Source organism: Myotis myotis, unplaced genomic scaffold, assembly GCF_014108235.1.
Source record: "Myotis myotis isolate mMyoMyo1 unplaced genomic scaffold, mMyoMyo1.p scaffold_m19_p_1, whole genome shotgun sequence".
Classification (NCBI taxonomy): Eukaryota; Metazoa; Chordata; class Mammalia; order Chiroptera; family Vespertilionidae; genus Myotis; species Myotis myotis.
This window is the reverse complement of record NW_023416313.1, coordinates 125331294-125619651: the sequence shown is the minus strand read 5'-3', so window position 1 is coordinate 125619651 and position 288358 is coordinate 125331294. Positions and strand designations below refer to the sequence as shown.

General features: G+C 40.9%; 2 protein-coding genes, 1 non-coding gene and 2 pseudogenes across 18 annotated transcripts; 1 reads left to right on the top strand and 4 right to left on the bottom strand.

Moving 5' to 3' along the window:
- Positions 1-56245: 56245 nt before the first annotated feature.
- ARHGAP12 (Rho GTPase activating protein 12) lies at positions 56246-262323 on the bottom strand. Of its 16 annotated transcripts, none has more exons than XM_036351162.1 (20): positions 262172-262322; positions 240786-240823; positions 237689-238440; positions 162102-162362; positions 144911-145051; positions 143336-143416; positions 120276-120401; positions 111219-111293; positions 97932-97993; positions 92933-92992; positions 88431-88512; positions 78465-78566; positions 76006-76104; positions 72909-73011; positions 63108-63224; positions 61207-61305; positions 59882-59959; positions 59652-59786; positions 59327-59429; positions 56246-58493 (listed from the first exon to the last, which is right to left on the bottom strand). In XM_036351162.1, the coding sequence occupies exons 3-20, from the start codon at positions 238361-238363 to the stop codon at positions 58319-58321; spliced, it is 2574 nt and encodes an 857-aa protein (XP_036207055.1). In that variant the 5' UTR covers positions 238364-238440; positions 240786-240823; positions 262172-262322; the 3' UTR covers positions 56246-58318. The 16 variants fall into 16 exon arrangements, with proteins under 16 accessions (XP_036207055.1, XP_036207059.1, XP_036207140.1 ...); XM_036351166.1 differs by lacking the exon at positions 262172-262322 and adding an exon at positions 252154-252178; XM_036351247.1 differs by lacking the exons at positions 240786-240823; positions 262172-262322 and adding exons at positions 153725-153729; positions 160593-160633 and having other exon boundaries at positions 237689-237821.
- Positions 130762-131687, bottom strand: LOC118676816 (annotated as a pseudogene).
- Positions 132632-132742, bottom strand: LOC118661305. Its single transcript, XR_004969276.1, has one exon. It is a non-coding gene; the product is annotated as a U6 spliceosomal RNA (small nuclear RNA).
- Positions 147821-148558, top strand: LOC118676805 (TCF3 fusion partner-like). Its single transcript, XM_036351295.1, has one exon. The coding sequence runs from the start codon at positions 147821-147823 to the stop codon at positions 148556-148558; it is 738 nt and encodes a 245-aa protein (XP_036207188.1).
- LOC118676811 lies at positions 253264-255804 on the bottom strand (annotated as a pseudogene).
- Positions 262324-288358: the final 26035 nt, after the last annotated feature.

The following is a 288358-nucleotide window of genomic DNA, read 5'->3' as shown; positions in this document are numbered from 1 at the left end:
GAAACCATGCCAGGGAGTCAGTCCGATGCAAAAGCAGAAGGTCCTTTATTGAGTTAGCTAACCCGACCCGGGCCTCCAGTCGACGCAGAGACCGGAAACCGAGTGCCACCCTTGAGAATAGTGAGGGGAGGGGAGCCGGCTGTGGGCCCTGCCGATTGGCCAGGCGCAAGTCGGGTCTTGTTAAATCCTGGGCGTGGCCAGCAGGGGCCTGGGCTCGGGAAGAAGGCACTTTTCTGAGCACATGGCCTCTGCCCCATCAAGAACAAGGATTGTGATTTTTAGGAAATGTGCATTACCTTGACCTTTAGAGATGACTGCATTCTGATTGATTAGCCGTGCTGACTTTTCCCCAGGGTTCAGCAGCGTCATAAATACAGAAGAAACAAACACGCAAGTAATCACGCCCACCACGGGATTGGGAGCTGGAAAGAGGGAAGGTGGGCGCTTGGTGCTTGGTGCAAGTCCCTTCAGTAGGCTGGCCCACAGGGAGACACGTAATCTCCGCCAGAGGATGCTACGGAGGTGGAGGGGTGGGATGAGGTGTCGGGGGAAGGAAGACTAGAGCAGGAGAGTGGGTGCGGGCCCCCACATGTGGGACTAGAGCCAGGCGGCGTGGGCGGGGCCGTCCTATGCGGGCCAGCGCGACCAGTGGGGCAAGGGTAGGCGTGCTAGGAGGTGGGGTCTGGGTCTCCCGCGCAGGGATGGGGCTGTATATGAGGCTCCAGAACGAGGCCCCGCCCCGCCCCTGACTTCCTGGCTTGTCTTGGGGGTAGGCTTTGGCCGTGCCGCTGGGAAATGACTGGTCCTCACATCGCAACGGGTGTTTCTGCTGCATCCTGGACCACCGGAGAGTAAGCATCAAGTGCAGCGAACTTCGCAGGGCTGGTGTATCCAGGCCTCTGGCGTTAGCTTTTCTGTGACCTGCAATATCAGTCCTGTCAGAAAACCTTGCATGTAATACTAATGCGCTTGGATAAATCTGAGGAAAGGAACTGTACAATTAAAAACCAAAGCAGTGTCCCGGGGTAGCGTCGAGGTGCTATTCGGCCTCCAGCACACCGCCCGCACCTGGTAGTGGGCAAAGGGAGTGTTTGCTAGCCGCCCGCCCGCAGCCAGGGTGCAGTAAGCACGGCGACCGCACCGCCCTGCACCTCCCTTTCTCCATTACGCGGCTACGCTCCTGATGCCCCGCCTTCCCGCGTTCCCCATTGGCCGCCGGAGCTTCCGAAACCACCAATCACAGGACGCATCTGCTTACAAAGGATGAAGAGACGCCTCAAGCCCGAAGCCTTGCTCTGTGTGGGGGAGCCAGGCTGATGGCCTAATTGAGGTTAAAGTAAACTCCAATCAAAGAAGCAAAACGCAAGCAGAATTATCTAATCGTATATACATAAGGGAGCAATACGAGAGCCGAAGCAGCCCCTAATAATCGGCCCTGAAAAGGTTTCTGTAGCGAGGAGTTATCCGATTGCGTTCATCCTGAATATCTATCTAGACTGATTCTTCTGGTTTGGGCTCCATCACTTCCTATCAGGAGGTCCCTGTTTCCTCCACTTAAAGAAGGACTGTATAGTCTATCAAGACCCAACTCCACATTTCTATGAGCTTGAGTCTGAGTCACCCCCTGGGAGCTAAGGCTGTTTAGCATTCAATCCTGAAATGGAAAGCAACAAATGGGAGACTGATTTGTCTTTGCTTTTTTCTTTGACTCTGTCTGCAGATAAAGAAATAGCTGTCACAATTCAGTTGGTGTTTAATCTGCAATGGAGATGAATTTCCCATCTAACCCAAGTGTTATGCCCAGATTTCAAGATCCCCCAAGACAGACCACTAGGGAGCCGAGTCCGATGCAAAAGCATAGAGTCATTTATTCAACCCCGGGACTTGGTCCCCCCCTGCCTCCATTACTGGATGCAAGAGAGAGCCCCGAATCCCAAGGGAACAAAGAATTTATAGGGCTTGGGGTCGGGGGTTGGGGGAAGACTCTGACCACTGATTTGGCCGATTCCAGTTGGTTGAGTGAGGGCCGGGGACTAGTGACGCAAGGGCAGGGTGCAGCTAGGGTCTGGTTACACAAAGACAGGGGGGTGGCTAGCATACTCCTTGCCTTGGGCTAGTTTCCCCCGCTTTCCCATTGGCCAAGATAAGGGCAGGCTGAGTAACTGATACATTCTGCGGCTTTTTCTTGGAAGAGGGGTTAAGGACACAGCTATCAGGCCTGTTCTGTCCTTTCACCAAGGAGATGTGGGACTGCTCCCTGCTGAGGACAGATAAAATTGTCAGATGTCAGAACTGGCAGGGACCATACATAATCCCTTCCAACCTCCTAGCTGTAGCTTTACAGATGAGGAGTCTGAGGCCCAGAGATGCTAGAAGACTTGTGCAAGGCCACATAGCTGTCAGAGCCAGGGTAGAAATCCATGACCTTACTGCCACGCCATGCTGGGCAGCTCTAGCCACTTGCTTTCTTCAGGAAGCCCTGTTAGCTGAGCCTCCCACTCCCCCTTCTTCCTCTCCCTCTCACACTGTCCAATAATAATTGACAACATATCAATCCAGCCCTCAAACCTGGGAGGGCAGGACCAAGCTGAGTTTTCTGATTCTAGCCACAGTGGATTGATTTCTTTGAAAAAGAGGGAAGCAGCTAGCTTTAACTTGGCCCCAATTGGAGGCTCTGAAGCATTCAGTGATTCTGCCACACACAGGCTTTGACTTTGCAAACGTGCAGCTGATCTCACAAACCTTCAAAGCCTTAAAGAGCAGAATGATGAAGCATTAGGTCAGCAGTACAGGATGGAGCAAAGGTAGGTTTACAGTTGTTCATATGGAAAATAATACAATAAATAATAATACAAGAATAAACTCTATGTTTGGCATACTCACAACTGTAAGCTGCCCCACCCTGTATAGTGACTCATGGCCAGATTTCCCCAAAGTCCTAAATCCACAACACAGCATTAGCTGGATTTGGTACCTGTAAAGTCTTGCAGCCATCTAAACGTAGAGTTCCTTATTTCACTAAATCTACCACATTCCCTGTATGTGCATCTTAGTACCTCCTCTATCTGAGCATCTAGCATTTACTGAACTCCTATATAGTCTCATCAAACAATATAGGCCCTTGTGAAGCAGCAGGGAGGAGGGAGAATCTCAAAGGTTTCCACTGGCCTTATCTTACCCTGCTGGCTCTATTCATCCTCTGCCCCAGGCTGCATCCTCCCGGCTTCCCCAACCAACACACATACCAATTCAAACAACTTTCAGCTATCCATGGTTTCCTCCTAGTTTTTTGGTTAATCCCTGAAATCCAACTGTTCCTTTTCCTTCCATAGTTTCTCTAATGCTATTCTGAGAGAACCAAACAGCCAAACTGGTTCACTGTCTGCATGGATATTGGAAAAGGAGAAGGACGGGGAAAGGATCAGGAGGAAGAGAAGAAGGAGAACAAAAAAAGAAGATACATGGCTAAAATGTATCCCTTTTCCTCCCTACTGAGCAAAATCCAAAATTGTTTTCCACCATGTTCAAAGCAGATCCTACCCCATCATTAACTGGCACTGCTCATTCATTTTACAAACACTTTAAGCACCTCTCTGTGCTGGCACTGGGGATACTTAGGAATAACACAGAGAAGGTTGGTGAGCCACGAAGCCTGCAGGCACCAGCTGTAGTTGCTACAGGCAGAGGTTATAGCACAGGAACAATGTGAAATGTTCAGGTTGGATGGTAAAGGAATGGAAAGAAAGGTGGCATGCCTAGAGCAAAGTGCTCAGTGGTAGTGTGGTACGAAGTGAAGTTAGAGAGGGAGGCAGAGCCAGATCTCACAGAGCTTTGTACTCAAATATAAGAGTTAGAATTTTATTTCAAGTACTAGAGGCCCAGTGCACTAAATTCATGCACTGGGGGGGAGGCGTCCCTCAGCCCAGCCTTCACCCTCTCCAATCCAGGACTCCTCAGGGGATGTCTGACTGCCAATCATATATCGCTCTCGAAATCTAGGATTGCTGGCTCCTAACCACTCACCTGCCTGCCTTCCTGATCGCCCCTAACCTCTCTGCCTGCCTGCTGATCCCCATAACTGCTCCCCTGCCAGCCTGATCACCCCTAACTGCTCTCCCCTGCTGGCCTGATTGCCCCTAACCACCTCTGCCTTGGCCCCCGCCACCGTGGCTTTGTCCGGAAGGACGTCCAGAAGGATGTCCAGAAGATGTCTGGTCTAATTAGCATATTACCCTTAATAAGTATAGATAATGAAAAACCATTGCAGAGTTTTAAGCAGGGGAGAAGCATGATGTGACCCAGATTTGCAAACACTGCTCTGGCTCCTGTGTAGCTAGTGGACCATAGCATTACCTAGAGAGGAATCTTCTTGGGCATCAGGAAAAGAAATGCCCTTCTGGACTTTAATTTACCTCAGGAGGGAACACTCGTATTGGTTATCCACCCAGTCTAGCATGAAGTATAATTGATTTTTGGCCTTCAGGTTTATAAATCAATCTCTTCTGAATTCTTTAGAATGAATCAGTCCCTCAGAACCTCTGAGCAAGAGGATAAAATTGAGTTTCTAGACCTGCAAAGCTGTGAACCATATTATTCCAAAGTCCTGTCCACCTGTGAGGTCCTACGTCAGAGCCCTCTTAAACCCCTCTCAGCTGCAGCCATTTGCTATAAATCATTCTCATGTTTGTTGAGTAAATGAGTGGATGAATGTATGAATGAATATATCAAAAATAAATGGTTGAATGGTTGTCTAGTTGGATGGAAGGATAAAAGGAACTGGTGTGTGTGTGTGTGTGTGTGTAAGGTTCCAGGGGAGAGGGAGACAACGGATCAAGAGCTTGTGGAAAAGTGATCTGGCCTCGTAAGCCACCCCTACTTATTCTTGGACACCCCTCAATCAGTTTTCCAGGTGCTTTGGCAGCTTAGAGACCTATGTAAATGGCCTGAAGCAAGTGGTCAAAATCCCCTTAAGTCGTTTGCTCTTGGAAGGCAAATAAATCACCTTCCTTTCAGACCCCATAATTGCCTACAGACTTTCCACCTCCTCAGACTTCCCTTCCCAACCCTGGGTAGGGCTAGAACTCAGGATGAAAGAAGGGGTATATGAGTCTGCTGAGACACTGAGTTAGGGTCACTTGTGGGGCCAGAGACAAAGATGGAAGCAGAATCCACCACTACCACCACCATCACCACAGGCTGGTCTGATTCCAAAGGACCCTGCTCTAAGGTAGGCTGTCAGGTGCCAGCAGGGTGAGTAGTTGTTCCAAAAGGCTCATCTGAGCAAGATGTTGTTCTCCACTCACAACCTGCTCCTTGAGAAAGGCATCCAAGGCCAACATGCAAATGCAGTCTATGAAGTTAACCAGGAGCCATTTTCAATACTTAGTCTGGATTCCCATGTCAGATTAACCAGTCACTTCCCTGGCCTCTAATGGACTGGGCCTCCAGACAGAGAAAAAAGCTAGATGTCAAACAATGTGTTTTCCACCATTGGGAAACCTTGCTGTTCTGATTCTTGTGGGAATTCCACTCTGCTCTGTTAGCAAAAGGCAGGGGGAGCCAGTAACAGAACTTAGCCCTGAAAGCATTCAGCAAGGTTTTCATCTGTTTTCCTGAAAGGTTTACAGTGGAGAAAAATACTTTCCACGTGGTCTGAATGGAGGAAGCCTCTTTCCACTTGCTTTTGATCCTTAGACACTGCAACCATCATCGCATAGGCTGTTTCCAGAACCTCACTTGCTGATCCCCACCCCCAACTTCATGAACTCTGAGCAAGATGACCATGTCCCCATACCACCCTGAAAACCACCCCTGACAATCTGAGAGCCATGCCACTTAGTCTCCAGGAAGCTCATCCTCACAGAGAGGAAGGGCCTGAGGCAAAGGATGCCCTTGTTGGCCTTTGTCTGTGGTCACCCAGGCTCCTAGTCCCAAACTGTCTTCCCCAGAGCTATCCGCCCTCCAACTATCAGATGAAGTCAAATTAATACAAACTCAAGGCCAGGGAAAAGCACTCTCATGGATGCTGATGGGGACACAATTATTACAGATTTTCTATTTCTCTGTAAGCAATTTGAAATAAATATATATAAATAAATAATATTCCCTTAAAATGAACATACTTTTTTTTAATCAATGGACACCTAGGTTTCTTCCATATCTTGGCTATTGTAAATAATACTGCATTGAATATAGGATGCATATATATTATTTAATTAGTGTTTTTGTTTTCTTTGAATAAATACCCAGAAGTGGAATTGCTGGGTCTTATGGTATATTTATTTTTAGTTTTTTGAGGAAACTTCATTCTACTTTCCATGGGATCTACACCAGGAGCACCCAAATACATAAAAAAAACTTCTGGAGGATATCAAGGGAGAGATTGACAGCAATCCAGTATATACTTTAATACCCCACTATCACCATTGAACAAATCCTCTAAACAAAAAGCAGCAAAGAAACAGAAATCCTAAATGACTCACTAGATCAGATGGAATTAATTGACATCTTCAGAACATTTCACCCCAAAGCCACAGAATATACATTCTTCTCAAGTTCACATGGGTCATTTTCAAAGATAGACCATATATTGGGTCACAGGCAAAGCCTCTTCAAATTCAAGAAGATAGAAATCATATCAAGCATCTTCTCAGATCACAATGGCATAGAACTAGAAATCAACTACAATAAAAAACAATCAAAAAATCAAACACCTGGAGGCTAAATAGCATGCTATTAAACAATGACTGGGTTACCAGAGAGATCAAAGAAGAAATAAAAAGCATCATGGCAACAAACGACAATGAAAACACAACAATCCAAAATCTATGGGACACAATGAAAGCAGTCTTGAGAGGGAAGTTCATAGCTCTACAAGCCTACTGCAAAAAAAAGAACAAAAACAAGAAACAATGGTAATAAATTACCTAACACTACAACTCAAAGAGTTAGAAAGAGAGCAACAAGAAAAACCCAGTGTAAGCAGAAGGAAGGAAATAATAAAGATCAGAGTGGAGATAAACAAAATAGAGACCAAAAACACAATACCAACAAAACCAAGAGCTGGTACTTTAAAAGGATAAACAAGATTGATGAACCTCTAGCCAGGCTCACCAAGAAGCAAAGAGAGAACACCCAAATAAACAAAATCAGAAATGAAAGAGGTGAAATAACAACCGATCCCACAGAAATACAAATGATTATGAAAAAAATACTATGAACAACTCTATTCCAACAAAAAGGACAACCTAGATGAAAGGGACATATTCTTAGAAAAATACGAACTCCCAAAACTCAACCAAGAAGAATCAAGAAACCTGAACAGGCTGATAACTACTGAAGAAATTGAAACAGCAATCAAAATCTTCCAGCAAACAAAAGCCCTGGTCCGGACAGCTTTACAGGGAGTTCTACCAAGCATTCAAAGAAGAACTAAAACCTATCGAATGGATTAGAAAACTGTGGTACATCTACACGATGGAATACTATGCTGCTCTAAAAAGGAAGGAACTCTTACCATTTGCAACGTCATGGATGGAACTGGAGAGCATTATGCTAAGTGAAATAAGCCAGTCAATGAAGGAAAAATACCACATGATCTCACTCATTCATGGATAATAGAGACCATTATAAACTTTTGTACAATAATAGATACAGAGGCAGAGCTGCCTCAAACAGATTGTCAAACTGCAGCAGGAAGGCCGGGGAGGGTTGCGGGGCAGGAGGTAGGGGGGTAAGAGATCAACTAAAGGACTTGTATGCATGCATAGAAGCATAACCAGTGGACATAAGACATTGGGGGATAGGGGAGGCTAGGGGACTGTCTAGGGCGGGGGGATAAAATGGACACATATGTAATACCCTTTGTAATACTTTAAGCAATAAAAAAAAAATAAAAATAAAAAAAAAATAAAACCTATCCTCCTCAGACTATTCCAAAAAATTCAAGAGGAAGAACACTTCCAAGCTCTTTCTAAGAAGCCAGCATTACCCTAATCCCCAAACAGATAAAGACACCACAAAAAAAAAGAACTACAGGCCAATATCCTTGATAAACATAGATGCTAAAATCCTCAACAAGATTCTAGCAAATCAGATTCAGCAATACATTAGAAAGGTCATACACCATGACCAAGTGGGATTTATTCCAGGGATGCAATGATGGTACAATATCTGCAAATCAATAAATGGGATACATCATGTAAACCAGGGGTCCTCAAACTATGGCCTGTGGGCCACATGCGGCCCGCCGAAAACATTTATCCAGCCCGCCGGGTGTTTTTGCCACCGCTGCCTGTTGCTTAGCAGCCGACTCGTCCCAGGCCCGCAGTGTGCATGTGTGGAATGTGCGCCGCACTCTCCTACTCCCCTCCTCTCTGTCTCTCGACTCCTCCTCTCAGTCTCAGGTGTGATCTGACGAGTCAGGAGCTTGCCTATGCAGAGCCTGCTGCTGCCTGAGGACCGGGGTAAGAACAAGTTAGGATTTATTTTTTTTTTTTTTTGAAGTTAGGAGGTCTATTTTTTTTTTATTTTGCAGTTAGTAGGGCCTTTTTTTTTTGAAGTTAGGAGAGCCTTTTTTTGAAGTTAAGAGAGTAAATGGTCAGTGTTCAGAGGTAATGCAAATGGTCAGCGCTCAGAGGTAATGCAAATAGTCAGTGCTCAGTGGTAACGATAATTGTAAGTGCTCAGTGTTAATGCAAATGGTCAGCGCTCAGTATTAATGCAAATGGTCAGCAGTCAGTGTTAATGCAAATGGTCAGTGCTCAGTGTTATTGCATGGGGGCCCTAACTGGTAATCTGCCCAGGGCCCTATGGGAATTTAATCCAGCTCTGCAGACAGCCAAGGAGTAGGAACCCTAATTTAATTGACAGTAAGTGCATTTATATTTTGATTGCTATTCAGTTGTGTATGATGTTGTATGACTAGCCAAAAGCAGGCCCATAGTTCCCATTGAAATACTGGTAAGTTTGTTGATTTTAACTTTACTTGTTCTTTATTTTAAATATTGTATTTGTTCCCGTTTTGTTTTTTTACTTCAAAATAAGATATGTGCAGTGTGCATAGGAATCTGTTCATAGTTTTTTTTAAAACTATAGTCTGGCCCTCCAACGGTCTGAGGGACAGTGAACTGGCCCCCTGTTTTAAAAGTTTGAGGACCTCTTATGTAAACAAACTGAGAGACAAAAATCACATAATCATATCAATTGATGCAGAAAAAGCATTTGACAAAATCCAACACCCTTTCTTGATAAAAACTCTCAGCAAAATGGGAATAGAGGGATTATACGTCAACATAGTAAAAACCCTATAGGACAAACCTACAGCCAACATCATACTCAACGGGCAAAACCTAAACCCATTTCCCCAAAGAACAGGAACAAGACAAGGATGCCCACTTTCACCACCCCTGTTCGACATAGTACTAGAAGTACTAGCCATAGTGATCAGACAAGAAGAAGAAATAAAAGGCATCCAAATTGGAAAAGAAGAAGTAAAACTGTCCTTATTTGCAGATGACATGATACTATACATAGAAAACCCCAAAGACTCCTTCACAAAACTACTAGACCTAATAAATGAATTTGGCAATGTAGCTGGATACAAAATTAGCACCCAGAAATCTGTGGCCTTTCTATACACCAATAAAGAAAGAGAAATGAAAAAAAAAAAAACAATCCCATTTACCATTGCACCCCAAAAATTAAGATACCTAGGAATAAACTTAGCCAAGGATGTAGAAGACCTGTACTTGGAAAACTACAGGACATTGAAAAAAGAGATAGAGGAAGACATAAACAAATGGAAGAACATACCATGTTCATGGATTAGTAGAATCAACATCATTAAAATGTCCATACTACCTAAAGCAATCTATAGATTCAATGCAATACCTATTAAAATACCAATGGCATATTTCAAAGATCTAGAACAAACTCTCCAAAAAGTCATCTGGAATAAAAAAAAACACTGAATAGCTACAGCTGTCCTGAGAAAGAAGAACAAAGTTGGAGGAATCACAATACCAGACATCAAACTATATTACCAAGCTACGGTTCTCAAAACTGCCTGGTACTGGCACAAAAACAGACATATAGACCAATGGAACAGAATAGAGGACCCAGAAATTGACCCAAGCCATTATACTCAATTAATATTTGACAAAGGAGGAAAGAGTATACAATGGAGTCAAAACAGCCTCTTTAATAAATGGTGCTGGGAAATTTGGTCAGATACATGCAAAAAAATGAAACTAGATCACCAACTTATACCATACACAAAAACAAAATCAAAATGGCTAAAGGACTTGAATGTACGTCAGGAAACCATAACAATCCTACAAGACTCAATAGGCAGCACAATTGCAGACATATGTCAAAGCAATCTCTTTACAGACACAGATCCTAGGGCAAGCGAGACTAAGGAAAAAATAAACAAATGGGACTATATCAAAATAAAAAGCTTCTGCACAGCAAAAGAAACCATCAACAAAACAAGAAAGCCCACTGAATGGGAGAACATATTTGCCAATGTTATCTCTGATAAGGGTTTAATCTCCAACATTTACAGGGAACTCATACAACTTAACAAAAGGAAGATAAACAATCTAATCAAAAAATGGGCAGAGCACCTAATTAGACATTTTTCAAAAGAGGACATTGAGAAAGCCAAGAGACACATGAAAACATGCTCAACGTCACTAATCATTGGAGAGATGCAAACCAAAACAACAATGAGGTACCATCTCACACATGACAGAATAGCTATCATCAACAATCAACAAATGACAAGTGCTGGAGAGGATGCAGAGAAAAAGGAACCCTCGTGTACTGCTGGTGGGAATGCAGACTGGTGCAACCACTGTGGAAAACAGTATGGCATTTCCTCAAAAATTTAAAAATGGAACTGCCATTTGACTCAGTAATACCACTTCTCGGATTATATTCCAAGAAAACAGAAACAAAGAGAAACCAAAATAGCGGTATAGGTAAAAACACCTGAAATTGCTGCCTCACACAACCACTTCAAAAATACAACTAAAAGACACAACAGACATCACCCAGAACCACAGGAAGGCTGGCTGAGTGGAAATTCTACAACTAGAAGGAAAGAAAAAAGCACACTGAGACTCAGAGGAGGCGCGGAAGTAAAGTGCAGAGGTAAGGAGGCGAACTTGGAAAGGGCTGGCAACTGAGGATGTGGTTGTCTTTTTCAATCGGGAGGGAGTCTCAAGCTCCCGATTGCTCTGAACTCCAGTTCCAGGCGAGTCTCTGAGGACCCAGACTCATACGGGGAGAAACTGGACTGTCTCGCATCGGTCAGAACTCTCGGGCGGCTTTCTCTCAGAGGTGCTTGCAGCGATTACTGTGGGACACTGAGACCCTCGGCCTCTTAGGGCAGGGCTGAGGATCAGCCTTAGCTGTTTGCTCAGCCCTGTTGATTCCCTGAGACCCTGCCCCACCCAAGCTGTGTGCAGAGGCTTTTGCATATGAATGGCCTGGCCCTTTCCAATCTAATCCAATCCAATCTAAAATTACCTAACAAATTGCAGCTGGGTCAGAGAGACCCAGAACATCCTAAAGAAGGCCCAAGGCCCCACAGAAGCTTGCATTGCTTCACAGCTGGGCCTCATCTGGGCACCTCCAAACCCCAAACAAAGAAGAAGAATCTGCAGATCTCTCCATAGCTCCTGCTGGGTAGCCTCAGGAAGAGGCTAAATTAGCACCTCCTTGGAGATCCTAGAGCCAGTGTGCCCAGTGGTCAGAGTGGGACCATCCAGATTACAATTCCTCAGATCCATAAGGGACACACTCAGGAGGCAGACTCAGTGAGCACCAAAGCCCCACTGAAGCAAGCCTTGCCCCATAAGGGTGTCTCCAGCACAGCAGTTCTCCCATTGTAGACACAGCTGGTCCTCACAACCAATTGGCTTGGTGGTCAATTCCTCCCAGTGATACCTACAATAATCAAGGCTTAACTACAATAAGACTGCGCACAAAGCCCACAAATAGGTGCACCAAGAGTGTCCACCTCAGGTAATTGGGGAGGCTGAGCCACTGGGGCCTATAGGACACCTAGCACAGAAAGCCACTCTATCAACACAGGGAAGCAGCCAAAATGTAGAGACAAAGAAACTGGTCACAAATGACAGAAATGGAAGACAGCAAACTACTGGATATAGAATTCAAAACCATGGTTATAAGGTTTTTCAAGAATTTTCTAGCAACCGCTGATAAATTTAGTGAGACCCTCGAAGATATGAAGAAGGACCAACTAGAAATTAAGCATACACTGACTGAAATAAAGAATATTATACAGAGATCCAACAGCAGACTAGAGGATCCCAAGAATCAAGTCAAAGATTTGAAATACAAAGAAGCAAAAAACACCCAACCGGAACAACAAAAAGAAAAAAGAATCCAAAAATATGAAGATAGTGTAAGGAGCCTCTGGGACAACTTCAAGCATACCAACATCCAAATTACGGGGGTGCCAGAAGAAGAGAGAGAGAGCAAGATATTGAAAACCTATTTGAAGAAATCATGACAGAAAACTTCCCCTACCTGGTGAAAGAAATAGACTTACAAGTCCAGGAAGCGCAAAGAACCCCAAACAAGAGGAATCCAAAGAGGACCACGCCAAGACACATCATAATTAAAATGCCAAGGGCAAAAGACAAAGAGAGAATCTTAAAAGCAGCAAGAGAAAGAAAGTCAGTTACCTACAAGGGAATACCCATACGACTGTCAGCTGATTTATCAACAGAAACCATGCAGGCCAGAAGGGAGTGGCAAGAAATATTCAACGTGATGAATAGCAAGAACCTACAACCAAGATTACTTTACCCAGCAAAGCTATCATTCAGAATTGAAGGTCAGATAAAGAGCTTCACAGATAAGAAAAAGCTAAAGGAGTTCATCACCACCAAGCCAGTATTATATGAAATGCTGAAAGGCATCCTTTATGAAGAGGAAGAAGAAGAAAAAGGTAAAGATAGAAATTATGAACAACAAATACATATCTACCAACAAGTGAATCTAAAAATCAAGTGAATAAATAATCTGATGAACAGAATAAACTGGTGAATATGGGCGGGGAGAAAGCTACTCTTCACATGATACACAGAAGTGAAGCATCTATCATCTGAGAAAATTAAACCATTGGCCCTAGGCCATGGGTCCCAAGCTCCTTGTCCCCTCTGGTTCTGCTCAGCCTTCCAGATCTCTGGCCCTCCCTGGCCTCTCTCCTTTGGGGCAGGGGCTTCTTTGGCCTCTTGCCCATGCTGACACCAAACATCTGCTCAGTGCTTCTGGCTTCTCTCTTGACATCTATTTTAGCAGGTCTTCTAGGCCTGAGAGGTGCCCAGGGCAGATCCCTGAGATGACCCAGGATTGACTGCCCACCTTTGGCCATGGCCATTCAGAGCCCCATGTTCCTTTTCTCCTCCTGCACTCACCACAGTGGTGATCTGGCCTCCCAGTCAGATACCCCAGTGCCAAGTGGGAGAACAAGGAACCCCAGAAGAATTAGGGAATGAGCCAGAGCCTGAGATTCCTGTCATTCCCACACTCTGGGGCTTCCTTCTTATTAGGTCCAAGAAGTGGGCTTTCACTGGCCCTGCCCCTAAAACCAGCACTGGGTGCAACAGCATGTGTGCCAATAGGTGTCCCTCCTCCAAAGAGATAGCGAAATAACAATAGTTACTATAGCTGCCATGTACTGAGCCCCAATAAAACAAGTGCTGTACATGCATTCTTTCTTTTAATCCTATCAACAGCCCCTAGAGCAGCGGTTCTCAACCTGTGGGTCACGACCCCTTTGGGGGTCGAATGACCCTTTCACAGGGGTCTCCTAAATACATCCTGCGTATCAGATATTTACATTATGATTCATAACAGTAGAAAAATTACAGTTATGAAGTAGCAATGAAAATAATTTTATGGTTGGGGGTCGCCACAACATGAGGAACTGTATTAAAGGGTCGCGGCATTAGGAAGGTTGAGAACCACTGCCCTAGAGGGTACATTCTTAACTCTTCATTCTATAGATGAGGTAACTGAGGCTCAGAGACGTTAAATAATTTTCCCAAGGCCTCACAGCCAGGAAGTAGAAAAGCTAGGAACTGGTGAGTCTGCCTGGGAGTCCTGTGTCCCTTCCTCTGGGCAGCACTGCTTAAGTTTGACCACTCAGCAGTAATTCTAGGGCCCTGTTGTGAACTCCAGTCCCAAGGTCCACTCCAGTGGCCACCAAGGACAGGGGCAGATGGTTGGCACTTGACAGCCAGGGACTGACTCTCAAAGACACTCAGTGGGATTTCACTCCACAACACACTCCATAACACAGATGTCCCTGGACAAGGCCTTATCAAATGCTATCAGATCTTCCCTGAGATTTGGTAGGGAACTGGTAGACAGTGCTGAGATTTGAAAGTAGAGGAGGAGCCCTGATGGAGGGAGAGGGGAAGCCAAGGCCTGAATGGAAGCATTTGTGAACACCCAATCTGCAATGAGCCCCTTGAGCCGACACACCAGGTTCCTAGGCCCCGGAGCCCAGCCCACTGAGGCCCAGACTTTAAATGTGTTCGAGGGAGCATGTGGGTGAATGTGCAAGCAGATATGTTTTGAGGGGAACACATTCTCACCAGCCAAGTTGGGGTTTGTACTCTGAGACACCAAAGGCCAAACATTTGCTCTGTACTCTGGCCAGCTCTGGAGCCTCTGTTTATAGTAGCCTATTTTTGGATGAGAATATATGCCCCACACAATTTAAGAGGCCACTGGGAGAGCTGATTTTCATTTTTAAGAGCTAATACCACCACCCACAACTCACTGTTTATGAACAACCTTTGCTCAGCATCACTACTTTAAACTCTGTTCAAGACATTGTTTCCACGTGGGCCAGGGAAGCACTGGGTGGACAGGGCCAGGCAGCACTGATCAGGGTGTGGGAATGAAAGGGCCCTGCTGCCTCTGGAGGAGGTGAGAGGGAGGCCAAACAAAAGCGGAGAAGGCAGCTGCTCCCGCACACAGCTGTGTGGCCAGCCCGCAGGCTGGCCATCTATTGAGGGTGACAGATCCTGTTAAGTTATGCAGCCAGGCACACACGGAGGAGCATGCCCCATAAATCAGCCACAGGCTCACATCTTCCATAATGCTCCTGCACGCCTAGGGAGCCCAGACAGGCTGGCTGCCTGGGTAAACGGGAAGAAAACAAAGGATGAAGGGGGTCTGTGGCTCTTCTACAACACTGAAAGAAAAGCTCTGAGAGGCAGAGATGGGAGCACACAGACTCCTGCTCCAGGGCCCTGTGGAATCCAGGGCGCTAAAACCCTAGGGCTGCTGACTTGGGCCCAACCTGTCAGCAGACAGTCCTGTGGCCTTGAGTGGAGTTTATTTCTGCCTCAGCTAAAAGGCACTTCTGGCCAAGAGCACAATGATCTAACGTGCAAAGGGGGGGGCGGATTAGTTCCCTTCCACCCTTCCAACTTCTTCCAACTTCCATGATGCTTTGGAGGTGAGACTCCTCTGACTCATGGAAGGAACAGGGTCCTTCTATTTGAGCTGTGGAGAGATTTCAGCAGGTGTGGCACCCACCTCCCTCAGAGTCAGGGACAAGGTTAATGAGGAAGCTGACTCCCGGTAGTCAGGCCCAGTGCCCATTCACAGCTCAGGGCTATGCTTCATGGCTGCAAAATTTCTGAAATGCACTTGCTCTCTGAAACAATGACACTGAAATAAAAACCTAACAGGTTTATAGCCTAAAATAGTGATCATTTAGTGTTTTAAAAAACTAACGAGCTCCAGTCCCTTATTTTGCTTTGGCCTCCCCACCTCAGCTCCCATCACCTACTGCAGACAAAAGCAGGAATTAATTACTATCATTCATTCCCAGGGCAGCACCGGGTCCTGCAGGCATCGTTCCTCCTGAAGGAGAACAGCTTCAGGATATACGACTTCCAATGCTATGGAAACAAAAATGCTATGGAAACAAAGAGAGGAGAATGGAGGCGGAGGAAGGAGACAGTAACAAGGAAGTGGAGAGAAGAGCTCCAATTCTGCGGCTCATACTCTCTTCAACAGCCCGCAGTCTGCCTTGTCCATCTATTTTAATTGTAATGTTGTGAAAGTTTACAAAATCATATACATTGGGGAACAGTTAGCTTCCTTAAGGTAAAACTCTTTTTAGTATTTAGAAAAGCATACTCTCTTTTGACCATAAATAAAGATCTAAATTAATGGGAAAGTTGTACAGCAATGTGAATGAAATAATGCCACTGAAACCCACACACTTAAAGATGGTTAATATTGTACGTTTTATTATATATATATTTATTATATATATATATATATATATATATATATATATATATATATATATATATCCCTAATGGGAATAAAGAGAAAAGTGTTTAGTTGTTTCTTGAGCTAGCCTCTGGAAAGATTGTATAAGTGTAAGCCTTCTGCTGCTCCTCAGAGCACAGAGAAGCCTGAGCTCCCAGCCCTGGCCAGTGATTAGCACCCAGCATGGGCACACCCTCGTTTTGGGGACCCTGCTCCATCCTCCATCCTTACCCTTAGAATCCAGGACAAATAGATCGAAGGCTGAGCTCAGAGCATTCAGTCCAGACTGCAGCTACACTAAGTCAAGATGGAAGGGGGACTGATTCTCAGGGGCTGTGTCCCAAGGCCACAGAGTATAAACACACCTCTCAAAGGGTGTGCTAGACTAGACACACATCTTCCCTACTGCAATCCCAAAACATGCACATTCAGTACTATCTGTGGGGTCACAGGACCAAGGCATGGGCTACAGAAGCACACAGGAGGGACACTGTCTCAGAGAGGATCAGGTTTAAGGACCAGTGCTGGTAGGGGCCCAGGGGCACAAAGCTCATGTCATAGAAGGTAACTTCAAAAAATACATAATTAGTTCCTTCAAAAGTAAAACACAGATTTACTGTATGACCCAGCAATTCCACTCCTAGTTATGAGACCGAAATGTGGGGTTTTTGAGTCTGAGTTCATTGTCTCTGAAATCGAAGAATGAAGTCACAGACAAAAATAGTTAGCGGAACCAAAGTTTATTGGGAGAAGCCAGTCCTGGAAAAGGTGCAGCTGGGGTTCCAGAAGCAGGCCAGTGTCCAGAGCTTCTTTCCATGTTACAGTTGGGAGTAGTTCAGCATCCAAGTTAATTAAAGCCTATTATCCATGTGTGGAGGCCCACATGGCCATAGCCACATGGGCTCAGGGAGCGCATCTCCTGCCATCAACCCAAGAACCTAGTGCGCAGGGGAAAGAAGAGGAAGCACATGCTTTTTTGTATATGCTTGTTAGTTCCTGATTGGGCCTGTCAAAGAATTTTGCCTTAGCAACATTCTTGGGATTGGTTTATATGCCTTACTGCTTTGTGATTGATTATCTGCACATTGCTGTCTTAGTAACATCCATATATTTTAAAGCTTGTGCCTCCCAAACATGCCCTTCTTTCCCTGCCCAGTTGGGGTATCTTAGTAACTCCATCTAGTTGGGCTCCCAGTTTTACTTCCTTCTCCCATGGTCCCGTCCCTATCTACCTAGCTTCTTTCTGTCTCCTCAGTTATATACCCCAGAGAACTGAAAGCAGGGACTCAGATACCTGTACACCAATGTTCATAGCAGCATTATTCACAATAGCCTAAAAGTGGAAACAACCCAAATGTCCATCATTAGATGAATGTATAACAAAATGTGGTAGAGGTAGATATATAATGCAATGATTATTAGTCAGCCATAAAATGGATTGAAATTCTGACTAATGGATCTGTGACCTAGATTTACAACATAGATGAACCTTGAAGACACACTAAGTGAAATAAGTCAGACACATATTGTACGATTCCATTTTTTTACTAGGCATCTAGAGTAGTCAAATATAGAGAGACAGAAAGTAGATTAGAGGTTACTTTCTAAGGGTGGGGGGGAAAGGGGATGGGAAATTATTGTTTAAATGGGGAAAAATTTTCTATTTGGATGATGAAAAAGTTCTAGTGATGGTTGCACAACATTGTGAATGTACTTAATGACACTGAATTGTACACTTAAAATGGTTAAAATGATAAATTATATATTATGTATATTTTACTACAATAAAACATTTTTTCAGTTATTTAACTCCTCAGGGAGAAAAAAACAACCATATCACTCCTAGATTACATAAGGTTTCCACAAACTGAGAAAACATATGCAATAGAGTTAGATGGACTTCTGATTCCTGCAATTAATTACACACCAGATTTTCAGTCTAAGCTGCCCTCTAGAAAAAATAAAATACTGGACAAAATACATGCAAACTCCTTGAAAACATCAATCAGCTAGTAACTACAAGATGAGGATCTAAGGGGAAATGGGAACCCAGAGAGGTGACAGAACATCAAAGCACCTAAGTTGCTTTCACCCTGAGGGCTGTTGCTAAAATGGGCCAAGGAGGCCGGGGAAACAGAAACCAAGGCCTGGGTCCCCTGAAGATGGGGAACCTTACAGGACACCTTCCCACATGGAGGCCTATACTTGGGCTTAAACCCATTCTCTTCCCTACATGCACACACACCCCAGGGCTCACAGGGAAAACTACTGAGGCTGCTTGCAAGGCATGGAGGCAAGAAGAAAAAGGAAAGGAAACCACATATCCTTGGCAATGGGCCCCAGAATGGATTTGTGACCTAGATTCACAAAGAAACTCAAGCTAAGGTTTGGGTATAAAGTGGTTCCATATGGGCCCAGCCTACTTGGAGTGCACAGGATCAATAAATGTTAGCAACCACCACCACCACCACCATGACGCCCTCCCCATAACCACCTCTACCCCCCATCTTTGCCTCCTCTCTGCCTTTCCTGTCCTCCACCCACACTGGCCTCCTCCAAGTTCCTAGAAGCTCCTAGGATCTCCTGCCCCTGGCCTTTCTCTTGGGCTCTACAATCTCTTGGTGACCAGCTAACTCCTACTCATCCTTTAGACCAGATGCCAGTGGCATTTCCTCAGGGAAGTTTGCTCTGACTTGAGTCTAAACCAAATCCCTTTGTAAATATAACCTTTCAAGTCTTTGTTCTTTAATTTCAGAGCACTTAAACCAGTTTTGAATTACACATTTATTAGTGGGGCTAGAGGCCTGGTGCAAGAAAATTTGTGCATTTGGGGCGGGGCGGGGGGGTGGGTCCCTCAGCCAGCCTGCCCCCTCTCACAGTCTGGGAGCCCTCAGGGGATGTCCTACTGATGAGGAACGGGCCTAAGTCACAGTCTGGCCCATTCTGTGGGAAGCGACTGGTCTGATCAGGGGAAGGGGCCACCCCCATAACCCCGCTGCTGCTGCCAAGGTGTTTTTATCAACACAGACTCCAGTCCCTTCACCACGAAAAAATGACAACTTTCTTTAGGCATTTTCAAGATATCTCTTTCATAGACTATAACTTTCTTTCTTTCTTTCTTTCTTTCTTTCTTTCTTTCTTTCTTTCTTTCTTTCTTTCTTTTTCTTTCTTTCTTTCTTCTTTCTCACTTAGGATATTTGCCCATTGATTTCTAGAGAGCATGGAAGAGAGAGGGAGAGACAGAGAGAAACATCAATGTGAGAGGGACACTTTGATTGGTTGCCTCCTGCATGTGCCCTGACCTGGGCACCGGTCAGGGAGGAGCCTGCAACCTAGGTACATGCCCTTGAACAGAATCGAACCCGGACCCTGCGGTCCACAGGCGGAGGATCTATCCACTGAGCAAAACCAGCTAGGGCAGGATATGACATGTCTTAGCCCCTCCAGCAGCAGACCTTCATTTTTTCCTCCAGGAGTGAGGTTGACAAACCCTACATCACCTTCTTGGATTCTTATTACCCAAGTTACCAAGAACACTGCAAGTGGCAAACCAGGAGCTTAGCCAATGAGCAGTCAGAAAAGGTGTTTCCTCTGCAGCTCAAATGCAGAGGCGGGACTACCGGTGCACCGTGGCTGGCAGGCCCTCTTCTCTCCATGCCTGCCCTTGGCCATGGTGGCTGCAGGTGGGCCCGCCCTCTCCTCTCTCAGCCTGCCATCGGCCTTGATGGCTGCGGGCAGGCCTGCCCACTTCTCTCTAAGCAGCGGCCTGCGCCATCTGTGGTTTGTCTCACCACATAGCAGTCTCCTCCCACCCACCTGCACCCACAGCCTCCTCCTTAGTGGTCGTGACTGTTACAGCATCTTGGCTAATTTGCATGTTACCTCTTTTTATATATACTAGAGGCCCGGTGCACAAAAATTTGTGCACTCGGGGGAAAAAGGGGGTCCCTAAGCCTGGCCTGTGCCCTCTCGCAGTCTGGGACCCCTCAGGAGATAACGACCTGCTGGCTTAGGCCTGCTCCCAGGTGGCAGAGGGCAGGCCCAATCCCTAGGTGCAGCCCCTGGTCGGGCTCAGAGCAGGGCCGATTGGGGAGTTGGGGCGCCAGCCCCTGTCATACACAGAGCAGGGCGGATTGGGAGGTTGCGATGCCACCCTCAGTCACGCTCAGGGTAGGGCCGATTGGGGGATTGGGGCACTGCCCCCTGTCACACACAGAGCAGGGCCCATCAGAGGGGTTGGGGCTCCATACCCTGTCACACACAGAGCAGGATCGATCACGGGGTTGGGAAGCTCCCCCCTGTCATGCACAGAGCAGGGCCGATCAGGGGGTTGAGGAGCTCCCCCCTGTCACTCACAGAGTAGGGCCGATAGGGGATTTGGGACACCGCCCCCTGTCACACACAGAGCAGGGCGGATCAGGGGGTTGGGGCGCCGCACCCTGTCACACTCAGGGCAGGGGCGATAGGGAGGTTACGGCTCTACCCCGTCACACACAGAGCAGGGCCCGTGGGGAGGGGGTGGTTGGGGCGCCTCCCTCTATCACCCATAGAGCAGGGCCGATCAGGGGGTTGGGGCACCGCCACTGTCACACTCAGGGCAGGGCCAATGGGGAGCTTATGGCTCTACCCCGTCAAACACAGAACAGGGCCCATGGAGGGGGAGGGAGGGGCGGTTGGGGCGCCACACCCTGTCACACACAGAGCCGCAGGGCGATCAGGGGGTTGGGGAGCTCCCCCCTATCAGGCACAGAGCAGGGCTGATCAGGGGGTTGGGGCGCCTTCCCCTGTCCCGAACAGAGCAGGGCAGATAGGGAGGTTGTGGCCCCACCCCCTGTCACAAACAGAGCTGCAGGGCAATCAGGGGGTTTGGGCGCTGCCCCCTGTCACGCTGATCCCGGTGCCGGGAGGCATATTACCCTTTTACTATATAGGATAGAGGCCTGGTGCACAGGTGGGTGCCGGCTGGTTTGCCCTGAAGGGTGTCCTGGATCAGGGTGGGGGTCCCAACTGGGGTGCCTGGCTAGCCTGGGTGAGGGGATGATGGCTGTTTGCAGCTGGTCACACCCCCTTCAGGTTGGGAGTCCCCACTGGGGTGCCTGGCCAGTCTGGGTGAGGGGCTGAGGGCTGTTTTCAGGCTGTGGGTGACTGAAGCTCCCAACCGCTCCTTTTTTTCTTTTTTTTATTCTGGGCCAGCTTTAGCTCTGGCTCCAGCTCTGAGGCCTCTGCTGCTGAAAGCAGGTATCTGGTGTGTTTGGGTTCTATAATCGAAACACTGTATCAACTCCAGCTCTGAGATCCCGGCTGGCTGAAAGCAGGTTTCTGGGGTTTTGTTTAGCTTCAATATTTGTAACAATGTTTCAAACTGCAAGCTCAGAGGCCGGCAGTGGCAGGCGGGGAACGTTGGTTTCCTCCATCACTGAAGCAAGCAAGCCTCATGTTAACTTCAAGCTGCCTTGCTGCCGGCCGCCATCTTGGCTGGCAGTTAATTTGCATATCGCCCTGATTAGCCAATGGGAAGGGTAGTGGATGTACGGCTAATTACCATGTTTCTCTTTTATTAGATAGGATAGGTTATTTTATTAACATCCCTCACTATCAGGAAATATATCTGGTAATACTCATCATAAACTCCATTGTCTAACACTATTTACCTTGTATGCTTTTTCAAGCACTGATTTTTTTTAACACACACACACACACACACACACACACACACACACACACACATATATATATATATATATATATATATATATTGATTTCAGAGAGGAAGGAAGAGGGAGAGAGAGATAGAAACATCAATGAAAGAGAGACATTGATCGGCTGCCTCCTGTATGCCCCACACTGGGGATTGAGCCTGAAACCCAGGCATGTGCCCTGACCAGGAATCAAACTATTACCCTCTGGTTCATAGGTTAACACTCAACCACTGAGCCACACCGGCTAGGCAAGCACTGATATTTTTGAAATGTAGTTTTTCCTCTTGTATAATGAATTAATAAGACCTACCCTCCAAGGACCTTATAAGGGCTAAATTAAAGCCAATCAATGAAAAATATAAAGAAGTATACAAAAGGATTGTAGCTGGAGTAATATCAAATTTTGCTATATGACTAACATTGGATTCTTGTTATAAACCAAACACTATGCAAAGTGCTTCAAACATATTATCTCATTTAACTCTTATTTTAAAAACTGTGAAGAGGGCATTATTGTCTGAATTCTACAGATGAAGAAACTGAAGTACTAAAAAGTTCATGAATTTTGATTTGACTCCAATTGAGAAATGTGAGGTTTGAACTCAGGTCTCTCTGACCCTAGCACACTCTTAACCCCTTGCCTTGGTCTCATCCTAGAGCTCCACTTCCCCCAGCACTGTTCTGAGGCAGCAGTAGCCACTGAAAACTGACTGTGTGGTTGGCTAGGAATAAGGGAACATCAGAAGTCCTCTTACCCATGTTCTTCCCAATTCACTGAAACAAATTTAGAGTTACCCATGCACAGAATCCCATAATATAAAGGCAGTTTTGTAACCAGACAATCAAGGAGTCTGGCCTGCCTGTCACTACTTGAGCCAATTAAGTAGAGTCAGTGTTGAATCATATGAGCATTTATTCCAATACTGAGGCAGTATGGGAGAGCAACAGGTCATCCACAAAAATCTGCTCTGCACCCCAACATAAGCCAGCTGCTTATATTGGGTAGAAGGACAAAGATTATATGGGGAAGTAAGCAAAGGGTGTGCCAGATGAGCACTTTACAGGTCTTCAAAGGACTAGTGATATGCAAAGGGCTGGTGGTCTTCAAAGGTCTGGTGATTCTTGTTTCTGCAACAAGGTTGTTAATCTTTCCATAATAATAGGCAGCTCTGATGAGAAGGATGAGCTGCATTTCCAGGTGAACAGAATGTGCCTTTTTTAATCAGAACAAAACAATCACAATGAACAGAGCATAATTAATATTTCTTACAATTCTAGTTGACCCCCAATATTCCATTTCTGCCCCTATCAGTTTGACAAGAACCTAAATCTTCTGGGGAAACCCAGTTCCACAAAGCATCCTAACACCTGCCACCTCGCAGAGGTCCTGCCATGACTTTGGTGTTGGAACCACCTGCCCATATTGCCCAAGAGCTGCTTCAATTCATGATGACTTTTCTATTACCCTACACTCACAGGCAGTCCCTGAGTGTCTAAAAGGTCATTGAAGGGGAGGCTGATACTAGAGAAAATTCTTTTTCAGTGGAAAAAGGTTAAAAATAAATGATCTGTCAACCTTAAGACAAAAAACAGCTTTAAATTTTTGCCATTGTCTCCAGATCCAAAAGTACTGTTTCCTAAGTTCTTGAAGATAACTTCAGTTCAGTCTTACTTTGGAACTGGTGTACAGTTTCCATTTTGTTCTTTGGAAGGCCTTCCTGTATTTATGGCCAAATTGTTTTCAACCTCAGTCACCCAGGAGCGGTCTTCATGTTCAGAGCCCAGCCTAGAGATGTACACAGGTACACCCTTCAAATCTCTCTGGGTCAAAAGACGAAGGGTGACAACCACAAGAGTTTCTACTATTGCCCTCTCGGACACCAAGTTTAATCATTATATACAAGAAAAAGTCAAAACAGTAGGAGCCTGATGATTATATTTTGAACATCTAACTAGATCATGAGTGTATAGCTATTTTATTTTACATTTATACAAATTAAGTTTACTTTCTGCAAAAAGGCATTTCCAACTCCTACTTTAAGCTTAAGGAAATTAAAACACCATAGACACACACACACACACACACACACACACACACACACACACACACACACACACAAGCATCCCAGCCATCTTTTCGCCTAAGTTAATGAGCAGAGCAGACAAATCCACCTAGCAGGTAATTTACCATTAACAGTTTGACTTCCTCAATCTAGCCACAATAAATTGTGAACCAGGAAAATTAAACAAGTACCAATGCTTAATGTTTATTTCCTATTATCCGGAAGCACAACTATTTTCAATAAAATACAACCATTTTCTGAGAAAAACTTGAAGCAGCTCAGCTAATAAAATAGTACTATTAAAGTTTCAAGCAGATTCAGCTACTTGGAAACAGAGACCAAGTGCCTTTTATTGATGACTGGTGTGCCAACTCCAAAACCATGCAGATTTATCACTCTGTTCAGATGAAATGAAGGGAAACAGAGCATTCTCCGGACAAATAAGTTCTACATTCACTAAATGAAAGATGTTTATCTCCTTCCCTTTGAATGTCATACAAATTGTAGTCATTTGTAAAATTAGTTGAACATCTGTGTCCATTATCCCAACCCAAAGCAACATAGGACAAGCTGTTAAAACTCCTATGGCAATATGAAGTAGATCAATAATGTCTCACATACTCTACCCTGGTGCCCTAAGCCCAGTATAAGCTCATCCATCCAAAAATTACCGAGGAAGAGTTTTAATAGTCCCCACTGCCTATTAGAATTTTCAGAAGTTGAGCTTTCAAATACAGGTAAGTTGTTGGAGATTAGTCTCAGGCACAAATAGATCTGTCATATGGGGAATTTTTCTTCCTAATGATTTGTTTTGAAAAAAGTAGTGGAATACAACTTTGAAAAAAAATTAGATTTCTTACATTTCAAATGTAATTTAAAGGTTACTAAGGTTACTTACCATGTGTCTCATTTAACCAGCCATCAAACACAGCAGCTAAGAATCCAATAGCTTCAGTTTCAAGATAGTGTCTTTTTTTGAAAAGGAAAAATAATAATTATAGGAACACCAATGCCTAAAGGGGGTAAAAATGCAGTTTCTGAAGCTTATAAGGTCAATACTAGCTCCTTCTACCACAAAGAAGAAATAAATTGTGGACTCATATAAGAAGAGGAGAAGCAGGTGGAAGGTGGGAGGATAAATAATAATAATAATAATAATAATAATCTGTATACAGGGATACAGTCTACAGGAAACAGAACATTTACAATTGGAATGATCAATGAAAGAGGGTGAAACTTATATTGTTTCTCATTCAACATTCACTGACTAGCATTCACTAGATGATTCTTGCTGTATTGCTTATTACTTTCATTGTTGCTATTCTCTTCTGTATTGTTGTTCTTTTACTTCTAATTTCTTAGATTTATTTAAATATTAGGAAAATTAGCCCTTTTTCTATAACAGATTCTCTCCTTCCTTCCTTTTGTGTCATTCTTGGTAGGTTCCCCCCCCCCGCACCCCCCCCCCCCGGATTTTTTCTGTTTTATCTAAATTTTCCAATTTATTGGCATATTTCCATAAATCCTCTTATTACCTTTTAGATATCTCTAGAGTTTGTAATGATGTCCACCTCTTTTTTATTCTTTTTAAAAATGTTTTTTAGAGAAGTTCTCCTGAGAGAAACCAAGATGGCGGCATAGGTTAACACCGGAGATTGCTGCCTCGAACAACCACTTCAAAAAACAACTGAAAGATGGAACGGACATCATCCAGAACCACAGGAAGGCTGGCTGAGTGGAAATTCTACAACTAGGAGGAAAGAGAATATCATACCCAGACTCAGAGGAGGCGCAGTGCTGAAGTGAAATACTAAGGTGCGGAGTGCACGCGGAGCGGGCTGGAGGTGGAGGGCGCGGTTGTTGTTTTCAATCGGGAGGGAGTTTCAGACTCTGAGCTCCAGATCCGGGCGAGTCTCTAGGGACCCAGACTCAAACGGGAGAAGCGGGACTGTCTGGCTTCGGTCGGAACTCGAAGGCAGCTTTCTCTCCGAGGCTTGCAGTGGTTGCTGGGACTCTGTGAGGCAGAGCCCCTAGGGACGGAACTGAGAGCAGCCATAACTGCTCGCTCCGGCCCGCCCTGTAGATCCCCGGGGACCCGCCCCGCCCAAGCCCTGCGCAGAGCCATTTGCCGGATAGCCTCAGGCAAACGCTAGATTAGCACTGCCCTAGAGATCCAGCACAGAAGCTCTCCCACTGCAGACACAGCAGACTCTCATAGCCAGTTAGCCTGGAGGTCAAATCACCCCCGGTATTGCCGACAACAATCAAGGCTTAACTACAACAAGACTGCGCACAAAGACCACTAGGGGGTGCACCAAGAAAGCATAAAAAATGCGGAGACAAAGAAACAGGACAAAACTGTCAATGGAGGATATTGAGTTCAGAACCACGCTTTTAAGGTCTCTTAAGAACTGTCTAGAAGCCGCCGATAAATGTAGTGAGATCCTCAAGAAATCTAATGAGACCCTCGATGTTATGATAAAGAACCAACTAGAAATTAAGCATACACGGACTGAAATAATGAATACTATACAGACTCCCAACAGCAGACCAGAGGAGCGCAAGAATCAAGGCAAAGATTTGAAATGCGAAGAAGCAAAAAACACCCAACCAGAAAAGCAAAATGAAAAAAGAATCCGAAAATACGAAGATAGCGTAAGGAGCCTCTGGGACAGCTTCAAGCATACCAACATCAGAATTATAGGGGTGCCAGAAGATGAGAGAGAGCAAGATATTGAAAACCTACTTGAAGAAATAATGACAGAAAACTTCCCCCACCTGGTGAAAGAAATAGACTTACAGGTCCAGGAAGCACAGAGAACCCCAAACAAAAGGAATCCAAAGAGGACCACACCAAGACACATCATAATTAAAATGCCAAGAGCAAAAGACAAAGAGAGAATCTTAAAAGCAGCAAGAGAAAGAAAGTCAGTTACCTACAAGGGAATACCCATACGACTGTCAGCTGATTTCTCAACAGAAACTTTGCAGGCCAGAAGGGAGTGGCAAGAAATATTCAAAGTGATGAATACCAAGAACCTACAACCAAGATTACTTTATCCAGCAAAGCTATCATTCAGAACTCTAGGTCAGATAAAGAGCTTCACAGATAAGGAAAAGCTAAAGGAGTTCATCACCACCAAACCAGTATTATATTAAATGCTGAAAGGTATCCTTTAAGAAGAGGAAGAAGAAGAAAAAGGTAAAGATACAAATTATGAACAACAAACTTGCATCTATCAACAAGTGAATCTAAGAATCAAGTGAACAAATAATCTGGTGATCATAATAGAATCAGGGACATAGAAAGGGAATGGACTGACTATTCTTGGGGGGAAAAGGGTGTGGGAGATGCGGGAAGAGACTGGACAAAAATCGTGCACCTATGGATGAGGACAGTGGGTGGGGAGTGAGGGCGGAGGGTGGGGCGGGAACTGGGAGGAGGGGAGTTATGGGGGGGGAAGAGGAACAAATGTAATAATCTGAGCAATAAAGATTTAATTAAAAAATGTTTTTTATTGATTTCAGAGAGAGAGAGAGAGAAACATCAATGATGAGAGAGAGTCTTGGATCAGCTGCTTCCTGCACGCCCCACACTGGGGATCGAGCCTGCCACCAGGCACGTGCCCTGACTGGAAATCAAATCGTCAGGATTTCTTTTTGGACCTATTGAGACCCCACAGGGTAAAAATGTCACCACTCCTCCACTCCTTACTTAAAAATGCAGATATAGCTTCTCTTTTTTTGTTTACTTTTTAATATATTTTTATTGTTGATAGTATTACAGATATCTACCATTCCCCGCCCCCCTTATGCTCCTCCTCCCAGCCCCTACCCACCCACCCCATGTCTTCACTACCCTATTGCCCATGTCCGTGGACTATGCCTATAAGTATTGGTTTATCTCTTCTCATCTCCCCAACTTTACATAGAGGTCTGTCAGTCTTTTCCACACCTCCATGCTTCAGATCTTTTTTGTTGGTCAAGTCATTCTATTCTGTTCATTAAATTCCACAAATAAGTGAGATCATGTTATATTTGTCTTTCTCAGGTTGACTTATTTCACTTAGCATAATATTTTCCAGGTCCATCCATGCCATCCCAAAGGGTAACATTGGAATACTATAAAACTGTAAAAAAGGGGGGGGGGGTTGAAGGGGCGACTTATATACTCTTTTTCCCCCCTCGGATTTCTTTTTTTTTTTAATGTAAATTCTTTATTGTTTAAGCTATTACATAAGTCTTTTCCCCCCATTGACCACTCCCCGGCCCACCCACCCCCCAGCACATGCCCTCACCCCGCCCCTGTCTGTGTCCATTGGTTATACTCATATGCTGTGCAGCAGATAAAGCTTCTTTTATCTCCCTTCTGTCTACTTAAACTAGTTACCCGCATGCGCAGTTTGATCAAGGTCTGACCACTATTGGACCTTCCTTGGTGGCGGCAATAAGCAGTGTGCTCTCTTGGCCCCACAGCACAGGGGCAAACATAGTTACCAGGCAACACAGCTGCAAAAGGAAGTTACCCAAACCTGAAATGAAAAATTTCGCAAGCCTGCCTTTTTCAGAAAGGCCCCTCTTTTTGCACTGGCTCGCTTTGTCCCCAGCTTATAAAAGCAGCCAAGCAGAGCCTGCCCCTGAGCCAGTTCAGAGGCCCTTCCTTTCCTCTGTGCTGCCATCCTTGTGCTCTAGCATAAGCTTAATAAAATCTGTATGGAAATATCTTTGGGGTTTCCTCTCAATTTCTGTCTTGAGGAACCCAAGAAACCCAACCCAGTAACACTATGCATTATTTAAAAGTGTATTGCTTAATTTCCAAACATATGTGATTTTTCTAGTTTTTGATACTTTTTTTTTCTTGCTTAACTCCACTATTTATGATTTCATTCTGCTGAAAATTGATGAAATTTTATTGCTCAGCCTGTGGTCAACTTTGGTAAATGTTTCATGAGCACTTTAAATTAATATGCATTCTAATATTGTTGGGCGCTGTGTTTAAATGTTTATCTCTTGCCAATATTTTGTAAGGATGTTCTATTATTTATTGATAGGTGTGTTAAAATTTCCCACCATGATTGTGAATGTTTATTTCTTCTTTTAGTGCTGCCAGTTTTAGTTCTACATTTTTTGAGGCTATGAAAAAAGGTGCATACAATTTAGAATTTTTGTGTCTGGCCCTTTTACTAACATGAACTGTCCTTTTTTGTCTCTCATAATGCTCTTTTGCCTTAAAATCTAATTTGTAACTTTAATAGCTTTCTTTTGTGAATGTTTATATGATATATATTTCCATTCTCTTACTTTAAACTTTCTGTATGTTTATATTTAGGATAGTATATTTTTAAGTTTTGGTTTGGTTTTGTCCAGTGCAATAAAGTTTTAAGTAAAGCACTTAGTTTGTTTACATTATATGTATTATATTTATGTTTGGATTTTACTATTTGTTTTATTTTATATTTTTCCCACCCATCCTACATTATTGGTTTACCTCCCTCTTTTTTTAAATCTTTATTGTTAAAAGTATTACATATGTCTCCCTTCCTCCTCCACCCCCCATTGACCTCCTCTAGCCTGCCCCTGCTGCCTGCCCCGCCCGCCCCCTCCCCCTCCTGCCTTCATCACACTATTGTCTGTGTCCATGGTTATGCATACATGCTTACCATTACACCACCTAGGGCAAAGGAAATTAAGGAGGAAATAAACAAATGGGACTACATCAAAATAAAAAGCTTCTGCACAGCAAAAGAAATCAACAAAATAATGAGAGCCCATGGGAGAACATTTTTGTCAATAATACATCTGATAAGGGGTTAATTTCCAAAAATAGATAGGGAACTCATGCAACTTAACAAAAGGAAGACAAACAAAATCCAATTAAAAAATGGGCAAAGGTCCTAACCGGTTTGACTCAATGGATAGAGCATCGGTCTGCAGACTCAAAGGTCCCAGGTTCAATTCCGGTCAAGGGCATGTACCTTGGTTGCGGGCACATACCCAGTAGAAGTGTGAAGGAGGCAGCTGATTGAAGTTTCTAACTCTCTATCCCTCTCCCTTCCTCTCTGTAAAAAAATCAAATATATATATATATATATATATATATATATATATATATATATATATATATATGCAAAGGACCTAAATAGACACTTCTCCCTCCTTTTTTTTTTTTCCTTCTTTTTAATATAGTGGTTTTCAATATTTCACATCCCTTACTATTCTTTTATGATTACCATAGGTTACAACATGCCTCCTGATTTATTAAATATAATATAAATTAGTACTTTCACCAGTTCCGAAACGATGTCAATACCTCAACATTTTTACTCTATGTGCTTTTTTCTTATCATAATAGCTATATGAGCTTGCGCGCACGCACGCACACACACACACCCACAAATCATACCTACATATTTATCTTTTTAGTACTTTTCATTCCTTCTTTAATCTCCATTCTTTCATTTGGGATAATTTTTCTTCTGCCTAAGGAACCACGTTTATTACTTCATTTATCGAGAAAATACTAGGGACAAAATCTCTTCACTTTCATACTTCTGAAAATTGTCTCTATTTTGTCTTTTTTTTTAATATATTTTTTATTGATTAAGATATTACATATGTGTCCTTGTCCCCACGTTACCCTCTACCCCCCACCCCCCCCACCCCCGCTCATGCCCTCAACCCCCCGTTGTCCATGTCCATTGGTTAGGCCTATATGCTTGCATATAAGTCCTTTGGTTGATCTTTCCCCCTTACCCCCACCCTCCCCTACCTTCCCTCCAAGTCCCGACAGTCCAATCAATGCCTCTCCGTCTCTGGATCAGTCCTTGTTCATCAGCTTATGTTGTTCATTATATTCCACAAATGAGTGAGATCCTGTGGTATTTATCCGCTCTCAAGTTCCATCCATGCTGTGGCAAATGGTAAGAGTTCCTTTTTCTTCTTCCTCTTCTTAAAGAATACCTTTCAGCATTTCATATAATGCTGGTTTGGTGGTGATGAACTCCTTTAGCTTTTTCTTATCTGTGAAGCTCTTTATCTGACCTTCTATTCTGAATGATAGCTTTGCTGGATAAAGTAATCTTGGTTGCAGGTTCTTGCTATTCATCACTTTGAATATTTCTTGCCAGTCTCTTCTGGCCTGCATGGTTTCTGTTGAGAAATCAGCTGACAGTCGTATGGGTACTCCCTTGTAGGTAACTGACTGTCTTTCTCTTGCTGCTTTTAAGATTCTCTCTTTGTCTTTTGCTCTTGGCATTTTAATTATGATGTGTCTTGGTGTGGTCCTCCTTGGATTCCTTTTGTTTGGGGTTCTCTGCGCTTCCTGGACTTGTAAGTCCATTTCTTTCACCAGGTAGGGGAAGTTTTCTGTCATTATTTCTTCAAAAAGGTTTTCAATATCTTGCCCTCTCTCTCCTTCTGGTACCCCTATAATTCTGATGTTGGTACGCTTGAAGTTGTCCCAGAGGTTCCTTACACTATCTTCATATTTTTGGAATCTCTTTTCTTTTTTCTTTTTCGGTTGGGTATTTTTTGTTTCTTTGTATTTCAAATCTTTGACTTGATTCTTGGGATCCTCTTTTCTGCTGCTGGATCTCTGTAAATTATTCTTTATTTCAGTCAGTGTATGCTTAATTTCTAGTTGGTCCTTTTTCATGTCCTCCATGGTCTCCCTATACTTATTGAGGGATTCATTAAATTTATCGGCGGTTTCCATAAAATTCTTGAAAAACCTTATAACCGTGGCCTTAAACTCTATATCCAATCGTTTGCTTTCCTCCATTTCTGCCATTTGTGGCCTGTTTCTTTGTCTCCGCATTTTGGCAGCTTCCCTGTGTTGATAGAGTGGCCCTGTGCGCCAGGTGTCCTGTAGGGCCCAGTAGCTCAGCCTCCCCAGTTACCTGGGGTGGACACTCTTGGTGCACTCTTGGTGCCTTGGTTGTTGTAGACTCACTGGGAGGAATTGACCTCCAGGCCAATTGGCTGTGAGAATCAGCTGTGTCTAAAGTGGGAGAACTTCTGTGCTGAAGACACCCTTCTGGGGCAAGACTTGCTTCAGTGGGACTTTGGTGCTCACTGAGTCTGCTCCCTGAGTGCGTCCCTTATGGATCTGAGGAGTTGCAGTCTGGATGGACCCCCTCTGACCACTGGGTACAGTGGCTCCTGGATCTAAGGAGGTGCTAATTCAGCCTCTGCCTAAGGCCACACAGCAGGAGCCACGAAGAGGCTCAGCTGTGAAGCAATGCAAGCCGCTGCGGGGCCTTGGGCCTTCTCTTGGAAGTTCCAGGTCTGCTTGGTTCGGCTGCAGTTAGGTACATTCACATGCAAAAGCCTCTGCGGCAGCCTGGGTGGGGCGGGGTCTCAGGGAGTCAGAGGGCGGAGAAAGCGGCCATGGCCGATTCTCCGCCCGGAGTCGCGCGTCTCAGTGTTCCGGTAACGGCTGCAAGCACCTCTGAGGGAAAGCCGCCCTCAAGTTCGCTCGCTGCCGGACAGACCAGCTTCTCCCCGTGTGAGACCTGGGTCCCCAGAGACTTCCCGGAACCGGAGTTCAGAGCCGTCGGGAGTTTGTGATTCAAAAAGACAGCCGCCTCCTAGGCGCCACCCCCTTTCCTCACGCGCGCGCGCGCCGCCGTACCTCTGCACTTCACCTCCGCAGCGCCTCTGGCTCTCAGCGTGCTTTTCTTTCCTTCTAGTTGTGGAATTTACACTCAGCCAGCCTTCCTGTTGTTCTGGATGATGTTTGCTCAGTCCTTTGGGGTAATTTTCAATTGTTGTGTGAGGCAATAATTTCCCGGTGTTTACCTATGCCGCCATCTTAGTTGCTCTCTCCTCTATTTTTTCTTGGGATGAAGTTTTCTCACAACACCAACAGGGGTCCTATAAATTCAACTCAATTCTGATACTATCTACCCAGAGATAGTGATACATCCACAGGTTAAGGGTTCAGTTCCACAAGGATGCCAGTGACATGCCCAAGTTATCATCTGGCTTCTGACAGACCAGTTGCAGATCAGAGATTCCAATGACTACCCTGCTTAAGTTCAATTAATTTATTAGGACAGCTCACAGAACTCAGAGAAACATTTTACTTGTTAGACCACTGGTTTATTGTGAAAGAATAAACTCAAGAACAGCCAGATGGAAGATATGCATAGAGCAAGGTATATGGAAACTGGCACAGAGTTTCTACACCTTCTTGGGCATGCTACTCTCTCAGCATCTCCAAGTGTTCACCAACCCAGGAGCTCTCTTAACCCTGTCCTTTGGGCTTTTATGGAAACTGCATTACATGATGAAATCTTTGGTGTTGATGATTGTTTCAACCTCCAGCCCTTCTCTCCTCCCTAGATATCAGGAGGTGGGACAGAAATTTCCAACCCCCTATTCACAGTATTGGTTCCCCTGGGAACCAGGCCCCAACTTGTGTCCAAAGATCACCTCATTAACATAAACCCAGTTGTGGTGGAAAGGGGCTTTTTATAAATAACAGGGCACCTATTTCACCTTTATGGCTCTGAAGAGATTTCAGGAACTGAAGACCAGGACCAAGTATTATTATAAAAAATGTTCCCATGGCTATTATTGCCCAGGAAATTCCAAGAGCTTGGGGAGCAATGAGCCAGGAACTATAAACAAAGACCAAATTTATATTACGCATAAATCACAATATCACAGTGTAGAATTCCAGGTTGGCAGGTAACTTGCACTTTTGGTGAGAAATCAGCAGCCAACTGTATTGCTCCTTTAAAGGTAATATGTCCCCTGTTTGGGTCTTTATTTTGGGCAGTGTCCCTACCATATCCCTAAAGTGTGCTTTTCTTATATGTATATTAGAGGCCCGATGCACAGAATTCATGCACGAGGGGTCCCCTCAGCCCAGTCTGCACCCCCTCCAATCCAGGACCCCTCAGGGGATGTCCGACTGCTGGTTTAGGCCGGTCTCATTGTGATCCCTCTATTTTGTTCTTCTGTTTCAAGACTGCTGTGGCTATTTGGGGTCTTTTGGGTTCCATATAAATTTTTGGAATACTTGATGTAGATCTGTGGAATATGACATTGGTGTTTTAATAGGGAGTGCATGGAATCTATAGATTGCTTCGGGTAGTATGGACATTTTAATGATGTTGATTCTACCAGTCAATGAACACAGTATATTCTTCCATTTGTTTATGTCTTCCTCTATTTCCTTTTCAATGTCCTGTAGTTTTTCAAGTATAGGTCTTTTATTCCCTCAGTTAAATTTATTTCCAGGTATCTTATTTTATTCTTATAATGTTAACTGTGTTTTTTTTTTTTTTTTTTTTTTTTTTTGTTTGTGTGTGTGTGTGTGTGTGTGTGTGTGTGTGTTTTAGTTTCTCTCTCTGAGGGTTCATTATTTTTGAATTAAAATATCATAGATTTCCAGGTGTTAATTTTGTATCCTGCTACATTGCCAAAATTATTTATTAAACCTAGCAGATTTTTGGTGGTCTTTAGGGTTTTCTATGACAATATCATGTCATCTGCAAATAATGACAGTTTTACTTCACCTTTCCAGTTTGAATGCCTTTTGTATCTTCTTCTTATCTGTTCACTGTGACTAGAACTTCCAGTACTATCCTATCTAATAAAAGCATAATATGCAAATTAACCATCACTCCAAAACACAAGGTGGCTGCCTCCATGTGGTCAAAGATGGAGAGCAGTTGGGGGGGATCATCCCTGCAGGGGAGGGCAGTTGGGGGAAACCAGGCCTGCAGGGGAGGGCAGTTAGGGGTGACAGGCTAGCAAGGGAGGGCAGTTAGGTGTGACTGGGCCAGCAGGGGAGGGCAGTTGGGGCGACCAGACCTAAAGAGGAGGACAGTTAGGGATGACCAGACCGACAGGGGAGGGCAATTAGGGGCAATAGAGCTGGCAGGGGAGCAGTTAGGCATCGATCAGGCTGGCCGGGGAGTGGTTAGGGGCAATCAGGCAGGCAAGCAGGCAAGCGGTTGGGAGCCAGCAGTCCTGGATTGTGAGAGGGATGTCCTACTGCCCTTTTAGGCCAGATCCCGGTGGGGATCAGGCCTAAAAGGGCAGTCAGACATTCCTCGAGGAGTCCCATATTGGAAAGGGTACAGGCTGGGATGAGGGACACACACCCCCATGCATGAATTTCATGCACCGGACCTCTAGTATTGAATAAGAGTGGTAAAAGAGCACATCCCTATCTTGTTCCTTATATTAAGGGAAATGCTTTTAGTTTTTGCCCATTGGGCATGCAGGTTTGATATATTGAGGTATGATCCCTCTATTACCACTTTGACAAGAGTTTTATCATAAATGGGTGCTGGATCTTGTCAAATGCTTTTTATCCATCTATTGATATGATCATATGATTTTTATCTTTCATTTTGTTTATGTGGTGTATCATGTTATTGAATTTTAAATATTAAACCATCCTTGCATCCCTAGAATAAATCCTACTTGGTCATGTTGTATGTCTTTTAAATATAATGGTGGATCCACTTTGCTAATATTTTGTTGAGGATTTTAAAGTCTATGTTCATCAGGGATATTGGCCTATAATTTTCTTTTCTTTCTTTGTAGTGTCTTTATCTGGTTTTGGAATTAGGATAATGCTGGCCTCATATAAAGAGGTTGGCAGCCCTAACTGGTGTGGCTCAGTGGATAGAGCGTTGGCCTTTGGACTCAAGGGTCCCAGGTTCGATTCTGGTCAAGGGCATGTACCTTGGTTGCAGGCACATCCCCAGTGGGGGGTGTGCAGGAGGCAGCTGATCTATGTTTCTCTCTCATTGATGTTTCTAACTCTCTACCCCTCTCCCTTCCTCTCTGTAAAAAATCAATAAAATATATTTTTTAAAAAAGAGGTTGGCAATCTTCCCTCCTCTTGAATTTTTTTGAATAGTTTGAAGAGAATTGGTGTCCATTTTTCTTAGAATGTTTGGTAAAACTCACCTGTAAAGCCGTCTGATCCAGAGCTTTTGTTTGCTGGGTGTTTTTTGATTATTGTTTCAATTTCATCAGTTATTATCAGCCTATTCAAGTTTTCTGCCACTTCCTAATTGAGTTTTATCAGATGGTATGTGTCTAGGAATTTGTCCATATTGTCCAGTTTTTTTGGCATTTAGATGTTCAAAGTATTTTCTTACAATCTGTTATATTTCTGTGATGTTAGTTGTCATTTCTCCTCTTTCATTTCTGATTTTATTTATTTGGGTCCTCTCTCTTAGTTTCTTGGTAAGTCCTATTAAACATTCATCAATCTTGTTTATCTTTTCAAAGAACCAGCTCTTGGTTTTATTGACACTTTACATTTTTTAGTCTCTATGCCATTCATTTCTGCTCTGATCTTCATTATTTTGTTCCTTTTATTTACTCTGGGCTTTTCTTGTTGTTCTCTTTTTAATTCTTTTAGTTGTAGAATTAGTACATTTGTTAGAGGTTTTTTTGGTGTTTAGGGGTAGGCCTGTAATGCTATGAACTTCCCTCTCACTATTGCTTTCGCTGTGTCGCATAGATTTGGGTGTTTTTGTGTTAATTTTCATTTGTTTCCAGGAAGATTTTGATTTCTGCTTTGATCTTGATCCTCATTATTTTAAATTGTTTCTTTTTGCTGCTCTGACTGGGTAATTTTTTTCTATCTTGTCTTCCAAATAACTTATTTGACCCTTTGCTTCATCCAACCTAATATTAATTCCTTTCAGTGTATTCTTGATGTCAGATATGGTATTCTTTATTTTTGACTGGTTCTTATTCGTCATTTCTATTTCATGTTTCATGCTATTGTAGTTCCAAGTTCCTTTTAATTCTCACTCAGTTCTTTGAGAATCCTTTTAACTATTACTTTGAACTCTATATCTGATAAGTTGCCTTCCTCCATTTAATGTAGCTAGGTTTATGTAGATCCCTCTTGTTCTTTCATTTGGGGTTTGTTTCTTTATCTCCCTATTTTGACTGTCTCTTTGTGTTTGCTTCTATGCATTAGATAGAACTGCTATGACTCCCAGTCTTTGTGGGATGGCCTTATGTACTAGGTGTCCTGTGGGATCCAATGGTGTAGTCTTCTTGATCTTCTGAGCTGGATGCTCTAGGAATGTCCCTTTTTTGTGTTATGTGGACCCTCCTGCTGTAATTGGGAATGATTACTATTGGCCCATTTGTAGGTGTATCGACCCACAAGCTGGTTGACTATGATGCTCAACCCCAGCCACTTCATGCAAGCCTTTGTATAGGAGCTGACAGAATAAGACAAAACAGAACAACAAAAATACCAACAGCAAAAACAACAAAAAGGATATGAAAAGAAAAAAGAAAAAATAGCAAAAGAACATGAGAAGAAAAACAGTAAAGAAAATGAAAGAAAAGTAGAAAAAATAACAAAGCCCAGAAAACAGAGAAAAGGGACAAAAAGAATAAGAAATAGTAAAAATAGAGTAAGAAAAATAAAGAGCAAAATAAGAAATATGAAAGAAAAAGGGGAAAAGGAAATAGAAAACAAAAAAATAAAGAAAATAATGAAAAACAAAGTGGAATTCACCTCAGCAGATTTTAGTGTCTGCTGTGATCTCCCTTTGGCTATGCCGTTGTGATGTTTGTTGGATCCTGCTCTGATATTGTCTGAAGCTGACCACTTGATGTGCCAATTTGGGGCTTTTGAGAGGTCCTCTGGTGCAAGTCAATGTCAGACACTGTCCACACCTGGCCCTTAGAAACCTGTCTGAAGCTCCAAGTGACCCATAGTTTGTGGCTGCCTCTACTGGGCTTGGCTATACAAGAGAAGAACCAAGTTGCACTCCAAGGCCAGCTTTTACCAGAACAGGACCCAGGGGCTAGTCAGCAAATGTCCCAAGGCCCCTGGGATCATCCTCCATCTGCCTCCAGCTACTGACTGGCTGCCAGGTGTAGTCACTAAAAAAGCTCAGTTTCTGAAAAAGACTATGGCAGAATCAGAAGGGTGGGACCACTGGATCTCCCATGAGGAAAAGGTGCCATTCAGATTTCAGGGAATATGGTGGGTGTATTCCCCAGCCCCAGAGCCGCATGTCTGAGTCTGTACCAGATTTTTTTCCTGACCTCAGTAGGCTGGAACTCCTAGTATACAGGTGAATGGGGCCTCCAGAGCCCAGCCATAAGGTCTGCCAGAAGCCAGAAGATTGCTTCTATCAGCTCTCCCATGAGGGGGAAGCACCAGTTAGGTTCCTGGGAACGTGGGGGTAATGGCCCAGCCCCAAAGCCAGTCACTAATACCCCTAGAGACAGCCAAGACCTCTATACTCTGGACTATGCTGCTGTGTTACCCTGAATCTTAGCAGGGTGAGGTGAGTGGGATTCCAGCTTTTCCTCAGGCTGATGTCTCTGAGAGGTGATTGCGCCTCTCAATAAATGGCTGTTATAGTATTGAAGAATGACCAAGCATAGGGATCCTGGCGGCTGCTCCCCATGTGTCTCTCTAAAGCCACCCACTCCAGATTCTCATCAGGAGACTCCAGACTGCACTGCCCTCCCTTCACTGGTGCTCAGGGTGAGTGGCTACAAATGAAAATTTTGCACATTGGCCCTTGAAAAGGGTGGCTTTGTCTCCAACAGGTTTTGCCTCTCCTTGTCTGACATAAACCATCTTGTCTTTCAAGCTGGATGCCACGTGGGCACCTGTTCCAGACTCTGGAACTCCAGACTGGGGAACCGGTCTGGAGTCTAGGTTTCACACATGTCAGGGGAACCTCCTGCAGCTGAGGTAGCCCTCCATAATCTCAACTTGCCACCCATCTGAGCGAGGCCAGCCCCTTTCATGTCTCTGCCCTTCTTACAAATCTTAAGGCAGCTTCTTCAGCCAGTCCTTGGTTAAAAGTCTCCTCTTCATGTCTATTCATATAATTTTATTGATTGTCAGCCATATCCTATATAATAAAAGAGAAACATGGTAATTAACTGTACCTCCAACACGCTTCCCATTGGATAATCAGGACGATATGCAAAATAACTGCCAACCAAGATGGCGGCCGGCAGCCAGGCAGCTGAAGTGAACAGGAGGCTTGCTTTGCTCCAGTGACAGAGGAAGCCAAGGTTCCCCACCTGCCGCTGCCAGCCTCTGAGCTTGCACTCTAAGAAACAATGTTGCAAATATAGAAGCTAAACAATCCCCAGAAACCTGCTTTCAGCCAGCTGGCCTCAGAGCTGGAGCTGAAACAGTGTTTCAATTATAGAATCCAAACAAAACCAGATCAGCAGCCAAGGTCTCAGAGCTGGAGGCGAGCCTCAGAGCGAAAGCTGGCTCTCAGTTCCAGTGACAGCCATAGAAGGTAAATAAATCACAGAATTAAAAAAAAAAGAAAAAGAAAAAAAGGAGAGGTTGGGAGCTTCAGTCACCCACCAGCCCAAAACTGGCCCTCAGCCCCTCACCCAGACTGGCCAGGCACCCCAGTGGGGACTCCCAACCTGAAGGGGGTGTGACCAGCTGCAAACAGCCATCATCCCCTCATCCAGGCTGGCCAGACACCGAAGCGGGACCCCCACCCTGATCCGGGACACCCTTCAGGGCAAACCAGCCGGTCCCCACCCATGCACCAGGCCTCTATCCTATATAGTAAAAGGGTAATATGCCTCCCAGCACTGGGATCAGCAGAGCCGCGAGGCCTCCGGGCCCCTGGAGCAGTGTGACAGGGGGCAGCGCCCAAACCCCCTGATCGCCCTGCGACTCTGTGTGTGACAGGGGGCAGGGCCACAACCTCCCTATCCACCCTGCTCTGTTCATGACAGGGGAAGGCGCCCCAACCCCCAGATCGGCCCTGCTCTGTGCCTGATAGGGGAGAGCTCCCCAACCCCCTGATCCGCCCTGCTCTGTGTGTGACAGGGGGTGGTGCCCCAACTCCCCTATTGGCCCTACTCTGTGCGTGACAGGCTGAGTTCCCCAACCCCCTGATGGGCCCTGCTCTGTGCGTGAAAGGGGGCAGCTCCCCAACCTCCTGATCATCCCTGCTCTGTGCGTGACAGTGGGGAGCTCCCCAACCCCCTGATGGGCCCTGCTCTGTGCGTGAAAGGGGGCAGCTCCCCAACCTCCTGATCATCCCTGCTCTGTTCATGACAGGGGGGAGCTCCCCAACCCCCCTGATTGGCCCTGCTCTCTGTGTGACAGGGGGTGGCACCGCAACCTCCCCATCGACCCTGCCTTGAGTGTGACAGGGGACGGTGCCCAAACCCCCTAATTGGCCCTACCCTGAGCGTGACTGGGGGTGGTATCACAACCTCCCGATCCACCCTGCTCTGTGCATGACAGGGGGCGATGCCCCAACTCCCCAATCGGCCCTGCTCTGAGCCCAACCAGGGGCTGCACCTAGGGATTGGGCCTGCCCTCTGCCACCCGGGAGTGGGCCTAAGCCAGCAGGTCATTATCTCCCAAGGGGTCCCACACTGTGAGAGGGCACAAATGGGGCTGAGGGACAAACCCCCCCCCCCCGCCAGTGCACAAATTTTTGTGCACTGGGCCTCTAGTCCTAATATATAAAAGCCCAGGGTTGTAACGACCGATCACAATCAAAGGCTGACCAACTTGGAAGTCTTTAGCTGGTAAGTCAGGGTGATAGTTCCCCAATTTTGGTGTTAATTTCCAGTTTGGTTCTGGGAGGAGTTGCAAGATCCACCTACTCTGCTGCCATCTTGAACCCCCCTCTGTTCAATTCTTTATTTGCTACCCTTTTGTCTCACTGAGTTTCAGTCTGAATATTTTCTTTTGACATATCTTCTGTTCAGTTCTCTCTTTAGCTGTATTTAATCTGTAAACTCATCTACTAAATTCTTAATTTCAGTTAAGGTATTTTTCAGTCCCAGAATTTTCATTTGAATCTTACCATAATTTCTAGTTCTCTGCTGAAATTCTCAATCCTTTCATTTATTATCTTGAACATACTTACCACAACTTTTGTAAAACAGGACAATTCCAATATTAGGAGCTCATGTGTAACTGGTTTTTGTTTGTGTGAGGTTTTTTTTTTACTGATTTTGGTCAATTATTGCTTTATCCTCTGAGTGTTTTGTTTGTTAAATGGCAAACAATGAACATAAAAATTGTGAGTTAGATGTTCTGGATGATGCTACAGTCCAGCAGAGTGAGTTTCTTTTTAAAATTTGAAAAAGAGAAGGAACCAAGATGGCAGCATAGGTACACACTTATACTTGCTGCCTCCCACAACCACATCAAAAATACAACTAAAAGACAAAACGGATATCATCCAGAACAATGGGAAGGCTGGCTGAGTAGAACTTCAACAACTAGAAGGAAAGAGAAAAGCGCATTGAAGCAGGTAGGAGGTGCCGAGGTGCGGAAGTGCAGAGGTACAGAGGCGTGTGCAGAAACAAGCTGGCAACTGGGTGTGCTGTTGTCTTTTTCAATCAGGAGGGAGATACAAGCTCCTAATTGCATAGACTCCAGTTCAGGGCGAGACTCTGGGTACCCAGCCTCATACGGGGAGAAACTGGACTGTCTGGCCTTGGGCCAGAACATGAGGGTGGCTTTCTCATAGAGGTGCTTGCAGTGATCATTGTTCCTGCACGGGGTGTGGAACGAAGAGACATGGGGACCTTGGGACCTCTTCAATGCAGGACTGACTGGCAGCCATTGCAGTTTGCTCCACCCCAGTGATTCCCTGAGACTCTGCCCCACCCAATTTACAACCACACCCAAGTTGTGCACAGTGGCTTTTGCATATGAATGGCCTGTGCTCTCACTGCCTAAAACCTAACAAACTGCAGTTGGGTCAGAGAGCTCCAAAGCTTCCAAAAGAAGGCCTGAGGCTTGACAGCAGCCTGCATTGCTTCACAGCTGGGCCTTGTCTGGACACTTCCAAACCCGATACAAACAGGAGGAATCTGCAGATGTCTCTGTAGCTCCTGCTGAGTGGGCTCAGGCAGTCGCTGACTTTGCATCTCCTGGGAGATCCAAGAGCCAGTGTACCTAGTGAGCCCCACTGAAGCAAGTCCTGCCCCATAAGGGTGTCTCCAGCAGAGCAGTTCTTCCATTGTAGACACAGCTGGTCCTCACAGCCAATTGGCCTGGTGGTCAATTCCTCCAAATGATACCAACAACAATCAAGGCTTATCTACAACAAGACTGTGTACACAGCCCACAAAGAGGTGCACCAAGAGTGTCCAACTCAGGTGATTGGGGAGGCTGAGCCACTAGGCCCTATAGGACAACTAGCACACAAAGCCACTCTATCAACACAGGGAAGCAGCCAAAATGCGGAGACAAAGAAACATGTCACAAATGAAAGAAATGGAGGAAACCAAACTACTAGATATAGAGTTCAAAACCACAGTTATAAGGTTACTCAAGAATCTTCTAGAAACCTCCAAGAAATTTAGTGAGACCCTCAAGGATATGAAAAAGGACCAATTAGAAATTAAGTATACACTGACTGAAATAAAGAATAATATACAGAGATCCAACAGCAAACTAGAGGACCTCAAGAATCAAGTCAAAGATTTGAAATATGAAGAAGCAAAAAACACCCAACTGGAAAAGCAAAATGAAAAAAGAATCCAAAAATATGAAGATAGTGTAAGGAGCCTCTGGGACAACTTCAAGCGTACCAACATCCGAATTACGGGGGTGCCAGAAGAAGAGAGAGAGAGCAAGATATTGAAAACCTATTTGAAGAAATCATGACAGAAAACTTCCCCTACCTGGTGAAAGAAATAGACTTACAAGTCCAGGAAACGCAAAGAACCCCAAACAAGAGGAATCCAAAGAGGACCACGCCAAGACACATCATAATTAAAATGCCAAGGGAAAAAGACAAAGAGAGAATCTTAAAAGCAGCAAGAGAAAGAAACTCAGTTACCTACAAGGGAGTACCCATACGACTGTCAGTTGATTTATCAACAGAAACTATGCAGGCCAGAAGGGAGTGGCAAGAAATATTCAAAGTGATGAATAGCAAGAACCTACAACCAATATTACTCTACCCAGCAAAGCTATCATTTAGAATTGAAGGTCAGATAAAGAGCTTCACAGATAAGGAAAATCTAAAGGAGTTCATCACCACCAAACCAGTATTATATGAAATGCTGAAGGGTATTCTTTAAGAAGGGGAAGAAGAAGCAAAAGGTAAAGATAAAAAGTATGAACAACAAAGTGACAACAAATACATATCTATCAAGTGAATCTAAAAATCAAGTGAATAAAAAATGTGATGAACAGAAGAAACTGGTGAATATAATAGAATCAGGGTCATAGAAAGGGAGTTGACTGACAATTCTCATGGGGAAGGAGGTGTGGGGGGTGAGGGAAGAAACTGGCCAAAAATTGTAAACCTATGGACGAGGACAGTGGGGGTGGGGGGTAAGGGCATGGGGTGGGGTGGGAACCAGGTGGAAAGGAGCTATGGGGGAGGGGGGGGCGGAGGGAAAGAGGAACAACTGTAATAATCTGAACAATAAAGATTTATTAAAAATAAATAAATAAAATTTGAAACACATCCTCTTTTATTTTAATTGGGGCATAATTTATATACAGAGAAACATAGAGATCTTAATTGAATAGTTTGATAAACTTTGACAAATACATAACCCATACCCTTATCAAAATATGGCACATTTTATCACTCCTTATGCCTCCTTTCCAATAAATTTTCTCTCCCCACAAAATGAATTTCAAGAGATGAATGTGGAATAAACAAATTGCAATATGGAATGGTACTCAGCAGTAAAAAGACTATAATACACACCTGGGTGAATCACAAATCATTATGCTGAGTCAAAGAAGTTGGACAGAAAAGAACATATGCAGTATGGCTACATTTACATGAACCTCCAGAAAAGTCAAATCTAGTCTGTATAGAAAGCCCATCTGTAGTTGCCTGGCATCAGGTGTGGAGGACAGATATTGGCTGAAAGGGAGCACATGGAACTTCTGAGGATGATGGCATTTCATTCTTTGTCTTCATGTGGTAGTGGTTTACACAGGTGTATATATTTGTTAAAACTAATCACACTGCACACTCAAAATGAGTGCAATATACTTCAATAATAGTGGTTTTTAAAACATTAACCATTTCTCTAATTCTTAGCTGGAGGGTTCATCTGATACAAGTTAATCTGCTGCAGCCAGAAACATGTCTATTCATATAATTTTGTATATTGATTATGTCAGCCATATCCTAATATATAAAAGCCCAGGGCTGTAACAACTGATCATGACCTAAGGCTGACCAACCCGGAAGTCCTTCAGTCAGCGCTGGGTTGCCGTAGCTACACAGCACTGACTGCCCTGGTGCAGCCTGGCAACCCAGCATTGACTGCCCAGAGGGCTGAGACCCAGAGAGAGAGGCAGAGTCTGATCCACAGCCTCAGTGGCAGCTGTTGATCAGTACTTGCCTCTCTCTTTCTCTCCCTCTTTCTTTTTGGGCTTGCCAGCAGCTGGGCCTCCAGGGGCTGCTGTTCAGCCCCACCTCTCTGATCAGGCCTGGAGATAGGCCTGGAGATGCTGACTGGCATAGGAACCAACCAATCAGAACCAAATATGGGTGCTGTGAAGAACCAATGGCTGTCTAAGAGACGGAACTTTTGACACTGACTGGCATAGACACCGACCAATCAGAACCAAATGTGGGTGCTGTGGGGCGCCAATGGCTGCCTAGGAGGCGGAGCTTTTGACGCTGACTGGCATAGAAACCGACCAATCAGAACCATATTGGCCAGCAGAGGAGGGCAGTTTGGGGCGAGATCAGGCCAGCAGGGGAGGGCAGTTAGGAGCAATCAGGCAGGCAGGCAGGTGAGCAGTTAGGAGTCAGTGGTCCCAGATTGCGAGAGGGATGTGCAATTGGAGAGGGTGCAGGCTGGGCTGAGAGAACCACCCTCCATGCACAAATTTCATGCACCGGGCCTCTAGTTGCTTAATATTCTCCGTTCTACTAGTATATTATCTACAGATGTTTATGCTTTAAGTTATTAATAAAAAATTTAAACATGTTACTAAGGCAAAATTTAAGGTCACTCAAAGATATTGTTATCACCAAGCTTAACACTCACACTATTTAACAGCTGGTTGTTACTCTAAAAGTTAAGTTATTTTTCTCTCTTTATCCACAGGACATTGTGTGCAATTTTGTAAAAGGCTTTGCTGAATCCAGGATTGTATTTATAGCATTCCTTTCATTGACCAACCCATTTTTTTCTTAACTTGGGGGTGGGGGTGGGGAGATGGTATATTTTCAGATTTCAAACTTATCAACATATATTCTTGAATTCCATCTGCAGGTTTTTCAAGAAGCAGGAGCATGTGATTGGTCTGGTCCTGGAGATAGTCATTTAAGACTTTTCATTGCTTTTCTTGGTTCTGTTATCAAATCTCCACATTATTTATTTTATGCTTCCCTATTTGAAGCATAATTTTACTTGATGGGGTTGTAAGCCTTTTTTGTACTTCTTGATCTACATATAGTTTTAAGGCACTTTTTGTTAACTAGCTTTTTTAAAAAGTTCATGGGGAATTTAAACCTCTGATATTTTTATAAACTTGAACTGTTGTATGATCACTTTGATTATATGCTCCACATAGTCAAATTTAGTTCATCCTCTGGAATCTGTGTTCCTCAGTGGGCTTTCTATGCTTTCTATGCAAGCATACCAGCTTCTTTCTCTTCCCCCTCTGCCTCTCATTAACTGTACACTTGAAATCTCACATTTCTATACTCTCCCAGGAATTCATGGTACTATTCACTTTTAAACTCTCAAGTTATAAGATTGTTTGACTATGTGTTCTTTCAAGAAGCATGGATTATCTAGTTACTTCTCTTTTTATGATGCTAGTAGCCACTGATGCTTAATACTTATATTTGTTAACTCAATGGGGAAATAAAATGGGTAACATTATATTACTTCATTTCAATTATTAGTCGGAATACTTCTACATAGAGATATTTTCCTTCTTCTGCCTTTTGGTTACCCAAGTGCAAGCAGAAAAGACAGAATAAATGCTCCCTTCCCTTTATTTACTACCTTTACTGCAGATATTAATTGGTTCCCTAACTTCCTCTTAAGGTGATTATCTTTTAAAATATCATTATGAATTCAAGGGTTAAAAGATATTAATGGGTCTCAATTCACTGCAATCATTCTCATTATTGAAGCTCTACTATTCTATTTTGACCACTGGGAATCCTTTTCAAGTTCCCTCCCGATCTTTTTGACAAGATCCTAGTAGTATTTGATAGCTTCCTTGCTATCTGCTATGATAAAATCCTCTGGGTCTTGTACATTTCCTGTCCCACACATGGAATCAGCCATCTCTCTAAAACCTTTGTTTCTTTTAATGAGAAATTACATTTCAAGATCAAAATATAGGTGGTAGAGATATTCCCTGGGTGGTTCATTTTTCTAGGTCTTTTTCATGGACAGTTAATAGAGTATGCGTACATACATATAGATACATAAACTATCTTATGACTTCATACTGATACTACCAATTCAAATTAAGACTACAGTTTTTACTTATTACAGCTGTGACTCTTTTCTTCCATTATGAGAATCCTGATTCTCAAGGGCTCAGGGTATAGAATATTGCAGAAATACTCATTTGTTTTATTTCCCATTACATACACAATCAGAATATGATTGCTGAAAACATTAAAATTTTTTGCATATATTCTCATCCTTCTGTTGTAAAAATTGCACTAAATCTTTATTTGTAAGGGCCTATGTGGCTTTTAAAGACTACACAGTCTCCCTGTTGGCCCTCATTTACTGTACTCTAATTTCTGTAATCAATAAAATATTTAATGCTCAAACTGCCAGTCCTTATGCTGATGACGCTAAGACATTTTGACAGCCTGAAATTCATTCTGTAATGATTCTTAAAGATGGTGTCATGAAGTATTTTTGAATCCATAAATGCTGATAATTTGTCCCTTTTATGCTTGAAAGTCTATTTTGTTAGAAAATCCTTGACGGACTTCCCTTGAGAATCTTAAGTACATTGCTCCATTTTCATCTGGAATAGAGTGTTGCTGTTAAAAGTTCTGATAATCTAATTAATACTTTCCCTTACAAACATGCCCTTTTTAAACAGATGCTCAAAAGGTTTGCTTGCTTTCCTTTACAGTCCAGTAATTTCACTGGAATGTCTTGATATTGGTCATTTTAGGTCAATGTTATTTATTTGGTGTGCTTTCCGTACATAAATTTATTTTCTAATTTCAGGAAAGTCTTAATAATGTCTTTTGCTTGCCTTCTTTTTATGAACTTCTATCCTATATTTGATTTTTTGCCTATCTTCAATGCCACTTTTTAATTTAACAATCTTTAAACCTTTCATTTTTATTTAAAATTTTTACACTTTAGATTTATTTTAAGGCATTATCTATTTATTGGTTATGTTTCTGTTTACAATTCTGAAATGTTTATAATTCTTTACTGAGTTTTGCCATCTTGTTTCTTAGTTCTTATAATCAGATCTATATTGTCCTTTCAGGTCTTATAGCATTTCCTATAGACCTGAGTATGTATGTATGTATGTATATATATATGTGTGTGTGTCTGTGTATATGTATATATATATAGATAGGTATATATATAGACATATGCCTAATATGCAAATTATCCCCTTGGGAGTTCGATTGCTTGCTATGGTGTGTGCTGACCACCACGGGGTGGCACAGAGCAAAGGGAGGCCCCGGCCTGTAGCTAGAAGGCCCCGATTGGCCCTGATTGCTGGCCAGGCCTAGGGACTCTACCCGTGCACAAATTTCTTGCACTAGGCCTCTAGTTTTGGAATAATAGGACATAGTTTTCTTTCATGGGGATGCTTCTGGCATGCTTCCAGTGTCCATTGGAATGTTATTCTGTTCCTTGTTCTTTTTTTCTTAATATTTTATATGGAATTTGACCTTGATACTATTACTTTGTTTTTATGTAAAATTAATTTTCCTGAACTTTGAAGACAGAATTCAGGGAAGCTTTGTTAACTTCACAGATTCATTCTTGTTTTTGTATTGTGTTAAAAATATGACAGCTTGATTCCTGGGGTTTCCTGGCTCTAACTTACCTTTCCCACTTTGATCTAGATGATCTCTTTTGTCTATTGGCCCTATCCTGTCCAATTTTGATTCTACTCTCAGCAACTTTTCAACGTGAGTTGTCGTCCTGGAAGGGAGAGAGGTTTTGAGAATCCCTAGGGCAGTGATGGCGAACCTATGACACGTGTGTCAGAGGTGACACGTGAACTCATTTTTTTGGTTGATTTTTGTTAAATGGCATTTAAAAATATAAAATAAATATAAAAAATATAAGTCTTTGTTTTACTACGGTTGCAAATATCAAAAAATTTCTATATGCGACACAGCACCAGAGTTAAGTTAGGGTTTTTCAAAATGCTGACACGCCGAGCTCAAAAGGTTCACCATCACTACCCTAGGGGCTTAACTTTTCAAAGTATTACATGTCCCTTTTGTGTCTTCCCCATTGACCCTCTCCACCCTGCTCCCATTCCCTCCCCAGGCCTTCCCCATACTATTGTCTGTTCATGAGTTATGCATACATGCATATAAGTTCATTGGTTAATCTCTTCTGCCCCTACCCTCACCCCTTCCCTATGAAAAATCTCAGTCTGTTGCATGTTTCAATATCTCTGGATCTTTTTTGTTCATCAGTTTATTTTGCTCATTAGATTCCACATAAAAGTGAGATCATGTGATACTTGTCTTTGTCAGCCTCTTCATTCTTGATGGTTGTACTGCAGTTCTGTTCTCAGGTCTACCGGAAGTACCCTATTGCTTCTTTCTTGCTACTCTCTCACAGACAGCAACATCATTGCCAATCTTGAAGCTTCTGGTGCTTTCTCCCCACCTGGTCATATTTTGGGGGCTGTGAGGATACCTTGTTACCTAGTTTTGTGATCATTGTCATTATGTTGTTGTTTTAATGTGGTAATTTAAGAAACTATATTGTCACTGCACCATGTTCTCAGAATCCTTCGTATACTTAATTTTAATACAGGAAGTATGATGTGGGTTACTAGTGTCACCATTACTATGTTGTTAAATCTGTGCTTTTCCTAGCACTTTATTGAGAATGTACTACTTCACATGTTATTGTTTCATGCCAGGATGATACATCTGCTATTTAAAATCAGGTCTCCATTAATTGAAACCATGCTTTATCAAAGCCTCAACATTTCTTGTATTTATTTGACAAACCTGTCTGACTTCAACCCAACAAGTACTCAAGAATTATGTCATTCTCGCCAGCACCGGTTTGGCTCAGTGGATAGAGCATCAGCCTGCAGACTGAAAGGTCCTGGGTTAGATTCCGGTCAAGGGCATGTACCTTGGTTGCGGGCACATCCCCAGTGGGACATGTGCAGGAGGGAGCTGGTTGATGTTTCTCTCTCATCGATGTTTCTAACTCTCTGTTCCTCTCCCTTCCTCTCTGTAAAAAATCAATAAAATATATTTTTTAAAAAATTATGTCATTCTCAACACATGCTACTCAATTATGTACCAATGTATCTTAGCTCAATCTCAGTAGGCTGGCATGACCACAACATGAGTAGCTGATTTGAAAGGCACACTAAAACTAGAGACTGACCATTTTGAGTTCATTTACTCAGTATGGGAATATGTCAGAATTATATATGTACTATTTGACATCACAAGACTGAAAACATGAAAGCAGGAATTGTTTTGTTTACCATTGTATCCTTGGGAATTAACACTATGCTTAAACACCTAAAACAAATTCACTGAATTTGTTGAATGGGATATTAGCATACTGTTAATATTAAAGTATCTTCCCAACCTCTTATTCAGTGGGAGATGTTTCAATAATACCCATTATTTAAAATAATAATTTCATATTGTCTGATACTGGCTTTGTGGAACCATTAATGACAAATGAACAAGCACTTATGAGAGTGATAAGATGGGTAAGAAGGTTCAGTCATTGTTACCTACAATGTTCAGGCAATCAATTTGGTTAATATAACAGGTTGGGAAACAGGGACATAATCGGTAGGCAGCTATAAAATGTAGCCAGATGTCAGAAACATTACATCAGATCTGGTTCCCTAACATAAGAGGTTGAATTCAGGGAACCTCATAGTCAAAACTATGTGATCCAAAGATACTGAATACCCCCGGACCCCAAAAAGATTTATTTTCCTTCTAAGCAGAGCAGTGTTGGCTTTGATTCATTTTTAAGTCCACCCTCTCTAGGGAACATGGTCACAAGGGCCTCAATAAATCCCAATACAGTCTCTGTGAGTAATCATTCATCTGATGGTCTAATGCAGTGGTTCTCAACCTTCTGGCCCTTTAAATACAGTTCCTCATGTTGTGACCCAACCATAAAATTATTTTCGTTGCTACTTCATAACTGTAATGTTGCTACTGTTATGAATCGTAATGTAAATATCTGATATGCAGGATGGTCTTAGGCGACCCCTGTGAAAGGGTCGTTCGAGTACCACAGGTTGAAAACCGCTGGTCTAATGTAAACATCAACTGCTGAGCTAGGGAGGGAAAGGAAGATAAAAGGAAGGCAAACGAAGAAACGACACAGAAAAAAAGTATTTGTTTCAATGAGAAGATGGGACAAGAGTTTGTAAGTTAATTTTACTAGATGGCAAAGCTTCTTCATCTTATGAATTGCTAAAGTCTGAACTGTGTCAATAGGAACTACTACACCACCTATCTAGGAATTTTAATAGAGATTATTTTAGAAACAGAATTTTAATGGAAATTATTAATAGAAAGCCTTTACAATAGGGTTGAAAATACATCAGTAGCATCTTCAACCAGAGCATTGTGTGTGTCAACAATGTGTAAAAGTACCAGCTCTGAAAGAATTTGGCCTGGGAGCCTAATAATAGAGGCCCGGTGCACAAAAATTTGTGCACTCTGTAGGGTCCCTTAGCCCGGCCTGTGCCCTCTCGCAGTCTGGGACCCCTCGGGGAATGACCAACGGCTGGCTTAGGCCCACTCCCCGGGGGGATTGGGCCTAAGCTGCCAGTCAGACATCCCTCTGGCAGCCCGGGAGCCCTCGGGGGATGTCCACTTGCCAGCAGGGAGCAGGCCTAGCTGCAGTTGGACATCCTTAGCACTGCTGAGGCGGGAGAGGCTCCCGCCACCACCGCTGTACTGCCAGCCATCAGCCTTGCTTGTGGCAGAGCAGAGGTCCCCCTGTGGGAGCACACTGACCACCAGGGGGCAGCTCCTGCATTGAGTGTCTGCCCCTTGGTGGTCAGTGTGTGTCATAGTGATCAGTGATTCCCGGTTGCTCTGCTGTTAGGGTCAATTTGCATATTACCCTTTTATTATATAGGATAGAGGCGTGGTGCATGGGTGGGGGCCAGCTGGTTTGCCCTGAAGAGTGTCCCGGATCAGGGTGGGGGTCTCGCTGGGGTGTCTGACCAGCCTGGGTGAGGGGCTGAGGGCTGTTTGCAGGCTGCCACACCCCCTTCAGAGTGGGGGTCCCCGCTAGGGTGCCTGGCCAGCCTGGGTGAGGGGCTGATGGCTGTTTGCAGGCTGGCCAAGCCCCCTAGCAGGGACCCTCACCCCTTGAGGGTGTGGCCATCCTGGGTGAGGGGCTAATAGCTGTTTGCAGGCTGGCCACAGCCCCCAGACACCTAAGCTCCCAGTGGAGGCTGACTGGAAGCAGGTATCTGGGATTTATTTAGCTTCTATAATTGAAACTTTGTTGCCTTGAGCAGAGGCTATAGCGGGGATGGCAGGCAGGAAGCTTGGCTTCCTCCATCACTGGGGCAACCAAGCCTCCTGCTTGCCTGCCGGCTGGCATCTTGGTTGGGTTAATTTGCATATAGTCGCTCTGATTGGCTGGTGGGCATGGCTTGGGCATAGCGAAGGTATGGTCAATTAGCATCTTTATCTTTTATTAGTGTAGAAAATCATTTTGATAAAAACAAAAAACATTCATCTTCATCATCACTCTATGGGATCTATATACCATGTCTCAGTCTGTACTTTAGTAGGCAGCTGGTGAAATCATGTGACCTATTGATGCACTTTGAGATTACCAACAATTTCCTTATATCCATGGCTATATTTCAGCTCCCATTTAAAGATAAATGTTGCATGTAGTTCTTCAACATATCCACTACTTCATACAGGGTGTCATTTCAGAAAATCTTTCCTACCAAACTGAAAATTCTTGAAATCTAAATCTAAGAATACTGTGACATAAACTTCAGAAATGTTATCTCATAGTACAGAATTCCGAAATTTCCCAGAGAACAATGTCAACCAAGGTTTTTTAAAGCCACAGTTTTGAACTCATTTACACCAAATTGCAAGCATTTTGATGGGAGAGGTATTTGAAAGTCAAATCACATTTAACACCCTTCCAACCCCCAATATGAGAGCATACAGCAGGATAAATATTCAAAGTCGGCAGGCCTGCTATAAAAAATGTATCTCTCTTTGCTTTTAAGATCTTCTTGTGTCATATACTTAAGAGATAAGCATGAGAATTATGAAATATTATAACAGGTTTTTATAGGTCATGTATTTTTAAAAAATAATTTTGCATCTTGTAATTGCTTATTCCTCATAACCAACCTTCTAGTACAGTACTGTCCAGAACTTTCTGAGGATGGAAATGCACTATCCAATATGTCACTACTGAACATTTGAAATGTGGATACTGTGACTAACTGAATTTTTAACATTTAATTTTAATAAAATTTAAATTGCTACAATTTAAATGGTGGCTGCAGTGATGGACAGCAGAGTTCTAGAACACAAGTGAAAGCAGATATCCATATTAAGTAGAGATTAATGTACACAATGGCCCACCCAGGAATGTCAATGAGTAGAAATAGAATCACTTAAGTCTGATTATTTGCCAGGAGAGGGAGAAGAATGCTGGCTTACTATCTATACAATTAGAACTAAAGCAGAAAGCAATACCAAACCTCTGTCAACCTCATCATAGGTGTGCTAATATATTTTAAAAGATAATAGAAGTTTAATATGCCACATAAGTAAAAATTAGCTTAAAAACAGATGCCCATAATGTAGACAAGTTACTTGTTTCTTCTAAAACGATATTATTTGAACATGCCAGAATATGCTTTACTTAAGTTGATCACAAACTTAAAATAGCAATAACATAACTAATTAAGATATTTCATCCCTTTCAGCCTTAAGCTTATCATCTTGTGCCACCAAATGGCCTTAAGCATTCACAATAATTCTGGGCCTCCATAAAACAAAACTGTGAATGTGAGGGTCCCTACTAGTCCGGCTTTATCAATTGATGAGACTGTTTTTACTTCAGTGTGTAAGATTCCCATTTCTCTTTGAAGGGAAAAACAAGACATTTGGGGGGCTAGCTATCCGAATCTGTGCTAGTAACCTGCCTTCTGACGCACACTCTTGCTTGCCAATAAATTCCATTCTTATCGAACTCCCTTCTTATCTGTAATACTGTTCTGCCTTGCAGAACCTGTTTTCTGGAATACTCCCATTTTACAGAGGCCATAAACCATGAACCATATACAATCTCTGGAGGGGTTGGCGCAGTGCTGGGGATGGAGGGTGGGGGGTGGGGGAGTTTCACTTCCCCCATCCCAACTCACAGGGGGCTTCAAAGCCCATGAAGGGTCCAGAAGCCTGACCCATATTTGGGGAACAAAAGAACTAAAGCTTATAAAGGGAAAGCTTCGTCCATATCAGCCGTGGGCAAACTACGGCCCGCGGGCCGGATCCGGCCCGTTCGGCTGTTCTATCCGGCCCACGGAGCCGAAAGAGCGGAGGGTTCTCTTGCTCTCCCCTCGGCTCCTTCACCAGCAGCAGTGTTAACATGCATTAGTTCACACAAACACTCCATCCATGCTTTTGTTCCGGCCCTCCGGTCCAGTTTAAGAACCCATTGTGGCCCTCGAGTCAAAAAGTTTGCCCACCCCTGGTCCATATTCATCACTCAGGATTTAGAGCAGGGGTCCTCAAACTTTTTAAACAGGGGGCCAGTTCACTGTCCCTCAGACCGTTGGAGGGCCAGACTATAGTTTAAAAAAAAACTATGAACAAATTCCTATGCACACTGCACATATCTTATTTTGAAGTAAAAAAACAAAACGGGAACAAATACAATATTTGTATTTGCATGTGGCCCGCGGGCCGTAGTTTGAGGACCCCTGATTTAGAGACTGACTCCCCTGAGTCATGGCACTAGTGCAATCTGCAATAAAGGCTACTTTTCTGAAAACATCTTCTTGAGTGCCCGGCTGATTAATTCTCACGCGCCGCCTGGTAGCTTATCTGCAGCATCTTGACTAAATATAAATAATCTCTCAAAATGCCCAAAAGGAAGGAGGTCTCGAATGCTATGCTAAATCTCCAACAGGTACTCTACCATGATGTCACAGTGGTTTTGATTTCTCCCTCTGCAAAGGCCCCGCTAATAAGAATTTGTACATAGTATCATTGGTCGTTTTGATGGCAGTATAGATTTCATCAGCATTACTAGGTTCATGACAACATTACAAGTTTCAGTGCTATTTGCAGTGTGAGTACAAGCATTAGAACCATGTAAAAGATTTGGCTACCAGAATTAATAATTAAAAATCTTAACCAAAACTTCTTTTCTGAAAACATCAAAGAGAGGAAGTAAAATAAAGGGGGGCGGAGAGTTGATGAGAAAAAGTGAGGAACCAGACTTTTCTAAATCCATATGGTAGTGGTTTGTTAAACTGTTACCTTGTTCTACAAGTGCTCTGTTTATGAGTACCATGAAAGTGCTCTTTTCTTTCCTTTTTTTTCCCCTGTGGGAGAAGGGAAGCAATGAAGGAAATGAAAGAGTTCATTTAAGTGCTATATTCACATAAAGCTAATTTATAAAAGCTCAATCCAGCTGAATATATTTACAGCCACCACTGATCCACAAAACTTCAGTTGAGAAGACTAATTGAGATTCCCCAGGAGAACTGCCTTGTCTTTAGTAGTTACAGAATGTCTCATTAGGCATTCTGTACCTCCCCCATCTCTAGAATACAAAGTCTGACTGCCTGGCCTGGGTTTGCAGCTTGTGCGTTTCCAATAGATTCCAATTTGTCATTATTGTAAGAGTGTTGCTTTTGTTTTGCAGCACCCTTTACCATTTTTGTTTGTTTGTTTGTTTCAAACTAAAGCTGCATTTAACAGGACTGTGTTAGTTATATTGCAATACTGTTTAAAAAACAACTCTGCCCCTCCTCCAGGACTGTAACATATGGGCTGCTAAAGTCCTTATTTAACACCTTTTCTAGACTGCACCAGAGAAATGCTTTCTGTAAAAGAGGATCATTAAAGCTAATGGTTGGAGTTCAGAGACCAGTAAACTACATAAAATCTTATTTTCTACCCATTTTCAATTCTATGTTTAGATGCAATATTTGAGCATTTGACTTTTATGACACCATGAGAGCATGACACCCGTTTGACTATTTTTATTTTCTTCTTTACTGAAATGATGTGTGGTATATTTCTTTGTGTATTTTTTTTAATGCATAAAAGATGTTAGAGAAATTAGTGTCATGGGAAACTATATGTTTACTTTAAATATTAGAAGCCTCTCCCATAAGCTGGAAAACAAATCTTTTGGCATAATTATAGAATAACATTTTTCCCCTCTCACTGCTGCTATCTAATATCTAATTTTACAGGCTTACAAAAAATTGTGTGATGAAACAAAAAATAGTATAAAGGTCTCCAGGTCTCTACCCATACTATTATTGATGAAATTTCATTTGTATGAAAGCAATGGCACACACACACACATATTTATATACACACAGTGTACAGATGTGTATATAACATCTGCCTAAGCCTCAAGTTTGGCTGTATTATTCAATTTGTACTTTTCACATAAGAAAAAATTATCTATAGATTTGCCTCTGTCTAAAAGATAACATGATTTTTCATAGATATTTCATAATTAACTTTTTCGAGTAAACAGTGAAGTTTCTTGTTGCTTTAAATTTTAAATATTTTTTTAACTGGAATGTAATCCCATACCGAATATATTTGTCTTTCAATTTCCAACTACTTTTTTTATGACATGCTGAAGTAAATTTAGTAAATGAAATTCCAATGACAACTTATTTCAGCCTTTATTATATTTTCTACTAAAACTCAAGCTGTTGAAACAAAAAAATGACTGGTTTTGTTACCACAAAAAAACAAGTGAGAAATTTTAATTCACAAAGTATGAAAACACAGGACACTAATCTTACTGTACATACAATATTACAATAAATTGATTAGGTATAGACTTAACATTTAAGACTTTACACACATACACACGTACTTTGACAGAAGAAACACAGGACAGTATTAATCACTGATATGTCCATAACGAATGAGAGAAAGAACGTCACTGATTGGAGTCCGATTGTTTTCCTGGCACACAGTCACTATATAGGCCAGTCCTAAATCATGTGGTATTATTAAGGATATCTTTAGGCAAAAATAAACATTCTCACTTGGGGGTTTATTCTCCCTGCCCAAAACAATTTGCTTTCCCATAGCTATCAAGTAACTTGTCTTGTCATCAATTTAACAAGACCACAACAACAAACAATAGTTTTACCACAAAACTCAGGTGAGAGGTTTTTAGATAGATCATACAAAATATTTGTTCTGAAGAAAGGCAAGCTATACATTATAAATTAATTTCTAAGCAAAAGAGACTTGGTTACAAATCATTCACTTTCAAATTTTGATGAAGAAATAAAAAATGGGGACAAGAGAAGAGGTACTGGCATGGGGCTAGTAGAAAAGATGTAAAATGAGGAAAATATATTTGCCACAGAAAATATTAGATTCAGTTGATTTTTAAATGAGGTATACCAGTATCTGCAAAAACAAAAAATTAAAGAAACAAAATAAACATCTCTAATGGGAAAAAATTTCTACACCTCTTATAGTTTTCTTTATTCAGATTAGACATTTCATATACAGCAGTTAATCTAAAAAAATACATTTTAAAAAATCTTCAACAAACCATGCTCTCTGTAACAAAACCTTCCAAACCCTGTTTTATTATACAAATCAATCTACATTAGTAATGTAAAAAGAAATTCTCAAATTTAGCAATGTCATTTTCTGACATCCATCTAATTTACATATAGGTTTCCACTATTCATACTGCAGTTAGAATTCGGCAATAAATTGTTTTCTAATGTATTCTGTACATATTAAATAACCTAAAGGCTCCTCTTGTAGTGCATTTACCATTTAGCAAGTCTACTCAGTATTTTTCCAGTACCATTTGCATTACAGTGATTTGCCTGTAAATGTAATTAAAAACTAAAAGTGCGTAGTTAATTTTATCAAATAACAACCTATTTTGGGAGGAGACCTAGTATTCACAGAAAAGTTTACCAATATCATGATTAGAAATGTTGACTTTGAATATACTCTGAGGCTATACAACATAACTTTATACATAAACTGAAGGACATTAAGTCTTCAGCCTATATTTACATAAAATAATGTGTTTCCACAGGATCATACCAAGAACTCAGTATGGCACTATATATAATTAGGATTGTTAGCTAAATCAGTGTAGCACAGACAGCCCCAAAATACCCTGTACTGACATATGCTAAATTAAACTCCAGTATATCACAGTGTTTTATGTAGTATTAGTGTGCTGCCCAAACAAGCAACTAAGATATCCCATAAGGATGCTGTGCAATACAGCAAAAGACAAAGCCTCTGTCAAGGAATTATATCTGGGTTACAATAAATTTTAGCACTTAGACCACACTACATGCAAAAACCTTGAAAAAGAAATACACAGGTATCAAAACAGATATACTTCACTTTGTTTAAAATGCCCAGGAACGATGTTCAAATAACTGATAGTAAGTATTGTTCTATAAACCTAACAAATCATGAGAAGAAGTTCTACATTATCCAGTTTGAGGGGAAAAAAAAAAGTAGTTTTCTTACCAAATTATCCAGTGTATATGACTGGTTAGATTTGCAAGTTTTTATTTTTACTGAAATTCAGAGTATGGAATGCAAACATTCAGGACAAAATTAAACATAGTTTTATCACCTTGCAACAAAGCAGCAAATATGAGGGCCTATTACCCATTTTGACTCTTCCAGTCCCTTCTGATCCCTCAAAAAAGTGCAAAATCAAAGAGTCACTGCTTGGTCCAAAAACAAAATACAACATGTATAAGGATTTAAAATCTGATGGAATCCGGTTCCTATGCTACAGGTTGTCTTCAATATGAAATCAACGTCCGAAGATGGAATTTATTTCCAGAAGAATTAATTCTACAATCTGGTTTTGGTAGACAGTATGAACTGCGATATTACCAGTCTCTTTCTCTGGCTTTAACAAAGTAGGACCAAAAACAATTGCTATACTTTGATAGGTCATTCGGTTTTTTTCTCCATTTTCTATAACCCTAAGGGGGGGAAAATAAATTGTTAATAGAGAATATCTTAGAGAGGTAAATTCTTCAAATTGTGTTATAAACATAAACAGTTTGCATTTAAAAATGAGAAATAATTTTCATTTTCTGAAGGTACATATAAACTATTTAGCCAAGTAAAATTCAGTTCAAATATCATGTGAAGCTCTTCTGGATAAATATAGCTGGAAGGTATAATTAAACATATCCTAATAAGCTTAAATGTGATATTTTAGCTTAGCATTTAAAATAAGACAAACTTAAACATGACTTACAATTCAGGTGACAGAGATTACTGCACTAGGTTGATAGAGGGGGAAATTTCATTAGAGCACAGAGCTTAAACTTTCAATTTTACTCATTTTATGTGTTGTTTTTAAATCTCTCAATGAATCATTTATTTAGTATTCTAGTGGTTGTTCTTTCAGAAGGAAAAAATCAGTTATTAAGGTAGCTATGTAGTAACTTAGAGCAATGATGGCTTTATTTTAAGGTGATTTAACAGTCCTCATTTATTAACCAATCTCATCTTCATATTAATTAAATTTAACAACAATTTCTAACACCAACCACACCCTTGCTAGGCATTACTTCCCACATGACATCTATTTTAATGTATTCTTTATACCAAACCCTATTACCTATGAGGAACTGAGGCTCAAAGGAGCTCTTTATCAAGTTGCAAAGACAGTAAGTAGTATAGCTGGTATTTAAACCTGGGTCTGAGTGACCAGGCCTCCTGGGTATACTACACCATGTGTCATAACTATGCAGTTCTATTTTTTGTTTTCTTAATTACTATTTCTCTTTTGTGCTGAGACTTTTACCTTTTGAGATGTCTAAAAAGGATCTGCATTGTATCTTGATTTGGCTTTGGCAACTGTTTGATTAGGTCCTTAACAGCAGTGACTCGCTGTCTTGGTTCTTGTTCTGAAAAAAAGATAGTAAGTAGAACTGAAACTGAAAAGCAGTGACATAGTTTGGAACCTGTTATTTGGTGATACACAGTGACATCTGGTGGTCACATTTATAATTTCTGGAGCAAAACCGATTTAAAAAACCCACAAAAAAACCCACCAAAATGTAGTGACTTAATCTGTATAGAGGATTTTCAACATCTAGAAAAAAAAGGGAGTAGAATTACATACTTACTTATTGCATTCACAAAATCATTAAAGTGATTAAATGTAAAAAGTGGTTCTGGTAATTCTCGAAAAAACATTTTTAGTGCTCCAGTGATGACATGAATATCTTCCCATTTACTATCATTCAAGTTCAATTTCTCATCTGGAAAAACAGTAGAAATAGAAACAATTTTAAATTACTTTAAATTCTAACAGCTCTGATTATTTTGGATATAACAATAGGGATTATGATCTTACCATGATTGACTGCAAATCTCAGTTTCTGAATCACTGCAAGGTTGCCACTTACTCTGTATATCCCATCAACATCCAAACCTAAGAGACAAATAATATTTTTATGTTTAAAGTACTTGTTTGCCTCTTCTAAAGATGCTCATATGTTTCAGAATTCTTATTCATTAACATTAGCCTAAATGATATTGTTTAGATACTTGGCAGAGAAAGGGTGGAGATTCACTCTGAATTCTATTTAATAAACAGCAACAATTATATTTTATCATGTAGATTGTGAATCATCTCAAGAAAATCATTTCATTCAACTTGAAATACTAACAATTTAAGATAAACTTCTACAAACAGCTGGGTATAGTTCAACAAGTAAAGAAAGCCAATAGATAAAATCAGCTCACCCATCTTTTCTATGTCATCTTACAATGTAAACGCTATAAATACTCTCTTAAAAATGTTTGCCATATTAATATGTGCTTGTGACAAACTTAGTACAAGCTAGCAACTAAAATAATGGTTCAATAAAAACAATTTATAATTTAGTCACATTTTATATGTGGAATAGAATCATTTGAAATTCACCCAATTAAGCCTAAAAATTCAAATATTCATTAAATGATAATGCTGTACAAATTTTAAAAAGCTATTCATTTAACTTTAAATAAAGGCAAGTAGCACAGTAACTGTACTACCATGTTGACAAAGAGAAAGAGATGAGATCTGAACTGGCAGAAATTATGAATTATGTAAATATTTTAATTGTACATGATGTTTTTAAAGATATACAGATATAATGTGATTAGTCAAGATACTGTTAATTTATATAAAACTAGTATATTATAAACATGTTAAAATTAATCAAAATAGAAATTAGTTTGTCTTATTTTACAGTAAATGACATAAAAAAGATTAGAAAACTTTATAGTTGTTTTAAGTTTTAAAATATCTCATTTTTATTATAAACAAAGAACTTTCTCTTAGTAAGTAAACATAATCTCCTCATATCTTCTACATTGTCAAATCATTTAGAAAAATCAGTTTCAAAACCACTAACTTCTTTATTTAAAGCAAATGCCAACTCCAAATGGCTTCAAAGAACACCAGATACAAAGCAATCATAAGCACTGAACATTTTAATGGATGACCACAAAGGTCTTAATTTAAAACAGGTACAAACACGTAAGTTTTTTTGCATACAAGATGCTTTTCTTAACATCTTCCAATTATGGAGAACTTTTGGTTTCATCACTCAAAATCATAAAAACCCTAGGGATTTTGATGGCAAAACGATGGGCTGGTGTGCTTAACATTTTAGAAAAAAATGATTTTCTTACCATATTCTTCAACATATTCGATGCATAATTTCACAAATTTTGGCACTGTGTCATTCTCTCTCTGACACAGATTAGCAAGATTGGCTCCAAATACCTGATCTGAAAGAGATTGTTTTTCCAAAAAGAATCACTTTGCTAAAATTTAGTTCACAAAACAGCTAAACCATTTCACAGTGCAATAAAGCCAATGAGTGCATCCAGAATTGCTTACCATGATTATACTCTATGTGATCTATACTCTGCTTATCTTTTCCAATTTCATTTCAAACAATTTTCCTTCTTTACTAAATTCCATGAACACCCCAACTTATATTTGCTTGAGAACTTTATTACTTTCTATGGCATCTGTAGAGATCAATATTCACCTATATTGAGCTCCTTCTCATTTCATCAATCCTGGTCTCAGCTAAATGTCATCGCCATAGGAAAACCCTCTGAACATCCTGTCTACCATAATCCACTTCCAGTCACTATTTTATTACGATGTTAGATAATTTATTGTAGACGTTACTCTTTTAAATTATGTTGTCCATCTCTCATTTTTATATATAAATTTTGTGAGGGCAAGGACCTCCCAACTGAACACTTGGCACTTAGTACATACTCAAGTATTAAAAGGAGCCAACACTTGATTTCACAAAATATATTTCAAAGACTTCTATTAATCTTTCAGCGCAAAAGCTTTGAAATGCCAACACTTGTGCTAAGCATTCATGAAAACAAACAAAATATCTGAAGTAGTGAATAACAACATAAAATGGCAACAGTTTATATTTTTTAGTGAAAAGGCTTGGTGAACAAATTAGTGGCTGTTTCAATTCATTTATTTTTGAAGTTTTTTTTAAGGTTCTAAACTCAAAATATTAAATTAATATACATTATCTGGGAGTATTTGTCTGTAACTCTTAGGCTGCTAATAGGAATCACTTAATTAGCTGAACTCTTCCTAAAAGTTTTAAGTATCTTCTTAATGAAACCCATTTGTGTATTTTAATTCAGATGCTCTGCAAACAGATGTACCAGTGATGATTTTTGTCAGAAACTTCATAATCAGAGACAAACATATATTTTATATATATCCTTTACCTATACCTTTATTTAAAATAACTATCACTGTTTTGAATTATGTATTAAAAAACTTACCTTTGGAATTAAACATGCTTCTAAGAATATTGTATATTGTTTAAGTCATATATAATTTTAAAAGAATGCTTTCTTACAAAGACAAGATCCTGTGCATTATGGTTCTTTTAATGAAATAAGAAATATATTAATTTTTAAATTATCTTAAATGAGAACTGAAGATAAATAAGAATAAAATTGCTTATTCGTTATTTTTTCTTCTTTCTACTGTGTTAATGATTGTCTATTCAAAATTTCTTCTGATCTGTACATCTCAAAACTGAAAATCATGTCTTCTAAAACTGTGCCACGTGCCCAGTGGGTGTTACTCAGTGGTTGAGTATCGACCTATGAACCAGATCACAGTTTGTGCCCAGATTGCAGACTTGATACCCAGTGTGGGGCGTGCAGGAGGCGGCTGATCAATGATTCGCTCTTATCATTGATGTTTCTATCTCTCCCTCTCCCTTCCTCTCTGAAATAAAAAAATATACATTTTTAAATAATAAATAAAAATGTGCCACCCATATGATCACACTTGTGTAGTTCCTCTAGTACAGGGTTGCTAAAAACTTAATAGTTTGGTATTTCTGTCTGCTCAATGCTTTAGTTAAAATAAACTCTTCATGTGGATTTTAAAAATCAACTTTAATTACTCACATGTATTTAATCACTGAACCTAAAAACTTTATGAGTAAGGAATGAGAACATTTTTATTTTGAAAATTTTTTAGCTTTTAATTCCAAATGTCTTATTTCTAATTTCATACTTCTACCTACCTTTAATATAACCTTTTTCACGAACAGCTTGCAAAGTGGGGCGCCGTGTAAGAAACTTCTTTAAGTTTTTCTTGTTTTTTTTCTGTTCTGAAGAATCGATGCTAGACACTTTCATGGCTGAAAACAGAAATTAAGCATTTCATAAAATAAAAACCTTTTTGAAAAAAAGTTTTTCCAGCTAACATTAATCTGTTATATAAAAATCACAGTATAAATTCAGTTATTCTAACTTTTATATGGTTTAAGAGTAACATGTGAGGAATCAAACACATAATTTTTCAAAGTGAAAAACCAAACAAAACATTCCATTTTTATCACTAAGACTGACCACAAACTGTACCTTCTTTGATATATATGTCAAGACATTCCTAAGTTGCCTTAATTTACATTCATTATTTTATAAAGAATACTCGAGGCCCAGTAAACGAATTCATGAATGGGTGGGGTCCAGCCAGCCCACCCCAATGGGGGCCGATTGGGGCTGGCAAGGCCGATCGGGGGTGGGGCCACAGGAGGTTTTGGGGGGCCAATAGGGGCCTGGATTGGGCCAGTTGGCCACCGCAGTGTGCGTCCTTGTGATTGGTCATTCCAGTTGCTGGGTTTTTATATATATAGACACAACTTATCTTCTTTAACTCTCCATCAGTTTTAGAAGGTAAAAAAAAACACCCAGCAGCGCTAGCCGGTTTGGCTCAGTGGATAAAGCATTGGCCTGTGGACTAAAGGGTCCTGGATTCAATTCTGGTCAAGGGCACATACTTTGGTTGCAGGCTTCTCCTTGGCCCGGGCCCTGGTCAGGGCTTGTGCAGGAGGCTACTAATCAATGTGTTTCTTTTACATCAATGTTTCTCTCTGTCTTTCCCTCTCTCTTCCACTCTCCCTAAAAATCAACGGAAAAATACCCTCGGGAGAGGATTAACAAAGTAACAAAATAAAACGAAAGACCAGCAAAAAAATTATCCTATATAATAAAGAGCTAATATGCTAATTAGACTGGACAGCAGAACTACCTTCCGGAATGACCATCTAGAATGACCAGTGGGTGGAGGCGGGGCCAGCAAACCTGTGCCACCAGGCCAGCCATGGCAGTCCTGGCACCCCCCACTTCTGCAGAGGGGGCGGGAGAGGCAGAAGCTTGGGCCTGATCCCAGCACTGCCCCTTTCTCAGAGGTGGCAGGAAAGGCGGTGGCGCGGTCCTGGTGCCGCACCTTCCAAAGAGGAAGTGTGAGAGGGGGCGGTGCAGTTCCGGAGCCTCCGCACAGGCAGGAGAGGGCAGGACCGACCGACCGGGGCACCTCAACCTCCCATGGCCCCTCCCCTGGCTGGCCTGGCCTCCGATCACAACCCCCCACCAGTGGGTGGGCGGGGACCAAGCTAAGGAGCAGCGAACCGGCTTCCGTGGTTGAGCTGCGCTCCTATCCCCCCCCCCCCCCCCACCCATGCTCAGCCAGAAGCCAGGCTCATGGCTGGTGAGTGCAGAGATGGTGGCAGGAGCCTCTCCCACCTCTGTGGCAGGCGAGTAGTAAGGAGCGAGGGATCCTGAACTGCGAGAACCCTGGACGGCAAGAGGGATGTCTGAGTGCAGGCGGACATCCCCCGAGGGGTCCCAAACTGTGAGAGGGCACAGACTGGGCTGAGGGACACACACACCCCCAACCCCATGCATGAATTTTGTGCATTGGGCCTCTAGTAAACCATAAACCAAAAAATTCCTATTCTTCCCTATCCTTACTTTACTATGTAGAGAGAGAACTATCTTAATTATTCATAGTTTAGGCTAAGTCTCATCATAATTATCTATCCTCTGAACTAATTCTTTGGAAAATGCTGTATACTGCCTTTAATGCTGATTTCTTTTTTTATTATAATAACAATTCAAAAAGTAAATATCTTGAAAAATAACTAGGTGGGTGGGGAAGATGGCGGCGGTATAGGCAGGCGCGTCCCAGGTCGTGTCCCTGAGCAAATGGAGTGAGCAGCTGAAACTAGTAACATCCACCCCGAATTGGCGAAATTCCTCAGCTGGCGAGACGGTTTGCAGCCAGGAAGAGCAGAACTCCCCTGGAAAGGTAAAAAAACCAGGGATTTGGGCAGGAAAGTTTGCCAGACCTCTGAGCCCAGAGAGTCGGAGGGAGACCGCGTGGCAGACAGCCGCGTCCCTTGGGACAGGCACAGCCCCTGACGGGGGGAAAGGAGAACCGCGGGATTCCTGGCGCTGCCGGGGGAATTGAGAGCTGGGTCTGTGATCACAGAGGACTGAGCCTAAAGGGGGCAGCCTGAAGAGCTGACCAGACCATGCAGTCCCGGTAAGAGAAGAAGCTTACAGAAACCAAGCCTTCCCCGGTTCCGCGGCCGGCGTTTGTTTGTTTGTTTTCACTGAATCCTGTTCATGGGACATTTCGAATACAGACACTCACCTGTGCTGAAGAGAGGGAGAGTGTGCGGAGGAGTGGAATCTGGGGAGAGACTGAGGAGAGAAGGGGGGCCGGGAGAGGTGGCAGCGAATTGAGTGCTGAGACACCCCTGAGCCCAGGACTGGGGCAGCCATTCTCTCCAGAGAGTGAGACTCCTCCCCCCAGCCCCCAGGCAAGGAGCACAGCCACACCCAGATTCCACCCTGTAGGAGATCAAGGATTAAAATAACCTGATCAGTCCCTGGGAGTTAACAGCGTCTGGCCTACAGAGGGATTTTCAATCCCAGCAACAACACAGCACTGGTAACTCTTACGCAGCCAGCTCTGGGCAGTGAACTTCCACTGGACAGAGAGGCCCTATAGCCTCAGAGGCCAACCCCAGAACACTGCCACCCAGAGGCTGACCCACAAACTGACTCTTTGCTAAACACAAAATAAGGCAGTCTGGGAAACAAATGCGGCTTGCTTTAAAATAAGGACTGTGGTTTACAACACAGAGGAACAGTGTATCGCAGGGAAACTCAACACTCTCCTGAATACCTGGCAGGTCTAAGGCGAGCCACACTGAAGAATAGAAGAACCGAAGGCCCTTCACTACTGCAATATTTTTTTTCTTTTTTCACCTTTTAACTAAGAAACCAATTTTTTTTTCTTTTTTTTCTTTTTTTTCTTTTCTTCTTTTTTTTTTCTTCTTTTTTCCATCACCTAATTTTACCCTTTTAATTACTACCTTCTTATATTTAACCAGTATTATTACTGCTACCAATTTACCATTTTTTTTTAAAGTGCCATTTTATTTTCTCTTTATTTTATTTTGGGATTAGTGTTCTCCATTCTATTTTCATCGTTATATTATTGGTTGTTTCTAGTTTGCATTCATCTCCAGGGAGCTGTTGCTGGAATTTGTTGGGATTAATGGCTGTTCTATAGGAGTATTCTCCTCATATAAAAAAGTCTCTTCCCCTCTTCCACTTCATTCTCTCTTTTCGCTCTTTTTTTTTCTTTTCTTTTCTTTCCTCGCTTTTATTTTCCCCCCTCCTTTTTCCCAATTTCATTTTTGCACTCCTTTTTTTGGTCCCTAATTTTCTTTTCTTTTTTCTCTTTTCTCTTTTTCTCTTCCTTCTTCCTTATCCCCTAATTCTCTTAATTCAGGTGGTCACCTTTATTTGGGGTTATTAATATCGTGAATATATTTGTGTATAGTGCCTGGTACGTGGTGCCTTGTTGTGTTGTATTTTGTGCCTTTAAATCAACACAGCAGATCCAAGCAACAGCAACCTCCTGAGCACCACACCCTCTGCTGAGAAACAGCAGCTGTACGTGAAACCTCGCCCCACCAGCCAGAAGAGCCACGACAGCTGTGAACAGCACCCACCAGAGGAGCTGCTGCCAACTGAAGAGCAGCTGCTACCGCAACCGCCCGAAGAGCAACCGCAGACCAAGGAGTCACTGCCACCAAGGGAGCAGCCACTGAACGACTCAACGTCTAGATATGTCAGTGAGATCAAACATGGGTAGACAAAGAAACCCCCAAAGGAAAGAGAAGGAGGACTCTCCAGAAAAGCAGCTAAGTAATACAGAGGCATGCAACATGACAGAAAAAGAATTCAGAATGAGGGTCCTAGAGTGCATAAACCGGATGGAGGAAAAAATCGACAACCTCTGCAAGAAGCAAGAAGAAACAGATGAAAAAATCGATAACATATGGAAGAAGCTAGAAGAAACAGATGAAAAAATCAACAACTTAAGTAAGACCCAAGAAGAAATGAAGAGTGATATAGCTGCAATGAAAAACTCCATTGAAAGTATCAACAGTAGACTAGGAGAAGCGGAGGACCGAATTAGTGATTTAGAAGACAAGGAAGGAAAACACACCCAAAACGTACTGCAATTGGAGAAAAAAATGAAAAGACAGGAGGAGAGCCTAAGGGAGCTTTGAGACAACATGAAACGAAACAACATACGAATAATAGGGGTACCAGAACAACAGAAGGATGAACAAGGATTAGAAAACCTATTAGAAGAAATAATATCAGAAAACTTCCCTGAGGTGGGGAAGAAAAAAGTCACACAAGCCCAGAGAGTCCCAAACAAGGTGAACCCAAAAAGACCCACACCAAGACACATCATAATTACCATGGCAAATGTTCAGGACAAAGAGAGAATCTTACAGGCTGCAAGAGAGAGACGGAAAGTTACATACAAGGGATCTCCCATTAGATTGTCCAATGATTTCTCAACAGAAACACATCAGGCCAGAAAAGAATGGACGGAAATTTACAAAGTGATGCAAAGCAAAGGACTGAATCCAAGAATACTCTATCCAGCAAGGCTATCATTCAAACTTGAAGGGGAAATAAGAAGCTTCACAGACAAAAAAAGGCTAAGGGAGTTTATCACCACCAAGCCAGCAATGCAAGGAATGCTAAAGGGACTGGTATAAAAATAAGAAATAAAAAGCTCAGAAAGAAAACAGCCACACAAAAACAGAAATGCCTACAAACAAGTACCTTTCAATAATAACTTTAAACGTAAACGGACTAAATGCTCCAAACAAAAGACATCGAGTGGCTGAATGGATAAAAAAACATGACCCATACATCTGCTGTCTACAAGAAACCCACCTCATTAGAAGGGACTCACACAGACTGAAAGTGAAAGGATGGAAAAATATCTTTCAGGCAAATGGAAAGGAAAAGAAAGCTGGGGTAGCAATACTTATATCGGACAAAATAGACCTCAAAGTGAAGGCCATAACAAGAGATAAGGAAGGCCACTTCATAATACTAAAGGGATCAATAAAACAAGAAGATATAACCCTGGTAAACATATATGCACCCAATGCAGGAGCACCCAAATTCATAAAAAAACTCCTGGAAGATATCAAAGGAGAGATCGACAACAATACAATCATAGTAGGGGACTTTAATACACCACTGACAGCACTGGATAAGTCCTCTAGACAAATAATCAGCAAAGATACAGCAATCCTAAATGACTCACTAGATCAGATGGACTTAATAGACATCTTCAGAACACTTCACCCGAAAGCCAGGGAATATACATTCTACTCAAATGCTCATAAGACATATTCAAAAATAGACCATATATTGGGTCACAAGCAAAGTATCCCCAAATTCAAGAAAATTGAAATCATAAAAAGCGTCTTCGCAGACCACGATGGCATAATATTAGAAATAAACTACAATAAAAACAACCCAAAATACTCAAACACCTGGAAGCTGAATAGCATGCTATTAAATATTGATTGGGTTACCAATGAAATCAAAGAAGAAATTCGAAACATCCTGGAAACTAATGACAATGAAAACACAACAATCCAAAACCTATGGGACACAATGAAAGCAGTCCTGAGAGGGAAGTTTATAGCTCTACAGGCCTATCTCAAAAAACAAGAAAAAATGGTAGTAAATCATCTAACTCTACAACTCAAAGAATTAGAAAGAGAGCAACAAGAAAACCCCAGAGTGAGCAGAAGGAAGGAGATAATAAAGATTAGAGCAGAAATAAATGACATAGAGACCAAAAAAACAATACAGAAAATCAATGAAACCAAGAGCTGGTTCTTTGAAAGGATAAACAAGATTGACAAACCTCTAGCCAGACTCACCAAGAAGCAAAGAGAGAGGACCCAAATAAACAAAATCAGAAACGATAGAGGCGAAATAACAACAGACCCCACAGAAATACAAATGATTGTTAAAAAATACTATGGACAGCTCTACTCCAACAAACTAGATAACATGGAGGAAATGGACAAATTCCTAGAAAAATACAACATTCCAAAACTCAATCAGGAAGAATCTAAAAATCTCAACAGGCCAATAACTATGGAAGAAATTGAAGCAGTCATCAAAAAGCTTCCAGCAAACAAAAGCCCAGGACCAGACGGCTTAACAGGGGAGTTTTACCAAACATTCAAGGAAGAACTAAAACCTATCCTCCTCAGACTACTACAAAAAATTCAAGAGGAAGGAACACTTCCAAGCTCATTCTATGAAGCCAGCATCACCCTAATACCAAAACCAGGTAAAGACAACACAATGAAAGAGAATTACAGGCCAATATCCCTCATGAACATAGATGCCAAAATCCTCAACAAAATCTTAGCAAATCGGATCCAGCAGTACATCAGAAAGATCATACACCATGACCAAGTAGGATTTATCCCAGAGATGCAAGGATGGTACAATATCCGCAAATCAATAAACGTGATACATCACATAAACAAATTGAAAGAAAAAAACCACATGGTCATATCAATTGATGCAGAAAAAGCATTTGACAAAATTCAACACCCATTTTTGATAAAAGCTCCCAGCAAGGTGGGAGTAGAAGGATCATACCTCAACATAATAAAAGCCATATATGACAGGCCCACAGCCAACATCATACTCAATGGACAAAAACTAACACCATTTCCCCTAAGAACAGGAACAAGACAGGGTGCCCCCTCCCACCACTCCTGTTCAACATAGTACTGGAAGTGTTAGCCATTGCAATTCGGCAAGAAGAAGAAATAAAAGGCATCCAAATTGGAAAAGAGGAAGTAAAACTGTCCTTATTTGCAGACGACATGATATTATACATACAAAACGCTAGAGACTCCATCAAAAAGCTACTAGACTTAATACATGAATTTGGCAATGTAGCAGGATACAAAATTAACCCCAAGAAATCCGAGGCATTTCTATACACCAATAGTGAACTTTCAGAAAGAGAGATTATAAAAACAATCCTGTTTACCATCGCACCAAAAAAATTAAGCTACCTAGGAATAAACTTAACTAAAGAGGTAAAAGACCTCTACTCAGAAAACTACAGGACGTTGAAAAAAGATATAGAGGAAGACATAAACAGATGGAAGAACATACCGTGTTCATGGATTGGTAGAATCAACATCATTAAAATGTCCATCCTACCCAAAGCAATCTATAAATTCAACGCACTTCCCATTAAAATACCAATGGCATACTTCAGAGATCTAGAACGAACTCTCCAAAAATTCACCTGGAATAAAAAAAGACCCCGAATAGCTGCAGCAATCCTGAAAAAGACCAAAGTAGGTGGGATCTCAATACCAGATATCAAGATGTATTACAAAGCCACTGTTCTCAAAACTGCCTGGTACTGGCACAAGAATAGGCATATAGATCAATGGAATAGAATAGAGAGCCCAGAAATCGGCCCGAACCAATATGCTCAATTAATATTTGACAAAGGAGGCAAGAACATACAATGGAGCCAAGATAGTCTCTTCAATAAATGGTGTTGGGAATATTGGACAGATATATGCAAGAAAATGAAACTAGACCACCAACTTACACCATACACAAAAATAAACTCAAAATGGATAAAGGACTTAAATGTACGACAGGAAACCATAAAAATTCTAGAAGAATCCAAAGGCAACAAAATCTCAGACATATGCCGAAGCAATTTCTTCACTGATACAGCTCCTAGGGCACTTGAAACGAAAGAGAAAATGAACAAATGGGACTACATCAAAATAAAAAGCTTCTGCACAGCAAAAGCAACCATCAACAAAACAACGAGAAAACCCACTGTGTGGGAAAACATATTTGCCAATGTCATATCTGATAAGGGCCTAATCTCCAAAATTTATAGGGAACTCATACAACTTAACAAAAGGAAGATAAACAATCCAATCAAAAAATGGGCAAAGGACCTAAATAGACACCTTTCAAAAGAGGACATTCAGAAAGCCAAGAGACATATGAAAACATGCTCAAAGTCACTAATCATCCGAGAGATGCAAATCAAAACAACAATGAGGTACCATCTCACACCTGTCAGAATGGGTATCATCAACAAATCAACAAACGACAAGTGCTGGAGAGGATGTGGAGAAAAAGGAACACTTGTGCACTGCTGGTGGGAATGCAGACTGGTGCAGCCACTATGGAAGACAGTATGGAGTTTCCTGAAAAAACTGAAAATGGAACTCCCATTTGACCCTGTGATCCCACTTCTAGGAATATATCCCAAGAAACCAGAAACACCAATCAGAAAGGATATATGCACCCCTATGTTCATAGCAGCACAATTCACCATAGCTAAGATCTGGAAACAGCCTAAGTGCCCATCAGTAGATGAATGGATTAGAAAACTGTGGTACAACTACACGATGGAATACTATGCTGCTCTAAAAAGGAAGGAACTCTTACCATTTGCAAGTCATGGATGGAACTGGAGAGCATTATGCTAAGTGAAATAAGCCAGTCAATGAAGGAAAAATACCACATGATCTCACTCATTCATGGATAATAGAGACCATTATAAACTTTTGAACAATAATAGATACAGAGGCAGAGCTGCCTCAAACAGATTGTCAAACTGCAGCAGGAAGGCCGGGGAGGGTTGCGGGGCAGGAGGTAGGGGGGTAAGAGATCAACTAAAGGACTTGTATGCATGCATAGAAGCATAACCAGTGGACATAAGACATTGGGGGATAGGGGAGGCTAGGGGACTGTCTAGGGCGGGGGGATAAAATGGACACATATGTAATACCCTTTGTAATACTTTAAGCAATAAAAAAAAAAAGAAAAAAAAAAAAAGAAAAATAACTACATTTGAGGAAACAATATATTAGTAAAGAATTAAAATAAGAGAATTTGTATCTGTTTACACTGTTATATGGTAACGATGTCAATAATAGGCTTAAACTTCATTGGAATATGAGAGAACAAAAGTAGAACTGATTTTCTAATCACTCAGTTAATTTGAAGGCTAAAAATACATTCTTAGTTATATGTGGATTTATTAAAATAGATTTAACAAAGTTCAGTGTCATAGCTAATGGTCTATTTAAACAAGGTAATTCACAAGACAATGCTTTCTTAAAACTGCTGGCCTAGCTCTGGTTCTTTATGTACATAGGATCTGGAGATATGGGTGCATGCACCTGTACTTGCACAGACATATCTTAGTCCGGAGATGGCTGCCTGGTGTCCAGTATGGAACTATGGTATATATCCCCATGACTTTTGACTTTTTAAAGTTTAAGATTCTATCTAGAATCACAAACAATAATTACATATTTTTAAATCAATAAAGTTCAGCTTCCGAGAGACCTCAAAAAAAGTTCATCCTAATATATATTTTTTCTCTTTAAGTATCACAGTCCCTCAAAATTAATATGATGCTCTAGGGATGCATACAATGAGGTTGAAAAATAACAATGAGTTAACAAGGAGAGTACTACAACATTGAACTTGCAAGTACTTAATCTTATAACTTTTTTATAACATTGGAGATTTCACTCAGCTTTTATATATTTTTTAAAATCTTTGAAAGAGAATAAGCTCACTCAAACCACTAGCCAAATAGATAAAGAGTAACTTACAACGAAGTTTTCTAGGATCCTTATGGTCTTTTTCTTTATCTTGCTTTTCTATTCCTGGTGAATCTGGTGTTTCCTCTTCAATTGCTTCATCAGTTTCTACTGTCTATGGGTTGGAGATTTCGCAAACATGCATTACTTTTGATATTACTTTAGATGTAATAGCATAATTTTCAGAATAATCAGTGACTGCCTTTCCAAATTATTTTAGGGAACCAATTAGCATATAACAGGTATGATTTAGATATTTGACAAATCATTTAAATTAGTCTGTTTTTTCTCCTTAGATGTTATTAATTCTGAATTTCCAACAAGAAAATTTACTGATAATTGACAGAACAATGGATTTACACTGATGGTGAAGTGATCTTGCCTCATTTTGATTAACTGCATATGAGTGTCAATAATTGCAGTTAAAAAGTCAGGCTACAATCTATGGTGCTAGAACAAGATGAAGCTACATTCTGAGAAAATGACACAAGATAACTACACTTTGTGTCAATAGTTAAGCATTATTCAGACTCATGGATGTTAGGAATTGAAAGAAATCCTAGGGATCTTAATTTAAGGTCTAACCACTTTTATAGGTTAAAAAACTGGATTGAGTTCTCAAAGCCAACCTTGCTTTTTGCCTTTCACACTGAGGTCTTTATTCCACCACGAATTTATTTTTCTGTATCATGTAAGGAAAGGCTCAAATTTCTTCTTGGATATCCAGTTGGCCCAGCATCATTTACTAAAAAATTTATTCTTACTCACTAATCTACAGTGCTATATCTGGCATAAAGTGTCCAAAGATACGGGGTCTATTCCACAGGTCTTTGTATCTATCCTGTTATGGATACAACATTCTATTAAGTAATATAGCTTTACGAAGTCTTGGCATATGATAGAGCAAGTCCTTACACTTTCTTCTTCAAGAATGTCTTGGACACTTTTAGCCCTTTGCATTAGAATAAGCTTCTCAAGTTCTAACAGAAGACCTAATGGGATTTTGAGTGAGATTCAAAAATCTCAAATCTATAAATTTATAAATCATTTGGAAATATATTGTGTCTTTACATTATTGAGCCTTTTAATCTATGAATATAATATGCTTCTCATTTAATTAGGTTTTCTTCAATGTCTCTCCATAAAGTCTTGTAATTTTCCCTGCAAAAGTCTTGCAGATCTCTTGCTACATTCATTACTTGGTATCTTTTGCCACTTTGTAAATGGTACATGTTTTAAAATTTCATAGTAATAAGTTCCTCTCTTTTCATCTGGTTTATCCCCTGATCCTATACAAAGAAATGGAAGCATATACCATGATCATGGATTGGAAGAATTAACATCATTAAAATGTCTACACTACCAAAAACAAGCTACAGATTCAACACAATCCCTATTAAAATACCAATGGCATACTTTACAGAATTAGAACAAATACTCTGAAAATTTATATGGGATCACAGAAGACTCAGAATAGCTGCAGAAATCTTAAGAAAGAAAAACAAAGTAGAAGGGATCACAATACCAGATATCAAACTATACTACAAAGCCATTATAACCAAAATAGCCTGGTACTGGCACAAGAACAGGCATATAGACCAATGGATCAGAACAGAGACCCTAGAAATTGACCCATACCATTATGGTCAATTAATATTTGATAAAGGAGGTAAGAACATACAATGGAGTAAAGACAGTCTCTTCAATAAATGGTGTTGAAAAAACTGAACAGATACATGCAAAAAGATGAAACTAGACCACCAATTTACACCATACACAAGAATAAACTCAAGGTGGATAAAAGACTTAAATGTAAGGCATGAAACCATAAAGGTCTGTACATGGTTTCAGGAATAAATGGAAAGAAAGGGAAAAGATTCAGAAATATCAGACAGCATTAGAAAGTGGAAAAGAAGAATGGAGAGGGAGGTTTGGAGGGAGATTTGGAGGGAGGGAGGTTTGGAGAGAGAGAGGTTCGGAGAGAGAGAGGTTCGGAGGGAGTGAGGTTTGGAGGGAGGAAAGGAGGGAGGGAGGGAAATTTTGAAGGAGGGGAGGAGACAGGAAGGAAGGGAGGGAGGGATAGATATGAGTCATTGGATAGAGGAGGTAAAAGAGGAAAAGTTAAAGCATACTCAGATTCTATATCTGGGTGTTTTGAAATGAGGGAATCATAAAATTTTAGAGCTTGAAAGGATACTTAGAGACAATCAAATCCAGCCTCTCTATTTTATAAGTAAAATACTGATGCCCATAGAGGTAGAATACCTTAATAAGATCATAAAATTCATTAATTATGGGCATCACCTATAAATTCTCTGATAGACATCTTAATCTCTACCAAAGCCAGTGATTGCCATTTTTTTTTCTGTCTCTGATTAGTTTTAAACTGTAACACATTCTCCTTTGTATTCATTTTCAATTTTGTCACTGACATGTGATCCTTATTTAGGAGCCATGCCCCATATGGTGAATGGGTAAAACATATAGCTCTGAGTATAAATCTGCAGTTCTTTTTGGTTGCTATATATATATATATATATATATATATATATATATATATATATGAAGAAATTTATCAGGAACATGAGGGCACTGGTCGGGGTATGAAGGAGAGCTAGAACATCTGAGAATACCTTGGGGTATTGGGGATTAGAGAGGTGTCACTAGTAAAAAAAAAAAAAAAAAAAAAAAAAAAAAGCATGCTAATTAAGAGACTACAGATTCATTCATTTCACAATTTTGCCTCGGACCTGTTTCCACCAAATAGTACTATTTCCAACTCATTCACTCATTGAATAAATACTATGCACTAGGCATAGTGTAACTGTCCCTTCTTCTTTAACTATTTCTTTTTGGACCAATGCCTCATGTGAAAATTATTTACAATATTTTAAATAGTTAGACACTATATAAATGAGAATGCTAAATCATTCACCAGCTCCTGGGAGTTACTGAAGTGACCACCATCTGACCCACCTCTGTCAAAATATATATTAAGAATGTGTTTTTTTCACATATAAATTGGAACTTAGATATGCAATAACCAATTAGAAAACCAAAATGAAAAGCTGCTCTGAAGTAAAAAAATTTACCTAAGTCAAACACATACCTGATTATTGATAGTAGTACTAAGAACTTTAAACCAATCATTAATAACAGTGTCATTATCAGACTGAATTAGCAGTTCTGTTCCTTGACGGGTTTTCAGCTTTACAGAAAATGAAAAAGAAAGAAAATGTAAAGAGAGTATGGTTAGTGCTTTCAATCAAATAAATGAATACATTTAATTCAAAATCTAAAAAACCACAAGCAGAAGATTAGAAGCCATATAATATATTATGTGATGAAAGGTTTAAGTACTACACAGTAATGGAATATCTCTTATTTTAGAATAAAATAATATCAGCTGAATTCTTTTATAAAATGCAAAGTTTTTCTCACAATAAATTTTCAGTGAAAATCTTAATTTAGGGTCCCAAATTCCATTACACAAATGACAACACTTACTGAAATATATTTTATCATTAAAAAATGTTTAAGTATCAAAGCCATACATTTTACATTAGAACTGAAACATAATTCATAAAACTTAAGATATTTTTATATAAAACTGAGAAATTCTCCCCCTCTGGTTAAAAAAATAAATGTAGGGGAAAATGTACAAAGAGTTAGACTTCCATTATTTCCTATTTAATAGAAAATATAATGGCTTAGTACAAAGATAGCACAGATGATATATGTCATATCCTTTTGGGCAGAAATATTACTAAATTTACTGAACTGTCAAATCATGAACTAACTCAAGTAAGGATACTATTGTATTATGGTATCTGAAGGTAATAACAATTTATGTATAATTTCTTTGTTCAAAGTTTCCTACAATTGCTTGAGGTAAGGTAGTTGGAGAAAGCAATCCTATTTTCTGGTTGATAACTTTTTTTTTCCCTACAGGAACTTATGGCAATGTTTTTGAAACAACATTCTAAGACATATGCCTCAAGCACAGTTCCTGAAATAATGTTTTAAAAAGGTATATGACTACTGAATCCTTTTCATTCTGGAATCAGTTATAGGCACTGCAAGACTAATTTAGAAAATAGTAACTTTCTTCCTTGCATTTTTCTAGAAAGTGGGTCAAGTCAGTCAACTAATAATGAATATTCAGTGTACATAAGAAACACTGTTAGAAGTTCTTAAAGATAAGTAAATACATAGTTTTTCTGCTTAAAATACAAAAAACACTTTCATCATCTAGTGGGGAGAATAACTTACAGATGACGACAACCCAAGGTACATTAAAATAAATGCTACTTAAAGCATAAACAAAGCAGAAGTATCAATATTGTGATAACATTTCTTATGCAATATAAGTAATGTTTGGCATGGGTCAGTACCCAAGGTAAAATAATACAGAGTGAAGATCAAAGAGGCAGGAAAACAGCAACTAATCCAGTCTGCCTAGACAATAAGCTAGGAAAGGACTAAACCTTGAAGCTAGAAAGGAAGGTTGGGATCTGGAAGATTGTTTGCAAAGAGAGCCTCAAAAATTCCTTCCATCTCTCTATCCATACTCTACAATGTGACTTTTACTGCTCATCAACTGGTGGACTCTAGTTCCCCACAACCCAGAATACTTGGCTGGTCTTCTGACTTGTGTTCACCAACAGAATATATTTGACACATGACTTCTAAATTTAGGCTGCAAGAAGTCTTGCACTTTCACAAAGACCCTCTTGGAACCCTGATTCCACCATATAAAGAGCCTGGGGTAGCCCTGGCCAGTTTGGCTCAGTGGATAGAGCGTCAGACTGCGAACTCAAGGGTCTCAGGTTCGATTGCGGTCAAGGGCATGTACCTTGGTTGCGGGCACATCCCCAGTGGGGGGTGTGCGGGAGGTAGCTGATCGATGTTTCTCTCTCATTGATGTTTCTAACTCTCTATCCCTCTCCCTTCCTCTCTGTAAAAAATCAATAAAATATTTAAAAAAAAAAGAGCCTGGGGTAACCTCCTTGAGAATTAGAGATCTTGTGGAGAAAGAGGTCTAGCAAACAGCTGGCACCAACACCAGACATGTGAACCATCCAGCCCCAATAAAGCCACTAAGTGACGGAAGACTCATGAAAGGCCAGAAGAATCACTCACCTCAGTATCAGATAAATTAAGCAATGTGACTCTTCGTAAGCTGCTAAATTGTGGGGGTGGTCTGATATGCAGCAAAAAATGACGTAGAATCATACATTACTGTGCAGGGGTTTTTAATGACAAAATGGAAAGTCTTGATTTTTTAATATTAGTTTCATAGTAAATGAAATCATACCTTTTTTAGTGTTGCCGGGAAAGGCAAGATTTGTGGAACAAAGGTTCGTAATATATAAAGTGAGATCCTATAATTTATGCAAATAAAGCCCAGATCTTCATATCAGCTGTTTTTCTTAATACAAACTGACTTAATGACCAAATTTGACAAAACTAGTTACACTGAAAGGCCATTTTTGAAGTAACTCAAAAAAAGAAGATCTAATCCCTACAGTTAAGAATGTGAATTATATTCAGAAAAAAATTTATTACCTCGAATACATTCTTTTTGCTGGATTTATCCTTGGAAGCCATCTCAATCATCGCCCCCTTAAGGTCCACTGTGAACTCTGGTTTGGACTGATTACTCCCAAACTTCATGTTTAGAAAAAAAGAGAAAAAAAGCCTTTATGTAATATTCATGTACATGTGTACATTCAAAAAGAATTAAGACCAACTTTATATTATTAACAATATATCAACTAGGTGATTATCTCAAATTCTTCTCTTTCTCTATTATAAAATAACAATTGCCACTTTAAAACTGAAAAATGTCTGCAAGACATGAATATATGGGTCATAGAAAAGGAAATAAAATGACAACTTCTTTCATAAGAAAAATACAAAATAAAGCCACACTAAAATCTTTTTTCATTCAACAGTGTAGCAAAAAGAAAAAGGAAAAAAACGTAAGAAAATAAAATACAAATTTTTGATGAAAAACTGTGTTGGTGAGGCTATAGAGCAGGGGTGGGGAATGTCCAGCTTGCGGACCGTATAAAGCCTGTGAAATAATTTGGTATGGCCCTGCCAAGGCATTAGGGGTGAGTTAATTAAATGTTTGACCAAATACAGAAGGCTAATTTTTAAGTTAATAATTTTGTATGGCCTGCGAGTGATGTTATGAATATCCAAATGGCCCTTGGCAGAAAAAGGTTCCTCACCCCTGCTACAGAGTATTAACGACCTTCATATGTAAGTGGGGTATAAATTAGAACAACTCAGAGAGGAAAAATTGGTAATTCTATAGGGTGTCCAAAAAATGTACATACACTTTTTTCTGATAGCTCAATTGATGTTTCTTTCTTTTCAGATTTAACCCATTGGGATTAATAATTATTCAAAGCATGTATACATTTTTTGGGACACACCCTATATATTTACAAATACATACATTATTTGGCTTAGCAATTCCATTTTTTGGCATTTATCCTAAGCTTAATATGACTACATAAAATGATGTGTTCAAAAAGGCAAGGCAATATATATATATATAATATCTGGCAGACATTAAGTACTTTTGTACCTAATAAATATTCTCTAACTACAATTTTGTGATTTCAAGAGTGATTTCCTTACCAATTATTTGTTGTCAACAACTACCAATAACTTACAAAATCAGAAAACTCTAAACCCCATGTTCTTTAATTCAGCCTTTGTTAGAAATTATAATTAGAGCCAGATGCTTTAAAGCCTTAGCAATTTAATGAAGAACTGTAAAAATAATAGGAAGACAGTTGACATGGCTGGTCTCAGAAGAAAAAGCATTTACCTAGCTATTATATTTTGTTAATCAGAGAAGGAAAAGATTAGCAAACAGCAGAAAATCTATGTTAAATGTAGACTTACACTGTATCTTGCTATCATTAACTTAAATGTTTGTTTAGTCTGTTAACTAAGAATGTAAAACAGCATTCCTATGTCACTGAAGGTTTTAAAATCTTTAAGAGCTGATGAACTGTAATCTTAAAGTCATAAAAATGTTACAGGGAATTTCATTTGCTAAAATATTTTCAAGTCAAATTAGATTTGCCATTGGAAACAGATATTACCAACCTTGTCATAACTTATTCATTATTCATAATGTCAGTAGTTTCACATTTAATAAATGGTTCAACTTCATCTTTTTCCTTTTTGCAGTTAGCAATGTGGACTTAAATAAGTACTTGTTATAACAAAACAAAATTTAGGATATTATATGGGATTTTTATTAGTGAAATAAAAATAATAAGATTTTTAACTATTCTACAAATTCTTGGCCTTCTTACATACCGTTTGTCATTCAAAAGACATTTAATTAACTATAAAGTTACAATGGACATACAGAACTTTCTGAGCAAAAATGGTAAATCTCAAAAGTTATTAAAACTTAAATATACACATTTAACAAAATGATAAAAATCCATTTAATTTGTTATTACATGCTCCGTAGATGGTTTGCTACATATAACTTAAGATACAAATAACTAATCAAATAAGATAAACAACTATAAATTCAATAACATGGCATCGAATGCTAGAAAGATGAAGTCAATATATAGTTGGCAAAATCTTGTGTTTGTTATACTTTCTTTTTCAAAATCCAGTCTAACTTTTCTCTACTGTAATCATCCCTCCAATGCATTCATAGCAAAGAAAATAAAATTACTGTGGCAAAGGGTATGCAATAACAACACATAATAGTGACAGCTGAGACAGGATCAGATTTTACATATGTGACAGCAGGCCAAAGACTGACAGAATTTTTCTAAGAAGAAAGTAGTAAATGTAAGAGCTCAGAGACTGAGCCCTGTTGGCAAAAAGACTTGGTGAAAAAGGGGAAGAAAATTATGATGTCATAACATGGCACAATGGCAAAATGACACACAAGAGAAAAGCATAATGGAAACAGGTAAGACAAAAATACAATTCTACAAGCAAACACAACACAAGCAAAGCTGAACTTCCAAATACTTTTACAAAAACCCTAATTTTATGTCAGAATATTTTCTGACATTATTACAAAATTCACGTTTTATTTTTAAGATTAGTAATTAATAGAGCATTATATGTTAAACAGGCCTGTGTTAGCTGAAATCACACAAAGAACTTGAAGGATAATAGAGAAGTCATCTAAGTTTTCTCCTTGTGATCTGCTGGGCAATGTCCTCTGGTATCCCTTTCTAAGTCTTCCTAGATGACCCTACCATCTAAGCTGCCTTGCCCTTCCTCTAGGAAAGTAGTTCTCAAACAGAGATGATTTTGCCCCCAGGGGACATTTTTAGTTGTCACAACAGGAGGGATAGATGCTACTATCATCTGCTAATCATCCTATAATGCATAGGACAGCCCCCACAACAAAGAATTATCTGCCCCAAAGTGACTATTTTTAGAAATTTGAAATCATGTATAAATAAATTTGAATATCTACCAATATTTGTGTGAAAAATTTTTAAAATATTCAAGGTATATGATGAATGCTATCTGAGAGGAAGCAGATGATACACTGTATTATAACTGTGCATGTATTGATTTTCCCCATTATAATGTAAGCTATGAAGACAGGGACCAAAACCTCAAGATTTAACACAGCCAAGAACATAGCAGGTTTTTATGTCTGTTGAAAAGATGAGGTAAGAAAAAAGCAAGTGTAATTTACATTACTGATATAACAAACCAGTAAATAACTAATACTTCCCAGAAAACTAGTGGAATGTATCTATCTATCCTTATGGAGAAGGAAAATCTCACTGGATTTTTGGATGACACAACAGCTATGGAAAATGTATCTTACACAGTGGAGTTGCATGCCATATATGTACATTTCCATTTACTCAATTTTAGCTATCCATGGAACCAAAATTACATACAAAGCATGAATGATTTTTAAGAAACATAACTTCAGATAGTATGGGTGGCTTTGTTCATCAATAAGTTTATGCCCTGGAGTAAGTATAAAATTTGAAACGACGACTTCCTCAAATAGATCCTGGTTTAGGTTTTTGCACTGTGTCGATCTAATTTTTAAAGAACTTCTATAACATAACCCCTTATCATAAACCATCCAAACTCAACTGAAGGAAAGCCATCTTTTCCAAAATTAAAGGAAAAAACTGGCTCTGCTACAGACTGAGTTCTTCCAAAGAGATGCACAAGGGCAATTTTTATTATAGGTGATTTTTGTCCTTTTAGCTTATATGATAGCATAAGCATCTCATCCTCAGGTAAATCACTGTATAATCAGCATACATTTTACCTACAACAGATCTAATTGGTGACTGAGCAGAGAAACAAAGGCAGGATTCTTTGAAATCCTTTTTGAATAATCATTTTTATAGAGTTAATTAAGAAGCATCTCGCCGAAACCGGTTTGGCTCAGTGGATAGAGCGTCGGCCTGCGGACTGAAAGGTCCCAGGTTCGATTCCGGTCAAGGGCATGTACCTGGGTTGCGGGCGCATCCCCAGTAGGAGATGTGCAAGAGGCAGCTGATCGATGTTTCTCTCATCATCGATGTTTCTAACTATCTCTCTCCCTTCCTCTCTGTAAAAAATCAATAAAATATATTTAAAAAAAAAAAAAAAAGAAGCATCTTATCGGGAATTCTGTAACAGAAAAATTAGAAAACAACCTAAATGTCGATCCTTAGAAAAAATTATGGAACATCTACGTAATGAAATATTATGTAACCCTAAAAAAGATTAAAGATTTTTATGGGCTGAGGGATTTCCAATATATATTGCTAAGAGAAAGGAGGGGGTAAGGGGAAGAGATCAACCGAAGGACTTGTATACATGTATATAAGCCAAACCAATGGACATGGACAACAGGGGGATAGGAGCATGAGTGTGTGGGGCGGAGGGGGGGGTGGGGGGGGAGCAGGTTGGGGTTAATGGGGGGGATGAGGACACATTTGTAATACCTTAACTAATAATAAAAAAAAAAAAAATGAAATAAAATAAATAAAAAAAAAGAAGCGAAGTATAGCCCTAACCGGTTTGGCTCAGTGGATAGAGCATCGGCCTGTGGACTGAAGGGTCCCAGGTTCGATTCTGGTCAAGGGCATGTACCTTGGTTGCGGGCATATCCCCAGTAGGGGGTGTGCAGGAGGCAGGTGATCAATGTTTCTCTCATCGATGTTTCTAACTCTCTATCCCTCTTCCTTCCTCTCTGTAAATAATCATTAAAATATATTGTTTTTAAAAAGAAGCAAAGTATAAAAACATACATAATGTGATAGCTTTTGTCTACAAAAGAAATAAAATGTCAGATATATACTGTATTTACTGATTTTTGAGAGCTTGTTTGGAGGTTCTAGCAGGAAGCACAGCTACTTGTATACCCTTGACCAAAGACCAGTCCTCTCCTGGGGGGGGGCAGTGCGCAGCTTCGGGAGGAACGCACATGGATAGGTGAGGGAGGAGGGGGACACCTGCCTAGCTAGCCAGATCAGCTGAATCAACCCTGGTGATCAATGGGGTAACAGATGTCACAGCCAGATTGGCCTCACATCCTATTTGCTGATTTTTGCAAGATGAAACACAGGAGGAATTAACCAATAACTAATAAAAATGGCAACAAAAAAGCAACTCCTTCCATATTTAATCAATTTTTAATACTTATGATTATATATGCCAAAACACATTATACACACACACTTTTTATCTGAATAATCTTACTTGCTTTTACTTAAGCCATTTAACAATTAGTTTTCATTCCCTTAATGTGTTACATATGGAAAGGAAAAAGCAAGGCTGTCTTGAGATTTTTTTAAAATTTCATAAAATAAAAACTCAAAAAGAACCAAGATGGCGGCATAGGTAAATGTATGCTCTTGCTGCCTCCCTCAACCACATCAAAATTGCAACTAAAATACAGAACAACTATCATCCAGAACCGTAGGGAAGCTGGCTGAGTGGGAGTACTACAACCAGAGAGGTAAAGAAGAAAGCACACTGAGATTGGTAGGAGGCGCAGAGGCGCGGAGGCGCAGAACGGGCTGGTCCGGCACCCGGGTCTGCCATTTTTTTTAATCGGGAGAGAGATCAGCTCTGCAGAGGCTTCCATGTGGAGAGAGGGGTCCCAGCCCTACACCAGAGCCCCAGCCCAGGGTTCCAGAGCTGGGGAAACGAGTCCCTACGTCCTTAAGAACTACGGACTGTAAAAACCAGTGTGGATTCAGGCTGAGTGACACAGAGGCTGCTAGAGACCCAGCTGCTCCTCTTAAAAGGTGAACTGAATTTACAAGCTCCCACTTCCTCTGAGACCCAGTGCTGGGCAAGACTCTGGGGGACCCAGACACATACGGGGAGAAACTGGACTATCTAGCATCAGGGCAGGAACTCAGGGGCGGCTTTCTTCCAGATGGAGATGCCGGCAGCAGTCATTGTTCCCATGCTGGGACCTCCCTGGTGCAGGGCTGACTGGCAGCCATTTCTGTTTACTCTGCCCTGGTAATATCCTTAACCGCCTCCATACCAAATTTATAACCCCACCCAAGCTGTGGGCAGTGGCTTTTGCATATTAATGGTCTGTCCTTTCTTAAGTTAAATCTCTGTCAAACAAGTTGCAGCTGGGTCAGGGGGCCTCAAACCTATCAATAAACAGCCCATGAACCAGCACCAGCACCAGCACCAGCCTGCCCTGCTTCACATTTGGGCCTTGACTGGACACTTCCAAACCGATACAAAGAGGAGGAATCTTCAGACCTCTCTGTAGCTACTGCTGGGTGGCCCCAGGCAGTGGCTGACTTAGCACCTCCCTGGACACCCAATAGCCAGTGTACCCAGTGGTCAGTGTGAGACCATACCAGATTACAACTCTTCACATCCATAAATGACACACTCAAGGGGCAGACGCAGTGAGCACCAAAGCCCCACTGAAGCAAATCCTGCTCCATAACAGTGTCTCCTGCACAGCAGCTCTCCCACTGTAGTCACAGCTGGTTCCTACAGCCAATTGGCCTGGAGGTCAATTCCTCCCATTGACACCAACAGCAATCAAGGCTCAACTACAACAAAACTGTGTACGCAGCTCACAAAGGGGTACAACAAGAGTATCCACCTCAGGTGATTGGGAAGGCTGAGCCACTGGGCCCTATAGGACACCTACTACACAAGGCCACTCTAGCAACTCAAGGAGACTTAGCAGCTATCCAATACATAGAAACAAACACAGGGAAGCAGCCAAAATGTGGAGACAAAGAAACATGTCACAAATGAAAGAAAGCAAACTATTGGATATAGAGTTCAAAACCATGGTTATAAGATTACTCAAGTATCTTCTAGAAACCTCTGAGGAACTTAGTGAGAACTTCAAGGATCTTAGTGAGAATGCAAAAAAAATGGAAAAGGACCAATCAGAAATTAAGCATAAATGGCTGAAATAAAGAATAATATACAGGGATTCAACAGTAGACTAGAGGATCCCAAGAATCAAATCAATGATTTGAAATATGAAGAAGCAAAAAACACCCAACCATAAGAGCAAAAAGAATCCAAAAATATGAAGATAGTGTAAGGAGCCTCTGGGACAACTTCAAGTGTACCAACAACCGAATTATGAGGGTGCCAGAAAAAGAGAGAGCAAGATACTGAAAACCTATTTGAAGAAATAATGACAGAAAACTTCCATAGCCCTAGCTGGTTTGGCTCAGTGGATAGAACGTTGGCCTGCAGACTGAAGGGTCCCAGGTTCGATTCCTGTCAAGGACACATGCCTGGATTGCAGGCTCGATCCCCAGTAGGGAGTATGCAGGAGGCAACTGATCAATGATTCTCTCTCATCATTGATGTTTCTATTTTTTTCTCCCTCTCCCTTCCTCTCTGAAATATATATATATAGAAGAAAGAAAACTTCCCCTACCTGGTGAAAGAAATAGATTTACAAGTCCAGGAAGCACACAGAACCCCAAACAAGAGGAATCCAAAGAGGACCACACCAAGACACATCATAATTAAAATGCCAAGGGCTAAAGACAAAGAGAGAATCTTAAAAACAGCAAGAGAAAAACAGTTTGTTACCTACAAGGAAGTGCTGTACGACTGTCAGCTGATTTCTCAACAGAAACTATGCAGGCCAGAAGGGAGTGGCAAGAAATATTCAAAGTGATGAATAGCAAGGACCTACAACCAAGATCACTCTTCCCAGCAAAGCTATCATTTATTTAGAATTGAAGGTCAGATAAAGAGATTCACAGACAAGGAAAAGCTAAAGGAGTTCATCACCACCAAATCAGTATTATATGAAACTAGAGGCCCAATGCATGAAATTTGTGCAAGAGTAGGCCTTCCTTCTCCTGGCTGCCAGCACCAGCTTCCCTCTGGCATCCAGGACCCGGGCTTCCCTCCAGCACCCAGGACCCAGGCTTCTCTCCGGCCACCGACAGGCACATGGGACCCGGGCTTCCCTCTGGCCACTGGCAGGCACCCGGGACCCGGGCTTCCCTCACAGCCCTGGCTTCGTCCAGAAGCTCATCCAGAAGGACGTCCAGTCTAATTAGCATATTATGCTTTTATTATTATAGATGCTGAAGTGTATTCTTTAAGAAGAGGAAGAAGAAAAAGATAAAGATAAAAAATTTGAACAACATGACAACAAAATCCTTATCTATGAACAAGTGAATCTAAAAATAAAATGAATAAAAAATCTGATGAACAGAATAAACTGGTGAATGAAATAGAATCAGGGGCATGGAAATGAAACAGACTCACGATTCTCAGACAGTAGAGGGTGTGGGGGGGTGGTGCGGGAAGAGATTAGACAAAGATCTTATATGCATGTATGCATTACCTATGAACACAGACAATAGGGCAGTGAGGGCCTGGGGTGGGATGGAAACTGGGTGGAGGAGAGCTATGGAGGGCGGGAAGGACATCTGTAATAATCTCAACAATAAAGATTAATTAAAAATAAAATAGTCGTGCCCTGGCCGGTTTGGCTCAGTGGATGGAGCGTCGGCCTGCGGACTGAAGGGTCCCAGATTCAATTCCGGTCAAGGGCATGTACCTTGGTTGCAGGCACAACCCCAGTAGGAGGTGTGCAGGAGGCAGCTGATCGATGTTTCTCTCTCATCGATGTTTCTAACTCTCTATCCCTCTCCCTTTCTCTCTGTAAAAAATCAATAAAATATATATTTTTTAAAAATAGCCCTAACTGGTTTGGCTCAGTGAATAGAACGTCGGTCTGCGGACTGAAGGGTCCCAGATTCGTTTCCAGTCAAGGCCATCCATGTACCTTGGTTGCTGGCACAACCCCAGTAGGGAGTGTGCAGGGGGCAGCTGAATTGATGTTTCTCTCTCATCGATGTTTCTAACTCTCTATCCCTTTCCCTCTCCCTTCCTCTCTGTAAAAAATCAATAAAATATATTTTAAAAAATAAAATAAAATAATAAAAACTAAAAATCACTACATTACCATGTGTTTTACCCTATTCCACATCTGCTTAGCTTTTACTGAGATTATAAAACACAGTGTGATTGTACTTTAATTATACCGATCTGAAATGATTACCAATATTAGATTAATAAAATTTCATATAAAGGCAAAAATTCAAATAGTGAATCCCCACAGGTAAAAATTCATTAAGAATTTTACAATTTCAATACTGGCTAGGTCGGTGAATTTTAAACTATGTTTCTGCGATTGCAATTAATTGTAACTAATGCATATTAAGCATTCAAAAAGTAGTAGGTATTATGTCAAAAATTATACTTTTTAGAATTTGTACTACAAATAACTGAGGAGTAATAATAGTAAACACTCAAATATACAAAAAGTTTCAAAATGCTACAAGTAATGGTGACATTTCTTTCTCTTCTAAAAGCTGGCTGACATTATATACAGACATAGACACCTGAATCACTGACTAGTATCTAGGGGTCAGTTCAAGGTGGAGCTTGGCACATTGTTGCTTATTTTCTGATTAAATACTTGAAACAGCCAAGTCACAAACAGAGAAGAGCTTTAACATCCTGAACATGAATCAAGAAATGTACTAGTATTTGTTCTATCATGCCTAAATAGTAAGCCCACCTTTCAGTTCAATGGATAAAACATAATTTGTTGATTTTAAGACATCATCTGTACACTGCAGTGTCTTCACCACCCAAAGTCAAGTCTTCTTCTGTCACCATACATTTGGCTCCCTTTATCCTCTTTCACCTCCCCCCCACCTCTTTTTCCCTCTAGTAACCACCATACTGCTGTCTGGGTCATGAGTTTTTGTGTATTTGTCTAATTTGTTCATTTGTTTGAATGAAATCATATGGTTCTTGACTCTTTCCATCAGACTTATTTCACCTACCATGATATTTTCAAGGTGTATCCATGTTATTGCAAATGGCAGTATTTAATCTTTTTCATTTACTTTTTTTTCACATTAGCTATAGCTAGAAGGACTATGGAATACTTCATGAACTTCAGGTACAATACTATTGACATATTTTGAATGCATAAAGCCTCCAAAGAAAAGAAATACTTACCCAACTTGTGCTACTTCCTTGAGTTTTGGTAAAGAGTAAAGATGAACCCTGCAACACAGCCCAAGAAGACAACCAGTTCTTTCTGTAATTATAAAGATGACCAATTAAAGTTCAATTCCCTAGTTTTTCCAACCAAACTTTAAAAATGAAACACTATTTAGTGGTTATCAATGTTGTCAAAATTTACAGTCATTATTGATACTCTAATTGTTTTTATTAGGGATATAAAGCTAATGAAAATTACAATAATTTCATTATCCCAACCTGACCATAAAGGCCCCAAAATAAATGAAGTTAGAGATATAGTTTATCAGAATAACTATATATCTAATTATGCTTATAGGGTACTAATTACAGGATTCTGAATATAGAAATATATAGAGGAAAACCCATTTATTCTCATTCAATCTATACTCCAGAGGTAACCATTGTTTACCTTATAAGGGAATTCAATAGCTGACAGGTTAAAGTAAAATGTTAAATATGTCTACTACAGAAATTTATTAAGACTTACCGTACAGCCAAACATGTGGCCAGTTTTGTGAAAACTCTACAGGCACTCAAAAAAAAGGTTTATTCTCCATTTTCAGAGTGTAGAATTTAATATCAATCAATCAGACCTACATTATTATTTTATTTATTTTTATATCTATTTAAACTTCAAAGATTAAGAAAAGGGAAATAAAGTTCACTACTACTTAGTCAACTAATATTTGACAAGAATACTCAATGGAAAAAAATAATTTTCAATAAATGGTGCTGGGATACTTGAATATTCATACTTAAAAGAATGTAGCTAAATCCATAGCTTACACTACTCACAAATATTCACTCAAAATAGATTAAAGACCTAAATGTAGGACCTAAAACCATGAAACTTCTAGACAAAAACATAGAATAAAGCTCCCTGACGTGAGTCTTGGTAATAATTTTTAAAAATATGACACTTAAAGCACAAGCAACAAAATAAAAAAGTGGGACATCAATAAAGCTCTACATAGTGAAAGAAACTATCAACAAAGTGAAAATACAACCTACAGAATGGGGGAAAAATTTACAAACCAGATTCCTGATAAGGGGTTAATATCCAAAATGTATAAAGAACTCACATAACTCAACAGCAAAAGCCCATATAACCAAATGAAAAAAAAAAATGGGCAAAAGACCTACATAGACATTTCTTCAAAGAAGATATACTAAAAGCTAACAGGCACATGACAAGATGCTCAACTAGTCATTAGGAATATTGCAAATTAAAACCACAATGCGATATCACCTCAGACCTGTTAAATGGTCATCATCAAAAGATAAGAAGAAACAACCTGACTGATTTGGCTCAGTGGATAGAGCGTCGGCCTGCGGACTCAAGGGTCCCAGGTTTGATTCCAGTCAAGGGCATGTACCTTGGTTGCAGGCGCATCCCCAGTGGGGAGTGTGCAGGAGGCAGCTCTCTCTCATCGATGTTTCTAATTCTCTATCCCTCTCCCTTCCTCTCTGTAAAAAATCAATAAAATATAAAATAAACAAATAAATAAATAAAAGATAAGAAGAAACAAAATGTGGAGAAAAAGAAACCTTGTGCACTGCTGGTGGGATTGTAAATTGGTGCAGCCACTATGCAAAACAGTATGGAGGTTCCTCAAAAAACTAAATATAGAATTACCTTAGGACCCAGCAATTCCACTTCTGGGCATGTATCCAAAAGAAACAAAAGCACTAACTCAAAAAGATATTTGCTCCTTCATGTTCATAGCAGCATAATTTACAATTGCCCAGACAAGGAAACAACCTAAGTGTCTCCTGATGGATGAATGAATAAAGAAGTTGTGGTTTATATACATATAATGGCATATTATTCAACCATAAAAAATAAAAGGAAATCCTGTCATTTGTGACAACATGGATAGAACTTGAAGGCATTATGCTAAGTGAAATAAGTCAGACAGAGAACGACAAATACTATATGATCTCACTTATATGTGGAATTTTATAAACAAAACAAAACTCATAGAAAGAGGCAGAAGGTGAGGAGGAAACTGGCCTTGCAGAACTTGTTAACTAAATGCAGAGGCCATGGAACTGTGAACAATGCACTGGGGGGGGGGGGGGGGGGGCAGGGGGGGTTGTTATGCTGGTGCCAGGACAGACCATCGGATGTGGCCTGACACCTGGGGGCCTTCCTGCAGGGCCATGAAGGGGGGGAGGGGGCATATCTGCAAGACAAAGACCCCAGCGGGATATATAGACAGGTTCTCTGCATGTTTCTTCACTCTGATTTGGAAATTATTCCTGGAGTCTACTAGTGTTAATAAACAGGGTCTCTCCCTTTCTCTAGGAAGCGTGCTTGGTATTTCTTTGGTTCTCTGTAACAAAGGTAGGGGGAGGAAGGTGGTCAAAATATACAAACTCACAGTAATAATATAAGTAAGTACTAGGCATATAATACAACATGACAACTATGAGTAAATCATATGAGTTCTCATCATAAGGAGAAAATATTTTCCTTTTTTCTTTTCTTCTTTTTTTGTTTATTGTATCTATACGAGAAGATGGATGTTAGCTGAACCTATTATGGTAATCATTTCACAATATATGTAAACCAAACCATCTTGCTGTATGCCTTAAACTTAATACAGTGATGTATGGCAATTATTTCTCAATAAAACAGAGGGGAAAAGACAAATATTCTAAATTTCAAAAAAAGTTTAGGGGGGCGGCCCTAGCTGGCTTGGCTCAGTGGACAGAGCATTGGCCTGCGGACTGAAGGGTCCCAGGTTTGATTCTGGCCAAGGGCAAATGCCTGGGTTGCAGGCTCCGTCCCCAGTGTGGGGTGTGCAGGAGGCAGCCAATCAATGATTCTCTCTCATCATTGATGTTTCTATCTCTCTCCTTCTCCCTTCCTCTCTGAAATCAATAAAGAAATTAAAAAAAAAAAAGTTTAGGGGGGGATGGAAGATATCTGTAATAGTGTCAAGAATAAAAACAAATTAGGAAAAAAAGTTTACTATATCCAAGTTTCTATCTATTTATCTTTTTATTTCCTGTTCTTTTTGCCTATGAATCTTCATGCATTTGGTGAATGGCTGTTCTTAATGATTAAGATTCATAGTGGATTTATTCACTGTGCTTTATCATTCAAAAGTACTAATCTTTGTGATGCTTAATGCTTTTAGCCTGAATTGAACTTGTCTGCTATCAAGATCCCTATTCCTGATCTTTGCATATCTTTGAAAAGCTTTTCTTTTTTTAAATTTGTGAATCATTTTTAGACGTCTCTTTTATATATAATATTTAGTTGGGTTTTGATTTGTGCTTCAGTCTGAGCACCTTTTACTTTTAATAAATGAGTATAGTTGATTTACATTTGTTGAAATTGTGATATGATAGATATGTTTGGTGCTTGTTCTGTCATTTTATTTTACTATTTTGTTTTGTATGGATGTCTTAAAATATTTCATAATTTATTATTTGTAATTTTTTAATATTCAATCTCTGTCCTTAGATAATATCTACTGATTCCCTACATTGAAAAATAGTAAAATATATTTCCACTTTAAATAAACTTCAGCTTAATTTTCAAAATAAAAATACTATAGAAGTAATAAATATATATGTGAGAACAAATACAGAAATTTGAACACAATTAACAATAGCTGCTTTAAGGACTAAAGCACTTCTGTGAATGAGTTGCAAGCAGAATTAATCACATTTATTTTTTCATGGAACCCAATTTTTTGCCAGGAAAAAAACAAACAAACCGCAAAAAACGATTGATGGGCACATTCTGGTTACTTAGACTTGACTATCTGGCAAGTAGACATTATCTCAAAAATAAATCTCTTTCATTTCAAAGACAATAAATGTGTTTGAAATGACATGTTTACTGACATGTTAGATGTACAAGGTAGATTCAGGAATAAAAGTAGCACTCAAGATCTAATTGTGAGCATTCACTGGATACTGGAGTGCCGCAAAGAATTTCAGAAAAAGGTTATTCTTATGTTTTGTAGACTACAGTAAAGTCTTTGTGACCATCATGAAAAGTTCTGGGCTGCTCTGAAAGCAATGGGCGTGCCTCAGCACTTGATTGTCCTAATGTGTAACCTGTACTATGGACAGGAAGTTGCTGTCACAGAATATGGAAACAGAATGGTTTCCTATAGGCAAAGGTGTCAGACCAGGGAGCACTTCATTTCCCTATTTGTTTAATTTATACATACAACATATCATACAAAGAACTGGGCTAGATTCAGAGGAAGGAGTGAAAATTGATGAAAGAAATATCAATGACTTAAGATATCAGTAACCTAAGATATGCAGATGACACCATCTTACTGGTGGAAAGTAGCAATGACTTGAAACTTCTGATGGAAGTCAAAGAAGAAAATGCCAAAGCAGAACTGCATTTGAATATTAAAAAGACAAAAATCGTGACTATAGAAGAAATATACACCTTTAACCTAGACAATGAAGAAATTGATATTGTTAAAGATTTTGCTTACCTTGGTTCAGTCATCAATTCCAATGGAGACTGCAGCCAAGAAATGAAAAGAAGGCTGAGACTAGGAAGGGCAGCAAATGAAGAATTAGGAAAGATCACCAAGAGCAAGGATATGTCATTAGAGACCAAGATTTAAGGTCATCTACACCCTCGTATTTCCAAATACTATGTACTGATGTGAAAGTGGGACATAGTGAAGAAGGCTGAGAGGAAAAAAGTGATTCACTTGAAACATGGTGTTGAAGGAGAGCTCTAAGCATACCCTGGACCACCAGAAGGATGAACAAGTGGATCCTTGAGCAAATTAAGCCTGAGACATTGCTGGATGCAAAAATCACAAAACTAAAACTGTCCTGCTTCGAGCACATCATGAGAAGACAGGGTTCTTTGGAAAAGACAACAATGCTGGAAAAGGTAGAAGACCACAGGTAAGGGGAAGACAAAATATGAGATGCACTGACTCCATAAAAGAAGCCATAGGCATGAGTATACATGAGCTGAACAAGGCTGTTGTGGACAGGACATGATGGGTATCACTCATTCATCTTTGGTGGCTAGGAGTCGGAGCTGACTCAATGGCACATAACACACATTTGTTGACAATAAAAAATTAAAATTTCAAAAAGAAAGATTTTGGAAAACTTGGCATATCTGCTTCTGTGAAGCTGTCAATTTTCCATTACTTAGTGACTATTCTGATTTGTGATTCTTTGATATAATAAAATAAAGTGTCAACATTTGAAATCAGTAAACTTAAACCAGTATTTTCCAAATGACCTACAAGATGCTATAAAATTATGCACGGGTAAAGATTCATTTAAAGTGCAACACAGACCCATGAATTTTCATGGTTTTTCAGTATTCATTGAAACTAACATTTGTGGAGTTTCAGTGCAACAGAAAAAAATATGCACAATAATCTGAGAAGGCTATTAAAATATTCTTCCCTTTTTCAACTTTATCTGTGTAAAGAAAGATTTTCTTAATATACTTCAACCAAAATAATGTCACAGCAAACTGACTACCAGCAGATATGATAATCTAGCTATATTCCATTAAGCCAGATATTAAAGATTTGTGAAAATGTAAAACAATATAATGCTTCTCATGGAAATTTTTTTGTATTGGAAAATACAGGGGGTTTTCTTCATAAAAATGTTATTCATGTTAACATGTAACAGGTCATTAGCTTTAAAAGTTAATAAATATTCTTAAATTTTGTTTTAATTTCTCACAGTAAATAACAATAAACTATATAAACGTAAGTTATTTGCAGTAATTAATGACTTTTAAGAGTTTAAAAGGTCCCTCGGATCAAAATATATGAGGACCACTAATATACTGGAAATGCAAAGACTATTTTGTTCAACTCTATGTAAACTTGATGATAAAATGGATGATATTCTTAGAAAAATATAAATCAACAAAAGTATTCCCCAAAAAAGTAGAAAATCTATAAGACTATCACCGTTAAAACAACAATAAAAACCAAGTGGCCAAAGAATTATTTTTACTAAATACAGTCAAAAGAGAAAAATAAAGACCCAATTTACAAGTGATTTGTACTGAAGAACAGTTTAAGGAACAGACAGTTGCAGTATTTGTAACGCTATTTTCAAGCACTAAAAACTTCCAATACTAATATTGGACAAAGAAAGTTCAATATAAACAGAGATTTGATTGCTCATCCACATAGATTTGAAAGCTCAACTACATGTAGATTTTAAACCTTTCTTAAACAACAGATTGATCTCATTTGGACTATAAAATCATAGCATTTTACAAATTTTTAAAAACTGGAGAAAATGCAACTTAGTTTACAAAGACATCAACCAAACAAGCAAACAACTCAAGAGAAAAACTAAGGTAAGAACTGACAATTCAACAATAAAAATACAAATGACTTATGACACTCTTCCCCCCGCCCACACACACACAAAGACAAATAAAGAATACCATTTTCTCTCTAATCTCTTTAAGCAAAGATCAAAGAATTTGACAACATATTAAACTGCAAAGGTGTGGAGAAATCCACTGCTACTGAGAGGTATGGACTGATTCAATGATTTAGAGAATAATTTGGAACACTATGAAGATGACCATTGAATATGGCCTAGCAATTCCACTTTTATAAAATTTACTAGTAGCCCAGTGCACGAAATCCGTGCACATTAAAAGGGAACTAATTAGCGGAAATATTTTAATATTGCTATTTGCCCTTTCTCTATAATAGAAGTGTGAGAGATGAAAGGAAATTAGTAAAATGTATATGAAAATAATATATAAATTTAATAATAAATAAACAGTAACAAAAGGATATAACAACAGAGGCATGATATAAAAATGACAAAACATGATATGAAAACAACAAAAACATGATATAAAAACAACAGTGATGCAAACAATGACTGATAAAGTGATTAAACTTATTCTAATATCTCCCTGTACACCACATGAAGAGTGAAAACACTTTCAGAGTGCTTGACTAATTTCCCTTGTGATGAAGTATGTAGAACTTTAACTTTAACGTCACACTCTCTTTGAACTCGAGAGAAAGCAACATATAACTGATCATGTGCGAAAACGGGTTCAGGTAGGAATATGCCTACTCTGTCTAGAGTTTGTCGTTGTGATTTATTAATAGTCATCACAAATGCTGGCATCACGGGAAACTGTCATTGAATCAATTTAAATGGGAGGCCAGTGTCAGATGGGGACAAATCAATTTTTGGAATCAGAATAGCCTATCCCTCTGCAGATCCTGTTAATACTTCAGCTTCGATAATATTAGGTCATAATCTTTTGATAATAAATCTGGTACCATTACAAGGACCCCATTTACTATTAAGATTTCTCAAGAGCATGATGATTGCACCCACTTTCAATTTTAATTTATGACACAGCATTCCCAAAGGAGTAATACTATTAAAAAATTCGATGGGAAAATTTTCTTTTTCAGCATCATCTGTGGAATCAATGGAATCATCACTCAAATATGTGCGAAAATCTCCATCAAGTATATCCAAAATTTCTTCATTTAATTTTTGAATGTGATCATTTTTTGGACAAAGAATTGCACGTATAGGTATATTTTTAATATTATCTATAGACATAGTATTTCCAAAGGTAGCTTTAATAATAGATGCATTACAAATCATTTCACACGGGATTTCAATAATATCCATTCCTAAATGAAAACTGCTATCAAGTTTGCCATCTCCAAGTTTTACTAACCATTCACTATAAGCAGAATCCTCTGATCTCATATTTGTTGTAAGAGACAACTTTCTGAAACATCCCCAAACACTGCAGTACTTTAAACTCGTTTGTACTATGGCCGATCGCATAGCATGAGGTACAATACTGAGACATTGTTGAAAATCCCCTCCAAGAAGGAGAACTTTCCCACCAAATACAACATTCAAATTTCTCTTAGTAATCTGTCTATGGCATTTATAGCATGACTGGATGCCATGGTGCATTCATCAATAATGAGAAGTTGGGCCTTTTTAATAGTTTTAGCAACTTCACTATTTATATCGAGTCTAGAAATTGAAGTTTCATTTAGTGCAGTGGTTCTTAACCTTCCCAATGCCACAACCCTTTAATACAGTTCCTCATGTTGTGGTGACCCCCAATTTCATTGTTACAAATTGAACATAATTAAAGCATAGTGATTAATCACAAAAACAATATATGTAATTATATATCTGTTTTCTGATGGTCTTAGGCGACCCCTGTGAAAGGGTCATTCGACCCCCAAAGGGGTCGCGACCCACAGGTTGAGAACCGCTGATTTAGTAGAATGGGTAATTTATATTGGGAATGAAAGGTGCTTCCACTGAGAAGTAAAATTGCAGCAATTCCTGTAGATGCTGTGGGTAAAACAGTACTACCATAACCTCTAATATAATGTATTAAAACTTTATAAAGATATGCCTCCACGCTCCAAGGGCCGGTTCCTGCCTCAAACCTTGCCCTCCCAGGAAACAGCTCAGGGAGGGCGCATCCCTTGGCAACGCGACCCAGGACTCAGTGCCTCTATGCTCCAAAAGCCGGTTCCTGCCTCAAACCTTGCCCTTACTGGAAATAGCTCAGGAAGGGCACAGCTGTGGCTAAGAGGACCCAGGACTCAGTGCATCCATGCCCCGAGGGCGGGTTCCTGCCTGAAACCTCGCCACCCTTGCGGGAAACAGCTCAGGAGGGTGCAGCCGTTTCCAAGACAACCCCTGCAGGACTGACTTCCTTCCGGCTGGTCGAGCCTCGGTCGCGATGTTACATGCAGGGTTTTTATATAAATAAGATTCTATAGGCCTATTTATATACTTACAAGATAAACTATGCAAGACACTAGGTATAATTTTGTTGGTAATAGCAACAAAATGTAAACATCATAAATGTCTACCAATAGATAGGCATATTTACATACTTGCAAATAATGAATAGTTCAATGAACTGTGATATAGCCATACAATATGTAACTATGCAGCAGTCACAAACAATGTGGCAGCTCTGCATGCAATGAAATGAAACCATGTCCAAGATAAACTGTCAAAAGATTGTACTTAAAAATTAATCTATGCACATACAAATATATATTTATTTTCTCTGAAGGAAAATACTACATCTCATTAGATTTAGCTTGTTGCCTCTGGGGAGAGGAACTGATGGCTGGGTGACTGACTTTTGATTAAATATTGTGCATACCTTTGTTTTTTTGTCATGTGCATTTATTACTTACTAAAAAAAATTTAATAAAGCTAATCCTTGCTCAGAATCCTCTGCCTTTTCACGTCTAATTTAATTTCACCTTAATATGTCAAGACAAAGAAAAAATTTCATACATTTCATGACAATAATACATACATTATATTAGAAAATATATTATTTGAAATTCTTATAGACTTTTTAAACATTTCTACTAGCATATAATTAAATTCATGTTTTCTTTATTTCAATCAGATGAAACATATCAGAACATTTATTATTTGTGTACTTACCGAACCTTTTTTCCATTTTCAGTAATTTTTGTTACATTTAATAATCCATATTTCTCTTGACCCTATGGAACAGAGTAATATATATATCATTCATATAGACAATGAAGTCCAAACCTTTACATATGACTGGATCAAAATGATCTGATACTCTAAAAATTAGCTTAAAAGAAACGATTAGTTTGTATGTATTGTGTTTAGTTCTTTTTAACACCTTGCTGACCAGTCACAAGTATACTCGTGTTTCCGTGTCCAAACATTGCTGACCCGTCAGAAGTTAACTCAGGTCTTTTTCTCAACTCATTAGTCAGAGATGTGACAAACAATATATCTAATTCTTTAAAATACATCAAATTCTTTTTAAAATACCACATTGCAGCAGAGAAGACCATTTAAGTAAATTATGTGCAGATACTTTATTTGTCAGACTTTGGTAGTCAGCTGGAAGATAGTACTTTGTCAGAAGATAGTAATAAGTCTGACATTAGACCATCATGAAGGCAAGAGAGAAATGTGATAGTATCTGACAGTGAAAGTGATTCTGAAGAAGAATGAGCAGAAAAAGATATTTTACCAGCCCTGGAGGATTTTATAAATGTTTCAGATGTAACTGTTCAATCTGAAAACCCACAAAATATAAGTAAGCTTTTTTTTAAAAAAAAATTGTTTTGTTGTAGTTAATCCTCACCCGAGGATATTTTTCCATTGATTTTTAGAGAGAACAGGAGGGAGGGAGAGAGACAGAGAGAGAGAAACATCAATGTAAGAGAGACACATCAATTGGTTGCCTCCTGCACATGCCCCAATCAGGGTCAGGAATCGAGCCTGCAACCAAGGTGCATGTCCTTGACTGGAATCAAACCCAGGATCCTTTAGTCCATGGGCCAACACTCTATCCACTGAGCCAAACTGGCTAGGTCCCAATTTATTTTTTGATTTCACTACTTCTCAAATCAATTTATACCATCAACAAATGGAAAAATACCACAAAACCTCTGCTAAAGCTTCACCATAGACAGACGTTACTTATATTGATAGATACTAGTATAAAGAAGTTTCTTGGTTTAATTATATTGATGGAACTAAAAAAGAAGTCAGAATAAAAAAATTACTGGTCAACCAATCCCTTACTTGAACCACCCATCTTCCTTCCTTCCTCCCTCACTCCCTCCCTCCCTCCCTCCCTCCCTCTTTCCCTTTCTTTCTTTCTTTCTTTCTTTCTTTCTTTCTTTCTTTCTTTCTTTCTTTCTTTCTTTCTTCTTTCGAGAAATATTCTATGTTCTTTTTATTTTTAATTGATTTCAGAGAGGAAGGGAGAGGGAGAGAGAGTTAGAAACGTCAATGATGAGAGAAAATCACTGATTGGCTGCCTACTGCACGCCCCCTACTGGGCATTAAGCCCGAAAGCCAGGCATGTGCCCTTGACTGGAATTGAACCTGGGACCCTTCAGTCTGCAGGCAAACACTCTATCCACTGAGCGAAACCAGTTAGGGCGAATTACCCGTATTTCTAAAAACTATGACTGGATAGAGGTTCAAGCAAATACATTCTGTCATCTGAATGACAATTCACAAACAACATGTAACACAGACCATCTTTACAAAGTTATACCTCTTTTGGATCACTTTATTTAGAAATTTAAATCTTTATATATACCAAAACAGCAGTTATCACTCGAAACAATGATTCCATGGAGAGGACGCATCAGATTCAAGACATATAATCCAGCAAAAATAATAAAACATGGAATTTTAGTAAGAATGCTTTGTGAAAGTAAAGAGTGGTTATATTTGTAACTTCAAGATATATAATACAGAGGGTGGGTGGATGGGAAAAGATCAACCAAAGAACTTGTAAGTATATATGCATAACCCATGGACACAGATAATAGGGTGGTAAAGGCCTAGGGTGGGGGTTGGGGACAGGCTAGAAGATGTAAATGGGGGGAAATAGGAGACGTATGTAATCCTTTCAACAATAAAGATTTTTTAAAAAGATATATAATATAGGGAAAGGCAAAAAGTTACAACGGACTATATTATCCGTCTTATAGCCTTTTTTGGTTCTTGGCATCATATTTACCAAGATAATTAGTACAACAGCATATCTACAGCTGAGCTATTATTGAAGAATAAAACACTGGTCTGTGAACAATAAGGGAAACCGTAGGTTGCCAAAACTACTAAAAGAAAAGCAGCCAGCTACACAGGAAAGTTCTGCCTTGAAATAGCCAGTCCAGCAAGGTGTTAAAAACACAACTTTTTTTTTTCTTGCTTAAGATATTACAAAGAGTAGTACATTTGTCTCCTTTTTTCCCCCTTGACCTTCCCCAGCCTCCCCTACCCGCTGCCCCCCGCCCCCTACCCCCCCCCCACCCCGCCGCCAGTGTCTTGTGTCCATTGGTTATGCTCATATGCATGCATACAAGTCCTTTGGTTGATCTCTTACCCACCCCACCCCGCCCCCAATCCTCCTCAGCCTTCCTACTGTAGTTTGACAATCTGCTTAATGCTGCCCTGCCTCTGTATCTATTTTTGTTCATTAGTTTATAATGGTCTTTATTATCTATAAATGAGTGAGATCATGTGGTAATTATCTTTCTCTGACTGGCTTATTTCACTTAGCATAATGCTCTCCAGTTCCATCCATGCTGTTGCAAATGGTAAGAATTCCTTCTTTTTTACAGCAGCATAGTATTCCATTGTGTAGATGTACCACAGTTTTCTAATCCATTCATCTACTGATGGGCACTTAGGCTGTTTCCAGATCTTAGCTATGGTGAATTGTGCTGCTATTAACATAGGGATGCATATATCCTTTCTGATTGGTGTTTCTGGTTTCTTGGGATATATTCCTGGAAGTGGGATCAGTGGGTCAAATGGGAGTTCCATTTTTAACTTTTTGAGGAAGCTCCATACTGTCTTCCATAGTGGCTGCACCAGTCTGCATTCCCACCAGCAGTGCATGAGTGGTTCCTTTTTCTCCGCATCCTCTCCAGCACTTGTCGTTTGTTGATTTGTTGATGATAGCTATTCTGACAGGTGTGAGATGGTACCTCATTGTTGTTTTGATTTGCATTTCTCGGATGATTAGTGACTTTTGGGCATGTTTTCATGTCTCTTGGTTTCTGAATGTCCTCTTTTGAAAAGTGTCTATCTAGGTCCCTTGCCCATTTTTTGATTGGATTGTTTATCTTCCTTTTAAGTTGTATGAGTTCCCTATAAATGTTAGAGATTAAACCCTTATCAGTGATAACATTGGCAAATATGTTCTCCCATGCAGTGGGCTTTCTTGTTTTGTTGATGGTTTCTTTTGCTGTGCAGAAGCTTTTTATTTTGATGTAGTCCCATTTGTTTATTTTCTCTTTAGTTTCCAATGCCCTCGGAGATGTATCAGTGAAGAAACTGCTTCGGCATATGTCTGAGATTTTGTTGCCTTTGGATTCTTCTAGTATTTTTATGGTTTCCCGTCTTACATTTAAGTCCTTTATCCATTTTGAGTTTATTTTTGTGTATGGTGTAAGTTGGTGGTCTAGTTTCATTTTTTGCATGTATCTGTCCAATTTTCCCAGCATCATTTATTGAAAAGACTGTCTTGACTCCATTGTATGTTCTTGCCTCCTCTGTCAAATATTAATTGAGCATATTGGTTCAGGTCGATTTCTGGGTTCTCTATTCTATTCCATTGATCTATATGTCTGTTCTTGTGACAGTACCAGGCAGTTTTCAGAACAGTGGCTTTGTAATACAGCTTGATATCTGGTATTGTTATTTTCATTATGTCTATAATTTAAAACTTCCTCTTCTCAAGTCATAGCAGCCCTATAAAGTATTCTGCTATCAAATTAGATTTCCATATAAATGCTACAAGTCAGAACTGGAAAAATTATTTGTGACTTTCTATTCCAAGAAAGTGATACAATGTTATGATAAAATACCACAAAAATGAATTACTCTGCTGTTACTTTACAACAATATAGTCTGAAAATTATTTAAGATATTAACCCACTTTGTCAAAATGTAAAAATATCTAGGTAGAACAAATGCAGCGACTGTATTTAAACTACTCAAAAGTAATGGCCGTATGCATAGAATTAGCCTTAATGTAGCATAAAAAAATTCAGTATGTGCTTCATTAAACATATTATAAGATGGTAAATTGGGCCCTGGAAAAACTAGATATATTAGTCAGTTGATGTCAAAAATAGTGACATAGCTTTAATCACCAAACCCTATGAAGGTAAAAGTCACTATGCTCAAGTTAAATGTTATTTTAAAATTACTTCAGGTAGAACTAAAGAGCACTTCCTCATTGCTTTAGCTTCCTATATTCAAATGAATTTAATCAAAATGAATGGGTGCCTATGGTAACCATCAATTTTAGTAAGCACTGAATGTACATGACAGAGCAGTCAATTTTGTTTTATCTGAAACACATACACACAGACAAAAAAAATATTCCTAATTCAAAATTTATTTATATTTAACTGACACCTTAGCTATTTTCTCCATGTATTTTAATTACAAAAAAAATAAATATTTCTTGTATAAGAGATAAACACAATACAAAACATTTCCTCAATAATATCTAAAAGGTAATGTTTGAAAGTTTTGTCTGGTCTGATAAAAACTCACATCTATAAACTCACATCTATGGCATACTGTTGCTGACCCACATTTTTTGTATACTGGGAAATTGAGAAACACTCATGAAGTTTTACTATAATTCTTTCAAAAAGCATAGGTTAGAGTGCCTTAGATATGCAAGTCTGATCTTTTCATAAAAGCTTTGTTGTGTCTCAACAAAAACATCAATTACACAGTTGTAAGTGTGTGCACAGGATGGTCAGTAAGAACATTCCTCAATTTACTATCAGAAGTAGAGAAAAAAATTTCAATGATACAGGAACTAAGTAACACCATTAATCTGAGAAGATGGGTACTGGTTATGTGAGCACAGGAACTGGAAGGATAGAGATAGGAATCAAGCCTATTAAAAAAATGCCAAAATTGAAACTGTGCAGGGCAACAAAGCAGAGGCAGAAAGGAAATACAGGTGTCAAAACACACAGAGATAGCCATAATGACAAACAGCCTATGCCTAAGGATGAGAAAGACACTCTATATCAGGGATTCTTACCTAAATCAATGGATGGATTAAAACTGGTACAAAATTTGTGCATGTATATGCATCATTCAAGAAAAAGGTCTAAAACTTTCACAAAATTCTCACAGGGATCAAGACCCAATTACTAATGCTCTAAGTCAGGGGTCCTCAAACTACGGCCCACGGGCCACATGCAAATACAAATATTGTATTTGTTCCCGTTTTGTTTTTTTACTTCAAAATAAGATATGTGCAGTGTGCATAGGAATTTGTTCATAGTTTCTTTTTAAACTATAGTCCGGCCCTCCAACAGTCTGAGGGACAGTGAATTGGCCCCCTGTTTAAAAAGTTTGAGGACCCCTGCTCTAAGTATTAAGCACTCTAACTTGAATCCTATCTAATAAAGAGGGAATATGCCAATTGACCCTCTCACCATCGCAAAGATAGCGGCGCCCACAGCCAATAAGGAGGGAATATACTAATTGCCTGCCACGCCCTCAAAGATGGTGGCGCCCAGAGCCACAAGATGGCCATATCAAAAATACAAAAACAATTACCATCCATTGTGGTAAGTGCTGTGAGAAAGCTGTAACTAAATCAATCTGGGAGAGAAAGAAGGCTTCCTGGAGACTGACACTTGAGCTAAGGAGTAAGAGTTAGCTAGATGGAGACGAGATGAAAACAAAACAAAACAAAAAAAATAGATAGTACAAAGGCACAGAAGCTTGAGAGAACATAACATGTGAGGGCCTTTAAATGTTCTCAGAGTATTGGATGAGGTGAAGTAGCAAGTAATAGGCAGTGAAAAGAATGAATTAAGAAAGGGTGGCAGACTGGAATCCAACTACAAAAGTAACCTAATAATTTCCATAAGAAATATTGAAGTCCTGAGCTAGGGCAGTGACAGTGAGAGAGTGAAGAGGGCCTAAATTTGAGAGAGATTCAGAAGACAATGTGAGGGTGAGAGGGAAGATCTGAGGGAAACTCCCAAGCTTGAGCAACTGGGTAGATGTGGCATCTCAGCTTCAATGACACTTTTTTAGAGAAGCTTTCCCTGACCACTCGTAAGTAGAAGCTTCCTCAATCCTCCCATTATTTACTACTGCCCCCAGTTTTGTCTCCTTCATTGCACTTAATACAAAGTATAATGATATATCCATTGGAGTACTAAATACTCGAATAGGTTGTATACTGGGATCATATCTATTATGTTCATTAATATAAGACCAATGCCTTACATGTAGTTCAATACATATTTGTTGAAGTAATAAATCAACAAATTAGCAGTGCTATCACAAAAAAGAAATGTAAGAGAAATGTAACTTTCAAACACTGAAGTTTCTGAATCTGACATAGAAGTGCCAAGTGGACAGATAAATAATACAGGTTTGGCTATACAGGTGAGAGATTTGGTAGAAAAAAATTAGACAGATCTTTATTTCAACAACTATCTGGTATATTTTCTCTACTTATCAGGATTCAAAATTAACCAATGTTTTTGTGTTGCTTAATAAAATAACTTCATAAAAATATCTTAAGTCCGGTAAAATAAAAATGCCCATTTTCACACGTGAATATATCTTAGTCTAAATATAGTTGCTACTCAAAGAAAACTCCATAAAATAAGCAAAAATGTTTTAATAAGGGTTAGCAAAATATGATTAAATTTTAACCTAAAAAAATCTATCCTAATAAGGCAAGAAAATAATAAAATGCCAGTTCCATTAAGTAATTTGAGAAAACTTCCACAGGTTCATAATCACTTTGTAGACTCCAGAACTTCCAATCTTGCATTCATTTAGTAAAATAGGTGCTTTCTAATTTGGGCTAACAAGTATTATGTATCAAAATCAATGCAGTCCATCATATTATAATCACATTCCAGTTAATTATATTATAATAGTTTAATACAAGATTCTTGTAATATAGAAAAAGTAAACTTGCACAATGATATAGTGTTGAAAAAGTCCCAGGAACTTCCAGAACAGATAAATCCAGAGACAGAAGGCACACTAGTGGTTGCCAGGAGGAGAGGGAAGGGAGATGAAAAGATGTGCACCGACTACTTAATGAAAGGGGTGGGGAACAACATCTGGCCTTCGGGCCATATAAGGCCCACAAAATCATTTGGTCTGACACTGCCAAGGCATTAGAGGTGAGTTAGTTAAATGTTTGACCAAATATAGCAGGCTAATTTTTAAGTTGATAATTTTGCATGGCCCTTGAATGATGTATAAATATCCAAATGGTCCCTGGCAGAAAAAAGGTTCCCCACCCCTGGAAGAAGTGTGAGCTTCCCTCTGAGGGATGAGAATGTCCTAAAACTAGATAGAAAAGATAGCTCTGCACACTGTAATATATGAAATATATATACTGAACTGTGTAGTTTAAGATGATTAATGGTTCATTTTGTTACACAAATTTCACCTTAATAAAAAATTTTTAAACCAGTGTTATTAAAAACTTAGATATTCAAATTATGTTTTAAAAAAGGCTTTAAAATAATATTATTCAATGAAAAAAACTACCACACTTGTCCATTAATACTTTTGTTAAGTCAAGTGTTGAAATGTCCTTTTCTCCAAATGGGTAATGTATTTTAATACCATAACTGGAAATACAGGTGAAAAACTTCAAGTTTCCAAGTTGGATAAAATTTTACTCAATAATCTAGAACTTTAAAATGCATATTCTAATAGGCACATCGTGACAGAGAGATTAGGTTTTTAAATCAGCCCACCAAAATCCTATTTAATGTGTACTGTAGTTACATTATAGAAAATATTATAAATTTTAAAGCTGTATACACTGCTATTTCCAAAAATGATTTGAAGAGACTATGAAAAATAACAATGCACACTAATTATAAAGTTATCAGTGCTTGGATCCCATCTCCACAATCTAATAACATTTATTGACAATTCATCAGATAATGAAATTCAGCTTCATTAAACCCATTTCAAAATATTAGGGAGTTAATTATAAAAAACAGCAGACTTCAAAAGTTCAAGCTAAACAGGATAGTTTTTTCAAAGCAGGATTACCTAAAGCAAGCCCCTCAACATCACACATTAAAGTGACACCACAACGGGAGTGTCTGGATATATCATCATCCAAAAACGATTAAAAGGAAAACTTTTTTCTGTTCTTTTACTGAACAGCTACTATCTGGCACTGCAATAGGTATTAGGCTGATTCCATTTCTGCTCTAATGATGCTTTTCATTGTCTAGTAGGGAAGACAGGCATGACATAGTTTCATAAAATAAATTTAAATAAAATTTAAATTTTTTTAAAAAACATTGTTTTATTTGTTTAGTTAAATATAATTAAAGTGCATTTTTGGGAAAATGTTTAAGAAAAAGAAAAATAATGCATTTTGAAACAAATGAAATAAAAATAAGCATGTTTAAAATTTACATTAAGAAACAGAATTTTAAATCTGGTGTGATTAGAAGAGACTAAATGAAAATATGCTAAGTGCAAAGGTCTGTCAAAAAAGACCAGATATATTATATGATTATATTCATATGAAATGTCCAGAATAAGCAAATATAGTGAGACAGAAAAGAAGATTACAGTATGCTTAAGGCTTGGTGGGATCTAGAGGTAGAGGAGTGACAGCAAATGGGTACAGGTTTCTTTCTGAGATGATGAAAACAGTCTAAAGTTGACTATGATGATGATTGCACATATATGAATATACTAAAAACAACTGAATTATACACTTTAAATGAGTGAACTGCATGGTATATGAATTACATTTTAACACATTGTATGTGGGAAACGTATTTAAACGTTTTACATATTTATACGTTCTACCAGTGTAGTAGAGCGCGGGACATGTATTAATACGTTTTTTATAGACTAGCAGTAGAATGCGGGTAACGTATAAATAAGTAAACTAAAGTTATCGTAATTTTACTGAATGTTGCCATTTGCGCAAAAAATTAGCAAAAATGGCCCGTGCCACCTGTTAGCACGCGATAAAAACTACCCGCAAACAATGTGTTAATACAGTTTTGATTTTCAAAAACTAAAGAACAGTTTGAAGAGGAAGATGGGCAATTTGCAGAGAGTTTAAGATGACATCAATAGCTAACATGATGATATTATTAATGGCCCAGTGCACGAATTTGTGCACCTTGAAAGGAACTGTGGGCTGCGAGGCTGCAGTGGGCACAGGGGCAGGTCTCAGCCCATCCTCCGCACCCCCGCCTGCCCCCTCCCAATGCCTCCCCCAATCCTCTGTCTGCCGGCAGCCCCACTCCCGCCACTGCCAGTCCCATGCGCTGACAGCGCGGAGCGATTTGGGGCTGACACCAGCTGCAGGTGCGAGCAGGGTCGGTGCTGTCAGCAGGTGCGAGAGGCAGCTGTTGCCCCTAGCACCCCTCAGGAGCAGGGGCAGGTGGAGAAGCCCTCAGGGGCAATCAGGGCTGACAGTCGCTGCTCACACCCGCTGATGGTGCTAAGCGATCGGGACTGACACTAAGCGCCGGCAGCGGGTGCAAGTGGGGCCAGCGCTGGAAGTGGGTGTGAGCAGTGGCTCCAATGCCGGAAGCAAGTGTGAGTGGCTATTGCCAGCACTGATCACCCCTCAGGAGCAGGGAAAGGTGGAGAAGCGCTGAGGGGCGATTGGGGACAGCAGCAGCCACTCGGACCCACTGACGGGTCCAGGCACAGTCAGCGGGTGCGAGCAGCAGCTCTGGTGCGAGCAGCAGCTCTGGTGCAAGCAGCGGGTGCAAGCAGAGCCAGCACAAGCAGCAGGTGCGAGCGCTGGGTGGGACTGCAGTGCACAGGAGTAAAGAATTTTCAGTAACCACCAGAGGCTGGTCCTAATGACAGTGACCGGCACCCTGCCTTGATCTGGAGCCCTGCTTACCTGCTCCACCATCCTGCCACAGCTGACACCCACCATGTTTCACACTTTGCCGCCTGCTGCCTACTCCCGCCATGTTCAGCACACCCCCTAGTGGTCAGCGCACATCAGAGTGACTGTTTATTCAGTTGTTCTGCTGTTCGGTCTATTTGCATATTAGCCTTTTATTATATAGGATTTTTATCTCTAAATATGTAGCCTCCTTGTTCTTACCACTAAAGGCTTTATACCAACCAGATTTTAACTCACAAAAAGAAATGTAAATATCCTTGCATTAACTAAGAAAGAGTGAGAAAGATGGGCAAAATTCAGTGGAACCAGGGGAAAAGGAGAAAAGAGTAAAGGGAGAGGGAGGGAGGAGAAGTCAAGGAGTGCAGAAGCCTCAGTAAGGAGTGTCTGGCAGCATGGAGGAGGAACATTTTCCAGCATTCCCCATTCCGAGGGAAAGGAGTGGCTGTGTGGAAACAGACTGGCCTCAAAATTAATAGAGCTGTTCACTATTGTGTTTTTGTTTTGTTTCCCACTGGAAGGTACACAAAGAATAACAGAAGAAACACTGGTGAGGCAATTCCCTATGATGGCCATCAGAGGATACCATGAGTCCAGGATGGTCTAGTTGCTTTCAAACTTTTCAGAAAACAGCTAAGGCATTCTATATAATAAATGGCTAATATGCAAATATACCGAACGGTGGAATGACCAGTTGCTATGATGCGCATTGACCACCAGGGGGCAGATGCTCAATGCAGGAGCTACCCCATGGTGGTCACTGCACTCCCACAGGGGGAGCACTGCTCAGCCAGAAGCCAGGCTCACGGCTAGTGAGCACAGCGGCGGTGGCGGGAGCCTCTCCCGCCTCCGTGGCAGCACTAAACATGTCTGACTGCCAGCTTAAGCTTGTTCCTAAGCGTTGGACATCCCCTGAGGGCTCCCGGACTGCGAGAGGATGCAGGCTGGGCTGAGGGAACCCCCCCTGAGTGCATGAATTTAGTGCACCAGGCCTCTGGAGGAAAAATAATTTGCTAACAGTCCTTGGTAACTCTATATAGACCATTTCCAATGTCCTATTTCTAAGATTACCTAGAAATTCCCTTTTACCAAAATATAATTTATAAAAGATATTAGGAATAATATTTTACCTATATTTAAAATAAGTTAAAAGGCAGTTCTGCTTTTTTATAGATGGACTGATAGAGTATGGTAGTAACAGCATCTTAGATCCATGCAATAATTCTTTACAAAACCACTAAAATCATGTTTACAGTTATCTACATTTAATACTTATAAACCCAGGACTGTGTTAAATAATACAAAAGATAAAAAGTAAAAACTTAGTCTCTATCCCTTAGGAGCTTAAAACCTTAGTAGGGAGACAAGGGGTACATGAGGTAACTTCATGAGGTAACTTTTCCACCATTCAATGCAGTAAGTGACAGGAGTTCAGAAAAAAAAGAGATCATTAAAATGCTGAGGTTAGTCTGGCAAAGCCTCCTAAAAAGTCGGCATAGCATTTAACTATAAAGTTTAACTAAAAAAAACCAAGGACATTAGAGGCAGGGGAACTACACCTGAGCAATGTCAGAAGGGAATGTGTACAGCAGGTGATATGAACCATGAAAGACCTAACTAGGTTAGGGAATGAAGAGTTGGAAAAGGAAAATTTAGCATCTGTAGAAATCCTTGACTCTAACAAATGGGAAACTATCTAATAAATAACAGTCTAACATAGTTTCATAAAATAAGGAAGTAACAATACAAGTTTATGTTTTAAAAAGCTTTAAAACTTTTATTTACTCATTCAACAAACATTTACTGAACAGCTACTATCTGGCACTGCAATAGGTATTGGGGTGACTCCACTGCTGCTCTAATGATGTTTTTCATTGTCTAGTAGGGAAGACAGGCATAAATAAAGGGTTCAAAGTTTCTAGAAAAGATGAAAAGTAGAAACTTTTGGCTCAGTTTGGCTCAGTGGATAGAGCGTCAGTCTGGGAACCAAAAGGTTCCGGGTTCGATTCCAGTCAAGGGCACATACCCGAGTTGTGATTCTCTCTCATCATGGATGTTTCTATCTCTCTCTCCCTCTTCCTTCCTCTCTGAAATCAATAAAAATACATATTTTTTAAAAAGTTTCTAGAAGACAGAAATGAAAAATTACTCTATTTCATATAATCAAATATCATAATCAAATGCTTTATGTACTTCAGAAAAACCTGATCAAATCTAGATCAGGTAAAATTTTCTGAGGAAGCAAAGTCTGAACTTAGCTCTAATGAACAAATAGAAGTTAGGCTAAGATGTGGGAGAAAAATGTTTCAGTGGTCAGAGGAACAACAGTGCTAAAAAACAGGCTTCTTTGAGGAATGAGCAGAAGGGCAGTATAGTTGGAGGAAAACAAGCCAAGAAGAAGGATTAGGACCAAGAAGTATGAGGTGAGGCTTGGAGAAGCAATCAAGAACCAGAGCATGCACAATCTTGTAGTCTTCATTAAAAATTGCAGTCTTTGCCCTGGCCAGTATGGCTCAGTTTGTTGAACCATTGCCCCCTGCACCGAAGGGTCACAGGTTCGATACCCAATCAGGGCACATACCCAGGTTGCGGGTTCGATCTCCAGTCAGGGTGCATATGAGAGGCAATCAATCAATGTTTCTCTCTCTCTCTCTCTCCCTAAAATCAATAAAACATATCCTCAGTTGAGGATTCAAAAACAAAAACAAAACAAAAAACAAACCTGCAGTCTTCATTCTAAAAGAAAAGAGAATCCATTGAAAGAGAAGAAAAGACTGGAGGGACTTCAGATACAGAGATCAAGTAAAATTTCATACCACTTAAATAAAGTATCTAGAGAGAAGCCACAGCTTAGGGGAAACTCTCCAATATTCCCCTAGCATAGAATGGGTAATGTATTTTCCAGCATAGAAAAACAATGGCATCCACACTCTTTAGGAAGGGAAATGCTTCTTACCTTTGGATTGCTGGCCTGAGGAAAAAAGGTAAAGTATACCTTGACAGGCTTCTCAAGGGATATTTATATTTATATTTATTTTTAAAAATCAAATAAATTCATCACTTACAAAGACAATATATAAATTAATCATGAATATACCACATTTTGCACAAAGAGGCTTTTAAATCAATAAAATCTGACTTTTAATTTATTTTAATTGTGATTATCTTTTTAAAAAACCAATGAAATTTAATAAAAGCCCAAGAAGTATTTAAACATTATACTTTGAGAAAATCAATTTACTGAAATTGATCGAAATAACTGGACTAAGTTTTACTATAGCTCCTATCATACTAACTGTATCTTGGTGCTTTGGTGAAGAGGGAGAAGATTCATTTTCAGGAAAGCAGGGTTTTGAGGCAGGTGGAGATTCCTATAAGAAATTAATGAAAAATGTTATTCTAACTTATATAATTTTATTTCTCCTTCTGCTCATAGTATGAGAGTTTACTAGAGGAAACTAGGAAAATTATTGTCCTTCTATATTGAGCTCCGAAAATAATATGGTACTGATTTGAAAACTACAGATATCAAAAAGTTTACGAAATATGGCATATTTTAAACCAATTAAATTTAAATACCACATGTAGAATTACTCAAAAGAAATGATGCATGTTGTCTTAAATCATGATGTCTCATCAGCTTAAATTAACCATATTTAAAATAGATAAAATCTAAACACTTGTGATAAAAATGTATTAGTTACCATACTAATTTGCTATTGGTATGGTAGGTATGAATACCCAGGATTAGGCAAGAAATGGTCACATGAATTATTTGATAACTGCGAGAATGAGAACTTTATTTTAGTAAATAGTTATGTTAGAAATTAAATTGTTATTAATATTTAAAGTAATTTACAGCTAACTTTCCAATTATTAGAAATAAGACTTTTAAAATACAAAACAGACACCTCCAATATAAAGATTAATAACTCACCAGAAAAAAATTTAATTTCTAAGCCTATAAAAATACAATAGGACAAACCAATAATGCGCATTTTTAAAGCAATTCTGCTTTGTCAATTATTAAAAATGATATATGATTTCTTCCACAGATGTTTATGAGACTATTCATGGAGGATAAAACTGAAAAAACATTTTTAAATTTTTTGGTATCAGCAGCCAAATTTAAATGGATTTAAATTTTCTACATTCCCCTAGATCAGCGGTTCTCAACCTGTGGGTCGCAACCCCTTTGGGGGTTGAACGGCCCTTTCACAGGGGTCGCCTAAGACCATCAGAAAACACATATATAATTACATGTTGTTTTTGTGATTAATCACTATGCTTTAATTATGTTCAATTTGTAACAATGAAAATACATCCTGCATATCAGATATTTACATTACAATTCATAACAGTAGCAAAATTACAGTTATGAAGTAGCAACGAAAATAATTTTATGGTTGGGGGTCACCACAACATGAGGAACTGTATTAAAGGGTCACGGCATTAGGAAGGTTAAGAACCACTGCCCTAGATGCTTTGAATAATTACAGGAAAAGAGAACTTTAAAAAATCACTGCCAATGCCTATTATTAATTTTCCTATAAAACCAAATAATCTCTTTGAACATTCATCTTCACATCTGTATCAGTCTACTCTTCTATGCTTATGAAACTGGATAAGGAACTGGAAATTTATACTAAATCACAAAACAAACTGTTAACTCAACATATAAAACCTGTTAACTCCGGGAAGTCTTCAGATTTATATCCTATATAATTTGTAAACAGAGAAACTAGGCAGTATTGAAAATTTAACCCTAGGAGGGACAACCTTCCAAATCAAACATCCTAAGTCATCTATACTATTAGTGGAGAACACATTAAAATTATATTAAACATATCTTTACAAAGAGAAATAACACTTAATGCTCAAATTTCAGTTTAGCCCCCTTTATGTACTTTGAGAGCTTCACATTTTTCACTTTTTAATTTCTTAACTTCTAAAAAAGTATCTAATATTGAAACGGCCTGAGGAAAGGATTAGTAACTCACACACTAGAAAATAAGCAACTGAGTAAAATGAACAGTAATTATAGTTCATTTTTCATAGCATATCAGTCCTACAGAAATAAAAACCGCATCAAATGGAGTAATTATGTGTAACTATTTTAATTGTTATTATAAAGAAACAATTTTACATTTATACATTTACTTATGTGTACTGTAAGTGTATAAGCATGTATAAATATATCTTATATTTCTCCAAACAGCAGGTTTTAGAAAAAGCTATAAGCAGACAGAAACAAACAGATGCAATACATAAAACACACAACATGCACACACCTCCCTTCTCCACAGTTGTCTGCAACATCCTAACATTTGCTACATAGTAATATGTTTCTATTTAAAGTTAACCCCTTTATATTAGTCAGCTACACTGTTCTGGTATAGTCCATCTTTCATAGCCTCAAATCATTAAATGGTATTATTATATGACTAGAGGCCCGGTGCACAAAAATTTGTGCACTCGGGGGGGAGGGGGGGCCCTCAGCCCGGCCTGTGCCCTCTCCCAGTCTGGGACCCCTCAGGAGATAACGACCTGCTGGCTTAGGCCTGCTCCCGGGTGGCAGAGGGCAGGCCCAATCCCTAGGTGCAGCCCCTGGTCAGGCTCAGAGCAGGGCCAATTGGGGAGTTGGGGCGCCGGCCCCTGTCATGCACAGAGCAGGGCGATCGGGAGGATGTGATGCCACCCTCAGTCACGCTCAGGGTAGGGCCGATTGCGGGGTTGGGGCACCGTCCCCTGTCACACTCAAAGCAGGGTCGATGGGGAGGTTGTGGCGCCACTCCCTGTCACGCACAGAGCAGGGCCAATCAGGGGGTTGGGGCTCTGTACCCTGTCACGCACAGGGCAGGGTCCATCAGGGGATTGGGGAGCTACCCCTGTCACTCACAGAGCAGGGCCCATCAGGGGGTTAGGGTGCCGCCCTCTGTCACCCACAGAGCAGGGCCAATCAGGGGGTTAGGGCGCCGCCACTCTCACACTCAGGGCAGGGCTGATGGGGAGGTTATGGCTCTACCCCGTCACACATAGAGCAGGGCCCGTGGGGGCCGGGGGTATTGGGGCACCGCACCCTGTCACACACAGAGCAGGGCCGATTAGGGGGTTGAGGCGCCGCACCCTGTCACACAAAGAGCCGCAGGGCAATCAGGGTGTTGGGGAGCTCCCCCCTATCAGGCACAGATCAGGGCTGATCAGGGGGTTGGGGCGCCTTCCCCTGTCACGAACAGAGGAGGGTGGATAGGGAGGTTGTGGCCCTGCCCCCTGTCACACACAGAGCTGCAGGCCGATCAGGGGGTTTGGGCGCTGCCCCGTCACGCTGATCCTGGTGCCAGGAGGCCTCACGGCTGGAGTCCTCCGTCACTGAAGCAAGCAAGCCTCATGTTAGTTTCAAGCTGCCTGGCTGCCGGCCGCCATCTTGGCTGGCAGTTAATTTGCATATCTCGCTGATTAGCCAATGGGAAGGGTAGCGGTCGTACACCAATTACCATGTTTCTCTTTTATTAGATAGGACTAGAAGCCTGATACACAAAGATTCATGCAAGAATAGGCCTTCCTTCCCCTGGCTGCCAGCACCGCCTTCGCTCAGGCCAGAGCCATCTTTCCACCTTTGCTCTGGCCCAGACCGGCCTTTCCGCCTTCCCACACTGCCCAGAGGCCCGAAGCAACTGGGGGTGGTGTGGAAGGCCTGCGTCGTCTCCATGGCGACAATGGAAGTGTCCCACCCCGCCCCCAGCCGCTCGGTGCATGTGCGCTGCCCACAGGCCCTATCTTTGTTGGGTTAATTTGCATACTCACTCCTGATTGGCTGGTGGGCATCATGAAGGGATGGTCAATTTACATCTTTCTTTTTCATTAGTGTAGACTAGAGGCCCAGTACATGAAATTAGTGCACGGGAGGGGGGGTCCCCTCAGCCTAGCCTGCACCCTCTCCAATCCGGCCGGGACCCCTCAGGGGATGTCCGACTGCCGGTTTAGGCCTGGTCATCCCTCTCACAATCCTGGACCACTGGCTCCTAATCGCTCACCTGCCTGCCTGCCTGGTCACCCCTAACTGCCCCCCCTCCCTGCCAGACTGGTCTATCTTAACTGCCCCACCCTGCCGACCTGGTCAGCCCATGCAGCCTGCTGTTCAGTCATTTGGTAGTCCCTCCCTAACACCCCTACCGGCCTGGTCGCCCCATGCAGCCTGCTGTTCAGTTGTTTGGTCGTCCCTCACTAACACCCCTGCCAGTCTGGTTTCCCCACACAACCTGCTTGTTCAGTCGTTTGGCTGTCCCTCACTAAACCCCCTGGTGGCCTGGTCATAGGCAGCCATCTTGTGTGGACATGAGGGTTAATTTGCATATTATATAGGATGATAATAAAAAGAAAAGTTTACATGGTGAAGCAATTATCTGTGATTCTATTTATAAAGGTCTAGATGCCCAGTGCACGAAATTTGTGCAAGGGGGAGAAGGGGTCTCTCAGCCGGGACTGCACCTTCTTACAATCTGGGAGCCCTTGGGGCATGTCCGACTGCAGCTTTAGGCCCAATCTGGGACCACTCGGGGCAGGTCCAACTGCCGCTTTAGGCCCTGTTGGATCAGGCCTATACCGGAAGTCAGACATCCCTCTTGCAATCTGGGACCACTGGCTCCTAACCACTCGCCTGCCTGCATGATCGCCTCTAACCATTCTGCCTGCCTGCTTGATCACCCCTAACCACTCGTCTGTCAGTCTGGTCGCCTCTAACCATTCGCCTGCCTGATTGCCCCTAACCACCTCTGCCTGCCTGCCTTATCTCCCCTAACTGCTCGCCTTCTGCCTGATCACTCTGCCTCGGCCCCCACCACCGCGACTTCATCCAGAAGGACATTCTGAATGACGTCGAGAAGATTGTTCAGCTGTATGGTCTTATTAGCATGTTATGCTTTTATTATTATAGACTATAGGCCTGGTGCACGAAATTCATGCATGGGGCGCGGGTTTCCCACAGCCTGGCCTGCACCCTCTCCAATCCGGGACCCCTCAGGGAATGTCGACTGCCTCTCTCAATCTAACCACTTCTGACTGCCTGCCTGATCGCCCCTAACTGCTCCCCTACTGGCCTGATCGCCCCTAACCTACTCTGCCTCGCCCCACACCCAGGAGCCAGGATTCCCTCCTCTGGCTGGTCACAGGAGCCCAGGACCCGGGCTTCCCTGCCTATGGCCAGCCGCAGGCACCCACAACCCAGGCTGGATTCGCCCGTGCTGGCCACAGCCACAGGGGACTGTGGGCGGACGGCTTCACCCAGGCCACAGCTGCAGGCACCTGGGACCGCAAGGCAGGCAACTTGTCCCTCTCTGAGGTCACAGGGGCAGGCGCTGCTGCCTGAAACCACATGGAGTGCGGCTTGTCCCTATCCCGGGCTGCAGGCACAAGTGCTGGTGCCCAGGACTGCAGGAAAGGTGGCTTGTCCCTTTCCCGAGCCACAGGCACTGGCACCTGGGACCACAGTGTGGGCAGCTTGTCCCTCTCCTGGGCCGCAACCTGGCTGGTCCCCATTCCTCTCTTGTAACCTCATTTATGCCTAGCTGACCCCCACCCCTCTCTCCCCAATGTTGAGTGTCTAAGCAGTTTTGCCGTGATGGTGTGAGGGTGTTATGACTATTTGCATATTAGCTCTTTATTATACAGGATAAGGTAGGGAGGGGGAGAGACATTTCTACCAAAAATAAGTAAATCCTGGTCTCAAGAAAATCATGTCCTCACAACTCTGACACAATTTAAAAAACAAAATGTAATTAAGAACTTCATAAAAGTTATTCTAATTGACTGAAAATAAATTTCAAGAAAAATTAAAAAGGAGGAAAAGCCAAGATGGCGGAAATTGTGCCTCGCACAACCACTTCAAAAATACAACTAAAAGACAAAATGAACATCATCAAGAACCACAGGAAGGCTAGCCGAGTGGAAATTCTACAACTAGAAGGAAAGAGAAAAGCACACTGAGACTCAGAGGAGGTGCAGTGTGGAAGTAAAGTGCAGAGGTACGCACACGCGAAAATGGCTGGAATCTGAGGACGCGGCTTTCTTTTTCAATCGGGAGGGAGACACATGCTACTGCTCTGAATGCCAGTTCCAGGCAAGTCTCTGGGGACCCAGACTCATATGAGGAGAAACTGGACTATCTGGCATCGGGCAGAACTCGAGGGCGGCATTCTCTCAGAGGCACCTGTAGCGATTACCGCAGAACAGTGAGACCTGGGTCCTCTTAGGGCAGGGCTGAGGATCAGCCATAGCTGCTTGCTTCACCCTGTTGATTCCCTGAGACCCCGCCCCACCCAAGCTGTGCTCAGAGCCTTTCTCATATGAATGCCCTGGCCCTTTGCAATCTGAAAATTACCTAACAAACTGCAGCTGGGCCAGACAGACCCAGAACATCCAAAAAGAAGGCCCAAAGCCCCACAGCAGCTTGCACTGCTTCACAGCTGGGCCTCATCTAGGCACCTCCAAACTCCAAACAAACAAAAGGAATCTGCAGATCTCTCCATAGCTCCTGCTGGGTAGCTTCAGGCAGAGGCTAAATTAGCACCTCCTTAGAAATCCAACAGTCAGTATACCCAGTGGTCAGAGTGGACCATCCAGATTACAACTCTTCAGATCTATAAGGGAAACACTCAGGGGGCAGACTCAGTGAGCACCAAAGCCCCACTGAAGCAAGTCTTGCCCCATAAGGGTGTCTCCAGCACAGAAGTTCTCCCACCATAACCACAGCTGATTCTAACAGCCAATTGACCTGGAGGTCAATTCCTCTCAGTGATACCTACAACAATCAAGGCTTAACTACAACAAGACTGTGCACAAAGCCCACAAAGGGGTGTACCAAGAGTGTCCACCTCAGGTAATTGGGGAGGCTGAGCCACTGGGCCCTACCAACACAGGGAAGCAGCCAAAATGCGGAGACAAAGAAACAGGTCACAAATGACAGAAATGGAGAAAAGCAAACTACTGGATATAGAGTTCAAAACCACACTTATAAGGTTTTTCAAGAATTTTCTAGAAACTGCCGATAAATTTAGTGAGACCCTTGAGGATATAAAAAAGGACCAACTAGAAATTAAGCAAACACTGACTGAAATAAAAAATATTATACAGAGACCCAACAGCAGACTAGAGGATCCCAAGAATGAAGTCAAAGATTTGAAATATGAAGAAGCAAAAAACACCCAACCAGAAAAACAAAAAGAAAAAAGAATCCAAAAATATGAAGATAGTGTAAGGAGCCTCTGGGACAACTTCAAGCATACCAACATCCAAATTATGGGGGTGCCAGAAGAAGAGAGAGAGCAAGATACTGAAAACCTATTTGAAGAAATAATGACAGAAAACTTCCCCTACCTGGTGAAAGAAATAGACTTACAAGTCCAGGATGCGCAGAGAAACCCAAGCAAAAGAATCCAAAGAGGACCACACCAAGACACATCATAATTAAAATGCCAAGAGCAAAAGACAAAGAGAGAATTTTAAAAGCAGCAAGAGAAAAACAGTTAGTTACCTACAAGGGAGTACCCATACGACTGTCAGCTGATTTCTCAACAGAAACTATGCAGGCCAGAAGGGAGTGGAAAGAAATATTCAAAATGATGAATAGCAAGAACCTACAACCAAGATTACTTTACCCAGCAAAGCTATCATTCAAAATTGAAGGTCAGATAAACAGCTTCACAGAAAAGAAAAAGCTAAAGTAGTTCATCACCATCAAACCAGCCTTATATGAAATGCTGAAAGGTATCCTTTAAGAAGATAAATAATTTGATGAACAGAATAAACTGGTGAATATAATAGAATCAGGGACATAGAAAGGGAGTGGACTGACAATTCTCGGGGTGAGGGGTGTGGAGTGTGCGGGAAGAGACTGGACAAAAATCATGCACCTACGGATGAGGACAGTGGCAGGGGTAAGGGCAGAAGGTGGGGTGGGAACTGGGTGGAGAGGAGCTATGGGGGGAAAAAAGAGGAACAAATGTAATAATCTGAACAATAAACATTTAATTAAAAAGATAAAGTACATAAAAACATATTCTAAAAAAAAAGAAAGAAAAATTAAAAAGGAGTACAAACTTTTAAGTCCACATCACCAAACTAATCATTCTTTTTGTTCCTTATTAAGAGGCAGTGGAGTTGGTTCAGCAATGGCTTTTACATTAGAGCGTTATACATGGTCTGAAGCAGCTTTTTATATACCCTCACTGTAATTTGGTTCTTGGAGTAAAATGACTTTTTCTATTAAAATCTCTAGGAATCTTATCTACTCATGTTAATCTCAAAGTAATGTATCTTCAAGCATTCTTCAATGGCACAAACCCCAGAATTTCAATCCTTTAATATGCCATCTACATTCAACCTTACAAAGCAGAAATTAGAAACTTGTCTACTACTTTCATTGTTATTCTTTTAGTCCATCTTATGAGTAAAATATTTCTACAGCTCTACAAAAGTCCATCTTTTAATTCAACAAAGACAACTTTACAGCCATTTGTACTACTAAAAAAAATACTTGTTTTGACTGACTGAGATAATTTATAAAGGACTTTAAGACTGAAAGTATCCAAATATAGAGAACTACACCTTAGGAGAGTTCATTCTGTTTTCAGTAGTATACCTAAAAATGCAGGAAACCTTTTAATTATGTCAAAAGAGAAGCCTGATAGTAAACTTTTTTAAAAGTCTCCAACAACAAATATCTTTCTAAAATAGTTTCCTTAATATTAGTGTTAGCACCACCCTCACATTTTAACATTAGTATACCTAATGTTCTGCAAATTTGTACTGATTACCTACTCCATCCCCAAAATGAAGCCACAATGAAAACATGTAACACAAGGAAGTTTAAAACTTTATGGCTTTTCCATCCTGAAGTTTGCATCAAAATTCATCTCCTATTTGAAATCAGAACATTACTTCTCAGATTGATAAAAGAAGCACTTTATGCAAAGAGCATTTAGGGAAACATAGGGTGTAAGATTCCAATCATTCCTGATATGAGAAAAATTGTCTGTACTATTAAAACTTTCTAGAGATTAAAGACAAATAATTAACAAATATATAACTTGAAAACAGGGTTATCAAAATAAAACAACACTCTGTCAACTACTAGGCTCAAATGTATCAAGGTATATGCATACATCATTAAACTATAGATAAGAAGGTCCATTGTGTAAAAACACTTCAAAACCAAAATTTATTGTGCAAAAATCAAAACACTTCAAAACCAAAATCTACTACAGGACCAAGAGTCACTAAGGTATGATATTCAGCTAAGGAGAAAATAAAAAAGAACTTGCCAAAATTCTCAATGGATTTTTTTCAAAAAGTCTTACCTTGTCATTGGTGTCCAGCACAATGGTGCTATGTCTCCACTTTGTCAATACTATTGGTTCTTGTAGCCGCCTGTCCAGGCTCCTACTTTTAATTATTTCTCTTTGTTGCTGAGATGAAACATTATACTAAAGAAAAAAATATACTTCATAAATAAAAGAAAGAAAACGAAAATCTAAATATGCCAGCCCCCAATGACACATGAAGTAAGGCACAGTTCATCATATGACACTAACATGAATTTTCTGTCTTTGGTTTTTTCATCTGACCAGCATGTTGGTATTAGAGGGACCAGGTAAATGTTATCTTTGGCAAAATATTAAATCTTCCTAAGTCTAAGTTTCATCAACTGTGAAACAGATATAACAGGAATATCTAGTTCACAGAGTTGACATGAGGATTAAACTAAGTGTAAAACGTAGCAAATACTGACCTGATAGTAGGTTCTCAATAAATATTAGTTACCATCTACTATACATATAAAAGCCTAAGCGACCGAACAACCGGTCAAGCAGTCGCTATGACATGCACTGACACCAGGGGGCAGATGCTGAATGCAGGAGCTGCCCCCTGGTGGTCAGTGCACTCCCATAGCCAACCTCTGGTGGCCCCTCCCCCTACTGGCCAACCTCCTGTGGCCCCGATTGCTGGCCAGTTCAAGGGACCCCACCCATCCACAATTTTGTGCACTGAGCCTCTAGTAATTTCTCAAATGTGGTCATTGGACAAATTAACTTTTTAGGGTTTCTGCTACTTCTAAAATATACATGAATTCAATTTATGGTGTAGGTTATAAACAACTAGAGGCCTGGTACACAAAAATTTGTGCACTCGGGGGGGGGGGGGGTCCCTCAGCTGGGCCTATGACCTCTTGCAGTCTGGGACCCCTCAGAGGATGTCCATCTGCTGGCTTAGCCCCGCACCCTGGGGGATCAGGCCCAAGCTGGCAGTCAGACAACCGTCTGGCAGCCCAGCAGCCTTCGGGGGATGTCCACTTGCCAGCGGGGAGCAGGCCTAAGCTGCGGTTGGACATCCTTAGCGCTGCTGAGGAGGCTGGAGAGGCTCCCACCACCACCGCTGTACTGACAGCCGTCAGCCTGGCTTGTGGCTGAGCAGAGCTCCCCCTGTGGGAGCACATTAACCACCAGGAGGCAGCTCCTGCATTGAGCGTCTGACCCCGGTGGTCAGTATGTGTCATAGTGACCAGTCATTCCCAGTCATTCTGCTGTAAGGGTCAGTTTGCATATTACCTTTTTATTATATAGAATAGAGGCCTGGTGCACAGGTGGGGGCTGGCTGGTTTGCCCTGAAGGGTGTCCCGGATCAGGGTTGGGGTCTCACTGGGGTGCCTAGCCAGCCTGGGTGAGGGGCTGATGGGTGTTTGCAGGCTGGTCACACCCCCTTCAGGGTGGGGCTCCCCACTGGGGTGCCCGGACAGCCTGGGTGAGTGGCTGACGGCTGTTTGCAGACTGGTCAAGCCCCCCCAGTGGGGACCCTCATCCTATGGAGGTTTGGCCAGCCTAGGTGAGGGGCTGATGGCTGTTTGCAGGCTGGTCACACACCCTTCAGGGTGGGGGTCCCCACTGGGGTGCCTGGCCAGTCTGGGTGGGGGGCTGAGAGCTGTTTTCAGGCTGGCCAAGCTTCCAGGCAATGGAAGCTCCCAGCCTCTCCTTTTTTTCTTTTCTTTTTTTATTCTGGGATTTATTTACCTTTTATAATTGAAACTTTGTTGCCTTGAGAGGAGCTCAGAGCCAGCCAGGGCAGGTGGGACAGAAGCCTCCTGCTCTCTCCAGCTCCGTGGCCACAGCCAGCTGAAAGCAGGTATCTGGGGTTCATTTATCTTCTATAATTGAAACTTTGTTACTTTGAGTGGAGCTCAGAGCCAGGCCATGGCAATCAGGAATCTTGGCTTCCTCCATCATTGGGGCAACCAAGCCTCCAGCTTGCTCCAGCTCCATGGCTGCCGGCTGCCATCTTGGTTGAGTTAATTTGCATATAGTTGCTCTTATTGGCTAGTGGGTGTAGCTTAAGGCGTAGCGAAGGTATGGTCAATTTGCATGTTTGTCTTTTATTAGTGTACATTCTTACATACACTATAAAAGTATTCTCATATTTAAAGAAAATTTTGTTCATTTGTTATTATTTTTGTTTCACTTATAAGCCAAACACACTATTATTTCTTTCTCTGAAGAGGTAAAATATAACCAGGTCAAAAGGTAGAGATGGTCATAATTCTAAATCAATCCTATATCAGTTGTGTACAACAGATAGGTAATAACTGCCCAAGAAAATTGTATATAAAATTAAAAACACATTATCAATAAGTTTTTGAAATGTCAAGCATAAACAATTGAGAAATGTGAGGTTTAAGAGGTATGCTGTTTTATACAAGCAATTTAGTAAATAACAAATTGTAATAAAATAACAAAATTAATCTGCTTTTTTAAGAGATACCTTCTTCTACTGAAACCAAAAGATACCTAGTTATATATATTACCCCCACCCCTAAAAGCCCAGTTAATCTTGATTCTGATTATAATTTCAATAAAAGTATGTTTGGAGATGTTTTCACTACTAAAAACTCTTCCAACATTTTTCTCCACTGTATGCCATTTCTTTTCTCTCCAAAATGAGTCCCTACAGACCCTTCTAAAACTGTCTCCCAAAGCTCTTAATTTATTTTTCACATTAAAATTTGCCAAAGCCAGACAATCACATGTGAGTGTTTCTCTTTAATTCACTGTTGCTTAATCTTAACATTTATCACAATTCACAAATGGGGTCATTTCTAAAATAAACAAAGAAGTTTAAAGGCTGCCAAAAAATTCTGTGCCAGCCTGGCCAGAGTGGCTCAGTGGTTGAACACTGACCTATGAACCAGGAGGTCACAGTTAGTTCCAGGTCAGGGCACATGCCCGGATTGTGGGCTCAGTGTGGGCATGCAGGAGGCAGCCAATCAATGATTCTCTCTCACCACTGATGTTTCTTTCTCTCTCTCTCTCTCTCTCTCTCTCTCTCTCTCTCTCTCTCTCTCTCTCTCTCTCTCTCCCCCTCCCTCCCTCCCTCCCTACCTTCCTTCCTCTCTGAAATCAATAAAAATGTATTTTTTTAAATTCTGTGCCAGAAATCTCTAAGTGAAAAGAGGCCCAATTATTGAACAAGGCTATATTTTCCCTTCAATCATTGTCAGCAATAATGAAAATGAATAGTTGTATGAAAACTTATATATGAATTTAATTGTTACCTCCCCTAGTTTTTGACCTTTACAATTACCACAACTGTTTAAAAATCCTTTCTAGGTGCCTTGTTAGCGCAGTAGGTAGCGCGTCAGTCTCATAAAAATCCTTTCTATGTGGCAACAAAAATAATGTAATATTAACCTGGGTAATAATCACAATTTTAAATGTGTTAATTGTTTTACTAGGCAACAGTATGTTAATAAAAGCCAATAAAAAGCATAATTGAAACATATAATCTAGTGTAGACAAAAGACAAAAATTAAGTGTCACAATTAGAGAAAAGAAAAATAAGAAGACCCCACAGTTACACACACTCTTAATTAAACAAGATGACAAAAAACTATTTTCTAATCCTTTTAAAATTAGCTTTTTGTTTAAAATTTTAACTGAATTTTTATTTGAATTATTTCAAACATATACAAGACTATAGACGAGGGGTGGGCAAACTTTTTGACTCGAGGGCCACAATGGGTTCTTAAGCTGGACTGGAGGGCCGGAACAAAAGCATGGATGGAGTGTTTGTGTGAACTAATATAAATTCAAAGCAAACATCATTACATAAAAGGGTACGGTCTTTTTTTTTTTTTAGTTTTATTCATTTCAAACGGGCTGGATCTGGCCCGCGGGCCGTAGTTTGCCCACGGCTGCTATAGACAATAATGAAAACCTGCCATTGAGTTTTTGCATATCTAACATAAGACAGTTGCTTCAGCTACTTTTTTTTTTAAACAAAACATTACAGACCTATTAAAGGTTCTGAATATTGCTTCCAGATTCCATTCCTCTCTCCCTCCCCAGTAGTAACACATAATTCAATTTTCATTATCATGAAGTTTGTAATTTGATACATACTTAGCTATATGTATAAAAGCCTAATATGCAAAGTGTCCCCTTGGGAGTTCGACCAACCGGGAGTTCGATCACTTGCGCTGACCACCACAGGACGAAGGAAGGCCCGGCCGGCAGCTGGCAGCCAGGGAAGGGAGGCCCCGACCAATGGCCAGCAGCCGCTAGGGACCCTACCCGTGCATGAATTTTGTGCACTGGGCCTCTAGTATGTATATATGCACACATTTAAAAAAATCTATCTGAAGGGTAAATGTTATTTCATTGTTTTAATTCATTTTCCTGGTCACTTGTAAAACAGTATCTTTTCATGTATCATTTCATGTTATTTCCTCTTCTGTGCATTGCTTAGTCATGTATTTTGCCTATTTGCAACTAGGTTATCTTTCTCTTACTGGCATGTACAAAAAGAAATAGGATGTTCTCCATTCTTGGGATTCTAAACCTTTGTAAATTATGGGAGTTAAATACATCTTTTCCTAGTCTGTAGCTCATGTTTTCTCCTTCGTGTATTGTATTTTTTACATTAGAAGACACTTGTTTAATTTTGATTTAGTCACATCTGTCAATTTTGCCTTTCACAGTTTTTCTTTATATAGTCTTCTTTAAGAAATTCTTCCTACTCTGTAGTCAAAGATATTCTTTATAGATATATCCTTCTATAGCCTTTAAGGTTTGCTTATTATAGTTACTCTAGGGACCCAGTACATGAAATTCATGCACAGGGTGGGGAGAAGGGATCCCCTCAGCCTGGCCTGCACCCTCTCCAATCTGGGAGCCCCTGGGCGATGTCCAACTGCCAGTTTAGACCCGATTGCATGAGGATCGGGCCTAAACTGGCAGTTGGACAGCCCTCTCGCAATTCAGAACCTCGGGCTCCTAACCTCTCACCTGCCTGCCTGCCTTATCCCCCTAACTGCCCTCCCCTGACAGCCTGGTCACCCCTAACTGCCCTCCCCTGCCGGCCTGGTCACCCGTTAACTTTTTTTAAAAAAATCTTATCCCCTTCACACACAGTTGTATTTGACTTCCTTATTGGCTTCTCCCTCTCACACAATTTTTCTCTCTCCTTTATGTAACACTTTTTCCTACTGACTCATCATTTATAAACTTTTCTTTCCTCTTTATTTCCTACTTCTGTTCCATCATCCTTCTTCCCATCTTTCTCCTGCCCTCCCTCCCTCCCCACATTCCTTCTTTCCTTTCTATTTACCCTTGCACTCCCTCCCCTTTTCCTTCCTTCCCATCTTAATTTTTTCTTTACTTCCTCCCTCAGACCTGCTTTGCTACCTCCCCCATTTCTTCCTTCTTCCCATTCTCCTTTTAAGTTCTACCAACTCCCCTTTAAAACTTTTCTTCCCTCCCTCTTTCCCTCTCATCCTACCTTTCCCAAACATTCTTCTCTACTTACTTCCACTGTTTTAATATCTACCTACCTGCCTAATTATTCACTATCATTTATCTTTTTTCTTTTCTGACTCCTACTTTTAAAATGTCCCCAGTACAAAACTATACTTGATTTTCATTATAGCTCCTACAGTTCACTCATACATCCTCTTTTCTTCCTTAATGCTGCTCTCTACTGACTCCTTTATAAAGTTCTTCCCTCCCTCCTTCCCTTCTTAAAGCTTCTGTTGGGAGGGAGGGGGCGTTAACCCCCCAGCCCAGGGCTCAACCCCGGCCCGGTGTTTGCCATACCCACTTCCCTGGCCTGCCTGCTGCTGTCCTGCTCCCATTCCCTGCCTGGGACACCCAGCCCAGCAAGGGTGAAGGCCTTGGACCTTCCTCCACTCTGTTCTGGACCTGGAAGCACCTCCCTGCCAAAGGCTGCCAGTGCCCTCTTCCCGCATTTGGGGGTGGAGGGGGAGGGTGTTCCCTGCTCCACACCACCTGTGCCCCGCCCCTCGCCAGGCGCACCTGCTTAGTCCCCCTGCAGTTGCCACCCCCTCCCACGTGCAGCCCCACATTTCCTTCCCTTTTCCATTCTGCATCTTTTTCTTGTTCCCTTTCTGTATTTCTGTTTCTCTCAGCCTGTCTGCATGCAGGCCTGCCTTCCTCTCTCTCTCCTTTCTTATCCTCTCCTATCATATCCTATCCTACCCCCTGAGCAGAGGGTGGGGACACAGCCTGCTGATCCGGTCATGATGTGACGCAGTAATGGACAATTAGCATATTCTTATATTTTATACACACACACACACACACACACACACACGAGGCCTAGTACACAAAAATTTGTGCACTCGGGGGGTTCCCTCAGCCCGGCCTGTGCTCTCTCACAGTCTGGGACCCCTTGGGGGATGTCCACCTGCTGGCTTAGGCCCGCTCCCCGGGGGATAGGGCCTAAGCTGCCAGTCAGACATCCCCCTGGCAGCCCAGGAGCCCTCAGGGGATGTCCACTTGCCAGCGGGGAGCAGGCCTAAGCTGCAGTCAGACATCCTTAGCACTGCTGAGAAGGCAGGAGAGGCTCCCGCCACCACCGCTGTGCTGGCAGCCATCAGCCTGGCTTGTGGCTGAGCAGAGCTCCTCCTGTGGAGTGCACTGACCACCAGGGGGCAGCTCCTGCATTGAGTGTCTGGCCCCTGGTGGTCAGTGTGTGTCATAGTGACCAGTCATTCCCAGTCGTTCTGCTGTTAGGGTCAATTTGCATATTACCCTCTTATTATATAGGACTAGTGGCCCAAGGAACGAAATTCATGTGTGTTTGGGGGGGGGGGGGTTCCCTCAGCCCAGCCTGCACCCTCTCCAATCAGGAACCCCTTGGGATATGTCTGACTAAACCAGAAGTCAGACATCCCTCTTGCAATCTGAGACCACTGGCTCCTAACCACTCACTGGCCTGCCTGCCTGATTGCTCCTAACTGCCTCTGCCTGCCTGATTGCCCCTAACCCCTCTGCCTGCCTGCCTGATCACCCCTAACCTCTCTGCCTGCCTGCCTGATTGCTCCTTAACTACCTCTGCCTGCCTGCCTGATTGCCCCTAACTTCACTCCCTGCTGTCCTGATCTCCCCTAACTGCTTCTGCCTCGGCCCCCACCACCATTGGCTTTGTCTGGAAGGAAGTCGGACATCCAGAAAATGGCCAGTCATGCCAGTCTAATTAGCATTTTACCCTTTTATTAGTATAGATAGAGGCCTGGTGCATGGGTGGGGGCCAGCTGGTTTGCCATGAAGGGTGTTCCGGATCAGGGTGGAGGTCCCCGCTGGGGTGCCTGGCCAGCCTGGGTTAGGGGCTAATGGCTGTTTGCAGAATGGGCACAGACCCTTCAGAGTAGGGGGTGTCCCACTGGGTGCCTGGCAAGCCTGGGTGAGGGGCTGATGGCTGTTTGCAGGCTGGTCAAGTCCCCTAGAGTGGACCCTCACCCCATGGGGGTGTGGCCAGCCTGGGTGAGGGGCTGAGGGCCATTTTGAGGCTGCTCACAGCCCCTTCAGGGTGAGGGGCTGATGGCTGTTTGCAGAATGGCCACAGCCCCTTCAGGGTGCGGGGGTCCTGCTGGGGTGCCTGGCCAGCCTGGGTGAGGGGCCGATGGCCGTTTTCAGGCTGGCCATGCCCCCTGGCGACCTAAGCTCCCAGCCTCTCCTTTTTTTTTTTTCAGCGCCTCCTTGAGCAGAGGCCAGGGTGGGCTGGAAGCAGGTATCTGGGATTTATTTATCTTCTATAATTGAAACTTTGTGGCCTTGAGCGGAGCCCAGGGCCGGCCAGAGCAGGCGGGAAGCTTGGCTTCCTCCATTACCAGGGGCAACCCAAGCCTCCTGCTCACTCCAACTCCGTGGCCACTGCCATCTTAATTGGGTTAATTTGCATACTCGCTCCTGATTGGCTGGTGGGTGTAGGGGAGTGGTAGAGTGATGGTTAATTTGCATCTTTCTCTTTTATTAGTGTAGATAGATCTGTAATCTACCTGGAAGTATGAAGTAAGGTCAAGGTCTACATTTAGTTCTTTTCTTTCATGTGAATAACCAATAATCTTAGCAACATTTACTGCATAGTCCATGCTTAATCCATGGACTTGTAATGCCACATCTGAGCTTCCTATTCCATTCTGGTCTATTCCTCTATATATGTGTCCATACTAATCACTACAACAAAAACCCAGGCCCTCATGTGCATGCCCGCCTCCCCCCACCCACACATTCTCCCTACTCAGGAATATTTTGCTTCTTCATAGACATTTGTTTGCAAATGAAATTTAGAATGAGTTGCAACAAGGTGGAGAGGTGTATAGTAAATAGAAATGCAGCAAATTTTATAGACTAATGTGGACACTTATAAAATTAAGCCTACCAATGCAAGATCATAATGTAAAACTGCAGCATTTATTTGGGTCTTCTTTTATGTCCTTCAATTCTGATCTGAAATTTTTCTTAAAATCTTACAAACTTTAATAGGCATCTTCTTAGTCATGGTTCTTCATGTAGCTGTTGCCACTGTTAATGAAAAAGGGATCTTTATTCCTATAACATTTTAAAACTACTTACTAGAAAAATGAGTAGTCTTTATGTTGATTATATACTCAGCAACTGAACTATTATAAGTTTTGAGATTGTAGAGTCTCTTGATTTTTCTAACAATTAAAAACAAAACACAAAAAACAATTGCATCTTTCTTTTCAATTCTATTACAGGTATCCCCCACTCTCCAAAAGTTCATAGTGTGCCTTCTTTCCTTTTACAAAAGAACTACCTGAGTACACCTATTTTCACTAGCAGAAAAAATATCTGAAGAGGACTTTTGCTTTATGAAAAAAATGTCACATGCTGCACTTTTCGTCATTTTGGCTTACAAAAGTTTTCATAGGAATACTCTACTTTCCAATAGCAAGAGAAATCACTTTTTCTTTTTCTTTTCTTATTTTATTATTGAACAGAAGCAGTGATAGAGAATTTATAATCTAGTTCCTAACTCTAATAGGAAAGTTTCTGTAATTTCACCTTGAAATATGAGATTTCCCATAGATTATCTGATAAACAATCTTTAGCATGATGTAATATATCATTACATCTGAAGTAATTTTCTTGTAAAAGCATATAGTTGGATCATGGGTTTTTGCCCATTCTGAAAATCTTTTAATAGGTTTATTCAGAACATTTACATTTAATAATTATTTATGTAAGGATTAAGCCTGTCATTTTACTGTTTTCTGTTCTGTTTACATGCCTATTTCTCTATTCCTGCCTTCTTGTGGCCTACTACCACTTTTTAATTCTCACTCAATTATATGTGTGTTTTTTGCATTGATTTTAGAGGTGCCCTGACAGGGGATGAAACCCACAACCTGGGTATGTGCCCTCATTGGGAACTGAACCTGAAACCTTTTTGGTATTATGGAGTGACACTCCAACCAACTGAGCAACCCCGCCAGAGCCTACCATATTTTAATTTATCATACAGATATTCCCTGACTTACAATGTGGGGTTATGTGCCAAAAAACCCATCATACGTTATAAATATTGTTAAATCAAAAATGCATTTAACACAACTGACATACTGATCATTATAGCATAGCCAAGCCTACCTTAAACGTCCTCAACAAAATATCCAAAAAACACTAGCAACACAGTGCACTGTAGAGTGTCCGTTGTTTACTCCATAATGACATGCCTGACTGGGAGCTACGCTTCCCTGCCAGTGCCTAGCATCATGAGAAAGCATTGCATGTTTATCTCTAGCCAAGGAAATGATCAAAACTCAAAATTTGAAGTGCAGTTTCTCCTGAATGCCAACCACTTTCACACCATCATAAAGTCAAACAGCCGTAAATCAAATCATCATAAGTGAGGACCGTCTATAGTTTCTTGAGTGTATCTCTTGTTATTTTTAGTGCTTGCTCTAGGAATTACAATTTACATACTTAACATAACGGTATACTAGTATCAATATTTTACTACTTCAAGTGGAATGTAAAAACCTTAAAAAAATTTACACTAAATTATTCTCCTCGCCTTTATGATATAGTTGGTCTTAAACATCTCTATATTCAAGTGCTACTTCAGAAATATTGTAATTTCCCTTTTGAATGTCAAACATGATTTTTTAAAATTTCTCTTTATTGCTGAAAGTATTAGAAGTTCCTTTTCCCCCCACTTAGCTCCTCCACCCCTCCCCCAGGCCTTCACGAAGCTACTGTGTGTGTCCATGGGTTATGCACATTTGCATATAAGTTCTTTGGTTAATCTCTTCCTGCAGCTCCTCCCCCTTCCCTCTGAGATTCATCAGTCTATTCCATGCTTCCATGTCTCTAGATGTATTTTTTTCAGTATGCTTTGTTCACTAGATTCCACATATAAGTTAGGTCATGTGATATGTGTCTTTCTGTGACTGGTTTATTTTAATACTTTTTTTTTCCTGCAAAGGGCTTTATTGTTGCATTTGGTCCAATGCATGGGAGAGGGACCCAGGGTGGTTAAAAGAATGGCTAGCAGTTTCGGGAAGAGGCTCAGGTAAAAGCCAGTGACACCAGGGGGATGCAGAGGGGCCTCTGAAAGGCTTCTGGGCTCCAAAGGCACCTAGTCGTGCTTGAGGGTGAGCCTTTCGAAGAGATACTCACCCAGTCCAGCCTGGGGGACAGCCAGCCTGCAGATATTAGTCAGGTGGTCACCCATCTTCTTAATCAGTTTCACTTGTTCATCCAGGAAGTGGTTCTCCAGGAAGTTGCAGAGATGAGGGTCTGCACGGGTAGGACCCAGGGCATGCAGCTCCAAAAGGGCCTGGTTCAGGTTCTTCTCCAGGGCCAGGGTGGCTTCCATGGTGTCCTGAGTTTTGCCCCAGTCATCTTGGGAAGGTTTCTGCACATCCTGGAAGAGAATGCAGCCGCCACGCTTGTTTTGCAACTTTTAGGAGATGCTCAGCGCCCTTGCACTTCTGCTCCGCCAACTCGCAGAAGTGGCCCACACCCTCCACACGGTTGAAATAGTAGCCCAGAGAGAGGTAGGTGTAGGAGGCCTGCAGTTGCAGGTTGGCCAGGTGATTGACCATAGCCTCCTCCTTGGTGGAATAATTCTGACGAATTTGGGAGTTCATGGTTCTTCAGCAACAAGGAGCTAAGGTAGAAACAAAATGGTGTCTTGGCTGGTCCCGGAGGTGGTTCTGAAGGTGGTGACTGGATGAGAAACAGGAGAGTGGTCGGAGGCTGGAAGATGGGCATCCCTGGGTTTGTTCCGTCCAAACATTGTTGAAGCAAGAGGCAGATTCGGGGCCTCCGAGTGCACAGCCTAACATAATACTCTTTAGGTCCCTCCATGGTGTCTCAAAGGGTAAGAGATCCTTCTTTTTTACAGCTGCGTAGTATTCCACTGTGTAAATGTACCACAGGTATTTTATATACTCATCTACTGATGGGCACTTGGTCTGTTTCCACATCTTAGCTATTGTAAATCGTGCTGCTATGAACATAGGGGTGCATATATTCTTTCTGATTGGTGTTTCAGGCTTCTCAGGATATGTCCCTAGAAGTGAGATCATTGGGTCAAATAGCAGTTCCATTTTTAATTTTTTGAGGAAACTCCATACTGTTCTCCACAGTGGACGCACCAGTTTACATTCCCACCAGCAGTGCACAAGGGTTTCTTTTTCTCCACATCCTCGCCACGATTTATCGTTTGTTGATGATAACCATTCTGGTAGCTGTGCTATCTCACTGTAGTTTTAATCTCCATCTCTCTGATGATTGGTGACTTTGAGCATTTTTTCATATGTTCCATGCCCACCTGTATGTGCTTTTTGAAGAAGTGTCTATTCAGGTCCTTTGCCCATTTTTAAATTGGATTGTCTGTCTTCCTTCTATTAAGTTGTATGAGGTTTTTATTAACCTCTTATCAGATGTATCATTGGAAAATATGTTCTCCCATATAGTTGGCTCCCTTTTCATTGTGTTGATGGTTTCTTTTGCTGTGCAGAAGCTTTTTAGTTTGATGTATTCCCATTTGTTTTTTTCCTGTTTCCCTTGCTCTAGGGCAGCGGTTCTCAACCTGTGGGTCATGACCCCTTTAGCTGTCGAACAACCCTTTCACAGGGGTCGCCTAAGACCATCCTGCATATCAGATATTTACATTACGATTCATAACAGTAGCAACATTACAGTTATGAAGTAGCAACAAAAATAATTTTATGGTTGGGTCACAACATGAGGAACTGTATTTAAAGGGCCAGAAGGTTGAGAATCACTGCTCTAGGGGATGTATTGACAAATATATTGCTACAAAAGATATCTGAGATTCGGTGCTTATGGTTTCTTCTAGGATTTTTATAGTTTCACCACTTACATTTAAGTCTAAAAATATGGAACTCTTCACAAGTTTGTGTGTCATCCTTACCCAGGGTCCATGCTAGCTAAACTTCTCTGTATTGTTCCAGTTTTAGTATATGTGGTGCTGAAGTGAGCACTCAAGTAATTTTGAAAGCTCACGACTAAAATCTCCTCAGACAGTCACCCTTCCCCGTTATTTCTTCATTCCTAATGTTCCAAGTATTCCTCAGTTATCATTTCCTTTCTATTTGAAGAAATTTTTGTGAAAAAAGACTGTTGGTGATAAATCTCTTAAGTTAATTTCATCTGAAAATATCTTTATTTTACTTTCATTCCTTAAGGATATTTTTGCTGGATATACAATTATGGGTTAACAGTTGTTTTCTTTTAACATATGAAAAATATTTCACCACTTCCTTCTGGCTTCATGGTTTCTAAGAAGACATCTACCACCATTCAAATCATTATTAACCTACTAGAGGCCCGGTGCACAAAAATTTGTGCACTGGGGGGTGGAGTCCCTCAGCCTGGCCTGCCCCTCACACAGTCTGGGAGCCCTCAGGGGATGTCTTACTGATGGCTTAGGCCCGCTCCCTGCCTAAGTCGCAGTCTGGCCTACCTCTGCAGGAAGCAACCAGGCCGATCATGGGAAGGCGCTGCCCCAATCACCCCATTGCTGGCTACCACAGCTGCCAGCCCTCGGCCCTCGCTTCTTAGCATTGGCCCCACCCCCCGCCTACGGGTGGATGGGGGGCGTTCTGGCACCAGACCAGCTGGGGGAGGGGCTGTGGGAGGTTGAGGCACACCAGGTCGCATCCTGTCTAGCTTCTGTGGAGGCGAGACACCGGGACCGGGCCTGTACCGCTGCCTCTGTGGAAGGGGTAGCACTGGGACTGGGACCACGCAGCCCCCTCCCCTGTGGCCTCTCCCGCACCCCTGCCACAAAAGGGGCCGCAGCGCTGGACCAGCCCACACCAAGGCCTCTCCCGTGCTGCCTCTGTGAAAGGGGTGGTGGCAGTGGCAGCAACAGGGGCACTGCCTCCTCTCCCATGGCAGCAGGGGCAGCGGCGGTACCTCTCCAGTGGCCTCTACGAAAGGGGCCGCGCTGACCTGCCTCTCCTGCGCTGCCCCGCCTCTCCCACGCTCCTCAGCCCTCGCAGCCACTTTGGATTTGTCCAGATGGACGTCCAGAAGACGTCTGGTCTAATTAGCATATTACCCTTTTATTAGTATAGATAATAAATGTGTTGTTTCATTGAGCTGCTTTCAAGATTGGGTGAATGGGACTGGGTCAGGGTCCTTAGTTTTCAGAAATGTAATTACGTGTTTAGATGTGGATTTCTTCGAGTCTGTCCTTTTTAGAGTTTACTTTGCTTCTTAAATCTGTTGGTTTCACTTTTTCCAAATTTGGAACATTTTCAAACATTATTTCTTCAAATATTTTTCAGCCTTGCACTCTCCTTCTGGAACTCCAATGAAACAAATGTTAGATCTTTTGCACTTTCCCACAGATCTGTGGCTTTGTTTATTTAGAAAACAAAACAAAACCTATTTATTCTTCCTAGGACCAGTAAACTGGCCTGGCATGTTTTTCCCAGGGCAATGGGAGAGGTGAAAGAGCAAGCCCTGGTACTCAAGCCTGTCTCAATATTATGCTATGTGACACAGCTGCTCACATTCCATCAGTGAAAGCAAGTCACGTGACTGAACTCAGTAAAGGACAGGATAATACATCCCATCCACTTTGTAGTGGGAGGCCACTACAAAGGTACATGGTAAAGAGCACTAAAAAAGAGTGGGGAAAAAATGGCCTCAATGTCTCAATGATGTAATCTACCCTAGCAGGTAATCTGATCTTTTACCCCTGATGGCTTTTAAGATTGTTTATACTGAAGTTTTGCAGATCCAGTAAACTTTGTTAATACGTGGACTTACTTTTACCTTCCTTTAGTTTTAGAAAATTCGAAGAAGTTATATTTTTAATATTATTTCTCTACCATTTTCCTCCATTCTCTCCTTTTGGAATTCCTAGTATGAGTATAGAAAACTCTACCCATCTTCTATTTCCCTTAACTATGTATGCATTACTATTTGTTATCTTCCTATCTCTCTTCTATAGTTTATGCTATCCACTGTACTTTTTATTTCAATTACAATCTTTTTATCTCAAAGATTTCTAATTGCACATTCTTTATTGTATTCACCTGTTCATGTTAACATTTGTTTTGAGTTTGAAATTCCTTGTTCTTTTAAAACAAAAGCTTTCATTTAAGTTTCTGAACACCCAAACATATTCAAAGTCTTTATCATCTAAAGTGAGTACAATGACCTGATAATTGACTTTCTCATGTCTGTAACAGCATTAGAGTTATTCCTGTGTTTTATTTGGAATTCTGAGAACTCACTTTGAGTGAGATTTTTTCTCTTTCTTAATTTATCCTTCTTTATTTTTTCCTTCCAATACTTCCTCTCATCTACTTGTTTGTACTTCCCTTCACCTACAATCAATCTAGAACCATGTATATAATACATGTCTATACATATTCTATCTTACTTAGTTGTCAGATGAACATGTTTCTTCTTTCCAAATTTATAAACTCCTTGAGGGTAAAGACCAAGCGCTATGCATTTGTATCCATTGTAACATCTACACAGTACTGAGAGATGAAAACGTATTACAAAAAAGTTAAATTTCTAATATCTGTATTGAGGGTAACAAATCTCTGACAGAACTTAAGACTTACTTTCAGTGTTAAAAATCTTAGGGTACAGAATTTAATCTGCAGTCTTTATTACTGTACAGTAATAAGTCATTAAATAGTGATCCTAAAACATTTCCCCTTATTTACTTACTAGAGGTCCGAAGCACGAAATTTGTGAAAGAGTAGGCCTTCCTTCCCCCAGCTGCCGGCACCGGCTTCCCAATGGCACCCAGGACTGAAGCTACCCAGCGGCCGCCAGCAGACACCTGGGACCCAGGGTTCCCTCACAGCCCCAGCTTCATCCAGAAAGTCGTCCAGAAGGACACCCAGTCTAATTAACATATTGCTCTTTTATTATTATAGACTAGAGGCCAGTGTTCAAAACTTTGTGCACTCGGAGGGGTCCCTCAGCCTGGCCTGTGCCCTCTCGCAGTCTGTGGCCCCTCGGGAAATGACCACCTGCTGGCTTAGGCCTGCTCCCCGGGGGGATTGGGCCTAAGCTGGCAGTCAGACATCCCTCTGGCAGCCCCGGGAGCCCTCAGGGGATGTCTACTTGCCAGCGGGGAGCAGGCCTAGAGGCAGTCGGACATCCTTAGTGCTACTGAGGAGGCGGGAGAGGTTCCCACCACCACCACTGTGCTGGCAGCTGGCAGCCTGGCTTGTGGCTGAGCACAGCTTCCCCTGTGGGAGCACACTGACCACCAGGGGGCAGCTCCTGCATTGAGCGTCTGCCCCTGGTGGTCAGTGTGTATCATAGTGACCAGTGATTCCCAGTCATTCTGCTGTTAGGGTAATTGCATATTACCCTTTTGTTATATAGGATAGAGGCCTGGTGCATGCATGGGTGGGGGCCAGCTGGTTTTCCCTGAAGGGTGTCCCGGATCAGGGTGGGGATCCCGCTGGGGTGCCTGGCCAGCCTGGGTGAGGGGCTGAGGGTTGTTTTCAGGCTGACCAAATCCCCTTCAGGGAGGGGGGTCCTGCTGGGGTGCCTGGCCAGCCTGGGTAAGGGGCTGATGGCTGTTTGCAGGTTGGCCACAGCCCCTTCAGGGTGGGAGTCCCCGCTGGGGTTCCTGGGCAACCTGGGTGAGGGGCTGATGGCTATTTGCAGGCTGGCCACAACCCCTTCAGGGTGGGGGTCCTGCTGGGGTGCCTGGCCATTCCGGGTGTGGGGCTGATGGCTCTTTACAGGCTGGCCACACCCCCCAGCGGTGACCCTCACCCCATGAAGGTGTGGCCATCCTGGGTGAGGGGCTGATGGCTGTTTGCAGGCTGGCCACGGCCCCCAGCCACCCAAGCTTTTAGTGGAGATTGGCTGGAAGCAGGTATCTGGGATTTATTTGTCTTCTATAATTGAAACTTTGTTGCCTTGAGCGGAGGCCACAGCCGGCCAGAACAGGCAGGAAGATTGGCTTCCTCCATCACCGGGACAACCAAGCCTCCTGCTTGCTCCCACTCCGTGGCTGCCGGCCGCCATCTTGGTTGGGTTAATTTGCGTATAGTTGCTCTGATTGGCTGGTGGGCGTGGCTTGGGGCATAGTGGACGTGCGGTCAATTTGTATGTTTCTCTTTTATTAGATTAGACCAGTGGCCCAGTGCATGAAATTCATGCATGGGTCGGGGGGGTGTCCCTCAGCCCCACCTGCACCCTCTACAATCTGGGACCTTCTCATAATCTGGGACCACTGGCTCCTAACCGCTCACCTACCTGCCTGCCTGATCGCCCCTAACCACTCTGCCTGCCAGCCTGCTTGCCCCCAACTGCCCCCCCACTGACCTTCTCACCCCCAACTGCCCCCCCACTGGCCTGCTCGCCTCCAACTGCCCCCTCCCCGCTGGCTTGCTCAGCCCCAACTGCCCCCGCTGTTGGCATGCTCACAGCCAACTGCCCCCCATTGCCAGCCTGCTTGCCCCCAATTGCCCCCTCCGCCAGCCTGCTTGCTACCAACTCACCCCCCCAGCTTTCTTTCATGAATGATAGAGTATCATGGGCTGCCTCCTGCACGCCCACTACTGGAGATCGAGCCCACAACCTGGGCATGTGTCCTTGACCAGAAATGAACTCAGGACCCTGCAGTCTGCAGGCTGATGCACTATCCACTGACCCAAACCTGCAGGGCACCACCAGTCACTTTTAGAACGTTGTATTGCTTCTAGAAGAAACCCTGTGCCACCTTCCCCATCTAGCTGCCTGCCCCACCCAGCCATCTGCACACTGCTGTTTCAGACATTTCATGGGAATGCGACCATACACAATGGGTGTTTGTGACGGGCTGCCTCACTTGGGTGTATACCTCGGAGTGGCGGGTTGCAGGGTCCTATGTGACTAATATTAATCATTATAGGAGCGGCCACACCATTTCCATTATGACAGCAGTGTATGAGGGCTCAGATTTGTCCACATCCTCACCAACACTTGCTATCATGTAACTTTTGGTTCTAGCCCGCAGATGGTCACCCAGGAGCTTCATGACTCTGACAGCTTCATTCAGAGAAGGCGGCCCCTCCCACCCCCTGGGTACCACTCACCTCAGCCTGCAGGGAGCAGCACAGTCACCACAATAGCCATGGCCCCAAAGCTGCTCCTGGACCTCACTCTTCCTCCCTTGGCTCCCAAAGCCCAACGCAGCCTGTGGCCAGCCCCACAGAGGTTTGACTGGTACCCCCAGCGCCCTCCCTACATTTGTCCACATCCTCACCAAAACTTGCTATCATGTAACTTTTGGTTCTAGCCCACAGCGCCCACCGTCCTGGCTTCTACGCCTCTGAAGGCAAAAGTCCAATCAGCAAAAATGAAAACGTTAAAGAGGTGACATGGGCTCCATCTCAGAGTGGTTCAGACACGGTTCACGGTCCCATATGGGAATGCAGACACCAGTGGGTGTGGGCAGCGGCCATGCGGGCCCGGCATGGCCTCTGGCAGGGCCTGAGTGCAGGGAGGAGCCAGAGCTTCATTGGGAGAGAAAGTTCACAGGGCTGAAGGCTCCCTCTTCAAACACTGATCGCTGGTCACGGTCTGGCCCCCAACTCCCATCCACGGGGCCCTCCTCACAGAGTAAAGGGCGCCAGTCGAGGCCTCTTCCTGGCCGTCCCCACAGACCTGTTGGTTTTCCTGAGTCTGTGGGGGCAGATTGTGGGGCTCCCCGCTGGGCAGAGCAGCCACAGCTGCAGCCCCGAGGCCAGGCTCTGGGTTTGGAGCTGGGGTCCCCAATGCTGCAGCCCCCTGATCTGCAGGCCCCCAGATCCGCAGCCCTCCCAACCACAGCCCCCCTGATCTGTAGCTCCCCTGGTCCGCAGCCCCCCTGGTCCATAGGCGCCCCCCTGACCTGCAGCCTCCCTGATCTGCAGCTTCTCCCAATCTTCAGCCCCCCTGATCTGCAGCCCCCTGTGCAGTGATTCTGGGCTCATTGTGAATGCGTCATTATTCCAGGCCTGAGTGTGTGCTGGCACTCGGGGGCTGGCGGCCCTGGGAGCCTGCGGCTGCTCAGGTCCCTGCTATTCGGTCATCGCATTACAGCGTCTGGGCTAATTTGCATATTTCTCTACTAGAGGCCCGATGCACGAAATTCCATTTCTACTGCTGTAGAACTACCTGTTAGGACAGGGGTGGGGAACATCCAGCCCAAGAGCCTTAAAATCTTTTGGTCTGGCCCTGTCAAGGCATTAGGGATGAGTCAAATATCTGACCAAATATAGCAGGTTAATTTTCCTTCCCCTGGCTGCCAGCACCGGCTTCCCTCTGGCACCTGGGGCACAGGCTGGCTTCCCTCCGGCCGCCCGCAGGCACCCAGGACACAGGCTGGCTTCTCTCCGGCCCTGGCTTTGTCCGGAATGACGTCCAGTAGGACATCTGGTCTAATTATCATATTACCCTTTTATTATTATAGATTATATATATATAGATTCACACTGTACCCAATTCAAGCCTCCTCTCCATATGAAATTTCATTGTAAGTACAAGAAACTGCAAGACCTTCTGACACTTTATCCTAAGTGGAAAATGGTAGAAGAAAATAAGACAGTATCACAAAACTAATAACTCAACACTGGTCATAATAACCTTCCATTTCTACTGCTGTAGAACTAACTACCCGTTAGGACAGGGGCGGGGAACATCCAGCCCAAGAGCCTTAAAATCTTTTGGTCTGGCCCTGCCAAGGCATTAAGGGTGAGTCAAATATTTGACCAAATACAGCAGGTTAATTTTTAAGTTGATAATTTTGTATGGCCCAGGAACCTACACTAATAAAAGAGAAAGATGAAAATTGACTGTCCCTCCGTGATGCCCACCAGCCAATCAGGAGTATGCAAATTAACCCTCCAAAGATGGCGGGTTGATTTGCATACGCAGGCGCCGAGTGGCCTGGGTTGAGGTGGTTGCTCACGCACACGCCAGCACCAAGCAGCCTGGGTCCCAGGGACAGGTGTCCTTGGGAGCCAGGCCGCTCTGAGCCTGTAGGCCCACGCTAGGCCTGGAATGACCGGGGTCCCGGAACACCCCCAGCCACTCTGGGCCTATGCTCGCAGGCGCTGAGCAGCCGAGGGTGGGGCAGGAATGCCCTCCACATCACCATGGAGGGCCTGTGGGCAGCGCGCAGGCACCGAGCGGCCTGGGTCCCGGGGACACCGCTGGAGTGTCCAGTCTTGTCAGCCCTGCCTGGCAGAAGCTGAAGTTCCCAGTCCTTTTCATTTCTGCCGCCCCTGGGCCAGAAGTGAAAACCAAGAGCACGGGGAGCACCAGGAATTCTGGGAATCATAGTTCTGGTGGTAGCCCCTGGGCCGGAAGCAGAAGCCCAGAGTGCGGGGAGCACCAGGAATGCTGGGAATCGTAGTTCTGGTGGCAGATGCATTGTGGGATCTCCTAGATACTAGAGCAAAATGAGCCTGGAGCAAGTTACTGTTGCAGGTGTGGGATGGAGGGGCAGCAAATGTAAGAGACATAAGTAAAGTCAGAGTGTCGAGGAAAAATTAAAAGGAAGATATCCTGCCACTTCTAGGAAATCTCCACCAATGGAGCAAAGAAAAAAAAAGACCTCTACTATTCTTTGAGCACAAAACCAAACTGGGTTGGGGTCTCAGACAGTTCGCTCATATGATTGCAAAGACAGACAGAAACTCCAGACTGGAGAGGGCTCCCCTGAGGGCTCCCAGATTGGAGAAGGTGCAGGTCGGGCTGAGGGACCCACACCCTATGCACGAATCTTTGTGCACCGGGCCCCTAGCGATGTTATAAATAGCCAAATGGCCCTTGGCTGAAAAAAGGTTTCCCATCCCTGCTTTAGGGTTTTGATATAATGCAGTCTCTTGCCTCCCTTCTTTCTTTCACCCAGGGCATCTTCAGAAGTAAGTTGGTTTCCTAATACTGAACCTATACATCTTCTGACCAAGGAAAGTATAGATGTTAGTAAGAAACCCAATAGAGATATTTAGCTACCAGTTAAGTAAAGGTTCCAAATTAACCCTTATCTAAAGTCATTCTGGGAGTCTCTCCTTTCAGTGGACCCTGACATAGGAAAAAAATCACTCAAAAAAAGTTTTAGTTTGATGTCATTAACCCAGAGAATCAGACTAATAAGAGCTACAATTCAAATTTGCCAAGAGAAGCAAAAAATTTAACACTGTATGTTTAAAATATATAAGTAATACTATATTAATGAAATATTAGTCTTCTATATTTGATAATTTTCAGTCAAACAGAATTTCATCAGATTTTTCTTCTAGCTTTTTAGGTCAAAATCCAATCTCATATATTACTAGAGGTCTGGTGCACGGATTCGTGCACCTGTGGGGGATCTCAGCCTGGCCTGCATCCTCTCGCAATCCAGGACCCTTCAGGGGATGTTGGACTGCCGGTTTTGGCCCGATCCCCGCAGGCCAGGCCGAGGGACCCCACCAGGCCTCTAGTATGCATATAAGATCTTCGGTTAATCTCTCCCTGCCCTCCCCCCTTCTCTCTGAGATTCATCAGTCTGTTCCATGTTTCCATACCTGTACGTTGAGCATCTACCCCCAGTCGTCAGCCTAACAGAATCAACCACTGTTACATAGTTTTCAATACTGAACAGTTATAGCCTCAAAATACATTCCTATCCCAGCACATAGGATATTACATATTTTAGCCATCAGTATCCATAGATATTTTTCTTTCCAATTTAATCACTAAATATGATTAAATTGGTTTTATAAATGCTATCAGTTTTATAAAGTAACACCAAACATATTCTTCAACTACTTCTTGGCACATCTGAAAAACAAAAGTATTATTAATCTTATTATGCATTTCTCTATTCTTCTAAGAGTGTGAAACAACCATATTAAGCTTAGAATATTAATTTCTCACTTAAAAGTTTTATTTTATCCTGATTAAATTTGGAAAATAAAGTTATACCATTTCATATCTAAGTTTTTGAAAACTTAAAAAACAAAAAAGCCCAAACTGTTGCTAGTGTATCACTTAACTGCTCTGCTAATGTTAGTAATATAATATTGCAGGGATCTCAGTGCTTGGCACAACTTCAATGTTCAAAGAGTAATATGGTTTGACCTTTAGTCAGAATCAAATCCAAAAGTACAAATTAATGATAATTTTTTTAAATCAACAAATGTTTTACTGACTTATATTTCATAATTTTATTTACATTTTTCCCCATCATCATTTATCCCTCTATGCCCTTTTCCAATTCCCCCCTCCACAATCACCATACTGCGGTTCATGTCCTTAAGTTCTGTTTTATTTTTATTTTTCACTCAATCACTTCACCCCTACCAGCACCCCCAAACCACCAGAGTTGTGCTCTCTATGAGTCTGTCTACATTTTGTGTGGTAGTTCACTTTCTTCATTAAATTCCAACACGAGAGAAATCATATGGTACTTGTCTCTCTCTCTGACTGGCTTATTTCACTTCTCCAGGTCCATCCATTCTAGTCTAAAGGGTAAAATTTTCTTCCTTTTTATAGCAGAGTAGTATTCCATTGTGCAAATGTATCACAGCATTTTTATACACTCATCTACTGAAGGACACTTGGCCTGCTTCCAAATCTTGACTATTATAAATAATGATGCAATTAACATAGGGGTACATATATTCTTTCGAATTAGTGTTTCAAGTTTATGCAGATAAATTCCTAGAAGTAGAAACACCAAGTCATAGGGTAGTCTCATTTTTAACTTTTTGAGGTAACTCCATACTGCTATCCACAGTAGCTGCACCAATCTGCATTCCCACCAGCAGTGCATGAGGGGTCCCTTTTCACCACTATTACAGTTTGATAACATTATTTGATAACAGCCAATTAGACAGGTGTGAGGTGATATTTCTTTGTGGTTTTAACTAGCATTTCGCTGATGATTAGTGATGTTGGGCATCTTTTCACATGTCTATTGGCCATCTATCTGTATGTTCTCTTTGGAGAAGTGTCTATTCAGGTCTTTTGCCCATTTTTTAAATTGGATTGTTTGGGTTTTTTTGGTGTTGAGTTTTACCAGTTATTTATATATTTTAGAGATTAACCCCTTATCAGATGTATCACTGGTGAATATGTTCTCCCATTCAGTGGGTTGTCTTTTCATTTGGCTGATGTTTTCCTTTGCTGTGCAAAAACTCTTTAGTTTAATGTAGTCCCATTTATTTATTTTCTCTTTTATTTCCCTTGCCAAAAAAAATATGTCAGAAAAATTATTAGTACATGAGATGTCGGATATTTTAGTGCTGATGTTTTCTTCTAGAATATTTACAGTCTTGCTACTAACATTTAAGTATTTAATCCATTGTGAGCTTATTCTTGTGTGTAGTGTAAGAAGGTAGTCTAGTTTCATTTTTTTGGATGATGATTTGGGGAATTCAAATAGTCACTGTAGGATCGAGTTTTTTCTAAAATGATGGTGGATTAACTGGAAGCTACACTGATACTATCTCAGGACCAAACTGGAATTACAGCTAAAATATAGAAAACAAACCAGAATAATAAACAATTTTCATATTATTTCACCTACTATTTTCAAATAGAAAGTCAGTATCAAGGTTTATTACCTTTGGCAACTCCCATTCCGACCTAGATCCATCAGCACTGTAGTAATATTGTCTACCTTGATCATCAACATGCTTGAGCCACTATAAAAACAGAACAGGTGTTATTTTTTAATTTAAATAAAAGTGAGTTTAGGTTTATACAACCAGAGATATTAGTTATTATTCCTATGAATTGTATTCTACCTGCTTTAGAAAACTTCAAAAGAAATTTTTAACAATCTTATGCTATTAGTTACATTTTAAGTTTGGTAAGATTAAATAAACTCAATATTAAATTAAGTTTATTTTCTCTCTCTTTCCTCCAAAGTAAAGCTAGGGGTTCAAGTACCACTAAACAACATAAGAAATATATAACATAAAGATATATATACACACACACACATATATATATGTACTGAACACAGGGCAACACCCACCCTAAAAAACAGGGTTGAGAAATTAATAAAAAGATTTTTTTTCTTCAATCTTTAAGTATAAAACTACTAAAAAATTTAAGCCAAACTTCATGTAGGCAACACATCTTACTTACTATGATTAAATAATAATAGAAAAATATTTCATATAATATAACACAGAGAATATGAGGGGGAACAGACTAAGTACTGCTAATACAAATATATTATCTTGACTGTAATATATATAAATATTACTGATTCCTTATGTTCTAGTGTCAAATAATTAAAGCAGAAATGAGAAATAAAAGCCTACCTCCATTCATTCCCAAGGGCATGTTCTCTAAACCAGCCCAACTAAACAGTTACCTTCTCTGATGATAAGAGATGTAATATATACATAAAATTTCAATATGCATTCTCCCAAACTAATTATTCATAAAATACTAGATTCATGGGTTTTGTTTTACATAACTTGGTTATGAAAGAAAAATGAGTGTAGGAAGTGAGGCAGTATATCATAACAACGTACTAAGAAAACTATTCCCAAAATCTATTCTCCATGAAAAATAGTCAGCCCTTTGAATCCGCAGATTTCCCATCTGCATATTTAACCAACTGCAGATTGAAAATAAACCCCCCAACCCCAATTCCCAGAAAGTTCCAAGGAGCAAAATTTGGATTTTCCAATGTGTCAAGCACTACACTGAAACCACATGAATGAAAGTGATGTGTAGGCAGGTCCAGTTTTAGCCCATGTACAAACATAGGTTATTTGCAAACACTATGCCATTTTATATAACGCCAGTATTTGAGCATCCTCAGATTATGGTTATCTGTGGGGAAGAGGAGGGTTCTGGACCAATCCCACAAGGATACCAAGGACAAGTATATAAAGAAGTATTTTTATTAAACAAGTCTAAACAGAATGACACTTAACAGGCCTACTCTTAAAAAGGTCTGTTCTAAGTGGGTTCTGACACCATAAAAATAATCAATGTAATTGTAAGCAGTTTAAAACCTGAGTCAGTAGTTATATTGAGTTTCCATGTCAACTTACATAACTACAGAATTACAATGAAGAATATTTTCATGAGTTTTTTAAATACTACTAAACTTTTAGTACACAATGACTTTATGAGAGGATTCAACCAAGAAAACTAGATGACAAAAAAGAATGTACCTTTTCATTAGTATAGTCACTGGTATATAAGGTATGCCCACGTTCATCCAACTCTTCTGACCAACCCCTTGGAGGAGAACCACACTGACTATCTGACTGGCTGTAACAAATGCTGTGGCAGTTTTCTTCTGATGAAAGAAGCTACAAATAGTCAGAAACATAAGGAATTTTCTTCTTTGAATAATATAAGTATGCAGCAGTTGAAAATCTAAGAAATAAATTTTACTTGACTTTAAGTACTAAGATATCCTAAATATATTTGAAGAATTAATTTTTAAAACAAATTTTTCACCCTTTTAAATGGTACACTGTACGTGCTGAGGTGAAATTAATAATAGTCATTCTATAACATCAATGCAAATCTAGAAAAGTTCACCATAATAAAATTATAAACAAAAGTTTTCACTCATCAGCAAACAAGGACTTCCATGGAAAAGCAGAATATCACCAGTACCTGAGCCCCATCACCCCCCTCCAGTGACTACTCCACCTAAACTTAATTTAGGACATCAAAGGACAGATTCCCTTGGTCTCTCCCCTTAAAGTTTCCACAATTTCAATAATTATAACTCAACAAAGAAGTCCCTGGCTCAACGCACAAGCATGCCTGAGAGATCCACTCATTCAAACATCTAAAGGTGGGCAAGTGAGAGCAAAAGAGGGAGGCAAGAAGGCAGGAGAGCTGAGATGAGCCACCAACACAGCCCTGCATCAGAGATCTCAGGGCGGGGCTCAGCCTGGAGAGGGGAGGAATCCAGTTCTGGCTGACAATCCCTTCAGCCAGGAAGAGCAAAGAGATCTGATGGGCATTCCTGCAGAAGCAAATAGTATGAGCTTCCGCTGAGCAGAGACCTTGACAAGGACACAGCACTGAGCTCAGGCACAGTTGTTAGGTGGGCATTACAGGTAAAGAAACAAAGCTACAAAGCCCTGCCATCACCCGTAGCCTCCCAGAGGCAGCCTCCCTTCACCCTTGGTGTTGGGTTATGGGGCACAATATCTGCAAACACGAGAACTGGTATACAGAATCATTTTTTTTCCTGAACAAAGGGTGAACTCTGTAATCAATTTGGGGGTCAGGGCACAGGGGGGACCCATGGAGATTAAGGTCACCATTACTAGGAGGGCAAAGCAGCAAAGGAGCTGGCCAGCTCCCCAGCACGCCCCACCACCAGACATCACAGCTACAGTGAGGAAAGTGTCTGGCTACAGAGAACAACACGGGATCTCACAGATATATATATATATATCAACAACTTGTGCCCTAGCCAGTTTGGCTCAGTGGATAGCGTCAGACTGTGGACTAAAGGGTCCCGGGTTCAATTCCGGTCAAGGGCACATACCTAGGTTATAGGCTCCTCCCCAACTCTGGTCGAGGTGCATACAGAAGGCAACCAATTGATGTGCTTCTCTCACATCAATATTTCTCTCTGTCTCTCCCTCCTTCTTCTACATTCTCTTAAAAAATCAATGGAAAAATATCCTCAGATAAGGACTGAAAAAAAACACAAAACTTGTGATTTAGCACCATCTATTAGAAAATAAGAGAAAGACCCCTTTGCATTAATCTGCTAGAGAAATGCCACTCATATACATAGATGCCTGGACAGAGAAAAAAAATCTATCAAATACCACAAATAAACAAGGTAGCAAGGCAGCTCAGAAAGAGAATGAAAAATCTCCAGAAAACAAACTTAAAGACATAAAAATATGTGATATAAATGACAGCAAATTCAAGACTGCAGTTCTGAAAATACAAAATGTGAGAAAATACAAACAGGCAATTTAATGCACTCAGAAAACATATAAGCATAGGAAATTAACACCATACTGAAAAGACTGAAACTTTAAAAAAGAAGCAACCAAATTCTGGAGATGAACTCGATAAGAGATCAAGAATGAACAAGCAAGCATAGGAAATAGAGCAAAGCAGATGGAGGAAAGGATTAGTGGTATCAAAGAGAGAAATCTAGAAAAGATACAGAGGGAAGAAGAGATTTAAGCATAAAAATGATATATAAGAACTCTAAGAAAACTATCTTACTCCATCAGAAAGAGCAATCCTATCTAACAATAGACAAACATGGTAATTAACCGTAGCTCCGATACGCTTCCCATTGGCTAATCAGGGTGATATGCAAATTAACTGCCAAGAAAAATGGCGGTTAACTGCCAAGAAAGATGGCGGTTAACTTGCATACATAGGCACAATGATGGGAGGCGAAAGAGGAAGGATGGAAGAAGCCGCCTGCCGGTGTTGGAACCCAGGTGGCAGCCAAGAGTCGGAGAACTGGGCCGCCTTTGCCAGCCCTGGGCCAGTAATCGGAGAAGCCGGGTGGGGTAGGGAAGAGGGGATGTCCGCCTCTTCCCTGCCCCACTGGGCTTCTCAGATCATCGATCACCAGTGATTGGAGAACACCCAGAGGCGGGGCAAGAGGCCAGACTGCATCCCTGCCTGGAGACGCAATCCGGTCCCGGGGCGACGCAGCCAGGACCCAGAAGGAGACCCAGTGGCCGGGGCTGTGTCGCCATCGGGGCACGCGATCTGGTGCCCAGGCAGTGGCGCATCCCCAACCCCAGAAGGAGACCCAGGGGCCTCCCAAGTGGAGAGTCTCCATGGTCAGACTGCACGGTGTTGGGACAGGAGTAAAGATGGAGGTGACTCAGACACCTGGCCAGCGGCGTTAGACCAGCAAGCAGGGCCTTTCAGCGGGGACTCGGGGTGGGGGTGGGGCGAGGAAAGCGAGCGGGAAATAGAGAACTACAACTCCCAGGAGGCTAAGCGGCCAGGGCCTGTGTGCCTGGCCATGAAATCAGATGGGGCGAGTTGTTTTGCACTTTAAGAGGCTTGCAAGATCGGAAGTTCTGCCAGGAGCCAGGGAGAAATGGAGCTGGAACAGAGAGGAGTCCATGGCAGCCGTGGGCTTTGAGGAGTTCTCAGCACCTCCCTGCTCAGAGATGGCACTGCCTCCGCTGTTCGGTGGTCACATCCCGGAGAGCAAGCTTGAGACAGAAGTGGAGTTTGTGTCTGGGGGTCTGGGCAGCTCCAGCCTCCAGGAGCGAGATGAAGAGGAGGAGGCAGCCCAAGGCCAGTGGCCACGGTGCCAAGGGGAACTTAATCACAGGAAGTACCAGGTGCTGGGTTGGCACTGCAGGGAGATCAAGCAGGTGAACGAGCGGGTCCTGAACAGGCTCCATCAGATACAGAGGATAACACGGAGACTCCAGCAGAAGCAGATGTTCCTCAAGAGGATGCTGGACTTCTACAGCGACGACTACTGGGCCGGCCAGTTCACCATCTTACTGGAGGATGAGGGCAGCCAGGGCACAGATGCCCCCACCCCAGGCAACGCTGAGAACGAGCCTCCAGAGAAAGAGGGGCTGTCCCCGCCCAGGAGGACAACAGCGCCTGCAGAAGCCAGCAGCCCGGCCCCTGGTGAGGGGCCCAGCGGTTGGAAAAGGTGGCGAGTGCCACGGGAAGGGTGCCGGGCGGGAGTCCCACTGACTCCGGGTCTGGCCCCCATGCAGATAAAGGTGGAGGAAGACTTTGGCTTCAAAGTGGTCGAGGCTCTGGACTCAAGTTGGGTTTCTCGGGGGCCAGACAAGCTGCTGTCCCACCCCACCCTACCCAGCTCCCCCTTTGACTGACCCCCCCCCCCCAATAAACGGACCCCATGCTCTCCTCGGGAAAAAAAAAAAAAAAAAAAAAAAAAAGCTTATAGAGGCATGCTTATAGGATCAAATAGTATAAATATAGATGTAACAGGACAATAAAAAGAGAACCTGGCTATGATGATCACCTGAACGCTGCCTCTGTCATTCCTTCTTCGCCAACTCCGTCCACACCTTTGGGAACCTCTGGACCTGCTGGGGCTGGACCCCAACATTCTTCTTCTTATAAGGACTTCAGTGAGATGGGCTAAGAGTCACACTGGAACTGCCTCAATTTAATGTAATCCCCTCTTTAAAGATCCTTTCTCCATATACAGGTACATTCTGAGGTACTGGGGATTAAGATTTTTACATACATTTTGTTGATTACCCAAATCACCCCTTAACAACCAGCATGTTTCAGAAAGTAGATTCCTACAGGGTTATTTACAAAACATTCAGAAGTATTTTTAAAAGAGCTAAGCCCCTTGCCCACCACTCGGGCCCCTCCCGGGGAAGAGCGAAGGCCTGGGTTCCGGGTGCCGGAGGAAAACTGGTGCCAGCAGCAAGGGGAAGGGGCCCCCAAGGGGCCCCAGATTGCGAGAGGGCACAGGCCAGGCTGAGGGACCCACCCGAGTGGACAAATTTTTGTGCACCGGGCCTCTAGTCCTATATAATAAAAGCGTAATATGCAAATCGACTGAAAGGCTGAACAACCAGTCAGCGGGGGGCGGGGCCAGCGAGTAGGCAGCACCAGGACAGCCAAGGCAAATGCCAGTGGGCAGAGGGAGGGGACGGCGATGGGGGTGAAGGGCGCAGCAGGGACCAGTGGCGGCAGAGGGACGATAGCAGGGGGGTGGGGGGCAGGCCGCGCAGGCTGGTGCCATCCCGATTGGCCGCCTGGTCACCTCCCGAAGAAAGAGGCCGGTGGCGTCGGCGGCAGCAACAGTGGGGTGATGGGGGCAGCGCCATCCCCTGACAGGTTTGCCCTATCGCCTCCCATAGAAGGAGGCCAGCAGCGGCAGCAGCAGTGGGGTGATGGGGGCGGCGCCATCCCGATCGCTTGCCCAGTCACCTCCCGCAGAAGGAGGCCAGCGGCAGTGGCGGGGGGTGGGGGCGGCACCGTCCCCTGATCAGACCGCCTGGTTGCCTCCCACAGAGGGAGGCCAGACTGCAGGTTAGGCCCACTCCCTGAGCTGGCCTAAGCTGTCAATAGGACATCCCCTGAGGGCTCCTGGACTGTGAAAGGGCACAGGCCAGGCTAAGGGAACCTGCCCACCCAACCACCCCCCCCCCCCGCATGCACAAATTTTTATGCACTGGGCCTCTATCTATAATAATAAAAGCATAATATGCTAATTAGACCGGACGACCTTCTGGATGAAGCCGGGGCTGCGAGGAAAGCCTGGGTCCCAGGTGCCATAGGGAAGCCGGTGCCAGCAGCCAGGGGAAGGAAGTCCTACTCTTGCATGATTTTCGTGCACCGGGCCTCTAGTATAAGAATAATAGGCATACCAGAAAATGAGGAAGAAACAGAGAGCCTATTCAAACAAACAGCTGATAAGAACTTCCCAAACCTATGGAAAGAGCAACATCCTTGAATCCAAGAAGCAATAACACATAGTTATTTCGATCCAAAGAGGCCTTCTCCAAGGCACATTGCATTAAAACTGTCAAAAATTAATTTTTTTAACAAAGAAAGAATTTTCAAGGCAGCCAGGTGGTTAGGGGGAGGGGGAGGTAACATATAAAGGAAAGCCCATTACATTATCATCAAACTTCTCAGCAGAAGCTCTACAAGCCAGAAGAGAAGTGGGACCAAATATTCAAACTACTGAAAGAGAGAAATTACCAGCGAAGAATAATATATCCAGTAAAGTTATCCTTTAACCCTCTGCAGTCCAATTTTATTTTTGGAATTCAAACAGTCTGGTCCAAATTAATTGACGGTATTGAATGTTGAACGGTTTGCAGTGTTGACCTCAGCCTCAACGTTGGACCTGCTCCTAGCGCCTGGTCTGTCGAGTCAGCCTCCACATTGGACCAAAAAGGGTTAAATATGAAGAAGAAATACTTTTCTATACATACAGAAACAAAGGGAATTCATCAGAAGACCCCTATTGCAGGAAATACACAAGGGGGTTATTCTACCTGAAACAAATAACAAAAGGTCACTATGAGTAAGTTCACCAACAAACTTACAACATAACCTGGCTGGTGTGGCTCAGTGGTTGAGCGTCAACCTATGAACTAGGAGGTCAGGGTTAAATTCTCTATCAGGGCACAATTCCCAGTTGGGGCACATGCCTGAGTTGCAGCTCAATCCCCAAGAAGGGGTGTGCAGAAGGCAACCAATCAATTATTCCCTCTCATCATTGATGTTTCTATCTCTCTCTTCTCTCTGAAATCAATTTAAAAAATATTTTCATTAAAAACCAACTTAAAGCATAATTAGAGATACTTTGTGGCAACAAAAACAGGGACAATTTGTGACAATAAAAGGGGAGAGGGTGGAAGTCTGACTTTGCAAAGGAGGATGGACATCAGATGCATTCAAAAGAAAAAGAGCTACTATATACATGAAATTTTCTTTTTCATAAACCTAATAGTAACCACACACAAAAACTCAAAATAGAGACACATAGCTTAAAAAAAGAGAAAAAAAAGTGAAGTATGGAATATCACCAAAGAAAAACAGACAGAACCACAAAGAAAAAGAACCAATGGAGGTATAGAGCTACCAAAAAACAAAAGATGAAATGGATATAGGAAATTTTCATACATCAATAATTACGCTAAATGTAAATGGACTGAATTCACCAATAAAGAGAGAGTAGCAGAGTGGATCAAAAAACAAAACCTAACCATATGATGCCTTCAGGAGACATATATAAGTGTCATTTTGTGCAGAAGACATAATTCTGTATATAGAAAACTCTAAAGACTCTACCAAAAACTATTAGAAACAAATACAGTAAAGTTGCAGGATACAAAATCAATGCACGAAAATCCACTGTTTTCCTATATACAAACAATGAAACTTCAGAAAAAGAAATGGAGGTGGGGGGGGGGGGAGAAAATGGAGGTGGGGGGGAGAAAATTCCTCTTACAATTACAACCAAAAGAATAAAATACCAAGGAATAAACTTAAATAAGGATGTGAAGGACCTATATACTAAAAACTATAAAGTATTATCAAAAGAAGTAGATGTAATACTGTCAACAATTATATATATATATATATACTAGAGGCCCGGTGCACAAAAATTTGTGCACTCAGGAGGGTCCCTCTGCCCGGCCTGTGCCCTCTCGCAGTCTGGCACCCCTCGGGGAATGACCACCTGCTGGCTTAGGCCCACTCCCTGGGGGGGGATTGGAACTAAGCTGGCAGTCAGACATCCCTCTGGCAGCCTGGGAGCTCTCGGGGGATATCCACTTGCCAGCGGGGAGCAGGCCTAGAGGCAGTCAGACATCCTTAGCACTGCTGAGGAGGCGGGAGCCTCTCCACTGTACTAGCAGTCGTCAGCCTGGCTTGTGGCTGAGCAGAGCTCCCCCTGTGGGAGCACACTGACCACTAGGGGGCAGCTCCTGCATTGAGCGTCTGACCCCTGGTGGTCAGTGTGTGTCATAGTGACCAGTGATTCCATCGTTCTGTTATTAGAGTCAATTTGCATATTACCCTTTTATTAAATAGGATAGATGCCTGGTGCATGGGTGGGGGCTGGCTGGTTTTCCCTGAAGTGTGTCCTGGATCAGGGTGGGGGTCCCTGCTGGTGTGCCTGGCCAGCCTGGATAAGGGGCTGATGGCTGTTTGCAGGCTGGCCAAGGCCCCTAGCAGGGAACCTTACCCAATGAGGGTGTGGCAAACCTGGGTGAGGGGCTGATGGCTGTTTGCAGGCTGGCCACAGCCCCTTCAGGGTGGGGGTCACCGCTGGGGTCCCTGGCCAGCCTGGGTGAGTGGCTGATGGCTGTTTGCATGCTGGCCAAGCCCCTCAGTGAGGACCCTCACCCCATGAGGGTGTGGCCATCGTGGGTGAGGGGCTGATGGCTATTTGCAGGCTGGTCACAGCCCATTCAGGGTGGGGGTCCCTGCTGGGGTGCCTGGCCAGCCTGGATGAGGGGCTGATGGCTGTTTTCAGGCTGGCCACACCCCCTTCAGGGTGGAGGGTCCTGCTCGGGTCCCTGGCCAGTCTATGTGAGGGGCTGATGGCTGTTCACAGGCTGGCCAAGCCCCCAGCAGGGACCCTCACCCCATGAAGGTGTGGCCATCCTGGGTGAGGGGCTGATGGCTGTTTGCAGGCTGGCCAAGCCCTAGCAGGGACCCTCACCCCATGAGTGTGTGGCCATCTGGGTGAGGGGCTGATGGCTGTTTGCAGGCTGGTCACAGCCCCCAGCCACTCAAGCTCCCAGTGAGGCTGGCTGGGAGCCGGTATCTGGGATTTATTTAGCTCCTATAATTGAAACTTTGTTGCCTTTTGCGGAGGCCACAGCCAGCCAATGCAGGTGGGAAGCTTGGCTTCCTCAACAGCCGGGGCAACCAAGCCTCCTGCTTGCTCCAGCTCGTGGCTGCCAGCCACCATCCTGGTTGGGTTAATTTGCATATAGTCGCTCTGACTGGCTGGTGGGCATGGCTTGGGTATAGCAAAGGTATGGTCAATTAGCATCTTTGTCCTTTATTAGTGTAGATATATATATTTTTTTAAAGAGATAGAAAAAGACACAATGAAATGGAAAGATATTCCATGTTCATGGACTGGAAGAATCAACATTGTTAAAAGGGCCATATTACCCAAAGCAATATACAGATTTAATCCCCATCAAAATCCTAATGTCATTTTTTAAAGAAATAGAATTTTCAAATTATCAGGTCTGTATGGAACCGCAAAAGACCATGAATAGCAATCCTGAGTAAAAAAGAACAAAGCCAGAACTATCATACCACCTGACTTCAAAACTGTAATACAGAACTACGATAATCAAAACAGCATGGTACTGGTGAAAAAAAAGACCACACAGAGCAATAGAACAGAATTAAGAGCCCAGAAATAAAACCACAGGTATATGGGCAAATAATTTTTGACAAAGAGCCAAAAACACACAATCGAAAGGGGGTAGAGGGAAAGTCTCTTCAATAAATGATGCTGGGAAAATTATTGACCATACCTTTGCTACGCCCAAGCCATGCCCACCAGCCAGTCAGAAAGCCACATGCAAAAAAAAAAATGAAACTAGGTTACAATTTGACCCATGTACATAATTTAATTCAAAATGAATCAAAGACATAGATCTGAAACAATAAATTACATAGAAGAAAACATAAGTGCTATGTTTTCTTATGGACCATGGTCATAGGAAACATTTTATGAATCTGACACCAAAGGCAAGGGAAATAAAGGTAAAAAGAAATGAATAGGACTATAAAATACTAAAAAGCATTTGCACAGCAGAAACTGACAACATAACAAAAAGGCAACCAATGAAATGGGAGATGATATTTGCAAATAACAGCTCCAACAAGGGGTTAATATCCAAACTATATAAAGAACTCAACTCATACAACTCAACACCAAACAAACAATCCAATTTAAAAAATGGACAGAGAATGTAAACAGACACCTCTCCCCAAAAAGACATGAATGGCTAACATATATGAAAAGATGTTCAATTTTACTAGCTATTAAGGAAATGCAAATCAAAACTACAATACACCAGCTCATACCTATTAGAATGGCTAGTAACAACAAGATAGGTAATAATGAGGAGTTAGAAATGAGTAGTCAATTAAGGGTGGGATATGGGGGAGAGGAATATAAAGGGGAGGAGTGACTGAACCCGGCCTTTGGGAGCAGAAACCAGTTCATCAACCACACCTTGTGTCCCATTTGAAATCACAAGAACCATGGGGCTGGTCCAGGGCTGAAACAGGGTTGGGGAAAATGAGCAAGAACCCTGAAGTTTAAAATGTATGGATATTGCTAAGGTAGAATTCTTAGAATTTACCAGTGGGAAGTTAGCAGGGCACATACTAACCTCAACCAGTGGTTCTCAACCTTCCTAATGCCACAACCCTTTAATACAGTTCCTCATGTTGTGGTGACCCCCAATTTCATTGTTACAAATTGAACATAATTAAAGCATAGTGATTAATCACAAAAACAATATGTAATTACATATGTGTTTTCCGATGATCTTAGGTGACCCCTGTGAAAGGGTCGTTCGACCCCCAAAGGGGTCGCAACCCACAGGGTGAGAACCACTGCTCTAGACAAAGAAGCTTTGGTGGTAATGTGCTTGGGTACCCTCCCTCCTGCAGCAAGGAGTTTTTCTGTAATAAAACTTTACTTTCTCAGTCCTGCCCATATGGCTCATGGTTGAGTATTGACCTATGAACCAGGAAGTCATGGTTCAATTCCCAGTCAGGGGACATGCCCAGGTTGCAGGCTTGATCCCCAGTGTGCAGTGTGCAGAAAGCAGCCGATCATTGATTCTCTCTCATTTGTTGAATTTAATTACAGAGGAAGGGAGAGGGAGAGGCAGATCTCTCCCTCTCCCTCTCCCTTCCTCTGTAATTAAATTTAAAAAAAAAAAAAATCTAAATAAAAAACTTTACTTTTCCTCATCTCTTTGTGAACTCATTCTTCAATTTTGCGAGACAATGAACTCAGACCCAAACAGAAATTTTGGCATTAATAACAAATGTTGAAGAGGTTTTGAAGAAAAAGGAACCCTCATTCACTGCTGGTGGGAATGTAAACTGGTACAGCCACTATGGAAAACAGTTTGGTAATTCCTAAAAAAATTAAGAATGGACTTACCATATTACCCAGCAATCCCTCTTTTGAGTATCTACCAAAAAAACTTGAAAATATTTATTTGCAAATCTGAATTCATCCGAGCATTATTCATGGTGTCCAAGACATTAAGACAACCAAAGTGTCCTTCAATGGAGGATTGGATAAAGAAGATGTGGTACATATATACAATTTACTGGAATTATCAAAATTAAAATATCAGACTAAAAAAAGATAATAACAAATACTAGTAAACAATAGGCCCTTCATTGTAGGAAAAAAAACTACATAAGATATTATTTGATAAGTGAACAACATGGAATATTAATTGTATACTAAATAATATATCAGCATTACATTTTTTCTATGATAAATCTATTTTTCACTAAAAATATGGTTTTGCTGGAAAATGTTCATATAGTTGAGAGAATAATTACGTTGTCTGCTCCAAATAGTCCAGAAAAAAGTTACAAGAGGGTTGGAGGGAGGAAGAGAGAAATAAAGCAAATGTGGCAAAATATTAACAATTGGTAACTCTACAAGAAATCTCTGGTATATGAAGTTTTACTGTATTACTCTTTCTACTTTATTGTAGGTTTCAAACTTTTCAAACTAATAAGAGGGGAAGCTTCACCAAACAAATAAAAACATTTTTTTTTTTTAATTCAAGGACTGGTTTAACATCAAATAAAAATGTAGTTGAGACAGAAACCAAGATGGCAGCATAGGTAAACACTGGAAATTGCAGCCTCATAAAACCACTTCAAAAATACAACTGAAAAACAAAACGGACATCATCCAGAACCACAGGAAGGCTGGCTGAGTGGAAATAATACCAATAGAAGGAAAGATAAAAGCACACTGAGACTTGGAGGAGGTGTGGAAGTAAAGTGCAGAGGTACAGAGGCGCACGTGGAAAGGGAGGGCAACTGAGGACACAGTCATCTTTTACAATTGGGAGGGAGTCTCAAGCTCCCGATTGCTCTGAACTCCAGTTCCGGGCAAGTCTCTGGGGACCCAGACTCATACTGGGAGAAACTGGACTATCTGGCATTGGTCGGAACTCGAGGGCGGCTTTTTTCAGAGGTGCTTGCAGCGATTACCAGGACACTGAGACACGGGGCCTTTTAGGGTAGGACTGAGGATCAGCCATAGCTGTTTGCTCCGCCCTGTTGATTCCGAGACCCTGCCCCACCCAAGCTGGGCACAGAGCCTTTTGCATATGAAAGGCCTGGCCCTTTGCAATCTGAAAATTACCTAACAAACTGCAGCTGGGTCAGAGAGACCCAGAACATCCAAAAGAAGGCCCAAGGCCCCACAGCAGCTTGCATTGCTTCACAGCTGGGCCTCATCTAGGCACCTCCAAACCCCAAACAAAGAAGAGGAATCTGCAGATCTCTCCATAGCTCCTGCTGGGTAGCCTCAGGCAGAGGCTAAATTAGCACCTCCTTAGATATTCAAGAGCCAGTGTACCCAGTGGTCAGAGTGGGACTATCCAGATTACAACTCCTCAGATCCATAAGGGACACACTCAGGGGGCAGACTCAGTGAGCACCAAAGCCCCACTGAAGCAAGTCTTGCCCCAGAAGGGTATCTCCAGCACAGAAGTTCTCCCACTGTAGACACAGCTGATTCTCACAGCCAACTGGCCTGGAGGTCAATTCCTCCCAGTGATACCTACAACAATCAAGGCTTAACTACAACAAGACTGTGCACAAAGACCACAAAGGGGTGCACCAAGAGTGTCCACCTCAGGTAATTAGGAAGGCTGAGCCACTGGGACCAATAGGACACCTAGCACAGAAAGCCACTCTATCAACACAGGGAAGCATGAAAAATGCGGAGACAAAGAAACAGGTCACAAATGACAGAAATGGAGAAAAGCAAACTACTGGATATAGAGTTCAAAACCACACTTTTAAGGTTTTTCAAGGATTTTCTAGAAACCGCCAATAAATTTAATGAGACCATCAAGAAATCCAGTGAGACCATCGAGGTTCTGAAAAAGGACCAACTGGAAATTAAGCATATACTGACTAAAATAAAGAATATTATACAGAGTTCCAACAGCAGACTAGAGGATCGCAAGAATCAAGTCAAAGATTTGAAATACAAAAAAGCAAAAAACACCCAACCGGAAAAACAAAAAGAAAAAAGAATCCAAAAATATGAAGATAGTGTAAGGAGCCTCTGGGACAACTTCAAGTGTACCAACATCCGAATTATGGGGATGCCAGAAGAAGAGAGAGAGCAAGATATTGAAAACCTATTTGAAGAAATCATGACAGAAAACTTCCCCTACCTGGTGAAAGAAATAGACTTACAAATCCACGAAGTGCAGAGAACCCCAGACAAAAGGAATCCAAAGAGGACCACACCAAGACACATCATAATTAAAATGCCAAGAGCAAAAGACAACGAGAGAATCTTAAAAGCAACAAGAGAAAAACAGTCAGTTACCTACAAGGAAATACCCATACGACTGTCAGCTGATTTCTCAATAGAAATTATGCAGGCCAGAAGGGAGTGGCAAGAAATATTCAAAGTGATGAATGCCAAGAACCTACAACCAAGATTACTTTACCCAGCAAAGCTATCATTCAGAATTGAAGGTCAGATAAAGAGCTTCACAGATAAGAAAAAGCTAAAGGAATTCATCACCACCAAACCAGTATTATATGAAATGCTGAAAGGTATCCTTTAAGAAGAGGAAGAAGAAGAAAAAGGTAAAGATAGAAATTATGAACAACAAATACAAATCAACAAGTGAATCTAAAAATTAAGTGAATAAATAATCTGATGAGCAGAATAAACTGGTGACTATAATAGAATCAGGGGCATAGAAAGGGAGTGGACTGACTATTCTCCAGGGGGAAAGATGTGTGGGGGGTGCGGGAAGAAACGGACAAAAGTCGTACACCTATGGATGAGGACAGTGGGCGGGGGGTGGTGGGGTGGTAAGGGCAGAGGGTGGGGTGGGAACCGGGTGGAGGGGAGCTATGGAGGGAAAAAAGAGGAACAACTGTAATAACTTGAACAATAAAGATTTAATTAAAAAATAAATTAATTAATAAATAGAAAATTTAAAAAAAATGTAGTTGATTTGGCATCCAGAGGAAAATAGTGAACAGAAACTACATCTTGAAAATTATTGAGAATGAAGCAGAGAGACATAGAGATCACATTTTTAAATATAAGGGAAATCAAGAGACATGACAAACAGAATAAACAGACTAAACATTCATTTACTCAAATTTCCAGAATGAGAAGAGAAAATGAGACACTAGCTTTATCGAGTTAATGGCTACGAATTTTCCAGAACTGATCAAAGATAGGACTCCTAAAATTCAGGATTCCAACAAAGCCCTGGCAGGAAATAGAAAAGATACCTTCACCTTATCACATCATAGTGAAATTATAAATAGAATATCTTAAAAGTTGTCAGCAAGAAATGACAATCAGACTGACAGATGAATTTTTTTCATCAACCATGGAAGCAAGGAACATGAGAGTAAAATCTTTAATAAATTAGAAAAAAACAAACAAGTAAATATTCAACTTAGATCTATATACCTAGTAAAGACATTCTTTAAATATAAGGATAAAATAAATAAATTTCCAGATAAATAAAAACTAAAATTCTCTCATGAACAGATCCTCACAAAGGACATTTAAAAGTATGTACTTAAGATGGTAGGAAAGTTATCCAGATAATCTAATTTATGTAAAGAAATGTGATAAAAGTGGTAGTAAATACGAGGATTAATTTTAAGAGTGACCATGTACAACAAGAATAAAGACAAAAATAAAATAAAATATAAGACAATAGCACAACAACATGTATAGTCCTTGTACGGCTTTAAGGAGCAAGAAGCAAAAGCAACACTACTGACATTTAAGACCAGACTGATAACTCTTTGTGCGAGTTTTCTTGTGTATCATAAGCTATTCAACAGCATCTCTGGTCTCCAACCACTAGAGGCCAGTAGCAGTCTCCCAACTGTAACAACTAAAACTCTCTCCACACTGTCTAACCCCCACACCGGACACCCCACAACGCCTCCCTGAGGAGAACTGTCCCTAGTTGAGAACCTTTGTTCTAGAGCAGTGGTTCTCAACCTTCCTAATGCCGCAACCCTTTAATACAGTTCCTCATGTTGTGGTGACCCCCAACCATAAAATTATTTTCGTTGCTACTTCATAACTGTAATTTTGCTACTGTTATGAATCGTAATGTAAATATCTGATATGCAGGATGTATTTTCATTGTTACAAATTGAACATAATTAAAGCATAGTGATTAATCACAAAAACAATATGTAATTATATATGTGTTTTCTGATGGTCTTAGGCGACCCCTGTGAAAGGGTCGTTTGACCCCAGAAGGGGTCGGGTGCCACAGGTTGAGAGCCGCTGTTCTAGAATGACCACTAAAATAATGTTTCTAAGTTAAGATGGAACACTTGCTCTGTATCAAACCCCACTAAAATAAAAATGGTGAGATATCCTTTAAAAGTCCTAAACCCACAAGAAGAGGGAAAATAAAGAAGAGCCAACAGTCACAACACTCTGGAAGTTGAGACACAGATGAACAAGAAAGCAGAATCTAAACTGGTGGGAGTAGGGAATGAAGTTGGGAAGGGAAGATGAAATCCAATAAATTTATAGAGAAGAATCTTCAAATGGCTCAGGAACTGACGGTATTCCTGGAATTGGGGCTGAAAGTAGGGATACTACCTGGCTGCTGGGAGTGCACCTCTTCCTTATCTCAGCACAAGTATAGGTATTTATTCCCTCTCAAGAGAGAAAAACAGTACAATTCTTAGTTGGAAGACAACTCAGACAACATAATTAGGACATGGGTACCAACAGAAAGAGGGACTAAGGGATTATATGCAAACTGAATGCTAACTACCAAGATCCTGGCAGCCCTGACTTTCTACATAGAAGATTTTAAGACTTCTGTGGAAACCGATTAGTCTAAAACAGCGGTTCTCAACCTGTGGGTCGCGACCCCTTTGGCAGTCAACGACCCTTTCACAAGGGTCGCCTAAGACCATCCTGCATATCAGATATTTACATTACGATTCATAACAGTAGCAACATTACAGTTATGAAGTAGCAACGAAAATAATTTTATGGTTGGGTCACAACATGAGGAACTGTATTTAAAGGGCTAGAAGGCTGAGAACCACTGGTCTAAAAGGAAAGAGCTAATGGTTCTAACATTGGGGACTCACCAATAAGCAGATGATCCAGCCTGCCATAAAGTTCAAAATGCCTTGCAAATGTAAGAAAAAAAATGATTTCCAACCAGAATTCTACATTCAGGCAAACTAGCAATTAAATATGAGAGCAGAATATAGACATTTTAACAAAGTCTCAACTTTGCCTCCCATGCACAACCTTTCCCAAGAACCAGAAGATATGACTTAGCCACTTTGAAAATATCTATTTTTATACAATTTGTAAGCTGAGACTCTGATATACAAAACACTCTTTCATTTAATGAAATTGAAAGCTAAAAAAACATGTTAAAAGTTCTTGTGTGTACTTTAAAATTCCTTTAAATTATTCTATAATTTAGCCCTTTCCCCAATCTCCCAAATTACAAGATTTTACTTTATTGTTGATACACAGGATAATTTATTTTCAAATCTTTCTAGGTCTACAATTCAAATAGTTTTTCTAACATTTTTTTATTACAATAACCAGAAACAATTTCTCTCACTATTCTCAATCTCATTCTTGAACACTAAAAGTACAATTTACCACCAGACCAGAGCTATTAATAACCAACTAAAACACAGGACAGAAGAGGGGTTATTAACTACAAAAAGCTTTTAGATTCAGTTAAATACAAGAGGTGTTACCTGATTTTTCCAGCTCCTGAAGATACGTTTTTATTATACAAGCCAGCTGCTTTTTATAAGGGCAGGGTGTCCTATGCAAGTGCTGAGCCCCAGTTTATTGAACAGCAGGATTTAACACCCTTTTTTGAACCCTAATGAAGCTTTTTCTGCATTTCTAGACAGCCCCAAGGAACCTCTACAAACCTCTGAGGTAAGTATTTCTCAAAATACAGCTAGCCAATTCACTGCACCACCCTTCAAGAAGTGTGGGGAAAGGTGAAAGAAACCAAGGGTGCAGGGGAAAGATAGTATGAACACCTGTCAGAGAAAATAATGATTTTGAAATACACTGTGAGACTTACTGGATGGCTCATTTGTAGCAGACCACTAGATTATACTTATCTCCCTTACATATAAATAAAAAGTGATCTTGTACCTCTAACTGTCAGAAACTGAGAAATATCCTGGTAGCATACCAAACCAATAAAGTATCAGTTTTAATCAGTTAAATATTTGTTTTGGTGTATTTGACTAAGCCACATCATTTTTTTCCCCTTCCTTTTCTAAAAAAAAAACATCACTGCATGGGCAGTAACAGTGATTGAACTATCACCTAGCACATGAGCACATGAGGGAAACTGCTGACACTACACAACTTTAATCCAGTTAATTCTGCAACTAGTAAGCACACTACAAGGTTAGCTTCTGTCTATCAGTTAGAGACAGTAACTAGCAATAACATAATAAAACCTGCAAAGAAGATTTGATATTTTAGAGATTTCAAGTGCACTACCATTTCAATACCAAGACACAAACCTATTCACTCCTTTTGCTCTGAATGATTAAAAATAAAAGAAAGTTTTGTAACTCACTGGTCAACTCCTTGATTACTCATACCTCTTGATCTCCTGGATTTTGGAAATCTTTGCTAATGCTTGTATCTCGAGTCCATCGAGGGGGTTTCCAAGTTCTTTCCTGTGTTCCTCTGTTATAGTAATAACTACGCCCCGAAGTATCTTTATGAGTTTCCCATTCTCCATTAATTTGAATTGCTGGGCTCCCAGGAAGTGGGGGAAGAGTAGACTGGGATATTTTCAGCTCTTGTAGATTAGCATAGACAGGAGAATCTGGACGTCCTTGATTTGGAGGTGTCGTTGCCTGTGAAAAATTTGAAGTATTCATGTTTAAACTAGCATATCATTTATAAATTAAAATTAAATTATAAAGATACAGCTTAAAATTCATTTTAAAACCTATACAGGAAGTTTCTTTTTAAGGAAGTGAAATTTAACAGTTTCAATATCCCTAGTTTGAAAGAAATTAAAGATTCAAAGAGAATCCAGTGTGATTAATAACTTTCCCTCACTCTGAAAGAATATACAACTAGAAATCAGAAGCTGTGAGTTCTAGTCCAAGATGTGGCACTAACAAGTTATATGACACAGGATCAGATCACTTCACCTGTCTAAAAATGAATTTTTTTTATTGATTGTAAATGAGGAAATTGAATTAAACAACCTGCGTTTCCTTTGGCTCTAAAATTCTATTATTTTAGGCAATTTTTAAAATATAAAGAGCCTTGCTCTAGCTGGTTTGGCTCAGTAGATAGAGCATCAGCCTTCAGACTGAATGGTCCCGGGTTCGATTCTGGTCAAGGGCACATGCCCGATTGCACACTCAATTCCCAGTAGGGGGTGTGCAGAAAGCAGCGGATCAATGATTCTCTCTCATCATTAATGTTTCTATCTCTCTCTCCCTCTCCCTTCTTCTCTCTCTAAAAATCAATAAAAAAAAAATTAAAAATATATATAAAGACTTACATATGAGTAACTTAGCAACTACTCAGAAAACTATCAAAAGAAATAATTTTATATTCAAAGCTTTAATATTAAATCAGGAATATAAATAAAAGATAAAGGAGATAGATTACTGCAGCTAAGAATTTACTACATTCTATTCCTTCTCAGTTACAATTTCTAGGTAGCCATAAACATATAATTTAATTTATTCCTAGTTTCTTTGTGAATTTCCTAACAGTGGAAAAGTAAGAATGAGCAATAACTCTCTGATTTACAAGCTTAATCTCAAACTAGATATTTTGTTTTAAATGTCTCACTACATGTCAAGAGCAGAATACTCTTCATACACTTTGCATAAGGACACTGTAAACTGGGTTGCTAGAATTCTAGTTGCTGAAAAAAAGCATTCGTCTGAGAACACCTTTTTATATTGTGTATGCACATTTATGTATATACTAGAGGCCCTGGGGGGCGGAGGGATCCCTCAGCCAGGCCTGCCCCCCTCACATTCTGGGAGCCCTCAGGAGAGGGAGGCAACCTGGCCATCAGGGGAAAGCGACGCCCCATCACACCTCTGCTGTTGCCACTGCCAGCAGCCCAAGCCTCGGCTGGCCCTGCTTACCTGCGCCTCGGGCGGCCCTGAGCAGCTGGGCAGCCGCCATCTGAGGCTTTGATGTGCCTCGGGCGGCCCTGGGCAGCTGGGGGGCTAAGGAGACTGGGGGACTCCGGAGGCAGGCGCGAGGAGCGGCTGCGCCCGCCCCCAGGCACCTGCCACCCAGCAGGGTTAAGAGAACTGGGCGCTGCCATCTTGTGGCTGTGGGCGCCGCCATCTTTGAGGGCATGGCAGTCAATTAGCATATTCCCTCCTTATTGGCTGTGGGAGCCTCCATCTTTGCAATGGCGTGAGGGTCAATTCCCTCTTCATTAGATAGGATCATTCCTTTTATGACAGAGTATCTCAACCTCAGCACCACTAGCATTTTGGGACAGATCATTCTTTACTGTGAGAGGCTATCCTGTGCACTGCAGAATGTTTATTAGCATCTCTGGCCTCTACCCTCTAGTCTAGATCAAGGATGGGGGAACTTTTTTTCTGCCAAGGGCCATTTGGATATTTATAACACCATTCACGGGCCATACAAAATTATCAACTTAAAAATTAGCCTGCCATAGTTGGTCAAACATTTATTTAACTCATCCCTAACACCTTGGCAGGGCCAGACCAAATGATGTTGAGGGCCTTATGAGGTCCACGGGTCGGACGTTCCCCACCTCTAGTCTAGATAGTGGCTCCCCCCCAGACCTCACTGTGACAACTAAAAATTATTCAGACATTACCAAATGTACCCTGGGGACAAAACTGCCCTTGGTTTCGAACCACTGTTTTGTCATATAAATCCTAGAATTATACTCAGATATACAATTACTTCTATAATATACCCATTGTTTTATGAATGCTTAAAAATGTTGAATTAAAAAGGAAAATGTGGATAGATATACTGAATCAGTTTTATTGGAATTAAAGTAACTATAACTTCTCAAACATAAAAAATAAATTTATATTTAAATTTTTTAAAGGGGAAAGAGCTAATACAAATAAATATTTTTTGTCTATTAGGTAATTATAATTAATTGAAATCACATAATAAGCTTTAAAAAAGAAAACAGTAAAAATAATCCACAGCTTAACCACATTTAAGAAATGGTTACCTTCGGTCTTTTTACACACAGTAATTATGCCAAAACAGTGTACTCAATGATACAAATTATAATTACACAAATTAACATTTTTCTTAAACTGTTACCTTTGAATTTAGATTACTATTGAACAGTATCCTCCTATGAGGAAAATCTATCCATGAAGACAAATTTCCATGTATTTCTCTTCCAAACTAATTCTAATCCTGGTGAATTCCCTAAGATAATAATGCTTCTCTGACTAAAAATGAACTCTGTTAATAGAGTAGTTCTATATAGTAAGTCATTTCCCAGAACCTTGTCAAGAGAATATTTATTCAACAAGTATTAAAGAAGTTCATATTTATTTCTGATATCTTTACTAAAGTTGAAGAAATAAAAATACCAAGAAACAGCCATTTTCTAAATGATATTTATGGACAAACTCCATTAAATCTTTAGCAAAAAACTAGTTTCTGTTTAAGTAGTTGAAATTTAAACAGTTTTTCCAATTAAAAAAAAAATTTAAACTGCTTCAACACAGTTTATAAGGCAAGCATAATTCCGAAACAAAAGCAAAGAATTAAATGAAAGAAAATCATAAGCCAATCTTACTTATAAATAAAAATGTTAAATAAAACATTATCAATCAAATCCAGTATTAACAAATAAATTGGGGGAAAAGCAGAAATGTTAAGAAAGTCTGTCTTTAAGAAATCTCACTGTAGTCCTTTACATTAACAGAACAACATGGTCATCTCCACAGACCAACAAATCATTTGATCAAATTTAACATGGAATCAGAATAAAACTCAGCAAGTGAGGAATAGGTGATACCTCCTATTAATTTGACTTTTAAAATTACATACAATAAATATCATATTTAGCAGGACACTGATGAAAAGCACTGTCATTAACGTCAATAATAATCTGCTTTCACCACTCTTATTCAAGATAGCACTGGAAGTCCTAGCCACAGGGATCAGGCAAGAAGAAAACATAAAAGGTATCCAAACTGGAAAGGAGGAATTAAAACTCTCATTATTCACAGATGACATGATACTATACATAGAAAACACTAAAGACCCCACCAAAAAACTATCAGATTTAATACATAAATTTGGAAAAGCAGCAGCATACAAAATTAACACACAGAGAGAACCAAGATGGCGGCATAAGGTACAAACCTGTACGTGCTGCCCCCCACAACAACATTAAAACCACAACTCTAAGACAAAACAGCTATCATCCAGAACCACGGGAAAGCTGATCGAGTGGAAGTTCTACAAAAAGAAGGAAAGAAAAAAGCGCATAGGAGGGGAGAGGCACCAAGAACAGAGGTGCCCGGCCGCGCATGAGGCTGCTGCACCTGGGTGCGCAGTTTTTTTCAATCGGAAGGGGATACCAGCTCTCGAACCCACTGAACTCATTTACGGTGAGACGCTGGGGTCCCAGGCTCCTACAGGGAGAAACGGGACTGTCTTACAGCAGTGGGAAAGCGAAGGTGACTTTCTCACAGAGTTGCTCGCAGGCCTGTGGGAGGCAGGGCACTCGGGGAATCGCGGAGTCGGAGTCACGAGGTCGCTGACGACACCACTGCTGTTTGCCCCGCCCTGGGAACTCTCTGAGACCCCACCCCACTACATCCCCTCCCAAGCTGTGCTCGGGGCACAAAGGAGGCACCTGCGCTTTTGCAGCCTAACTGCAGCGAATCAGATAGCTCCAAAACTTCCAAACAAAGAGGAGAAATCTGTTGATATTGCTGTAGCCCCTGCTGGGTGGACCCACACACATAAGGGTGTCGTCTCCAGCACAGACAGTGGCTTCTCGCAGTCAGCCAAAAATGCGAAGACAAAGAAACATGTCACAAATGAAAGAAATGGAGGAAAGCAAACTAATGGAGGACATAGAGTTCAGAACCACAGTTATAAGGTTACTCAAGAATCTTCTACGAACTTCCAAGGAACTTAGTGAGACCTTCAAGGATCTTAATGAGAATGCCAAAAAAATGGAAAAGGACCAGTCAGAAATTAAACATACACTGACTGAAATAAAGAATAATATACAGAGATCCAACAGCAAACAAGAGGATCCCAAGAATCAAGTCAAAGATCTGAAATACAAAAAAGCAAAAAACACCTATCCGGAAAAGCAAAACGAAAAAAGAATCCAAAAATATGAAGATAGTGTAAGGAGCCTCTGGGACAACTTCAAATGTACCAACATCTGAATTATTGGGGTGCCAGAAGAAGAGAGCAAGATACTGAAAGCCTATTTGAAGAAATAATGACAGAAAACTTCCCCTACCTGATGAAAGAAATAGACTTACAAGTCCAGGAAGCGCAGAGAACCCCAATCAAAAGGAATCCAAAGAGGACCACACCAAGACACATCATAATTAAAATGCCAAGGGCTAAAGACAAAGAGAGAATCTTAAAAGCAACAAGAGAAAAACAGTTAGTTACCTACAAGGGAATACCCATACGACTGTCAGCTGATTTCTCAACAGAAACTATGCAGGCCAGAAGGGAGTGGAAAGAAATATTCAAAGTGATGAATGCCAAGAACCTACAACCAAGATTACTTTATCCAGCAAAGCTATCATTCAGAATTAAAGGTCAGATAAAGAGCTTCACAGATAAGGGAAAGCTAAAGGAGTTCATCACCACCAAACCAGGATTATATGAAATGCTGAAGGATATTCTTTAAGGGATAAATACCACATGATCTCACTCATTTGTGAAATATAATGAACAACATAAACTGATGAACAAGGACTGATCCAGAGATGGAGAGGCATTGATTGGACTGTCGGGCCCTGGAGGGAAGGTAGGGGAGGGTGGGGGTAAAGGGGAGAGATCAACCAAAGGACTTATATGCAAGCATATAGGGCTAACCAATGGACATGGACAACGGGGGGGGGGGGGGGGGAGGGCATGAGCGGGGTGGTGGGGGGGGAGGGGATAACGTGGGGATAAGGACACAGATGTAATATCTTAATCAATAAAAAATATATTTAAAAAAAATTAACACACAGAACTTGATGGCATTTTATACAAAATGAACTCTCTCAGTAACGGAAACTAAAAAAAAAAAATCCAATATACCACTGCAAAAAAAAAAAAAATCTGAAAACAATAAGGTACTCAGGAACAAAACTAACCAAGGAGGTAAAAGACTGTATTTGGAAAACTATAGGACACTATAAAAAGAAATAGAGGAAGATACAAACAAGTGGAAGTATATACTATGTTCATGGATTGGAAGACTTAACATCATTAAAATGTCCAAACTACCCAAAGCAAACTATAGATTCAACACAATTCCTATTAAAGTGCCAATGGAATATTTCACAGATCTAAAACAAATATTCCAAAATATATACGGAACAAAAAAAAAACCAAAACCTGAATAGCCTCAGTAATCTTGAGAAAGAAGAAAAAAGTTGGAGGGATCAAAATACCAGATATCAAACTATATTATAAAGCCACTGTAATCAAAACAGCCTGATACTGGCATAAGAACAAGCATACAGATCAATGCAACAGAACAGAGAACCCAGAAATCAACCCAAGCCATTATGCTCAATTATTATTTGACAAAGGAAACAAGAGCATACAATAGAGTAAAGGCAGTCTCTACAATAAATGGAATTGGGAAAAATGGCCAGATAACATGCAAAAAAAAAAAAAGAAACTCGACTAAGAACTTACAACATACACAAGAATAAACTCAAAATGGATAAAAGACTTAAATATAAATTGTGAAACCATAAAAATCCTAGAAGTAACCAAAATCTCAGATATCTCTTGTAGCAATATATTTACAGATACATCTCCTAGGACAAGGGAAAAAAATTAACAAATGGGACTACTATGTGTATTAGTTAATAATGCAGATTTTGTAATCAAAGGAAACAATAATTTCAAACATCAAAAGTGCTTCATTCAAAGTAATGTCCATCGCTAGCTACACATTTCCCCCATCTTTGGGTAATTTGTGGATACCGTCCCAACAGAACTTTTCTTGTTTTGAGGCAAACCATTCTGAGACCTAATTTTCCACTTCTTTGTATGTTTTGAAGTGCTGCTCAGAAAGTGCGTGTGCCATCTATCAGAACAAGTGGTAATCTGAAGGAGCAAGGTCTGGTGAATACAGCGGGTGGGTTAATACTTCCCAGGCAAGATCTTTTAACATATCTTTAACTGGTTTTGAAGTGTGTGACGGTGCGTTATCATGAAGCAAAATTACTTTGCTGTGTCTTCTGGAACATTCTGGTCATTTCACAATCAAAGCATGCTTCAAATTGATAATTTTTGTTGGTAACTATCAGTATTAACAGTTTCACCTGGTTTTAGAAGCTCATAATACACTACACCTTCCTGATCCCACCAAAGGCAGAGCACTGTCTTCTTTCCCAAGCGATTTGACCTTGCAGTTGATGTTGATGGTTGACCTGGATCAACCCATGATTTTGTGCATTTGGGATACTCAAAATAAATCCACTTTTCATCACCAGTCACAATTCGAAGCAAAAAAGACTCTCTTTCGTGCCTATGAAGCAACATTTTACTGATGACTTTTCGGTTTTCTATTTGTCTTTCATTCAGTTGATGTGGCACCCATTTTCCTTCCTATAAAATCTTTCCCATTGCTTGTAAATGATCGGAAATTGTTTGCTGAGCAACATTTAATCTTTCTGCAAGCTGTTTTTGAGTTTGACATGCACCTTCATCCAATCATGCTTGCAATTGTTGGTCTTCAAACTTTTTCAGTAGACCTGGACGTTCTTTGTCTTTCACATCAAAATCATCACTTTTAAAGCTTTTAAACCAGCGTTCACAAGTATCTTGAGATGGAGCATGTTCACCATAAGCATCCCGAAGTATTCAGCAGCACTTCTCTTCAAAATAAAGTAATGAATTAAAACTTCCAAATGCTCTTTTTTTGGCACGAAATTCAACATTTTTAAGTGTAAAAATATCTATGATGTTAACTCCTTCAGAAAATTTGACAAATGAAGTTTTAAAGCTTGTTGTCAATACAACAAAATAGGATACATATCAAATCGCATATATATCAACATATGTGTAACTCCATCTATTGAAAAAAATCTGCATTGCCCTAACCGGTTTGGCTCAGTGGATAGAGCGTCGGCCTGTGGACTGAAAGGTCCCAGGTTCGATTCCGGTCAAGGGCATGTTACCTTGGTTGCGGTCACATCCCCAGTTGGGGGTGTGCAGGAGGCAGCTGATCAATGTTTCTCTCTCATCGATGTTTCTAACTCTCTATCCCAGTCCCTTCCTCTCTGTGAATAATCAATAAAATATATCTTTAAAAAAAAAAAAAAGAAAAAAATCCGCATTATTAACCGGTACACCTAGTATATCAAACTAAAAAGCTTCTGCACAGCAAAAGAAACCGTCAACAAAATGAAAAGGAAACCCACTGTATAAGAGAACGTATTCACCAATGATACATCTGATAAGGGATTAATTTCCAAAATATATCAAGAACTTATACAACTCAACATCAGGAAGACAAACATTCCAATTAAAAAATGGGCAAAGGACCTAAATAGACACTTCTCCAAAGAGGTCATACAGATAGCTTAGAAATATATGAAAAAATGTTCAATTTCACTAATCATCAGAAAGATGCAAATTAAATAATAATGAGGTATCACCTCATACCTGTCAGAATGGCTATCATCAACAAATAAACAATAAGTGCTGGCAAGAATGTGGAGAAAAGGGAATCTTAACTTCAGTACACTGCTGGTAGGAATGCAGGTTGGTGCAGCCACTATGGAAAACAGCATGGAACTTCCTCAAAAAATTAAAAATGGAACTGCCGTTCCATTTTCGCTTCTGGGAATATATCCTAAGAATCCCAAAACACCAATCAGAAAGAATATATGAACCCCTATGTTCATAGCAGTGTTATCCCATATAATAAAAGCCTAATATGCCCAGTGTTCAATTGGCCAACCAAACAAAGCGTAATATGCTAATGATATGCTAAGGCCGCTCAACCGCTCACTATGATGTGCACTAACTACCAGGAGACAGACAGTCGACCAGTTGACCAGTCGCTATGACGTGCACTGACCACCAGGGGGCAGACACTCCGACCAGTAGATTAGCTTGTTGCTGGGGTCCAGCCAATACGGACTGAGTGCAACAGGCTGGACACTCCTTGGAGCCCTCCCGCGGCCCCTCCCCAGCCCCAATCGTGCACTGGTGGGGTCCCTCAGCCTGGCATGCACCCTCTCACAATCTGGGACCCCTTGGGGGATGTTGGAGAGCCGGTTTCAGCCCAACGGCAGAACAACCAGTCGCTATGATGCTCACTGACCACCAGGGGACAGACACTCAATGCAGGAGTTGTACCCTGGTGGTGAGTGCACTCCCACAGAGGGAGCGCTGCTCAGCCAGAAGCCGGGCTCATGGCTGGCGAGCACAGCGGTGGTGGCGGGAGCCTCTCCTGCCTCCGCGGCAGCTCTAAGGATTTCCAACTGCCAGCTCACAGGGAGCGGGCCTAAGCTGTCAGTCGGACATCTCCCAAGGGCTCCTGGACTATGAGAGGGTGCAGGCCAGGCTGAGGGACTCACACACACACACCCGAGTGCACAAATTTCATGCACCAGGCCTCTAGTTTACAATAGTTAAGATCTGTTAACAGCCCAAGTGACCATCAGTTGATGAGTGAATATAAAAGCTATAGTACATTTACTCAATGGAATACTATGTGGTTGTAAAAAAAAGAAGAAACTCGTACTCTTTGGGACAGAATGGATGGACCTGGAGATTAATATGCTAAGTAAAATAAGCCAGTCAGAGAAAGACAAGTACCATAGGACCTCACTTATATGAAGAATCTAATGAACAAAATAAACTGACAAGCAAAATAGGTCCAGAGGCATGGATACATGGAAGATCTCTGAGAGGAGGTAGATAGAGTGGGGAGTTTGGGGGGACTGGAAGAGATTAACCAAAGAACATACATGCATATACATATAGCCCATGGACACAGACAATAATGTGGTGAAGGCCAGGGGTGGGACAGGGGCTGGGTGGAGGGGAGCAAAGAAGGGGAAATGGAGGTCATCTGTAATACTATCCACAGCAACAAAAACTATAAAGAAAAAGTCAGTAATAATACCAAGATGCTTTTATTCAACATTGTATTGGAGGTCCTAACAATGTACAAAGGTCTGAAAAATGAATTAAACTCATAAATACCTAGAAGAAAAAAATACTGACATTTGTCACTGACATAATCAGTATCTGAAAACCCAAGTCCATGAAAATTACTAAGCTTTTTTGTTGTTTTTGTTGTTGTTGTTAACCCTCACCTAGGATATTTTTTCTATTGAATTTTTTTTTATGGGAGAGTGAAAGGGAGATATAGAGAGAGACACAGAGAAAGAGGGAGAGAGAAACATCAATGTGAGAGGGGCACATCCATTAGCTGTCTCCCACTCATGCCCCAACCAGGGCTGGAGATAGAATCCACAATCAGGTACATGCCCTTGACTGGAAATCAAACCCATGACCCTTCAATATGCAGGCTTACGGTTTAACCACCGAGCAACACTGGTCAGGGTGAAAATCACTAAGTTCAATTGGCTGGCCAGATACAAGATCATCTAGTCAGTTTCCCATATATAAGCAATGACAAGTTGGAATTAACAGGATAAAAAAATCTCATTCACACTAGGAAAACAACTATTTTAACACTAATAAGCTCTAAAAGAAAGGTAGAAAACCAAGTGAGGAATAGTAGTAAAACTTTCCTTAGCCACCGAAAATTATACTTGAATATACACACCTTTGTTCCTAAATGGTACAACTACACTTTGTAAACATGTACTTCTCCAATAATCTACTAGTATAAATGCTACAAATTCAATGCAATGTTTAGCACATAATACAGTTAGTATAATGCCTAGCACACAGTAGCACTTAATGAAATTTACTGAATGAATGAATGAATGAATGAATGAACACACATGTGAACAAAAGAATACAAACACACATGCCAAGTAAAAGCAAAATTAAAGACTTGGAATTGGTTACATGTGAGGAATCTAAGAAAACACCCACATTTCCAGTTTGGATAAAGAATGGGCAGTTGTGCCAGCACCTAAGATACAAACTACCTAAAAAATGAGTGTCAACTAAGCTAGGTGCTAATATTACAACTATGAATAAAAAAATTATTGTGCCTTAAGACCTCATAATATAGGAAAAAGAACATTATAAACTGATGAACAAAAATAGATACAGAGGCAGAGAAGCATTGAACAGGCTGTCAAACTATAGCAGGAAGGCTGGGGAAGGTTGGTGGGGGTGGTGAGGGGGCGGTCAGGTAAGAGATCAACTGAAGTACCTGTATGCATGCATATAAGTGTAACCAATGAATGCAAGATACCGGTAGGGGAGGCCATGGGAAGGTCAATGGGGGGGAAAGGAGACATATGAACTACTACTTGTAATACTTTAAACAATAAAATAAAATTTTGAAAAATAAATATCATTTACACACATAATAGACCCAATGCTAAAATTACACATGTGATATCATGGGAGCAAAAAGGAAGCAACCTGGAAACAAGTAATTACAGCTTAGACATAAGAGTTAGCCAAGTAAAAGCTGGGGATACAGGAGTCAACAAGGACAAAAGTTTGAGGGGGTGGGGGGGGGAATCAGGGATGATGCTGACTCACAGAGTAGGCAAAAGGAGCAGCAAGAGAAATATCTAAGGAGAAGCAAATGACAGAATAAGGAGAGTTTTTATGTCATGTAAAAAAGCATGGCCATTTTCTAGTAGCATTTAAGGAACTAGGGAAGACTTTACACCAGTAAGTACATTCTGATTTAAAATTTAAAAATATTACAGATTTTAGAGGGCCACAACTAGAAACAGAGAACAGTTAAGAGGTTGGTACAACAGTATAGAAACAAGATGAACAATGATGCAATAGGACAGGAATAGTAGAAATGGAGACCCAGAACCAGATTCAAGAAATAATTAGAGCCGAAACCGGTTTGGCTCAGTGGATAGAGCGTCGGCCTGTGGGCTGAAGGGTCCTGGGTTCGATTCCGGTCAGGGGCATGTGCCTGGGTTGCGGGCACATCCCCGGTGGGAGATGTGCAGGAGGCGGCTGATCGATGTTTCTCTCTCATCGATGTTTCTGGCTCTCTATCTCTCTCCCTTCCTCTCTGTAAAAAATCAATAAAATATATTAAAAAAAAAAAAAAGAAATAATTAGAAGGTTAAATTAACATACAGATTCTTTATGTGAAGCATATTTTTATGTGTGTTTTTAACTATAGATTAAATAATGTTAAGATGAAAAATAGAATAAAAAGAGAGGAGCAAAGAAGAGTTTCATTTAGACTGCATTAAGTTCATATGCCTTCTGAAAATACAGGTGAAAATGTTCAGACTGTTAGATATGCAGATTGGGACCTCAGCCAAGAAATCAGTGAAGCCAATAACAGAAGATAGTACACAGAATGAGAGCAGGAGGAAAACAGAACCCTGAAAAATACTAAGCAGTTGCTTTATAAATTAAAATCAGAGGAGAACCAAGATAGCAACATAGCTAAACGCCTGTACTGGCCACCTCCTCAACCACATCAAAATTACAACTAAAATAACAGGACAATCATCATGCAGAATTGCCTGAAAGTTGGCTGAATGTAAGTCCTACAACTAAAGAAGTGAAGAAGAAAGCATATTGAGACTGGTAGGAGGGGTGGAGGGGTAAAGAAGCAGAGGTGCGGAATGGGCTGGACCAGCACCCTCATGTGCCTTTTTTTTTTTTTTTTTTTTTAATCAGGAGGGAGATTGTCTCTGCAGAGGCCGTGGGTAAAAAGCAAGGCGTCCCAGCCCCAACAATAGACCCCCAACCCAGAGTTCCAGAGCTGGGAAAAGAAGTCCCTGTAACTACGACTGTAAAAAACAAGGTTTGGGGCTCAGTGACACCAATGCTGCTGGAGACACAGCTATTCCTCTTAAAGGGCCGGCACACTAACTGAACTTATAAGGTCCCGCCTCCTCTGAGCTCTAGCACCAGGGCAAGACTCTGGGGGACAGACACATAGGAGAAGGAACTGGATTATCTGGCATCAGGGCAAGAACTCAGGGGCAGCTTTCTCCCATACAGAGGTGCTGGTAGGGGTCACTGTTTCTATGCTTGGACCTCCCTGGTGGCAGCGCTGACTGGCAGAGATTTCTGTTTGTTCCTCCCTGGTGAGTCCCTAAGACCCCACCCCATACAGTTTACAGCCCCATCCAACCTATATTCAGCAGCTTTTACATATGAATGGCCTGTCCTTGCTTAGGTTTCACAGTTTGCTAAAATCTCTCAAACAAGCTGTAGCTGGGTCAGGAAGCCCCAAACCTATCAATAAAAGGCCCAAAACCCAGCACTAGCACCAGCCTGCCTTGCTTCACAACTGGGCCTCACCTGGACACTTCCAAACTTGATACAAATAGGAGAAATCTGCAGATATCTCGGTAGTTCCTGCCGGGTGGACCCAGACAGTGGCTGATTTTGCACCTCCCTGGAGAACCAAGAGACAGTGCACCCACTGGACAGTGTCAGACCATACCAGATTACAACTCTACACATCCATAAGCATCATGGGGCAGACTCAGTGAGCACCAAAGCCCCACTGAAGCAAGTCCTGCTCCACTGGGGTGTCTCCTGCACAGCAGCTCTCCCACTGTAGTCGTAGCTAGTCCTCACAGCCAATTGGCCTGGAGGTCAATTCCTCCCAGTGACAAAACAGCAATCAAGTCTCAACTACAACAGGACAGTACACACAGACCACACAGGGGCGCACCTAGAGTGCCCAGGTCAGATGACTGGGGAGGCTGAGCCACTGGGCCCTATAGGACACCTACTACACAAGGCCACTCTACCAATTCCAGGAGACATAGCAGCTCTATCCAGTACACAGAAACAAACACAGGGAAGCAGCCCAAATGCAGAGACAAAGAAATATGTCAAATGAAAGAAAGCAAACTACTGGATACAGGAGTTCAAAACCAAGGTTATAAGGTTACTCAAGAAACTCCATGAGGCCTTCAAGGGACTTAGTGAGATTTTCAAGAATCTTAGAGAATGCCAAAAAAAAAAAAAGGGGGGGGGGGGGGGAGAAGGACCAGTCAGAAATTAAGCATACAATGACTGAAATAAAGAATATACAGGTCTTCAACAGTAAAGAATTCCAAGAATCAAATAAACAATTTGAAAAATGAGGAAGCAACCCCCCCCCCAAAAAAAAAACCACCCAATCAGAAGAACAAAAAGGAAAAAGAATCCAAAAATATGAAGGTAGTAAGGAGTCTCTCCAGGGGTCCCAGATTGGAGAGAGTGCAGGCTGGACTGAGGGACAACCCCCCCCCCCCCCCCGCCACGGCACAAATTTCATGCACCGGCCTCTAGTGTGTGTGTGTGTGTGTGTGTGTGTGTGTGTGTGTGTGTGTGTATCCATATTAACTACAAGGGAAGGTTAAGCAATTATACACCATTTTGTCTAGAGAACCAAAAATATGGTGGTGGTGTTTTAACAAACATACTCAATGCTGGTGAAGGTACAATGTAACAGCTTTACTGCTACTAATTTTAATTAGCTGAAACTTTTTGGAAAACAGTTTGGTGATATGTTTCAAAAGCTTTTTTAAAAAATATATTTTTATTGTTGATAGTAGTACAGCTATCTCCCAAGTACTTTTAAAAGTACTTTCAGGACCCTCAGCCAAGTGGGGAAGGGAATCCTAGATATACAAAGAAAAAATTTCCCACAAAAATATTCATTCCAATGTTATTTATCAGATGTAAGTTAGAAATGATCTAAAAATCCAACAGAGGAATAGTTAAGTAAATAATTATCCAATATATGAGGTAATACTGTATAAGCACTGTAAATGTTAATTATTTTTTAATAACATGGTAAAAATTTTTTAGGATAATGAGAAAATCAGCATATAAAACTGCTTCTAATTTCCAAGCAAGCTCTAACTAAAATTTTAAAAGTATGAAGAAAAACAAACTGAAACAACAGTTCCCTGGACAATGGGATTTATATATTATTTATATATTATTTGTTTTCTCTGTGCTTTATTTCCCAATTTTGTTACAATAAAAATTATTACTCTGGGAGTTTGATTGGGGCAAGAATCTGGGGCACCTAACTAGTCCACTGACTCATAAAATTGAGAACAATAGTATTAACACTAATTAAATTAATGTTTCTTAAGGACTGGTCAATGGCTCATCCATAGCACTCACCTAGGGTACTTATTAGTACACGTTCCTTTTTGTGTTGTTGTTCATCCTCACCGAGGATATTTTTTCCATTGATTTTTAAAGAGAGTGGAAGGGAGGGGGAGAGACAGAGAGAGAAACACAGAGACATCAATATGAGAGAAACACATGGATTGGTTGCCTCCCGCACGCACCCTGACCAAAGCTGGGGATCGAGCCTGCAACTGAGGTACGTGCCTTTGGCCAGAATTGCACCTAGGACCTATTAGTCTGTGGGCGAATGCTTTGCCCACCGAGCCAAACTGGCTAGGGCCTCAGGTGCTTATTAAAATTCGTGGGCCATATCCCAGAGTTACTGGGAGGTGGGAGACAGTGATTAGAGTGTAGTCAAGAATCGGTACTTTTTAAGTACTTTATGTGATTTTTATGCATATACTGTTGTTCAGAAAATACCAATAGAAATCTATCTTTCTGAGTGAGCTTAGGGCAAACTGGTTGCCCTGGCTCAATAAATTTGTATTATAAAACATATAATTACTTAAAGTCAATTCTGAAGACCACATACCACCGATTGCTTCTTACTATGCAGATAAGTGAAAGGAAGAAGAGTTAAAATAAATAAAAGAAACAAAAAAGTATTTCTAATAAATGAATTAAAATATTAGTTTTCTAATATTTATAAGTATTCTACACTTCAATTGCACAACTTCGTTCATGAATTGTCACCAACAAAAATAAGTTAATTTTTTATGTCTCCCATGGAGAAAAAAAAAAAAAACCTTTAAAAGGAGAACAAAAAAACAAAGTTCATTTTATAGGCCATATCTGTCATTAATTAACAACTAAATTGGGACTAATACCTTTGCACATGACCTAATTTTACATTTAAAAAAAGACTTGGCCTGTTCCACTTTATCTATACATAGAACTAAATAGCCCTCCCACTATCCACAGAAAGAAAAAAATTGGAGAACCATAAAGAAGATAAATTTAAATTTTACCTGAATCTTTACTTTTTGTAATACCAAAAGGTTTGAGATTTGTCACCTTTTTATTTTTGACATTCATGTAGTTCAAAATTATTTCTAAAATAAACTTCAGATATTGGCAGATTATATACCTCATCTCCTAATTAGCATATGCTACTCAATACTAAGGTATCTACCTTACTATATATGCAAGATTACACTTATATTACTGAATCTATACTAACAAAAGGGTAATATGCTAATTAGGGCAGATGTCTTCCAGATGTCCATCTGGACAAAACCACAGCAGCTGCGAGGGCCTAGGACTGGCGCCACGTGGGAGGTGGGCGGGTCTGATGCCATGTGGGAGAGGAGGTGCTATACCAGCCCAGTGCAGCAGCCCCTTTTGCAGAGGCAGCAAGTGGTGCTAGTGCGAGCAGGCGGAGCCCGCACGAGCAGGGGGCGTCCACGCGAGCAGTTAGCACCACACCCACTTCCACAGAGACAGCCACAGAGGCAGCAGCGCAAGTCCAGTCCAGGCGCCTCACCTCCACAGAGGCTGGACAGGGTGCAACCTGCTGTGCCTCAACCTCTCACAGCCCCACCCCCAACTGGCCTGGCCCCAGATCGCCCCCCACCCACCCGCAGGCAGGGGGCGGGGCCAGGGCTGAGGGCCAGCAGCGGGGTGATGGGGGCAGCGCCTTCCCCTGATCAGCCCAGTTGCCTCCCACAGAGGAGGACATACCCTGAGAGCTCCTGGACTGTGAGAGGGGGCAAGCTGGGCTGAGGGACCCCTACCCCTGTGCACAAATTTTCATGCACTGGGCCTCTAGTGATTAATATAAGTCTTTACTGTTTATCATAACTTTGATGTCAATTTAGGAGGGGAAAACACATTTGCCAAAGAATCAGACTCCAGATCAAAACTTACATTATTTTTTAAATTCTATTTTAATTTATGTGGGAAGAAGACATTTATGTGCCTTTGGTAATTTATTTGCTTAAACTCTGCCTTACCATAGTGGCTAATTATAACACTGGACCACTGAACAGAATAGAAAACAACAAAAAAACCTGTCAATAAGCCAATATTCAGTTAAAAGGAGACTAAAATTTTAGTTTCACTACTGAAAATTACATATTAATTTTTTTATATCTTTATTGTTGAGAATATTACAGATATCCACCACCCTTTTTCCCCTCCATTGCCCTCCTCCACCCAGATCCTGTCCCACCTCAGACCTTCACCATCCTATTGTCTGTGTCCATGGGTAATGCATATATGCATATCAGTTCTTTGGTCAATCTCTTCTCCCACCCCATATCCCCTTCCCTCTGAGATTCATATGTCTGTTCCATTATTCTATGCCTCTGGTTCTATTTTATTCATCAGTTTATTTTGTTCATGAGATTCCTTATTCTTTTATTTTTATTTTTAGATTTACTTGCTGATAGATATGTATTTATTGCCATTTTATTGTTCCCCCTTCCCCTTCTTCAAGAAGACCCTTTAACATTTCTTGCAATACTGGTTTGTGGTGATGAACTCCATTAGCTTTTTCTTGTCTATGAACCTCTTTTATCTGACCTTCGATTCTTAATTATAGCTTTGCTGAGTTGCATAATCTTGCTTGTAAGTCCTTGCTTTTCATCACTTTGAATATTTCTTGCCACTTCCTTCTGGCATGCAGTTTCTGTTGAAAAAAATCAGCTGATAGTCACATGGGTGCTCCTTTGTAGGTACTTGTGTTTCTCTTGCTGCTTTTAAGGTTCTTTGTCTTTAACCTTAGGCATTTTAATTATGATATGTCTTGGTGTGGGCCTCACTGGGTTCATCTTATTTGGGACTCTCTGTGCTTCCTGGACTTGTAAATGTATTTCTTTCACCAGGTAAGGGAAGTTTTCTGTCATTATTTTTTCAAATAGTTTTTCAGTTTTTTTGCTCCCTATCTTCTCCTTCCTGCAACCCCAATGCAAATGTCGGTACACTTGAAGTTGTCCCAGAGACTCCTTACATAATCTTCATATTTTTGTATTCTATTTTTGTTTTCCTCTTTTGACTGGGTGTTTTTTGCTTCCTTATATCCCAAATCGCTGATTTGATTTTCGGTATCCTCTACTCTACTGCTGATTCTCTGTAATTTATTCTTCATTTCAGTTAGTGTATTCTTCATTTCTGACTTGTCCTTTTTCATGTCTCTGATGTTCTAATTTACTTGAGATTCTCAGTAAGTTCCTTGACATTCTCATTAAGATCCTTGAAGCTCTCATTATGTTCCTTCAGCATCCTTATAACCATTGTTTTGAACTCTGTATGTACAGTTTTCTTACTTCCATTTCATTTAGTTCTTATTCTGGAGGTTTCTTCTGTTCTTTCATCGTGACATTTTTCTTTGTCTCCACATTTTGACTGCTTCCCTATGCTTGTTTCTACTAGTATGTACTGGGTAGAGCTGCTATGTCTCCTAGAATTGGTAGAGTGGCCTTGTATAGGAGGTGTCCAGCAGGGCCCAGTGGCTAACCTCCCCAGTCACCTGACCTGGGCTCTCTAGGTGCGCCTCTGTGTGGTCTGTGTGCACTGTCCTGTTGTAGCTGAGCCTTGATTGCTGTTGATGTCACTTAGAGGAATTGAGCCTCATGCCAATTGGCTATGAGGACCAGCTGTGACTACAGCAGAAGAACTGCTGTGCAGATAACACCCTCTATGAAGCAGGATTTGCTTCAGTGGGGCTTTGGTGCTCAAAGAGCCCACCCCTCAAGTGTGTCACTTGTGGATGTAGTAGAGTTGTAATCTGGTATGGTGTGAAGCTGTCCACCAGGTGCATGGGCTTTGGGGCTTCCCAGAAGGTGCAAAGTCAGCTACTGTCTATGCCCTCCTTGGGGCCACCCAGCATAAGTTACAAAGCGATCTGCAGATGGCTGCTATATGTGTTGGGCTACAGCTGTGGGCAAACTACGGCCCACTGGCCGGATCCGGCCCGTTTGAAATGAATAAAACTAAAAAAAAAAAAAAAAAAAAAAAAGACCGTACCCTTTTCTGTAATGATGTTTACTTTGAATTAATATTAGTTCACACAAACACTCCATCCATGCTTTTGTTCCGGCCCTCCGGTCCAGTTTAAGAACCCATTGTGGCCCTCGAGTCAAAAAGTTTGCCCACCCCTGGTCTAGGAGGTGCCCAGGAAAGGTCAAACTGTGAACCTTAGCAAGCTGCTGCTAGTGTCAGGCATGGGGCCACTTACTAGAGGTTTGGGGCACACTGAGTCCAGCTGCTGCTTGTTTGAAAGATTTTACAAAATCTCTGAAGCCTGAGCCAGAACAGGCCACTTATATGGAAAAGATACCGCAAACAGTTTGGGTGGGGCTGCAAATTGGGTGGGGCGGATTATCAGGGATTCACCAGGGCACTGGGAAACTGGGCGGGCCAGCTTGATGGAGACTCAGATATGGCACCTGCCAGTCAGCTCTGTGGGGGGGAGGTCCCAGCACTTTTGTCTGGGAGCAAGCTGCCCTGATGCCAGACAATGTAGTTCCTCCCTCTGTATCCCTGGATCCTTTGAAGCTGCTTCCCCAGTACTGTAGCTCAGTGAAAGTGAGTCTGAGTAAATCTATGCACTGGCCCTTTAAGAGGAATGCCTGGGAATCTTAGCAGCCCTGTTTCCCTCAGCCTCAATCCCCGCTGGTTTTTACAGCATGAAATTATGAAGACTTCTCTTCCTGGCACTAGAACCCTGAGCTGGGGGCCCTGGTGTGCAGCTGGGACCCCTTTTTCCTCACAGGAGGCGTCCTCAGTCAAGATATCCCTCCCAATTAAAAACACACACCATACATGCATGTCGGATCAGCCCATTCCTCACTTCCACCCCTCCTGCCAGTCTCAATGTGCTTTCTTCTTTAATTCTCTAGTTTTAAGACTTCCATCCAGCCAGATTTGTTTGTGGGAAGATGTGAGTACCAGTGTTTACCTACGATGTCATCTTGGTTCCTCCTCCATATAAATTTTAACTGAAAAATACAACTTTCCAAAAGGCAATCTTTTAACCAAAAGCCAAATTTTTTTTTTTTTGGGGGGGGGGGGGGGAGACATATAATATCCTGTTTCATTATTTTAAAACATAATCTTACAAATTACAGTGTTCATATCTTAAAGCATGATGGCATTGAGACTTTAAGTTCTATAGAGCATACTGATATTTTCTATGATTTACTTATTTAGCTAACATTTAAAAACTAATTATGAGTTAGGTGGGAGACAGGTGGGAGATGAAAATAAGACAGTCCCTGTCCATACGAGCCAGAAGCCTAGTATAAAGAGGAAGAAAACTCTTTCAGTGGCATGAGCTAAGTGCTACAGTGAAGTGTGTGTACAGGATGCTCTGGGTGCACAAGGGAGTGGCACTAAACAGGAAGAATGTGAGACATGGTGTTCGGAAAGAGTTCAGAGCATAGGTCCAAATAGATCTATAAAGGAAAGCAGGAGGAAGCCTAGCGAACAAAGAAAAGTAATGGGCATTCAAGCACATTCAAAATCTGATTTTAGCGACATAACATAAAGAAATGAAAAGCAGCCTTTCAATAATGAAACTGTAAAAAGCTTTGATATAATTTTCATAGTAAATAAATTCTTTTCCTTACTATTTTGTTTTTTTCAGGTGGTTATCTAATTATTGCTACTCAAGGTGACTCAACTCCTATAGGGTTTGATACCTTATATTTATATACTAAAACTGAACCCACCCTCCCTTAGCCAACAACCGTCAAACTATCAAAGGTCTGTCACCATTTTTGTCTCCTCTTTTGACACAGAAAATAATAACACAGGTCCCAAGTAGGAAAGCTGTGAGGCCTGACAAATGTTTATCCGTAGAAAGCCAGACATGAACATATTGATGAAATCATTTCTGTACTACAAACCTGTAAGAATAGCTGCAAACAGACAGCAGTGCAATAGTTATAAATAGTACCACACTATAAAGTAAAAACACTGGTAGCTAAAGAGTATCTGTACCCAAAGGGTGGATAGGTAAGAGATGACAAACACCACTGTGAAAAGCCCTGGGTAAAAGGGACGAACAATAATGCATAGTAATAAAGGTGTGTGCAATTAGGAAGTTTATTTATCACAGGTAAAAGATTTGCCAAAAAGGAACAAAAGACAGATTTCCTCTTTAAGATCAAGCCTACATCTCTCCAGAGTCATTTTCTGTAAGCATTCAATTTGTCCTTGAGTACTACTCCCTTCTCTCCCTTTCCTCCCTCTCCCTCCACCTCCCCTCCCTCTTCTTTTTACCACAAACCATTCTTGCATATTCACCAGTTCAAATAATCCCATCATAAGCTACTCAGAAATTTCAAAGCCATCTTGTGTCTCTTCTCTTTATTCCAACAAAGTTCTACTAATCTTCCTCCTGATATATCTTGAATTCCTTCCATTCTTATCCCAAAATAACCATGTTAATCTAGGTCCTCTTCATATTTTTTTACTGAATGATGAATGCCTCTATTTCCTCGCCTTGTGCAACTGATCCTTCACAGTACCAATACTTATTCTCTAAAAACACAAATCTGATTTTGTTACTCACCTGCTTAAAAACATTAATAAATACTTAATTCACTACAGAAGTCATTCAAATAACACAGCAGAGAATTTAAGACTCTTGGTCACTCCAATCCCAAATAAGCTTTTCTGCCTCATTTATTATCCTCCTTTCTCTTTATATTATTTGCTCCAAAACCCCCATATTATTCATAACTCTACTATTAATGTCAGACTATCCCAATTACCTTCAAATCTTTTCTTTACCCCTCTAATCTGGGATATCCAGTCCCCAACCATCAACCAATACAGCATATATAAAACCATACAAAGCTGGTTCAAAGGTCACTTTTTTAAAAATATATTTTTATTGATTTCAGAGAGGAAGGGGGAGAAAGAAAAAGAGAAAGAGAAACATCAATAATGAAAAGGAATCACTGATCAGCTGCCTCCTACACGCCCCCAACTGGGGACCAAGCCCGCAACCCAGGCATATGTTCTTGACCAAAACTGAACCCAAGACCCTTCAGTCTGCAGGCCGACACTCTATCCACTGAGCCAAACCAGCCAGGGCAAAGGTCACTTTCTTTTTAAGATGCTCCTCTATTATTTAACAGCATAATTCATGAGTTCCCTGTGCATCTAGAGCAGCACTAACATAAATATAAATTGAGTCAGGTAATTGCTTTCTGAATCCATAGAATATTTTAAGAAATTTAAAGTAAAGGACACAGCTACTATAAACTAATATTTATTTTTTATTAATTTCAGAAAGGAAGGAGGAGGAGATAGAAACATCAATGATGAGAGAGAATCATTGGTCAGCTGCCTCCTACACACTTCCCACTGGGGATTGAGCCCACAACATGGGCATGTGCCCTGACCAGGAATCTAACCATGACCTCCTGGTTCACAGGTCAATGCTCAACCACTGAGCCATTCGGGATGGGCTAAACTAATATTTATTGATAAAATCTCATTATTAATTTATGTTGAAAGTATTCAACCAGTTATGTCTGTCCCTGGTCCGTTAAGGTAACAAAATTCTTCAACTCAGACATTATGCTGAGATAGTAAGACATAGTTACTATTTTATGCTGATGAAGCAACATGCAAAGACCTGGTACACTGCCATTATTCCAAATGTCCCGCCCTAGGGATCTGAATGGTAACTGTATAATCACCATGACTAAAGATTCCTTTGTTGCTGAAATTTTTAGAGAGTAAAAAGTTTATGGTACAATTACAAATGAAAAAAAAAATGCATGTGTGTTTACTTGTTGAGTGTATATATGCACAAGTTTTAGCTTAGAAGTTGAAAGTGCTGGCAACAATAAAAACATAAATTTCAAAAAGATACTAAATTAATCCATAGTAACAAGGTGCACATATAAATGGCTGACATACCATCCTTCCTCTCATTTGCCGATAAATGACTATTCTTTTTTTTGTTTGTTTTTTCAAAAATAAGATTCTGAAATAGCATTTTGAAAACTTCTAAATATCTATGTAAAATAATTTCTAAGTTGTCACTTCAAATAACACAAACAATGGGTTTCTAACTTACCACATGTACCAATTCATTAATAAGTCTGCATGACAATACTATAATACAGTTGCTTGGATAATCTATTATTATATTAACTAGTGGCCCAGTGCATGAAATTCGTGCATGAGGGGGTGTGTCCCTTGGCCTGACGTGCACCTCACCAATCTGGGACCCCTCGGGAGATGTCCAACTGTAGGTTGAGGCCCAAACCCTGTGGGATCACAAGCCGGGACCCCTGACTCCTAACCACTCACCTACCTGCCTGCCTGCCTGCCTGATCGCCCCTAACCACTCTGCATGCTGGCCAGCTTGCTCCAACTGCCCCCCCTGCCGACCTGGTCTCCCCAACTACGCCCCCTGCTGGCCTGCTCACCTCCAACTGCCGCCCCCGCCCCCCCGCCAGCCTACTCACCCCCAACTGCCCACGGGTACCCTTGCAGGTAGCAAGTGCTGATTAGGGGAGGAGGGCATGATTATTTCCTGGGACTGTAGCTATGGAAGCTTTGCAGAGGGTTCCGCAGGCCTTGGAGGGGTGGGCTCTGGCCAGCAGCCCTGTAGTGGTGGCCTCCACTGGGGGCCCGGCAGTGGTGGGCCGCAAGCCCCAGGTGCCTCAGGGGCGCTGATGGGTAGTCACTGACAGGTGGTTGCCAGCGTGCTATTGTTGTGGGCTCCCCTGGTGGGGGTGCTGGGGGGAAGAGGTCGGGAGTCAGAGGTGTGGGCTGCAGCTAACCCCAAGGCTGGGTCTTCTCCCCATCCGGTCAGCCTCCCTGTTCCCCCAGAGGTGAGGAGGCTGGGGTAGGGTGTCCGTCTGTCCCCCCGGGAGTGTGGGAGCTAGGGTAGGGTGTCCGTAGAGGGGGATTGGAAGAGCTCCCCATGGCCACTTCCTCTTCCTTCTTTGCAGTCCAGGCTCCTGTCAGGCTCCGACCGCCCGCCCCCTGCTGTGCATGCATCAATATGCAAATTGGTCGTTACTGGGACACCGTAACCGCAATTAGCATATTCCCTTTTTATATGTATAGATTCCAAACTGGCTGCATAGTTACAAGATTTAAAACACTATCTCCTTAAAGCTATACTGAAAACTTTATACAAACTACATAAAAAATAAATGATTTTCCATCATCTTTCACCTGTTTGTATTTTCTAATTTATTCTTCAATGAATACATTTATTTTGAAATGAGAGTAAAAAGAAAAAAAATAATGTGGAAGAGGAAAGACCATTAGTTTAAAACCACATGACAATTCTAGAATGATCCTTAGGAAGTTCTATAACCTAAGCTAAAGAGGCAAGAATACATAATACCCCTGGAGGTCAATACCAAACTCAAGTTTACTAAGAAAATCTAGAGTAGGCAAGTAAGAAGGGCTGGTTCAAAGTCATAGGTATTTGGGTTCACTGTAAATTAGAATTATAATCCTCAAATAAAGCCATAATGTGAATACCATTCCCATTAGCAAGTTTCCCAAATTGCTAATGGATAAAACAGAATAGGGTAAGGACAGGTTAAGATATGTGAGGTATAGTGGAATTGTGCTATTAAGATAGTGATCAAAATCTAGCACTTATTTGAGTGAGCAGTTCATCCTAAAGTTTCAAAAACTGAGGCCTGTCTAGACAAAGATTAATCATTCCCAGCCCTTCCCTCTTTGCAACCACCACCCCCATCCATCTCCAGAACTTTTCTCATCTTGCAAAACTGAAACTCTGTACACTTTACCCTATAAACTCTCCATCTTCTTCTGCCCCAAACCCTGGCAACCAACATTCTATGAAACCAACATTTCTGTCTCTATGAATCTGATTACTCTAGGTGCCTCATATAAGTGAATCATATTTTTTCCTTTTGTGACTGGCTTATTTCACTTAGCGTAATGTCTTCAAAACTCATCCACGCTGTAGCATGTGTCAAAATTTCCTTCCTTTTTAAGGCTCAATAAATACCATTATATGTACATGCCAAATTTTCTTTATCCACTGATGGAAACAAGATGCTTCCACCTTTTGGTTATTATGAACTAGAGGCCTGGTGCACGAAATTCTTGCACAGGTGCAGTCCCTAGGCCTGGCCGGCGATCAAAGCATGAGCATCTGGCATGGAAGGGCAAGTCTCAGCTGAACTCTGGGCCATGGAAAGCACCTGGGCCCCGGTACCCCACGCACCCCCCTCCACCTGTGTCACGGCACCCAAGTCTCCACGCAGAGATGCAGTGAGCACGGCCAGATGCCGTGGGCCGGGGTGTAGCGTGGGCCTCTGGTTCGCCCAGCAGCGCTACATAGAAGCCGGGTGGGCAGCGAGCTCTCTCCCAGCCAGCCTCGCAGACCCGCTCCTGCACTAACCCACGGGGAGCCCAAACGGACCCTGTGGTCCCAGCAGCTGTGGTCCTGAGCCCAGCTCACCTGGAAGAGGCCGCTGTAGGAAGTTGGTTGCCACCCTCAGTTCCCCGTCCTACCCTCAGTTCCCCGTCCCAGCCCAGGACTCAGTCCTGATCAAGCAATCAGGGCCTGCCAGCTGCAGGTCACAGTCTGCAGGGCAATCAGCAAGGCGATCGGGCCCCCACTCGCACCCACCTTGGCCTGGTGCCACCCATTCACTTGCTCCACCATCTTGCCGCAGTCCCGCTCTTATCGGGGCCCATCAGGGCCAATAGCTCCTCCACTGCCACCCACTGCCAGCACCACGTCGCTAAGGCCTGCCATGTTCTCTGCCGCACCCAGGTGGTCAGCGCACATCATAGCAAGCAATCGAATTCCCGGTCTCCAGGTCAAATGACCACCCGAGGGGACAATTTGCATATTGGGCTTTTATTATTTATATATAAAACCCTAATATGCAAATAGACTGGTGGAACAACCGGTCGCTATGACGTGCACTGACCACCAGGGGGTGCACGCAGAACAGTGGGCATCGGCAGCAGGTGGCAGAGCACAGAACATGGCGGGCATCGGCTGCAGCGGGATGCTGGTACAGGTGAACAGGAGCACCATACCAAAGCGGGACACCAGTCGCTGTCATAGGGCACAAGCCTCTGGGGGTTACTGAAAATTCTTTGCACCTGCGCGCCACGGTCCCACCCAGTGCTCGCACCTACTGCTTGCATCGGCCGCCAACACCCGGCGCTGGCCCCAATCACTTGGCACCGTCAGTGGGTGCGAACGGCAGCTCCTGGCCCCAATCGCCCATCAGGGCTTCTCCACCTCCCCCTGCTCCTGAGGGGTGATAGGGACAGGCAGCTACCTCTTGTACCCGCTGCTGGCAACCGGCGTCAGTCCTGATCACTTGGTGTTGTCAGTGGAAGCGAACAGAGGCCCAATTGCCCCTGAGGGCTTCTCCACCTCCCCCTGATCTTGAGGGGTGATCAGGGCAGCCACCACTACTCACACCCACTGACAGCACCGGCCCTGCTCACACCGCTGCTGGCACTAGCCCCAATCGCACCACGCCATCAGTGGGTGCGAGCAGGGCCAGTGCCGTCAGCACGTGGGAGCGGCGGTGGCGGGAGTGGGGCTGCCAGCAGACAGGGGACCAGGGGCCATGGCAGGAGGAGCCGGGCAGGGACACAGAGGATGGGCTAAGTCCCGCCCTTGTGCCCACCACAGCCCACAGTTTCTTTCAAGGAGCACGAATTGGCGCACTGGGCCCCTAGTATAGGATAATGCTGCTATAAACATGGACATATGAATATCTGTTCAAGTCACTACTTCCAATTCTTTTAAGTACTGTGATGATTAATTCTGTGTCAATTTGACTAAACTAAGGGGATGCCCAGATAAGCAGGAAAAACATTACTTCTGGGTGTATTTTAAGGGAGTCCCCAGAAAAGATTACTTGAATAAGTAGAATGAGTAAAGAAGATTTTCCTCACTAATGGTGATGGGGCATCCTCTCATCCAGTGGTTCGCAACCTGTGGTTCGCGACCCCTTTGGCAGTAGAACAGGGTCGCCTAAGACCATCCTGCATATCAGATATTTACATTACGATTCATAACATTAGCAACATTACAGTTATGAAGTAGCAATGAAAATAATTTTATGGTTGAGTCACAACATGAGGAACTGTATTTAAAGGGCCAGAAGGTTGAGAACCACTGCTCTAATCCATTAAGGGCCTGAATAGAACAAACTGTCAGAGGAAGGGCAAATTCACTTTCTCCACTTGAGCTGAAACATCTATTGCCTCCTGCTCTAGGACATTGGCTCTTTTGGTTCTTGCGCCTTAGGATTCAAACACAGACTTGCACTCAGCCCATCCCAGTTCTCAGACCTTGAGACTTGGACTGAATGAATTATGCTACTGGCTTTCCTGGTTCTCCAGCTTGCAGATGGCAGACTGTGGGACTTCTCAAATCCCCGTAAGTGTGCCCTAGCCGGTTTGGTTCAGTGGATAGAGCATTGGCCTGTGGACTGAAGGGTCCTGGGTTCAATTCAGGTCAAGGGCACATGCCCAGGTTGTGGGCTCAAACCCCAGCAGGGGGCATGCAGGAGGCAGCCGATCAATGATTCTCTCTCATCACGGATGTTTCTATCTCTCTCTCTCCCACTTTCTTCCTCTCTGAAATCAATAAACATATATTTAAAAAAAAAAAAAATCCCCGTAAGTGCATTAGCCAATTCCTATAATAAATGTTCTCTGACATTATCTCCTATTGGTTCTGTTTCTCTGGAAAACCCTGACTAACATATCTATACACAGAGCCTTTTTATTTTTAAACTCCTCCAAAAAAAACCTTACCGTTAGCTCTAAGGGTCATCATTAAAAATCATACTGATATTTTACATGTTTTCCACTTCCCAAATGGTATTTACATACATACTAAATACCATTAATCCAAAGGGGGATAGGGAATCAACAGTTAAGTTTAAAGCAATTTAATTTTGTTCCTCTCAACCACCTCATATATCCCTAATTCCCAGGGAGAATAATATAAAGCATCTACTTATATTTCAAAGTGCAGAAAACAAAATCATCGAATAAATCATGCTCCAGTTCTATGAAGAGTTAACGCTAATCAAAACTGTAGTTTGTTTTCCAAGATCCTTAGTCTCCTAACAGGCCCTTCCAAATTCTCTTCCTCATTAAAACTAGCTCAGTTCAGAATTTTTAAGAAAGATTCTTAAATACAAAGATACATTTCCCATAAGTCATAATAATTCCTGATCCTCCTCTAAAGACTCAGAATTACTCTACCTTATTCAAAGCTCACTTGAGAAATGTCGGCTCCCCTTTGGTTCCAAATTATATGTTTGTTCCTTTTCATCAGGTATCTAAACATTCACAGGAGTAATAAAAAGGTTTTCATTTAGGCTTTTTGAAGTCTCTACATATAAAACAAACAAATGAGAAAATCTGTGACAGAGATCTAAATTCAGTTAAGATTTACTAATTTCTTAACTAGTGTGTCCTTTTGGGATACTGGTGCTCTTCAGAATGAGACATACTGAAAGTGCCATAAAGATGCCTGGTTCCTTTGAACAGAAGTGCCAGTATAGGAAGAAACAACTCTGATTATCACAGTTTTCAGTCTCCATATTCTATTTTAGTGAACGCACTAACAGAAAAACTATTAGGTATCAATAACAATACGTCAGAACAAGTAACTACTGTAAGAGTTTCCATAGCATTTTTTTACATGCAAAAAACATTAATATCTCAAGAAAACGATTTTAAATGTTACATGCAATAAGCACCAATTATTCAAGAAAAATGATCTTATATATTACAATAATCATTAATATTAATTATTAGTTAATAATTGTTAATAATTAATACTTCAAGAATAAAAGGATTTTTAGTATAATAACATTACTAAAACTATACTAACATAGTATGACACCACAAAAGATGTAGGAAATACTAAAAATCTGCAAATAACAGTATTACTTCTATTATATTCTAGAATATTTTCTCCTCTGGCTCTATTTTTGTTCATCAGTTTATGTTGTTCATTATGTTCCACAAATGAGTGAGATCATACAATATTTCTCCGATTTGCTTATTTCACTTGGCATGGTGCATTTAAAGTCTATTTTTGTCAGGTATGAGTATTGCTACTCCAGCTTTATCTTTTCCATTTGCATGGAAAATTTTTTTCCAACCCTTCACTTTCATCCTGTGTCTTTTGTTTTAAGGTGGGTCTCTTGTAGACAACATATAGTTGGGTCATGATTTTGTATCCATTCAGCTACCCTAAACCTTTTAATTGGAGCATTTAATCAATTTACACTTAGGGTTATTATTAATAGGTACTTATTTATAGCCATTTTAATTCTGAATGGCTAAGTTTCTTTCTGTTCTTCTTCTCAGCAATCCCTTACAGCAATCCGTTTAGTATTTACTGTAATGCTGGCTTGGTGGTGATGAACTCCTTTAGCCTTTTGTTTGGGAAGCTCTTTATCTGACCGTCTATTTTGAATGATAGCCTTGCTGAATATAGTAATCTTGGTCTCAGATCCTTGCTTTCCATTACCTTGAGTACTTCATGCCATTCCCTTCTGGCTTGTAGAGTTTCTGATGAGAAATCAGATGTCAGCCTATGGGAACTCCTTTGTAGGTAACAGTTTTCTTTTCTCTTGCTGGCTTTAAGATTCTTTGTCTTTAATTTTTGGCATTTTAATTATGATGTGTCTGAGCATGGGCCTGTTTGGGTTCTTCTTGTTTGGGGTTCTCTGTGCCTTATGTAACTTTCTCCTTTGTCAGGTTATGGAAGTTTTCTACCATTATTTCTTCAAACACCTTCTCTATTCCTTTCTCTCTTTCTGCCTCTTCTGGTATACCTACTATTCTAATATTGTTATGTTTCACATTGTCCCACTGCTCCTTTAAGCTGTCCTCCTGTTTTTTAATTTTTTTTCTTTTTGGTTCTCTAAATGAGTGATATTTTCAACTCTGTCTTCTAATTCTCTGACTCAATCCTCAGTTTCCCCTAATCTGCTGTGTATTCCTTCCAATGTGTTCTTTATCTGTGTTGTCAATCTTTATCTCAGACTGTTCTTTTTTCAGTTACTATATCCTTTTTCATACTGTTGAGCATTTTTACCATTACTCTGAACTCTGTTCAGATAAATTTCTTATACCTGCTTCATTTATCTCTTCTTCTGGAGGATTCTCTAGTTCGTTCATTTGGGGGTTGTTTCTTTGTTTCCTCATTTTGGTTGTCTGGGTTTGTGACTATGTATTGGGTAGATCCTCTATACCTCTCAATCTCTAGTGCAGGACAGTGTTAAAGGCTGTTTCTGACTAAGTGGATCAAGTAAAGTCTCAAAGCCTCCAGAGACCGCCTCTGTCTACAGACAAATAGGATTCTGACTTGAATTGCCCCCAAGCAATCGTCCTCAGGTGTGGCAAGAGTTTTTTTTCAACAGGGTGGGGCAGTTGCTTCTGCCTGGAGACTAATTGTTACTTTTAATCTCTTAAGTGGCCTCAGGCCAAGGTGTTTTCCAATAGGGTGTGTCCACTGTCTTCCCTCCAGGGAAGGCAGATGTCTCTGTGGGAAAGATGTCCTCTACTATGTGAGGGAATGACTCAGCCCGGGAAACTTGAAGTGTCTGACTTCTGAGCTCTATCCCCCGAGTCCCCAGTCCTGGGTTCTGCTCTCACAGCTCTAGTCTACTGCGCCCTCCCTCTGCAGGAGCACAAGGTGGGTGGCTCCACAGGGAGGTTTTGTGCGTTGGCCCTGGCAGATAGAACCCCATTGCTTTTCACAGCTAGATGTTATGTGGGTACCCTCCTCAGTTTTGGTGCTCTCTGCTGGGGAGCCCAGCTTCGGGATTAGATGCCAGAGTTCTCAGTGGAACCCCCCCACAGCTGAGCTATCTCTCTGGGACTTCAGCTGCCATCTGTGGGTGCCCGGCCAGCCCTTTCGCACCTCTGCCCCTCCTACCAGTCTCTATGCAGTCTCCACCTTCAGTCCTTGGGTATCAGGGTTCTCTCCTGTGAGTTTCCCATTGATTATTCAGGAAGACTTTCCACGTTTTAGTTGTAATTCCAGCTTGTTCCTGGGAGCATGTCTGTTCAGCATCCTCCTACTCTGCAGCCATCCCATTTTTCTAATTACATTTAGTTACTACAGGAAATTAAGATTTATTAATTCCCATTTAAATCTTTAAATCTATAGCTAAAAAATTAAAAGATTACATTCCTTCCCACTTGATAATGCCTAAAGAAAATCTGGCTATTAAGTTACTATAATTGATAAACAGATTTTTCCATAACTCATTTAAATTATATTAAATAAACTGTCAATGAAAAAGTACTTCAATAGATATATGAAATATTTGGTTTTCTATAAAAACAAACAGTTCTGACCTGCCGACATGGCTCAGTGGTTGAGCATTGACCATGGTTCAATTCCTGGTCAGGACACATACCCAGGTTGCGGGCTTGGTCCCCAGTGTGTGGAGCGCAGGAGGCAGCCGACAAATGATTCTCTCTCATCATTGATGTTTCTATTTCTCTCTCCCTCTCCCTTCCTGTCTGAAATAAATAAAAATATAAAATAAAATAAAACAAACAGTTCTAAGCTCTAGGTAATATATTAGCAATACCATCCAAATAACATGAGTGCTTAACAATGCTTTTCAATAATAAGCATGATAAATCAAGTACAGAAAAATCTGATATACCTAAGGGAGGTATTTAGCATATAATTAATAAAACTTTAAAACCACACTTTATTCACTAGAAAAATGATGCATTAAGTTGCACAAAATGTTAGATTTAGTCCTCTTTAAAGTATGAAATACACATACCAAAGCAAGCAAAAGTCATCTGACTTTTTTTAAAAAAAATTGGAAAACAAAAAATAGGATTAAAAAAAACCTCTAGAAATCTACTACTTAAGTATACACCCCTGTTGATATCTACAAGTTTTAATAATACAGCCTGAAATATTCTTTCCTTAGAATATTTAACACTTTCAAACATCTTGCACTTCCATTATTTCATAATGAAACTCCTGAGCTTCCTTTAATATAAAAATCTGAACTGTCTAATACCAGCTGATGACATTTTGAGCAAATAATGGCAACAATTCTTTTTCCAAAGCCTCCAGTTTTATCTGTACAGCAATGCTTTCGCAATTTTGCATTTGAACATTTTATTATTAAAATGAGGCAAAAATGAAAATTGGGAAAAAAAAATAGTACAACACTTCCCTGTATTTCCTTATGGTAATAGGAATTCACAAACTCTGCTGCAAATCAAGCCTGTGGTCTGTTTTTGTAAATAAAGTTTTATTGAAACATAGCCATGTTCTTTTTTTTTGCATATTGTCTATACGCTAAATGGCAGAGTTTACAACTTGTGACAGAGACCATACAGCTCACAAAACCTAAAATAGTTACTATCTGGTTCTTTAAAGAAAAAGTTTCCAACTCCTGTGAAAATAAATAAACTAGATTTTATTAAAATTAAGATTTTAAACTAATTTTATTAAAACTAAGTACACATGAATTAGATAAAACATATTATACTGCATTCTTCCAAAGTAGTTAAATAGTTATAAAATTTAGATCCCTTCAACACTGGCATTGTCCTTCTATAAACCTCAGAAAAGATGAACAGAAAATGCAATCTTCAGCTATGTAAAAATGTCACTTTCATGTTAACAGAATTTCAACTGATTTTCTTAACTGATCCGTAAATTTTAATACCTATTTAAAAGACAAAAGCATTTCTGTTGCTTAACTACAGAAATAGTTATCACAGAGAACTTCAGTGGTTTCCTTTAAGGAAAATTTTATTTTAAAAATATAATTGTATTAGTACCTAGTCCAAATAAAATACACAAAAATTACATGCAGAATCTCAAACTCTAATAATTTTTTAACTTATCTAACTTATTCTTTCCAACATATTTTTCCTCTAACCTTATATTTTGTATTACCCATTCACTTCTTTATCATACTAACTAGAGGCCCAGTGCACGACATTCGTGCACTCAGGGCGGGGGGGGGGGGGGGTCCCTTGGCCTGACCTGAGCCCTCTTGCATTCCAGGAGCCCTTGGGGGATGTCCAACTGATGGCTTAGACCCGCTCCCTGCCAGGAGCAGGACTATGCTGGGAGTCAGACATCCTTAGCGCTGCCACGGAGGCGGGGGAGACTCCTGCCACCGCTGCTGCACTAGCCAGCCGTGAGCCCGGCTTCTGGGTGAGCGGGCGCTCCCTCTGTGAGAGTGCACTAACCACCAGGGGGCAGCTCCTGCATTGAGTGTCTGCCCCTTGGTGGTCAGTCACGTCATAGCGACCGGTGGTTCCACTATTCGGTTGATTTGATATTAGCCTTTTATTATATAGGATTACCTGCATTCCAAGAAAACACCTTAAAATGTTACACTTGCCCAGCTGGTGTGGCTTAAGGGTTGCATGTCCATCTATGAACCAAGAGGTCACAGTTCCATTCCCAGTCAGGGCACATGTCCGGGTTGTGGGCTCAATTCCCAGTGGGGGGTGTGCAGGAGGCAGCCTATCAATGATTCTCTCTCATCATCCATGTTGCTATCTCTCCCTCTCCCTTTCTCTCTGAAATCAATAAATATATACACTGAGTGGCCAATTATGACCACCTGACGTTTGTAGGCAAATTAGCTATAATTTCACGCTGAAGTTGCTAGAGGGCCAGATCATTATAAACGTCTGAATAGCACAACATACCTAAGTATCGTTGCTGATCAAGTTCATCCTATCATGTTGATGGTATATCCCAATGGAGATGGCTTCTTCCAACAAGACAATGAGCCATGCCACGGTGCTCGAATTATGCAGGAGTGCTTTCAAGAACATGAGGGAGACTTTACCTTACGTAGGTGGCCCCCACAATCACCAGATCTCAATCCGATTGAGCATTTGTGGGACAAAGTTAAAAGAGCCATCAGGCAGCTGGTTCCACAAGCATCAAATCTCACAGAACTGGACAGTGCTATTCATCAGGCATGGTGTCAGATTCCTCGCATCATCTTTCAACATCTCGTGGAGTCAATGCCAAGAAGAATCACCGCAGTACTGAAGGCAAAAGGTAGCCCAACGAAGTACTGATGGGGTGGTCATAATAATCTGCCGGTCATAATAATCTGGCCACTGTGTGTGTGTGTGTGTATGTGTGTGTATTTTTTTAAGTTCACACTTGTCTTTAGTTAAAAAATATATCTAGATTAACAGACTGACACTAGGTTGGCAGTTGTTTCTTTAATCAAATAAATCCCACAACTGAAAGTATCACCACCTACATTCCCAAAATCATATTAGAAAATCCTATATAGTTCCTTGGCAGTTACAATAATGTTCCTCCACGCTTCTACAAGATTTCTAGCCATTTTCTGCAGGTACTTTTAGCAACCCCCATAGATAAAAGACTGTCCAGTTAAATTTTTTGTTGTGGGACGTAATAGAGCAATAGAAACAATCCACTATTCTACATAGGTATCTAGTATTCATTCATAAAGCATGGTTCCATTAAACGATTTGCTCTTTGCTCACCATCATATCCCCAGAACCCTGAACAATACAAGATATAGAGCTAGTGCTCAATAAATACTAAATTGATGAATGCATGAATGAATCATTCCAGTAAATCTAAAGTCATAATTTTTGCTTTTATTCTTCTCATGGTGTTTTCCTGTCCAACTGAAAATGATTAGAATACTTAACAAATATGTATGAATAATATAACAGTGCTTTTAAAATGCCTAGTTCACAATGGATATATTAAAACTATTGTTCACTTTGATGGTTCAAGCTTTTCTGAAATATAGGAAGACCCTGCAGATTCTATTTTCAAATATCTGTCTTGGTAGGGTCTCAGAAAAATGCTTATGTAGAAAATATAGCTTCACATCACTTCATTTAAGCATCTATATCAAATTTCTCCAGTAACTAAGTTCCATCTTTAATATTTCAATCAGATAGGTCATTGTATATCTATGACTTTTATAAGTCATGCAATCACTAAGTAAATTTTATTTCTTATGTAAATATTAAAATAGTCTAAAGCTGTTTTTCCTTTCTTTTTTCAATTAAAATGTCAAAAATATATAGTGCTATCTGCATGTCTGAGATCAAAGTAGCAAGAGTAATCTATACATAATAGAAATCATTTATATAGTATACTAGAGGTCCGGTGCACAAAAATTCGTGCACTTGGGGGGGGGGAGGGGGACCCTCAGCCCAGCCTGTGTCCTCTTGCAGTCCGGGACCCCACAGGTGATGTCCACCTGCTGGCTTAGGCCCACTCCCCAGGGGACTTGGCCTAAGCTGGCAGTCAGACATCCCTCTGGCAGCCCAAGAGCCCTCTGGGGATGTCCACCTGCCAGCTTAGGCCTGCTCTCTAAGCAACAGTGGGACATCCTTAGCACTGTTGAGGAGGTGGAAGAGGCTCCCACCACCACCGCTGTGCTCAAAGCCATCAGCCCAGCTTGTGGCTGAGCAGAGCTCCCCCTGTGGGAGCGCACTGACCACCAGGAGGCAGCTCCTGCATTGAGCTTCTGCTCCCTGGTGGTCAGTACACATCATAGCGACTGGTTGTTCCTGGTCATTCTGCCGTTAGGGTCAATTTGCATATTATCCTTTTATTATATAGGATTTTGTGCACAAGGCATAATTCTAAGTACTTATACTAATTCAGTTAATCTTCATAAAAATTCTATGACATAAATTTTACTATCATTCCCATTTTACAGATGGAGAAATAGTTCAAGAAAAATTCAAGTACCTGTCCAAGGTTAAACAAGTAAAAAGTGACCAATCTGCACTTTGAATCCAGGCAACCTGGCTCCACAATCTGTGTTTGTGTTCTTTGCCTCTTTTATACTATGCTACCTTTACACTTTATTTATGGTTAAAAAATTTATTAAAGTTATAATTGTAACATATTAAAGTAAACCATCCCAAAATTCAAGCCCTCTTTTGAAGTATATTACAAAATTAGATAAACAAGAAAAGTACTTGTACTAGTAAAAAAAATATATATTTGTTTGACAATGTATACTATATTAATTATAAAATAAAAGTGAAAAGTCATATATACCCTTTAATGTTCAGGTCTTTTGATTTCACTAGTAGCTTTAATGCTCTCTTTCATTCATTTTTACATTCAAGAACCATGCAATACATCCCAGATAGAAGGATACAAAGGAGTAATAGACAAATTCTTGTCCTTGAGAAGCAAGACTCAAAACAGTAAAGTGTACTTTCCAAACGTTACATCGTAAGTTTCCCCAAAACTTATCATACCAGTTTTCCATAAGAATATTTAAAATAGCAAAGGATTACAAAACATAATATAAATGTACTGAGCAATGTTATGTTAAAATTTTTAGCCCTGGCTGTCATGGCTAAGTGGTTAGACCAGGGCACTAAGGGGTCTCGGGTTCAATTCCCAGTCAAGGGCATGTATCTGGGTTGCAGGTTCGACCCTGTGTGTGGGAGGCAACCAATCGATGTGTCTCTCACATCAATGTTTCTGTCTTTCTCTTTCATTCTCTCCCTCCTCCCCTCTGTTCTACTACTCTCCAAAAATCAATGGGAAAAAATATCCTTGGTTGAGGATTAACAAAAAAAAAATATTTTTTAACTTGTTTAAACTATTATAAATAAGACAAGAAATAGCAAGTGTTAAAGAGGATGTGGAGAAAAGTGAACCCTCAGATACTGCTGGTAGGGATGTAACTGGTGCAGCCACTATAGAAAACATTATAGAGGTTCCTGGAAAAATTAAAACTAGAGTTACCACATGATCCAACACCCCTCTTCTGCATATCTACCCCAAAATGTTGAAAACACTTATTCATAAAGCTATATGTACCACTATGTTCACTGCAGCATTATTCACAATAGCCAAGACATGGAAACAATCTAAGTGTCCTTTGACCAATGATTGGATAAAGAAGATGTGGTACATTTATACAATGGAGCACTATTCTGTCATAAAAAAGATAAAATACTGCCATTTGTAACAACATGGATGGATCTTAAGAGTATCATGCTAAGTCTCACAAAAAAGTAGAAGAACCATATGATTTCACTCACATGTGGGATAAAAAACAAATTTACAGACAACAGTATAGTGGTTATCAAAAGGGTAGAGGAGCGAGAGAAGGACAAAGAGGGTAAAGGGGGTAAATTATATGGTGACGAAAGTAGACTAGACTTTGAGTGGTGAGCATAAAATGAAGTATACAGATGTTGTATTATAAACTTGTACACCTAAAACAGAGAATGTTACTAAACCAATGTTACTTCCAATAAATTTAAATTTTTTAAAAAAAGCTTGCTTGCCGAAACCGGTTTGGCTCGGTGGATAGAGCGTCGCCTGCGGACTGAGGGGTCCCAGGTTCGATTCCAGTCAAGGGCATGTACGTTAGTTGCGGGCACATCCCCAGTGGGAGTTGTGCAGGAGGCAGCTGATCGATGTTTCTCTCTCATCGATGTTTCTAACTCACTATCTCTCTCCCTTCCTCTCTTTAAAAAATAAAAAAAATATTTAAAAAAAAAAAAAAAAAAAAGCTTGCCTAATGCAGTAACACTATCCTTTCAGGCTAAAAAACAAAAATGTCCTGGGCCCTCAAATATATTTCAAGAGGCATAATACAGTACACAAAGTATATAAAGCACACATCCAAACAAATCTATTCTAAACCAATATGCTAACTGTATATTTAAAAATTCTGCTTGCCTCCTTAAGAGATTAGAAAAGTTCTTTTGAGAGTTTAAAATAGAAACTCATAAAGTTTCAAACTGTCTTTTTCCAATAAAAATTTCCTTTGGCAATAACAAAAATACATAGCAATTAATATTTATTAAGCATATATTCTGAGACTCCTGACTTACTCATCTCATCTTCTCAACACCCAAGAGTTAATTATTCCTCCTCATAAGGAAGTTGCTGAACCAAGAGTTACAACTACGTCTATTTGATTTCAAAGTTCAGGCTATTACTCACTACCTATGTTGTCCCTACCAAGTAGGTAATAGCAATCATTTCTTAAAACTATGTTTAATATTTTTGTTGCCACAGTGTAAAATATTTTCAAATTTAAGAGCCTGCACATTCTTTCTCCCTAAAGCTAACAACAGAAAAACACTAATAAGAAATATTAAGTGTTATCAACTTTAATTTCAGTTTGCCTATCTTTTGGTAAAAGATTTTAAAATAATGTTCTGCTTCCTAAAACATGCCTGGCACAGTATAAGCAATCAATACATATTTTAAATAATTAAATAATGCAATCCTCTCTACGAAAATAGCAACTATCCAACTCACTTCAGATTTCAAAGTTTCCAGAATACATTCTCACTTCTCACACTCATAAGAACAAATGTTCTGAAATTTGGTTCATAAATTACAGTTACTACATTTATGACACTACCCAAAATTCAAGCTCAAAACTAGAAAATATACTACTATAAAGACAACTAATAGTATTAATAATGATAAATACAAAAGTTTCTTTTTAAAAAGGTTCAATAATTTTTCATGTTACTTCTGATAATCCTGGAGAGTGGACTAAAATACACTAACTACAAGCTCTTTAAAGGCAAAAACTAAATAAGTCTTAGCATTTTAGCTAGCACAGAGAAAGCCTTTAATAAGTGATGAATGAAAAATAGATATTGGATATTCCTGTCTTACTAAGGGGATTTCAATTAGGCAAAAATTTCTGTCCCCCAGGGAAAATGATTGAGGTTTCACTATAGTAAAAAATATTTCATAAGATTTAACATTAATTATCCTCTTACCAAAATTTGCTTCATATTTTAGTTCAACAAGCTAAACAGATGAAAGGAGAGAAATTGTGTTAGTTCATCTTATATCAAATTATTGAAAAATAGTTCAAACACTAATAAAGCTATCTCTCACACTGGATATTATGCTTAAAGAAAAATCAATATAGTAGCCAGCCTTTCTTTTGCTTGGTAAGCTTTCCATTTTGTAATTTCAGCACAAAAATATTTAAGACTGACAAGAAATCTTTCCTTCCTCTTTTCCAACCTTACTACAGGCATAGTCTTTCACTTCTTGTCATTTCTAATTTGCAAAGTCAAGGTTTTCAGATTTTGAAACTGAGCATTTTCACACTGTGACTTCCTTGTGGGAATGTGGCTTTATGTATAAGTTTTGATATAAGCATTAACTCTAAGGCAAGAGGTTTCCAACACTTTAATTTTACCATAGTTCATATATGCTTACAAGAAAAAAAATTAAATTTAACTCTATGTATTTGTTAAAAGACCACTATGTTTTCCAAATTAACTGATACAGATTTTAATAAAGAACTCATCTATCAGTTGCCTCTTTTCAAAGAGTTTAGCCAAAAAATTTTAGCCAAATTTTAAAACATTTTTATCAAAAATTTTTATTATCATCAACCAATAACATATATGCCCTGTATGAACATAAAGTGATTTGACTGTAAGAAAAAGAATCTTGCAAGGCCTCAATTAAATGCCACTTTCACTTAAACCAGTGGGTCTCAACCTTCCTAATGCTGCGACCCTTTAATACAGTTCTTCATGTTGTGGTGACCCCCAATTTCATTGTTACAAATTGAACATAATTAAAGCATAATGATTAACCACAAAAACAATATGTAATTATATATGTGTGTGTGTGTGTGTGTGTGTGTGTGTGTGTGTGTGTGTGTGTTTTCCGATGGTCTTAGGTGACCCCGTGAAAGGGTTGCTCGACCCTCAAAGGGGTCACGACCCACAGGTTGAGAGCCTCTGACCAAATGTAGACACTTTCACCAAAACAGCAATTCTCAAACTTTCTGGTCCCAGAACCCCTTTTACATTCTTAAAAATCACTTGGGACACCAAAAAGCTTTTGTTCATGCAAGTTATCCATTGATATTTAGTATTCGAAGTTGAAACTACAAAATTTTTAAATTATTGGTGAAATTCCTTTTTAAACATAATTATATATTTATGCAAAATGGTAGTCTCCCAAAAAAAATTAGTGGGAAAAATGGCATTGTTTTACACTTACATTCTAATTTCTTCACTGTCTGGATTCTCATATCTGCTTCTACATTAAATCTATTGTAATATGCCCTAACCGGTTTGGCTCAATGGATAGAGCAACGGCCCACAGACTAATGGGTCCTGGGTTTGATTCCCAGGGTCAGGGCACATGCCTTGATTGCAGGCTCAATCCCCATAGGGGGACGTGCAGGAGGCAGCTGATTGATGTTTCACTCTCATTGATGTTCTAACTCTCTATCCCTTCCCCTTCCTCTCTGTAAAAATCAATAAAATATATATTTCTTAAATCTGTTGTAATTTGTTGTTTTGGTTGAAGTACATAAAGAAAAAATGTCCTTACACAGATAAAGAAAGAAGGCTTTTCAGATAATTACGGACATCCTTCACTAGCATTACACCAAAATTCAAGTGGCAGTTTTTTAGAGATCAGTTGCAATGTAGAACCTAAAATCACATCAATTAACTATTTGTACTTCATCACATTAAATTCATTTATCTATCTTGTCCTTGAATGACTTGTACCCATCACACATTGGTCATTTGAAAAATATTAATTCACTTAGTTATACTTATCTTCCAAATGCTGAAACATTTTATTATAAAATATATAACTAAATATCATCAAAAAATATATAACTAAATATCACCACTGCTTTCATCAAGGAAGTCTTGGGTTGAGCAGCTGTAAGCTCATGTTAGCAGATAAAAAATTTCAAAATTCTAATTTTCACTTGATAGCTTGAATTTTATCATTTGCAACAACAAAAAATCAATTGTTTTACTAAAATTGGTGAGCATATTTTGTTCATTTTTGTCGAAATGTCTAACAAGTGCCCTAGAATTAACCAGTTTGTCAGTCATTCTTTCAAGTAAAACTGGTGTTCTATGATAAAAGTGACTAGCTCAACTCAACTTAATCAAATGAGAATGTCCAAATGTTTTATAATTATTTTCAGTATCTTTAAAAATGCAAATTTCTCCCTTGACTTTGTAAACCGAAAATATGAAACTGTTTCTTCACCATAAAAAGAAAGTTATCTCTACCTACCTTACAAAGCAGTTGTGAGGCAACCATACATGTAAGCATCTATTCGACTGCTTTACACATTAAAGATGCTCAACAATGGTTAGTTCCTTTCAGCCTCCTTCTCTCTCACTATAATATTGGTTATTTTTATGAATAGCCTCTATATTTTTATTTTTCTATATCTCATTAAAAACCAAGTTGTCCTGGCTGGTGTGGCTCAGCTGGCTGGAGCATCATCCAGTACACTGAAAGGTGATGGGTTGAATTCCCAGTCAGGGCACATACCCAGGTTGCGGTTTCGATCCCCCCCCCCCGTCAGATTGTATGAGAGGCAATCGATCGATGTTTCTCTCACACATCGACATTTCTTTCTCTCTCTCTTGTTCTCGTTCCCTCTCTCTCTCTCTCAAAAAAAAAAAATCAACTTAAAAAAGCATATTTAAAAAAACACACACCAAGTTTCACTCACCTACTCTCCAATCACTTCTAAGTGACTCAATTTCACTCTGCTATGAGACAAAAAAATAGACAAGTAGTATTGAACCATAGGTTACAAAATGAGGACTTCAGAAGTCAAGTACTTTGTAGAAAGGCTGAGACAAAAATTTGGTTTAGAAGCCTATTCTTGCACTTCTTTCTTTAATGTACCAAGTTACACTCATGATTTTCCAGAAATCTGAGCTCAAGTGTTATACCATGCTTCAAAATAATTGTTGTGGCATTATTTGAGTAGTCATTCTGAATTTACACCATCTGTCTGGCATTTACTGAAGTAATTGCTAAAGATATTCTATGCATAGAGGTATTTTTCTCAACAAAAATGTTTCCACATCTGTTGTTTTTGTTAATATGTCACCTAGATTACCAAATTCTTTCCCAGAACAAAAACAGGGTGAAAACACAAAACATTTTTAATGTACAGATTTTTTAATGACTCTATTAAGATTCCATCATCTTTTCAACCATCTCTTCTATTGCTACTCTAATATAATCATACAACAAATATATATGTACTAGAGGCCCGATGCACAAAATTTGTGCAAGAGTAGGCCATCGCAGCCCCAGCTGCCTCGGCCCTCGCAGTCCAAGGCAGGTCGTCCGGACAGTTGTCCGGACGGTCATTCTGCTGTTCGGCCGTTTGGTTGATTTGCATATTACACTTTCATTATTATAGATGTGTACATATACATATATGTCGAGAGAAAGGGGCAGAGATAGAAATTTTTAATACCTCAAGTAAACTGGTACCATGACGTTAAACATAATGTGTAAGACTTTTTAAATCACAGACTTAAATATTCATGCATTTAAATTTATCAGAATCTGGCTACAGATGTGAAGAAATTTATATGAAACTGACCCTACACTGTATCCAAGAATTCTGAAACATAAAGAATACATTCATGCCCTGGCCAGGTGGCCAGTTGGTTAGAGCATCACCCCATATAACAAAATATTCAGGTTCAATTTCTGGTCAGGGCACATATACCTAGGTTGCAGGTTCAATCCCCAGTTAGGCCATATATGGGCGGCAACTGATCAATGTTTCTCTATCTCCTCAATGTTTCTCCCTCTCTCCCTCCCTCCTTCCTTCTCTATGACATATCCTATATCTTCAGATGAGGATTAAAAAGAATATATTCATTTACTATTCCAAAATATAGATATATTCCAATGTATAGCAAATAATTGTGCCAAATAACCATTTATTGTTTCTGAATGCAGAGTATTCCCCCTTTTCAGGTACTAGCACCACCACCATTCCTTTTTTTGATTATCTACCGTCCCCCAAATGATGTGATTCTGATGGGACTGCCAACCATGCTACCCTGTACACTCCACACCTTCTCTGTGAAGAGACTGCCACAAAATGCAGTTCTGACAAAACAGAATGCTCAACCTACCTACCAAAGTAATTGGCCCAGAGATGAGCATAAGAATTAAGCCAGGTTGAGAATTTTAAAAATGAACTTCAGGCCTTTCTTTTGGATCTAATGGTGGTGATAAAAGCCTGGAGCAGTCAATGACTATACCTGTGTATTAGTCAGAGTATACAAAAAGAAACAATAAGAAGTATATATGTATATATGTGTGTGTGTGTGTGTGTGTGTATACTGGAGCTCCATCTCCAGTAGGGGGGGCATTAAGGAGGCAGTTGGTCAATGATTCTCTCTCATCACTGATGTTTCTCTCTCTCCCTCTCCCTTCCTCTCTGAAATCAACAAAAAAATATATTTTTAAAAAAGAAAGAAAAGTAAATATTCTAACAGAAAAACTAAGGATGTGATACCAGTAGTTGCCAAAAACTTGTCTACAGCCATATGGAAGAAGTCTATGTAGAAGAATGATAGGATCATGGAGAGAGAATTAGAAATGAGAGACAAGAGAGAGAAAAGGAATCATAACAGCAAACCAGGCCCCAGTTGCAATCACCCCCAAAGCCTGGGTGAATAAACTCTCCCTGTAGCTTTGTTATATGAGCCAATAAATTTCCTTTTGCCTAAACTTAGTCACAATTGGATTTTCACCACTTACAACTAAGTTCTAACTAATACACAAGGGATTAAAGCACAAAATGGAAATAAATATAAAATAAAGCCAAATGCACCTAGGAATCATAGGTAGAACACAGAGTATAGAAGAAAATTAAAAAAAGAGAGAGAGCAAATTGTCTTAGAGAAGAAAAGAGTGAGAAAAGGGTAGGGTAAGAGGTGAAAGGGAGATGAACACAAGATGAGCATTATGTTGAGGGTGAGCCCAGTGAAACTGTATGCATGAATGCACATGTAGGCATTTCTTGGAAAGATGGTCTATGGCTTTCACTAGATCCTCAAAAAGGTCACCACCACACAATTAAGGAAGATGGGGCCTGATAAAGAGATATATGCAAAAATAAAGCAGGCTCTTTGTTCCAGAAGAAAGATAGAAATAAAGTATTTGCTTTCTAATATCAATAGTTTCTGAGAAAAGGCAGGAGTTATAAAAAAGGTATTCTTTTCCTGGAGAATAGGTATGCCAAACAGAATGAAACCAGTCACCATAGAATATCTCTATCAATTTTGCCTTCAGATTTAATCCAAATATAATTTCAAGTTGATCTAGCTCCTCTCTCAAATTTCCATCTACTTATCTGTTTGTGCCTAAATTTTCTTAAAGAAGAGTTATCAATTTTTACTCCATAATCACTTTGTCTAAAAATTTCCTTTTAAGAATCTGGGTTTCCAAATATCTTGAAATTATAGCAAAATTATGTGTAAATGTGCATTTCTTGAGGAAGGAGTTTGCATTTCTCTTCAAATTCTAACAGGCAATGTTGATTTTGTCACTCCCTTGGATTTCACTAATTAAAACATTACCGAAATAAGACTCATTGTAATATAACCAAGTCTCCATGATGTGGAGATGAAGATAATTTTTATGGATTATTGGAATTCTTTTTCTTTCCTTCTTACTACTCATTAGTATTTTACAGGCTCAAAGCAAAGGATAGCCAAGAGAATGGAATGGAACTAAAATGTCAATCAATCCACATTAGTACTTTCTAGAGCAGTGGTTCTCAACCTTGGCTGCACATTAGAATCACCTGGGAATCTTTTCAAAATCCTGATTTCTGGGCCTCATCCTCTGGAAATTCTGTTTCTTTGTTAATAATGTTGTGGCCCCACTCCATAACAAAGAAACAGAATTTCTGGAGAATGAGGCCCAGAAATCAGGATTTTAAGAAGATTCCCAGGTGATTCTAATGTGCAGCCAAGGTTGAGAACCACTGTTCTACAGTAAGGTTAAAGAATAGTTTTTTTAAAGGTTAATGAGGAATGAGATAAAACTAACAACTACTGAGAGTGAAGGAGAGAGTCAAGATGGCAGGTAAACATGGCACCTGCCGCCTCCCACAACCACATCAAAATTGTAACTAAAATACAGAACAATTATCATTCAGATCTGCCTGAAATATGGCTGAATGGAAGCCGTACAACTAGAGAATTAAAGAAGCAGCCACTGCCAAAACATTCAACAAAATACTAGAAAATCTGATCCAGCAATACATCAGAAAGATCATACACCATGACCAAGTAGGATTTATCCCAGGGATGCAAGGATGGTACAATATCCGCAAATGAATAAACGTGATACATCACATAAACAAATTGAGAGATAAAAATCATATAATCATATCAATTGACACAGAAAAGGCATTTGACAAAATCCAACACCCTTTCTTGATAAAAACTCTCAGCAAGGGAGGAATAGAAGGATCATACCTCAACATAATAAAAGCCATATATGACAAACCCACAGCCTACATCATACTCAATGGTCATAAACTAAATCGATTTCCCCTAAGAACAGGAACAAGACAGGGATGCCCTTCTCACCACTCCTGTTCAACATAGTACTGGAAGTACTAGCAATTGCGATCAGACAAGAAGAAGAAATAAAAGGCACCCAAACTGTAAAAAAAGAAGTAAAACTGTCATTATTTGCAGATGACATTATACTGTACATAAAAAACCCTAAAGACTCCGTCAAAAAATTATTAGACTTAATAAATGAATTCGGCAATGTAGCAGGATACAAAATTAATGCCAAGAAATCTAAGACATTTCCTTACACCAATAGTGAACTTACAGAAAGTGAGACTAAAAAAGCAATCCCATTTACTATCGCACCAAAAAAATTAAGATACCTAGGAATAAACTTAACTAAGGAGGTAAAAGACTTACATGCAAAAAACTACAGGACACTGAAAAAAGAGATAGAGGAAGACATAAACAGATGGAAGGACATACCGTGTTCATGGATTGGTAGAATCAACATCATCAAAATGTCCATACTACCCAAAGCAATCTATAGATTCAATGCATTCCCCATTAAAATACCAATGGCATATTTCACAGATCTAAAACAAACGTTCCAAAAATTCATCTGTAATAAAAAAAAAAGACCTCGAATAGCTGCAGCAATCCTGAGAAAGAAGAAAAAAGTAGGTGGGATCTCAATACCAGATATTAAGCTGTATTACAAAGCCACTGTTCTTAAAACAGCTTGGTACTGGCACAAGAACAGACATATAGATCAATGGATTAGAATGGAGAACCCAAAAATCGACCCAAACCACTATGCCCAATTAATATTTGACAAAGGAGGCAAGAGCATACATTGGAGTCAAGACAGTCTCTTCAATAAATGGTGTTGGAAAAATTGAACAGATACATGCAAAAAGATGAAATTAGACCACCAACTCACACCATACACAAAAATAAACTCAAAATGGATAAAAACTTAAACGTAAGATGGAAACCATAAAAATACAGAGGAATCCACAGGCAGCAAAACCGCAAACATATGCCGAGGGAATTTCTTCCATGATACTGCTCCTAGGGCAATGGAAACTAAAGAGAAAATAAACAAATGGGACTACATCAAAGTAAAAAGCTTTTGCACAGCAAAGGAAACCATCAACAAAACAACAAGAAAGCCCACTACATGGAGAACATATTTGCCAATGATATCACCGATAAGGGTTTAATCTCCAACATTTACAGGGAACTCATACAACTTAACAAAAGGAAGATAAACAATCCAATCAAACAATGGACAACAGACCTAAATAGACACTTTTCCAAAGAGAACATACAGAAGGCCGAAAGACACATGAAAACATGCTCAAAGTCACTAATTATACGAGGGATGCAAATCAAAACGACAATGCGGTATCATCTCACATTTGTCAGAATGGCTATCATCAACAAATCAACTAACAACAAGTGTTGGAGAGGACGTGGAGAAAAAGGAAACCCTTCTGCCCTGCTGGTGGGAATGCAGACTGGTGCAGCCACTGTGGAGAACAGTATACAGTGTCCTTAAAAAACTAAAAATGGAACTCCCATTTGACCCAGTGATCCCACTTCTAGGAATATATCCCAAGAAGCCAGAAACACCAATCAGGAAGGATATGTGCACCCTATGTTCATGGCAGCACATTTCACCATAGCTAAGATTTGGAAACAGCCTAAGTGCCCATCAGCAGATGAGTGGATTAAAAAACTGTGGTACATCTACACCAGTGAAGGTGAACCTACGACACGCGTGTCAGAGGTGACACGTGAACTCATTTTTTTGGTTGATTTTTCTTTGTTAAATGGCATTTAAATATATAAAATAAATATCAAAAATATTTTTTTTTTTACTTTGTTTTACTATGATTGAAAATACCAAAAAATTTCTATATGTGACACGGCACCAGAGTTAAGTTAGGGTTTTTCAAAATGCTGACACGCCGAGCTCAAAAGGTTCGCCATCACTGATCTACACAATGAAATACTATGCTGCGGTAAAAAAGAAGGAATTCTTGCCATTTGCAACAGCATGGATGGAACTGGAGAGCATTATGCTAAGTAAATAAGCCAGTCAGAGAAAGATAAATACCACATGATCTCACTCATTTGTGGAATATAGAGAACAACATAGACTGATGAACAGGGACAGACCCAGAGACGGAGAAACAGCGATCAGACTGTCAATCCCTGGAGGGAAAGTAGGGGAGGGTGGGGGTAAGGGGAAGAGATGAACCAAAGGACTTGTATGCATGCATATAAGCCAAACCAATGGACACAGACAACAGGGGGATGAGAGCATGGGGGGGGGGGGGGGGTCGGAGGGAAGGTTGGGGGTTCATGGGGGGGGGGGGTGAGGACACATTTATAATACCCTAACCAATAAAGAAAGATTTAAAAAATTAAATTAAATTAAATGTAAAAAAAAGCAGCAGCCACATTGAGATTGGTAGGAAGGGTGGAGGCAGAGAAGGTCTAGTCCAGGGGTGGGCAACCCCTGGCATGCATGCCAAACATGGCACACCAGTAACTTTCGCTGGCACGTGAAACCCTCTCTTATAATCTCCCATTTACAATTTTTGTGAACATTTGAATGATTTAAAAGTTAAATTACAAGGAACTGGCAAGACACTTGATGTTATGTTTGGTTACATAAAGGCTTTTGAAAAGAAACTAGAAGTATTCAAGAGGGATGTGGATGGTGAGAGATTTAGATATTTCCCAAACTTCAAGAGGCACATCAAAGACCTCCCAAAAGATGACAGAACAAACTGTCAAAGCCTTCAAAAGCTGTTTTTAAACATCATCGAGTCAACTATTGAGCAGTTCTTCTCAAGATTTCCGAAATTCAGAGAACTGGAAGAGACAGCAAAATTCATGAGCTTTCCAGACAGCATGAAACCAGAGGAACTAAACTTACAAATGTTTTCATGGATGGACATGGCTGATTTTGAAATGCAGTTGATTGAATTTCAGAGTAGCTCAATTTGGAAGCAGAAATTTATTGACCTTAGAGTTGACTTGGAAAACATTGAAAAAAAGCGATTAGAGACAGGAGTACCAGAGAGAAGTGTTGAAAACGAACTATTGAGGACTTGGATTGCCATTCCAGAACATTTTTTCTGTTTAAAAAACTTTGCAACAGTGTTACTCTCCATGTTTTCATCCACATACACTTATGAATCTTTGTTCTCAGTGATGAATTTTGTTTGTTCTCAGTGATGAATTTTGTTAAGTCTCATAATAGAAGTAGCCTGACGGATGAAAGTAGTACCTCGTGCATATCTCTGAAGGTCACAAAATATAAACCTGATGTAAAATCTGTCATCAGTGATGCAGCAGCAAAAGTCCCACTCATAATATCAAACGGAGTCATAAAGTTTTCTGTTAGACTATCAGTGTACATGTATACATTAAAAAATAAATGTATTTTTCATCATCATATACTGTGTTTTTGTCGCTCGAATGAATTTTATTATTTCCTCAAGGTTCTTCACATACACACACCTTAAGAGATATCAAGTAGGCATAACATGTTCTCAAAAAAGTAGGCTTGGCATGCAGAAAATTTTTGAGTCAGAGATTTTGCTGGTTTTAGCACGCACTCACAAAAAGGTTGCCCATCCCTGGTCTAGTCCAATACCCATGTATGGTGTGTTTTTAATTGGGAGGGATATCCTGTGAGGAGAAAAGGATCCCAGCTCCAAACTAGACTTCTCAGCCCAGGGTTCCAGTGCGAAGAAGAGAAGTCCCCATAATTTTGACTGAAAAACCAGTGGGGATTGAGGCTGAGAGAGACAGAGGTCTCCTAAGATTCCCATGGATTCTTTTTAAAGGGCCCACGGACTTACTCAGATTCACTCCCTTTTAGCTTCAGCAATGGGACAGCAGCTTAAAAGGATCCAAGGACATATGCAAAGGAGCTAAATTGTTTGGCATCAGGGCAACAACAGGGGGGCAGCTTTCTACCAGATAAATGTGCTGACAGAGTTCACTGTTCTTTTGCTGAGACCTCTTCATCACAGAACCGACTGGCAGATGGCATAAATGAGTCTCCATCAACCTTGCCAACACTGCTGGTCCTGCAACAGTGATTCCTTGAGACCCCCCCCCCCCACCCCATCCCACCCAATTTGCAGCCCCATCCAACCTGTTTGCTGCAGGTTTTCTATATGAATGCCTGTCTTGGTTCAGGCTTCAGACATTTCTAAACTATCTCAAACAAGCCGCAATTGGCCTTCACAGGCCCCATACCTGTCGATAAGTGACTGCAGGCCTGACACTAGCAGCAGCCTGCATTGTCTCACAACTTGGCCTCTCCTGAGCACCTCCAAGTTCAACACAAGTAGCAGCCATCTGAAGATCACACTGTAGCTTGTGCAGGGTGGCCCCAGGGAGGGCATAGACAGTAGCTGACTTTGTACCTCCTGGGAGGCTCCAGAGCCAGTGTAATTGGTGGTTAGCTTCAGACCATACCAGATTACAACCCCACCACATCTATCAGTGACAAAATCAAGGAATACACTAGGAAAGCACCAAAGCCCCACTGAAGCCAATCCTGCTCCATAGGGGTATCTCCTGCACAGCAACTCTTCCAATGGCTGATTGGCCAGGGGGTCAATCACTCCCAGTGACACCAACAGCAATCAAGGCTCAACTACAGCAGAACAGTCCACACATGATCGCACCTAGAGTGCCCAGCTCAGATGGCTGAAGAGGCTGAGACACTGGGCCCTAATGGACCTACTACACAAGACCACTTTACCAATTCCAGAAGACATAGCAATTCTAATACATACAAACAGAAATAGGTAGGCAGCCAAAATGCAGAGACAAATAAACATGTCGCAATGAAAGAAGAAATCTCCAGAAAGAGAACTAAATGAAATGGGAAAAAAAACAAACTACCAGATACAGAATTCTAAACAATGGTTATAAAGATGCTTAAGGAACTTAATGAGAACTTCAAGGGACTTACAACTTTAAGGAACTTAGTGAGAACATCAATGAGATGAAAAAGGACAAGAAAGAAATGGAGAATACACTAACTGAAATGAAGAATAACCTACAAGAGATTCAGCAGTACAGTAGAGGATACTGAGAATCAAATCAGTGATTTGGAATATAAGGAAGGAAAAAACACCCAATCAGAATAGCAAAAAGAATACAAAATCCAAAATTATGAAGATGGTGTAAGAAATCTCTGGGACAACTATAAGTATACCAACATTTGCATCATTGGGTTGCAGGAAGAAGGCAGGGAGCAAAATCTGAAAACCTAGCCTATATAATAAAAGAATAATATGCAAACTGAGCGAATGGCAGAACCACTGGACACTATGATGCACACTGACCAACAGGGGGCAAGCACTCAACGCAGGAGCTGCCCCCTGGTGGTCAGTGCGCTCCCACAAGGGGAGCGCCGCTCACCCAGAAGCTGGGCTCAAGGCTGGTGAGCACAGCGGTGGTGGCAGGAGACTCTACTGCCTCTGCAGCAGTCGTACATCCTCTGGGGGCTCCTGGACTGTGAGAGGGCGCAGGCCAGGCTGAGGGATGCACCCCCCGCGAAGTGCACGAATTTTGTGCATCGAGCCTCCAGTTCAAAAAATAATGACAGAAAACTTCCCTTACCTGGTGAAAGAAATAGACTTACAAGTCCAGGAAGCGTAGAGAACCCCAATCAAAAGGAATCCAAAGAGGACCACACCAAGATACATCATAATTAAAATGCCAAGAGCAAAAGACAAAGAGAGAATCTTAAAAGCAGCAAGAGAAAAGTAGTTAGTTACATATAAGGGAGCACCCATACCGCTGTCAGCTGATTTCTCAACAGAAACTTTGCAAGCCAGAAGGGAACAGCAAGAAATATTCAAAGTTGCCAGGAGCCGGTCCATCCTTGATGATTCAAGGGACCTGGCATATATGGCATACTGTTCTTAATATGTTTGCTCCCCTTAGCGCTGTGTTTTAACCAAGGTCACCTCTCTGAGAAAGGTTGTTTCCCCAGGTAGGGATTTTCCCCTGAAGTTAGGGAGGGAATAAAACCCCTTAACTAAGTGCCAGGCGGGTAATTAATCACTTTAACTACGAACAATCATGCTTAAGCTACATAATCTTTACTCCCTGGAATGGAGATAAGAAACGCCCTAACCTTTGGAATAGAGATTGATAGGATTGGAATCAACTGGTATAAATACAGATGTAACAAGACAACAGAACACAGAACCTAGACACAGAACCTGCCGGGAGCCGGTCCATGCTTGCTGTTTCAAGGGACCTGGCATATATGGCATACTGTTTTTAATATGTTTGCTCACCTTCTTGGCACTATGTGTTTTAACCAAGGTCTCTGAGAAAGGTTGTTTCCCCAGGTAGGGATTTTCCCCTGAAGTTAGGGAGGGAATAAAACCCCTCAACTAAGTGCCAGGCGGGTAATTAATCACTTTAACTACGAACAATCATGCTTAAGCTACATAATCTTTACTCCCTGGAATGGAGATAAGAAACGCCCTAACCTTTGTAATAGAGATTGATAGGATTGAATCAACTGGTATAAATACAGATGTAACAAGACAGCAAGACACAGAACTTAGAACACAGAACTTAGAACACAGAACTTAGAACACAGAACTTAGAAGACAGAACCTACACACAGAACTTAGAAGACAGAACCTACACAGAACCTACAGACAGAAGAACTTCGCTGGAGAGAACATGGCAAAAGATCCTGGACTGAACCTGACTACAGAAATTGGCAAGAGAACCTGACTAGAACCTGGTGACTGAACCTGGCTGGAGAACCTGGACAGAACCTGGCTGGAGAACCTAGCGAGGGAACATGGCTACAGAACCTGGCTGGAGAACCTGGAGAACCTAGCAAGAGAACATAGACCCAGAACCTGGCTGGAGATCTGAAGCAGAACCTCTCTGGAGATCCAGACCAGAACTTGGCTGGAGATCCTGGATGGAGATCCTGGCTAGGCTGCTGATCAACTGAACACTGTCTCCGTATCCTTCCTTCTTCGCCGACTCCGTCTACGCCTTTGGGGACCCCTGGACCTGCTGGGGTTGGACCCCGGCAAGAACCTAGGCACAGAACCTAGACACAGAACCTACACAGAACCTAGAGACAGAAGAACTTCGCTGGAGAGAACATGGCAAAAGATCCTGGACAGAAACTGGCCACAGAACCTAGAGACAGAACCTGGCTAAAGAACCTAGAGACAGAACCTGGCTACAGAACCTGGATAGAACATGGCAAGAGAACCTGACCAGAACCTGGTGACTGAACCTGGCTGGAGAACCTAGCCAGAACCTGGCTGAAGAACCTGACTACAGAATCTGGTGACCGAACCTGGCTGGGGAACCTGGGGAACCTGGCTGGAGAACCTAGTAATAGAACATGGACACAGAACCTGGCTGGAGATCCTAACCAGAACTTCGCTGGAGATCCTGACCAGAACTTGGCTAGAGATCCTGGCTAGGCTGCTGATCAACTGAACGCTGTCTCCGTGTCATTCCTTCTTCGCCGACTCCGTCCACACCTTTGGGGACCCCTGGACCTGCTAGGGTCAGACCCCAGCATCTGGTGCCCGAACAGGGACCCTTAGGTAAGCCCCACATTCCCCTAGGCAAGCGCCCCGCACTCGGGACGGATAGGACTCCACCGTAGGAAGAGGGTGGATAGTCTTTGCCGACTCCGTCCACACCTTTGGGAAGCCCTGGAACAGGATTCCCCTAGGTAAGCCCCCCCCCCCCCATTGAGAACCCCACACTCGGGACGGATAGGACTCCACCAGGGTACTGCAGACCCCCCTATAGAGGATAAGTAGGGTAAGAAGGTGGATAGTACAGAACTTAGATTGAGAAGATGTGCCATACTGAGTCTAAAGAAAAAAGACTCCGTATTGATCTTTTAACACATATGCTTGCTAGCGGAGGAATTAAGGTTACTCCCAGTCAGACAGAATGTTTTATACAAGAAGTATGTCCATGCTTTTCTGAGGAAGGAAAGGTAAATGTAAAGGCATGGGAGGAGGTAGGCCCAAGGAGCCTTATCCTTAAGCCTACTGCAGCCTTTCCACCCCAGGAAAGTGCAGGATTGGCAAGCTCTCCCTGGGGTGATAGATCAGGACTCAGGTAATAGCGGAAAGCGCCAATCCTACTCTTAAAATGGATACAAGAGAGCATTTGGGGTTTTTCTTTTTAATGCCTGCTTTTAAAAAATAAAAAAGGGGGAATTTGCCGGGAGTCGGTCCATCCTTGCTGTTTCAAGGGACCTGGCATACATGGCATACTGTTCTTAATATGTTTGCTCCCCTTAGCGCTGTGTTTTAACCAAGGTCACCTCTCTGAGAAAGGTTGTTTCCCCAGGTAGGGATTTTCCCCTGAAGTTAGGGAGGGAATAAAACCCCTTAACTAAGTGCCAGGCGGGTAATTAATCACTTTAACTACGAACAATCATGCTTAAGCTACATAATCTTTACTCCCTGGAATGGAGATAAGAAACGCCCTAACCTTTGTAATAGAGATTGATAGGATTGGAATCAACTGGTATAAATACAGATGTAACAAGACAACAGAACACAGAACCTAGGCACAGAACCTACACAGAACCTAGAGACAGAAGAACTTCGCTGGAGAGAACATGGCAAAAGATCCTGGACAGAAACTGGAGACAGAACCTAGAGACAGAACCTAGAGAGAGAACATGGCAAAAGATCCTGGACAGAAACTGGCCACAGAACCTAGAGACAGAACCTGGCTGAAGAACCTAGAGACAGAACCTGGCTACAGAACCTGGATAGAACATGGCAAGAGAGCCTGACCAGAACCTGGTGACTGAACCTGGCTGGAGAACCTAGCCAGAACCTGGCTGAAGAACCTGGCTACAGAATCTGGTGACCGAACCTGGCTGGGGAACCTGGGGAACCAGGCTGGAGAACCTAGCAATAGAACATGGGCACAGAACCTGGCTGGAGATCCTAACCAGAACTTCGCTGGAGATCCTGACCAGAACTTGGCTAGAGATCCTGGCTAGGCTGCTGATCAACTGAACGCTGTCTCCGTGTCATTCCTTCTTCGCCGACTCCGTCCACACCTTTGGGGACCCCTGGACCTGCTGGGGTTGGACCCCAGCACAAAGTGATGAAAAGCAAAACCTGACAGAGTCCCAGATACCACCACAAGCGTTCCCCAGATACAAGCATGGTTCTGGCATGGAAAACACGCCGTCTTTCTTTTTTTTTTAATACTATTTATTTATTCTTACTGATTTCAGAGAGGAAGGGAGAAGGGAAGAGAGACAGAAACATCAATGATGAGAGAGAATCATTGATCGCCTGCCTCCTGCATGCCCCCTACTGGGTATCGAGCCTGCAACACAGGCATGTGCCCTTGACTAGAACTGAACCTGGGACCCTTCAGGCCGACACTCTATCCACTAGGCTAGGACAAAACATGCCATCTGGAAAAGGGAACAGTGGTGGCTAGGAGTGCAGCCTCACCACCATCCAGATTGGAAATGGACAGCACCCTGGACCCACGCAGTGAGCCGCACACCAGCAGGACCTCACAAGGAACTCCGCCGTGGGTTCCAGGACCCTGCATTGAGTCTCAGATTCACATGTCACCACCACCATGGGCTCTGGGAACCCACATTGAATCACAGACTCTCAAGCCACCACCACCACAGGATCAATGAGTAGCAGAGTCATACACTATCTGTGACGTGGGCACCAGGACCGCACAGTGAGATGCAGAGTCGCACGCCAGCACAAACACAGACTCTAGGAGCCTGTAGTGAGTCGCAAAGTCACACACCACCCAGGTCACGGGCTATGGGACCCTGCAGTGAATCGCAGAGTCTTACAACACCCCTGCCACAAACTCCGGGACCGCGACAGTGAATCGCATGCTACCCGTTATGTGGGCTCTGGGATCGTGCAGTGAGTTGCACACCAGTGGGACCTCTCAGGTGTCCATTGCTATGGAAGTCGGGACCCTAAGCTCATCCACAACAGCTTGCAGGACAAGGTCAGGGGTGAGCCACATAGGCAGACAACCTGTGAAGAGACTTCATCCACGAATGGTACAATAACATGCAAGACCCAACTACATTAGGACAACCCAAATAATTCAAGTAGGGGTTTTCCAAGAACACCCACCTCAGATCACAGAGACTAAACCACTGGGTCCAACAAAACACCTACTACACAGAGTAACCCCCTCCCCACTAAAAAAGCTGGGAGGCACAGCAGTTTGGTCTACGACATAGAAACAAATACAAAGGGACAGCAAAAATGAGGAGACAAATAAACAATTCCCAAAGGAAAGAAAAGGAGAAATCACCAGAAAAAGAACTCAATGAAATGGAGGCAAATACCTTGTCAGAAAAATAATTTAAATGGTTTTAAGGATGCTCAAGTTTCTTACTGAGAATTACAAGCCACTCAATGAGAATTATAAGAAGCAGAATGAGAAATACACCAACATGGATAAGAATCAAGAGGAAATGAAGAATGACCTAGCTGCAATAAAGAACACAGTGGAAGGTTTGAACAGCCTAGAGGAAGCTGAGGACCAATTCAGCAAATTAGAAGACAGGGTAGGAAAACTCACCGAGTCAGAGCAGCAACTGAAAAAGAAATTAAAAAGCAGGAGAGTTTAAGGAAGCTTTGGGAAACACAGAACAAAGCAACATTTGCGTAATATCTGTCCCATGAGGAGAAAAAGATGAGCAAGGAATAGAAAACCTATTTGAAGAAACAATGACAGAAAACTTCCCTGCCTTGGGGGGGAAAAAAGTCCCACAAGTTGAGGAGGCACAGAGTCCCAAAAAAGATGAGCCTATAAAGGGCTGACACCAAGACATATCATAATTAAAATGACAAACATTAAAGACAAAGAAAAAATCTTAAAGGCTGGAAGAGAGATACACACAATTACATACAAAGGGACCTCCCATTAAACTATTAGCTGATTTCTCAACAGAAACTATCAGGCCAGAAGGAAGTGGAATAAACTATACAGTCATGAAAAGCAAGGTAATAAATCCAAGACTACCCTATCCAGCAATGCTATCATTTAAAAGTGAAGATGGAATAAGGAGCTTTACAGACAAGGAGGTTATTACCACCAAACCAGCAATGCAAGAGATCCTAAAGAGACACTTGTTAAGAAGAAAAAATAGAAAGAGAGGGAGGAACATAGGCATAAAGAATAAAAATGGCAACAAACAAGTACCTATCAATAACCGTAAAAGGGAGAGGAAACCAAGATGGCAGCATAGGTAAACACCGGAAATTGCTGCCTCGCACAACCACTTCAAAAATACAACTAAAAGACAAAACGGACATCATCCAGAACCACAGGAAGGCTGGCTGAGTGGAAATTCTACAACTAGAAGGAAAGAGAATAGCACACTGAGACTCAGAGGAGGTGCAGAAGTACAGTGCAGAGGTACGGAGGCGCACTTGGAAAGGGCTGGCAACTGAGGACACGGTTGTCTTTTTCAATCTGGAAGGAGTTTCAAGCTCCCAACTGCTCTGAACTCCAGTTCCAGGCGAGTCTCTGGGGACCCAGACTCATACGGAAAGAAACTGGACTGCCTGGCATCAGGCAGATCTCAAGGGCAGATTTCTCACAGAGGTGCTTGCAGTGATTACCTTACTGGGACACTGAGACGCGGGGCCTCTTAGGGTAGGACTGAGGATCAGCCATAGCTGTTTGCTCAGCCCTGTTGATTCCCTGAGACCCTGCCCCACCCAAGCTGTGTGCAGAGGCTTTTGCATATGAAAGGCCTGGCCCTTTGCAATCTGAAAATTACCTAACAAACTGCAGCTGGGTCAGAGAGTCCCAGAACTTCCAAAAGAAGGCCAAAGGCCCCATAGAAGCTTGCATTGCTTCACAGCTGGGCCTCACCTGGGCACCTCAAAACCCCAAAGGAGAGGAATCTGCAGATCTCTCCATAGCTCCTGCCGGGTAGCCTCAGGAAGAGGCTTAATTAGCAACGCCTTAGAGATCCAAGAGCTAGTGTACCCAGTGGTCAGAGTGGGACCATCCAGATTACAACTCCTCAGACCCATAAGGGACACACTTAGGGGGCAGACTCAGTGAGCACCAAAGCCCCACTGAAGCAAGTATTGCCCCAGAAGGGTGTCTCCAGCACAGAAGTTCTTCCACTGTAGACACAGCTGATTCTCACAGCCAATTGGCCTGGAGGTCAATTCCTCCCAGGGATACCTACAACAATCAAGGCTTAACTACAACAAGACTGTGCACAAAGCCCACAAAGGGGTGCACCAAGAGTGTCCACCTTAGGTAAATGGGGAGGCTGAGCCACTGGGCCCTATAGGACACCTAGCTCAGAAAGCCACTCTATCAACAGGGAAGCATAAAAAATGCGGAGACAAAGAAACGGGTCACAAATGACAGAAATGGAGGAAAGCAAACTACTGGATATAGAGTTCAAAACCACACTTATAAGGTTTTTCAAGAATTTTCTAGAAAACGCCAATAAATTTAGTGAGACCCTCAAGGTTATGAAAAAGGACCAACTAGAAATTAAGCATACACTGACTGAAATAAAGAATATTATACAGAGTTCCAACAGCAGACTAGAGGATCGGAAGAATCAAGTCAAAGATTTGAAATACAAAGAAGCAAAAAACACTCAACCGGAAAAACAAAAAGAAAAAAGAACCCAAAAATATGAAGATAGTGTAAGGAGCCTCTGGGACAACTTCAAGCGTACCAAGATCCAAATTATGGGGGTGCCAGAAGAAGAGAGAGAGCAAGATATTGAAAACCTATTTGAAGAAATAATGACAGAAAACTTCCCCTACCTGGTGAAAAAAATAGACTTACAAGTCCAGGAAGCACAGAGAACCCCAAACAAAAGGAATCCAAAGAGGACCACACCAAGACACATCATAATTAAAATGCCAAGAGCAAAAGACAAAGAGAGAATCTTAAAAGCAGTAACAGAAAAAAAGTCAGTTACCTACAAGGAAATATCCATACAACCTACAACCAAGATTACTTTACCCAGCAAAGCTATCATTTAGAATTGAAGGTCAGATAAAGAGCTTCACAGATAAGGAAAAGCTAAAGGAGTTCATCACCACCAAACCGGTATTATATGAAATGCTGAAAGGTATCCTTTAAGAAGAGGAAGAAGAAGAAAAAGGTAAAGATACTAATTATGAACAACAAATATGCATCTATCAACAAGTGAATCTAAGAATCAAGTGAATAAATAATCTGATGAACAGAATGAACTGGTGATTATAATAGAATCAGGGACATAGAAAGGGAATGGACTCACTATTCTTGGTGGGGAAAGGGGTGTGGGAGATGCAGGAAGAGACTGGACAAAAATTGTGCACCTAGGGATGAGGACAGTGGGGGGATAAGGGCAGAGGGTGGGGAGGGAAATGAGTGGAGGGGAGCTATGGGGGGAAAAAAAGAGGAACAAATGTAATAATCTGAACAATAAAGATTTACTAAAATAAAATAAAATAAAATCACAGGTAAATTAAAAAAAAAAAAGAATTGAAGGTCAGACAAAGAGCTTCACTGATAAGAAAAAGCTAAAGGAGTTCATCACCACCAAACCACTATTACATGAAATGCTGAAATCCTTTAAGAAGAGGAAGAAGAAGAAAATGGTAAAAATACAAATTATGAACAACAAATACACATCTATCAACAAGTGAATCTAAAAATCAAGTGAATAAATAATCTGATGAACAGAATAAACTGGTGAATATAATAAAATAAGGGGCATATAAAGGGAGTGGACTGACTATTCTCCGGGGGGGAAAGGGGTGTGAGGCGTGGGGGAAGAGACTGGACAAAAATCGTACACCTATGGATGAGGACAGTGGGGAGGGGGGGGAGGTAAAGGCAGAGGGTGGGGTGGGAACCGGGTGGAGGGGAGCTATGGGGGGAAAAAAAAGAGGAACAACTGTAATATTTTGAACAATAAAGATTTAATTTAAAAATAAAAGAATAAAAATAAATTAACTGTATTTCTACATACTACAAATGGATGTGTGAATACCAAAATTAAAAACACAATATCATTTAAAATTGCCCCCCAAAATTAAAATTCTTAGGTATAACTCTAAGAAAACCAGACAGGTTTTATCCTGAAACTTACAAGTGCTAATTACAGAAATCAAAAAAGATCTAAATAAATGAGAGATATACAATATATAAGGATTGGAAGCCTCTACATAGTAAAAATGTCCATTTTCTTCAAAATGACATACAGGTTAATGCAACTCCTATCAAAATCCCAGCAAGAGGTTTTGTTGATATAGACCAGATCATTCTAAACGTTATAAGGAAAGGCAAAAGCACTGGAATAGCTGTATTATTTCCTGTGGATGCAATAACAACTTACCACAAACTGGCTTACAACAATAAGAAACTTATTCCCTCACTGTCTGGAGGTCCAGAGTCCAAATTAGTATCACTGGGCTGAAATTAACACCTTGGCAGGGCTACACTCCCTCCAAAGGCTCCAGGAGAGATTTCTTTCTTTGCCTATTCCAGCTTCTGGTGGCATTGGCACCCCTTGGCTGGTGGCAACTGGCACTCCTTGGCTTATGGCCACAACACTCCTATCTTCAAGGCCAACATCTTTGAATTCCTCTCTGTTCCACCTTCTCTGTGTGTGGTGCCTCCTCTGCCTCTCCAATGAGATCTGTGATTGCATGTAGGGTCCAGGATAATGTTCTAATCTCAAAACCTTTAATTTAATCATATCTTCAAAGATCTTCTTTTCAAAAAGCTAACATTTAAACATTCTAGGGAGTAGGACCTAAAATCTTTGGTGGGTATTTTTCAGCCTACTACAATAGCTAAAACAATTTTGAAAAAGAATAATAAAGTGGCAGAATTTCAAGACTTGTGATATTGCTAAAGCAATCAAGGCTGTGTGGTATTAGAGAAAGGACAGACATACAGGGTGAGATTTACGAAAGAGAGTTTATTCTTGTATTATTATTTATTAATTATTCTATTATTTTCCATATGAATAACTGTAAACCTACGTTTGCCCATTCTGTATATGGATGAAACAGAAATACACCCACACAAATATGGATATCTGATTTTTGACAAATGTGTACAAGTAATTTATTATAGGAAAGACAGCCTTTTCAACAAACAGTACTGTAATAATTAAATATCCATAAACCAAAAAAAAATGATAAGTAAACCATGATTTAACCTCACACCTTATATAAAAATGGATCACAGATTCAAATACAAAATATAAAACTATAAACTTTTAGGGGGAAAAAAATGGGGAAAATCTTTAGGATCCATCCAGGCCTACTGTGATCAATTCAGCTGGGCCAAACATTACTCTGGATGTTTCTGTAAGAGTGTTTTTATATTTGTAATTAACATTTAAATAGGTAGACTTTAAGTAAATCAGATTGTCCCCCACCCCCAATATGGAAGGCCTCATCCAATCAGTTGAAGACCTGAATAGAACAAAAAACTGCCACCCGCCTCATGCAAGAATAAATTATTCCAGTTGGCCCTGGCCGGTTTGGCTCAGTGGATGGAGCATCGGCCTGCGGACTGAAGGGTCCCGGGTTCGATTCCGGTCAAGGGCATGTACCTTGGTTGCGGGCACATCCCCAGTGGGGAGTGTGCAAGAGGCAGCTGATCGATGTTTCTCTTTCATCGATGTTTCTAGCTCTCTATCCCTCTCCCTTCCTCTCTGTAAGAAAATCAATAAAATATATTTTTTAAAAAAATTATTCCAGTTGACCTTCAGATTTGAACTTCAATACTAGCTCTTCCCTGGGTCTTTAACATATTATCCTACTCTGCAGATTTTGTACTTGCCAGCCTTCATAATCACATAAGCCAATTTCTTAAAATAAATGTCTCTCTACATACATACACACACACACACACACACACACACACACACACACACACACACACACTATTGGTTCTGTTTCCCTGGAGAGAGATAATAGAGCTATGCAATGAGTTCTTATACTTGACACAAAAGCATGATCCACAAAAGGGAAAGTAATTGGACTTCAAAATTAAAAACTTTTGCTCTGCAAAAGAATCTGCTTCAGAGGATGAAAAGACAAGCTACACATTAGGAGAAAATATCTGCAAATCATGTATCTAACACAAGGGTGGGCAAACTTTTTGACTCGAGGACCACAATGGGTTCTTAAACTGGACCGGAGGGCCGGAACAAAAGCATGGATGGAGTGTTTGTGTGAACTAATATAAATTCAAAGTAAACATCATTACATAAAAGGGTACGGTCTTTTTTTTTTTTAGTTTTATTCATTTCAAACGGGCCGTAGTTTGCCCACGGCTGATCTAGACTATATAAAGAACTCTCCAAACTCAACTGTACAAAAACAGCCTAATTAGAAAATGGGCAAAAAGACATAAAGAGACATTTCAATGAAAAGGATCTATTGATGGCAAATAAGCTCATATAAAGATGTTCAACATCATTAGTTATTTGGGAAATGCAAATTAAAATACGAGATATTACACACCTATCAGAATGGCTCAAGAAAGAAGTAACAACACCAAATGCTGGTGAGCATGCAGAGAAATTGGATCACAAACATTGTTGGTAGGAACATAAAATGATACAGCAACTCTAGAACACAGTTTGGTTGTCTCTTAAAAAATTAAACATGCAACTCACATCAGCAATTATACTTGTGGGCAATTATGCCAGAGATATAAAAAGATATATTCACACAAAACTTATGCAGAAATGGAGAGTATATCATTGGTGACCAGGGGTTAATGAAAGGGGGGGGGGGTGGGAGGGAAGAGGGGGTGGCTATAAAAGAAAACCTTGTGATGATGGAAATGCTCAGTATCTCTACTATACAAGGTAAGTATCCTGATTGTGATATCATAGTTTTGCAAGACACTTAGGTGGCTTGGTGGAGTCATAAGACATATTAAAATAGCTTAAGCAATGAGTGGGAAATGAGCAAAAGCAGAGAAGTAAGTCTATACAACTCTTTCCATAAGTTGCCAGTAAAGGGAAAGGGTAGTACTGGTAAATGATACTGAGGGAAAGGTATCACTGAAGATCTTTACTAAGATGGGAAACACAGGAGCAAATTTAAATACTGATGAAAAAACTTGGAAAATAATGAGTCTACAGCCACATGAGCACAATGCGATATAACTTTTAGCAAAAGGTTTGTGGAAGAAAGGGAAAAGCAAATACAAGAGCCTGTCCTTTGATAGGAGAGACAACACTTGCATTATACTGGGGATAATGATGATTGCTGATATAGGTGTACTTACAGATTTGATGGTGAAAATAATAATAGAAATAATAGCCCTAGCAGGTTTAGCTCAGTGGATAGAGCACCGGCCTGTGGACTGAAAGGTCCCAGGTTCAATTACGGTCAAGGGCATTTGTTTCTCTCACATCAATATTTCTCTCTGTCTTTCCTTCTCTCTTCCAATCTTTAAAAATCAATGAAAGAAAAAGAAAATATCCTCAGAAATTGAAGCGGTCATCAAAAAGCTTCCAGCAAACAAGAGCCCGGGGCCAAACAGCTTCACAGGGGAGTTCTACCAAACACTCAAAGAAGAACTAAAACCTATCCTCCTCAAACTATTGCAAAAAAATTGAAGAGGAAGGAACACTTCCAAGCTCATTCTATGAAGCCAGCATTACCCTAATACCAAAACCAGATAAAGACAACACAAAGAAAGAGAATTACAGGCCAATATCTCTCACGAACACAGATGCCAAAATCCTCAACAAAATTCTTGCAAATCAGATGCAGCATTACATCAGAAAGATCATACACCATGGCCAAGTAAGATTTATCCCAGGGATGCAAGGATAGTACAATATCTGCAAATCAATAAACGTGATACATCACATAAAAAAAAATCAGTCATGTCAACTGATACAGAAAAAGCATTTGACAAAATCCAACACCCTTTCTTGATGAAAACCCTTAGCAAAGTGGGAATAGAGGGATCATACCTCAACATAATAAAAGCCTTATATGACAAACCTACAGCCAACATCATACTTAATGAGCAAAAACTAAAACCATTTCACCTGAGAACGGGAACAAAACAGGGATGCCCACTTTTACCACTCCTGTTCAACATAATACTGGAAGTGCTAGCCATAGTGATTAGACAAGAAGAAACAAAAGATATCAAAATTGGAAAAGAAGAAGTAAAACTGTCCTTATTTGCAGATGACATGAGACTGTACATACACAAAACCCTAAAGACTCCATCAAAAAATTATTAGACTTAATAAATGAAGTCATCAATGTAGCAGGATACAAAAATTAACACCCAGAAATCTATGGCCTTTTTATACACCAACTAGAGGCCCGATGCACGAAATTCGTGCAAGGGGCTCGGCCCTCATGGCCCCAGCTGCCTCACGGCAAGGCCCCACCCCCCACCCACTGGTCGTTCCCCCAGGTCATTCTGCCATCTGGACTAATTAGCATATTAGCTCTTTATTATATAGGACAGTGAACCTACAGAAAGAGAGATTAAAAAAACAATCCCATTTACCATTGCACCAAAAAAATTAAGATACCTAGGAATAAACTAAACTGAGGAGGTAAAAGACCTATACTCAGAAAACTAAAGGACACTGAAAAAAGAGGTAGAGTAAGACATATCGTATTTATGGACTGGTAGAATCAACATCATTAAAATGTCCATAATACCCAAAGCAATCTATAGATTCAATGCAATCCCCATTAAAATACCAATGGCATACTTCACAGATCTAGAATGAGCTCTCCAAAAATTTATCTGGAATAAAAAAAGACCCCAAATAACTGCAGCAATCCTGAGAAAGAAGAAAAAAGTAGGTGGGATCTCAATACCAGATATCAAGGTATATTACAAAGCCACGGTTCTCAAAACTGCCTGGTACTGGCACAAGAACAGACATACAGACAAAGGGAATAGGATAGAGAACCCAGAAATCGACCCAAACCACAATGCTCAATTAATATTTGACAAAGGAAGCAAGAGCATACAATGGAATCAAGACAGACTCTTCCATGAATTGTGTTGGAAAAGTTGGACAGATACATGCAAAAAAATGAAACTAGACCACCAACTTGCATCATATACAAAAAAAAAAACTCAAAATGGATAAAGGACTTAATGTAAGACGGGAAGCCATAAAAATCTTAGAGGAATCCACAGGCAGCAAAATCTCAGACATATGCCGAAGCCATATCTTCAATGATACAGCTCCTAGGATAATGGAAACTAAAGAAAAATTAAACAAATGGGACTACATTGGCAAATATGTTCTAACATAATAAAAGCCTTATATGACAAGGGATGCCCACTTATTAAGTGGGGTGCTGGTGATGTTATTTGTATTAGACTTAATAAATGAAGTCTAATAAGTGGGGTGCTGGTGATGCAGCGAGGGCTCCTCCTCTGAGTCGGAGCCCCTGTCGGCCGGGGAGCTCAGGAAGTCCGCATAGGCCTCTTGGGGGCCATCGGGCAAGCCCTCCTCGCACATCAAAATAAAAAGTTTCTGCACAGCAAAAGAAACCACCAACAAAACAACCAGAAAGCCCACTGCATGGGAGAACATATTTGCCAATGTTATCTCCGATAAGGGTTAAATCTCCAACATTTACAGGGAACTCATACGACTTAACAAAAGGAAGATAAACAATCCAGTCAAAAAAATGGGCAATGGACCTAAATAGATACTTTTCGAAAGAGGACATACAGAAAGCCAAGAGACATATGAAAACATGCTCAAAGTCACTAATCTTCTGAGAGATACAAATCAAAAAGACATCTCACACGTGTCAGAATAGCTATCATCAACAAACCAACAAATGACAAATGCTGGCAAGGATGCAGAGAAAAAGGAACCCTCGTACACTGCTGGTGGGAATACAGACTAGTGCAGTCACTGTGGAGAACAGTATGGAGTTTCCTCAAAAAAACTAAAAATGGAACTCCCATTTGACCCAATAATCCCACTTCTAGAAATATAGTCCCAAGAAACTAGAAATACCAATCAGAAAGGATATATGCACCTCTATGTTCACAGCAGCACAATTTACCATAGCTAAGATTTGGAAACAGTCTAAGTGGCCATCGGCAGATGAATGGATTAGAAAACTAGGAGATACATTTAGGTACATTTATACAATGGAATACTACACTGCTGTAAAAAGGAAGGAACTCCTACCATTTGCAACAGCATGGATGGACCTGGAGCGCATTATGCTAAGTGAATTCAGTCAGTCAGAGAAAGATAAATATCACATGATCTCACTAATTTGTGGAATATAATGAACAACATAAACTGATGAACAAAAACAGATCCAGAGACAGAGAAGCATCGATCAGACCATCAAACCTCAGAGGGAAGGCAGGGGAGGGTGGGGAGAAGGGGGAGAGATCAACCAAGCAACTTGTATGCATGCATATAAGCATAACCAATGGACACAGACACCAGGGGGGGTGAGGGCACGAGCGGGGGTGGGAGGGGGGTGTGTTGGGGGGACATTGGAGGGATAAGGACACATATGTAATACCTTAATCAATGAAGAAAAAAAATGTGGGGAAGCCCTAACTGGTTTGTCTCAGTGGATAAAGCATCGTCCTGCAGACTGAAAGGTCCCAGGTTCGATTCCGGTCAAGCACATGTACCTTGGTTGCAGGCACATCCCCAGTGGGAGGTGTGCAGGAGGCAGCTGATCGATGTTTCTCATTGATGTTTCTAACTCTCTATCCCTCTCCCTTCCTCTCTGTAAAAAATCAATAAAATATATTTTTTTAAAAAAATGTGGGGGGGCACATATGTAATACCCTTTGTAATACTTTAAGCAATTAAAAAAATAAAAAAAAATAAAAAATAAATAAAAAATAAAAAATGTGGGGGGGGGGAATAAATAAAATAAAATGATTATATATATATCTCTCTATATATACATATATAGATATATATATATATATTTAGAGAGAGAGAGAGAGAGAGAGAGAGAGATATTTTAAATCCTCGGGTGAGGATAAATAAGTAACAATAATAATGACGGCCATTAATTTACTGAATACTTACTGTGATAGCCAGCCCCCAAGGTGGTCCCAATGTCCTCAGATCCTGATGTGTACACCCAGTGTAGTCTCTTCCCACAGAGAATAGGGCTGAATTGCATACTAGTAAGATATGACAGTGTGAGACTTCCAAGATTCAGGCAAAAAAGATAATGCAGCTTCCACCTTGTTCTACTTGCATTGCTCCTTCTGGGGGAAAGCTAGTCACAGCATTCAAACATATGTGAAGAGGCCGAACTAGCACCATGTAAGTAAGCCATCTTTAAAAGTACCCCCCACCAATGCTTATTGTGCTAAGCCACTAATTTGGAAGTACAGTCAAACCTCGTTTCTCAAACATCTCCCATCTCGAATAATTCGTTTCTGGACTCAACAACTCTTTCATGCTGATACCTGTATGATCAGTCATGCATCTCTCAGGCAAAAAAGGAGAGAATTCAGAGAGAATGCTCGAGTATGAGTCAGTCTACCACTGTTCACATCTCCAGATATTGTGCTGTGAATATTTTTCATGGGTTTTTGTTGCTGCTTATTATTTTTAAATTTTCATTTTTTACTGTACATTTAATTTCCTTTTCATTAAATTTTCATTTACAACTCATGTCCTTTTTGTTTTTAAAGTGTTTATTTCTAGATTAAACAGTACATTAAACATATACTGTTCATAAAAAAGGTTAAAACAGAGAATCATTCGGGAGTCTGGAATGAATTAATTTACATTATTTCTAATGGGAAAAATGCTTTGGTTTTCGAACAGCCTTTTAGAACTAATTAAGTTTGAGACCTGAGGTTCCAGCAATAGGTACCTAACACACATACGTATGTGCCAGGCATAGTTCTAAGCATATTAGATATAGTAACCCACTTAATCCTCAACAACCCCATGATCTTCAATTTAAGATGAGAAAACTGAAACACAGAGAAGTTAACTAATTTGCCCCAATCATCACACAGAGTATACGTGTGATGGAATTATAGGAACCATAAAGGGAACCTTTATAAACTCTGATTCAAATCGAAAGCCAGTGCAATTAACAGCTGTTAAGTGCTATTAAGTGCTATTAACATCCTCCCCGAAGCTGAAGCAGTTTCTATCCCATGGCTTTTATTTTTGCTGTGAAATAGAAAGGTTACCTGATAAGACAGCAGGGAAAAGCAGGTTAATAAAAGAACTAAAGATAATATAAAAGGTTTCTACAGTTGCCATGAAGAGTAAGAGACTGGCTAGAGAAATCTAATAGAATTTCCAAACAGGAGAGGTAAAGAGCCATGAAATTGCATGCCATGATTTTAAAATGACCATAATAAAAAGAATACAGTTTGGCCAGTGTACCTAAATAAAAAACAAAATGTGAAGTGTGAAACAGTGGTGATGATGAAATGGAAGAGGAAAAGTACATCTTTCTCAAATCCCACTAGCTCAAAAAGGAGCCATTTATAAAAACAATTCTAAGAAACACTATATATTCTATGTCAAAATCTATATATGTAACAGCTTAATATGCAAGTGTCCCCTTGGGAGTTCGACCAACCGGGAGTTCAATCACTCACTATAATGTGCGCTGACCACCAAGGGGTGATGCGGAACGAAAGAAGGCCCTGGCCGATAGCCAGCAGCCGCTAGGAACCCTACCCATGCACGAATTTCATGCACTGGGCCTCTAGTATCACATAAAGACTACAGAAAAGCAAGCATACTAAGATAAATGACGGTAAACTGACAGTGCTACTTTCCATGTGTTTTTTTAAAATATATTTTTATTGATTTCAGAGAGGAAGGGAGAGGAAGAAGGAAATAGAAATATCAATGACGAGAGAGAATCATTGATTGGCTGCCTCCTGCACACCCCCTACTGGGGTTTGAGCCCACAACCCAGGCATGTGCCCTGACCAGGAATCGAACCATGAACTCTTGGTTCATAGGTTGACACTCAACCACTGAGAACACACCAGCCAGGCTTATGTAAGTGTCTTGATCTCAAACATCTGAAGTTTTTCTAGAAAATGTTACCTTTTCCCTATTTCCATTCAAAATATCACACACAAAAATTAAAACCTAGAAAAAGAACATACTAGTTCCATTATAATCAGATTATACCTAAGTGCCATACAATTATTACTAACTCAACCTGATGAATAAATCTTACAACAGAGCTTTAGGGAAAAAATGTATCACATTTTTCTTTTTAATTTATTGACTAGAGGCCCAGTGCATGAAATTCATATGGGGGGGGGGGGGAGGCGCCCTCAGCCCAGCCTGCACCCTCTCCAATCTGGGAGCCCTTGGGGGATGTCCAACTGCTGACAGACGGACATCCCTCTCGCAATCCAGGACTGCTGGCTCTTAACCACTCACCTGCCTGCCTGCCTGATCACCCCTAATCCCTCTGCCTGCCTGATCGCCCCTAACTGCCCCCTTGACAGCCTGATCACCCCTACCTTGCCCCCCTGACGGCCTGATCGCCTCTAACCACCTTTGCCTCGGTCCCCAGCCTAAGCTGTAGTCTGGCCTCCCTCTGCCAGAGGCGGCCTGGCCAATCAGGGGAAGGCACCACCCCCATCACCCCACTGCTGCTGCCACTGGCGAACACCATGGCTGCCTGAGCCTCGGCCAGCCCTCCTAGCAGCAGCCACCATCCACGGCTTGCCTGAGCCTCATGCAGCCACTGAGCCTTTTCCGGAAGGATGTCCAGATGGTCATCTGGAAGATACCTACCCTAATTAATATATTACCCTTTTATTAGTATACTAGAAGGCCCGTGCACAAAAAATTGTGCACTGGCAGGGAAGGGGGGAGTCCCTCAGCCCAACCTGTGCCCTCTCACGGATCACGCTGCCGCTCGCCCTGGCCGCCCCGCCCACCCCGCCCAAGACACGGCAGGCCAGGATCCCTTGCTGGGGTGGACAGCAGCTCTGATCATGCTGCCGCCCACCCCACCCACCCTGCCCAAGGCACCACAGGCCCGATCCCACCCTGGGGTGAGCGGCCACTTAGATCTGCTGCCGCTGGCCCGGCCCACCCCGCCCATCCTGGCCAAGACACTGCAGGCCTGGATCCCACGCTGGGGCGGACAGCAGCTCGGATCACACTGCCCCTCGCCCCACCTGCCCTGCCCAAGACATGGCAGGCCAGGATCTCGCCTTGGGTGGCACAGCAGGATCTGCCTTCAGTATGCAAATTAGCCGCCATCTTTGTTAGCAGTTAATTTGCATATCTCACTGATTAGCCAATGGGAGGCGAATCGGAGGTATGGTTAATTTCAAGCTTTGTCTATTATTAGATAGGATAGATTTTAGAGAGAGAGGAAGGCAGAGGGGGAGGGAGGGACAGAGGGAGAGAAGGAAGGAGGGAGAAAAAGGGAGAGGGAGAGAGAGACAACGGAGAGAGAGGGAGAGAAAAACATCTATTTGTTGTTCCACTTGTTTATGCACTCATTGGTTGATTATTGTATGTGCCCTGACCAGGGATCAAACCCGCAACCTTAGCATTTTCAAGTGCACTTAAAATTAGACTTTTCCAAATATAGGGTGTCCCCAAAAAGATGTATACACATTTTAACAGCTGATAAGTAGCTTAATTTTGAAAATGAGTTGTATGTTAATAAGCACTGACTTTACAATCATTCAAAGTATGTATACATTTTTGGGGGACACCCTATACATTTAAGTTTCAATTTCAGGCATGTGCTTTTAAAATTACTTCATTATACCTGACTAATAAGCTGGCATAAACTAATCTCAAAATAAAGTTAGGGCTCTCTTTGCCACTTGCTGCTGAGTCAGTAAGGAGGGTAGGGGAGCCAAGGCCGGGCTTGGATAAAGACTCTTATGCTTTTGCATCAGACACGGCTGGCTCCCTGGTGTGGTTTCTTGGGGATCCTGAAATCTGGGCATAACATTTGGGGGCTCGTCCAGGATCCCAAGACCCTCAAGGGACCCCCGATCCGGAGAGTCTGACTGACTGCGGTAGGTGTCTGTGTGTTGTGTATTCTGTTCTGTGTGTTATATGTTGTGTCCTGTGTGAGCTCACTTCTGAAATTCTGTAGTTCCCGAAACGGTCTAGGTGGACACACTGGGGGACCACGGGCGGGAGGAGTCGGGGGACGCTCCGATCCTCCATCTGGAGGGGCGCAGAAACCCCTCAATCTGAGACGAGGAGGGTTGCTCCCGCCAGTTAGCGCATGGCCATCGTCTAATCTGTAGTTTTGCTTCTGCGGAGTCGGAAGGTTGTTTTGGTTTTGCTTCCAGAGTTGGAAGACTATATTTGTCTGTGTTTGTGTTTTTTTTTCTGTTTTCTGTGGACTTACCGGACGGACGTTATGGGACAGACTCAAACTACTCCTTTAAGCATTATGGTCGTTTTAAAGTCAAGGGCTGGGCCAAACCTGCTTGCCAGCCTCAGGTGTGGTTCTCCAGGGCCGCTGCGGTGAGCCTTGAAGCCTAGGGCGCGGGCCCGGCTGGAGCCACCGCAAGTGCAGATCTTGGTAGTAGTAGCAGATAATTTAAAGTCCTTCTTGTAATTGAAGAGTTTTATAAAATTTAAAAATGCGTCTGGGATTTCTGTGCACGTGTAAGGAGAAAAGCTGGCTTAAAACTAATGCGCACATAGTCCGATTTTGGATAGAGTTTTGAGCTGGAGTCTCTTTGCAAATGTGCAGGATGGAGCCCAAGACTGATTATTTACCCAAAGGAAAAAAAGATGCTAGCTAGAGTCTAGCAGAAAGATTGGCATTTCCATAATAAAGAACAGTTTTTAAATGCTAACGAAGGGTGTTAAGGCTGGCTTCCCAAGGCAATTTCTAATGAAGGAAGGGGCTAGTCGCTTCCCACCTGTAGCAAAATCTTAAAAGAATGTGGTCAATTTACATCTGAAAAGACGAGGTAGACCAGAACCTGTTTTGCAAGGCTCAAATGTGGTTTTCCAGAGCCGCTTGAAAGTAAAAAGTAAAGTTTATTCTTAAAGATGTTATGGATTGAGAAATGCTGAATATCTGACTTGCCAGCTAAAAGTTTAAGGTTCAGATTGAATTGGGAAAAACTGTATTTGTGGTAACTAAATGCCTTTGCTTATTGGTCTGATTGAGAAGGGAGGATTGATTTTGTGACCTCAACTGAAGATTTTTGATGCAAGGACCAGTTTAAATTTAATTGATATTCTTTAAGATAATTATAAAAGGTATAAACAGCTAATGAGATTTCAGTTTATCTGCAATATAATGTTGGCCACCTATCTTTTAGGGATCCTGATTTGCAAAAAACAGTGTAGACAGCCACCATTTTGGGCTGCATGGCTTGGCAGCCGCCATGTCAGCCACATGGCTTGCCGCTCCCCTGGGGGCCGCCATCTTGAAACAGCAAAGGCCCCTCCCTCTGATTTAGTCAATCAGTGTCTGCTCACTGAGGCAGGCTGGGATTTCAGGGGTGGAGTTTTAAGGCGGAGCTTTACTGCTAATCTCTTAAATCTAGAAAACCCTGCTTTCCTTAAACTAAGGACAATTAGAGGTTATGTCAAAGTCTTTAAAAGGGGCTGATAGCAGTAACCCAATTTCTAAAGTGACGATTATTTCAGGTAGAAACTGTGGTTTAGATAACATGCCTAAGTTTAACCTAGGTTACCCAAGGACTCTAGATAATGTGTTTACCCAAAACTGTAATTTAGATTGCATGCTGTCTCTGCTTCTGTAAATTGCTTTTTTTGAAAACTAGGTTCCTCATTCCGAACCTTGGGGTGTGGTCAATACCTTTGTGATTTTTTGACTGCCTCTGTTCAGGGACTTGTTGTGATTCAAAGTTTTTAATGGGAAATATTATCTGTCTTTATTGTTTAAATATATATCTTTGTTGTTTAAAATTGTTTAGCTAGTAAAATTTCTGTTTGTGTCTCTTAAAAATATGAATGTATTGCTAATTTGAGGCAATTTGTTCATGTAACTGTGGAAGTCTGCAGAAGAAAAAAAAAAAAACCACACGCTTGATTACTTCGAGGCTGAGTGCTCTGATCAATAGCAAAACGCCCTGAGCAGCCGCTGGGATCTTTCCCCAAGGGCGCTTGCTCTCTGTCAGAGGTGGAATCGGCCCACCTAACTAGTAAACATCTCTGTCTGTTTGTTTGCTGGGAACTTTGATTTGCTATGTGATATTCTGTGCTGGGTTGGGATTTTGGAATTCTGGGGTAGATTTAAAAGGTATTTGTAACTTTTCTAGTCTCATTGGGACATTTAAGGGTAGGGCTCACAATTCCTCAGGGCAGAGATTTTATGGGCCCCCCCTGCCTGTGCTGAATTAAATAATACTGGCCAGTGTCATTTGGATAGGGCCCCAAGGCAATGGGCCCTAGATGAAAATCAAGAACTATCTCTTTCCTTGAGAGGGCTCCAGAGGGCGCACGAGGACATTTGACTGCGCCTCTGCACCATCTAAGAGACCAGCCCAACCCCAACTCCTCATCAGCACAGACCAGGAGATTGGGTCTATGTCAGAAGGCACCAACGGGAGACCCTCAAGCCACGTTGGAAGGGTCCCTACACTGTGGTGCTGACAACCCCCCCCCCCCCCCCGCTCTCAAGGTAGACGGCGTCACGACCTGGGTCCATCACACTCATGTCCAGTCAGCGGACCCATCCGTGATCTGGGAAGACTTCGTCACCAAATGGAGCATCGATCAAGATCAACGCCACCCGCTCAAGCTCAAGCTACGGTGTGCTCGACCTGCCTGATGCTGGTAACATTGCTTGCGATCACTCCTGCTACTGGGAGCCCCCGCAATACCGTATAATAGACCTAGATGATGCCTGCATCTTCATGGACATGGCTCCAAAGAGACAACAACAATTTACAGGAAGGTCAAGAGTAGACTTTAGTATCAAATGTTTAGTAGCAGAAGATTTGGCTGCCTGAAGCGGCCATGATGCCAATAGTATGTTTCATTGTATTGATATGTTATATTGACCTTTGATTCTTTTGCAGGTTTGAATGTATGTTGGCTGTCCTGGAAGGGGACTGTGTGGGGTGAACCCCAAAAGTAAAGGGTGTCTAGCTGCCAAGAGGGCAGGTACCCAACTGGGCAAGGAAGAGTGCCCATCAGGTTTTGGTCTCTGTTGAGAGACAGTTGATGGTTGGCAGCCTGTATACTGTCTTGCAGGCCTGCATGACCATGCCCATGTCAGGGGTAGTACAAACCTCAACTGTAGAGAGCAGGGAAAGGCTTGTTTGGAATAGAAGGTTTGAGACATAGTTATGCATAGAAAGAAGGTTTAATGCCAACAGTTACTGTTTTGTTATAACTCTGAAGAATCCATGAAAAGGAATTGGCAAGGAAAGTCAGAAAATCTTAGAGTAGATCAGTAATGTTTTTCTCCTTATATAATTCCTCTGAAATATTGGCAATGCTAAATAAGTCATGGCAATACATTTCTTTGATAGATTCAATAAGACTGGTTCCTAATAGTGGTTTTATTAACGGAAAACTTTGACTGGAATATCATGTTTTAAAGAGCCCTGTCTGAGCTCTAAAGACTTAAAACCAGTAAGAATGCCACGAAGAAAGCCTGGAATCCTGCTTGGGAGCACTGAAGATGGCTGGCACTGGAGCGTCAGGCCCATGCCCTACCATCACTGGCGGTTGGTCAGAGTAGAAGGGGAGCAATAAGGATGCCTCTGCATCCCTGCGGAACCCCCACTCACTCTGGGCCGCAACGAGTAGGAGGGCTACTGAGATGGGCCTTAAAGCCTAGAGCATGGGCTCAGGTGGAGTTGCTACAGGTGAGGGATTCACCTGACTCAGCAGATACTGCAGGCAGGCCTGAAGGCAGCTGGATGGCTTGGCTTCCTGGCCCTACGGGGCATATTAAGATTCAACCATGAGATTCCAGCAAAGGTGGTTGGTTACCATTCTTGTTGTGTTTATGCAAACATCAGGCCAAATTGAATACAGTAGATAAATTCATCTTGATTTGGCTTTTTGACAGCCATGGAGGAATTTTAAGAAGAAAAATCCTATTTCAATAGAAGTTGCTAAAGCTAAAATGGTTTCTTTCCCTTCCACCGGACCATTTGTTAAGTGTATAGGGATAGTTCAGTTGATAGTTCTGTGTGCCCAGTATGGGCCTCTAGCAATGGTGAAATAGAAATGCAGTCCGTCTCATGATTGAGCCGGAAGTTCCAAGACAAAGGGGGGAATGAAAGGGCAAGGACTACGCCCTCCATCTTGCCCCAGGGTAAGGGCTACGCCCTCCATCTCACCGTGGATCCTCCATTTTTGGGCAGCCATGTGCTCGGCAAGGCTTCTTCCCGGAAGCCCAAGCCTGTGCTAGCCACACCCAGGACTTCTTTAAACTAACCATGACAATCAAGGGAAGTGCGCAACATAGATATGACCACATCCTGTGTAACAAGACACCAACTTGCGCCTGGCCAATCGGCAGGGCCCACAGTCCTTTCTCCTCCCCTTACTCCAACCCCCTATAACCCCTCTTCCCACAGGGCTAGCTCTCTCTCTGCCACTTGCTGCTGCATCAGTAAGGAGGGTAGGGGAGCCAAGCCCGGGCTCGAATAAAGACTCTTATGCTTTTGCATCGGAAAAAATAAAATAAAATAAAAAAAAATAAAGTTAGGTAAGGAAAAATTTTAGAAACCAAACCACAGACACATAAAATTTCTTCCAAGTAATGCAAATAAGCATGGATACATAGACACTTAAGACCCAAAAGTGCATGAATGGAGGTAAAGGTTTGTGAGCTTCGTTTTTCTTAATAGTCCAGGTTAATAAATAAGTTTTGTACAACAAGAGTTAGTGGTTAATATTCCAGTGACATCTTTCCCCATACATCCATTACCTGGAAACTTATCAGAAACTAGTCAAAATGAGTACTGCTAGAAAAAAAACTTTTTCTAATAAAAGAAATATCATCACTGGGTAAATTAAGTAAGATCTTTCTATCTCATGCATAATCAATAGAGAGAAAATTTTTTTTTGCACATAAAGTAGTTCTAGTCCTGTAAACGTCCAAGAATTATGGAAACCATAAAGTGAACTCTACAAATTATTTACCATATTTTCTATCTCTTTAATTCAGGATGGAACCCATGTATTTTGTAAACATAAAGTAAAACAAATGATTCTTAATTCTTACAAAGATTTTTTAATTAAAGTAAAATCTGTAATTAATATTTTTATTAAGGTACAAGTGTTTCATCGTTCTACTTTTAATCTTACCCTTATCTGTTCCGTGGAGCTGCTGCTAAGTTCATCACCAGACTCAGAATCCTGATGGGCCCTTTCTGAGACTTCTGCTGAATCGCAAGACTGTTCCTGGGAGAAGCTAGTTTTCTCTATGTCCAAGAACTCTGGACCAGGAAAGTGACCAAATAAACGCGTCCTATTCTGGCTGGAAACTTTAGGTGAATGTGAATCACTGCTAAACTTTCCATTATTGTGGGTGAGGTCCAGGCTTAGGTTGACAGTATGACTTGGATCATAACTGGATCCAAAATTCTGATTGGCATCACGAATAAGACCTGTTCCTTGAATAGACAATGATGGCTTTCCAAAACTTGAAAGCTCAGGCAATTTGTTCACATTTTCTGTTGATCTCTGAAGATGCAGGCTCTGGATCACTTTCATAGAATTATTTGGCAGTCCAGCTGCCTGTTTAACAGGCGGCATCAGAGCTTTGCGAGTGACTTCCTTAACATATTGGGCTGGCACATAAAATGCTTTAGAATTCTCATCTGGTTTGACTTGCCACCAGTCATCATTCGTCTTTTTCACCAATATGTATCGTTCCCCTTGTCTTATCACAATCTTTCTGTCCTTTGCTTCATATTCATAATCATATTCCACTTCGATATACACTTGTCCTGAAACAATCTTGCCACTTCTGTCAGCCATTTTTATTCAATAATATTCACCTCTCAAAAAGCATGGTATGCCACATGATCGCCTTATATCTTGTTGGATTAATATGGCTATTGTTATTTAAACAGAAGAACAGAATGAAGAAACAAGTTAATAGAATCTGGATTTTTTATATTTACTCACAAGCATCACATAATACAAGCCATTTATTACCTGCAAATCTCAAACTCAGAAAGTAAACATGAATCTAATGTTTTCTATTGTCCTATATTAGAAAACTCTCATAATACTGTAATGTACATTTTTCAGTTATTTATGACCAATACCAAACCAATAACTGGAATAGTAAATACACTACTAACCAGTCAGACACAAGACTATCAAAAATAAGAGGTGAGAAGAACTTTCCTTCTTTTCATGACTACCTCAAACCTCCTTCACTTTCTTAGAAAGGCTCAGTAATAATAGGCACTTCCCATGGGCCAGGCACTGATCTAGGTTCACTGTATGCCTTAACTAAGATCATCTTTGAAGTTGGAGTTGAATTTCAATGAAATTGTACTCTTCATTTTTTAAAATGATCAAGAGCATTAATGAGTTTTAAAAAACACTATCCATCCCAGACAGTGTTGCCCAGTGATTGAGCACCCACCTATGAATCAGGAAGTCACAATTCGATTCCCCGTCAGGGCACATGCTCAGATTTTGGGCTCAATCCCCAGTGGAAGGCATACAGGAGGCAGTCAATCAATGATTCTCTCTAATCATTTATGTTTCTCTCTCTTTCTCTCTCTCTCTCTCTCTCTCTCTCTCTCTCTCTCTCCTTCTCCCTTCCTCTCTGAAATCAATGAAAATATATTTTTTAAAAAGTTATCCAGCCCTAACTGGTTTGGCTCAGCGGATAGAGCGTCGGCCTGCAGACTCAAGGGTCCCAGGTTCGATTCCGGTCAAGGGCATGTACCTTGGTTGCAGGCCCATCCCCAGTAGGGGGGCGTGCAAGAGGCAGCTGATCGATGTTTCTCTCTCATCGATGTTTCTAACTCTCTATCCCTCTCCCCTCCTCTCTGTAAAAAATCAATAAAATATATATTAAAAAAAAGTTATCCAATTATACGTTTCATTTCCTAATATAAAAAATACAGCATTGTTATTTTTTAGACAAAATACACTGAAAAAGAAACTGCTAATATACTTTGTTTTCCTTTTATGTCTACCTCAGGAGGGCCATGATTCTTGTTAGGTTGAATCCCACAAATGCCAACAAATAATCAGTATTTGTATTAGTAAATGTTAAAAATCTACCGCCACCACCCCAAATCCATTCAAAGTCTATTAAAAATAGCCCTAAATTGGCTTAAGAAATTTAGTTTTTACTTTGTTTTTTTTAATCCTCACCTAAAGATATGTTTATTGGTGCAAGAGAGAGAAACATCGATGTGAGAGAGAAACATATATCAGTTGCCTGCCGTATGCACCCCAACTGGGGATTGAACCTGCAACCTAGGTATGTGCCCTGATCGGGACTCGAACCCACACCTTTTGGTGTATGGGACGATGCTCCAACCAAGTGAGTCACCCAGTCAGTGCTCTAGTTTTCACTTTAATTTCTATACAAATTCCAAAATATTTTGTACCTCATAGAACACAACATTCAAACTTCAAAATGATCATAGCATTTCAATATTACTACAACTCAAATCAAGCCACAGTGGGATGAAGTGTCTTCCCCCAAAAAAGGTATGTTGAAGTCCTAAAACCAGGACCTGCAAAAACCTTATTTGGAAATAGGGTCTGTGCAGATGTAATCTATTTAAGATGAACTTATACATGATTAGGGCGAGCCCCAAAATCCAATGACTGGTGTCTTCATAAGGAGAGGGAGATTCGAAAACCATGAGAGGAGACCCAGAAGAAAAAAGCCCATATGAACACAAAGGCAGAAATTGGAGTGATTCAGGTATAAGCCAAAATGCCAAGGATGGTGGGAAGAAGCAAGAAAGGACCCTCCCCTAGAGCCTTCAGAGGGAGAGCAGACTTATTGATGCCTTTATTTTGGACAGCCAGCTTCCAGACTGTGAGAGAATAAATTTTTGTTGTTTTAAGCCACTCACTTTGTGCACTCTATTACAGCAGCCCTAGGAAACGAATACACTCAACCCAAAGCTCACAGATCAAACCTTAGCAATTCTGAATATTAAGCATACCAAAAATATTTACCCAAGATCCCATGGCAACCTGCCAATTTTCCTCAGCACCCAAGTACTGTATGCTATATGTGCAGTAACTAATAAGCATTCCCCTGAGGATAATTATTCTCTGTGACAGATAACCCCATAAGCCCCGTTGATAAATAAGTTAGTGATACATCAGTAACTAAAATTTACTTTCTAGACAAACTACGTGAATAACAAATTTAATACAGTAATGTTGTTTCAAAAATAAAAATAAAACTTACCTTAGAAGGAGACAGAAATATCCAGTATTAATTTAAACCTATAAAAAAAAATAAAGTTCATTAACTTTGGTCAGAATTGCTTAAAGAAAGCTATAAGTACAATGCTGCTCACATTTTAGAAGCATAACTTTTTGTCTACAAGGAACACAGTACTATTTTATATGCCACCACCGTGTCAGCAACATCCTCCAAACACAGGTACACTTTACCATTGCCTCTCCTACTTCATTTCCACATTGTCTCAACTTCATTTCTGCCTCTTATTTTTATTCTGACAGAATACCTTTTTAAACTTCTAATAACATGAGAAACAACTTTTGTAAAATTGTTAAAATTACAACTATTTTTCAAGTTTATGTATTGAGTGGTTAAAGAGAATGAAAACACATATTGAAAGTTATTGGGAGCCCTAACATTTCCCCACAGATTATTTACTAATTATAAATGGGGAAATATACCAAGTGATCAAACTTAGCAACACCAACAGTGGGATAGACAACCTGATAATATATATGCCTCCTAAGGGGATGCAACAAGATGTTACAATGTCACCTAAATTGTACTCTTGCCAAAAAAAGGTTTAACCTTACCGCTAATCATTAGGATACAAACAAATCCAGAATGTGAGACATTCTATTAGACAACAGACCTGAATTCTTTTTTAAAAAATTCAATTTCATAAAAAAATGAAAAAGGGAGATTCTTCTAGATTAAAAGTGACTACAGACAATAGCCAAATCTACTTGGTGTTTTAATACCTAAAACTTACCATCCCAAAATCCGCTTCCTATCTCTACCCCACCCCAGCCCTGGCAAATCCACATGGTATATCCCCTCACAGTAAATAGAAATTCCAACCTTCCAAAGGCCCAACCTTTATTTTCATGCATTACTGGGACATTAGTCACTATGTGCTTTAATCTTTTTACCTACATATCTTTTTCACTACTTTTCAAAATTCCAGACTGAGATATTTATCCTCTGGTGGTGTCTTTTTTTTTTTTTTTTTTTTCTTTTTCTTTCCAGGAAGTAATGAAATAACTTAAGAAATACCTTTGAAGATAGTGAAACAAGTAAGGGTACATGCAGAAAATTATTGTAGCTCAGGCATACTATAATTGGTCAAACATTTATCCGTAGGAATGGAGAAAAGTATGACGAATAACAAGTAAACTGTATGATTTCATGCTAGTCAGAGAGGGGCTGTGGGGTGGGAAGCAACACTGGGTTAAAGGTCAATCTATGTTCCATCTCTTTCACTGCCAGGTTTTATAACTACACCTTCCCCAGTGACTAGAAGAAGGAAGTGTTAGGAAGAAAGATAAAGAAGTCAATTTAACCATGTTCAACATGAGACATCCAATCTACAGTTTTAGTTAAAGGCAATGAGAACTGTGAGGACAAGGAAGACAAGTAGTCAAAAGACTACCTATACAAAAAAGGTAGTTAGATATCAAGGCAGATGGCATGAGCAAAAGTGGGCACAATGTAATAAGAGAACAGGAGCTGAGGTAGATTTCTAGGTAATACTGGGATAGTAGATGGGGAATGAAATGGTGAAGCCCCTAAGAGAGGCTAATCTATAATAATGAAAGCGTAATTAGACCAGACGTCATTCCGGACGACCTTCCGGAGGAAGCCAGGGCTGCGAGGGAAGCCCAGGTCTCAGTGAAGGCCGAGTCCCGGGTGCGCCTGCCAGCCGCCAGAGGGAAACCGGTGCTGGCAGCCAGGGAAAGGAAGGCCTACTCCTGCACAAATTTCATGCATCTGACTTCTAGTAAAATTATAAACTTCTAGAAAATCACATAGCAAAAATTATGTATTACAATCCAAGGTCTAGGAAAAGTTAGGTAAAGTAAAAATAAAAATAAAAGCCTTATTATACACTATGGAGTCAAAGAAAATTAAAATAACTATGGAGTAGCTCTAAAAACTTAGATCTCAGTGAAAATTATCTGCAAATGTGTGAATAACTTACATACTTTTAAAAACATAAGCTGTATTAAAACATATAGTTTTGGCTTGTTTCTTCATCCATTCCCCAAACATGTGGATTATTCTCTTTAATTAGGTTGAGCAGTGTTTATCCCAGTGGTTCTCAACCTTGGCTGCACATTAGAATCACCTGGGAATCTTTTTAAATCCTGATTTCTGGGCCTCATCCTCCGGAAATTCTGTTTCTTTGTTAATGGGGTGAGGCCACAACACTAGTAACAAAGAAACAGAATTTCCAGAGGATGAGGCCCAGAAATCAGGATTTTAAAAAGATTCCCAGGTGAGTCTAATGTGCAGACAAGGTTGAGAACCACTGGTTTATCCTGTTATCCTCGCAAGTATTTTGGTTAGAATCTTATTCAACTACAGCACCCACTGAGCAAAACACTCCTCTAATTAAAATATATTCTGAACTCATCATCACACTCGTGCATCCATATTCATATCTCTCTCTCTCTCTCTCTCTCTCTCTCTCTCTCACACACACACACACACACACACACACACTTACAACTAACTACTAAGTACCTAACCAGTACAAGTAAAGTTTTTGCATAGGTACTGCCCAGTACCAACCAACTGCTTTTCTTTGCAGTTTCAAAAATACCTATGTAGGCTTTGCACACCTCTCATTTTTCAACAAGAATAGACATACAAACACACAACTCCTTATATCTTTTACTTCTCTTCCTCCAAGTCAGATTTAGAACTTTCTATTATGATATTTTAAAATCTAATAGCCTCCTCCTTTCTGTCTGCCAATTTTTCTCATATTTTCCTCCACAAATTACACAGCTCAGCAAAGTTTTCTTCCTCCTCCAGGACATCCACTTAGTCAACTATATCTCTCAATATGGTGTCCTTACTAACTATATCAAAAAAGTAAACAAAATCTTAAGAAAAATATAGTAAATATATCCATAATTAATAAGTTTACAATTTAAGTCCCATATATAGGTATAGCCTATTTAGCAATTCTAATACTACGAACGATAAAATGTTAACACAGCTTCACATGAAAATGTTAACCGACTTAAAAATACCACAATTTACTAAGTCCTCCAAGCAGTTTTAAAAGTACTTGTTTAAAATTAACAATCCCTGAACAGGCCTCAGCTAAAGAAATCAATGAAGCTTAATGAGCACAACAAAAACGTTAAGAACAATTCCAGTGACAGAAATTATTCCACCAAATAATTCTGTAAACTGTACAGTTAACAAAACATCATAGGCCAGCCATTATAAGGCACTTAAGTTGTTTTTATCTTAATGCATGATCCCTGTTTTCTAAGAATAAAAGATATATAAAGCATTTCTTTTGGCCTAAAGAAGTAAAGAAAATAAAATAATTAATATTATAAACTATTCTGGCCATAAAGAAATAGCAAAAATAGAATAGGAGAAAGGACAGAGGAAATGATTGGGTAACTGGAAAGCAGCAGAGAACACAGTCAAGTGTAAACTAGTAAAGGAAACTCAAAACCAAGACTTAAATCTGAAACAAAAATGGGAAAACAACCAAAGAAATGTTTGGGGAAGCAAGCATATTTCAATAAAAATGACATGTGCATGAGGTATTTTAGGGATATTTGTGCAATGAAGCCTTTCTTAGTCAGAAATGCGTGAGCATAACTTTTTCTTGGATACAAGAATGGAGAAAATATTCCAATTTAAAAAGGAAAAAATATGACCTTAGAATCAGCAATGAATTTTTAAATATACCCACCAAATGCATGATCCACAAAGAAAATATTAAGTAGAAATTTATTGAAATTTAAAACTTCTGATCTGTGAAAGACACTAAGGGAATGAAAACAAACCACAGGAAGAGAAAATATTTGCAAAAGACCTCTGATGAAGGACTTGTAGCCAAAATATGCAAAGAACTTTTAAAACTCAACAAAATGAACCAAAATTTTTACATGGAAAAAAGGATCTGAAAAAACACATCATGAAAGAAAACATGGCAAGTAAGCATGTGAAAAAATATGAACATCATGTCATTAAGAATTTGCAAATTAAAACAAGATACCATTACATACCCATTAGAATGGCTAAAAAAAAAAAACTGAAAACACCAAATGCTGGTGAGGATGTAGAGCAACAGGAACTTTTATTCATTGTTGGTAGGAATGCAAAATGGAAGACAGTTTAGCAGTTTCTTACAAAGATAAATATGGTCTTACCATACCATCACACTCCTGGGTATTTAACCAAATGAGTTGAAAATTTATTTCCACAAAAAGTCCTACAGCAAATGTTTATAGCAGCTTTATTTATAACTTCTAAAAACTAAAAGCTAACAAGATGTCCTTCAATAGGAGAAAGGATTAACTGTAATGGAATATTATCTAATCTAATAAAAGAGAAACATGCAAACTGACCATAACTCCACTATGCCCCGAGCCACGCCCACCAGCTGATCAGAGCAACTATATGCAAATTAACCCAACCAAGATAGCAGCCGGCAGCCACGGAGCTGGAGCAAGCAGAAGGCTTGGTAGCCCCGGCAGTTGAGGAGGCCAAGCTGTGGCCTCCACTCAAGGCAACAAAGTTTCAATTATAGAAGACAAATAAATCCCAGATACCTGCTTCCAGCCAGCCTCCCCTGGGAGCTTGGGTAGCTGGGGGCCGTGGCCATCCTGCAAATAGCCATCAGCCCCTCACCCAGGCTGGCCATACCCTCATGGGATGAGGGTCCCTGCTGGGGGGCTTGGCCAGCCTCCAAACAGCCATCAGCCCCTCACCCAGGCTGGCCAGGCACCCCAGCGGGGACCCCACCCTGAAGGTGCTGTGGCCAGCCTGCAAACCCCCATCAGCCCCTCAACCAGGCTGGCCAGGCACCCTAGCGGGACCCCTACCCTGATCCGGGAAACCCTTCAGGGCAAACCAGCCGGCCCCCACCCATGCAACAGGCCTATATCCTATATAATAAAAGGGTAATATGCAAAATGACCCTAACAGCAGAATGACTTGGAATGACTGGTCACTATGACATACACTGACCACCAAGGGGCAGATGCTCAAGGAAGGAGCTGCCCCCTGGTGGTCAGTGCACTCCCACAGGGGGAGCTCTGCTCAGCCACAAGCCAGGCTGACTGCTGCCAGTACAGCAGTGATGGTTTGAGCCATCCCTGCCTCTAAAGCAGCGCTAAGGATGTCCGACTGCAGCTTAGGCCTGCTCCCTGCTGGCAAGTGGACATCCCCCGAGGGCTGCTGGGCTGCCAGAGGGATGTCTGACTGCCAGCTTAGGCCCCATTCCCCAGGGAGCGGGCCTAAGCCAGCAGGTGGTCATCCCCTGAGGGGTCCCAGACTGCAAGAGGGCACAGGCCAGGCTGAGGGACACACACACCCCCCCCCCCCCCCCGCCGAGTGCACAGATTTTTGTGCACCGGTCCTCTAGTTCAGTGATAAAAAGAAATGAGCTATCAAGTCAAGAATAAACACAAATAAAGCTTAGATATATTTTGCTAAGTGAAAGAAGTCAGTTTGAAAGAGCCATATACAGAATGATTTCAATTATATGGCATTCTGAGAAAGTCAAAACTATAGAGACAGTGATTACTGGGAGTGGGAGGAGAAGAGGGAGTCTTTCATACCCATTAATCATTACAACACAAAGTCTGAACTTCAATGTATGCAAAATTTTTAAAAACTGTTATGAGGTCAGGGGAATCCCAGGATGGAATGTAGATGTGACATGCTAGTCTAGCAGGATTACAAATATATGGATCGACCTCACTGAAGGGGAGGAAGGGAAAGATGCTGACCTAATTAATATAGGAAATAAGTGGGGTGTATAAGAATATAGGCAAAGGGACTGCTAATAAGTATGTGTTGTAGTAAATAAAAACATTTCCCAAATGAGTGTAAATTAAAAATTCTGATACTGGCCCTTGCTGGTTTGGCTCAGTGGATAGAGCACCGGCCTGTGGACTGAAGGGTCCCGGGTTCAATTCTGGTCAAGGGCACATGCCCAGGTTGTGGGCTCGATCCCCAGTGGGGGGCATACAGGAGGCAGTCAATCAATGATTCTCTCTCATCACTGATGTTTCTATCTCTCTCTCCCTCTCCCTTCCTCCCTGAAATCATTAAAAATATATTTTAAAAAAAATAACTAAAAAGAAATTCTGATACTGCTATACATATATGCTGGAGCTGAATAAGTAAGTGGAATGTGGGTAGTAGGAACCAGATTTCTCAATGTTGGAGTAGAAATTTATAGACAAGCAAGGGGAGAAGGCTAGAGTAATCTACGTGGTAATGGATTAGACTTGGAGACACCAGTATGAAATCAATGAGCCCATTTTTAGTTTACCATAGATACAGGTGATTACATTATAAAAATTACAGAAACATGTCTATGAGATAGTTCAATAAGCCAGGACATGTGGAATAGGGAAACTGAGACAGATAGCTGAACTAACTGGGAGAGCAATTTACAGCAGATACAGAAAGTCACCTCCCTAGAAATAACATCTAGGCCTCAACTGTATCAGCTACAGACCCAGAAAAGCAACAAAACTAGAGAGTGACACCAGGACCAGCTGCAATGACTAAGGACCCCTTGCCTAACACTGACCAATAGGTGGAGATCAGGGCCCTAGAGAAGCACACCTAGAAAAGTGATGAATATTCTGCTGAAACCCTCCCTTGAGACTGACCCTAAGATTCCCACCTGCAAGAAAGAGATTAAAGCCTCAAGACAAAGGACTCAGTACTCGCTCTCTTTGGGAAGCAGCCCATACCATTCCCTTTCCCCTCTCCCCCACAGGCATCTTCTAAACTCTAATGGACCACCCATGAGACTTACAACCAGTAGAGCAATGGGTAGCAGCAGGCCCACCTCTGAAGCTGTTCCCAAAGCCCCCTTTTCTCTGACTTCTCAAGAGCTAGGGCAACCCGGCCTCAGCTCTCCTATTGCTTCTTCTCTAGGCCTAGCCCTTCCTTGTTTTACTGTCCCCAGCTTTAATAAACATTCCCTCATAGTCACCTGGACTCGTGTTGTGAAATTTTTCCTGCACGAAGTCAAGAATCCACATACTACCAGTCGGCCCTAGGCAGATCCACCAAAGGCTAGGTCCTCTTTCCAGCAACATCTCTTAGTACACATGTTTCCTTGCTGTCTGTAAAAATGACAGCCTAGAGGCAGCAAGCACACGTAGCCCCCAGATTTGGCTTCTAATACCATTCTCCAAATAAAGGAACCAAGGCTCTTTGGTGAAATAGCTGATTCTAGAACTGGGGAATGAAATATACAAGATGAGCCTGGAGTATCTTGTAGTGCCATATTGAACCTTCAAACTCCCCCATTTGGATTTTAAGTACTTGATTTAAATGCTTCTTATTATTAGACAACTGTCTTCTTAACTTTACCTCAAATTAAAAGTGATACGCAAGAGAGAACCAAGATGGTGGCATAAGGTATAAACCTGTACGTGCTGCCCCCCACAACAACATTAAAACTACAACTATAAGACAAAACAGCTATCATCCAGAACCATGGGAAAGCTGGCCGAGTGGAGGTTCTACAACTAGAAGGAAAGAAAAAAGTGCACTGAGATCGGGTAGGAGGTGCAGAGGCGCCAAGAACAGAGGTACAGAGACGCGCAAACCAGGCTGCACCTGGGTGCGCAGTTTTTTTCAATCGGAAGGGGATACCAGCTCTCGAACCCACTGAACTCATTTACGGTGAGACGCTGGGGTCCCAGGCTCCTACGGGGAGAAACGGGACTGTCTTGCAGTGGTCAGAAAGCGAAGGTGACTTTCTCACAGAGCTGCTCACAGGGATCATTGTTGCTGTGGGGTCGGGTGACTCGGGGACACAGAGATGCAGAGTCCCAGAGACAGGTGACGATAGCCATTGCTGTTTGCTCCGCCCTGGTGATTCTCTGAGACCCCGCCCCACTTAATTTACATCTCCTCCCAAGCTGTGCGCAGCAGCGCAAAGGAATCACCTGTGCTTTTGCAGCCTAACCTAACAAACTGCAGCTGGGTTAGAGAGCTCCAAAACTTCCAAACCCCAAACAAAGAGGAGAAATCTGCTGATATCACTGTAGCTCCTGCTGGGTGGACTCACACAGTGGTTGACTTGGAGGTCCAGGAGCCAGGGTACCCCTGGTCAGATACCAGATTTCAACTCCTCACATCCATAAGGAACACACTCAAGAAGCAGACTCAGTGAGCACCAAAGCCCCACTGAAGCAAGTCCTACCCCTTAAGGGTGTCTCCAACACAGCAGTTCTTCCATTGTAGACACAGCGGGTCCTCGCAGTCAGCCAAAAATGCGGAGACAAAGAAACATGTCACAAATGAAAGAAATGGAGGAAAGCAAACTAATGGAGGACATAGAGTTCAAAACCACAGTTATAAGGTTACTCAAGAATCGTCTACAAACCTCCGAGGAACTTAGTGAGACCTTCGAGGATCTTAATGAGAATGCCAAAAAAATGGAAAAGGACCAATCAGAAATTAAACATACACTGACTGAAATAAAGAATAATATACAGAGATCCAACAGCAGACTAGAGGATCCCAAGAATCAAGTCAAAGATTTGAAATACGAAGAAGTAAAAAACACCCATCCAGAAAAGCAAAACGAAAAAAGAATCCAAAAATATGAAGATAGTGTAAGGAGCCTCTGGGACAACTTCAAACGTACCAACATCTGAATTATCAGGGTGCCAGAAGAAGAGAGAGAGCAAGATACTGAAAGCCTATTAGAAGAAATCATGACAGAAAACTTCCCCTACCTGATGAAAGAAATAGACTTACAAGTCCAGGAAGTGCAGAGAACCCCAAACAAAAGGAATCCAAAGAGGACCACACCAAGACACATCATAATTAAAATGCCAAGGGCTAAAGACAAAGAGAGACTCTTAAAAGCAGCAAGAGAAAAACAGTTACCTACAAGGGAGTACCGATACGACTGTCAGCTGATTTCTCAACAGAAACCATGCAGGCCAGAAGGGAGTGGCAAGAAATATTCAAAGTGATGAATAGCAAGAACCTACAACCAAGATTACTCTACCCAGCAAAGCCATCATGTAGAATTGAAGGTCAGATAAAGAGCTTCTCAGACAAGAAAAAGCTAGGGAAGTTCATCACCACCAAACCAGGATTATATGAAATGCTGAAGGATATTCTTTAAGAAGAGGAAGAAGAAGAAGAAAAAGGTAAAGATAAAAATTATGAACAATAAAGTGACAACAAATAAATATTTATCAACAAGTGAACCTAAAAATTAAGTCAGAATAAACTGGTGAATATAATAGAAGCAGGGGCATAGAAAAGGAGTAGACTGATAATTCTTGGGGGGAAGGAGGAGTAGGGGGTGCGGGGAGACTGGACAAAAATCTTACACCTATGGATGAGGACAGTGGTGGGGGTAAGGGCATGGGGTGGGGTGGGAACCAGGTGGAGGGGAGCTATGGGGGGAAAAAAGAGGAACATCTGTAATAATCTGAACAATAAAGATTTATTAATTTAAAAAAATAAAAATAAAAGTGATATGCACATTTAATATTCTGATTAATATTTCTTACATAATGTTGTCCCACGTTTAAATAATTTAAATAAACTCACATTTCTTTTGTTCTTTACTTATAAATACCACATTTATGGAGAATTACAGTGCCTGTTTTTTCTCACTTAAACACAAATTACAATTATTTAAAAGGTATTAGGGTTCTTCATTATCAATGTCTGTTAAATCTTCAAAATCATTCTAAAAATAATCTCTTAAACATGACCCAGTTAATATATAACAGAGCAGAAAGTGAAAAACCTATTGTATTCAAAAAAATTTTCACAAACTCAGTACTTTAATAAAGAGCCCTGATCAAGCTCCCTTTCAGACCAAAAAACAGTAAAGATTATTCAGGGTTTTAATCCCTTAAGAGCCACTTGCACACACTAAGAGTTTTAATATGATGATGTAGGATACCAAGAAAAAAAACAACTTAAAATCAGTAAAAAGTCTAAGGAACAAAAATAATTCTTTTCTTGAGCAAAAAGGTTAACTTCCTTTTCCTTAAGACTCTATTTCATCAAAAACTACCACCTATGGAAAATAGCTTCACAATAACCTTTAAAACCACCCTTTTATGATGATCATTCTGCTTCTACACTTTTTTTTTTTAGTTTTCTCTTTACTTCCTTCTAAATGCACTCCAATCAATGGATTTTTCCTTCCAAACCCTCAACACCTAAGTCCCATATTTCAATTTTTTAATAAGAACTTTCTAAAAATAATCAGTTTTTAAAAGCAGAAAGAAATTAACTTCTTTTACAGTTCATATAATTTTTTTCCTGCATCTCACCCACCCCCACCCCCTTGTGGTAACAACACCTGTTCATTGCTGGTGGGAATGTAAACAGTATAGCCACTGGGAAATCAGCATCGAATTTTTTTCAAAACATTAGAGATAAAATTACCATATGATCCAGCAATTCCACTACTGGATATACATCCAAAAGAATTGAAAGCAGGGACTTGAACAGATATATGAACACCCATGTTCATAGCAATATTATTCACAATAGCCAAAAAGGTGGAAGCAAATCTAATGTCCATAGGTGGATAGCTTTAAAAAAAAAAAAAGTGGTATATACAAACAATGAAATATTACAGGCATATATTACCACAATGAAGAGTCACTGGAGAATACCATTTAAATCACCTTATCCTTGTCTACCCATAACCTAGAAGTCACTAAAATCTTCACAAAGCTTTTACAGATCCTCCATCAATGTAAATACAGGGTGGGGTAAAAGTGGGTTTACAGTTGTGAATACACAAAACACAGTTTATTCGTGTATTCTTATTTTATTATTGTGTTATTTTCCATATGAACAACTGTATTAAAAAGCAAATAAACATTCAAACTTCTGGAAAACTGTAAAGCAGCTTGTATGTAGCAAACAAATAATGGACTACACTACCAATCCCTCCAAGCTTTCTGTCCTCTACTGGAAAAAAAAACAAAAAAACACTTGCCGGGCTGGCTTGGCTCAGTGGTTGAGCACTGACCTATGAATCAGGAGGTCACAGTTCAATTCCCAGTCAGGGCACATGCCAGGGTTGCAGGCTCAATCCCTGCGTGTGCAGGAGGCAGCCAATCAATGGTTCTCTCCCATCATTAATGTTTCTATCTCTCTCTCCCTCTCCCTATCCCCTCCTCTCTGAAATCAATAAAAATATATTGAAAAAAAGAAAAACACTCCATGATTCTTAATTTTTATCCAAGTTTAAATTGTTTTATAAAACATTAAAAACCCAATAATGCAAATTAAAACCAAAATAAGATATAGCTACAAACCAACTACAATACATAAAGTTATTTTTTTAAGAAGACAATACAACTTGGCCAACCTGGCTCAGTGGCTGAGCGTCGTCGACCTGTGTGCCGAGGACTGCGATTCTTTTTCTGGTCGGGCCCATGCCCAGGTTGTGGCCTTCCCCAGTGTGGGGTGTGCAGGAGGCGGCCAATCTGTGCTGACAAGAATACCAACAACTGGAACACTCGAACAGTGCTAATGGGAATGCTAAATGGTACAGCCAGCTCTGCGGTTTCTAATAAACATATTTTCTTTAGACTATATTCTGGGCCATAAAACAAATTTCAATAAATTTAAAAGAACTGAAATCATACAAAGTGTTTTCTCTGACAATTAAATTATAAACTAATAAACAGATATCTTAAAACCCCCAAATTTGTTGTTAGAATCTAAACAACACTTTCTGAGTAACTCGGCAGTCAAAGCAGAAATCAAACAGGAAATCTGAACTGAATGAAAATGAAAAAAATGACATTTCAAAATTTGTGAGATGTAGCTAAAGTAGTAATTAGAACATTTTATAGCACTAAATGCCCATATTAGGAAAGAAGAAAGGTCTCAAATCAACGACATAAGCTTCTACTCTAAGAAACTAAATGAAAAAGAGCAAAATAAACCCAAAGTAAGCAGAAGGGACATGCTAAACATCAGAGCAGAAATCAATAAAAAGCAGTAAAATGTTAGAGGAAATCAATAAAACCAGAAGCTGGGTCTTTGAGAACATCAGTAATACTGATAATCTGGCCAAATTGATCAAGAACAAATGAGAAAAACACAAATTACCAATATCAGGAATAAGACAAAAGACATACTAGAGATTCTAAAGACATCAAAAGAAAGATAAGATTATGAACTTTATGCCAATAAATTCAACAACTTAGATAAACTGGACAAATTTCTTGAAAGACAAATTACCAAAGTTTGCTTAAGAAGAAAGAGATAATCCAAAGAGCCCTGTATCTATTAAAAATATTGACTGTCTTGCCCTAGCCAGTTTGACTAAGTGCATAGCTCGAGGACTGAAGAGTCTCAGATTCAATTCCTCAGTTTCAGGCTTGATCCCCAGCCCAGGCCGGCCAGTGCAGGAGGCAACTAATCAATGTGTCTCTCTCACATTGATGTTTCTCTTTCTCTGACTCCCCTTGTTCCTTCCAATCTCTCTAAAAATCAATGGAAAAATATCCTTGGATGAGGATTCACAAAAGAAAATAAACATTGAATGTCTTTTTTTTTTACTTTAGTCCTGCATTTCTCAATTGTGTCTTCCTTGTATTTGCCCTTTTCCTTTCCTACTTGGTGAGATTTGGCTTTCCATTCAAGGATCTTTGTGAAGTCTTTGACCAGCTTTAGTCTAGTGATAAACACCTTGCTGGGGTAAATGCCCACATGAACAGTTGTCCCGTTAGCTTTTTCCTGCTGCACTCGTTTAATGAAGATGACATATTTCATTCTCTAGACCTGGACTACTTTGCCAATTTGCTGCCCTTTGTAATGTCCTTGAACAAACTGAACTTCATCATCCTTTCGGATGGGCATGGATTGAACACTGTAGTACTTCTCTCTCAGTTCTTTGGAAAGAAAACATATAATCTTCCTGCAAATGTGGGAAGGTGTACTGAAATTACTTTCACAGTTCTTGATCCAGTCAGAAGTCACAAAGAGACTGAACTTCATTTTGACCATTGACGCTTCTACGTTGGCTGCAAAAGGCTTGAATCTGTCTTTTAAAATCTTCCCACAAAGAAAACTCCTGGCCCAGATGTCTTCACTAGTGATTTTACCAAAAATGTAAGGAAAAAAAATGTAAACTCTGTACAAACTTTTCAAAGAAAACTGAAAGAGGGAAAGCATCCCAACTCATTCTATGAGATCAGCATTACCATCATGTCAAAACCAAAGACCTTGTAAGAAAAAAAAACTATAGCTCATTATCCCTCATGAACACATATCTCCAACAAACTCATATCTAGAATATATAAAGAATTGTACAAAGTCAATAACACAAATAACCCAACAAAAACGGCAAAAGATATAAACAGACACTTATCCAAAGAAGATAGACAGATGGTAAATAAGCCCATAAAAAGGTGCCCAAAATCTTTAGTCATTAGGAAAATGCAAATCAAAACCACAAAGAATACATACTATTAGAATGGCTAAAATTTAAAAGACTGATCATACCAGTGGTTTTGAGAATGTGGAGCACCTAGAACTTACCCACTGCTGGTAGAGATGTAAAATAGTAAAAGCACTTTGGAAAAATGTTTAACATTTATCTACTATATGATCCAGGGATTCTACTCCTAGCTATTTACCCAAAAGAAATGATAACACAAAGATCTATATGTGAATGTTCACAACAGCTTTATTTACTAGAAGCCCAGCGCACGCAGCCCAGCCCACCCACACGTGCAGCCCCGCGCTCCCGCACTGGTCTTGGTTGTTACAGCGTTAGGGCCACTGGATTTTTATAATATAGATAGCCCCAAATTGGGAACAACCCGAATGTCCATAAACAGGTAAGTGGATACACTAGTTGTAGTATATCCACACATGAACTACTGATGCACACAAAAAAACCTGGATGAATCTCAAAACAATTTGCTGAATGAAAAAAATCCAAACAAGAGTGCATACTTTAAAGATTCTATCTGCATAAAATTCTAGAAAATACAAACTAATCTATAGTGACAGAAAGCAGATTACAAAGAGGCTCAATAAAATTTTTTTGTGAGGGGAGGTGAAAAATACACTCATTATCTTAATAGTGGTGATAATGGTATCTAGTTCACAGGTATATACATATATGAAAACTCATCAAATTACACACTTAAATATGCACAGTTAATTATACAGCAATTATACCTCAATAAAGCTGTTAAACAAAACCCTTATAATGAAAATGAAAATGTCTAGATATCACTATCCATCTACTAGAATGGTGTTAGGACTGGTTGGGTAATAATAACAGTATTTTTGTAATAAGAGCTAAAACTTATAAAGTACTTGCCATGTGCTTTACAGATACCTACTCTAATTCTCCCAGCATGTGGACTGTCCTATCAATAAGCTTTTTATAAATGGAAAAAAAAAAACTGATGCTCAGAGAGGTTCAGTGACTTAGGTCACATAGCTAGCAAGAGGCAGAGGCAGGGATTTTTGAGGAGAGACTAATTTTATAATCGATCAGTTCATTTGTGAGTTTTTTTTACTCTCACAAATTTTGCTTCTTTGAGTAAGCAACAATTAGTGTGGACACTCTGTATCATTCCCTGTAGTTTATAAAGTACTTTTTTTCTTTCCATTCTCACAAGGATCTTGTGAGGTTTGTATTTTTTCCTTTGTTTTTCAAATAAGTTAGGATGCTCAGGGTCTGAGAGCTGATAGATGGCAAACTCTAGATATAAATTTCAGGCCTCTGACACTAAGTTCTGTGCTTTTTCCCTTTACTGAAGGAGAATTTAGAATATATTTTGAAATTAGAGGGATATTTTTTAAATTTTGCTGAAAATAACCTGTATTTTTATTTGGTAAGGAGAACACCAACTGAAACTCTCATTCCCTGGTGGGAATGTAGAATGATACAGCCACTTTGGAAAACATTTTGGCAATCTATATCTATCTATTATAAAGGGCAAATAGCAATATTAAAATATTTTCTCTAATTAATTCCCTTTTAATGTGCATGAATTTCATGCACCGGGCAAGTAGTATATATATAAAACCCTAATATGCAAATAGACCAAACGGCGAAACAACCAAACAACCGGCACTATGATGTGCGCTGACCACCAACGGGTGCATGCAGAACATGGCGGGAGTGGGCAGCAGGCAGCAGAGCAGGGAACATGGCAGGCATCAGCTGCAGCAGTATGGTGGAGCAGGTGAGCGGGGAAGCCAGACCAAGGTGGGGCACCGGTCACTGTCATCAGGGTGAGCCTCTGGTGGTTACTGAAAATTCTTTACTTGCACCAGCAGCAGGAGCCGGAGCTGTCGCTCGCACCCGCTGCTGGCACCACCAGTGGGTGTGAGCGGTGGCTGCCGGCCCCAATAGCCCCTGAGGGCTTCTCCACCTCCCCCTGGTCCTGAGGGGCGATCAGGGCAGCAGCCGCTGCTCACACCCACTGCTGGCTCTGGCCCCAATCGCTCTGCACCATCAGCGGATGCTAGTGGGGCTGGCACCATCAGTGCATGGGAGCGGTGGGGGTGGGGAGAAGGACTGCCGACAGACGGGACCAGAGGCCATGGCAAGGGGGCCGGGCAGGGGCATAGAGGATGAACCAAGACCTGCCCCTGTGCCCACCGCAGCCTCACGACCCACAGTTCCTTTCAAGGTGCACAAATTCGTGCACTGGGCCCCTAGTTTCTTATAAAGTTAAACTACATTTACCATATAATCTAGCAATTCCTCATCTAGGTATTTACCCAAGAGGAAAAAAAAAAAAATAAGTTCACGCAAAGGCCTTACATGGACAGTCATTACAGCTTTATTCATAAGAATCATAAATTGGAAACAAATCATCTGGTGAATGCCTAAATTGCTGAAGGAGAATTTAGAATACATTTTGAAGTTAGAGGGATATTTTTTAAAATTTGCTGAAAATAACTTATATTTACAGATATGTCCATCTGTAAAACAGGAAACAATACAAATCTCAAAAGATCCTTGTGAAAATACCAAGAGAAAATGTGAAAAAAGAAAACAAAATCTTGATAGAGAACATCACCCTAAACCAGGGGTGGGCAAACTTTTTGACTTGAGGGCCACAATGGGTTCTTAAACTGGACCGGAGGGCCGGAGTAAAAGCATGGATGGAATGTTTGTGTGAACTAATATTAATTCAAAGTAAACATCATTACATAAAAGGGTACAGTCTTTTTTTTTTTTTTTTTTTTTTTAGTTTTATTCATTTCAAACAGGCCGGATCCGGCCCGCGGGCCGTAGTTTGCCCACGGCTGCCCTAAACACTGTTTATTCATGGAAGTTGTGACAGAAAAGTATTCACAAATCATACATTGTGTAGCCTTCTATATCTGGCTTGTTTCACTTAAAATAATGCTTCTGAGATTCACCCATCTTGGTGTATGCATCTATTCTCTAAATTGCTGAATGTTAGTGTATTTTAGTGTATATGTTATACCTCAATAAAATTGAATTTTTAAATAAACCACTAATGCATTGCAAAATGCAAGTTATTTTCAGCAAATTTTTAAAAATATCCCTCTAACTTCAAAATATATTCTAAATTCTCCTTCAGTAAAGGGAAAAAGCACAGAACTTAGTGTCAGAGGCCTGAAATTTATATCTAGAGTTTGCCATCTATCAGCTCTCAGACCCTGAGCATCCTAACTTATTTGAAAAACAAAGGAAAAAATACAAACCTCACAAGATCCTTGTGAGAATGAAAAGAAAAAAAGTACTTTATAAACTACAGGGAATGATACAGAGTGTCCACACTAATTGTTGCTTACTCAAAGAAGCAAAATTTGTGAGAGTAAAAAAAACTCACAAATGAACTGATCGATTATAAAATTAGTCTCTCCTCAAAAATCCCTGCCTCTGCCTCTTGCTAGCTATGTGACCTAAGTCACTGAACCTCTCTGAGCATCATTTTTTTTTTTTATTTATAAAAAGCTTATTAATAGGACAGTCCACATACTGGGAGATTTAGTGTGGATATGTGTAAAGCACATGGCATAATGCCTGGCACATAGTAAGTGCTTTATAAGTTTTAACTCTTATTACAAAAATACTGTTATTATTACCCTACCAGACCTAATACTAACCTTCATTCTGCCCACTCAAGTTGCAGTTATCCGTGGTCGGCAAACTATGGCTCGCGAACCATATGCGGCTCTTTGGCCCCTTGGTGTGGCTCTTCCTAAACCTTAGGAGTACCCTAATTAAGTTAATAACAATGTACCTACCTATGTAGTTTAAGTTTAAAAAATTTGGCTCTCAAAAGAAATTTCAATCGTTGTACTGTTGATATTTGGCTCTGTTGACTAATGAGCTTGCCGACCACTGGTGTAGGTCATATTAGTGATCTAGATCGCTGCTCCTCAAAATTTTAGTGAACAATGGAATCTCCTGGAGAGCTGCTTAAAAAACAAACAACAAAAAACCTTTATTTTTGCCGAAGCCGGTTTGGCTCAGTGGATAGAGCGTCGGTCTGTGGACTGAAGGGTCCCAGGTTCGATTCCGGTCAAGGGCATGTACCTGGGTTGCGGGCACATCCCCAGTGGGAGATGTGCAGGAGGCAGGTGATCGATGTTTCTCTCTCATCGATGTTTCTAACTTTCTATCTCTCTCCCTTCCTCTCTGTGAAAAATCAATAAAATATATTTTTAAAAAAACCACAAACCTTTATTTTTGATAAGTTTCAAATTTACAGAAATACTGCAAAGATGGTACAGAGAGTTCCCATATACCCTGTCCACAATTTCCCCTACTATCTTATGGTATGGTGTATTTGTCATATTCAATGAATACTGATAATAATGTTGATACTTTAATTCAGATTTCCTTAGTTCTTCCCGATTAAACTTTTTTCTGTTGTAGGATCCCATTCAGAATACCACATATACATTGTGTAGCATATCCTGTAGCTTTCAAAACACAAGTTACTGAAACCCAGATATTCTAAAGAGAGGAGGTATGAGGTAGGGACCCAAAATTTACATTTCTAACAAATTCCCAAAGGTTGCTCATGGGGCCAATCCAAAAAAAAATACACTGAAAATAGCATTGATCTAGATTCTAGACTCCAGGCCTGTGCTGTTCAATACAGCAGCCATTAGCCAAATGTGGCTATTGAGCATTTGATGTGTGACTAATCCAAACTTGATGTGCTGTCAAGTACACATGAGATTTCGAAGACTTAGTTTGAAAAACAGAATTAGTATTTAAAAAATCATTAATAAGTTCATATTGATTACATGATAAAATGATAAATTTATTTCACTTGAGGTTTTTTCCCCCCACTTTTATTATGTAGCTACTTAAATCTTCAAACTTACACAGACAACTGGCATTTATTTCTCTTGGATAGCAGTGATCTGTGTTCTGGGCAGAAGGGCAGCATGAGTTATCACCTAGGGGCTTGTTAGAGTTCAGATGATTCCCATGCACATTAAAGTCTGAGAAGCATTTAGAGATGTCAGCATTTGGCAGTTCTGTTCCAAGAAAAAGCTTTATCAACAGCAAAATGAAACTGAGGATATTTACTAAGTCAATAAAGTCAATAAAAGTAATAGGAAAATAGCCAAATCACTGCAAAGCCATCCACAAATGAGGATGTGGCACAATTAGACCAGTTAACAATTGAAGAAAAGAAAAACCACAAAGATAATGGCCCAATGAGTTCCTCAAAATAGCATGATTTAAAAAGCAGGGTTTGGCCGGAACCGGTTTGGCTCAGTGGATAGAGCGTCGGCCTGCGGACTGGGGGGTCCCAGGTTAGATTCCGGTCGAGGGCATGTGCCTGGGTTGCGGGCACATCCCCAGTGGGGGATGTGCAGGAGGCAGCTGGTCGATGTTTCTCTCTCATCGATGTTTCTAGCTCTCTATCTCTCTCCCTTCCTCTCTGTAAAAAATCAATAAATTTAAAAAAAAAAAAAAAAAAAAAAAAAAGCAGGGTTTGAAGTACAATGATGCCATGTGGTACCATCATACCTTTTCACATCTGATGCGTTCCACAAAACAGTGCACATTTGCAATTTTTGCAACATATAACTAAAACTGTTATAAAAGTTTAAATCCACTTTCCTCTCCCACTACTTATTATAAAATTATAGTGCCTGTTTTAAGCAGATTCACCTTAAGCTTTTCCTAGTACCAATTTTCTCAGATAAGCAAACTATTAGTACTACCATTTAATAATTTTACACATCGCTATATTCATTGTTTTGGTCAACTTAAAATTTTTATTAGTCTTATATTCTTGGAAATGTCAACTACATAACTTAAAGTACTTAAATTTTTAGAGCCCACTTTCTATCCACCTTTTACAAAAAGCACTCAACAGATAATTTTTAATTAATGGAAGAAAAGCCAAGTGATTAACTACAAATAATATGTTGTTTTTCTACAGCATTTGCTATGATCACTTGAACCTTACAACAACTGGTATAGTAAGTAAAAAAATTTAAAGTTACATGCCCTAGCCTAGCCCATTTGTCACGGTGGAGAGAGCATCCTGAAGGATCCCGGGTTCCATTCAGGTCAAGGGCATCAAGGGCAGGTAGTAACTGGATCCCCAACCCTGGCCGGAAGGCAACCAATGGATGTGTCTCTCTCACTTCGATGTCTCTCTGTCTCTCCCCCTCCCTTCCACGCTCTCTCTCAAAAAAAAAAAAAGGAAAATAATTCTCAGGTGAAGATTAACCAAACCAAAATATATATATATATATATATATATATATATATATATATATATATTAAATATTGACTATAGATGAACAACTACAGATGACATTAAGAGTTAGTGAATTAGTAATCTTCTCCAACTACTATGATTAATATAGTACAAACAAGTCTATCAACAAAGACTAGGGCATATACATACATACAAACACACACATACACAATCTGTTACCTTATTTTTTCCACAGAGAAACACCTCCAGAGCAGCGGAGCTACATGCAAATCATGGGTCACACATAAGTGCCCAGCCTGTCTGGCTCTTGAGACTTACAGCCTGCTCTTAAGCACTGCTCTGGGCTCCCCAATTCATGCTCTGAAACGTTTCCAGGAGCATTTTTAAAACAAAGAGAAACACAAATACTGACAAAAGCCAGACCAGAAAAGGTACAGTAAGATGACCCATTCTTTAATACACCCTCCTACAGATCAGGTAAAGACCACTGGATATGGACAAATACATCTCCAGGCCACCATTTCCCAACCTTAAATATGAAAGAGACATGACAAGGGACTAGATACTTTTTGACAACCTTTCACTGTAACATTCAGTCTTCCAAGCTCTCACCTTTAGAAATGAGTGGGAGAATCTAAACCAGAACCCAAGTGACTCTTCATTCGTGCTCCTTTCTCTACAATAACCTCCCCTTAGCAATATGTGCACAAATGGTCAATAAAACTACTTCCATATGTCATTTTTACCCATAAAGCAATGCCAGTGTTAACAGCCTTTATCCACAACAAACACTTCACTTGGAATGACATTAGAACTTCCATAAAGATATGCTTTAAACATTTTGCTTTTTTAGCCTTTACAAATGTATTTAAAACTGCTGCTGCAGCCAGAAGGAAAACAACACACATCCCTAAAACTGAAGGCCGTGCCAATTTCCCTGGATGTGGACATTTTTCTCAGAGGGTCTACAATAACTTAAGATACAACACACACAGGTCAGCTGATTCTCTTGGAAAGCAATCAAAGACCCTAAGATGGGAAGAGGACAGCAAGCTTGTAAAGAGGATGTTTTAAATTCAAGGACTCTGAGAAGATACGTTCCAGAGGAGTAGGAAAGTAGCAAATAACGCATTCAGCAGGGGCGGGGCACCTCTAAAGACTGCAAAGATGCAAGTGCCCAGGGTAAGGTCAACAGTCCCCAGGTGGGCTACAAGGGTGGGCGGAGGTTTGCACACCCTACAGCAAACAGCAGCTACGGGCAGACGGCGAGAAAGGAGGGTGGCACCAGCCAGTCTTTAACACACGCGCGCGCGCGCGCGTGCACACCAGAAGCACACACCCCGACGCCCTCCTTCCTGGGGGCGGGGCGGGAGCTGCCCTCACACAGGAAGTCAGGAAACCCGAGGGTCAGAGGAGCCAGGACTTCGAGCCATTTAAACCTTATCGCCCACGTCAGCCCCTCTACCCCCGCGCCCACTCCCGCGTCCCGACCCCTCAAGGTGGCGCTCCCGGCCTCACGTCGCGCGCACCTCGGCACCTACACGCCTCCTGCACACGCCTCCCCCGCCCCCAACTCCGCGGCCCTCGGCGGGCGCAACTGCGACCCCGGAGCGTCTTTGTGCAGCGGCCCACCAACCTCCCCTCCATCCGCGGGATCCGCGCCCACCATCTTACCGAAGACCCAGCGGCCTCGCGGAAGCAGCTTCCTCTTCGCCCAGCCCGGGGCTGCGGGACGCCGAAGCGAGCCTGAAGGGCTCTCACAGAGTACCGGCCGCCTCCGGCCGGGTCCCGCAGGCCGACTAGTCTCCGGGGGAGGTTAAGTTCCAGGGCACGTCAGAGCGCGCCGGCGCGGGGGCGGGGCGGGTGGTTCACGTGACGGTGGGGGCGGGGCCAGATCACGTGACGACCAGGGCGGTGCGCGGTGGATAGGCCTCTGCTGATACTGGAGGGGGAAGCCGAGGGAGGTCGAGGGAGGGGTCGAAGGGCAGATGAGGGAGCGGCCGACTACGAGGGAGTGAGCACTTGGTAAACAGGGAGTGGGAGGCGCTGAGCAACCGTCGTGGGGAAAATGAGGAAAGGACGAACGGGAAACGGACCGAGCGCTAGGGTGGCAGGAATGAAGCCTAGGAAAGGCAGTGGCGCGGTGGGCCCTGCGCGCTCGTCCTCAGCCCCTGCCTGTTGGGAGCTGCTGAGCGAGGTCAGTTGTTCAGGGGCCTCAAAATCCCCGGGGACTTCGGAATAAGTGTCGCATGCTACCTCAGTGGGACGAAGTGGAACTCTGTAGACATTGAGCCCATTGCCCGGCCCATGCGGAGCTGTCCTTTGCCGGAGCCGCCGGAGCAGAGCGCTGGCTTGCTGTTCACACTCAGGGCTCTGGAGGGCCCTGGGGACCAGGAGCGGTGCTCCACGGTCGGTCGGGCGGCTTCAGAGCAGCATGACACCCACTCGTTCATCATTCAGCCATTCACGGAGCCTGCTGTGTCCATGCCCCACGGGGGCTGCAGTGTCCTCATTCCAGTTTGCAGTGTGGCAGCCCAGAATCCAGAAATCAGGCGTTAAAGGGTTTTCATTGGTGATCCTATGTAGAGTTCTACTGGATTGGAAATCTAGAAAGAGACCTGACTTCTGCCATTGTCACTTCACCCTTTTCCACCTCAGCTATCAAAAGAGCGTGTTGACTGAACTTAGGGCTCCTTCTTCTAGTTATAAAATTCAATAACTGAAAAACAATTAATAAGTACAGTATTAGAACTTCAGAAACAACTCATTCAGTAACCAACTGTTGATTGTGGCTATTATGGCGCTGGGATGAGATTTTAAATTTTAATAATTGGCGTTAGGGGGAACAGCCAAGATTCAAGAGCCACTCGCTGGAATTAGCTCTTTTCTGTTCTTCACCTCATACTCGAAGATGCTATTGTGTCTGGCTTTCTTATCACAAGCTGAACTCCCAATTGTTTTTTAAAGGCTACAAAGAACTCCCTAGGATATTGGCAAGACTTTAAAAGCTGTACTTTACCACCTTCTTACAAAATTAAATATAGTGGAGGGCTAACATTTTAGGATATTCTCCTGTCAGAAAGGAAAAATAAGTCTGAGACCATACTATATAATTGTACTTGCTACCACCCTTTCCTTGGCATTGATTGTCTTTTCTGTCTCTCTGTTTCCAACCTGTTGCCTTTTCTGTTCCCTTGTTCAGCATACTGAGTATTACTGCTGTTTGCTTCTGAACCTATTTTTTATAGAATCCCTTGTGATCTCTTTCTAGAAACAAAACAAAAGCAGACTGTAAAAAGGAAACTGTGCCTTGATGGGAATGTGCCGGTAACCTTATCTTCCCCACTCTCCAAACCTGAATTAGACACCCTTGATTTCAGCAACAGTTTGTATATACTTGTTGATCTTCCTGTAACCCTACTTCCTATTTCATAACCTAATCTCAGATGATACCACAATGCCCAGAGTATGCTGATCACTATCAACAGCAGATGGAGTCAAATAAAAAGAACTGTCACCCAAGTGTCTTGTTTTAAAAGGACCTGATGGGGAGCTGTACAATTACTAGTATATGCAACATTGACTCTAGTTAGTTTTAAATAACAGTGGTAGCATATAACTGGCCCTTGTGCTCAGGCTCTCAACAGTTCAACTTCAAGATATTGCATGCAACTCGCTTCTTTCAAAGTATCAAAATGTACAGTTTAAATGTAAACTTCACAAAAGCAGATATTTTAGTTTGATTTGTGTGTGAGAGAGGTTATATATTTCCCAAGTGCCTAAAAGCACTTGGCATGCGGTAGGTACACAATAAATTTCTGTTGAGTGTATTTTTAGTGAACAAGTAGTCTGTAAATTGCTGAATAAACTTATCCTGCTTTCTTTCTAATTCTTTAATAGGTAGCCCATTTTTCTTAGTGCATTTCTAAATGAAAAAGCATAAAATTATACCTGGCATCACTGCTTTGACTAGGCTATAAAGAAACAGGAATTTGTCAGTATCTATCAAAATTTCAAATGCATATGTACTCTGAACCTCCGATTTCACTTCTAGTGATTTATCCCACAGATATATTTTCACAAATGAGAAATTATAAGGTATTTCTTGTATTGCTGAAAATAACAAATTATTGGGAACAACCTAAATATCCATCAATAGGACACTAAATTATGATATATCCATACATTTGGATATGTGTTATGTACTAATGGCTGTTAACAAAAATGACAAATTTCCTTATGTTTTAATATTAAGATCTCCGAGATATTTTTTGTTGTTAAATGACAAAAAAGGCAGGAAAATGGTGCAAAATAATGTGTTGGCTTGTATATGCATTAAACTAGGACAAACTAATTGTTGAGGTATAAGAAGTCAGCAGATGGAAGATATAGGAAAGACTTTTCACTGTTTTCATATTTAAACTTTTGATATTCAAAACATGAGAATAATTTACCTCTTCAAAAAGTATTTTTTAAAAGTTAAAAGTTTTCTGGCCCTCCCCGGTTTGTTTCAGTGGATAGAGCATCGGCCTGCAAACCAAAGGGTCCCAGGTTCGATTCCAATCAAGGGCACATATCTCTGTTGCAGGCTCCTCCCCAGCCCAGGCCCTGGTCAGGGCTTGTGCAGGAGGCAACCAATCGATGTGTTTCTCTCACATGGATATTTCTTTCTGTCTTTCCTTCTCTCTTCCACTCTCCCTAAAAAAATCATTGGAAAAATAGCCTCAGGTGAGGATTAACAAAAAAAACAAAAAAAGTTTTCTCGTATCTCTACTTTGTTATTAAAACATTCAGGCTTCATCTATTTTATCAAATAATTTGCCTGTTTAGAATATGAGTAAAAGGTTAGCCAGTACATATATCAGAGAAACTTTTTAAAAACTCAGTTATTTTCATTAAGTTCAAATTGAACAATATCTATTCCTTACTGTACTAACTTAGGATCCAGGTACTACATGTAAATTTTCAAAAGTACTTTCTTTCTCTTGAAGTAGAGCCTTATTTGAATGAGTTTTAACAACTTAGATCCTCTGTTTTAAATAATAAAATCAGGATTTCATGGACCATTTGTTCGTCTCCTATAAGATCAAGAAAACATGTTTGGGAGTGTGGGGGGAGACACTGAAGGCATGTGTTTCTGTGTGTACCTGTTCACCTGCCTACTTTGTAATGTCAACTCCCTCCGTTTCCATGGGTTACACAGATGCTCCAGAAATGATTTTGCCTAATATGTTTCAGTATTTGATTACATTTATTTGTGAACTTAATTTACAAAAATCTCAAAGGGAATTATAGGCTACGGTCACATTCAAATTTACATGACACCATCTCTTTAAGGATTTTTAAGAGATTGATTGATTTATTCATTTATTTATTTATTTATTTAATCAGTCCTCACCAGAGGATATTTTTTCTATTGATTTTCAGAGAGAGTGGAAAGGAGGGCAGAGGAAGAAAGAGAGAGAGAAGAGGAGAGGAGAGAGAGAAACATCTATTTGAGAGAGACACATTGATTGGTTGCCTCCCACACAGCCCTGACCTGCAAACCAGGTATGGGCCCTTGACTGGAATTAAACCCTCAGGCCAATGCTCTAACCACTGAGCAACGCCAGCCAGGGCTTAAGAGCTTAAGTAATGTTTTCTTGTGCAATCTCACATTTTTGCTGTATAAATTTACATGATCAGTTTTTTTACAGTTACTAAAGACAAGCGCAAGCATAAGTAATTAGGACTAAAGGAAAAATTGCCACCTGGAGCTTTTTTCCAAAATTATCTAGCCACGCCTGCCTAACACAAGAAAATTTGTAATTGACCTTAAAATTTAAACTATATAATTAGCCAATCAAAAATTCAGATATATTTTAATTGATAATTTGTTCTGCTTATATCTTTTACATATGCATTCATTTTAGTTTTATATATAACTCAGACTTAGATATAGGCACTAAGGAAATGATCCTAAAATTAATAAAAATCAATAATCAGTAATTCATTATTAACCAATTTATACTGCATGAAAAACCTTTGATATTTGTCACAACTAGGCAGTAGTGCAAAGTTTCCATATGAACACAGGTGAGGTAGAAATAATATTTCTTGATTTAAAAATAAAGATATTTCCTTAACTTTGGGAATAAGGCAAGGTTATCTGCTTTCACCACTTCTAGTCAACATTGTACTGGCAGTTCTAGAAGGTATCCAACAGTAAATAAATTTGTAGATAAAACTTTATAAATTTATGTAATTTAGTAAGTAGATAAAACATCCAAGCAAATCACATTTCTTAAATCCATGATTCGGTATATCCTTTTGGGTGGGAGGGGTAAAGGAGATAAAAACACCTAGCCCAAAACCTTGCATTTGGTAGGTGGTCAGTAAATGATAAAGTTGAAGTTTTGTGTTTTTTCAAATCTTAGTAAAAAAGTAATTTGTTATAAAGTAGTAGAAATAGACCTTTACAGACTTATACAGGTAGGAGATGAAAATATACCTCTTTCTTAGTTTGGTTTCCTCTAGAACAGTTGTTCTCAACCTGTGGGTCGCGACCCCTTTGGGGGTCGAACGACCCTTTCACAGGGGTCACCTAAGACCATCGGAAAACACATATAATTACATACTGTTTTTGTGATTAATCACTATGCTTTAATTATGTTCAATTTGTAACTATGAAAATACATCCTGCATATCAGATATTTACATTACGATTCATAACAGTAGCAAAATTACAGTTATGAAATAGCAACGAAAATAATTTTATGGTTGGGAGTCACCACAACATGAAGAACTGTATTAAAGGTTCGCGGCATGAGGAAGGTTGAGAACCACTGCTCTAGAAGCTGACCTTGAGGCAAGGAATAAAGTGCAATAAGTTTATTTGGGAAGTGTTGAGAGTGTGGAAATGAGAGAGGGAAGAAGGCAAGCAATAAAGAGTGCTTAATTGAGCCACTGTGGGCAGTTGGAGGTTAATCCCACTAAGGAAATTCTGGGAGATAACCTCTCCTACCCTATATAATAAAAGGGTAATATGCAAATCAACGAAGAGCAAAATAACCAGTCACTATGACATGCACTGACCACCAGGGGGCAGACGCTCAACGCAGGAGCTTCCCCCAGGCCCCAATCGGGTGATCAGGGCCTACCAGCGAACCTCTTGGTCCCTCCCCCACCAGCAGGCTCCAACTGCCCGATGGTGAATGGGGAACTGGGGGTGGGTGGCGGTGGGGAGCAGGGCCGGCTGTTGGTAGCCAGGGAATATGGCTCTGATTGAGGCCAGGCCTAGGGTCCATACCTATGCATGAATTTCGTGCACCGGGCCTCTAGTTTTCAAATAAAATTGAGCAGCCCTAAGCTCAAATACAAGCTTGACTTTATGGGATTTTCAAAACATACAGGATGTCCAAAAAAAATGGATTCACACTTTAGCAGCTGATAGCTCAATTTTGAAAATGGAATGTATTTTAATAAACACTGCCTTTATAATTATTCAAAGTGTGTGAATACATTTTGGGGGCACCCTATATATGTGCAGGATGGACCTAGCCATCATAATCATATTTTCCTGAAGATTTTGGATGAGTCCTCCAGCTCCACCGTAACATGGGCCTATCACTCTTTTAGTTGAGCATGTGAAAATTTAGATGGTTTGCAGTGTATGCATGTACTGCCAACTCAAGCTAATAATTGTGTATAATACTGATTTGAGGGCTCAATCCTACAATTTTTCTCTGTTCCATACTTAGGAAGAAACTTTTATTTTAATATTGTCAGAATTATGTTAAAACTATTAGAATATTAGAATGCTACATCTTTATTGCTATATAAAATAGATCTTTGTCATTTCCAAGTATCAATCCAAATGTGATTATATGACTATAAAACTGTACGTCAGATCAACTACAAATCAGCTATTTGCCAATAGAGACTATCCAAATAGCTAAAAACCAAGAAGAAAAAGAAAAAGAAAACAGAGGGAGTTGGTGCTCAAGTGGAACAGAGTTTAAGCACAAAACTTTTAGTCAATTTGAAGTTCTGATGAGTTCTGTCTGGTTATTCTCCATTTGCCAAACTACCAGACCCAGATCCAATTCTCTACCCTTCTCTCCTGTGCCATGCCTTGAAGGCTAACCCCTTGGAAACTGCATCAAAACCAGACTCCCTTGCCACGTGGCTTTTGGTTGTGAGGCACTGACAGAAGGCAGGGTAAAAGAGAAAGTTCAGGGTATTTATTTCCCTCCACTCCCTGCCTTGCCAAGATTCTGGTGGAAAGGTAGCTACTCACCTCCACAAATGCAGTTCCCTTTAACAGCTCTTTCATAGTTCCTGCTCACTCCAGGCTTTGGAACATTTGGTCTTTAATCATCTATCTAGAGGCCTAGGAGTGGGAATGGCTCCTAACTATACTCATCCCTGAGTGCCCACCACCCCCTATTGGTTCCCTTAGCCCTGTCCACACCCCTGTGAATAGTCCCATGGTTAAATCTGCTTCCATTAAATTCCTCTAATTGAACCATCCTATAAAATAAAGAGGTAATATGCAAATTGACCCTCACGCCCTCACACCATCACAAGATGGCCGCCCCCACATTGTCACAAGATGACTGGCAGGGGAGGGCAGTTGGGGGCAAGGGGGTCTAAAGGGGAGTGCAGTTGGGAGCAATCGGGCCGGCAGGGGAGCGGTTAGGGGGCGATCAGGCTGGCAGGCAGGCGAGTGGTTAGGAGCCAGCAGTCCCAGATTGGAGAGGGTGCAGGCTGGGCTGAGGGACACCCCCTGCAGTGCACGCATTTCGTACACCAGGCCTCTAGTTTACTGATAATGACCCTGACTAATGCATCAGTGGTTAACTGTTTTCCTAATCAGGAACAGTTTATAAATATTTACAGGTCTTTGATCATTTTTTTAAATAGTTGTTTTTAATCCTCACCTGAGGACATATTAATTTTTTTTTTAGACAGAGAGAGAGAGAGACAGAGACAGAGAGTGAGAAACAGCAACGTGAGAGAGAAACATTGATTGGTCGCCTCCAGCATGGGCCCCGACCAGGGATCGAACCTGCAACCTGGGCATGTGTCCTCATGGGGGATTGAACCTAAAACACTCTGGTGTACAGGACAACACTCCAACTGAGCCATCGGCCATGGCTGGTCATTGTTTATGCTACTTGAGATGCGAGAGATCCCAGGGAACACCTCACAAAAGAAAAATAACCAACATCTGGAGGGCAAGTAAAATGAAAGAAGAAAAACGCTATGTAAAAAACAGCAATAGCCGTAGCTGGTTTGGCTTAGTGGATAGTGCATTGGCCTGTGAACTGAGGGGTCCCAGGTTCAGTTCCAGTCAGGGGCACATGCCCGGTTGCAGGCTCGATCCCCAGTAGGGGGCATGCAGCAGGCAGCCAATCAATGATTCCCTCTCATCATTGATGTTTCTGTCTCTCCCTTACTATCTGAAATTAATAAAAATATATATATTTTTTAAAGCAGCAACAAATGCTTGAGCCCAGTTATGAAAACATTGTAAAGTCATTTCAGGAACCCTCAAGGTCATAGAACTTTTTATGATGTTCATTTTGATGGCTCTAAGTGTGCCTTGGTAGTTGAAGCTTCACATAATCCTCCTAATATTATAAACCTCTCCAAAGTGAGATTTTTAAATAAAAATACGGTTTCACTAGGAACCTCTGCTGCTGCCTCTCAGCTCTCAGTTATGCTTCTAAATAATCACTGAAGATAGAGGAGATGGACAGAACACCTTCCTACAAGATATGAACACTCTATAGGCAAGTTTCTACATGTTTGCATAAATACTGGCACGGGTAATACTAGCCATTAACCACAAGATGCCAGCTAATGCTTAAAATATTCAGATTTGTTTCCCCAAATTTGAGTTTCTATAATGTTAAGAAAATTTATCAAACTTTTCATTGTTATTTCTACTTCAATATTATTTATTTTCTAAAAATACAATAAACAACATCATGTCAGTCACCGTTCACAAGAAGAAATAAATTCTAAGTAAAAAGATAAATTGTATATTAATATGGCAATCTAGTTAAGAAAAAAAATTACCAATTCTTTAGATCATCTTTGCTAGTTATTGAAGATTTCAAGGATTAAAATAATTGAGATTTTAGAAGGGAAAAAATTTCAACGTTCAGGGAACACTGTACTAAAGCTGTTGATATTATCATTATGGCATTTAGGTAATTGTCAGGACAACCATAATGTAATCCTTTATTAGTTTCTTGAAACACCATTCCAGGAAGCAAAGAGAATGATTCATCAGGTGGCATCCTCCTGTTGTGTGAGTCAGGAAAATACCAATGCTCTCATTCAGCCTTGTAGAGGCATCATTATATGAGATGTAAAATGCAGCCACTATGTGATCTGTGATAATTTCCACAAAAGCAAACTGGTGACTTCATTAAATATTCCTGTAAGTTTAATTTCATTTTTCTCATAATAGACTGTGAAATAGATTTTTACTTTGTGCTATTTATTTCTCTTCTTACAACATATTCTTCATTTTCATCTTTTGGATGCAAGGTTAATGAGAAAGTAAAATATGTGTTTTTTTTTCTGCCTTACCAGTGTTGTTTGAAATCGAGAGAAGAGATTGAAATTAATGGCTGAAACAAGATAATTTTTGTCTTCATTTCTTGGTATAATATCACACAGAATCTAAAATTGTCAGGACTACCAAATTCAAATCCAGAGTTGTGGTTTAAGCTCTTCTGCTTTGCATATTGTGTAAAATCAGAATGATCTGATACACAAAATATCCATAGTGTGCTAAGTTCAAGATTATTTTAATAAAAGGAATAAAAATATGCAAATAATATGGCTACTTTTAAAACTTACCAGAAAAGTTCTTACCATGTAGTAGAACTTTCTTACCATTTTTTTCTGTTTAACTTTTATTTCATGTAGTGTGTGTGTGTGTGTGTGTGTGTGTGTGTGTGTAGAATGGAAGAGAATTTTGTCTATCTAAATATGTATCCTACTTAGATTGGGGAGAAATATATGAAAGAAAGAAAGAAAAAGTTCTCTAGTAGTTTAAAAAATTGGGGGAAACAAGAAAAACCCTCTCCCCTTGATTTGGCAAAGTTAGTCTCAACTTCACTAGTACCACTTATAATTTCATGTTTGAACTCTTGAACATTTGAAAGTATCTACTAATACAATTTGTAATAGTTTCACACACAAAAAACCACTACTTTATTGCAGTCTACTGTATTTCTGCAGAGTTTACACACTTTTTCTTAGCTGAGAAGAAGGGTGTGTCCTCTAAAATCACAAAGATTCCAGAGCCCTCTTCCCTAGTGGCTAACAAATTTATTTATTCTCATATTAATCAATCTGTTAAAACAAGATTGCACACTCTCTGTCAAACTGGTTCCACTTCATTTGGTGACCTTCGTTCTCCTATATGTTTGTAGCACTGCATGCCTGATAGAGAAAGGTATTGCACTGCAAGTGGTATAAGTTTTCAATTTGATTAAAACCTGCTCTTTGATGCTTATTTCTAAACCTTTTAGACATATAGTGTTTTATGTTTAAATAAGATCACAGTCTATTATCAGAAAACTTTATGTACATATTTTAGCCTATTTAGCATAATTATTTTTACTATGAACATAATTTTAACTCATAGAATAAAGGGGGCATTGGAAACAGTTTCTATTAAAGATGATGAGGAAATAAAATTGAATTCTTTTTTAAAAAATATATTATATTGATTTTTTTTACAGAGAGGAAGGGAGAGAGATAGAGAGATAGAAACATTGATGAGAGAGAAACATCGATCAGCTGCCTCCTGCACACCCCCACCCCCACCCCCAGGGATGTACCCACAACCAAGGCACATGCCCCCGACCGGAATCGAACCTGGGACCCTTCAGTTCCTAGGCCAATGCTGTATCCACTGAGCCAAACCTGTTAGGGCTAAAATTGAATTCTTTACTTGAAAATGCTTAGTAACTTTCTACCCACTGAATGGGAGGAGAGAAGCAGCAGAAAGATTTCTTAAAGGAATTCAGGACTCCCACACTAGCAGTTTTGCTCTGTCATTAATTAGTAATATAATATTATACAAATCTCATCTTGGATGACACCTCTCATAGCCTCAGTTTCTTCCTCTGTCAAATGAGAGATTTGGCTTGGATGATTCTAAGATCCTATTCATTCCCAATATTCCTTGATTCTCTTTATGACCTCAAGATATTTGGCTTATTTTATAATAACATTTACTACAATATAATGATAGTTAATGCTCTTCCTTTCAATCTCAAAATATTTTTTCTTATTATGTAATCTTTAAAATATCTGTTGGATAACAAGCAAGACTATGATAATCCCCATTTTCAAATAGGGAGCTATAGGGAAACTTATACTTATTTGGCCAAATGGAACAAGGCAGAGTCATTATTAGCCAGTGCCAAGCCCTGCCATTGCCAGTTATTTGAGCCAGAATCTGGATAGTCACCAGCACCAGGTGAAGACAGTTCAGCTCATCCACCAGGGAGACTGTATTTAAGCCCTTCTGATACTTGCTCTAATTGTATCCATAAGAAAAATTAGGTAAGTGTCAGCCTTTCAAGAAGCAGCTACAGAATAAAGGATGACACTCCAAGTTAAATTAAAACACATCTAATTGAATCATTTTAAAAGATGATCCTGTGGCAACATTTTGTGGAACTACTGTGGCTTCAGAGCTACTCATGCTGAAATGAATTCCTGATACTATGTCATACTAGTGGCCTGGTGCATGAAATTTGTGCACATTAAAAGGGAATTAATTATAGAAATATAATTTGGACTCACTATCTAATATCAATAATATGTGAGCGTGAGGCAGTCAGCATTTCTGAAATTCAATGACATGAATTTTAGCTATTATTTTGCCAAATAAATGTAATTTACAGATATCATTTAAAAGAGCATTCAGCTTAATATTAAAAACTCTGGCTACCAACTCAGGTCTGTTTTCAACTTTTTGTCAGCATTGTAAATTGTTTGCAATATCTGCCCATTTGGGGTTGCATGTCATGGCCATGAATAAATCAGGCTTGCCATACTTCATTACAATTGACATAGCATCCTGGTATTGCTGCTGCATATTTCTGGGACTACCCTCAGAAGATGACCAAAGTATTATCATTTTACCAATTGGCACATTGTCATTTTCAGATCTAGATTTGAGATAATCCATCAAACCACTATATTTTTCAACTCTCAACTTAGATTGGTTTGCTTTGATAAAATTTACCCGATTGGCCTCCATTTTTTAATACGAATCCACGATAAACTGTTGAGTTAGTTTTCCTGCATTTAAAATAGGATTGAATGTGTTCTGCACAGAGAGATGAAATCCATAATACTGCATTTGTGTGACTTGTGTCCTTATATTTTGTCTAGTATTATTGTAGATTACAGTGTTGTCTCTGAGTCTTAATGCAATATCTGTTCCCCAGCCTTTTTCACCATGTGGAAAAAGAATAGGATATGTCATTGCATCTAATGTAGGAAACAGGATATTGATTTGTTTCATTTTAGTGGCATTTGGATTATTGGGATCTGGTTTACAATGAATGAGCAAGTCCCTTTCAAAAGGAGGTTCTCCATCTTCATTTCTGAATATGACAGTAGCCTCAGTTACACGGGGAGAATTATATCTACCTGGGTCACTGTTATGATCGTATTTAATCGCCATTGTTACTTCTGTGGGAGCAATACCTTTTGCTGCTGCTTCAGATTGGGCTTCCTTTTCTACCTCATGCAGCATCTTGTACGATTTTGTTAATTCACTTATTTCATGATTGAGGTTGTTGATGTTGATGAGTCTTTCTGAGCAGCCCTGGTTTTCTGGCATTGCTAATCTTTTACTCATTGCTTTGGCTGTATCCAAAATATAGAGTTGAGCAAACTTCCGAGAAACACCATCCAAAGGATGTAAAGTTCCAGTATGATGATAAACTTGTCTGTGTATTCTAAAATAGTATGGCCCATATCCTGATGGCGATGCAATATTTGCATCCATGGAAGCAAAAGCAAAAGAACTATTTATGAAATTTTTACTCTCAGAATCTTCGTTTGTCATTAATCTTTTTAAATACGCTGGGTAATCTGGAAAATGTTTATCATTTGGACAGACTTTCCCTTTGCTACAATATTGAGTAAATTTCCCATTGGATGGTTTCTCATTAGAGAAATTTAGTGATAGGCAAAATTCACATTGAACAGTCATTCCACCACAACTATGTTCGAGGATTGTATCCTCAAGTACTCCATTTTTGCTGAGAAGGCAGTTCCTATCAGTATTGGTAGTACTTATTGATGACTGTTCTCTAGACATATTCTGTCATCACCACTGCCTTCTTTCAACTTCAAAGGCACGTTGTTCTTTAGACATTTTCTATCGATAACACCAGTGTTTTTTGGCATCAGAGCGACGTTTTTCCAGTAGCTGCTTTTCAGATACTTCCTGTTGCAGGCGCCGCCTTCTTTCAAGATCAGATGCACGCTGCTCTGCAGACACTTTCTGTTGATAATGCCGGCATCTTTCGGCTGCAGAGCTACGTTGTATCAATAGTTGTTCTTAAGACATAGTCCCACCTCTCTACTGTCATGGTCTGAGATACAGATGAATGAGAGTCCTGGCTATCAGGCCGCTGATAGCTGTCTGACCAATGGCTGATTCTGGTTGATTCTGTGGGGGTGGGACTTCCTCCTCCCTGCTGTCAGTTTCCACAGCTGTGATGAGGAACCTGAGGTGGCAGAGGGAGCCACGCCCTCCAAGCCACCCTCTCTCTCATTCTGCTCTATGTCCAGTGGTCTCCTGCTCTGCTAAGTCCTCCAAACCTCCCGCTCTCCACCCGTTCTCTCACTTTGCTCTCCACCGACAAGGTCCCGGGAGCCCATGGGCATGGTTAGGCATGGGCAGCCTTGCCTCCTGGACTGGCAAAGGTCCCGGGAGCCCGCAGGCATGGCTTGGTGTGGCAGGCCTCGCCTCCCGAGCCGGCAATGGTCCCGGGAGCCTGTGGCTGCCGTCACCTCCTGGGGCTCTTGACTCCTGTGTATGCAAATTAACTGCCATCTTTGTCAGGTTAATTTGCATACTCACTCTGATTGGCAGGTGAGCATAGTAGAGAGACAGTTAATTTGCATGTTTCTCTTTTATTATATAGGCTACTAGAAGTCCGGTGCATGAAATTCATACACTGGTTGGGGCGGGTGGTCCCTCAGCCTGGCCTGCGCCCTCTTGCAGTCCAGGATCCCTTGCTCCTTACTGCCCACCTGCAGTGGAGGCGGGAGAGGCTCCCACCATCACCACTGCGTTCACCAGCCATGAGTCCGGCTTCTGGCTGAGTGGCTCTCTCCCTATGGGAGCACACTGACCACCAGGGGGAAGCTCTGCATTGAGCGTCTGCCCCCTGGTGGTCAGTGCACATCATAGTGACTGGTCTTTCTGCTGTTAAGTCAATTTGCGTATTTGGTTTTATTATATAGGATTGTGTTCTTTGAAAAATAGTCAAAACATATGGAATGCAGTATTAAAATGAATACTGGGTTGAGAAAAAGAATAGCATGCCATTTTACATGCTAACACTTTTTATTTCACTTGTTCACCAGAGAGAAATATATCACTTAGTTTTCCTACTGTTGCTGGTGGCCCCTTCATGTTGCTGTTCAAATGTTCTCTGGAAGAACTTAAAGGAGGAATTCCATAGCATTGCATATAGAGGCCTTTCTCTGGGCTGTGCTTGTTAGTCTTCTTAGTAAAGAGTGATAACGAAGATCCCAAGATATGAACAGACAAATGACATAAGTAAACAATTCACAACAAAGGAAATTTAGCTGTTCAACAAAAGTTCCATTTAACTAGTATCCAAATATATGCAAATTTAAACACTAATGAGAGACCATTTAGCAAATTGTTTGTTTTTTAATCCTCACCCAAAGATATTTTTTCCATTGATTTTTTTTTTTTCTTAGAGAGAGAGTGGATGGGACAGAGGAGGGTGGGAGGGAGAGGAACATCAATGAGAGACACACATAGGTTGGTTGCCACCCGCACTTGGCCAGACCAGGGGTGGAGCCTGCAACCCAGGTAAGTGGCCTTGACCAGGAATTAAACCCCACACCCTTCAGTCTGAGGGCCAGGCCAACACTCTAACCACTGAGCAAACAGGCCAGGGTTATTTGTTTTTAATAATACTCAGAAATGGCATCAGTGTGAAAGCTTTTTTCTTGCATGTTGCTTGTAGCACTGTAAACCCATTCAGCTGTGTTAAAAAGAAAATTGGCAGTAATACAAATCAAAATTAAAGCATTAAAATATTTTATACTTTTTGAACTAGTAATTTCACTCTTGGGAATTTATTCTAACATAGTCTAAATATGGAAAATATTTTGTATACACCAATGTGTTTATCACAGGGATATTTTATATTCGGATATTTACTGAAAAGGAGAAACTGAATAAATATCCAACATAATGTTAAAGTGTGGCTCATTCTTACCAAAATATTGTGAAGCAATTAAAATTATTTTCTAAGTGTTTCTAAGTTATCATGTGATGTGAGAAATCAGGTTATAAAAACCACAAAAACGATTTTTTAAAATATATTTTTATTGATTTCAGAGAGGAAAGGAGAGGGAGAGAGAGATAGAAACATCAGCAATGAGAGAGAGTATCATTGATCGGCTGCCTCCTGCATACCCCATACTGGGGATCGAGCCCGCAACGCAGGCATGTGCTCTTGACAGGAATTGAACCTGGGACCCTTCAGTCCGCAGGCCAACACTCTATCCACTGAGCCAAACCAACTAGGGTGTTAAAACATTTTTTTTTTTTTAAGATAAAAACTCATGAATAAAACCTTAAGAATAAATGTGAATGAAAGGGGCCACATGCTAACCTGACAAGTTCAGGGGAGGCCTGCATGGCAGTCTTGCAAACTCAGAGACCTAAAATAACCACAAAAGATGGTCTAAAAATTAAATATTTAACTACAAACAGGTTATAGTGGGTAGTCATGTCCTAGGCCAGTATTTTCCCTGACAAAGATCAACTTAGAACTTTACTGAGCCCATTTGTCTTTTTGCCTCTAAGAAAAGATATCTGCGAAATGTCTGGGTAACTTGTAACTTGCCTTTTTTCCGGACCCCTCAGGGCACAACAAATGGCACCAGGACATTTCCTCATTGTTATTGTTATCAACTGTTAATTATGTTAAACTATCCTCTATCCATCTATGTAAAAGAAGCACATGTCCATCATTTCACTTTTTATCCTATCCCAGAGGTTTCTCCACTTTCCTTTATCCCACCTCCTTAATCTATCACCAATGGATTTCATGTAACCCACCTATGTCCCTTTCCTTTGATTGCTATGTATAAATACAGATATAACCCACCATTCTCCGGAGCATTATCTCAATTCACTGAGGTTCTACTTCCCGGCATATGTTGACAGTTTGGCTCACAAAATAAACTCACAAAAATTCTTTACAGGTTTCAATGGTTTTTTTACATTAACATAAAGTACACTAAAATGTTAATAGTTGTCTTCAGTTTGGTAACTCTTTACTTTTCTGTATTCTCAGTGTTTTTATATTGATCACTTAAGACTTTTATAATAAAGAAAAAATGTAAAAAATTAAGCAGATACACTTCATCTCAGGCCAGGCAGGAAATACAGTTAAATTGGAGAGCATTCACCTGGAATTATCAACTGAGGTCCAGCTGAGGAGATATATCAAGGAAAGACAGAAAACACCTCGAGACCAGGTCCCAAGGGGAGCTGACCCAGCTCCCAGGGGCAGCAGGCCAGTCCAAGAGAGAGGAGAGAGTGCTGGGCTACAGGAGGGTCTGTTCCCTCAAAAGATAGAGGTCCAGACCCCAGGCGGTCTCCACAGAGCTGAGACCCAGGGCCCACATAACATCCAGCAGTGAAAGTTGGCAAGGTTGCTGGCTGCGGTTAAATCTGGAGCACTAGCCAGTAGAAGAGAAAGTCATAGTTTCAGTTTTTTTTTTTATTTCTTTATTGATTAAGTTATTACATATGTGTCCTTATCCCCACATTACACACACACCCCCCCTCCCATCCTCCCCACTCATGCCCTCACCCCTCTGTTGTCTGTGTCCATTGGTTAGGCCTATATTCATGCATATAAGTCTTTGGTTGATCTCTCCTCCTTACCCCCACCCTCCCCTACCTTCCCTCTAAGGTTTGAAGGTCTGATCGATGTTTCTCTGTCTCTGGATCTTGTTTTTGTTTTTTGTTTTAAACCCAGAGCTCAGGAGTTTTCATTTGCAGCTACTCACCCAAGGCTTTGGTGCAAGGAGGGAGATGTGGACTCCAGATGCCTAAGGAGAGGCTGGGGTGGAAAGCATTGCAGGGAGACTTGGAAAAACAACTGCCATGAGCATTTAGTTGTAGGCCCCCAAACCAAAATGGCCATTTTTCCTGAAGAAAGCTTGTTATGCCCAGAATTCAAGATCCCCAAGAAACCATGCCAGGGAGTCAGTCCGATGCAAAAGCAGAAGGTCCTTTATTGAGTTAGCTAACCCGACCCGGGCCTCCAGTCGACGCAGCGACCGGAAACCGAGTGCCACCCGTGAGAATAGGTGGGGTGGAAAGCATTGCAGTGCCACCCGTGAGAATAGTGAGGGGAGGGGAGCCGGCTGTGGGCCCTGCCGATTGGCCAGGCGCAAGTCGGGTCTTGTTAAATCCTGGGCGTGGCCAGCAGGGGCCTGGGCTCGGGAAGAAGGCACTTTTCTGAGCACATGGCCTCTGCCCCATCAAGCTTAGCCACTCCCAGTAGCCAGAGGGTAGAAGAAAAAATGAAAGAAACCCCGTCTTAGGTGATACAGTCTGCCCCAGCTCCAGGAGCCCTGCATGCCACACCCTATGTTTTGAGCTTTTCAGAAGAAAAAAAAGCAGAGGCCAACCTTATGGGTTTGAACAGTCTCAAGGAGCCCTAAGTGACTGGATTGGGGGAGGGACAGTCCACCCCATTATCCTGGGAACCAGATTGCTAATTTCCCTGCATGGGAGAACTGATAAAAACTCCAGGTTTCCAGCCAACTGTGTTGGTCTCCATACAAGTATTTCTGTCCAGCCAAGGGAAGAGTAACATTTTGGGCCACTTCTGGAGGAGTAGCTCTGGGGAAGGGTAAAACACCCACCATCTTCCCTGAAAACTAAACAGCACCTCCCCAGCCTAAAGCCCTTTCAGAAACAGACTATAAAGTGATTAAGATTGACAGCTGGCTAGCAGGCAAAGGGCAGCAGTGGCAGGGCCCTGGGAACCAGGTGAAGATTGCTGGCCCAGCCCTGGACCCTGTGCTGCTAAAAAAAACCCACCCTACTTTATAGGGCAGATTGGTCCCTCCTGCGTGCAGCCAAGGCCTATGGAGACAGACACAAATGGTGGATCGGTGGATTGCTTGGAACATCAAGCTGGTTACTAAAAGCCAGAAGACAGTGCCTGAGAGTGGTTAGCACCTAAGTACCTAACAGAAAGCCCAGAATAGGTGGACAGACAGAAGAGTGGGATCCAAAGTGAACTCCCACTAAACTTTGCTAAAACAAACTGCATTTCACTTAAAAATTTTTTTCTCCCTTTTTTTTCTTTTCTCTATTCCCTCCCTTTTTATTCTCATTTTTACAATTTTTCTTTCATTCTTTTTTCCTCTTTTACATTTTTCTTCTTTATCTGCTTTAATGATTTGTTATTCTAGTCTCTGTTGTTTCTTTCATATATTTAATTTTCGTATTTCCTTTTCCTACTCAATATTTTTCTTTTTTTCACTACTCAATTTTTTTTCTCTATTTTCTTTTTCTCCTGATTTCTCATCCTTTTTCTTTTTCTTATTTTAGGTCTATCTACTTTCTCCTCTATTTTGCTTTTCCAAATTTATTTCTTGTCTTTTCATTTGTTTTCTCCTCCCTTTATTTTAAACAATTTTCCTTCCCCCATTCCTCTAATTCTTTATTTTCTTTAGTTCAGCTTTGCATCTACATAGTCCAGCCCCCTTTTTGTTGTTTTCTGTTTGTGCTTTTTTGTTTTGTTTTCTCATTCTTTTTTCCCCCCTATCATTCTTGCACTCTTTTCTCTTTCTTAATTCTTTTCTGGTAGTTGCTTTTGGTGGTGTTGTAGGGGTCTTGTGTATGTTTTTTTTTTTCCTTCTGTTTCATGTTTTGTTGTGTTGTATTTTGTTCTATTCAATCAGCACGTCCACAACAGTTCACACAACATGGTCAGGTGTGAGCCACATAGTCAGCCAGCCTGAGAAGAGACTCTATCCATAAACGGAACAATAACATGCAAGACCTAACTACAACAGGAGAATCAAAATAACTCAAGTAAGGGGCTCTCCTAGAGCACCCAGCTCAGGAGATCAAAGAGATTGCACCACTCATTTCCACAAAGCACCTACTACATAAAACAAAATCTGGGAAGCAAAGCAGTTTGATCTAATACAAAGAAACAAAAACAAAGGGGTAGCAAAAGTGGGGAGACAATAAAACAATCCCCAAATGAAAGAAAAGGAGGAATCTCCAGAAAAGGAACTAAATGAAATGGAGGTAAACTATTTGTCAGATAAAAAATTCAGAATAATGGTAATAAGGGTGCTCAAATAATTCAGTGAGAACTACAAGCAAAGTTCTTAATGAGAACCACACCGACATGAAAAGAGACCTTGAAACAATAAATAAGATTGAATTGGAAATTAGGAATGACATAGCTATGTGGACGAAAGGGGCCACATGCTGACCTGACAAGCACAGGAGAGGCCTGCATGGCAGTTTTGCAGACTCGGAGACCTAAAGTAACCACAAAGGATGGTCTGAAATTAAACCTTAACTAAAAGCAGTTATGGTGGGCAGTTACGTCCTAAGCCGATATCTTCACTGATAAGGTCAACCTTTACCATAACTGAGCCTATCTGTCTTTTTGCATCTATGATAACATGTCCTTGGGATGTCTGGGTAACTTGTGACTTCCCTTTTTATGGAGCCCCTGGGGCACAGCCAGGTGTGTTGGGCCCAGGACAGATACCACAGATTCCTTGTTAATTGTTCCTGTACCCACCTAAGTATGTGTCCATCATTTTACTTTTTATCCTATCCTAGAGGTTTCCCCCGCTTCACTTAATCCCATCTCCTTAAATCTGTCACCAATGAATTTCATGTAACCCACGTATGTCCCTCCTTTCATTGCAGTGTATAAATACAATTGTAACCCCGCCATTCTTCAGAGCACTATCTCAATTCGTTGAGGTTCTGCTTCCTGGCATATGTCGACAGTTTGGCTCAAATAAACTCACAAAAATTCTTTACAGGTTTCAATGGTTTTTTACATTAACAGCTAAAATAAAGAACACCCTGAAAGGATTCAAAGTAGACTAGAAAAGACTGAGGACTGAATCAGCAAATTAGAAGATAAGATAGGAAAAAATACCCACTCACAGCAGCAAATGGGAAAAAATTAAAAAGCATGAGGAGAATCTAAGGGAGCTTTGGGACAACATAAAATGTAACAACATTCTCATTATAAGGGCGCCAGAAGCAGAAGAATCTGATAAGGGGATAGAGAACCTGGATGAAGAAATAATAGCAAAAAATTTTCCTAACCTAGTGAAGGAAAAAGTCACTCAAGTTCAGGAAACACAGAGAATTCCAATGAAGATGAACCCCAAAAAACCTACATCAAGGCACATATTAATTAAAATATCAAACATTAAGGTAAATAATCTTAAAGGCTGGAATAGAGAGACAGAAAGTTACCTACAAAGGAGCTCCCATTAAACTGTCAGTTGACTGCTTATTAGAAAAACTTCAGGCCAGAAGGGAATGGCATGAAGTACACAAGGTAATGAAAGCTAAGGGACTTCATTCTAATTGAAGGCCATAACAAGTGATAATGAAGGCCACTTGATAATACTAAAGGGATCGATTCAACTACAAGGCTATTATTAGAAACTGAAGGTGATACAAAGATCTTCACAAACAAAAACGGCTAAAAGAGTTTTTCATCACCAAATCACCAAATAAGCACTGCAAGGAATGCTAAAGGGACTACTGTAAGAAGAAATTGAAAGAAAGAAAGAAAGAAAGAAAGAAAGAAAGAAAGAAAGAAAGAAAGAAAAGAAAGAAAGAAAAGGGAACAAGCATAAAGAATAAGAGTGGCAACAAGTAAGTACCTAACAATAATAACCTTAAATGTAAGTGGCTTAAATGCTCCAATCAAAAGATATAGGGTAGCTGAATTGATTAAAAAAAAAAAAAAAAAAAAAAAAAAAGACCCAGCCCAGCCAGCATGGCTCAGTGGTTGAATGTGAACCTATGAACCAGGAGGTCATAGTTTGATTTCCAGTCAGGGTACATGCCCAGGATTACAGGCACAATCCCCCGGCGGGGGGGCGGGAGGGGAGATGAGCATGCATAAGGCAGCCAGTCAATGATACTCTCTCATCATTGATGTTTCTATCTATTACTCCCTCTCCCTTCCTCTTGAAGTCAATAAAAATATATATTTTTTAAAACAAGAAAAAAAAATGACCCATATATATGCTATCTACAAGAGACCCACCTCAGAACAAAGGACTCACACAGAATGAAAGTGAAGAGATGGGAAAAAAATTTCCAGGCAAATTGAAATGAAAAATCAAACAAACAAACAAACAACAACAACAACAAAAAAAACAGGTGGGGTAGTAATACTCATGTCTGACAAAATATACTTCAAAGTGAAGGCCATAACAAGAGATAAGGAAGGCCACTTCATAATACTAAAGGGATCAATACAACAAGAGGATATAACCCTGATAAACATATATGCGCACCCAATGCAGGAGCACCCAAATACATAAAAAAACTCCTGGAAGATATCAAGGGAGAGATCGACAACAATACAATCATAGTAGGGGACTTTAATATACCACTGACATCACTGGATAAATCCTCTAGACAAAAAATCAGCAAAGAAACAGCAATTCTAAATGACTCACTAGATCAGATGGACTTAATTGACATCTTTAGAACATTTCACCCCAAAGCCACGGAATATACCTTCTTCTCAAGTGCTCATGGGACATTTTCAAAAATAGACCACATATTGGGTCACAAACAAAGTCTCCCCAAATTGAAGAAGATTGAAATCATACCAAGCATCTTCTCAGACCACGATGGCATAATATTAGAAATAAACTACAATAAAAACAACTCAAAATACTCAAACACTTGGAAGCTGAATAGCATGTTATTAAATATTGATTGGGTTACCAATGAGATCAAAGAAGAAATTAAAAACATCCTGGAAACTAATGACAATGAAAACACAACAATCCAAAACCTATGGGACACAATGAAAGCAGTCCTGAGAAGGAAGTTTATAGCTCTACAGGCCTATCTCAAAAAACAAGAAAAAATGGTAGTAAATCATCTAACTCTACATCTCAAAGAATTAGAAAGAGAGTAATAAGAAAAGCCCAGAGTGAGCAGAAGGAAGGAGATAATAAAGATTAGAGCAGAAATAAATGACATAGAGACCAAAAATCAATACAAAAAATCAATGAAACCAAGAGCTGGTTCTTTGAAAGGATAAACAAGACTGATGAACCTCTAGCCAGGCTCACCAAGAAACAAAGAGAGAGGACCCAAATAAAAAAACCCAGAAATGATAGAGGTGAAATAACAACAGACCCCACAGAAATACAAATGATTGTTAAAAAATACTATGGACAACTCTACTCCAACAAACTAGACAACCTGGAAGAAATGGATATATTCCTAGAAAAATACAACATTCCAAAACTCAATCAGGAAGAATCTAAAAATCTCAATAGGCCATTAACTATGGAAGAAATTGAAGCAGCCATCAAAAAGCTTCCAGCAAACAAAAGCCCAGGACCAGACGGCTTCACAGGGGAGTTTCACCAAACATTCAAGGAAGAACTAAAACCTATCCTCCTCAGACGACTACAAAAAATTGAAGAGGAAGGAACACTTCCAAGCTCATTCTATGAAGCCAGCATCACCCTAACACTAAAACCAGGTAAAGACAACACAATGAAAGAGAATTAGAGGCCAATTTCCCTCATGAACATAGATGTCAAAATCCTCAACAAAATCATAGCAAATCGGATCCAGCAGTACATCAGAAAGATCATACACCACGACCAAGTTGGATTTATCCCAGGGATGCAAGGATGGTACAATATCTGCAAATCAATAAAGGTGATACATCACATAAACAAATTGAAAGAAAAAACCACATAGTCATATCAATTGATGCAGAAAAAGCATTTGACAAAATCCAACCCCCATTTTTGATAAAAACTCTGAGCAAGGTGGGAATAGAAGGATCATACCTCAACATAAAAAAAGCCATATATGACAAACCCACAGCCAACATCATACTCAATGGACAAAAACTAACACCATTTCCCCTAAGAACAGGAACAAGACAGGGATGCTCACTCTCACCACTCCTGTTTGACATAGTACTGGAAGTATTAGCCATTGCAATTAGACAAGAAAAAGAAATAAAAGGCATCCAAATTGGAAAAGAAGAAGTAAAACTGTCCTTATTTGCAGATGACATGATATTATACAAAAAAAACCCTAAAGACTCTGTCAAAAAATTATTAGACTTAATAAATAATTAGGCCATGTAGCAGGATACAAATTAATGCCAAGAAATCTGTGGCATTTCTATACACCAATAGTGAACTTACAGAAAGAGAGACTAAAAAAAAAAAAAAAATTCCATTTACCATCGCACCAAAAAAATTAAGATACCTAGGAATAAACTTAACTAAAGAGGTAAAAGACTTCTACTCAGAAAACTACAGGACATTCAAAAAAGAGCTAGAGGAAGACATAAACAGATGGAAGAACATACCATGTTCTTGGATTGGTAGAATCAACATCATTAAAATGTCCATACTAACCAAAGCAATCTATAAATTCAACGCACTTTCAATTAAAATACCAACGGCATATATCACAGACCTAGAACGAACTCTCCAAAAATTCATCTGGAATAAAGAAAGACCCCAAATAGCTGCAGCAATCCTGAGAAAGAACAAAGTAGGTGGGATCTCAATACCAGATATCAAGCTGTATTACAAAGCCACTGTTCTCAAAACTGCCTGGTACTGGCAGAAGAACAGACATCTAGATCAATGGAATAGAATAGAGTCCAGAAATTGGCCCCAACCAATATGCTCAATTAATATTTGACAAAGGAGGCAAGAACATACAATGGAGTCAAGATAGCCTCTTCAATAAATGGTGTTGGGAAAATTGGATAGATACATGCAAAAAAAATGAAACTAGACCACCAACTTACACCATACACAAAAATAAACTCAAAATGGATAAAGGACTTAAATGTATGACGGGAAACCATAAAAATACTAGAAAAATCCAAAGGCAACAAAATATCAGACATATGCCAAAGCAATTTCTTCACCGATACAGCTCCTAGGGCAGTGGAAACTACAGAGAAAATAAACAAATGGGACTACATCAAAATAAAAAGCTTCTGCACAGCAAAAGAAACCATCAACAAAACAACAAGAAAACCCACTGCATGGGAGAACATATTTGCCAATGTTATCACCGATAAGGGTTTAATCTCCAACATTTATAGGGAACTCATACAATTTAACAAAAGGAAGATAAACAATCCAATCAAAAAATGGGCAAAGGACCTAAATAAACACCTTTCAAAAGAGGACATTCAGAAAGCCAAGAGACATATGAAAACAGAGATGCAAATAAAAACAACAATGAAGTACCATCTCACACCTGTCAGAATGGCTATCATCAACAAATCCACAAACGACAAGTGCTGGAGAGGATGTGGAGAAAAAGGAACACTTGTGCACTACTGGTGGGAATGCAGACTGGTGCAGCCACTATGGAAGACAGTATGAAGTTTCCTCAAAAAACTTAAAATGGAACTCCCATTTGACCCCGTGATCCCACTTCTAGGAATATATCCCAAGAAAACAGAAACTCCAATCAGAAAGGATATATGCACCCCTATGTTCATAGCAGCACAATTCACCATAGCTAAGATCTGGAAACAGCCTAAGTGCCCATCACAATGGAACATCTACACAATGGAATACTATGCTGCTGTGAAAAAGAAGGAATTCTTACAATTTGCAACAGCATGGATGGAACTGGAAAGCATTATGCTAAATGAAATAAGCCAGTCAATGAAGGAAAAATACCACATGATCTCACTCATTTATGGATAATAAAGACCATTATAAACATATGAACAAAAATAGATACAGAGGCAGAGCTGCCTCGAACAGACTGTCAAACTACAGCGGGAAGGCCAGGAGAGTTGGGGGGCAGGAGGGAGGGGGGTAAGAGATCAACCGAAGGACTTGTATGCATGCATATAAGCATAACCAATGGACATAAGACACTGGGGGGTAGGAGAGGCCAGGGGATTGTCAAGGGCGGGGGAAAAAAGGAGACATATGTAATACTCTTTGTAATACTTTAAGCAATAAATAATTAAAAAAAAAAAAGATATAGGGTAGCTGAATTGATTAAAAAAAAAAAAAAAAAAAAAGACCCAGCCCAGCCAGCATGGCTCAGTGGTTGAATGTGAACCTATGAACCAGGAGGTCATAGTTTGTTTCCCAGTCAGGGCACATGCCCAAGATTGCAGGCACAATCCCTGGGGTGGGGGAGGGGGGGCGGGGAGCATAAGGCAGCCAGTCAATGATACTCTCTCATCATTGATGTTTCTATCACTCCCTCTCCCTTCCTCTTGAAGTCAATAAAAATATTTTTTTAAAAAAAACAAGAAAAAGAACATGACCCATATATATGCTATCTACAAGAGACCCACCTCAGAACAAAGGACTCACACAGAATGAAAGTGAAGAGATGGGAAAAAAATTTCCAGGCAAATTGAAATGAAAAATCAATCAAACAAACAAACAACAACAACAAAAAACAGGTGGGATTGTAATACTCATGTCTGACAAAATATACTTCAAAGTGAAGGCCATAACAAGAGATAATGAAGGCCACTTCATAATGCTAAAGAGATTGATACAACAAAAGGATATAACTCTGATAAATATATATGCACCCAATACAGAAGCATTCAAATATATTTTTAAAAAAATTTCTGGAGGATATCAAGGGAGAGATCAACAGCAATACACTCATAGTAGGGGACTTTAAAACCCCTCTGACTTCACTAGGTAGATCTTCTAGACAAAAAATCAGCAATGAAACAGAAATCCTAAAGTACACACTATATCAATTGCAATTAATTGACATTTTCAGAACATTTCAAACCAAAGCTATTGAATATACATTCTTCTCAAATGCACATGGGACATTTTCAAAGACAGACCACATATAAGGACACAAGCTAAGTCTCTACAAACTCAAGAGGATTGAAATCATATCAAGCATCTTCTCAGATCACAATGGCATAAAATGAGAAATCAGCTACCACACACACACACAAACAAAAAACATTCAAACACATGGAGGCTAAATAGCTTGCAATTAAACAATGAATGGGTTACCAAAGAGATCAAAGAAGACATAAAAAACATCCTGGAAAAAAATGAGAAAGAACACACAACAACCCCAAATCTCTAGGACACTGCAAAAGCAGTCCTGAGAGGGAAGTTCATAGCACTACAGACCTACGTCAAAAAAGAGGAAAAACTAATAATAAACTATTTAACCCTACAACTTAAAGAACTAGAAAGAGTCCAGAGTAGGTATAAGGAGAAAAAGTAATAATGACTAGAGTAGAAATAAATGACATGGGACTAAAAAAAAAAAAAAATACAAAAAAA

Bases quoted from the DNA above. Each gene is read 5' to 3' on its own strand.
- ARHGAP12 (XM_036351162.1), bottom strand. From the start codon at position 238,363: ATGGCTGACAGAAGTGGCAAGATTGTTTCAGGACAAGTGTATATCGAA. The intron at 162,363-237,688 runs GTAAGATTAAAA...AATTTTTCACAG, and splicing joins GCTCCACGGAACAGATAAGG to GCAACGACACCTCCAAATCA. The intron at 59,787-59,881 runs GTAAGATCATAA...CTGTTTTTCCAG, and splicing joins GAGATTTGCAGTCAATCATG to ATGAGAAATTGAACTTGAAT.
- LOC118676805 (XM_036351295.1), top strand. From the start codon at position 147,821: ATGGCAGCCGTGGGCTTTGAGGAGTTCTCAGCACCTCCCTGCTCAGAG.